Below are 288,358 nucleotides of genomic sequence, written 5' to 3' on the forward strand. Positions count from 1 at the left end.
CTGTCCATGTGTCAAGGCTGACAAGAAGAGGAGAAGGAGGAGGAGGAGGAGGAGGAGGAGGAGGAGGAGGAGGAGGAGGAGGCCACCACCGCCAGTTGCTCAGAATGTGCAAACATGGCCCTTTTCCAAAATTAGAGAACTCTGCAGCTCTAAATAGTGCCAGTTAACGCTGCTGTCAGCTTTTCTCAGTCCTCATCATTGGCATCTTTTAACCCCTTGGTGAGCACCGGTGTGGCCCTGCAGAGAGCACTAAGACCTGCCCTCCTGGGCTTGCAAGCCACCTGCCGGCCTGTCTGGATGTTCTCTCCTTGCCTTGTCCGATCACATTTTCAATGCTGCCCATTACTCCCAAGAAGAGAAATGCGGGGGTCTGACACACTGAACAAGTAATTCTTCCCAAAGAAGCCTGTTGCCATGGGAACTGGTTGTCAAACGCTTTTCTGCGCAGGGAGGTGTGCTTTTCCTAAGCACTGCCTGATTTTCTCTTTAATTTGCGACAAGAACAATGAGTGATTGGAGGTGAGGGAGTGGGGAGGACAGTGCTCCTCTGTCAGAAATTCACCCTGAGAGTGAGCCAGAGGCTTAAGTATGGCCTGTTCTACAGATGCCTTCAAATCACAGTGCTTAGGGATGGAGGGGACACGCTGGAGACAGGATGAGGAAGCAGTGAGAAGCAGGTGGATCGGAGTGTCTCCAGGGCTTTCACTCTGTGCTCAACCATGGGCTGGGCTCTGCAGGGATGCTGAGAAGTCAGACACAGTCTGTAGCTTTGGAGAGCTCACACCTTGTTGGGAAGGGAACCAGGACACACAGAATGAGAGAAATGTCACAAATCACTGTGTGATATTGACACATGATGCTACTCTAAAGATGCCCTATCTCCATGGGCAATACGCCTAGCATGGATGCAGACTCTGAGAATGACATGACCATATCCTTGAAGGGCTGCTTCAGTTTGCTTGGGACCAAGGTCAGTGAGGCAGGAGTGGAGATGCGCCGCTCAGATGGGCCATCATGGAAGCCCTGGCCGAGCCGCTAGGCACGAGGCTAACTGACAGACTCCAGTCATTGACTCCTTTGGGTCCACTTCAGCTTGGGGTGACCAAGACAGTGACTGAGTATGCAGGATGCCTGGCCATCCCCACCCATGGCCCCTCCGGCAAGGGCCTTAGAAAGCTTAATGCAGATGTATCATCCTTGTGGACGCAGGGACTCCTCAGAATCTGGAGGAAAACAAGAGCTATTTTTCTGTGCTGATGTGGACACACTAAACCTGACAAGCTCAGGGGAGGCCTGTGTGGCGGCCTTACAAACCCAGAGGCAGGAAGTAACTACATGGGATGGTCAGAACATAAAATTCCTAACTAAAAGCATGTAATCACGTCCTAGACCAGTAGCTTCCTTGGCAACGGTCACCTTTTACCTAAGCGTGGCTGTCTATTGCCTTCTGCATCTAAGATGACATGGCCTTGAAATGTCTGCGTAATCTCCTTTTCCAGACCCCTCCGGGCACAACCTCCCATCAGAGGCACAGAGCCCCTCCTTATATCTTGCTTCCTGAATACCATCTCTATGTGTTGTAAATGTTGACTGTTAAGTATCCAGTACGCACCAATGTAAAAGAAGTATGTGTCTCTCCGTTTTACATATATATATTGGTTTTTTACAGAGAGGAAGGGAGAGGGATAGAGAGTTAGAAACATCGATGAGAGAGAAACATCGATCAGCTGCCTCCTGCACACCCCCTACTGGGGATGTGCCTGCAACCAAGGTCCATGCACTTGACTGGAATAGAACCTGGGACCCTTCCCTTCAGTCCAAAGGCCGATGCTCTATCCACTGATCCAAGCCGGTTAGGGCTCCATTTTACTTTTTATCCAATCCCGGAGACTTCCCTGCTTTGCTTTCTCCCACACCCTTAATCTGCCACTAATGGATTTCATGTAACCCCCTACGTCTTCTCCGTTGATTCTAATGTATATAATATGCTTAAAATCTGCCCTTCCCCAGAGCATTTTCTCAATTGGCTGCAATTTTGCTTCCCAACAATTGTCATCAGTTTGGCTCAAATAAACCCGTCAAAATTCTCTACAGGTTTGGATGTTTCTTGTGTAGACACTGGTGTGACAATTAATAAGCAGAAACCTCATTAAAATAGAGTCGGGCCGAAACCAGTTTGGCTCAGTGGATAGAGCATTGGTCTGTGGACTGAAGGGTCCCAGGTTCGATTCCGGTCAAGGGCATGTACATTGGTTGCGGGCACATCCCAGATGGGGGGTGTGCAGGAGGCAGCTGGTTGATGTTTCTCTCTCATCAATGTTTCTAGCTCTCTAACCCTCTCCCTTCCTCTCTGTAAAAAAATCAATAAAATATATTAAAAAATAAAATAAAATATAAATAAATAAATAAATAAAATAGAGTTGGGAGACTAGCAGGGAGAGTTCTCGTGTATGTGTCACTCAGATGCACTGCTGAGCCCAACAGGAAGAGCTGTACCTGCATCGCTGACAGGAAGTGACACTACTCCACCTCCTCAGAAGAAGAGTCCTCCTGGCCCAGTAACAGCTCAGCCAATGGGCAACTGCCACAGCGCAGCCAATGAAAAGTCACCGGCAGGTTCCAATCCTCAGGAGGAGACTTAGAAAGAGACAGGCCATTCTCCTCTAACTATAGGACCAAAGCGCCCAAGAGCCACCACAGCAGGAGGCAAAGGGCTGATCATGAACAAAACTGTCTTTTTTTTAACTTCAATTTTTTTTCTTCATTTTAGTTTATTTTTCCCCCAACAAATATGTGTTGAATGTTGATATTTAGCATGTGGGGCTGGACTTGCTTGAACTCCCCCTGCCTCAGGTCCTGCTCAGCTATAATTTCTAGTTTTCCCACTCTTCGTCTTCCTTGCTAAGCTGTGAGTTCTTTGTGTCCCCAGTGCCTGGTGCTGGGTAGGTGCTCTGTACGTGATGCAGAGAGTGTGAGTAAATGACTGAGTCCTGGGAGGAGCAGCACTCAGAGGCTGCCAGATCAGGCAGTGGCTGAGCAGATGAGGTATCGGAGAGAAGCCACAGGCCCCTGAGGAAGCTCGGTGGTCCCTTGTTGGAATTGCTTCCTAGGATTCTTTGTACTTCTTAAGGAGTTTGACAGATGTGAGTTTTTAAAACCCACACGTACTTGGTTTATGAAATAGACACAAGGTGTGTGCTTTCTATGTATTGAAGCTGAATTTACTTCATTTTTCATTTCACCTGCTTTTTGTATGTGTGGTGGGAGGGGCTGTAAACAGCATTGGAGAAGGTTCTGGGCTTCTCAGAAGCATCGATCCATTGTTTATCCAAGGCCACAAAGAGCCAGGATCCTAGCATCCTTCTTCTGAAACGTTCCCATGGAAACCATGCTTGTACTACGCATACAAAAAGGCAACTTCTAGTAGGATTAGCCCTGCTCCTGTGAGAATGTAGTCAGACCTAGGGTCAGCCCCTCCCCTCCTGAGGTAGGACTCTGCAGACAAGTCATCAGGAGGGAATCGCAAAATGATTTCTGCTCTACAATCAGGACATGCACCTTCTTCCTCCTCCCTCTGACTCCGCTTTCCCAGGCATCCTGATGGGAAATGTGCCAGCCCCTCCATGACGTGGAGCACAGACCTCCCCTGGCCTGAGCGACAGGCCAAGCAGGCATCTGTTTAGGAAGGCAAGAGTGTTAATTGCATCCTGTCTGCCAAAGGAGGCAATGCGCCAGGAATGAGGGGCAGAGAAGGAATTTGGCTTAGGCAATGTCTTTGATGCATTCTGCCATGTGGACAGATGATGATCAGGAACAACCAGGACAAGAGAGAAAGGGTTGCTGCTTCCCTGGACAGGGAAATGTTGGTCACTCCACATCCCCCTGACTCCTGGTTATCTGGTCAGTCTTTCAGGCAGAAGCCACTGGAGTTGCCATCTTTGCTTCTAATGCCAGGTCCATGCCCACTTCCATGGCACTGACTAGTTGTGTGACCTTGAGACATGTCTTGACTTCTCTGAGCCTCTGTTTCCTTGTCTGTCAAATGAGGATAATGAGATCTATTGAGTAAGTTTCTTACAATTCAAAAAGGAGGGCATATATGGGAGATTCCTAGCACAGAGGTGGGCGTGACTAGGCATTCAGCCAATGTTCTCTTCCCTTTCCATTCCAGTAGGATTTAGTGGCACCCCAATGCCACTCTGTCAAGAGAACTGACGTTTCTTCCTTTGAAATGTCTCTCGACACACCTCTCCTCCCCATCCTATCTCTGTATCTGTTTGTATGGACTATGCTCAAGAGAAAATTGGAATCTATTGGAAGGATACACAGATGTGTCTCCTAAAAATCAGGATAGGAAACACATCCAGGCCTCAGGAGGGCCTGAACCCAGGAACTGGGACCAAATGGCCTCTCGTCTTCTTGCATTTTAGCCTATCTTCCTCTCTCTGCTTGTCAGCTTGCCCCACCTCTCTGCATGCGGAAGAAACAGTCAAGCCAGCCTTGACCCCACGTGGCTGCTGACTTGTATGTTCAATACGCATTAGAAGAGTCTCCATGTCAGCCCCCACTTCCAGGAAGATCATCCCATTTATCCACATTCAGTTGGGTGACCCTCCACAGCCCATTTAACTGTGACCAGAGAAGGTGCCTAGAGTCAGACCCTCCCCTCCTGCAGGGGCAGTTCTCAAGGAGGGAGCGTGGGATTAGCAGACAACAAAAGCGTTCTTTGATTCCCCAAAGCCCTCCTGAGTGGGTTTGTGCCAAGTTGTCAGGCAGACGACTCAGCAGGAGGTTTGATCCCTACACGCATCCTGTCATGGATAAGACAGGCTGTTAGTTCCTGGGAGACATGCAGGTCTCCATCAGTGCCTATTATATGGCCGCATCGTCCATATGCAAAAGGAGACATACATGGCCCCACTCAGGCACGTCCTTCCGGCTCGGGTGGGCTGCAGAAAGCCAACTCTCACGACCGTGTCCAGATTGTGGCATCTGGTTTGTAAGAGCTTCCCTTGAGCTCTAAGGAAATGTGATGATGTGAAACACGAGCTAGATTTCAGGCAGAGCTGTATGCTGGGAGAAAGAAGTCTGCATTACTGGATCCTTTCCCAGAAAGTCAAAAGCCATTCTCTGTAGCTGCGTTTAATAGGATTCATCTGTTTTAGAGTCACTCACGTTTTAGGGCAATTTTTTATCTTCATTATTGTACCAGCCAGGGGGATCGATCTGTATCAAGAATCCTATAGAAAAGTCACTCGTTTAGTCACTCATTCGTTTGACAAATATGTGAGTACTGGGGATAAAATGGTGAGCAAAAGCAGACAAAATCCCCAACCTCATTGCATTCACAGTCTAAAGGTGAAATAGGGGCCACACAAACCACACCAGCTGGATAGTGGCAGCTGTGCCAGGTGCGCCCCGGGCCAGAGCCTGTGCTGTAGGGAGGTTTGTCCGCCGGCCGGAGCTCCCTTGCTAAGTGATGCTTGAGCTGAGTCCACAGTGTTCCTAGGAGTCAAGGCAGGAAAAGGGATGCGAGCTGGAGGAAACTGCACGTGCAGAAGGCCTGGGGGGGGGAGGGGCATGGAGAATCAGGCCAGTGTGAGTGGAGCAGGAAGTCAGGGTTGTGGGGTGGGGACCACATTAGGGGTGTCACCTGTCCTGGAAGCAGGAAGGTAAAATAAAGAGATTTGCATGTTGAAGAGGTCACTCTAGCTATTGTCCCATTTGCAGTAGTTCAGGTGATGACTACTGTTTTTGGTGGGGGCGGGGGGGGGGGGTGGAGAGAAGTGAATGAATTTGAGAAGTATTTGGATCCACATTGCCAGGACTTGGATAAATAAGAGGATGGACAAGGAGAGGTGGGGGTGGCACTGAGGGCTCTGGTGTGCCCAAGGGGATGGTGACAAGCACAGAGACAAGGACGGCTAGAAGAGGACCAGGATTGGGGTCAGTTAACACTGAGGAAAACGCTGAGCTGTCCAAAAGATGATACCAGTCTGGAGCTCAAAGGACCCGTTTGGGCCGGAGAGCAGTTCAGGGTTTTCTGTAATTATGTGCGAATTGTAGATGTGGCTGGGTGAGGGGCTTAGGAGAGAACATGGAGTCGGAGGAGTGCCTGGGACCCCTCCTGAGAAAAAGCAGCCATGACCTCCAAGCCAAGGACGTGGAGCCTACAAGGGAGGCGCGGAAGGACCATCTCCAAGGCTGCGCGGTCCAGAGCAATGCTGGTCACTGAGGCCAAGGGAGAGAAAATATCAAGAAGCAGGAAGCGTGATCGATAGTGTTTGGTTCTGCCAAGAAGTCAAGTCTGATGAGGACTGAAGTAGGTGACGCATTGAACAATGTGGATATCACTGACGGATCTGTCAGAAGCTGGCTCAGCCAAGCTCCAGAGCTAATCAGAATGTACATCATTGCCCTGAACACTCTCAGTATGAATAGAGGGGAGCTAATGGCTTTGAGCTTGGAAGCCCTCCATATTAAAATACATTTTCTGGCCCAAGTCGGTTTGGCTCAGTGGATAGAGCGTCGGCCTGCGTGGTCCCAGGTTCGATTCCGGTCAAGGGCATGTACTTAGCTCGCAGGCTCCTCCCTGGCCCAGGCCCTGATTGGGGCACATGCAGGAGGCAACCAATTGATGTGTTTCTCTCATATGGATGTTTCTCTCTGTCTTTCCCTCTCCCTTCTACTCTCTCTAAAAATCAATGAAAAATATCCTTGGATGAGGATTAACAAACAAACAAAAAACCATTTTCTGCCTGACCAGTGTGGCTCACTGGCTGAGTGTCGACCCATGAATCTGGGGGTCACAGTTTGATTCTCAGTCAGGGCACATGCCTGGGTTACAGGCTTGATCCCCAGTCGGGGGCATGCAGGAGGTAGCCAATCGATGATTCTTTCTCATCATTGATATTTCTATCTCTCTATCCCTCTCCCTTCCTCTCTCTGAAATCAATAAAACATGTTTTATATATATATATATATACATTTTCTGTCATTTTTTGGGGATTAGGGATACCGTTTTGGTATACTATTTTGATCCAATCTCTATTCTTTTATTACAAGGGGAAGAGCAATTGAGAAAGCTCATTTTAAGACAAAAGTATGAGAAGAAAGCAAAGGATGATGCTCAAAAAAAGGGGGGGAGGGGTGATTTGGTAATGGAAAAATTTTAGGCATTGGAGTGTAGTTTATTTGGGGAATTGGGGCCTTTCTAGGGCAACCCCAAATGATCCTGTGAAGGTAAACTTCTCTTCCAAGAGCAAGCTCAGCTCTACTGGTTGTATCTGGTTTGACATTGGCCAGAGAGAAATTAAAGCCGATAACCTGAAGGGTCAGATGTCAGGCTTAATCTTTGGCTAAAGAATCAAGGCCAGGCCGAAACCGGTTTGGCTCAATGGATAGAGCGTCAGCCTGCGGACTGAAAGGTCCCAGGTTCGATTCCGGTCAAGGGCATGTACATTGGCTGCGGGCACATCCTCAGTAGGGGGTGTGCAGGAGGCAGCTGGTCGATGATTCTCTCTCATCGATGTTTCTAGCTCTCTATCCCTCTCTCTTCCTTTCTGTAAAAAATCAATAAAATATATTTAAAAAAAAAAAAAAAAGAATCAAGGCCAGGAGCAAGGAGCCAAGTCCCATCAGGAGTGTCACCAGGAATTACCAAGTTTTGAGCCAAAGAGAGGCCACAAATGGTTGTACATTGTAGCCAGCATTGCTTTAATCAAGTATGGCAAGACACGCAGACATGAAAATGACTGTCAAGAAGGAATTCTTTATGCTCACACGTCCCTAAAATTAGGGGGCGGGGCATGCCATGCAGGGCCACTCGGGGAAGCACCAGGGGCAGTCAGGAAGCAGAGGGAGCAGGAGCCTTTGTTGTGGTCTGTGGGTAAGGCAAGGCAGGGGACGCAGGCCCAGGATCAGCTGGCTTTAGTAATTTCAGTGGGTTCAAGGGCACAGCGACTGTCCCTACTTGTCTGGTCCTGGAGTGACGAGGGCAGGTGGATAGTGGTCGGCGTGTGAGAGCTGATAAAGGAGGTGGCGGGGGTATGGGCTCTGGCAGTGTTGGGCTGTGTATGAAGGCACACTTGCAGGCCAGTCTTCACTCTCTGGGAATTGGCTGACTCTGGGAGAAGCCGTCTCTCCAGGACCGGCAAGGCCCCAGATGCCGAAGCACCAGAAAGTAAAAAGGCACAATTAATACAAAAGTCTTAGCTCAAAGTGGGAACTGAGGGTCAGGAATCAGGAACAAGGCGCTGGCAAATTGGAAGATGAAAATGGCTATGTGGGGACCTCTCCAAAGACGACCTTGGGGGGCTTTCAGAAGGCTGACCTCAACTGGGCTAACTCCAGCCTTCTGTCTCATGTCTAAATGTCTTTTTTTTTCTTTTTCTATTTTTGGTGCCAAAACCTGGGAGTGAACCATGTCTACTGTCTTGAAGGTGATGCTAATGTTGCTCAGGAAATTGTGAATTGTGTCACCAGCCTCTTCGTTTTCCTTACAGCTCCTGTAACACAAAAATAAGGGCAAGCAGCTGTCCAAAGGGTTTTTTACATTTCTGAATTTACAGGAAAGACTTCACAGAAATATAAAATTTATACCACGTTTCACTATTACCTTTAGCACTTTATCTCCAGTCTAATGAAGCAAATAGTAATAATCTGAAATCTCACAGAAAAATGCAGACCTAACAGCCAGTTCCTCTGAGTGCTCCTTCTGCTTTCCATCAGGCGTCGGTAGCTCCAGCTCCCCCTGCCGACCGAGCCGGGAGGAGCAGGCAGGTGGGAGGGGAGCTGCTGCCCGCAGTTGGCACGAGCACAGGATGCCGATGTGCAGGTCCACACGGTGGGCCAGCTGGCTTCCAACTCAGCCCAGTCCAGCTGAGACGTGAGACAGAGTCCACCAGGGACCGGACGCCGGCCAGCCGGAAGCCAGCATGTCTGATCTAATGCAAAGGCCTTTGCCTGTGGCACTAGCGGTGACAAGTACAGTCCTCTGAGATGCCGAGGTGACTCCTTCACCCCCTTCCTCTGCTGTCTTGGCAGCTATACCTGCTCCACCACAAAGGAACGCTGAGGCAGCAGAGAGCTGTGGCCTGCAGTTTATAATTCGTGGAGAGCAGGCAAAGACGAGCTCTGTCTGTTCCTCTCAGCTCCCCACCAAGGGGAGAGGCAGCAAAGCCCGTGGCTATGGGATTCTCATTCGTGTCTATAACCCTCAAATATCTGTGCAGCCCCGCCCAGCTGATAGAAGGGTAACGGTTAGAAAGAAGGGAGGGACTCGTGACCAGGCTGGTGGCAGATGAAACAAGGGCCACAGAAGGACAGAAGCAGCCAGGGTTATGGCAGGAAAGGGGAAGCCAGGGAGAGGGAGAAGGGAGAGGTGACTTAAGTTCAAAGTATAAAAGACTGAGAAAATAGCGATAGAATGAGAAAAATAGGAAGGCGTGAGGGACAGCTCCTTGTGGGGAGGTACTGAGACCTGACAGGTGCCGAAAGGTGGAAGGTTAGTTGTTGATGTAGGGTTGGTGCCTCGAAAAGAGTGCAGGGCTGGAGACAATCATGACATCTATTCTTACAGCATTTTATTCACACGATCCTCCTCCAAGCTCATGACACCTTTGAGGCCAGCCCAAGCAGGTGTCATCGCCACCAGCTGAGCAATGAGAAAGCAGGAAGTACAAAAAACAGGCCAGGGCCACCTGACATGTCAGAATCAGAGCCTGAGTAAGCTCCCAAATCTGGTTCGAGTCCAGAGGCCTCTTCTTTTCCTGAGATAAGGCTTGTCTATGAGCACACAGAGGGCCCAGCTCATGGAAGACTCATTCATTCATTTGAAAAAATGTTTTCTTGAATGCCAGGCAGTGTTCCAGGTGCTAGGGATTTGCTAGTTAGTGAAATAGACAGAACGGACAAGATTCTGCTAACATGGGACCTATATTCTTATAGATAGATGATAGGACAGACCCACTGGCCATTTGGCAGTTTCCCTAGAAGCCCGGAGAATTCCCCAGGAGAAGGGTCCCAAGGCAAATCTGTGCCTCACAGCCAACATTTCCATGTGCTTACTCCGTGCAGGTGCTTGATAAGCAGGGAGAAACCTCTCTGCTGTCTGTCATGCTGATTCAGGTGAACACCCATGCTAACTTGAATCGACATGCATGCAGTCAAGAAAGGGAGGCTTCCTGGAGGAAGGGACATTCCAGCAGAACCCTAAAGAATTTGAAGGAGGAGAAAGAGCAGGTAAGAGGAGGAAAGGAAATGAGAAGAGAGAGAAGGTGTTCTGGACTGGAGAGAAAAGCGCGTGAGCCTGGCGGGGAGCAAACTAGAGCATGGCACGTTGGGAAAGCTGAGCTTCCGGCTGGCTGCGTGACAGTGTGAGATGCAGAGGGAGGCACAAGATTTGAGACTGATTTTGAGCACTCTGTGTGGCAGCTTAAAGAATGGAGCAAAGGGGAAGGAGACCAGTAGGGTGAACCCTGTCGATCTGATTGTGAAATCCTGCCTACCAGGCATTTGCTAATTGTGGTTACCATGGCAACATTAGACCACAGACCCAGAAGCATCTAGTCAACCTCTCTTATTAAATACCAGAGGCCCAGTGCATGAATTCGTGCACTGGTGGGGTCCCTTAGGGCGGCCTGCAGGGATCCGGCCGAAACCCACAGTCCAACGCCACCTGCAACTCCTACCTGCTGCTCCTGCTCATCCCGGCCCCACTGCACCTGCTGCAGGCTCACACCCAATCAGTCCTGATTTATCAGGAGAGGCTCGTGCTGCTACAGCAGCACTCCCCAGCCATGAGCCCTGCGTCTGGCGCCCTCCCGAGGTGAGTGGCCTGCAGGATCGGGCCAAAACCAGCTCTCTGACAACCCCCAAGGGGTCCCAGATTGTGAGAGGGCACAGGCCAGGCCGAGGGGCCCCACCGGTGCACAGGTGCATGATTGGGGCTGGGAGGGACCACAGGAGGGATCCAGGGCATGTCTGGCCCCGACTCGCTCAGTCCTGATAGGGGCCAGCTGGGGAGGGACGCAGGAGGTTGGCCAGCCAGGGAGGGACTGTGGGAGGGCTCCAGGGCATGTCTGGTCCATCTCACTCAGTCCCAATTGGCCAGACCCCAGCAGCAAGCTAACCTACCAGTTGGAGCATCTGCCCCCTGGTGGTCAGTGCACGTCATAGCAAGCAGTTGAGTGGTCTTAGCATATCATTAGCATATTATGCTTTGATTGGTTGAACAGTCAATGGGTCACTGGACGACCAGACACTTAGCATATTAGGTTTTTATTATATAGGATTATATAGGATCATGACACTAAGAACAAGGCTCGAAAACAGATTTACTGGCTTTCCTACTGGCAGTGTGGAAATTCACCCCCTCCACAATTTTTATAACATATGTAGTGGTAAAATATACTTAACAAAATTTAACATTTTAGCCATTTTAAGAGTATAGCACAGTGGTATGAAGTACATTCATAATATTGTGCATCCATCCCCACTTCCATTTCCAGAATTTTTGATCATACCAAACTGAAACTCTGTACCCATTATTATCACTTCCATCACCCCTTCCCTCAGACCCTGGCAACCAACATTCAACTTCCTGTCTGTCTAGGTGCCTCATATACGTAAAATCATATAGCGTTTGTCTTTTTCTCACTTAGCACAATGTCTTCAAGGTTCTTCCATGTTGTATTATGTGTTAGGATCTCCTGCCCTTTTTTTTTTTTTAATATATTTTTTATTGATTTTTTACAGAGAGGAAGGGAGAGAGGAGAGAGAGAGTTAGAAACATCGATGAGAGAGAAACATCGATCAGCTGCCTCCTGCACACCCCCCACTGGGGTTGTGCCTGCAACCAAGGTACGTGCCCTTGCCCGGAATCGAACCTGGGACCCTTGAGTCTGCAGGCAGACACTCTATCCACTGAGCCAAACCGGTTAGGGCTCGCCTGCCTTTTGAAGGCTGAGTAATATCCACTGTGTGTCTGTACACATTGTGTTTATCCATTCATTCATCAATGGACACTTCTGTTGCTTCCACCTTTTGGCTATTATAAATAACTAGAGGCCCGGTGCACGAAATTCGTGCACGGGGGGGGAGGGGTGTCTCTCAGCCCAACCTGCACCCTCTCCAATCTGGGACCCCTTGGGGGATGTCTGACTGCCTGTTTAGGCCCGATCCCTAAACAGGCAGTCAGACATCCCATTCACAATCTAGGACTGCTGGTTCCCAACTACTCGCCTGCCTGCCTTCCTGATTGCTCCTAACCGCTCTGCCTGCCAGCCTGATCACCCCCTAACCACTCCCCTGCCAGCCTGATCGATGCCTAACTGCCCTCCCCTGACACCCCGGTCACCCCCAAATGCCCTCCCTTGCATATTCCCTCTTTATTAGATAGGGTTTTTTCTTTAGCATATTGGAGAGTCCTAACTGGTTTGGCTCAGTGGATGGAGCACTGGCTTGCAGATTCAAGGGTCCTAGGTTCGATTCTGGTCAAGGGCATGTACCTTGGTTGGGGGCACATACCCAGTCGGGAGTTTGCAGGAGGCAGTTGATCTATGTTTCTTTCTCATAGATGTTTCTAGCTCTCTATCCCTTTCCCTTCCTCTCTGTAAAAAATCAATAAAATATATATTATAAAAAAAGAAACATTTAAGATTCCTCCATATCTGCCTGGCTGGTGTGACTCAATGGTTGAGACCCCAGGCTGCCACTGCTGGAGGGGTTCAGGCCCTGGCCAGGTTGAGACCCCAACCCAAGGCTGCCGCCTCAGCCCACCCAGATGACACCCCATCTCAGCCTGGCTGCGGATAGCCCGGTGGGTGCCTTCCCTGGCCTGAAGATCTCTCATTGGGGGTGCACTGCGCTGCCGACCTGACACCCCGGCCCCAAACCCCGTGGCCCGCTTTGCCCCAGATTGCACGCGGCTCGGAGGCGGGTCACTGCCGGCCTGGCACCCCGGCCCCAGGCCCCACGGCCCGCTTTGCCCCGGTGGGTGCCTTCCCTGGCCTGAAGATCTCGCATTGGGGGTGCACTGTGCTGCTGGCCTGACACCCCGGCCCCAAACCCCGTGGCCCGCTTTGCCCCAGATCGCACGCGGCTCGGGGGCGGGTCGCTGCTGGCCTGACACCCCGGCCCCAGGCCCCGCGGCCTGCTTTGCCCCAGATCGCGTGTGGCTCGGGGGCGGGTCGCTGCTGGCCTGACACCCCGGCCAAAAGCCCTGCAGCCCGCTTTGCCCTGGATGGTGCGCGGCTCAGGGGCGACCAGCCGGACACCCCGGACTGCCGCCACTGGGCAGGAATTGCTGTGTATGGGGCGGGCATCTCCCAGCTATACACCCTGGACTGCCACTGCTGGGCAGACTTGGGGACTCCGCCGGGGCTCGGGGCTAAGAGGACTGGGCGCCGCCATCTTGTGGCCATGGGTGCCGCCATTTTGTTGCGGAGTGATGGTTAATTTGCATATTACCCTTTTATTAGATAGGATGCTTGCTACAAATATGGGTGTACAAATGTCTGTCTGAGTCACTTATTCATTAAAAATTTTAATTTGTAATATATCTTCAATTAATTACATTTAATGGTTGCATCCCATTGCCTACATCAGTGCCTGGCACATAGCAAGGATTTAATAAATATTTGTGACATTAACAGCCAAATGAATGAATGAGTGAATAAATGAAAGAGTGAGTCCCAAATTGGATACCAGCTCAGACAGAGCTGTATTGTTTGTCCCGTGGGTGCCAGTCGTGGTGTCTGAACACCAGGCTGCTGAGTCAGTTAAGAAACTAACCTCTTTGGGGCCCATCCAAGTAGAGAAGAAAACATTTGTCGCCTTTGCCTCCGATTGTTGCCCCACAGGAGGCCCAGCTGCCTGACGTCCCCGGGTTAGTCACGGGAGACCAATTCGTGGGAGGCAGAGCTGAGGCCAGGCAGAGAAGAAGGAATTCTTTACTGCGGCGTCTGAGGAATCACTCAGTACATTCCTTCCCGTGAGACAATAATAACACTCATAGCCAACATTTCCATGTGCTTACTCCGGGCAGGTGCTTGATATGCAGTATCTCGTTTAATTGTTGAATAAGCCTGAATTAAGCACTGTAAACCTCCTCACTTTATAAAACAAAACCCAAAGGCACAGAGTAATGAATTAACTTGCCCGTGGTCACCCAGCTGGAAAAGGTGAAGCCAGGGCGGAGTCCAGGCACTCGACTCCAGAGCCAAAAAGAAGGCACCAGCAACTGCTCAGGCTGCGAGCAGTTGTCAGTGATGTTGAGGTTAACCAGCATCCTTTTAAAATAATTGTTTCCTGAGTCTGAATAATATTTGTTGAACACATTTTGGAAAACATACACAAAAATGTAAGTGACTTAATCCCACCAAAAACCATAGCCACTTTGAACATATTAGAATGTTTCCTCACAGTGGTTTCTTCTTACTTATATATATCCAGTCAGCCCTTCCTAGCCACAGGGTCCACATCTGAGGATTCAACGAACCACCGTTGAAAACTATCCCCCCAAAATGTCACATTGTTGCTGACGTGCACTATGTCGTTGGGCCTATGATAGTTATGTCTGTACTGACTTCTTTTTCTTGCCTCTGTTCCCTAAACAGTACAGTATAACAACAATTTACATAGCCCTGGCTTTGTGTTACACATGGTAAGTAATGTAGAGATGATTTAAAGTATGCGGGAGGATGTGTGGAGGGTACATACAAATACCACCCAGTTTCATATAAGGGATTTGATTGGTCCTAGAACCAATCTCCCGCGGATACCAGGGAATGACTGTACTAGTTTCTTTATTCTCTTAGGAAAGAGGCATCAGTCCCTCCCATCCCGGTAACCTGCCTTCTCATCCACTCTTCCTGCCTTCCTGCCAAGTGATGCGATAAAATGGGATGCTGATGTAGAATAATGATGGCAGCTGACCCGGAGTGTTCGCCGGGGCACCCCCGTGCTGGGAAGCACTTGGCACGCGTTATCTCGTGTAGTTCCCAGCCACTGTACTAGTGCACGTTTTACTGTTGAGGAGCCTGAGACTTAAGATTTCACATGTGGCTCTTCCTCTCCCCCTTCCCTTACTGAATAACTCGGTCCTAAAGCCATGGGGGGAAGTCTAGGTATCCAGATGAGGGTGGCTGTGAGGAGGGGTCTAGACCCGTGGTCGGCAAACTGCGGCTCACGAGCCACATGCGGCTCTTTGGCCCCTTGAGTGTGGCTCTTCCACAAAATACCACGGCCTGGGCGAGTCTATTTTGAAGAAGTGGCGTTAGAAGAAGTTTAAGTTTAAAAAATTTGGCTCTTAAAAGAAATTTCAATGGTTGTACTGTTGATATTTGGCTCTGTTGGCTAATGAGTTTGCCGACCACTGGCCTAGAGTATTCCTATACTCGTCTTATAATAAGTAAGGAAGCGATCAAAGATTGAAGGTTGCCTGCCCAGACCTGGCCCAGCACAGGGCCCTGCATACAGCAGGTGGTCAGTACAGCAGGTGTGTTTCCCCCTGTGAACCCCCTGAAGTTCGTTTCCACCTCAGTCCCTGAAACTGAGTATTTGTGTCCTTAGTTCCTGAGCCGGGAGAGCAAAGTTCCTGGCACTGTGCGTGCGGTATTACAGCCTCCTGGACTTCCCCCAAGATGACTCCAGACATAGCTGAGCTGAGTCTGTGACGTCCGCTGGAGAGATTTGGCCTCTTCCCACATGAGGGCAAAGGCCAGCGGGCCAGGGCTCAGTGGCTGGAGGGGCGGAGAAGGGCCGAGGGTGCCGAGGGTCCTGGCAAGCACAGACGCTGAGGGGTTGCCTGCGCTCAGAAAGAATCACACAGCTGCTCCTAACAGTTTAACTTTCTGATTCTCAGGTATTAGGATAGGAGATGATGAGGTTTTGATTGTTTAATATTTTTATTCTTAAATTACAGTTGATGTACAATATTATATTAGTTTCAGGTATACAATCCTGTGGTTAGACATTTATATAACTTACGAACTGACCAGCCTGATAAATCTAGTAACCATCTGACACCATATATAGGTATTACAGTGTTATTGACTATATTCCCTATTGTATTTTACATCCCCATGACTAGTCTATAACTGCCCATTTGTACTTCTAAATCCCTTCACTATTTCCACCATCTCTCCTTTCCCCCTCCCACCTGGCAACCATCAAAATGTTCTCTGTATCTATTAATCTGCTTCTGTCCCGCTTACTTGTTTATTTTGTTTTTTAGATTCCACATGAAAGTGAAGTCATCTGGCATTTGCCTTTCTCTGTCTGACATTTCACTCAGCACAACACCCTCTAGGTCCATCCATGTTGTTGCAGATAGCAAGATTTTACGGCTGAATCACATTCTGTTGTATATATGCACCACTTCTTTTTTTTTTTTAATTTCTTTATTGATTAAGGTGTCACATATTTGTCCTCATCCCCCCATTCCCATCCCACCCCCCTCCCCACGCATGCCCCAACCCCCTGTTGAACTTAACCGTTGGATAGGCTCATATGCATGCACACAAGTCCTTTGGTTGAACTCTCCCCCTCCCCTCACCCTCCCCTATCCTCCCTCTGAGGCCCGATAGTCCAATCGATGCCTCCTTGCTTCTGGTTCTGTTCTTGTTCCTCAGTCTATGTTGTTCATCATTTCCCCTAGATGAGCGAGATCATATGTCACTAGATATATACTTATAAGAACCGAATGTGAGACGAGCAATAATAGTTATGCTGACAGGCAAATGAATCAGTCTGTAGTGAGTTTCTTTCTGGACCAACAGTTCTTTTGAGACCCAATTTCAATGTCCACCAGTTCCTTATGTGTACATGTCAGCACTGACCCCTCAGCTCTGGATGGTGGACAAATGGTGGTAATGGAGGTCCGACTCCCTCTGGTTTGGTCTCGGCCAGACCCAGGGGCACGGCTTCACCCGGACTAAGGGGCACATGGCCTCACCCAGACCCAAGGGGTGCGTGGCCTCACCCGGGCCCGGGACCCAGCCTCACCCGGATGGATCCAGGGGCACACGGCCTCACCCGGACCCAGGATCCGGCTTCACCCGTACCCAGGGGCGCGTGGCCTCACCTGGACCCGGGACCCAGCCTCACCCGGATCCAGGGACGCATGGCCTCACCCGGACACAGGGGCGCGTGGCCTCTCCCAGACCCAGGGGCACGTGGCCTCACCCGGGCCTAGGCGCGCAAGGCCTCACCCGGATCCAGGGACACATGGCCTCACCCGGACCCAGGGGCGCATGGCCTCTCCCAGACCCAGGGGCACGTGGCCTCACCCGGGCCTAGGTATGCACCACTTCTTATTTACCCACGCATTTATTGATGGACACTTATGTTGCTTCCATATCTTGGCTATTATAGATAACTAGAGGCCCAGTGCACAAAATTCGTGCACAGGAGGGGGGTCCCTCAGCCCGGCCTGCACCCTCTCCAATCAGGGACATCCCTCTCGCAATCTGGGACTGCTGGCTCCTAACTGCTCGCCTGCCTGCCTGCCTGATCGCCCCCCAACTGCCCTCCTGCCAGCCTGGCTGCCCCCCAACTGCCCCCTGCTAGCCTTCTGGCCGCCCCCAACTACCCCCCCCCCCCCCGCCAGCCTGGTCACCTCCTAACTGTCCAGAAGGAAGTCAGATGTCCAGTCACCCGGTCTAATTAGCATATTACCCTTTTATTAGTATAGATGCTTCAATGAACATATGGTGTATACATCTTTTCAATTTAGTGTTTTGAGTTTCTTTGAATGAATACCTATAACTAAAATTGCTCGGTTTTCTTTGTCTCTTTGTATCACTTTTGTCTTAAAGTCTATTTTGTCTGATATAAGTATTGCCACCCCAGCATTTTTAAATGAAATATATTTCAGTTTGTGTGTGTCTTTCAGTCTGAAGTGAGTCCCTTGTAGATACCATAGGTAAGGGTCTTATTTAATTATCCATTTAGCCACCATATGCTTTTGATTGGAGCATGTAACTCACTTGCATTTAAAATAATTACAGCCCTGGCTGGTTTGGCTCAGTGGATAGAGCGTCGGCCTGCGAACTTAAGGGTCCTGGGTTTGATTCCAGTCAAGGGCACATGCCTGGGTTGTGGGCTTGATCCCCAATAGGGGGCATGCAGGAAGCAACCGATCAATGATTCTCTCTCATCATTGATGTTTCTATCCCCCTCTCCCTTCCACTCTGAAACCAATAAAAATATATTTTTAAAAAATTTAAGTAATTGCTGACCCAAGTTTCCATCAATGGATGAGTGGATAAAAAAGCTGTAGTACATTTACACAATGGAATACTATGCAGTTCTTTAAAAAGAAAGATCTCTGCCCTAGCTGGTTTGGCTCAGTGGATAGAGCGTCGGCCTGCGGACTCAAGGGTCCAGGGTTCGATTCCAGTCAAGGGCATGTACCTTGGTTGTGGGCACATCCCCAGTAGGGGGTGTGCAGGAGGCAGCTGAATCAATGTTTCTCTCTCATTGATATTTCTAACTCTCTATCCCTCTTCCTTCCTCTCTGTAAAAAATCAATAAAGTATATATATAAAAAAAAAAGATCTCTTACCCTTTGCGATAGCGTGGATATTCCTGGAGGTTATTATTCTAAGCAAAATAAGCCAGTCAGAGAAAGACAAGTACCATATGACTTCACTCATCTGCAGAATTTAATGAACAAAATAAAATAATAAATAAAATAGAAACAGACTCATAGATAGAGAACAGACTGACAGCTGTTTGGGGAGGGAGGTTGCAGGGCTGGGTAATAAAGGGATTAAGAAAAAAAAAAAAACCCCAAAAAATTAAACCTCATAGACACAGACAACAGTATGGTGATTACCAAAGGGAAAGGGGGGGTGGAGAGAGGTAGCAGAGAGTAAAGGAGGGATGTATGGTGATGGAAGACTTTACTTGGGATGTGAATACACAATATACAGATTCTGTATTATAGAATTGCACCTGAGACCTATATAATTTTATTAACCAATGTCACCCCAATAAATTCAATAAAAATACAAAATAAAGTAATTGTTGATAGATATGTATTTATTGTCATTTTATTATTCATATTTTTCTCTTCTTCTCTGCTTCTTGATCTTCAAGAAGAACCATTAACATTTCTTGTAATACTGGTTTGAGGGTGATGAACTCCTTTAGCTTTTTCTTATCTGGAAAGCTCTTTATCTGTCCTTTGATTCTAAATAATAACTTCTCTGGGTAGAGTAATCTTGGTTTTAGGTCCTTGCTTTTCATTACCCTGAATATTTCATGCTAATCCCTTCTGGCCTGCAAAGTTTCTGTTGAGAAATCAGCTGACAGTCTAATGGGAGCTCTGCTTTTCTCTCGCTGCTTTTAGGATTCTCTTTGTCTTTAACATTTGGTATTTTAATTATGTGTCTTGGTGTGGGCTTCTGTAGGTTCATCTTGTTTGGGATTCTCTATACTTCCTGAACTTTTATCTCTATTTCCTTCACCAAGTTAGGGAAGTTTTTCATTATTATTTTTTTCAGATAGGTTTTCAATTTCTTGCTCTTTTCTCTGTCTGGTACACTTGAAGTTGTTCCAGGAGTTCCTTACACTATCCTAATATTTTTGGATTCTTTTTGCTATTGCAATTGGGTGTGTTTTACTTCCTTATCTTCCAAATTGTTGACTTGATCCTTGCTTCATCTACTCTACTGTTGATTCCCTATAATGTATTCATTTCAGTTAGTGCATTATTCATTTCTGACTATTTTTAAAATTTTTTCCTATCTCCATTTTTATGTTTCCTATAGCCTTGTTGAAGTTCTCACTAAGTTTCTCTACATTTCCCCTAAGTTCACTGAGCATCCCTATAACCAATGTTTTGAACTCTGCATCTGGTACATTGCTGGTCTCCATTTTGTTTAGTTCTTTTTCTGGAGTTTTATTCTGTTCTTTCATTTTGGACATTTTTTTTTGTCTCCTCATTTTGGCTGCCTCCCTGTGCTTGTTTCTATATAAAAGGTAGAGCTGCTAGGTCTCCAGGTCTTGGTAGAGTGACCTTTGGTAGTAGGTATTCTGTAGGGTTCAGTGGTACAGCTTCAGGGAATTACCTATCATCGAACTGGGTGCTCCAAGTGGGCCCCCCATATTGGCTGTGTGCACTTTCTTGTTGTTGAGCTTTGACTGCTGTTGGCATGTCAATGGGAGGGGGTTAATCCCAGGCCATTAGGATGTGAGGACTGGCCGAGACCACCATGGAGGACCTACTGTGCAGGGGCTGACCTCATGGAGCAGAACTCTTTTTAGTGGGGCTCAGGTTCTCACCACATCCACCCTTTGAGTGTTGAGTGTGTGGCTTGTGGAGGTTGTTGGGTCTAAAGCTGTCCACCAGATGCACTGGCTCTGGGGCCTCCTGGGAGGTGTAGACCACGGTCAGTTGCTGCCTGTGCCCTGCCCAGGGCCACCCGGCATGAGCTACAGATCAATCTGCAGATGGTTGCAAAATGTGCTGGGATTGGAGGTGCCCGGGAGAGGCCAAGCTGAACACCAAGGCCAGTTGCCACTAGTGCCAAGCCTGGGACAACTTAGCAAGAGGTATGGGGCATAAAGAGGCCAAATGCTACTTGTTTGAGAGATTTTAGGAGAGTTGGCAGCATGAGCCAAAACAGGCCATTTGTAAGGAAATTCTTGGGCTTGGGTGGGCTGGCAAGTTGGGTGGGGTAGTCTCAGGGAATCACCAGGGCAGGGCTAACAGTGTGAGCCAGAGTGATGGAGACTCAAATATGACACCCGCCTGCCAGCTCTGTGGGGGGAGGGTTCAGAAAAGGAACAATGGCCTCTGCCAGCTCTTCTGTCCGGGAGAAAGCTGCCCCCAGCTCTCGCCCTGATGCCAAACAATTCAGCTCCTCCCCATATGTCCGGGTGCCTTTTGAGCTACTGCCCCAGCACTGGAGCTCAGAGTGAGTGAGTCCATGTAAGTCTGTGTGCGGACCCTTTAAGAGGAATACCTGGGACTCCAGCAGCCCTCTGACTCACTCAGCCACAATCTCCCCTGGTCTTTGCAGCCAGAAGTTTTGGTGAATTATCTTCCAGCACTGGAACGTGGGCGGGGACCTGGTGTGGGGCTGGGACCCCTTGCTCCTCAAGAGGGCGCCTCACAGCCAACATATCCCTCCCAATTTTTAACCACCACACGTGGGTGTGGGACCAGCCCGTTCTGCATCTCTGCCGCTCCTACCCGTCTCGGTTTGGCTTGTTTTAGATATTCTTAGTTATAAGACTTCTGTTCAACTAGATTTCAGGCGGTTCTGAAGATCAGTTGTTCTGTAGTTTGGTTATGATTTTGATGTGGTTGTGGGAGGTTTCGAGTTACCTATGCCACCTTCGTGACCAGAAGCCCTGTTTGGTTTTTCCCCCACTTCCTGAAAAGTTTCAAGTAACCATTTAAACAACGCTCTTTTGGATTTTCTATTTGGGTGAAATTCTTAACATCTCTCAAGACATTTGTTTAACCTGTACCCCTAGTGGATAGAAAGCAAAAGGGTAAACTCAGAAAGAAAATCAGCTCTAGCTGGTTTGGCTCAGGGGATAGAGCATCAGCCTGCAGACTGAAGAGTCCAGGGTTCGATTCCAGTGAAGGGCACATGCCCAGGTTGCAGGCTCAATCCCCAGTGAGGGGCATGCAAGAGGCAGCCGATCAATGATTCTCTCTCATCATTGATACTTCTCTCTCTCTTCCTCTTCCTTCCTCTCTGAAATCAATAAAAATATATAAAAAGAAAAAAAAAAGAAAGAAAATCATCCTAGCCCGACACAGAGACCACAGGATGGCACCCAATAGTTGCTAATTTTTCCTCTGCAGTCACCTCAGTCCACACCACCCTGGGTGAGCAGCCTCCCTCTCATTTCATCCTTTCTTCCTCTTGTCCCCAGGACCCATCTATCTCTCCACTGATTCCAGCCAGAACCATTAGCCTCTGGCTTAGGCTGTCCATCAGTTCCATCTGGTGTTAAGGTCATGGCGCTGGAGGAGATGCTGATCTGATGAGCTGGGGTACATGCGGGGTGGAGACAGAGTGTCACATAAAGGAAAATGGGCCCTCTTGGGCTATTTCACGGTGACATTTCTAAAAGACATGCCTTTCTTGATGAGGTAGTTTGCTCCAACATGCATGACTTTCTGCAGTGTGATTTTTTTTTTTATTTTTTTTTTTACAGAGAGGGAGAGGGAGAGTTAGAAACATCGATGAGAAACATCAATCAGCTGCTTCCTGCACACCCCCTCCTGGGGATGTGCCTGCAACCAAGGTACATGCCCTTGACTGGAATCGAACCTGAGACCCTTGAGTCCGCAGGCCGACGCTCTATCCACTGAGCCAAACTGGTTAGGGCTGCAGTGTGACTTTTGCCATTCCTCCTATCAAAGCATGGGGCCCACATCCTGCTGCTGAGTCCTGCCTGGCTTGTGACTTGTTTGTCAATAGGATGCAGGAGAAGTAACAATGAATGACTCCTAGGCCTTGGCAATCAAGGCCTCTTGGAAGCCAGCTGCCATGCTGTTGAGAATTGGTCTGGCCTACAAGGATGAGAGGATCCATGGAGAACGGAGAGACTCCTGCTGATGGCCAGTGCCCCTGCCAGCCACTTGAGGGAGGCCATCTTTTCCCTCCCCAGCTGGGCTCCCATCTGACTCCACCAGGCAAAAACGCAGCAAAACCACCGACCTGAGCCCAGCCCAGATAGCAGAGTCCTGAGCAAATAAATGGCTGCTGTTTTAAGTCACTAAGTTTTAGGGGTGGGACATTGTTAGTTCACTGGAAAGAAAACTAAAATACATGCTAAAGCTAGCTGATTTTCTAGCACGACTCGGGTGTTAGACTAACAGTCTCTATCCCTTTTCTCCATGTCACCAAGAATCCATTTTAGTATCCTGGCTTAGCATGGGCCGGGGCCCCAGGAAGCAGTGGACATAAGTGTCCCATCTCAGTGAGCTGGGGAGGGATGAAGACAAGGATGCAACCGAGCGATCACACCTGGAGGCATCCCGTGAGCACCTGAACTCCCTTCAGCATGAGTCAGGTGCTGCAGGAATCCAAACCCAGGGAAACTTACACTCCAGATGGAGAGGTAAGACTCACAAACAGCCAAAACCGGTTTGGCTCGGTGGATAGAGCGACTGGCCTGAGGACTGAAAGGTCCCAGGTTCGATTCCGGTCAAGGGCATGTACATTGGTTGCGGGCACATCCCCAGTAGGGGGTGTGCAGGAGGCAGCTGGTCGATGTTTCTCTCTCATCGATGTTTCTAGCTCTCTGTCCCTCTCCTTTCCTCTCCCTTCCTCTCTGTAGAAAATCAATAAAATATATTAAAAAAAAAAAGACTCACAAACATAAAACAATGGCAGGCAACTCAATCATATAAAAGGACATACGTGAGTTCACAGAACGAGGCTGCTGCTGTCAGGGAAGGACTGCAAATGGACACGGGGCTTGAACAAGACCTGGAGGATGGGAAGGACAGACTTGGAAAAGGACATTTAGGTGTGTGTATGGGGGATGCCCTGTGAGTGGCCATAAAGGTTTAAATAAACTTGCTGAGGGGAGGGGCGGCGGTGATGCTGAGAGAAGGCAGACCAGAGGGCAAGAGGTCTCGGCCTTCTTACTCACTCGGTGCTGCCTCTGAGGTTCACTGGAACGTTTGAGTGACATTCAGGAGTTGACACCGGCAAAGCCCGCTTGGCATCCCCACATGTAAAGCCCTGAGGAAAGACGGTAAGTCCAAGAAGGAGCCTGTCGTCAAAGCAGGCCCGCATGGAGGAGGAAGCAGGGCTGGGCCCGGTTCCGGGGACTTGGCTGACGGTGGCACTGTTTGCATTTATGGCCACATGCTGTGGCTCAGCCCTGACTGTTCCATCCATCAAGCTACTTCCTAAACCACCGCCCACACTTGGCACAAAGAGAAGCGTCACCTGCCCTGGAAGCATCCTGGGCATTCCCAGAGCCAGGCTCTGCCCTGGGGAAACCCGTCATGACGTCTCTCTGCCCATCCACACCTTTCCAGGCTTCCTCCTCCCGCCCTTTGGGGGGTTGCCTCCTCCCTGTCGGGCTCCTCGGTGTGGCTTCAGCCATGCCAGGGCGCTGACCTCACTAGGAGGTTGCTCCATTCCACCCCACAAACAGGATGGTTCCACCCACCAACTGCCTTAACGTGGGAGGAGCCATTTAGGACTGCACCTGCCCTGAGGGAAGCTCAACAGTCAGTATCCTTACTTCCCACTTCCAGGTGGAGAAACTGAGTCATGGACTTGACCTACCAGGGCATTCAAAACACTTCAGTGACTCAGTGAAATCCAAATCCCACCAAGTCCAGCCCACAGCTGTGACCTCAGGCACCCAGCTCTGCTCTGTCTCATTGACATGAGGTCTAGCTGCTGCCAGAACCTTTGCCTAAGGCTCTGCTGTGGTTCTGGGATTCTGCCTCTCAGATCCTGTTAATGTTGCCACCATTAAAGTTCATATCCCAACATAACATGGATGGTTATATACCTACTAGAGGCCCGATGCACGAAATTTGTGCAAGGGGCTCGGCCCTCACAGCCCACTTCGTTCAGAAGGTCCTCTGGACAGTCGTTCTGCTGTTCGGTCTAATGAGCATATTAGCTCTTTATTATATAGGATGACGAGGTGAGATATCATCAAATGTGTGAATCTGTGTAGGTCCATCCATCAATGTCAGCGCACTCCCTCTGCTGATAGGGAAAAATCCCCAACGAAGAACAAACAAGCTAAGACCATAAATCTAACGCAGACCCAATCTCTAAGGGGCGTGCATGCCAGACACAGATGGCCAGCGAGGCCAGGCGCCTGTTGGACTCTAATTGGCTCTCAGCGGTGTTTGTACAGTGTCCGGGGGAGCCTCACACCACATTTCCTTCTTCCCGGAGGGCAAAGGAGTAAGGCTATTAAGCACTTGTGCTGGGAGGGGCACGACAGGTTTCATATCCATACTAATAAAAGGGTAATATGCTAATTAGACCTGGTCTACCAGACACCTTCCAGTCCTCCAGTCCTCCTTCCGGACAAAGCCACGATGGTGGGGTCCGAGGCAGAGGCAGTTAGGGGCGATCAGGCTGGCAGGCAGAGGCAGTTAGGGGCAATCAGGCAGGCAGGGGAGCAGTTAAGAGCATCAGGCAGGCAGGCAGAGGGGTTAGGGGCGATCCCGTAGGCAGGCAGGCAGGTGAGTGGTTAGGAGCCAGCGGTCCCGGATTTCGAGGGGGATGTCCGACTGCCAGTTTAAACGGGCAATCAGACATCCCCCAAGGGGTCCCAGATTGGAGAGGGTGCAGGCTGGGCTGAGGGGAACCCAACACCCCCCTCTCCCTCCCCCCAACGGATTTCGTGCACTGGGCCTCTAGTAGTCACCACAGCGAGGTACTGTCCCGCCTGCAGATGGGGACACTGAGGCTACACACTTTGGCCAGAGCCGCAGCATCCCTCGCACAGGCGGGCCACGCAGGGCTCCAGGCTGGTCCAGGACCTTTCCAGCGCCCCTCCCACTCCTCCAGGCCTGGACCCCAGCCAGCCCCTACCTCCTGCCTCAGTCACACCATTCCCTCGGCCTAGAGTACCCACAGCTCCACTGGGCAGATCGCCCCATCTTTCAAGGCCCACGCCTCCTCGGTCCTGAAGCTGGTAAACCCCGCGGACAGACCCCATAACGACCCTCCTATAGCTGCCTCCCTCCGGGGGCCTCCAGGGGACCTTGTGTCCCAGCTCCGCACCCCCTCACCGCCCCGCACAGAGCACGCAGAGGCCCCACTAGGGGTCGCCGAGGGCCTTCTCCACCCTCCGCCCAGCCGCCGAGCGCCCCAAACACGACACGACCCGCGCGGCCCGGCAGCCGAGGGCCGGAAGGGCGGTGGCCGGGAGAGCGGCCGGGAAGAACCGAACCGAGGTGCCCAGAACCTCCTGGGCGCGGGGACTGCGAGGCGCCCACCCTGCCAGCGCGGGCACCCCGTCCGCCTGGGCGCCCGGCACGCCCGCGGGCCCCGTCCCAACATCTGGCCCGTCTGCTCCCAGGAAGACCCAGCCCGATTCACCCGGCACAGCTCTCTCCGCGGGACCGCGGGCAACCCAGCCCGGCCCGGCCTCTGCCCCCGCGGCTCCCGACCCTGCCCACCTTCCCCTCCTTCCCTCCTTCCCTCCCACCCCGGGCACTCTCCGGCCCACCCCGCTCTCTCCTCCCCTCCTCCGCCCCGCCCTACCCTCATCCCCTCCTCTTCTCCGACCCTCTCCTCTCCTCCCGGAGCCCCCTCCCCGCCCCCCACTTCCCCACCTTTCCGCGCCCCCTTCCTGCCCCGCCCCAGCCCCGGTCCCCGCATCCCCCGCACCCGCGTCCCCGCGGCGCAGTCCCGGGCGGCGCACGTCACCACTCGCCCCACCTCCTGCCCAGCCCACGGTCCCGGCTTCACCCCGGCCGGTCCCCCCGGGACCCGCGGCCCGAGGCGCCGAATCGCGAGCGTCCCGTGCTCCAGCGGCGCGGAAAGGCGCTCCCGGGCGGAAGGAACCGGAGGATGGGCGGGTGCAGACAGCAGTCGTTGAGCCGAAGTCCAGGAGCTGAATTTAGGACTGACACAGTGCTCTCCGCACAGGCTCTCTCTCATCGGGCCTGAGAGCGACCCCGGGAGCCGGGCCGCTCCCTGCTCTGGCGGAGAGGAGAGGACGTGCGGGGGAGAGAGGGAGCAGGTGGCCAGGTCCAGGCGGGCGCGCCCGGGCTGGGTCCGAGCAGGTCCACCGCCCTCCGCTCAGCACCCGAGGGCCAGCTGATCGCGGGTGATTTTTCCCGGTCGATTTTTCCCGGTCGCCCTGGTGTCCACGAGTTCCCGTAGCTGAACGGAGAGGCAGAGGTTAGGGAGGGTGTTGAGGTTGAAGAAGCCGAGAGAAAAGCAAAAATCTAAAAGTTTGCCTTGGGGTTTCTTCTGCTACAGTCTGGCTGCTCTAAGGGGGGAATTCGCATTTTGAAAAGAAAGCCAAAGATAGAGAAGCCTTGGGAGCTGCGATGAGCGGCAGAAACCTAGGCGGACAACGCCTTATGCGGGGGTCCTCAGACTTTTTAAACAGGGGGCCAGTTCACTGTCCCTCAGACCGTTGGAGGGCCGGACTATAGTTTAAAAAAAAACTATGGACAAATTCCTATGCACACTGCACATATCTTATTTTGAAGTAAAAAAAACAAAACGGCAAAAACACCCGCGTGTGGCCCGCGGGCCGTGGTCTGAGGACGCCTGCTAGGGCCTAGGGCCTAGGCGGACAACGCCTTATGTGTGCGTGTCCCCACAGAACCGGCGCTCGGTGCATCCCTGCCGCCTCACGGTCTTGCAGTGCCGCTGAGATTACAGCGCGGTGCAGCCAGGGCACACCCCAGACAGAGGCCTGAAGTAAAACCCTCCCTCCCGACCTTCCTTCCTTCCTTGGCGGGGTGACCGGCTCGCTGGCTCCAGCCCCTGCAGCAGAGCCCTCGCCCCAGTACCCAGACCTGGCCAGGCCTGCAGCCTGTTCCTCCAGGTATCGGCAGAGCTCCCCTCCTCCACTCAAAGGCCTCCTTCGGTTAGGGGCAGAAATAGAATCTTGGGGACCAGCTACAATAGTAAGAAATGTTAGTCATGCTCTGTTAACCGGGATGGTTCTGTCCTGATTAGAGAAAGCACATTCTAACCTGGCTGGGAGTTGTATGCCCTGGGCCGTGGGAGCGAATGTGGGAATGCAGTCCATCCTCCTGTCCCGAGAACTGCCTATCATGATGGAAGGATTTATCAATCTAGTCCCCGGGGGCACCCATCCTTTACCACCCCCAGCCCCTGTGGCCTGTAATCTGGTCCCAGCACCCCGTCCTCTGCCACACTCCCGGGCACCGATGGCTTGTAACCTGTAATGATTACACCTTGCCTACTTTCCATGCCTGTAATGCCTACTTTCCCACTAATCGTTGTCCTTCTACCCAATATAAGCAGCTGGCGTGTGGGGAGAGGCGGAGCAGCTGGTGGTGGATGGCCTGCTGCGCTCCCATACGGCCGGCATTATTGGAGTGAACGCTCACATGTGGTGCCACCCTGTCTCTGCTTAATTGGCTCAAGCAGTGACCCGCAGCGGGGCCCCTTGGTTGTCCGGTTACACTTCCTCGTGAGGCCCCCTCACTCTTTCACGGCCTTCTTTTCCTCCCTAGCTCTCATCAGAGTCTAAGAAGTGCTTCTCAACCTGACTGTCCCTTTAGGTTTAAACACAGATGCACATTCAGGTGGTCCCGGTGGCCCCCGAGTTCCTAGACGGGCCCACGGCCTGCTGCTGCGCCTCTGCCTGTGGGTCTGTGGAGGGCATTCAGATAGGAAGCATCCAAAACGCGGCGCTGTGTGTTTCATCTTTATCTTGTTTTACTTTTTTCCTCCCACGCTAGACTGTAAGTGCCAGGCGGGTAAAGAGCTGGTTTATTTTGTTCCCTACTGCATCCTCAGCACCTAGAACGGTACCTGGAGCACAGTAGGGGCACACGATTATTTACTGAAGGAAGAAGTAAATGAAATACAAGCCAAAAGTAAAGCAGAAGGGATAAATCTAATGGCATGCAAAGTAAAACTCAAGGTGAAAGCTAACTGGAACAAAGGTTTATTTTGTATTTATTTAAAAGGGGGGGGGGCAGCAGTCACAAAATGTTGAGTCTGGAATAGTCTGATATCAACTTATTTAAAGTAAGAACTGTCAAAACAACACAGAAAACAGCAAATATCACATTTATTTTATTTATTTTTTAAAGAACAGTTTATTGATTTTTGGAGAGAGAGGAAGAGAGAAACATCGGTGTGAGAGCATAACCTCGATCAGCACACCCCCGACCAGATGGAGCCCACAACCCGGGCATGTGCCAGGGCCCACGTTGATTTTGGAAAGTTAAACTCCCTCTCAGTCACACTTGTTAGGCAAAAGATGACCTAGAAGACTTGTATAAAGAAACCAGTAACTTGAGTTAAGAGCTCTGTATTTACCTCTTGGTTGAAGTAAAATACACATAAGCATAAAATTTAGCATTTTAGCCATTTTTAAATGTATGGTTCGGTGACATTAAGAATGTTCACAGCCCTAGCTGGTTTGGCTCAGTGGATAGAGCGTCGGCCTGCGAACTAAAAGGTCCCAGGTTCAATTCTGGTCAAGGGCACATGCCTGGGTCGCAGGCTTGATCCCCAGTGGGGGGCTTGCAGGAGGCAGCCAATCAATGATTCTCTCTCACCACTGATGTTTCTCTCTCTCTCTCTCTCTCTCTCTCTCTCTCTCTCTCTCTCTCTCCTTCTCCCTTTCTGAAATCAATAAAAATATATTTTAAAAAAAAAAAAGAATGTTCACATTGTTGTGCAACCATCACCACCATCCGTCTCCAGAGCATTTTGTCTGCCCAAACCGAAATACCATGCCCATTAAACAGTAATTCCCCATTTCTCTCAACCACCAGCCCCTGGCAACCATCATCCTAATTTTTTACTCTGAATTTCACTACTCTGGGCACCCCATGTAAATGGAATCATACAGTATTTGTCTTTTTGTAACTGGTTTATTTCCTATAGCATAAAGGTTTCAAGGCTCGTACACATGTTGAGGCATGTGTTAGAATTTCCTTCCTCTTTAAGACTGACTAAAATTCCATTCGTCAGCCCAAGAGCTCGGCATGGTGTCAGGTTCAGACCAGAACAGACGTGCCGAACAGAACATAGGTGGGATTGTGGGACCATCACAGCTGGCAGTAGAGCCAGGTGGTAACGCTGAGGCATGTGGGCAGCTAAGGCTCACCTGAGCCTGGGGGTCATGGCAGCAGGGACAGGTTTGGACCCCACTGAGTGGGTCCACTGAGGGGGAGAGACACATCAATTGGGTGCCTCTTGCACGTGCCGACTGGGGCCAGGAACAAGCCTGCAACCAAGGCATATGCCCTTGCCGCAATAGAACCCGGAGCGTCAGTCTGCAGGCTGATGCTCTAACCACTGAGCAAAACCAGAGAGGGCCCCTTTGGCTATTTTAAATAATGTTGCTATGAACATGGGTGTGCAAATACCTCTTCTAGTCCCTGCTTTCAGTTCCTCTAGGGCAGTGGTCGGCAAACCGCGGCTCGCGAGCCACATGCGGCTCTTTGGCCCCTTGAGTGTTCTAACGCCACTTCTTCAAAATAGACTCGCCCAGGCCGAAAACCGACTTCTGCACATGGGCCACGAAGTTTCAATCGCACTGTATGTGCGCGCCCGCACATGGTATTTTGTGGAAGAGCCACACTCAAGGGGCCAAAGAGCCGCATGTGGCTCGCGAGCCGCGGTTTGCCGACCACTGCTCTAGGGTATACAGATACATACCCGAAAGTGGGATTGCTGGATCATATGGCCCATTCCTTCTTTGATTTTTTGAGGAACCAGCATACTGTTTTCTACAGCAGCTGCACCATTTTATATTCCTGCCACCAATGGACAGGGATTCCAATTTATCTACATCCTTGTCTGCCCTTGTTATTTTCTCTCTTTATTGTTTTTATAACAGCCATGTTTTGGGTGTAAAGTGGGATCTCATTATAGTTTCGATTTGCATTTCCCTAATAATTAGTGATGTTGAGCATGTTTTCATGTGCTTATTGGCCATTTGTATATCTTCTTTGGAGAAATATTTATTCAAGTCCTTTGCCTGTTTTTCAGTTGTTTTGCTTTTGTTGTTGTTGTTGAGTTGTAGGAGTTGGTTACATATTCTAGATATAATCCCTTATTGGAAATATGACTTGCAAATGTTTTCTCTGTAATATAATAAAATGTTTTCTCTGTAATATAATAAACACTAGTAATTAGCATATTAGTAATTGTATATTTGAAAGTTGCTAAGAGAATAGATTTTAAGTTCTCATCACAAGAAAAAAATTATAATCATCTATCACCACTCTGTGTTGCTTACCCTGAGTTCCCTGGCCACCGGCCAGCAGAGCAAGCAAAAACCTCAGGACAGCGAGTGATAGATGTTAACTAAACTTACTGTGGTGATCATTTCCCAATATATACATATATCAAATCATGTTGTACACTAACACGAATACAATCGTATATGTCAATTCTATCTCAATAGAATAAAAAACAAAGCACTGGAAGGTGAAGCAAGTAATTGGGGCTTGATTCTCTACAAGCGTTGCCTTACCCATCTCTGTGTTTCCTGTGGAATTCAACATAATGTCCTTGCACAGCTGGTGTCAATCAACACCAGTCAAATAAACAAGTTTCTCCCAAACACACACACACACACACACACACACACACACACACACATCTTCCCACCCACCCTCTACCCCACCATCAAAACAAACAAACCAGTAATTCATAACAAAAGGTTAACCACTTGGAAATCTTAGAACCCTCTCTTTAACTCTTGGGACAAAGAGAAACTCGAGGCTGAAATGATAGATTGGTTAGAAAGTCACGCTGAGAACATTTACCTATGGAAAATAAGCTGGAGAAAAGCAAAAGGGAGAAATTAATGAGGAGAAGGGGGGAATTAATTTACTAGGAAATAAAAAGAGAAGTGAACAAATAAAACAGCTAAGTTTCTTTTCTATTTAAGAAAGATGGATATAGGGGCGGCCAGGAATTGGGGGAGAAATGCAGACGGTGCCAAGGAGGAGTGAGTAAAGGAAGAAAAGGAATATTCGTCTTTCCTGCTGCCCCACAGCCTGAGGCTGCCCCGGAGCTCAGCTTTGATAGTCCTGTCACACACCAGGTGTGTGAACATGGGCAAGTGACTCGCCCCCTCTCTGAACTTCAGTGTGCTCATCTGAATAGGAGGGAGGATATCTACTCTTCAGAGAGAAGGAGTAAATGAGCTACCGATCAGAAAGAACTAAATACAGAGCCTGGCACATAGGGATGGTTGTTATTACTATTTTGTTGTTGATGATCCTGTTGATGAGAATATTAATATTTTGTTTCACCCAGTGGGCGGTCCTGCAGAGGGAAACGTGGGTGGAGAGCCGAGTACCACGCCTGGGGCCATGTTCACCTGTGACACAGGGAAGAAAGGCGCCCAGCAGGGCAGCCCAGTCACACAGCTGGGCTCCCACCTCCTCCCACCCCCTCCACAGATGAACGAGGGTAAAAGTGAAGGTCTGTCCTTCTATACAGGTCAGGCCTGGACTCGCTGTCCTGAGGTTTTTGCTCGCTCTGCTGGCCTGTGGCCAGGGAACTCAGGGTAAGCAACACAGAAGAGAGGCCAAGTGGAGGGAAGTGGGGCAGTCTTCCAAGTCAAATGCTGAGAGTGATGGCAGTGGGATGTTTATGGAGTCGTGACGCAGGTATGGACCTCAAGATGACTTTAGCTTCTTGGGTGTGTTTTTTTTTTAAATATATTTTATTGATTTTTTACAGAGAGGAAGAGAGAGGGATAGAGAGTTAGAAACATCGATGAGAGAGAAACATCGATCAGCTGCCTCCTGTACACCTCCTACTGGGGATGTGCCTGCAACCAAGGTACATGCCCTTGACCGGAATCAAACCTGGGACCTTTCAGTCCTCAGGCCGACACTCTATCCACTGAGCCAAACCGGGCAGGGCTAGCTTCTTGTTTTCCTGTGCTGGGAGAGGTCGGAGCAGGCAGGTCTGCAACACTACATAGACAGGGGGCTCCCTGCACCCCAAGGAGGGTATGGTGCAAAGAGCAGTGCCCGGTGGCCAGCCATCCTCAGTGTCACAGCCCTGGAGGCACCGAACAGTAGAGAAATAATAGGTACTGAGCCCAGTTCCTTCACTTGGGCCGCCTTGTTGACTAGCTCTTATCTCCTGTGGGCATGTGAGAACCTGGGGGCAAATGCCAGGTTCCTGAAGAGAATAAAGTAAGGGCTCAACAGATAGGCTTCCATCAAAGCCACATGAACAGTAGGTCACAGCTGCCCGTTGTGCGAATGGCCCCCAGACAGGATGGCCAGGCAGAGGCTGGTGTTTCCAGCAGAGCTTTTCTCTCCCTGCCCGCATGTGGGGAGAGGCAGAGAACAAACATTGCCTGCAGCACTTTGGAGAACCCTCCCCCACAGTCCCAGAGAGTCCTCTCCTGTTGTCAGGATTTGGGCAGCTGCCTCTACGCTTCAAAGGATGGGCATGTGACTCCTGTTGGGGGGCTGCCACAGACTTGGGGGAAGGGAGATCTTTTTTCTGTGATTAGCTCTGTAAACCTGGATGGACTCAGGGCAGGGAGGGTCATCTTATCAGGGCAAGATCCTTTCTGAGAATTAAGCAACACTTAGGACAGCGCTTCGAGTTAGTGATGCAGGTAGACAAGTTTATCTACCTCTTTCTTCCCCTTAAGCCAGAGGTTACCCAGCACCTTTAACTAGAGCAGCCCTAATACACCCGGGGCGGGTTGCATTGTGTCCCCCAAAAGATATGTTCAAGTCTTAACCTCTGGTACCTGTGAATGGGACCTTATTTGGAATAAGAGTCTGCAGATGTGAGCAAGCTAAGATGAGGCCATCCTGGGTTCGGGTGGGCCTTATAAGACAAAAGAAATGTGATCACACACAAGGGACAAGGCCATATGAAGATGGAGGCAGAGACCGGAGTGATGCCTCTACACGCCAAGGAGCACCAAGGGCTGTAGAGGCAAGCACCAAGGGTTGGGAGCCACCAGAAGCCAGGAGAGAGGCCTGGGAATCCCCTCAGACTCTCTCAGGACCTCCAGAAGGGTCCAACCCTGCTGATACCTGGATTTTGGACTTCCAGTTTCCAGAACTGAGAGAGAATAAATTTCTCTGGTTTTAAGCCATCCATTCCATGGAACTTTATTATAACAGACCTAGGAAACGAATACAATACAAGCCCTCACAGATGGTGTTGAGCGTAGTATCACTTCCTGCCTCTTTCTTGCAAGGAACACGTGCAAGAGACTTTTACGAAGTGGTAGCAGGGGTCTGCCATCTTTTCCCCAAAGAAGAAGTTTTGGCCTCAGTGTTGTTTCCATCAGCTCCATGGCCTCTTGCTATCCTGCCTACCTCCTCCCGCAGCACCTATGCCAAATGAAATCTTAGTGTAGGCCCTCATCATATCATGTCTGGGTGGCGATAAATTGTCTGCCATCTTTTTCCATCTCGGTTCATCCTCCAACAAACTTAAAATATAGCGAAAGGGGTAAAAACAATACATATTTGTTTGCAACAGAAGGTCTTGACCCTGGCTACATGTTAGAATGACCTGGGAGCTTTTAATAAGTGCCAGGTGCTATCCCTGACAGTCTGATTAAATTGGTCTGGTGCCCAGCCCCGCTGGCATGGCTCAGTGATTGAGCATCGACCTATGAACCCGGAGGTCATGGTTTGATTCCCAGTTGGGACACATGCCCAGGTTTTGGGCTCAATCCCCGATGTGGGGCATGTAGGAGGCAGCTGATCAATGATTCTCTCTCATCATTGGTGTTTCTATTTCTCTCTCACTCTCCCTTCCTCTCTGAAACCAATATATATTTATTATTTTAAAAAATAAAATAAATTGGTCTGTTGCCCACCCCCCTTCCCCACCCACCCACTTAATTTTTTTCACCCATCTAATTTTTTAAAGCTCTGTGGGTGATCCTAACACACAATCAGAAGTTTTTCTTTCTTTTTTTAAGCTTCATCCAAGGATATTTTTTCCATTGATTTTTAGAGAGAGTGGGAGGGAGGGAGAAGGGGAGAGAGAGAGAGAGAGAGAGAGAGAGAGAGAGAGAGAGAGAGAGAATAATATTAATGTGAGAGAGACACATCGACTGGTTGCCTCCCACCACCCAGGGCTGGGGATTGAACCTGAAACCCAGGTACATGCCCTTGACCAGGAATCAAACCCTCGACCCCTGGGTCTATGGGCCAACGCTCTAACCACTGAGGAACCGGCCAGGGTGAGAACCACTGATTGAAAAGAGGATTGGTGTGGCCTGGGAAGGCTTCTAGGATGTGACCTATGGGCTAGCCTTGATGTACAGGGGAAATTTAGACACACGGAGTAGGAGAGAGGAAAGCTCAGTACAGCGGCAGGAATGAAATGTCGGTCTGGCTGTCAGCCAATCAACCAGGCTAGTTGGAGAAGGTTCTAATAGCTTAGTGCAGGGAGATGCCGCTAGAAATATAAGTGGGCTTGTCTGGGAAGGGCCTCCAATGCCATGACAAGAAGTTTAGATCATCCTGAAGGCAAGCATACGGTAAGTCACTGGTGATTTTTATGCTAAGAAAGTAGCATGATCAGAGAGAAACTTAAGCAGGCAACTCCATGTGCAGAAGGCATATAAACTATCTAAATTATTAAATAACGATACAGTCTCTTAAGATAGTTGTACTCAAGCTAAAGCAGCCACCAATGAGGCTGTCTTTGGACCTGAGGTTCTCCCAGGTTAACCTTTCTTCCCACAACCTGAACTTAAAGGTCTCGCCCAGTTGACATATTCAGACCTCAATGATGTCCCTAACAGAATCCCAGGTTTGTTTGGAATTCCTTACTATCAGCAATCATGTTTCTTTCAACCTTTTCTCCCTACTGCCTATCATAGTAAGTCATAGTGCCTGGAGCCTTTCAGGTTCTCAAGAAAGGTTCAAAGAGTCCCGCAACAAGGTAAGGTAACTTCTACATCATTCAGGTAGGCCAGTGGTCGGCAAACCGCGGCTCGCGAGCCACATGCGGCTCACGAGCCCCGGTTTGCCGCTCTGTTGACTGATGAGTTTGCCGACCACTGAGGTAGGCTCAGCGGCAGGTCCCGGGACAGTCGGGAAATGGAAGAGAGGGGCAGACTCAGTCAGAGCCGAAAGAAATAACTAGTGTAGGGCTGGCCTCATGGTTGGGTTAGAAACCGTACAACACAGTACATTGCTAGGGCTGTGTGAGCCACCAGGAATTGATGGAGGCCAGCTAGTAGGCAAGGAGGTCCAAACTTGGGAAGGTGGGGAGGCCCTGCTGGGGGAGGCCCAGATGGCAGATGTGCTAAAGGGCACGGGGACAATGAAACAGCAATCTCAGCTGCTTGGTTGGATAGAAGAGTCCTGGCCACGGGGGTTGGTTCAAGAGCTCGGCATGGTGTCGGGTCCAGACGAGAACTGAAGTGCCAAACAGAACATAGGTGGGATGATGGGACCATCACAGCTGGCAGTAGAGCCAGGTGGTAGCGCTGAGGCACGTGGGCGGCTAAGGCTCACCTGAGCCTGGGGGTCAGGGCAGCAGGGACAGGTTTGGACCCCACCGCGTGGTGGGTGTCAAACAACCAGTGCCCTAGCCAGATGGCCCCAGCGGCTGCAGGGGGGATCCCTCCCACCACCGCTCCAGCAGACTAAAGTGGGGTGGTGGATCCCGGCAGCCGGGCTGAAGATGCCCAATGCCAAGATGCCCATGAGAAAAAAAACAGGGCTTATTGGTTTGTTAGCAGCGGTTCCATATCAATGAAATGAGAACACAATTTTCTGGCTTCCTTTGTCTTCTCTCTGAAAGGAAGATGGTGCGATCAGCATCTACGTCCCTGTCCTTCCCAGTCCAGGACTGTGGGGAAGCACGGGACTTGGTTGGAAAGTCTGTAAGGAGGATTCTCCGAAAGGTCGGGGGCCTCTAGGGGGACCTTGCTGAAGGTGGCAGCCCCTGCCTTGACTTTCCCAAACAAGTCTGAGCCCCCAGGTGTTTTACTGGAATCTCTATGCTTAGTCTTTAGACATGACCTTGTGGAAGCATGTGCTTTCTTAAAGATACCCTGCTGATTGTATCTAGAGGTTAATTTTAGTTCAAGCTGTTGTTACAATAAAAGCCTAAGGAGGCAGGTGAACAGGGCTATCTGGTTCCTTTAGCCAGGCAGTCCCTTAGCCCTCTTTTTCACAGAAACGTGTGTCAGAGTAACCATTCACCCATCATTCAGGGTCTGCTGGTCAGTCCCGGCACAAGACCAGCAGAGGCCCCACCTCCCCTGGCTCATTTCAACCTCCACAGCCTCACCAATGGGCTCCCTCCATGGCCGCCATCCAGCACCAATAAGCTCCAGGGGCAGACACCAAGAATGCCTGAGGTCCTAACTGGTTTGGCTCAGTGGATAGAGCGTGGGCCTGCAGACTCAAGGGTCCCAGGTTCGATTCCGGTCAAGGGCATGTACCTTGGTTGCGGGCACATCCCCAGTAGGGGGTGTGCAGGAGGCAGCTGATTGATGTTTCTCTCTCATCGATCTTCCTAACTCTCTATCCCTCTCCCTTCCTCTCTGTAAAAAATCAATAAAATATATTTAAAAAAAAAAAAAAAAGAACACCTGAGGAGGCAGGTAGAAGAGCCTGGTCTGGAGTCACAAGACCTAAGTTCCAGTCCTGGTTTCATCACGAATTCACTGCCCTGGTTGGGCATGGTGCCCACGGGCCTGTCACTCTGCCCGCCTGCACACCAGCTGTTTCCCAGGCTCTCCTCCCGCTCTCCTTCTCTGATCTTTGACACCAGCGTGCTGAATATCAGGCCAGGTGTGCCACGTGCCAGGACAAAAGCAAGAAGGCCTCCACCTCCCGTCTCGCAAAGCCCTTCATGATGCTGCTTCTGCCCACACTGCTTAGTTGGGTGGAAGAGTCCTGCCGGGGGGAACAGCCCAAGAGCTCGGCATGGTGTTGCACGGGAGGAATGGAGATGTCAGGAAGTGGTGCCAGACTCTGATGGTCACCTGCAGTCATGTGAAGTGGCAGCTGTGGCGCTCTCTCCAGAACCACTGCCAGGCCACGTGTGGGAGGCTGCCCACGGCCCCTCATGTCTGGAGAAGAACCTCATAATGGAGCCCCCAGTCATGAACTGATTGGTATGGTACACAAAGCTGACCCCTTGCCTGGAGGTGGGTCAGCTCTGCAGTGTGGTTTATGTTCCAAAACCTTCTCTTACACTTTGAGACTACGTCCTTGCTCAGCCCCAGCCCTTCCTCCTCTCTGTCCTGCGCCCCTCTCTCCCTTCCAGCTTCTTCCTGAAGAACAATCTTAAGTCACTGTCACAAGAACATCTGCCTCTGGTCCTGCTTCCAGGGACTTGATCTAAAACAGTGTGCCTTTAGTGCGGTGAGGCCCGGAGCAGGGTGTGGGCGTGGGCTAGAAGGGGTCAATGGGGGAGAGGGGGGGAGGGAGAGAAGGGGAAATGGGACATCTGTAATACTTCCAACAATAAAGATTTTTTAAAATAATAAAAAGAAAGAAAACGCCCGGCCAGCTTGGCTCAGTGGTTGAGCACCGACCTATAAACCAGGAGGTCCCAATTTGATTCCAGGTCAGGGCACATGCCCGGGTTACAGACTCAATCCCCAGTAGGGGGCATGCAGGAGGCAGCCAATCAATGATTCTCTCTCATTGATGTTTCCGTCTCTCCTTCCATCTCCCTTCTTCTCTGAAATCAATAAAAGTGTATTTTTTTGAAAGAAAGAAAATGTAAAACACAAGCATTAATTGCCAATTCAATTTATTCAGTATCATTCAGTTAAGCACCAAGGGAGACCAACATGCCTTCAGGGTCCGGTTAAGGAATGAAAGTAAGTAAGTGGGCAAGGTGAGGACTTTGCCGAATGGAGTGCCTGTGTTCTGTTTAAAGAAGGAAGCGGTGGGCCCTGGGACGCGTGGCTTAGTTGGGTGGAGCCTATCCATATACCAAAAGGCTGCAGGTTCACTTCCCAGGCACATCGAAGTTCTCTTTCTCTAAAATCAATAAAAATGTCCTCAGGGAAGCTGTGGGAATATGGGTTTAAAATGGCTAGATCTTCAAGTTTTTCAAGAGAAGGTGCCAATGGGCATTGCACATGAAATCTTACGATTTTTAAATGTTGGCAACTAAGTCAATTTTTTAAAAAACACTTCGGATTGCTCAAAATAAATGCAGTTCAGATATAATCCAGAATCTGTAAGTTTGCAACCTGTATCCTGCACTGTGTACAGTCCCATGTACTATAGGAAAAATGTTAGAAATGGTGACAGCCTTCAGAGTTCATAAGCTATTTGTGTAGGAGGCCGATTTACAAAAAGAAAAAAATTATATGTATATATGACATGAGGTATTTTTGTATTCTTGGTGTCTTTAATTGCAAGCAACAGAAACTGACTGGCTCATTTAAACGGAAAAGAAAGTCACGAGAAGGATATTGACAGAATCGCTGATTGTAAGTATAAATAGAACCCAAGCTCTCAAGCTGCTGTCTTCCAGCTGGCTCAGAAGCTGTGGCCATTCTACTATTTCATAAAGCCAGCCACTCTGGCTATTGGGGTCCACAATAGAGCCTGCAAATCTGACAGCCAGTTTCTTCTTTCACTAAAGTTAGTCCCTTGGTCAGAAACAAACAAACAAAAAACACACCCAGTGTGCCTTTAACAAATGAAAGGAAAATGCCATTGATGGGGAAACCGTGGACAGGGCCAAACGTTAATGGGAGACCGGGAAGTAAATGCCCAGATTCATTCTGAAAAACGGAAATAGAAGGGCTTCCAGTCAGTCTGTGGGGGAAGGAAGCAGAGAAAGGTCAGCGTCCTGGTTGTCCCTGGAGGGGAGTAACCTGTCTTTCCCTGGTATTAAAACCCCCGTTTTCCTCATTCATTTCCCAAGCATCGCGGGGTGAGAGCTTCCAAGTTAAGGATCGGTTGCGTTTTCTTGAACAGCACCAGCCTGTGGCTAACCTGACTCATGCGGGAGCCCCTTTAATGAAACTCCAAGAGTGAATGTGATCCTTTCCCTTTTAGAGACTAGGCTGGTCTGTTAAGAGTCCAATTTGAAAAGGCGACAGAGGCCAGCTCTAGCCAACGTCGCCCAGCCCACAGTGGCCTCTCTCGTCCCAACTGAGGTGACGTGGGGGAAGTCCTGCCTGACATGAAGCCCTCTTGGGCCCATGCACTGCTCTCAGGCACGTCAATCAGAGGCCGGAGCATGGTGATTAACAGTACACACCCTGGACCAACATGCACACGTTTTATTCCTGTCTCTGCCTCTTGATGTCTGCGTGGGCCTGCCTTGGTGTTGTCCTCACCGATCAAATTAGGGTCTCACATGTTATTAAAGGCATTGATACAGGGAATGAGCTGAGAAGGTGTTCGGCACATGGAGAGGGTCAATACAGGTTAATTTACTGTTGGCATAATGCATAACTGCTCATTCCTTTGAGGGCACTTGGGCCACCACCCTGGAGTGCTGTATGTATCTGAGCAAAACACTTAAGCACTTCCAGCTCTTAAACTCAAGGTTCAGTAGGATGCCCTGCCTTTAAAGGCATTTCCTGACCTAAAACTGAGTGAGTCAATACCTGCTAATGTCAACTTTGAGCTCAGTCTGCTTCCAGTTCCAGGCCCTGAACTGTAATTGTAACCTGGACACTTTCTTCATTTATCTATACAAGACTTGTGGTGGGTAATTTTGTGTCAACTTGACCAGGCCATTGGGTGCCCAGATATTTGATTAAACGATTCTGGTGTGTCTGTGAGGGCATCTGTGGATGAGATTAACATGAGTAGACTGAGGAAGCAGATTGCCCTCCCCAATGTGGGTGGCCCTCATCCAATCCATCAGGGCCTGGATAGAACAAAAAGGTGGAAGAAGGGAGAATTTACTCTCTCTGCCGGACTGTGTTCAAGCTGGGACGTTGGTCTTCTCCCCTCAGACTGAACATTCACCACCCACTCTCCTGGGTCTCCAGCCTGCAGATGGCGGATCATGGGACTTCTCAGCTTCCATAATCACATGAGCCAATTCCTTATAGCAAGGAAGATTAGATATAGATAGATAGGTAGATGATAGATAGATCTACTACTGGTTCTGTTTCTCTGGAGAACTCGGTAATAAACAACTACTTCTGCATGTCCATCAACTAAAGACACTGAAACAGGGATTTGTTAACAAACAAACATTCAAGAGTGTGATTCATTTATTTTTGAAGAGGAGAAAGATAGTAGGGATAAAACTCTGGACATCCCAAGGCAGTATGTTTCACTGTTTTATGGTCTATCTCTTCTTCCAAAGACTATGTCCTTACCAGAGATGAATTCTTGCCACCTGCCTGCTACCATGGCAGCCAAGCATTCACAGTTGAACTTAACTTTCACTTTAAAGGCAGAGTATTGAGTGCAGGAGGGACCCAATGCCCATGGCTTTGAGTAGCCAGCTCTTCCTTCAAATCCAGGCTCCATTACTTGCTATGTTACACAATTGAGTCCTTACCTAAATGAGTCATTCTCCTCTGTAATATATTAACGCCTCTTTTTTTAATTTAAAAAAATATATAGATTTTATTGACTTTAGAGAGGAAGAGAGAGATAGCAACATCAATGATGAGAATCATTGATTGGCTGCCTCCTGCACTCTCCCTACTGGGGATGGAGCCTGCAACCCAGCATATGACCTTGGCTGGAATCGAACCTGGGACCCTTCAGTCCACAGGCTGACGATCTATCCATTGAGCCAAACCAGTCAGGGCATAACAGCTCCCTTTCAAAAATGTCATGAGGTGTACATGAGAGAATGCATGTGTATTAATCTCCCTTGCTGTTGTAACAAATTGCCACAAACTTAGTGGTTTAAAACAATACAGATGTATTATCTAACAATTCTGGAGGGTAAAGTCTAGAATGGGTCAGCAGGGCCGTGTTCCTCTGCAGGCTCTAAGGAGAATCCATGTCTTCGCTTTTTCCAGCTTCTCGATTCTGCACGCATTGGTAGGCTCGTGGTCCCACATCACTCAGAATTCTGCTTCCATCATCGTAACTCCTTCGACTCTAATGTGCCCTCTTTTCCTTATAAGGGCCCTGTGGTTACATAGCATCTACCTGGATAATGCAGGTAATCTTTCCTTCTCAAGATCCTTAATCACTTCTGCAAAGTCTCTTTTGCCATGTAAGGTAACAAACATATTTCACAGGTTAAACTAATTAGGACGTGGACATCTTTTTTAAAAAAATATTTTTTATTGATTTTTTACAGAGAGGAAGGGAGAGGGAGAGGGATAGAGAGTTAGAAACATCGATGAGAGAGAAACATCGATTCAGCTGCCTCCTGCACACTCCCTACTGGGGATGTGCCCGCAACCAAGGTACATGCCCTTGACCAGAATTGAACCTGGGGCCCTTCAGTCCGCAGTCCAATGCTCTATCCACGGAGGCAAACAGGTTAGAGCAGGACGTGGACATCTTTGAAGGGCTATTATTCTGCCCACCACAGCCTGTGAAAGACCTGGGACAATAATTCTGAGCACGGAGTAGGTATTTCACAAATAGCATTTTTTTTTTTTTTTTGCAAGGAAAGCAGGAAGGCAACAGTAGTAGAGCGATTAATTAAAGTTGACAGTGTTCACTGGTCACAAATGACAAGTACTATATGTTACTACTAATATGAGGTAACTAGAACCCTTAAAATTCAACAATGAGAAAACAAACCTGATTTAAAAATGGGCCAAAGACCATTAAGGCATATCACCAGAGGAGATACAGACAGCAAATAGGCATATGTAAAGAAGATCTATATCATATGTCATCACAGAAATACAAATTAAAACCAGATACCAGTCTATACCTATCAGAGTTGTATTGGATTTTAGCCAGAACACTGACAACAGCAAGTGCTGACAAGAATGTGGAACAACAGGAACTGGCATTCAGTGCTGGTGGGAATGCCAAACAGCACAGCCACTTTGGAAGACAGTTTGAAGTTTCTTACAACTGAACACACTCTTATCATGTGACCCAGCAATTTCACTCCTTGGTATTTACCCAAATGAGTTAAAAAACTTAGTTCCACACAAAGACCTGCACACAGGTATTTATAGCAGCTTTATTATTTTTTTTTATAGCAGCTTTATTCATAATTGTCACAACCTGGCAGATTCCTTCAGTAGGTAAAATAAACCAGTACATCTAGAAAATGAAATATTATTCAGCAATTAAAAAAAAAAAAAAGAGCTATGAAGCCATGAAGAGACATGGAGGAAACTTAAATGCATATTACTAAGTGAAAGGAGCCCATCTGAAAAAGGCTATATACAGTGTGATTCCAGTATACGACATTCTGAAAAAGGCAGTAAGATCAGCAGGCCCTGGACAGTGTGGCTCAGTTGGTTGGAGCGTCGTCTCATACACCAAAAGGTGGCGAGTTGGATTCCCGGTCAGGGCATATACCCAGGTTTCAGGTTCGATTCCCTGTTGTGGTGCGTGTGGGAGGCAGCCGATCTCTCTCTCTCTCTCTCTTTCTCTCCCTACAAAATGTAATAACATTTTTTTTAAGTAAAAAAAAAAAAAAAAATCAGCGGTTGTCAAGAATTGGGGGGAGGGAAGGATGAATAAGTGAAAGACGGGCTTATTAAGGCAGTGGAAATACTCTGAATGATACTGTAATGGTGGATACGTCATTATACGTTTGTCCCCAAACTCACAGAATGACAACACCAACAGTGACCCTTATGTAAACTATGGGCTTTGAGTGATAATGATATGTCAGTGTCAGTTCATCCACTGTAACAAATATACTACTAAGGTGGGGGTGTTGGTAGTGAGGAGAGTATGCATGTGTAGGGGTGGGGGTATGTGGGAAATCTCTGTACCTCCACTCAATTCTGCTGTGAACCTAAAATTGCTCTAAAAATTAAAGTCTATTAAAAATATTTAAAAAAGTGGTTAAGATGGTAGATTTTATGTTATGTGTTTTACTACAATTAAAAAAACCCCCACTCCTGCCCTAACCGGTTTGGCTCAGTGGATAGAGCATCAGCCTGCGGACTCAAGGGTCCCAGGTTCGATTCCAGTCAAGGGCATGTATCTTGGTTGTGGGCACATACCCAGTAGGGAGTGTACAGGAGGCAGCAGATGGATGTTTCTCTCTCATTGATGTTTCTAACTCTCTATCCCTCTCCCTTCCTCTCTGTAAAAAAAAAAAAATAAATCAATAAAATATATTTTTAAAAACCCCAAAAAAACCCCACTCCTCTGGTCTCAAAGAGACTAATCAAACTTCATCTGTTTGATTTGCTTAAAACAGGTTGGAGCAAGCTTCTTACACCACCAGTTAAGCCAATAAATATTGCATGTAAAGTGGTTTTTTAAAGAAGTATGTTTGCAAGTACATTTGTAATTATAATACCACATCATTAAAAAAAAAATTTAAGCCATTTTGTCAGGTGATGGCTTAAGCATCTCAAACTGTCTCTGATTGAGGCTGTTTCCAGTTTTCCTCAGTATTTTGTTCTAATATAAAAATAATATGAATAATATGAATAATATGAAGGTGTGGGAATTTGGGGGACAGGTGCTCAAACTGTTCTGTATCTCGATGTTGGTGGTGGTCATACAACTGTATACATTTGCCAAAACTCCCAGAACTGGACCTGGCCTGTTTGACTCAGTGGATAGACCATTGGCCCGTGGACTGAAGGGTCCTGGGTTCAATTCCAGTCAAGGGCATGCACCTCAGATGCAGGCTCGATCGATCTCCAGACCTGGTTGGGGCACGAACAGGAGGCAACCAATCAATGTGTCTCTCACATCAATGTTTCTCTCTCTCTGCCTCTCCCTCTCCCTTCCTCTCTCTTTAAAAGTGAATGGAAAAATATCCTCGGGTGAGGACTGAAAAACAAAACACCAAAAACTCCCAGAATTGTATACTAAAAAGTTTTTATGCTGGAACCGGTTTGGCTCAGTGGATAGAGCGTCGGCCTGCGGACTGAAGGGTCCCAGGTTCGATTCCGGTCAAGGGCATGTACCTTGGTTGCGGGCACATCCTCAGTGGGGGATGTGCAGGAGGCAGCTGATCGATGTTTCTCTCTCATCGACGTTTCTAGCTCTCTCTCCCTCTCCCTTCCTCCCTGTAAAAATCAATAAAATATATAAAAAAAGAAAAAAAAAGTTTTTATTTTATGTCAATTAAGCCTATTTTTTAATGAAAAAAACGTTATTTGGTATTTTGCTTTGTATTTACCCAAATGAATTGAATTGCAGTTTTGACCCAGTTGTAAAAGTCATCTCTTTAAGTGCCCCCCAAATACCCCACCTCGTCTTTGAGACAAACAAGGCAGATTTCACTGGAGATTTGGTTTGGGAAGAAGAGACTTACATTCCAAATCCTTCTCCACTAAAGGGTTTCTGTGGCCTCTGTCCACTTCTCCACTCCTCCGTCCCTCAGGAACCTACACGGACCCCAAATGCTTCTCCCTGGATTAGGAGGACCGGTTTATCTACTAGGATGTAGTTGCAAACATGCCTTTAAAAATCACTCTGCAAGTAATATTTATTGGTTTAAATAAATATTGAAATGTGTTGAAAGTTAACACATCACAGTGTGCAGAACAACTGTCCCCGGCGGGCAGTATCCATCGGCCTCACAGAGCACCAGGGGCGTGGAGGCCAAGGATACAGGTGAGACCTCTTGAGAAGTGACCGAACTAGCATGTCAAAACCAGGACGGAACAAAACTGCGACCTTGCAGCCCTCCTTTGTCTTCAACTTCTCTACCAGATCCTTCTCTTAAGTTTTTAAATATGCTCAAAATCTGTTCCATCTTTTAGAAAAAATGCCCCCCACTCCCCGCCCAGGTATCATCCTGTGTCCTTCTTGTCCTTCATGGCTGCATTATCTAGTAAGGGCTGTCCCTGTTCTTCCTCTTCTCACCTCAAAAGCACCTTCCGGCCCCGGCCCCACAATCTTTGAAACGGGCTTTGGTTCTGGTCAATAATTTCTATGTTGCCCTGACCAGTTTGGCTCAGTGGATGGAGTGTCGGCCTGCGGACTCAAGAGTCCCAGATTCGATTCCGGTCAAGGGCATGTACCTTGGTTGCGGGCACATCCCCAGTGGGGGGTGTGCAGGAGGCGGCTGATTGATGTTTCTCTCTCATCAATGTTTCTGACTCTCTCTCTCTCCCTTCCTCTCTGTAGAAACATCAATAAAATATATTTAAAGAAAAGTAATTTCTATGTTGATGAGAGCAGCCAATGCTCTGTAATGCTCACGTAAATGGACCTTAAAACACCTGGCCCTGAGGCTGCAGAGTCCCCATGCGTGGCTCTCCTCCTCTGGCTCTTCCTGTCCATCTCCTTTCAGCATCTCCTCTGTCCAGTCTCTCAGTGTGCTTCTCTAGGGTTCTCCCTAGACTATTTCCTTCTCTCTCACTCTCTCCCTCTACACCACCTCCTCCATCCACCCTAGTCTTGCTGATTAAGACCAAAACCTGTTATCTGCAGCCCAGCTCTTTCCTCTGAGTTCCAAACTCACCTATCCAGTGGCTTTGTCTGACTTCTACCGGGTAATCTCATTCTGGACCACTAGACAGGCCACCATCAGGAAATGGAACCATCATCCGGTAACCACCGAGGGGTAACCCTTTTCACATTTGGGTGACATACCCCATCATTTATTTAGCCCTATTGATTTTACTTCCTGGATATTTCTCAAATCCCTATTTCCCCCCATCTCCACAACCACAAACTTAATAGGTCATTCCTCTTTCATTCCTGTCCTTCTCAGGTTTATTTTTCTGAGTTTAAAAGAGAGATGCCTGCCCCGCTGGCGTGGCTCAGTGGTTGAGCATAGACCTAGGAACCAGGAGGTCACAGTTCGATCCCCAGTCAGGGCACATGCCCGGGTTGCGGATTCAATCCCCAGTGTGGGGCCTACAAGAGGCAGCTGATCAATGATTCTCTCTCATCGTTGTTGTTTCTCTTATTCCCTCTCCCTGCCTCTCTGAAATCAATAAAAATGAAAAAAAAAAATTATGCCCGTTGGCCCTCTGTTTAAAATTCTTCAGTTACTTTCCCAAACTCTTGGAATGAAGCCCATAATCATTAGCTTGGCCTCCAAGGCCAGCCCAGTGTTTGCTGCCTGCCTGTCCAGTTTCTCCCCAGCTGTCTGTCTCGTCACTCTGATCTGCTCTCAGCTCCTCGCACGTTTTTCTTTTTCACCTTCTGCGCAGATGCTGCTCCCAATGCCTAGAATGTTCTCCACCCTTTCCCCTTGCAGCTTCCTGCCTCTCAGCTCTCAGGGCTGGGTCTAAGGCCACTTCCTGTGCTGCCTCACATTTAAACCCCCACGTGAGAGGCTATCCAAATTTTCTTTACTCTTAACACGTATCGTAATAATTTGTGCAATTCTCTGTTTACTTTTTCCTGCTGGACGGAAAGTTCCGTATGTTTGTTCAGTCGCAGATATTTGTCTTTCCTTCCGGCGACACAGCACTTGAACTTTCTATGCTGGCAGAACCCACCACTTTATGAATCCTGGTGGGAGGGGCAGGAAGCCGACAGACCACCCACCCCTCACTTCCAGCCTCTCTTGTAGGGAGGACTTGAGCGATCCCCCAGTCGGCACATTGTGGGAAGATTTTGATGCAAGAACTGGCAACACAGAAGGAAAGGGTTGGGACGCACTCCTCTCCTTGGGGCAGAAGTGGCGGCGGCGGCGGCTGCAGGGTGGGTGAGCTCCTGGGACAGCAGCAGCTTTGGTGCTGGCTGCCAAGTGAGGTCCTTGGAGAGTTGAAAAATGTCGTGTCTGCTGTTCAGCAGTTTCCAGCAGCTCTGCAGTGGCTCTCAGCCCTCTTGATGACTGTCACTTGTAACCAGCTTTTTAGTAGACCCCACGTGCATCAGGGTCAGCCTACACCAGCCACCATCGCGGGTGCCGGCAGAGTCCCCGGCATGCTGCACGTACGCAGTGAATGTTTGCTGGTTAGAAGAATGCATGAAACAAAAGGGTCACGTGTGCTTTTGTGGGATGAAGATCCCTTATTCTTACACAGAATAACTTTTAAAACTTGCATCCACCTGACATTTAAATGGCAAAAATCACAAATGTCAAACTAAAGTTTGGAAAACACTGCATTAGTTGATATTGGAAATTCCTTTAAAATTGTGTTCACTGCATTAATGTGCGATTTCTTTTCCCACCAGAAAAAAGTCACATCCATCAAAGAGTAGAAGTTGACTCAGCCACCAGGGAGCGTGCATTCTGTTAAGGACAGTCCCACTAAAATCCAAAGGATTCAGAAGCTGTTCTAGGAGGAAGAATGCAGGGCGAGACCTCCCTCGTTCATTTACTCAACTTAGATTTTCTCTTTGGTAAAACAGACAAAGCAGCTACCTCAGATGAATTGCTGTGAGGACTAAAGAATGTGAGAGAGCAAAAGCCAATGTCTGGTCCATGCCAAGTGCTCTCTCAGCATTTCCATATCTCTTCCCCACCTTGCTCCTCATCTAAAACAGGATTCAATTACAGGCGAATACAGCAGTGTTTAAGAAACCACTGATACTAAGTATTTTCATGCTATTCTGACCTTGAATTACACCCCCCCCCCCCAAAATATGGATTCTTTGGCAGGAACATTATAGTATTTATAAAATCAGATATAAAAATTAGCATTCAGATATGGTTGAAGTGTATGGATTTTCTTTTTCAGATTTATTCGTGATGCTGAAGTTAGTGATGGATAGCTTGAAGCTTAAATCTATCTTTACACAAGGGTTATCAGTATTGCCAAATGTAACAGAACATGCATGCTGACAACACTGCCTGTGTTTGATCTGATTCCATTATTTTCCAGATCTACCATGAGAACGGTTGACAAGTATTTTCAAGAATATTAATTATTGTAAAAGTTAGAAGCTGTGATTTTCAGGATATAAGTTGACACTTCAGAATTATTTCAGAAAAACGTAGAAACCCTATCAGTGATGGCGAACCTATGACACGCGTGTCAGCACTGACACGCGTAGCCATTTCTGATGACACGCGGCCGCATGCCGAGGATGAAACATTTGCTGCTCCTGAGGATGAAACATTTGCAACTAGAGTCTTGGAGTTAGTTTTTTCCTCAAAGTGACACACTACCCGAGTTATGCTCAGTTTTTTGGCGAAGTTTGACACACCAAGCTCAAAAGGTTGCCCATCACTGCAGATGCTTCGTTTCCTACCATAATGTTTGGGTTTTGTTAACTTTTAATGACTTCAAAAGTCCCTCTCCCCCTTTCCAAGATTAATGTCCCCTCCGAGTCCATAATACACCCTACTCCTGCCAGAATCTCATTCCATTATTTATCTGTTCCTGCATACTTTTAACATTTCCTTTGCACTCTCTCCTTAGCTTACAAACTTACTCCTTCCTCTTATCCCAGCCTAAGCAAATGATCCTACCATCTCTCTTCAAAATCCTCTCCCTCACTTTCTTTGTCTCTAAGAAAAGCCAACACTTGCTCACTTGCTACTCATTCATTAACCTAATTACAATCTTCTCTAGGTCCCCTCTTTTGCTCCTACAGAAGATGCTCTTGTCAAGATGGGCAGTGACTTGTCAAGTTAAACAACTTCCCTTAACCACTAACTTTGACAGGACTGATTGCCTCCTCCTCTTTGGGGAGTTCTCCTAAAACACTTTTTTCTGCTTCTCTCTGCTCTATCTTCAAATGGTAAACACTTCACTGCTATTTGAACTCCTTTCTTCTTCCCTCATGTTTAAATCTTTAAATACTGTATAATATATATGCATGTGTCTCAGTGTTTCATTTCCACTCCAGACCTTTCTCCCAAGTTCTAGTTCTATACAAGAAGTGGTTCTGTTCAGACCACCTCAATGGATTCAAAATAGAAACTCTTTCTCTCTTCTTATCACTCTATTCCTTCTCCTGTCCTCACTTTCTCAGTTAATGGCATCGATAATTATTCAGGCTCTCCTCTAACCCCCACCACCATAAAAAGGGCACACACGCCTTTTTCCTCTCTAAATCATTTTCCCACCACTGCCCTTAGCTTCGTGTCTCATACCTACATACCTGCCCTGGCCCACCCTTCCCCTCCCTAGGGTCACAGCCCCTTCTTTACCTACAGAATGGAAGGATCTTGCCTCTGGCACTTTCCTCCGCTCTTTCATAACTGTCTAAAACTTAAGTCTTCAACCATTTCTCTGCTTTAAGAAAGCCCCCCAGGCCCTAACCGGTTTGGCTCAGTGGATAGAGCATTGGCCTGCTGACTGGGGGGTCCCGGGTTCGATTCCGGTCAAGGGCATGTACCTTGGTTGTGGGCACATCCCCAGTAGGGGGTGTCAGGAGGCGGCTGATGGGTGTTTCTCTCTCATCGATGTTTCTAACTCCCTCTCCCTTCCTCTCTGTAAAAGAATCAATAAAATATATACATTAAAAAAAAAAAAAAAGAAAGCCTCTCGGAGGCATTCCACTGACTACACACAATTAAGTTCAACCCCAGAGGCCACATACATTTCAATTTGGTTCAACACTAAATTACACTTTGTTTCCTCTCCACACAGTGTTTTCCAGCCACACTGAACTTCATGCTATTTCTGGAATGTATTTTCACATGCCAGTTCCTGCAATTCCCTTCACAGGCATGCTATGCTCTTAATTCCCTTCTGCACCTGTTGGGCACTTACTTGTCTTTCAATATGCCTCCTCCTGTACGAATAAGGTCCTGACGCTCCCTGGCAGAGTAAGAGCCCTGAATGCCACCGTCACATCGCACTTCATGCCCCTTCTGCAACCAGTCACACTGTGTGGTGCCCCCTCCACTCAAAGGGCAGGAGTGCCATTCCCTCCCACAGTGCTTGCCTGGACACTGTCAGGCACTCTAAGACTTGAGGAACTCAATGGTATAAATGTTCTCATCTCCTCTAAACTCCCAGGCAACACACATGACAGAAAATGATATACAAACAGAAAGAGTTTTGTGAGAGCTTTAATGGCACAAATGATTATAGCTACAAGTTATACATGTATTGTAAACTGTATATAATGATACAAAGTGCTAACTAAATAGATGAAGAATGCAGAATCACTTTGGCTCAGTTAATTCCAATAATTTCAACAACTGGTTCACTTAAAAATTCATCTGCCTAAGTCTTCAATTTTTAGAACAGTAAATACTTGTACTGCAATCAAAGTAACTTGTTGCACTTTTCAATGTGCAAGTTTGTACAGTTTTACTCTTGACTCTTAAAATATTTGTAAATATTTTAAGCCAGTTTTCATCACACAGTAGAAAAACGAGGCCTGCCTTTTCATCTCCAAATTGTAAACAGGTGTAAAGCTTTTTAAACATGACTCTTAAAATGCCAACTGTTAATTATTGGATTCTCCTTTCCAATCACATAATCTGTTTCTGTTCAACACAAATCTGGGGAGGAGCATAAATATCTGTCCCATAAGCTAGTGCTACCAATAAACACTGCATGGTTCCATCTTACAGAAGTTCTACTGTGACCATGTGATAAATAGGACAAAATTTCACTGGTATTTTTAAGAAAAAGGGCAAAACTAAATTTATTTTCAATGTTGAAAAAATATCATTAATATACCCAAATTCAAATCATACTACTGGTAGAACTGTTACTGAATTTCAAAAGAGAGCGACGCAGTGCCTGTAAAAAGTTGGTCTTATTTTAAGGATAATTTTACTTTTCCCTCCCATAATACCAAACGGCGTATTGTAGCAGTTTAATTATTTAGTTCTCTTAACTTTACCAGCTTTTCCAATTTTATTCAGGCTTTTCAAAATCAGTGGATCATCAGATTTTTGTTCTTCCCAAAGAAATTTAAATATGAACACTTGAAATAAATAGGTTACAGAAGACAAATCAAGTGTTACCAGGTTTAAGAATAAGTAGAAACAAGGTATAATAAAAAGATGTCCAAAATTATTTAGCATCCATTGCTAGAAAGAAACATAAAGTAAAAATAATTCAGAAAACTATTTTGTATATATCATCTTTTTCTTAAAGATAGCTAGCTATATTCCTCAAAAAAAGATAGTCAGAAATTTTTTTTTCTTACTTGGTATGTTATTTCCCACTATAACACGTAAATTTTTAAAAACTTGATGTGAGAGAGTTAGATAGTTTCTGCAAACTGGCAAACCTGGTTGTCAAAGTGTTTTTATTCAAGTCAACCTGATGTACTTTATTTAATGAGCAAATTGCTAGTTTTAAAATTAACAATGGTCTCTAAATATTCAATAGTAATGTCTATATCATAAACAGTAATTATTTATATATAAAACATATAATAGTATCCTTCAGAGTCATGCTGTGTTTTGAAACCCAATAAATCTACTTGAAATAATTGGTAATCCTGATGCTTTCTAACAATTTGGTCCTAAAGCTTCACATTTTAGAAACCAACACACACAAAAAGTATGTCATTGAAGGAAGTTGTTGAGAGTTCTGGAACGTGAGGAGTTTAATGTATCTGAAAAGATGGCTACAAGAGAGAATGACCAGTGCCTGCAGGATCGCAGGAATCGCCGTGGGAAGATTATACAGTAAACATTAAAAAGGAGAGGTCAGAAAAAACAAATGGCATCTTTTCAGAACTGTGTCAAATGTTCCCACAAACCCAGTCTGTTTTCAAAGCTGCACAAGTGCTTGGAATAACTCGGAAACAATTACCTGTGGAGTTTAAAGGCTTCCGAGTGTTCGTGATGCTTCCTGAAATAATATGCCTGTATTTATACCGCAAACTGGACCTCATTCCAAAGCCTCTTCTTAGGAAAAAAAAAAAACTTTTTTTTTTTTAATTTAAAGAAAGTCACGAAAAATTCACATGCAGCTAATAAACACAAAAATACCCAAAACACACACACAAATCCCAAAAGCAATTTCATATTTCTAGGCCTGAGACATTCCTTATCAGAAATAAAGATTCTACACCATAGAAAAGACAGCATTACAACCTACTAGTATTAAAATCTGCTGATGTATTTTAGTTCTTATTCTATTTCACACCCATCATTTATATAGACCGCCTCCTACAAATTAAAAGGTGCCATCAGGAGGCTTAGACAAAGCTGGTTTAAAATAAATTTTTATTGCCCAAGGTATTTTTTTTTCTTGTGTCTTGTATGGGTTTTTTTGTTTTCTTGTGTTTTTTTTTTTAATAACTATAAACTCAAGCTTAGGGAAGCTTGCCTTTGTCTTTAAAAACAAAACAACAAAGCTTTTAAGTCATTTGCTAATCTTATCTTGTTTTATGAGCGAGATGGTAGTCATCTCGAGAGAGTAAAATTTATACCATGAGTGATTCTGGTCTAAGCCTGGTGGCACTAAAAGGAGACAATAGCATTATTGACAAAATTATTATCTGCTGGTGGCATTTGCGGAAAAAAAGCCCTTGCAAATTTCTAAACAACAGTAAACTCTGTTAGGAAATTCTAAAGTCTTACAGGCCCAAAGAGAATGAGGTTAGTAAAATGCCTCAACAGAGTTTGAATAAAATACTGGATTTGAGAGTTACTGGAGCTTGGCTATGTAAAAATAGGACTGTAGGTTGGGTCATGCTTACAATGGTCTCAAGTTCAAATAAACGACTGTGACAATACACCACTTCACAGGGCGCACGTGTTCCGGGGCTCCTGGCCTTCAGTAGGTGCTGGCAGAAGATGTGCTCAGTCGCTTTCCAATGTAGATGCTGAAAGGAAACAAGCGCAAGTTCACCGGCTGTGCAGCTCTGCACCAGCGCCTCCACGGCTCAACTCGAGTGACCACCAACCTCTCAGTCCTTACAAAAGGCTCAAAAGGTCTAAGTGCCCAGTATCCCAGCACCCTCCCTGAAATGCTCACTGACTTACTAAAACTAGTCACCAGCCAGCCAAACTGGTTTAATATGATTACATTTTAACTCATTAGGCAGGCCTGGCCCGCACAGGGGCAGTGACCAGACAAAGGAGAGCTGGAGGGAACAGGCCCATCACAGAGCAAAGCAGAGCCAACCTCCTTTCGATCACTCCTTTGTGGAGACAAAAATCCCACTTTTTTGTAGATTGACATTTCAGATACAAAATATAGTAATATATTAATTATGAAGCTGCCAGTGCTTTAAGAGGGTTCTTACTAACAGCTTAACTCTTAAGGATCAAGAGCCTTATATTACTTTTCTATGCAGAGCAAGTATTTTACCCTTAAATAACATAAGCAGAAGGGAAGTTAAAGAAAATATGGAATTAGCCCCCCCCTCCCCCAGGCACAGTGTAATAAAACCAGCCAACTATTTAAAATACTTTTTTCTACATTCACCTATAACAATAGTTACACTTAGGCCAGCAGGAGAAATAGTCTGGGTTCATGAAAGGAAGAGATACTACAAGGTACAAAAACCAACCTCTTGAAGGCAAATGAACTACTGTGCGGTCAATACTGTGGGGAAATTTCAACTCAACCCGTGCCCCCACACCAATCCCATACAACATTCACACACTCCCTTCCCTCCACAAACACCTTCCTGTTCTGATGTGATCATTGTCCTCAAAAGCAGACCATGCACTCAGAAAGACAAAAGGGTGTGTGGAAAAGCCATGCACGTTTCCATGGTCATGACTATGAACATCTCTCTGGTATGCTGAGCTCCTTAAAGAGGAGCTAAGGGATGATGTGCCTTTTGATTATTATAAAGAGAAAGTGACCCACTGGACATGCTTCAGGAGAATAACAGGTATGTCTTGGAAAATAATTAACAGCGAGTGTTTAACTCCTAAAATCTTTCAAAAATCTATTTCTTCAATTCAAATCAAGAAAAAAAAAGAATTTAAAAGACATGCCTGAAAAATTAATGAATTATAGGTAAATGTGGGATTAATTTTAGAAGAATAAATAAAAATGCTATGAAGAGAAAAAACAACAGTATCCTCAAACAACTTACCAGTTTCACTCAAGGACTATACAATAAAATGGTGTAGCATCCCAGCTGGGATGAGAAAAGTTCCCATCAGCCCCCAAATTTACACACTGAAGATTAGTTTAAGATTTAAATCATCTTGAGTAATGTATAAGCAACACAACAAAACCCAAAAAAGAAAAAATCAGTCATAGATGAGACCACTTAAAATGATCACTTTGGTCCTAGCCAGTTTGGCTCAGTGGATATAGCGTCAGCCCACAGACTGAAGGGCCCCGGGTTCGATTCCAGTCAAGGGCACATGCCCGGGTTGTGGGCTCGATCCCAGTGTGGGGCGTGCAGGAGGCAGCTGATCAATGATTCACTCTTATAATTGATGTTTCTATCTCTCCCTCTCTCTTCCTCTCTGAAATCAATACAAATATATTTTTTTAAAATGATCACTTTGGAAATTAATATGAACACCTATTTTTCAAATAAGAAAATAACTCTACTATTAAAAATGCCTATAAGTATACCAACCTTAGTGATTCTTTTAAACTCATACCCTATTTGCACTAAAACTTTAAAAGCAAAACAATACAAACCACTTTCACATGTATTTCTTTCATCTGGAAATAAAATATGAGGATAAAATGAGCAGGGGAAAAAAAACGCCAAACTGTATGAATTGACCAGTACTTACCCTAGCCCCAAAGCCAAAACATGAGAAAGGAAGAGAGATGGAATGAACACCTTAAGAAATTCCGCAGAGAAAATGCCCCCCTTCTTCATGGCTCCACTTTTCCTCATGCTTAAAGAAACAGAACGTTTAGGGTGCCTGAAGTGGAACTCCCTGGGGGAAGAAACGCAGAAGTAGGGATCAGAAATGCATTTGCTAAAAGTACCTTGGGGACTAGCAGGTCCACTGCATATACAGGCACTGTATCCACTGAAAAACATGTGAGAACTTACTTCGGGGGAATGTTTTCAGGCCTACTGGACCAGTCGGACACCCAGTCTACACTTTTCTTCAAAGCATCAACTTCTCTCTCTCCTTCTGCAACTTCTTCTTCTGACTGTAAAGGAGAATTCAAACTTTAAAAAAGACAAAAAGAAAGACCTGTTCTTCCAATAACAAAAGACAAATCTAGACAGAAAATCATAAGGCTGTACATCAGTCTTTTTATGTAAGAAACATGCCATTTTTCTAAAAAGGCTGACAAAATAATCAAAGATCAGAGTAATGTCTTAAAAAGAACTTGAGTGTTTCACTGTTTTTATATCTAAGCATAAAACATGAACCTGGAACATCAATTAAGCCTCAATAAAAAAAAAAGTGAAAGTGAAAAAAGCATATTTGAGGATATGCTATCTAAAGTGTGGAAAATGTTAATAATTATTGAATCTGGGTGATGCTTATATGAAGGTCCAATGTAATAGCCACTTTACTTTTGTGTTTAAAACTTTTAATAATTAAAAATAAAAGGGAACATATAAAAAAGTACATGCTAACAAATATTAAGTGACAGAAAATAAATAACTTGGAGACTTGATGAGGAAACAAATAATAGTATATATTAAGCATATATTGAGAGATGGGATTCGAAGCACTTTCCATGCATTAACTTTTACCTTGCATCAACCTATAAAAATAGAAACTATTAATATTCCATTTTTATAGATGAGGAAACTGAGATATAAATTCAGTAACTGCCTAAGGTTCCTAAGCAGTAAGCAGCAGGGCCAGAATCCAGACCCAGGCAAAATGTTTCTAGAGCCTCCACTCCTCAGCATTAGGTTTCACTCCCTGGAAGATTTTATTTTTCTAGACAAATCACTATCCAAACATTTCCCCAGGCTTATTCAATACTACTTAAGCCGAAAGTTTTTTGGAATACGTTATTTTATACTGAGTCAGAATTTGCCATCTTTCATATAAAAAAATGAAAAAGGAAACTGTTTTCTTTTTAATAATAATCTAAATTTTTCTGGCCAAGAGCGATCAAATTTTCCAAAAGCTTCTTTCAACAGAACCCACAGGAATGAGACATTCCTAAAAATGACACAGCATTATTTGTTCACTTTTAGGGAATGCGATGCTATGACCTCAAACCAAAGGATCTCAAAGCTAAGAATTGTTTCTGATGTGCTATTTTGTTTAAATGGGGCCGTCTTTGACTAAAGCTTTCATTCTTATCCGTCAGCAGTTATGCAATGCAGAACTTGACATATCTCCGTGATTCTTTTTGACAGGTTCTCTGTGGAATAGCTGCCTGGGGAGGGTAGCTTCAGATACTCTCTAGATACAGATAGTCCCTTTCATTGTCAAGCCAAAAATCCCTGTGGAGCTTTGCTACTCTGTAGTATCATTCTTATTTTGTTCCGCCAGACTTGGCAAATTCCACTGGATGACACAATGTAGCCTGTAGGATTAAGCTTTTCCACTGGGTATTGAGATTACTCAGAATCATGAGTTGGCTCTTAAGAGTAAATCTAAAAAATCCCAAATCAAAAACCATAAATTGTTACAATTTATTTATAGATCAGCTTGTGTACACACAATGTCTGACTATATTCAACACACTGCAGGTCTTTCCTGTTACCTTTCCAGCTTTGATCTCACATGTCTCTCTCTAAAACCGCTCCAAGGTTTTAGGCTTAAATTTGTGAACGAGGTAGTATTTCATCCTTTGCAGGAGAATGAAAATGTAATAAAGTGTTTTGTTCTACTTTTTAAAAAGGTATACTTTTCTCTCAGATGAGTTTAAAATCGGGATCATAAGCTCTCCAGCTCTCCTCAGTACCAGCCCTGTGCTTCCTTCTATTCATCTTAAATTTTCCCGTTTTAGGTTTTAAATTGTCTTCCAACTCTGAGAATTCCAGAATATGGTAAAAATGCACTTATTCTAATTAAATAAAAGTCACCCTTTCAACCGAATCAATAACCCTCTCTCTACACCTACTCAGGTAGCAGATGATCATCCTGGCCTGTCCTCAGGTGGAAGGCCCTTCCCTTCTACTCACTTACACGGTCCTTCTCTGGCTCACCTCGTTTTTAGGTCTCTAAGCATGGACAGTAAACTGCATACGGTGGGGTCCATGTTCAAGTAAACCACAGTTTACAAAAGGGAAAAGGGAGGACAATTTCAGTTTCTATCATATTCCAAAGATACCCAACCCTGGGTAGGCCTCTTTGGTCCCAGAAACACACTGCAAAAATGCCTTCAAGAGACAATCTATGGTCCATAACTGCTACAAAACTGAGACTCTTAAGGACTATCATCCTAAAAGTATAGTTTGAATGACCTTTTGCCTAAATGCATTACACCTTGGGCTTCCTCATACTGTAAGTCACCAGACATGTTTTAGTTCATTCTCAAGACCTTGTGCGCTCTCCTGAAATCAATCCCATTCATTGACTTACTGTAGTGGAAGGAACAGGGGTCACAGGCTCAGACAGCCCTCGTTTCAATCTGGCTCTATCACTTACTTGCTTTGTAATCTTAGATAAGCAGCTTAATTAAGACAAAGCCTCACCTTTCCCATTTGTTCATGGATATAATAGCACCTCTTTCACTGAACTGAGAACATTAAATGTGGGAAAAATTTAAAAAAATAAATTTAGCACCAATAATATATCTAATATACCTTTCCTTCCTCCTCCTAGAAAAGGCTAAAAATGTCATGTTCCTCATATAGACACATAAAAATATTTACTAAGAGCAAGTACCGTAATAGTCTCTTGTTAACTGTTTTTAACTGTTTCCGAACCCTAAACTTGCTTCTCATTCATGAAAAAAAATTCCACTCTCCCAACCCCTCAAGTGATTAATTTTAAATTATCATTTCTGCAATTCAAAAAAAATTTTAACCCGGCTGGCATGGCTCAGTGCTTGAGCATCGACCTATGAACCAGGAGATCACGGTTCAATTCCTGGTCAGGGCACATGCACCTGTTGACCCTCAGTGGGGGCATGCAAGAGACAGTCAATCAATGATTCTCTCTCATCATTGATGTTTCTCTCTCTCCCTCCCCCTCCCTTCTTCTCTGAAATAAATAAAATTTAAAAGAAACAACAGTTTAAATGGCCTTTTGAAAGTTAAAATAAATGGTACCACTGGTATTTCCCTCACTAGAAGTCTCCCTCTAAAAGATACAATATAGAAGTCAGTGTAGGAAGCGGTAATAGGGTTAAGCCTCGGACTGACCTGCTGGCAAAGTCACAAACAAGTCCCAAGCTTGGAAGGGCACAGTCCTCTAAGCATAATTAAGCTTGATCCTGTAACTGATCCCTAGATCTTTCCTGGGTAGCTAGTGGGCTGTGGGAGGGGCAGCAAGTGCTGCCAAAACAAGTGAAACTTACAACAACATTGTCAATTGCCTTGTTTGTCCCTGATTATAAATAAAGCCTCAGCTTTGCAGTCTGGATCTGTTCTGTGGCCTCAGCCAGGCACAGAAAGATCCACCCAGGCTCCCAGCTTCATGAATCTATTTCTGCATCTTGTTTTCTTTATTTCTATTATTTCTCAATCCCTGGCCGCCTCCATTTAGAACCGGTTCGTTCATCTCTCTTTCCATGCGGGACGCGGAAAAGGGAGATCCCCGCCATGTTTGGCCCCCGCCGCATCAGGCCCCCGCAAGTCAGACTGTTTTTCCAAGCACGGAACCCTGTTTAAACTGACTGACCTGATTAGTAATACTGCTTACTAAGGGCTTGATGAGAACCAAAGTTCTTTTAGGTACTTGTTTCTGAATAGGGATCACACTAGCAATGCTATGATAACCTGACACAGAGGCCAAAAGTCTTACTTTTTCAACTCTAGACGTCCACTTAAATTCAATTGTCAGTTAAGCCTAATTGTACACCAGCTACTCCATGAACCAGGCAAGAGAGCACTTATCATAGTGTTCCATTAGGTTATTAGGTGGATTATTAGAGGAAAAGAAGTGTATGTGGAGGATGAGGGAGATCTGTCAAATAAATAATTGGGAAATACAGATTTCTTTATTGCAGGAACTGTCAGAGCCTTTAATATGTTACCACCTGCTGTGACTAATGGTGTGGGAGGGTGAGGAAGCCCAGGTCTGCATTATTTTCCACTTATTTGACTTCAGAACTACCTTACGGAGCTTTCCATTGAGCAAATGTTCCTCAAAACACATTTGGAAAAGGCTAGTTTTCAACATATCTGTATAAAAGACATCATGGATTGAGGACATTTTTCTCGAGACAGACTACAGCAAAGAATTAACTTCATTTCTCTATCTTGGGATTTCTTAGCACACGTCTGCCATGGAAACTTCACAGACTTTCCTCTTCATTGTTATAGTTTACTGCATATGGCCAACGGACATACAAAAGCCAGCAATTCAACAAGTCCAATCAGACATCTTCCTATCTGAGAGCTTTGCTTCTACATAAGCTTCTCTGCAGAATAAAGTTCATCATAAAATAAATTTGTATCCAATTCCAGAGGTTTCCCAGGTTTCAGAGAACAGCACAAATAGAGCATAGTCAAGGTAGGAATAAATCGTGCAGCATTCTTTAACAAAGAATGCTAGGTGAATCCCAGACAACATGCAAATATTTCTAGTGCAAAGGTTTAAGACACTGTACAGTGAGAACCCCACAATGCAAAGTTTTTATTAGAATTTATTTAAACATTCATTTAATATATATTTTCAGACGCCTTAACACAAGAGAAAAGGACAATGATTCCTGTCCTCAAAATTTACACTCTGACACTTTTAGGTGACCTGACATATCAATAAAGTTAAGGGTTGGCTATGAACATTCTAAATCACTAACAATTATTTACTTACTAGAGGCCCAATGCACGAAATTCGTGCAAGAGTAGGCCTTCCTTCCCCCGGCTGCCGGCACTGGCTTCCCTCTACACCCAGAACCCGGGCTTCCCTCTGGCATCCGGGACCCGGGCTTCCTTCCGGCCGCCAGCAGGCACCCAGGACCTGGGCTTCCTTCCGGCCTCCGGCAGGCACCGGGACCTGGGTTTCCCTCGCACCCCAGCTTTGTCCGGAAGGTCGTCTGGAAGGACGTCTGGTCTAATTAGCATATTACACTTTTATTATTATAGACTAGTAGCCTGCACACGAATCCGTGTGCCAGTAGCTCTCTGCGGGGCCTGGCCACTCCGCGCCCGCTGCCCAAAGGCTCTCTGCAGCTCAGAGGCCCATCCACGCCAGAGGCCCATCCATGGCCAGGCACAGAACACTTGCCTTGTCGCCACGGCAACGAAGCAAGCATTCTGCCAGGCTGCTCACGCTGCCTGCTCTCAGCAGCTGCCCCCCAGGGACTGGGGGACTCCAGTGGGGCTGAGAGGACTGGGCGCCTCCATCTTTGTGATGGAGTGATGGTTAATTTGCCTATTACCCTTTTATTAGATAGTATCATAAATTTATAATATAAACCTTTATAAGCTTCCAATACTATATTCATCTATATTTCCAACAATGTCAACTCCTACTGAACTGCATTTATCTTCTTTAACTTAAGGAACCTACATAATTTAGATCAATATTTTCCTAGCTGTTGAAATTCACCTCAAAAGTCATTGTTTTCATTTCAGACACAGAATATCTGGTTCTACAATAACCTTTCTTTTCATTTATTTTGTTACCTTAAATAAGATAAGTCTTGGTTTTCTATTTATAAACTAGAGGCCCGGTGCACAAAATTCGTGCATGGGGGGAGGGGAGTGTCCCTCAGCCCAGCCTGCACCCTCTCCAATCTGGGATCCCTCTCACAATCCAGCACTGCTGGCTCCCAACCACTCGCCTGCCTGCCTGTCTGATTGCCCCTAACCACTTCTGCCTGCCAGCCTGATCACCCCTAACCACTCCCCTGCCAGCCTAACTGACGCCTAACTGCTCCCCTGCCAGTCCGATTGCCCCTAACTTTCCTCCCCTGCTGGCCTGGTAGCCCCCAACTGCCCTCCCCTGCAGGCCATCTTGGGGCAGCCATCTTGTGTTGGAGTGATGGTCAATTTACATATTACCTCTTTATTATATAGGTTTCCAGAAAGTAGCCTGGAATACTGAAATGATACATCATAGACAAGAATTTTCCAATTTTTTTAGGGTGATTTCCTCAAATTTTCAGTTGTAAAGGAGCACAACAAGGACTTTATCATCCTCAGTGAATTCTAAAATCAGAAACTGAGTAACTTAAAACAGCTCCAAACTATTTTTTTAAGTCTTCTTATTCTGTATATATATATTGATTGATTTCAGAGAAGAAGGGAGAGAGGGGATAGAAACATCAATGATGAGAATCACTGATTGGCTGCCTCCTGCCTACTGGGGATCGAGCCCGCAACTTGGGCATGTGCCCTGGACTGGAATCGAACCCGGGACCCTTCAGTCCACAGGCTGACGCTCTATCCACTGCGCCAACCAGCTAGGGCAAGTCTTCTTATTTTTTAATATATTTTAGCTCAACATACTTAGAAGAGGCTTGTATTTTCCCTAATTATTTATTGTGAATCATAAAAATAAATTATCACACACACAAACACACATACACACCTGAGAGCTATGGTCCCTGCTGGTGTGCATTTCCACATCAAACATAATTTGCCCATCTTCTTGTGGGGAAGGGCTAGAAGAAAAAGAATTGAGCCATTAGTTTTCATTCCATTTCTTCAAATAAATTAGCCTCTACTGGAAATTAGAAAATTGAAAGTTACAGTAGTATGGCTTTGAAAAGCAGCAAATCAGAAGTATACAATAACCCCATAAAAGAAAAAAATGAAATTGAGCACTTTTACTTCCAAAATGTTCTGGAATTTTTCAGTGGTGATACATTTCTTTACAATGATAACTTTGTAAAGGAAATTACATACAGACACAAGACTGTCACATTTTATTTTTACTTTTTTCCCAATAAAGGTAAAATGATCTTTAAATTCAGAGACCTCATTTGAATTCTTTGTCTCAACATTCCTTCATCATTAAATAATTCAGCAGCAGCAGTTCTTAAAGTGTGAAAACAGTTTTCAAAGTGTATTCGAGGTTAAAACTGCTTTCATAATACTATTAAATTAATTTGCCATTTTCATTCTCTCATGAATGTACAGTGAAATTTTCCAAAGGCCTCATGTGTGATATTATAACAGATAGAATGCAAAAGCAGATGAGAATCCAATTGTTTTCTATTAAGCCATGTATTAAAGAGATTTGCAAAAATGTAAAACAGTGCCACTAGTCCTAATTTTTTTGCTTATAAAAATAGTTATTTTCCATTTAAAAAGTTAATTATGTTAAAATATAATCGTTTATTATTTTGAATTAATGAATACATATTTTTTTATTTTCTCAGTTTTAATTTCTAATATAGTAAGTACCAAAATATATTGCCCACAAAAACAAAAGCTTTGGGGTCCCTAATAATATTTAGGAATGTAAAGAAGCACAGAGACCAATGATGTGACTTGGTGGCTGAGTGTTGACCTATGAACCAGGAGATCATGGTTCAATTTCCAGTCAGGGGGTGCATGTCCAGGCTGCTGGCTCGATCCTCAGGAGGGGTCATGCAGGAGGCAGCTGATCAACAATTCCCTCTCATCATTTCTCTCTCTCTCTCCCTCCTCTCCCTTCCTCTCTGAAATCAATAAAAATATATTTTAAAAAAAGAGAACCACTATTCTACTTATTTCAGAAATATTTGCTTTGAGATATTTCAGTGAATTAGGTAAGCATATTCATTAGATAAGCATATATATATTCATATATATGTATACATATGAATATATAACCTTTAATGAAAAATACAAAATATAGTCCCAGAACTACAAAAATTTACAGATGAATTTTTAGACAAAAACACATAATCATGAACTATACCTCATACAATGGATGAATATAAGGTACTAAGTTCTATTCTTAGCTTTATCCATGATACCTTGTGCAATTCCACAGCAAGTCTCTAGGTCTTTCACTACAATACCTCGCCCCCAAATCTAAATTCAAATAGGGATGAAAAATGCTCTAGGCTGAGAGAGCCTCGGCTAGGGGAACCAAGATGGCAGTATAGGTAAACACCTGAACTTGCTGCCTCGCACAACCACACCAAAACTACAACTAAAAGACAAAACGGATATCATCCAGAACCACGGAAGGCTGGCTGAGTGGATGTTATACAACTAGAAGGAAAGAGAAAAGCGCAATGAGACTGGGAGGAGGTGCGGAGGTGCGGAAACAGGCTGGAAACTGGGTACCCTGTTGTCTTTTTCAATCAGGAGGAAGAAACAAGCTCCCGACTGCTCTGAACTCCAGTTCCGGGCGAGACTCTGGGGACCCAGACTCATACGGGGAGAAACTGGACCGTCTGGCATCGGGTTGGAACATGAGGGCGGCTTTCTCTCAGAGATGCTTGCAGTGATCATTGTTCCTGCACGGTGCCGCGGGACACAGAGACCCCGGGATCGCTTCAGGGCAGGGCTGATGGGCAGCCATTCCTGTTTGCTCCACCCTGGTGACTTCCTGAGACCCCACCCCACCCAATTTACAACCCTACCCAAGCTGTGTGCAGAGGCTTTTGCATATGAATGGCCTGGCCTTTTGCAATCTAAAACCTAACAAACTGCAGCTGGGTCAGAGAGCCCCAGAGCTTCCAAAAGAAGGCCCAAGGCTACACAGCAGCTTGCATTGCTTCACAGCTGGACCTCATCTGGGCACCTCCAAACCCCAAACAAAGAGGAGGAATCTGAAGAGCTCTCTGCAGCTCCTGTTGGCTGGCCTCAGGCAGTGGCTGACTTTGCACCTCCTTGGAGATCCAAGAGCCAGTGAACCCAGTGGTCAGAGTGAGACCATCTAGATCACAATTCTTCACATCCATAAGAGATACACTCAGGGGGCAGACTCAGTGAGCGCCAAAGCCCCACTGAAGCAAGTCCTGCCCCATAAGGGTGTCTCCAGCACAGATGTTCTCCCATTGTAGACACAACTGGTCCTCACAGCCAACTGGCCTGGAGGTCAATTCCTCCCAGTGATACCAACAGCAATCAAGGCTTAACTACAACAAGACTATGCACATAGCCCACAAAGGGGTACACCAAAAGTGTCCACCTCAGGTAACTGGGGCGGCTGAGCCACTGGGCCCTATAGGACACCTGCACACACAGCCACTCTTTCAACACAGGGAAGCAGCCAAAATGCAGAGACAAAGAAACAGGTCACAAATGAAAGAAATGGAGGAAAGCAAACTACTGGATATAGAGTTCAAAACCACAGTTATAAGGTTACTCAAGAATCTTCTAGAAACCTCCAAGAAATTAAGTGAGATCCTCAAGGATATGAAAAAGAACCAATCAGAAATTAAGCATACACTGACTGAAATAAAGAATAATATATAGAGATCTAACAGCGGACTAGAGGATCCCAAGAATCAAGACAAAGATTTGAAATACAAAGAAGCAAAAAACACCCAACCGGAAAAGCAAAAAGAAAAAAGAATCCAATAATATGAAGTAGTGTAAGAAGCCTCTGGGACAACTTCAAGCATACCAACATCCGAATTATGGGGGTGCCAGAAGAGAGAGAGCAAGATATTGAAAACCTATTTGAAGAAATAATGACAGAAAACTTCCCCTACCTGGTGAAAGAAATAGACTTACAAGTCCAGGAAGTGCAGAGAACCCCAAACAAAAGGAATCCAAAGAGGACCACACCAAGACACATCATAATTAAAATGACAAGGGCAAAAGACAAAGAGAGAATCTTAAAAGCAGCAAGAGAAAAACAGTTACCTATAAGGGAGTACCCATACGACTGTCAGGTGATTTCTCAACAGAAACTATGCAGGCTAGAAGGAAGTGGCAAGAAATATTCAACGTGATGAATAGCAAAAACCTACAACCAAGATTACTCTACCCAGCAAAGCTATCATTTAGAATTGAAGGTCATATAAAGAGCTCCACAGATAAGAAAAAGCTAAAGGAGTTCATCACCGCCAAATCAGTATTATATGAAATGCTGAAGGGTATTCTTTAAGAAGAGGAAGAAGAAGAAAAAGATTATGATAAAAATTATGAACAACAAAGTGACAACAAATACATATCTATCAACAAGTGAATCTAAAAATCAAGTGAATAAAAAATCTGACGAACAGAATAAACTGGTGAATATAATAGAATCAGGGGCATAGAAAGGGAGTGGACTGACAATTCTCGGGGGGAAAGGGGTGTGGGGGGTGCGGGAAGAGACTGGACAAAAATCGTACACCTATGGACGAGGACAGTGGGGGCGGGGTAAGAGCGGGGGGTGGGGGTGGGAACTGGGTGGAAGGGAGCTATGGGGGAAAAAAGAGGAACAACTGTAATAATCTGAACAATAAAGATTTATTTTTAAAAATGCTCTGGGCTTAACTTGCTCAAAGGAATAAGTATTAACTATTAAAGTTGTCATGAGCATGTGTACAATGTTAATATATAGAGTTGTTGGTTAGACTGACTCAAAAATAAGTAAGGTCACCAGAAATATACTAGACTGATTAAGCCTAGGTTGACAAAGGAGATTCTTAAATGAAGATAAGAAAAAAGCTACTTCTGTATCAAACAAACATATTAATGTATTTAGAAATGTTTGCCTTGAACTAGAAATCCCAGGCTATGGCACAGAAACCGAGTAGAGCAAGGTGCTCTTGTTGTCCCCAGTTATTGTCATTATGCTCATAACTCTGTTGGGTTCACAGCCAAAAGCCAAGTGAGGGCCAGCTTTACACAGCCAAGACCAGGTCGAGGCAGGCGCATGACCAAGTCCGACAGAAGCCCTGCTCTACTTCCACGCTCTTCCTTACCCTTGGCACCCATCTCACTCAAAAAATACTAAACATTTCACTGGTGAACTGCTTACTACTCCTAACAATTTGGAATGCATTAGAGCTTCAATCCTGGCTCCTGTTAAGATTAGCTGGAGAGATTTTAATATCTTCTCATGTTTCTACCCCTCCCCTGACAACAAGATGAGAACCTCCAGGGCTGTGCACTGGTATTTTTAAAAGTTCCCTGGGTTCACATCCCCAGTGCGGGGGGTGTGCAGGAGGCAGCTGATCGATGTTTCTCTCTCATCGATGTTTCTAACTCTCTATCCCTCCCCCTTCCTCTCTGTAAAAAATCAATAAAAATATATTTTAAAAACTTAAAAAAATAAAAGCTCCCTGGGTGAATCTAGCATGTAGGTTGAAAACTCCTACAACAGGGTGGAACACAAAGCAAAACACATAGCAGTTATCTTCTAACAACCACCACAGTGACAAAAATATATCTACGGAATCATTTTTAAACTGAAAGTATATATAAATTAGCTTTGGTACCAATACCCAGAAATCCTAAAACTTTTCCACCTACAAGAAATACTTCTTAACAACTTCAAATAGAGAGATGCATGACAATTCAAATGACATGAATTATGAAGACTCTTTTAAATATTCAAGAGTGTTAGTCAGATATCCCAAAAGTATTACTGAGCTAGAGTTCCAGGCCTCCTCTGAAAGATGGCCAGTAACCCAGAGCCTGTAGATACATAAGCTGAGGGACAGGAAAGTGTTAAAAAGCATTTGCCACCCCTCACTTCACATGCTTAGAAACCCAACTGAAACACAATCATGCAAAGGTGACTTCATATTCAATTACAAGTATAACTGCAACCATCCTATATAATAAAAGCCTAATATGCAAATCGACTGACCAGCAGAATGACCAGTCGCTATGATGCATACTGACCACTAGGGGGCAGACGCTCAATGCAGGAGCTGCCCCCAGCGGTGGTGGCAGGGGGCAGGGTCGGCAAGCGGGTGGCGCCAGGCCAGCCAAAGTGGGTGCCAGTGGGGGCCCCCCGATTGCCCCGCCAGTCATCCCGCAGAGAGAGGTGACTGGCGGTGGCAGTGGGGGGCTGGGCCGGCGAGCAGGGGGTACCAGGCCAGCCAAGGTAGGTGCCAGTGGGGGCCTCCCAATCGCCCCACCAGTCACCCTGCAGATCGGCCCTGGTCACCGGCCAGGCCTAGGGACCCTATCCGCGCACGAATTTCGTGCACCGGGCCTCTAGTAAATGAAATAAGATGACCAGAGGGTCTGGGAGAGGCCAAGCGTCCCTGGGTCCGGGCGAGACCATGTGTCCCTGGATCCGGGTGAGGCCTCGTGCACCTAGGCCCGGGTGAGGCCACGTGCCCCTGGGGCTGGGAGAGGCCAAGCGTCCCTGGGTCCGGGTGAGACCATGTGTCCCTGGATCTGGGTGAGGCCTCGTGCACCTAGGCCCGGGTGAGGCCACGTGCCCCTGGGTCTGGGAGAGGCCAAGCGTCCCTGGGTCCGGGTGAGACCATGGGTCCCTGGATCCGGGTGAGGCCTCGGACACCTAGGCCCGGATGAGGCCACGTGCCCCTGGGTCTGGGAGAGCCCAAGCGTCCCTGGGTCCGGGTGAGACCATGTGTCCCTAGATCCGGGTGAGGCCACGTGCCCCTTAGTCCAGGTGAAGCCGTGCCCCTGGGTTCGCCGAGACCAAACCAGAGGGAGTCGGACCTCCGTTACCACCATTTGTCCACCATCCAGAGCTGAGGGGTCAGTGCTGACATGTACAGATAAGGAACTGGTGGACATTGAAATTGGGTCTCAAAAGAACTGTTGGTCCAGAAAGAAACTCACTACAGACTGATCCATCTGCCTGTCAACATAACTATTATTGCTCGTCTCACATTCAGTTCTCATAAGTATATATCTAGTGACATATGATCTCGCTCATCTAGGGGAAATGATGAACAACATAGACTGAGGAACAAGAACAGAACCAGAAGCAAGGAGGCATCGATGGGACTATCAGGCCTCAGAGGGAGGATAGGGGAGGGTGGGGAGAGGGGGAGAGTTCAACCAAAGGACTTGTGTGCATGCATATGAGCCTATCCAACGGTTAAGTTCAACAGGGGGTTGGGGCATGCGTGGGGAGGGGGGGGATGGGAATGGGGGGATGAGGACAAATATGTGACACCTTAATCAATAAAGAAATTAAAAAAAATAAAAAAATAAAAAAATAAAAAAAAAATGACCAGAGAGGCAAGCGGGTGACTTGTTTTCTGCTCAATGACAGCACAGTGAACAACAGATGAAGGAACATACTGGTGCCAATGATCAAGGGTCTCCTACTTGAATGGATACTGAAAGCCCATCAGCAGGGCCATAATAAGCAGGAAACTACAGAAACTACCAGGGAGTTCCATGATATGCATGTAATACCTTTACTTTCTTTTTTGTGCTATGTTTTATTGTACTTTGCTTTACTGCATTTTAAAAGGTTGTGTATTTTACAAATTGAAGACTCGACCCTCCACCAGCACAAGGATTACCAGTACAACTGGCTTTATTGAGATACTAGCTTTATTGCGATGGTTTGGAACCAAACCTGTAATATCTCTGAGGTATTCGTACAATATAAACTTCATTCTGAAAGACACACTAATGCTGTCATGATTGGAATCAAAGGCAAGCTGCTCAGAAAAGAGCTATCTGCTCTCCTTCTGCTTCTTGACCGGAGCCATCCCAGGCTCTTTAAAAGCACAGGAGTAAGTCAGAGATGAGGTGGGGTGGCGGGGTGCACACTGTGCCACAGAGACAGCAAACCAATCCTCTGCTGCCTTGTTAACATCAGTGGATCATAAGACACCCAGGAACTTCAAAACATGACTTACCTCAGTTAATCCTTTTATACTTTTTAAAAAAATAAGTAATAATACGTGCTACACACACAATTTTTACAAAGTACAAATATATTCAGAAGAAGAAAAATCTGTAATTCCATCCCCTAAAGTAATCAGTTTATATATTTTTTAATTTTTTATTTCTTTTTGGAGAGAGAGGGAGAGAGACCAGGAGAGAGAGAGAGAGAAACATCGATTTGTTGATCCACTTGTTCTATTTATGCATTCATTGGTGATTCTTGTATGTGCCCTGACTAGGGATTGAACCCGCAACCTCAGCGTATCAGGACAACACTCTAACCAACTGAACTACCCAGCTAGGGACCATTGTTTTCATTTTTAAATGTTTCTTTAACCTTTTCCTGGGCATTTGCATTTTCTACATGGCTGATACCAGTTAATTAACCAGAAGATCATCCAGTACCCCATCGTGCTATAAGTATGGCTGTCACTGATCTAAGAATTGTTAAATGATACCAGTGTGTCATTGAATATCTAGTTCCTCTGAAAAACAGAGATGCTTATACTGAAAATAAACTAATAGCTCAGTTTCATTCTACACATACATTCCTCTATATTCTTATTGTTTTAATATTTTATTGATTTTTTACAGAGAGGAAGAGAGAGGGATAGAAAGTTAGAAACATCGATGAGAGAGGAACATCGATCAGCTGCCTCTTGCACACCCCCTACTGGAGATGTGCCCGCAACCAAGGTACATGCCCTTGACCGGAATCGAACCTGGGACCCTTGAGTCCGCAGGCCGACGCTCTATCCACTGAGCCAAACCGGTTTCGGCTCCTCTATATTCTTATTGTTTCACCATAAAAAGTCCTTAATCAGTGGAATTAGTTTCTCTAACTTAGAGAAAAATGAGGTCTAAAATAAATCTTCCTCAGATAAAACAGAACGGCCTTCAAAATGAACTATCTTTACAGACTTGGTCGGTGCTTCCACCATGCAAATACTGTTCTAACTTGAACCAACTTGCAGTTCCTGTGACGCAAACATTTACTGTGTGTCTACTACACGCCAGCACCATCACTGTGAGAGTACAAAGGAGATGAAACACGACCCCAGCCTTTTGGAGCCTCACAATCTAGAAGGGAGGACAGATATACACAGAGATAACTATATTCAAGGCAGAATGTGATCTGTGAAACAGGGACACAAAAGATAAAAGAAAATGGGAGAAAGTTAGATTAATTTTATAAACAAACATTTACGCCATTGACTTTTTTCAAAGATTTTTTTTATTATTATTGATTTCCAGAGAAAGAAGAAGAAAAGGGGGGGAGAGAGAGAGAGAAACATCAATCGGCCACCTCCTGCATTCCGCCCCTACCCCTCCCCCCCCCGAATCCCAAGGATCAAGTTCACAACCCAGGCACGTGTCCTGACCAGGAATCGAACCAGCAACCCCTCAGTACATGGGATGATGCCCAACCAATTGAGCCACACCGGCCAGGGGTATGCCACTGACTTTTAAAATGATAATCATCTAAATATGATACAGTCTGATAAGGAAACTGCCTTAATATGAGGGAAAACAATGGGCACTCAAGTACTTGTCAATTAGCTGTCTGATTTTAAATACACATGCTGTAATAAATCGGCTGTCATATTTTCCCATTTATTTTTCCTAATGGGAATTAACCTTGTAACCCATCTGTTTTCTGAATTCTACCAAAACATGGATCTCACTTACCTGTCACAGTGAGAACTGCCTCTTGAACTACTCTGTCCTGATTCATGTTGTGCATCCAAAAGAATCTTCTCCATGTCTCCATTGTGGATAGAGGATGAGGAAGGGACGTGCTCCAGTCCCCCATTTTTCCCATTGCCATTATCATTACCGTTGCTGCTGTTCATGGGTAACTCCACCCAGGAACCTGTTGGACAAGTCAGATAACTTGTTAAGCACAGCAGAACTGAAATCTGTCATGTGCACACAGATGTGAATATGGCGACTTCAGATAAGAAGTCTTATTCGCCTCAAACCAAACGCAAAACGTATTCTGAGACAGCTAAACAAGAAGCAATAAAAGTTTACAAATCTACATAGTTCTGTTCCTGAAGCAGCTCATGCAATCAACCAAATTAGAAAAAATTGAACTCTAAAACTAGTAAATGTGTCCTTCAGCCAGTTTTCTTTCTGGTTAAAGCTTAGTTTATATACAATAAACACTATTGGAAATTTTTAGGTTGCTTTTCAAAAAATAGCTACTTTATATCTAGACAGGCTACTTACCTTTTTATATTTTAGTTTACACCTTTTACATAGTCTACCTCAGCTATTTAGTTGTATCCTCTCCACAAATAACATCAATATATGACAGTTTCATAAAGATCATCTAGTAAGTAAGTTAACAACTGTGTCCTAATTAGCACAAACTACTGAGAAGCTCCTAGAGAAGCAACTTAAATGCAATCATAAAAATCTCAACTTGTGTACAGATCTGGAGCACAAAATTAATGCAGCTGGCTCTCAACTAAATCAGGTGACAGTGCTAACAAAATCTGAAAAAAATAAAATAAAAAAAAGGCTGCACCTCTATTCCACAAATTAGTTTCTTTTTTCCCTTTATATCTCATACCTTCTATTCTTACTCCTTTATGCGCTAAACATACCTTGTAAGAACTTGTCTCTTCTCTCTTCTCTCGCACAAGTTACTACCTTCTAGATTTTTCATTAAGCCTCATTGGTGTGGGGGGAGAAATAACTGCTCATCTGCTACAGGCAACACTGAAGTTTTCTCAGGGGAACGGTCGAAGGGGGCGGAACCACAGAAAAGGGGATGTGGCCCTGGTAATGTAGATAGGTCTAAAAAATATTTATTGGCTTAATCAGTTTGCTGAACACATGAAGGTGTTTTCATTTTAACAAGAATTTACAATAGTAGCCAATAAGTCAAGTTCACACAAAAAAAGAGATAGTAATGTATTTTTTCTTCCGCAATTTCCATTCCTTACAATAAATTTTGTTTTGGAAATCGTCACCATGCAGGTTGATGGGGCCACTGCTCTAAACTCTCAGCAAAAGCATTAGAGAGAGTTCTGTGATTGAACAGTATTCCATCAGCAAATCAGAATAATCACCCAAATAAGATTCAAACCCTAAAGGCACTCTAAATGAGGTGAGGACTATTCCAGATCTAGAAGTGAGCTCAACAACATCCTGATGTGAAGGGAAAGCTCAAAGGCATACTTGACTGGAAATATGACTCCACCCCTTACTATCTACTAGTATCTGACTTTCTGACTTTGAATTTCCTCATTTGTAAAACAGAGGTGATAATAACATAGTACCTACCTCCCAGGGCTATTGTGATGATTAAATATAGGAACACTAGAGGCCCGATGCACGAAATTTGTGCAAGAGCAGGCCTTCCTTCCTCTGACTGCCGGCACCGGCTTCCCTCTGGCACCCTGGACCCGGGCTTCGTGGCCCCGGCTTCATCCAGAAGGTCAGCCGGTCTAATTAGCATATTTATTATTATAAATAGGTAAAGCTACTACTAAACAGTAGCTGCTCAGTCACACACTAGTTAAAAGAGTTTATATTTGTCCCTAGCCTGGTAGCTCAGTCATCCCTATACACCAAGATTACGGGTTCGATCCTGGTCAGGGCACATACAAGAATCAACCATTGAATGCATAAATAAGTGTAACAACATATCAATGTTTCTCTCTCTATCTCAAATCAATAAAGAAGAGTTTATATTTGTAAATTACTTAGAACAGTGTTTGCTAAATAAAAAAGAAGTGATCTTTTCCTTCCTTTCCCTCTGAGGCAGTCCTAGGGTTGTCACAGTTCCATAATTATTACTAATTCTTTGAGACTATATTGCCCAGCAACACAGTTACATGGCGTCTCCATGGCATTATTCTATGTGCGCACAAAAATGTACACAGACTAGATAGAACTCAACATGGGTTAACAAATTCAACTAGCAAAGCTAAGGCAGATTTAACACTGAATATTTAACTAAATATTTGGAGTGCCTCCAGAGTTAAGAAATATGTCAAATGCATCCCTAAATTTAGAGCTGGGCAAAATATTTTAACTGGAAAGAGAGGCAGAGAAAGAGAGAGGTATATGATATCAACTGTTGGTTGTTTTTTTTGTTGTTTTTTTTTCTGCTTTCACTGTTTCTGGGATTTTCAAACTTATTTTAGAACCAGTTCTTGTACAGAAGCCCAATGTGTACAATTAACAAAAACAAATAAAAGGCCGGAGCTACTCTGGCAGAATCAGAACTAAATAACCAGGAGTTCCAGATGGGTCTCTGTGGAAGCCAGTGTTCCCTAAAATATAATTAATGTTCACTTGAAGTAGCTAATTAAAGAGAAAAAAGGGTGTAACAATATCAGGTTTTCTGGACCTTACTTTTTTGAAGGATTTCCACACCAATATCTAAATTCTACTTCCTATATTAAAAATATGTAAGCAATCATAATCTAGGAACTTGGGGAAAAATACCTAGAAAAACGTAATAAAAGTAATCTCTGCCTTAACACTCAGCATAACTGAAAGCATTTCTACTTAAGAAAGACAATATTTCCTTGACATATATTAGTACAGCAGTTAAGAGCACAGACTGAAGCCAGACTCCAACTGTATCACTTACTAGTACAGCTGTTATACCCTACACTTGCCAGTTTTCTCATCTGTAAAACGGGGATAATAATTGTATCTACCTCATAATATTGTTAGGGGGATGAAATGAATAAAAGACATTAAAAATAGGAAAGGTTACTAGTACATAGTGTTAGGTAATATTAAAATTATACTTTATCTTTTAAAAAATATTATAAAAATGTTTCTTGAAAATGCAAACATCAGTACATAAAGTAAAAATACCTCTCATCCCAATCTCACATTCCTATCCCAAAGGAAACCAGTTTTAAAACTTTCCTATGTAAACTTCCAGAATTTTAAATATGGAATCATACTATTCATTTTTCTGTAAGCAGCATTTGTTACCTAACAACTTGCAGATGTCTTTCAATGTCAATGTTTATACAACTGCTTTGCATCCCATCATAAAGATATGCCATACTTCTCTAAATGGCAATGGTCAACCATTACCCAAAGTATTGTTTCCAACATTATGATTGAAACCAAGGCTTCATGGAGGGTAATCTGGCAATATATATTAAGGGCCTTAAAATGGTAGATTTCCTTTAACTGAATAATTCTCTTCCAGAAATATCATCTATGGAAAAAAAAAACTGGTACTGCAGAGAAAGTTATTCACACAGATATTAAGAGGCTACATATCAGCTTCATCATTTGAGAAAAATGGGGAAAAAGCAAATTTATCTTTCTCAACAGATGAACTACACGTCTTTTTCTCATCATCTGGTTCATTCCTGATTTACGGCTCAGAATTTCTCCATGTTCTAACTCTACCAATCCTAAGTCCCTTTTTACTTAGAAAGGAAACAAGGCAAGATATGAGGACTGTGCTGTCCAAGCAACAGAAAGCAGAAAAAAATCTGAGTGAATTCTCTTCCTAATAATCTTTAAAATTAAAAACTGCAGGCTCTGCCGAAACCGGTTTGGCTCAGTGGATAGAGCGTCGGCCTGCGGACTGAAGGGTCCCAGGTTCGATTCCGGTCAAGGGCATGTACGTTGGTTGCGGGCACATCCCCTGGAGGGGGTGTGCAGGAGGCAGCTGATTGATGTTTCTCTCTTATCGATGTTTCTAACTCTCTCTCCCTTCCTCTCTGTAAAAAAATCAATAAAATATATTTAAAAAAAATATATATATATAATAAAAAACACTGCAGGCTCTGTTACATTAAAAGCCTACTTACAAATTGAAAACTGTTCTGTTATGCCAGATTGTACATATACACAATACATTGGATTTTTTCTATTTTAAGTTCTTGAGAATGCTAAGAGATTCAGAGAAGCATGCTTCTATATTCTCTCATACATCGTGAAGGCGGGTCCAGTTATTGTGATTACATTCATAACTGTATGGTGTATATACTCTTTATAGTTTTACTAGTGGCCCAGTGCACGAATTCGTGCACATCGAAAGGAAATTAATTAGAAGAAATATTTTAATACTAAAGGCCCGGTACATGAAATTTGTGCATGGGTAGGGTCCCTAGGCCTGGCTGGTGATCAGGGCTTATTGGAGCCTTCCGGCTGCTGGCCGAGGCCTTCCTTTCCCTGCTGCCAGCTGGGGCCTTCCTTCGTTCTGCGCCGCCGCCTGGTGGTCAGCACATGTCATAGCGAGTGATTGGAATTCCTGGTCAAACTCCCGAGGGGATACTTTGCATATTAGCCATATATATATACACACACTAGCAGATTGCTGTGCACCCTTTCTCTATAATAGAAATGTCAATCAAATTCACGATGGACAATGACAGATCAAAACACACGCGTGCGATTGGTGCCAGTGAGAGCTTTATATGTATTGCACATGCGCAAGTCAAATTAGCCTTTTATAGATATAGAATAACAGCAGCCGAAATAGCTCAGTTGGGAGAGCGTTAGACTGAAGATATAGAATAAACTTGCTTAATTAGACCTGCTTTCTGATTTAGCTAAACTTTTTCCAGCCCAGTGAAGCACCCCAAGTTCTCTTTCAGGTAATTGTCAGCAACACGGCAGTTATATCAACACGAAGCAGATTATTACTGTAGATCACACAGGTAGAATAAAGGGTAAAATATTTAACTGCAGCAGTGTTTGACTATATTCTGCGGTGAGAAATCCTGAGGTCATTTTCAAGGTCCACCATTTCTAACTTCTTTTCAGTCGGGCCAAGTTTCTAAATCTCCATTTTCCAGCTAATGAAAAGAAAATAGGATTCCACTGAGTCTCCTATCTACCTACTCCAGGACTTCTGTGAGGATCAAATGAGATGAGGCACGGGAACCGCTTCACAGACATTTGGGGATCTCAGCAGCGTCGGCTGCGATTTGGTAGGCTGTCGCTCCGGGGTGGTGGCAGGGCCTGTGACCCACTTGGGGGAAGCCGAGTGTTGCTGTGGGTGCTAGGTCCACAGTGCCATTTCTCTGTAAATGGCCAGTGAGCATCACGGCAGCTCCTGTGTTGAGCAGCTGCCCCCGGTGGTCATAGCTACCAGTCGGACAGACACTTAGCATATTAGCGATATATATATATATATGTATGTGTGTGTGTGTATGTATGTATATATATATATATATATATATATATCTAATAAAAGAGTAATATGCAAATTAACCATCACCCCACTACACCCACAAGCCACGCCCACCAGCCAATCAGGAGCGAATATGCAAATAAACCCAACCAAGATGGCTACGGCCACAGAGAGCAGGAGGGAGGCTTGGGTTTCCCTGGCAATGGAGGAAGCCAAGCTTTCCACCTGCCCTTGACGGCCTAGGCCTCCACTCAAGGCTACAAAGTTTCAATCATAGAAGATACATAAATCCAAACAGAAATGGCTGCCTCCATGGAGCAAGCAGAAGGCTTGGCTCCACTCCAGGCTACAAAGGAAACTTTGTAGCCTATAAATAAATCCCAGATACCAGGGCCTCCACTTGGGTCGCCTGGGGGCGTGGCCGGCCTGCAAACCACCACAGGCCCCTCGCCCAGGCTGCCCCATGCCCCAAGGGAACCCCCACCCTTATCCGGGACACCCTTCAGGGCAAACCAGCTGGCCCCCACCCATGCACCAGGCCTCTATCCTATCTAATAAAAGAGCAATATGCAGACTGACCATCACTCCAACACACAAGATGGCTGCCCCCATGTGGTCAAAGATCCTGCCCCCATGTGTACACAAGATGGCCAGCAGGAGAGGGCACTTGGGAGGGACCAGGGCTGCAAGGGAGGGCAGTTGTGGGCAATCAGGCCAGCAGAGGAGGGCAGTTGGGAGGGACCAGGCCTTCAAAGGAGGGCAGTTGGGGGCGATCAAGCCTGCAGGGGAGGGCAGTTAGGGGTGAGCAGGCCGGCAGAGGAGGGAAGTTGGGGGCGACCAGGCCTGCAGGGAAGAACAGTTGGGAGGGACCCAGGCCTGCAGGGGAGAGCAGTTGGGGGGGACCAGGCCTACAGGGGAGGGCAGTTAGGGGTGACCAGGCCTGCAGGGGAGGGCAGTTAGGGGCAATCAAGCTGGCAAGGGATTGGTTAGGGGGTGATCAGGCTGGCAGGCAGAAGCGGTTATGGGCAATTAGGAAGGCAGGCAGGCAAGCGGTTGGGAGCCAGCAGTCGGACATCCCTTGAGGGGTCCCAGATTGGAGAGGGTGCAGGCTGGGCTGAGGGCGCCCCCCCCCCCCCCGTGCACGAATTTCATGCACTGGGCCTCTAGTTCAATCCTCACACAAGAGGGAAGTGGAAAGTTAGGGGTGAGGGAGAGGAGAGAGAAGGAAGAAGAGTACTATTTCTAAATTTTCCCTCAAGTTTTCAAGGCTCCACATGTCACTCTGACCCTAAACAGGGGTGACCCATTTCATTACATCTTATTCTCTTTCCTTAAAGCCTTTATTTTATTTCAAGTACCTGATGCTAGAATTCAGACCATGAATAGTCACTGACATTCTTATGAAACAGAAAGTCAGTAACTAGTATGTAAGGAGGTACTTACACACTAGTTACCTATGTGTTCAAAAACGGTATTAGGAGGCAGTGAAGTTTCACAAAGCTTTCTTGCAATATGGGGAAGCAAGAACATCATGGCTAAAAATGTTTAAAAAGAAAAAAAGGGGCTGTACTTCCTACATTAAACAATAAGAATTATACTGCTATCTCTATTTTCCTTTAAAAAAAATAACTTTATTGATTTCAGAGAGGAAGGGAGAGGGAAAGAGCGATAGAAACATCAATGATGAGAGAGAACCACAGATGGGCTGCCTCCTGCACGCCCCCTACTTGGGACCGAGCCCAAAACCCAGGCACATGCCCCTGACCAGAATCGAACCTGGGACCCTTCAGTCCACAGGACGATGCTCTATCCACTGAGCAAAACTGGCCAGGGCTCTATTTTCCTTTTATTACCTCCTGATTTTTATGAGATACATGCCCTATACAAATATTCTTAAGTAATTTAATAGTTTTCTTAAGAATAAAACTAACAACTGGAAATTGGAAAAGAATCTTTTAACTTTGAAAGCTGTCCAGATATTTGTCCACTAATATGTAATGAAAGTGAACAGTCCTCCTATAATGGTAAACTAAAAAATATATATCAGAGAAATGTTTCATTATTTCAAATTCTATATAATAAAAGGGTAGTATGCAAATTCTCTTTTCGACCGGGAGTTGTCCGGGAGTTTGACCAGCGGGCGGGGCCAGCCAGGGGAAGGAGGGAGGCCCCCGCCGGCAGCCACTAGGGACCCTACCAGTGCACTGGGCCTCTGGTATTTCAATAATTTGCTATTAAAACTCTGCTTTGACCCCCTGAACTAAAGATAAAATCCCAAGCCAGAGATAATCTGTACCATGAGTTCATCTCCTGTTTTTCATAGTTGTGCAATTTTACCCGACAAAGAACTCCAACTTATCAGCGATTTGAATAGTGCATATTAGATGCCTGGATAAGTTGCTTTGCCCAGTGCCCAAAAATCATTTGAAGGGCTTAATAAGGCTTCTTGTTTTGCTCCGTCCAGTGCTGTATAATGAGCTAAAAAAACAGAGTAAAAGGCAAAAGGGGAGTAATTAAATATGGCACTGCCTAAAAGCTTTTCAGTAATTTAAAAGCTCACCCTACCCCAAATAAAATGCTTTCTACCTAGCAGCTTTTCCAATGCAACATTCTGACATCATACACAGGCTGAGTGTTCTTCCATTTCTTAACAGGTAACATAAACGTAGCAGCAACTGCTTGGCCAACATCATCAAATATCTCATATGTCTGTCAGACACAGATATAAACAATCACATACAGCTCAACCCCATTTTTTTTTATTTTTGTTCAATGGTCAAAGGAAAATTACAATTCCTTTGCTTTCTGTGAAATCATGTACACATATTAGCCAAATAGCTAACTTAAAGGCATTATAGGAAAACAGAGTACAACTAAGAAACGGATACTAAAAAGAGGTAAGATGGTCAGGTCACCTCTGTACATTAGATTAGATGGAATAACATACTGAGAGGATACACAGCACACCATCTGGCCACTGAAAAGAAGTGTCCTGAAATCAGCACTAGATGGGATGGAAGTAAAAACTTCAGCTCTAGGCCCCAGCCGGGTGTGAACTAGGACAACACACTTTACTCTAGATCGATTTCTTTCTTAGTAAATAACAAGTGACAGTTATCTCTCAAGTTTCCTCCCCACACTTAGTAAAGTATATGATTGTTAACTCCTGTACTGTAAACCTGAAACTAATACAAAATAATATTAAATGTAAATTGTAATTGAAAAATAAAACTTTAGGAGGTGGGTGGGGAGAGATTAACCAAAGAATTTATATGCATTCATGGACACAGACAATAGTGTGATGAAGGGGTGGGGTGGGGGGAAAAGGGGTTAATAGGGGGAAAAGGGGGCATCTGTAATACTTTCAACAATAAAGATTAAAAAATAAAAGAAAAAGACAAATTTAAAAATCAAATTAAAATCTCTTCCCGTTCTAAAATCCCATGCTTCTAAGAGTAAGCTAAACACAGGTAAATAATTTTAAAATGCATATTAATATGTAAAGCAAATAACACCTATGGACTCTTAATACTAATTTACTGTAGGAAATGATATGTCTTATATTCCAGACCATAAGACAGTTAAACGTTTTTAAAAGTCAACATTTCAGGAATTTATCCACAAAAAGATGAAGCAGCAGCAATAAGCAATGAAAACATCTTCAAATACTCAAATTCTATCCCCATCTTGGGAGGACAGGAACTCTCTTCCCTAAAATAATTTTGAGGCCAGACTGGTACACCGCCCTCTTATGAAAGATACTGCAATGTTTTTAAATGTCACTTAAGCATCCAAAGTGATTTTTGAACAATTTCATCTGGCATATGCTAACTGTCCCAACCACCTCTTTCATGAAAGGAATTACAGAAAGATCAGGCAAAAACCCTTCCAAGACCCTGAGCTTTAAAGACGCCTGGGAATACCCTTAGGACAAGGTGTCTAAGCACCAGAATGTCATGAAAAGCAACTGTAGTTGGTCGTAACTCAATACTGCCATTCCCTTTCAACCGCCCTTGTGCGGGAATCTGTTTTTAACCGTTTCTAAAAATCCATTGCCCCAGACTCCGTGATTTGTGCAATCTTGTATGGTTCAAGAGGGTGTTTGTTCATAAACAGGTTTATAGGGCACACAACCCTATCGTTAAGAAAAGAAAAAAAAAAATCACTTGAGCAACTCTGAAACATCTCAAAAAAAAAAAAAAAAAAAAAGTAGCATAGCTTCCTCCCCCCGCAACGTGATACAAGTAACCACTAAATTACTAAATGGTTTTCCTAACCCGCCTGTGGTAACAAAGGGACGCAACCAGAGGGCTCACGTTCCCAAGCCCAGACGCAGGCCGACCCGGCGAGGTGGGGTCAGCGGGCCGAGGCCCGCAGCACACCCGGCTTCCCACCGCCCCGCGGCCGCCCCCTCCCCTCGCCGGCGGCCCGCGTCCATCCCCCGGCGTCCCCGCCGCACGTCCCCATCCCGGCCCACGTCCCCGCGCCGCCCGCTCCGCCCACCCGCCCCGGCGCCCAAGGCCCGCCCCTCCAGGCCCCCGATAGGTTCCGCTCAGGGGCCGCCTCAGGTGGGACCGGCTCGTACCCCCACTCTTCCCACCCACTGGCCCTCCCCAACAGCGAACCCCAGCAGCCCCCGACCCCCAAGACCCCAGGAAAAAGCGAAGACCGGTCCAGAGGAAGGCAGAAGCATCTCATCCTGACAGGTGACGGCAGCTGTCAGTCACCCGCACATACTCGACCTGGACCAATGGGCTGCCTTCTCCTCCCGCCCCCCGCGCGGAGCCGGCCGCGGGCCGGCGGGGCTCCTCCTCCCCCATCTCCTGAGGCAGCCCGCCCGCCCGCCCGCCCGGCGCTTACTGTTGAGGCCGGCTGGCGGGGGCACAGGCGATTCCCCTTCTTCGCAGTTGTTGTTGTTGTTGTGCAGGGGCGGTGGCTGCTCCACTAAATGAGACGACATGGTCGGGCGGCTGGAGGAGCGGCGGCCGCTGCGGGACTGCCTCCGGCTCTCGGACAGCAACACAACAAGCTGAGTCCCCCGCCCCCTTTTCTGCTCCTGCGCAGTCCCGCCCCGCCCTTGACGTCAGAGCCCGCCCCGGCCACGTGACGACAACACCACAAGCAGGGGCGGGGCGGGGCGGGGAGGGGCGGGGCGTTCCCGGCGGACTACGGACGTGGAGACGCGGGAGGCACGCTGACGGGCGCGCCAGGAATGCGTTCCTGCGTGTCTGTTGCACCGGCCGGACGGGTGAGTTATGCGGCTGGAACCGGGATGGGGTAGCAGTGTGCAATGAGGAAGTGTAAGGTGCTCATGTGCCGGCACCCACGTCTCCCACACCTACAGGATCAACAGCGTTCTAGCCATCCTTTTTGGTATCTGTAAGGCCTCACTTACGTCATAGGTGATGCTGCTGACACAAAGGAAGAAAAGACCCAGTGCCTCCCTGTCGTAAACCTGAAATAAAGCTGGTAAAACATGAACAGTATAAGGCAGACTAGACTTTTAGTTGTTAAAGAATTTCAAGAGTTTTAATTACAAACATTACACGCTATTATTGTTTTACAACATATTTCATCCTAAAACTTGAAATTTTAAAATTTGTTTAGTGATTTGCCTTTATAACTATATCCTATCTAATAAAAGAGTAATATGCAAATTGACCATACCTCTGGTACACTCACAAGCCATGCCTACCAGCCAATCAGGAGCAAATATGCAAATCCAACAAAGATGGCTGTGGCCACAGAGAGCGGGAGGGAGGCTTGGGTTTCCCCGGCAATGGAGGAAGCCAAGCTTTCCGCCTGCCCTTGCCGGCCTAGGCCTCCACTCAAGGCTACAACATTTCAATGATAGAAGGTAAATAAATCCAAACAGAAATGGCGGCAGCCACAGAGCTGGAAAGAGCAGGAGGCTAGGGTTGCCCCCGGCGATGGAGGAAGCCAAGCTTCTGAAGCCCTGGCCTGCCTTGGCCTCCGCTCCAGGCTACAAAGTTTCAATTGTAGAAGATAAATAATCCCAGATACCAGGGCCTCCACTTGGGTTGCCGGGGGTGGGGGGGGGGTGTGGGGGGGGGAGGCGTGGCCAGCCTGCAAACCACCACAGGCCCCTCGCCCAGACTGTCCCACACCCCAAAGGAACCCCCACCCTGATCCAGGACACCCTTCAGGGCAAACCAGCTGGCCCCCACCCATGCATCAGGCCTCTATCCTATCTAATAAAAGAGTAATATGCAGATTGACCATCACTCCAACACACAAGATGGCTGCCCCCATGTGGTCAAAGATCCTGCCCCCATGTGGACACAAGATGGCCACCACAAGATGGCTGGCAGGGAGGGCAGTTGGGGGCGATCAAGCCTGCAGGGGAGGGCAGTTAGGGGTGACCAGGCTGGCAGAGGAGGGAAGTTGGGGGTGACCAGGCCTGCAGGGGACGGCAGTTAGGGGCAAACAGGCTGGCAGGGGAGCAGTTAGGCATCAATCAGGCTTGTCAGGGGAGTGGTCAGGCTGGCAGGCAGAAGCAGTTAGGGGCAATCAGGAAGGCAGGCAGGCAAGCAGTTGGGAGCCAGCAGTCCTGGATTGTGAGAGGGATGTCTGACTGCCCGTTTAGGCCCGATCCCACCATGATCGGGTCTAAACGGGCAGTCGGACATCCCTTGAGGGGTCCCAGATTGGAGAGGGTACAGGCTGGGCTGAGGGACACCCCCCTCCATGCACGAATTTTGTGCACCGGGCCTCTAGTATTTATATAATTCTTTTAATTTCTATTTCTTCCTTTTTTTGTTTTTTGTTAATCCTCACCTGAGGATAGTTTTTTCCATTGATTTTTTAAAAAATATATTTTATTGATTTTCTACAGAGAGGAAGAGAGAGGGATAGAGAGTTAGAAACATCGATGAGAGAGAAACATCCATCAGCTGCCTCTTGCACACCCCCTACTGGGGATGTGCCCACAACCAAGGTACATGCCCTTGACCGGAATCAAACCTGGGACCCTTGAGTCCGCAGGCCAACGCTCTATCCACTGAGCCAAACCGGTTTCGGCTCCATTGATTTTTTTTTTTTTTTTAGAGAGAGAGAATGGAAGGGAGGGGGAGAGACACACAGAGAGAAACATCAATGTGAGAGAGACATATTGACTGTTTGTCTCCCACACATGCCCTGACTGGAGCTGGGGATCGAGCCTGCAACCCAGGTACGTGCTCTTAATATGTTTTTTATTTTTTTATTTCAGAGAGGAAGGGAGAGTGAGAGGGGGAGAGAGAGAGAAACATTGATTGGCTAGCTGCCTCTTGCACACCCACTACTAGGGATCAAGCCCACAACCTGGGCATGTGCCCTTGACGGAACCTGGGACCCTTCAGTCCAGAGGCCAACACTCTATCCAATGAGCCAAAACGGCTAGGGCCCCAGGTACATGCTCTTGACCAGAACTCTGGACCTTTCAGTCCACAGGACTATGTTCTAACCACTGAGAAACTGGTTAGGGCTAATTTTTATTTCTTTGTTTCGTTTTTTATTAATCCTCACCTAAGGATATTTTTCCATTGAGTTTTAGAGAGAGTGGAAGGGAGGGGGAGAGACACAGAGAGAGAAACATCGATGTAAGAGAGACACATTGACTGGTTGCCTCCTGCAAGGGCCCCAACCACAGCCAGGGATGGAGCTTGCAACCCAGGTACATGCCCTTGACTGGAATTGAACCTGGGTCCCTTCAGTCCCAGGCCAACGCTCTGTCCACTGAGCCAAACTGGCTAGGGCTAATCTCTATTTCTTTAGACAGTTTCTTTTAATGCCCAGAAAGGAGCAATAATGAAATTAGTATAAGTCCTCTTCTTCCACCTTTCCCTCAACTACCTACCTATTTTTTAGTTGATCATACTCTCTTATTATTTACTTTTGTAGTTTTAGATAGAGTTGTATATCTGTCACTTGATTCATCAACTTAATATGATGAATTTGATGAGTTTACATAAGATAGCATATCTTGCCTGGTCTCTTTCTTTTCTCCCTTTTCCCCACCACAACCAACTTTTGTTAATTATTAATTTCAACATTACTAGAGTTTATATGTCATAATGTATGTATCCTATAACAATTGCCACAATCATGCCGCATAGCAAACCACCCCAACTCATTGCCTTAAACAAGAAACATTAATTCTCTCTCCTGCATCTGAAGGATATTAGTATAGACTTTGCTCAAATGCATTTAGTTTCAAAGTGAAAGGTGGTTCAGTTCTGCTCCCCTGTCGATCATCCTCTTTGGACCATGGATTGGTCAAGGCATGTTCCTCTCACTATGATGAAAGAAGCTCAAAAAGAATGAGTAAATGCAGTTCTGAACTATCATTCCATGCACGTTCTATTGGCCAAAGCAAGTCAGATAGCCACCTGCAAAGTGAATTTGCAAAAGGAATAGATTCTGGGAGGATGAAGAATTGGGAACAATAATGTAATCTACAACAGCACCCTCATATTTGTTTTAGATTCAGTTCTGTAGTTATATATTCACTGCTCATTATGGGTCCCATTGCCACAATTTATGCAGTTACTTCTGGCTAGCTGAACTTTTCTGAGGATAGCATTCCTAAGATAATGCATTTCTAAAAGGTTGGCCTGTTGGAAGATTGGCCTGTTGGCTGTGGAATTTTTATTTGAAACATCTTCTCCCCCACCCCCCCCCCCCAATAACTGACATATAACAAACCACATATTTCTAAATACACAATTTGACAACTTTGGACTATGTGTGTACATTGTGAAACCACCACCACAATCAAGATAGTGAACGTATCCATCATCACCAACATTTCCCTAGTGCCCTTTTTAATTTCTCCCTCCTGCCCCTACCCTCTCTTTCCCAGATGATCAATGATTTTTATTTCATCGTTGTGAAATCTGGAGGAGAAAAACCAGCCAAGAACACTGGACTTCTGACCTACAGAACTGTGAAATAATAAGTTTGTGTTGTTTTAACGCTCTAAGTTTGTGGTGATTTGCTTGGAAGCAATAGATGAATTTATTATATATCCTGCTTTAATATAATTTATTTTTAAACAAAGAGATCAAAATGATACATTGATTAGATATAAGAAATGAATGAGTTTACAACTTTTGAACTAATGCCTCTTACTAGATATTTCTTCCTTTATATTCTGTTGTTAACATACTACAGATTTTATTGTCATTGTCCAGAATTTCCACTAAAATATGTAGTCATTCTCTTGTTTGGGAATTTTTTTTTAATATCTATATTGTTTAAAGTATTACATATACTTTTCTCCCCATCAACCTCCTCAAGCCGGCCCCTGCCCTCTCCCCTAGGTCTGCCTGCCCCCCCGCCCCAGGTCTTCACCACCCTATTGTCTGTGTCCATGGGTTATGCATATATGTACACACACACACACACACACACACACACACACAAGTTCTTTGGTTGATCACCTCCCACCCACCCAACCTCCCCTGCCTTCTCTCTGAGATTCCACACTGTGTTCCATGTTTCCATGACTCTGGATCCACTCTGTTCATCAGTTTATTTTGTTACTTAGATTCCATATATGAGTGAGATCATGTGATACTTGTCTTTCTCTGACTAACTTATTTCACTTAGCATAATACTCTCCAGGTCCCTCCACGCTGTCTCAAAGGGTAAGAGATTCTTCTTTTTCACTGCTGCATAGTATTCCATGGTATAAATGTACCACAGCTTTTTTATTCACTCACCTACTGATGGGCACTTGGGCTGTTTCCAGATCTTAGCTATCTTATATAATAAAAGGCTAATATACAAATGGTTGTCACACCCTCATGCCCTCGCACAGGGGCCAGGGGACCTGAGGCTGCACCCACCACCTGGCGGGGCTTGACAGGGGACCTGAGGCTGTGGCCACCTCCCCGCCCCCCGGCACTGGGCCGGGGGACTTGAGGCTGCACCCCCTGCCCTGCGGGGCTTGACGGGGATAGGGCCGGCTGGGTCTGGGTCTCGCACGACTTTGAGGCACAGGTGGGCGGGGACTTAACTCTGTGTCCTGCAGCAAGCCCCAGACTCTGACAGGAGGGAGATTTTCATATGCGTTTTACTAATTTTCATTCATCTCTAACACTTGTATTATAGAGAAAGGGCAAATAGCAATATTAAAATATTTCCTCTAATTAATTCCCTTTTAATGTGCATGAATTTTGTGCACCAGGCCACTAGTTGTAAATAATGCTGCTATGAATATAAGGGTGCATATATTCTTTCTGATGGGTGTTTAGGGTTTCTTAGGATATATACCTAGAAGTGGGATCACTGGGTCAAATGGCAGTTCCATATTTAATATTTTGAGGAAACTCCATACTGTTTTCCATAATGGCTGCACCAGTCTTCATTCCCACCAGCAGTGTACTAGGGTTCCCTTTTCACCACATCCTCGCGAGCACTTGTCATTTGTTGATTGGTTGATGGTAGCCATTCTGACAGGTGTGAGGTGATACTCATTGTCATTTTAATTTGCATCTCTCTGATGATCAGTGACTTTGAGCATTTTTTCATATGCCTCTATGTCCACTTTGGAGAAGTGTCTATTTAGGTCCTTTGCCCATTTTTTGATTGGATTGTGTTCCTTTTGTTAAGTCCTATGAGTTCCTTATATAGTTTGGATATTAACCTTTTATCAGATGTATCATTCATTGCCAAATATATTCTCCCACACAGAGGGCTCTTGTCTGGGGAGTTTTGATTTTCTTTATTAATAAGGTTTTATATTTAGGTCGTCTAAATATGAAAGAAATATACAGTAAAAATTGTGTAAATATGGAAGAAATGAAGACTGTATCACTGATTGAAAAGGTATATTAATTTCCTAAACAAAATTAGTCAGAACATGGATATAACTATTTAAGTAAAATATGTTGCAAAAATTACTCTACAGTGTATAATTTCATCATTATCTATAATAGTGGTAGAAATATTAATTCATTAAGTCTATGATATTTTGGATAAGTCACTAGGACAGGAAATAAAATGTAAAAAGAGAAACAGCCCTAGCAGTTTTGCTCAGTGGATAGAGTGTCAGCCTGTGGACTGAAAGGTCCTGGGTTCAATTCTGATCAACGGTACATGCCGGGGTTGCGGGCTCGATCCACAGTAGGGGGCATGCAGGAGGCAGCCGATCAGTGATTCTCTCTCATCATTGACGCTTCTATCTCTCTCTCCCTTCCTCTCTGAAATCAATAAAAAAATATATTTAAAATAAAAAGAGAAACAAAAGCAGAGTTTGGCAGACTTGATGAGATGAAGAGACAGAGGTTTGAGTCCAGGGAGGTAAGATGACCAGAAGTTGTTGAACAGAGAAGCGACCAGTGCATGAAAAATAAATCTGTATATTGATCCATTTTATTCTTTGCTTAATACTAAGCCATGCAAGCATAGAATGAGACTTCATAAGCAAGTAATACATGGGAACTGCAAGATGAACAATTTCCAGGGATGGAAATTACTCAGAAATGGAATATATTATGTTAAGACAAATTGGAGTGTCAATGAAAACCCCAGTAGAGACCCCAGAAAAGTCATGGCTTCGTGTAGGTCTAACCTATCTCTAGAGTAAAAGATATTTGAAAATAGTGATTTCCAACAGAGTTGCTACTAGCCACCTGTAGCTGTTGAGTACTTGATAGATGTCTAGTGTGGCTGGGTATAGCTGAAGAAAAGACTTGTGCACTTGAAGACAAAGCAATAGAATCAATTTAAAAAGAAGAACACAGAAAAATGATAGGGAAAAAATGAACAGACCCTCAGTAACCTAAAGGATGTTATCAAAAAGTAAAACATACATATAATTGGAAGTCCTAGAAGGAGAGCAGAGGAAACTACAGAGAAAACCATTAAAGAAATAATTCCTTTGAAGAAAAATCTCTCCAATTGATGAAATTTATGATCCCATGCTTACCAAATACTCAAAAAACTCCAATCAGGAAAAACATGAAGAAAACCATACTAAGGCACATTGTACTCAAATGTAGCGGGGTGGGGAGTGGGGGAGGAGACAATGATAAAGAGAAAAACTTAAAAGCAACAACAAAAAACGATGTAATTTATAGACAAAGATAAGAATACAGCAGACTTCTTACTGGAAATGATGGAAGGCAGAAAATACTGGTATCTCTTTCAATTGCTAAAAGTATAAAAGTCAACCTAGCTCTAGCAGGTTTGGCTCAGTGAATAGAGCATCAGCTTATGGACTGACGGGTCCCATGTTCAATTCCAGTCAAGGGCACATGCCCGGGTTGTGGGCTCGATTCCCCAGGAGGGAACGTGCAGGAGGCAGCCAATCAATGATTCTCTCTCATCAATGATATTTCTATCTCTCCCTCTCCTTTCCTCTCTGAAATCAATAAAAATATATTTTTTAAAAAAGTCAACCTAGACTTTACATGTAGTGAAAACTTCCTTCAATGAATACATTACAAAATATCACATCATCGTTAAAAATGCCAACATCAGCCTGGCCAGCATGGCTCAGTGGTTGAGTGTTGACCTATGAACCAGGAGGTCACGGTTCAATTCCTGGCCAGGGCACATGCCTGGGTTGCAGGTTCAATCTCCAGTGTGGGGTGTGCAGGAGGCAGCCGATCACTGATTCTCTCTCATCATTGACATTTCTATCTATCTCTCCCTCTCCCTTTCTCTCTAAAATCAATAAAAAAATATTTTTTAAATGCCAACATCATAACAGCTACTGTTTGATGCCAGGGACTCAGCTAGGTATTTTACATATATACCTTAATTGATCCCATTACAACCTTAAGAGTTAAGTATCATTATTAGTGCCATTTTACCAATAAGGAATTGTATCTTGGACAAGGTTACAGAGAACTGATAAAAAAGCCAGGATGTATTTATTCAGTCAGTCAATAAAATACTCTTTGTGCATTTATTAAGTGCCAGGCATGTTTTGGAATCCAGACCACTGCAGTTAAGAAGTCAGACAAGGCCTCTTTCTTGTTTCATTCATGATACAGATAATTTTGAAATGAATGATTGACATAACGTCAGCTAGTAACAAGTGACATGAAGAAAATATAAGGCCTGGGGGTTGGAGATTGAGACTTAGGGGGAGTGGACTAGCTTTAGTCTCGGAAAGCTCTCTGAGGAGCAGACATTTGAACTAAGACTTAAAGGAGACAGCCTACGGTAATCAGAAATTTGGCATGCTCAGAGTTCAGAGTGCACTTACACAAACCCATGTGGTATAGCCTAGGCTAGATGGTATAGCCTATTGCTTCTGGGCTACAAGCCTGTACAGCATGTTACTATAGTGGATACTGTAGGCAGCTGTAACAATGAGTAGATTTGTGTATCTAAACATAGAAAAAGTAGTGCAATTATGGTATAAAAGATAAAAAATGGTACACCTGTGTAGGGCACTTATCATGAATGGAACCTGCAGGACGGGAAGCTCTGGGTGATTGGCGAGTGAGGGGTGGATGAATGTGACAGCCTAGAACATTACTGTACACTACTGTAGACTTTATATACCATCCACAAGTCCTTCCCCTGCTTCCTTCCAACAGAGTCATAAGTAGAGCATCAAAGCTGTCAATGCCACTCCATGAACAGAGATGTGGGTTGAATTGGAAATATTGAGAAAAGGCAGGGGGGAGGTGTAGATCACCATAATAGTGACTGTCAGGGAGGAGTGAAACATGGCCAGAAGATCAGTAGGAATAGAAATCAAGGTGGAGAGAAAAAGGAACATAGGCAATAGTCATGGCAATGTGATTTGAGATATTGGATATTGAAATAGTGGTCAGATTAAGAAACTGTGGTATTCACACAAAAACATGGGGAGGATGGAGAGCTGAGGCTTCAAAATTGTAACTTTGGGTATTTATTTTTGGGTCCAATGACACTGGCATAAAGTGCTCTCTCTGGCATTGAATTGATAGAAATAAAACTTAGCTATGTTTTTACATCATTACAACCTGTAAATATTTCCAAACTACAGGGCCAGGCTGGCTCCACACTACCACAGGAAGCTTTTAGTGAAGTGGCAGTGGCACCTCATACTTAAGGTCGCTCCTGTGGACCTGTGTTCTTGCACAGGATCGGAGGCTGTCCAGGGAATTGACAGCAGTGTGCTCCGGAGACCTCAGGCTGGAATGGAAGGGCTGCAGTGCCCTCTGAATGTGTGGCGCTGGGGGACAGGCTTCTCTGTGCTGACCCAGGGCAGTGGTGACTGCTGGGATGCAGTCTGCACTCAAAATTGACCTGCTGTGAAGGGGACTCTACTGCCAAGCCCCACAGATACTGCTTCCATTAAAAAAAAAAATTCTCCTGAACTACATATCCTTGCACTTCTTATGGGAAATTCAGTTCCATTGTCTATAATAATAAAAGCATAATATGCTAATTATTTTTTTATCTCTTTAAAAAGTTTTTTTTATCTCTTTAAAAAGTTTTTTTTATCTCTTTAAAAAGATGTTTTTTGTAATACGCTAATTAGACCAGACAGCCGAATGACCTTCTGGACGTCCTTCTGGACGACCTTCCGGATGAAGCAGGGGCTGCAAGAACCAAGGCAGCTGGGACTGTGAGGGCCGAGCCCCTTGCACGAATTTCGTGCATCGGGCCTCTAGTTCATAATAAAAGCATTATATGTAAAAAGTGAACATAAAGTCCCTTTTTCTCATTTTAGGTTGGAGGATTTCCTAGCCATAAGTGAAATGAACTCTTTGGCTTGACCACAAAACAACAACAAACAAAAAGTCTATGGTATTTTGTTATAGCAGCCTGACCAGACTAAGACAAAAGTTTATAAAAGAATGTTCCTAAATCTGACAACTTAGATGAAATGGACAATTTACTTGAAAGACAAACTGGCAAACCTCATTTAGGAAGAAATAGATAATCTGCATATTCTATGTCTATTTAAAAATTGAATTCAGATTAAAAATTTTCCAATAAAGGCCAAATGGCATCACTGGCAAATTCTACACACTATTTAAGGAGGAAATGATATAAATTCTACCCACATTCTTCCAAAATAGAGAAGGGAAACTCATTTTATAAAGTCAATATTACAATGACCAGGCAATGACTTTAAGAGATAAAATAGAGCCATATCTGGTTTGGCTCAGTGGGTAGAGCATCAGCCTGTGGACTGAAGGGTTCTGGGTTCCATTCCGGTCAAGGACACATGCCGGAGTTGTGGACTAGACCCCCAGTTTGGGGCGTACAGGAGGCAGTCTATCAATTATTCTCTCTCATCACTGTTGTCCCTCTCTCATTCCCTTCTCCTCTGAAATCAATAGAAATATAGCCCTGTCCAGTTTGGCTCAGTGGCTAGAACAGCCAGCCTGTGGACCAAAAAGTCTGGGTTCGATTCCGATCAAGGGCATGTACCTTGGTTACAGGCTCCTCCAGTCCAGGCCCTGGCCAGGGCTCAAGCAGGAGGCAACCAATTGATGTGTTTCTCTCACATAGATGTTTCTCTCTTGTCTTTCCCTCTCTCTTCAACTCTCCCTAAAAATCAATGGAAAAATATCCTCAGGTGAGGATTAACAACAAAACAATAAATAAAAATATAGAAAATAGAACATTTCACATTAAAAAGAGAGAGATAAACTGGAGATCAGTATCATTCATGAACAGTGATGCAAAATCATAAAATACTAGTGAAAGAATCCAGTGATATTGTGGGAATGCAAGCCTGATCCCACAATCGAAATTCAATGTAATTCGCCATATCGACATTATAAAGAAAAACTACATGATCATTTTAATAGATACAGAAAAAAGCTGATAAAACCCAACATCTGTTCATGATTAATAACTCTTAAAAAGATAGGATTAAAATAATTTACTCAACCTGACAAAGGCCATCTACAAAAATCCTGCAACAAACATACTTAATGGTAAAATGCTGAATGTTGCCCCGTAATGTGGATGACGAGGGAAGACTATGTCTCATCTCATAGCTCCTTTCACCATCATTGGAAGGTCTAACCAGTGCAGCAGGACAAGAAAAAAGGAATACATAAAAGGCACTGGAAAAGGAAATTGGAAAGACTAGGAAGAAATAAAACATTATTTTAACTAGAGTCCCGGTGCACGAAATTTGTGCACCTGTGGGGCCCCAGCCCCCCAGTATTCATGTATTTATGTATATGTGTGTATGTATGCTTTTTTTTTTGTTTTTGTTAATCCTCACATGAGGACATTTTTCATTGATTTTTAGAGTAGAGGGAAGGCAAGAGACAGAGAGAGAAACATGGATGTGAGAAAGACACATCAATGGGTTGCCTCCTGCACATGCCCTGACCGGATTGGGCCGAAACAGCACCGCCGACAGGGCCGACTGTGGCGGCCAGCTGGGGCTGAGACGTTGAGCATATGGCGATTTTCTGTTTCTTCTTGCACTTCTGGTAGAGGTCCCGCTTGTAGGAGCTGCTGATGTAGCGACCACTTTCTGTCTTGATCTTCTTGTCTTGACTGTCCCACAAACCGCTTCTTCTTCTGGTCCCACTTGAGCTGCTGCTAGCCCCTTGGCAGGATCTGGGCTTCGTCCCCCATCAGGTCCAGGACAGCACCAGCCACCCGCTGCTCAAAGGCGCCCCTGTCCCCACCAATGCTCAGGCCCGTTCACTGTCGAAGTCCTTGGGCCAATAGGGGACATGGAAATCCTGGTCCAGCAGTCGGGCCTCCTCCTTCCGCCTCTTGGCTCCCCGCTCAGGTCCTGGCTGTTGCCATTTCCAGCCCACAACCTCTGTGGAGACGTCCTCCCCGCTCTCTCCCTCTTCCTCTTCCTCCTCCTCCTCCTCCTCCTCCTCCTCCTCCTCCTCTTTCCCAGGCTGCTCCACCTGTCACACTGGGCAGCCCGGGGCTGGGCCAGCCAGGCCCTCCTGCTGGCCCTGCTGAAAGCTGGTGATGGCCTTGCAGGCCTTCTGCTGCTTGGCCCGCATCACCTGGCTTCTCAGGACCCGGCTGGAGGCGTTGATCTCAAAGATGGTCACTCATGAGCGGTACTGCTTGATGCTGTCCACCAGCTCCTCCTCCTCGAAGCTCGAGCTGAAGAGGGGGTGCAGGCCCAGCCCTGCGAGGTCCAGCTCCTTGGCCCACTTGATGGACTCTGGCGAGGGCTCTGGCTGCAAGTGTACATACTGCTGCTGGGTGTTGCTGGCCATGCAGCCCAGGCCCCGCAGCTCCAGCAACACCTCCAGGGTGTTCTGCAGGCCGCAGTCCTCGTTGTCCACGATGCTCTGTGGCACCAGGCCCAGCACGCTGTCCCCGCCAACCGCACCTGAAGGCTCCTCGTGGGGGCGGGGGCGGATGAGGGCACAGCCAGGAACAGGTGCAGGTCCAGCAGGTAAGGGACCTCATATGGAGCCACCAAGCAGTAGGCTGTGCCACTTCTGCCAGCCTGGGCCACACGACCCACGCGGTGCAGGAAGAGCTTGCCCTTGGCTGGGAAGCTGAAGTTGACAGTGTTGTCCAGCAGCGGGATGTTCAGGCCCCGGCTGCCAGGTCAGTCACAATGAGGGTAAAGCACTTGCCATGGGTGAACTTGGCCAGGTTGATCTTGCAGGCCATCTGGTCCAGAGTGCTATAGATATGGGTGCAGCTCACCCACTGGAACGGCCTCGCCCTGTGGAGACCAAGCGGCCCCGGGGTAGGCAGATGCTCAATGCCTGAGCCCAGGGTGAGGGTGGGAGGGCAATTGGGGGCGTGGCTAGCTGTGGGGAGGGGCCACTGGCAGTTGCGGGGTGGGCATCGGGGCAGATTGGGCTGGTAGGAGGCCACAGTGTGCGTCATAGGGACCAGTTGTCCCACTGTTCAGTCAATTTGCATATTAGCCTTTTATTATATAGGATAATAATCTGCTGATAACATGACTAAGCAGAAAACTTTTTAAAGATTTACATAAGTTAATTTGGCAAGGAGTCAGGATACAAGGTCAATAAACAAAAATCGCCTGGCCTGTGTGGCTCAGCTGCTGAGCATCGACCTATGAACCGGGGGGTCATGGTTCAATTCCTGGTCAGGGCACATGCCTGGGTTGTGGGCTCAATCCCTATGGAGGGCATGCAGGAGGCAGCTAATCGGTGATTCTCATCATTGATGTTTCTATCTCTCCCTTTCTCTCTGAAATCAATAAAAATATATTTTAAAAAATCAATTGTATTTCTAATTATTATGCATGAACTGGAAATTGAAATTTTAAAATAACAGTAATAGCAACACATAAACTTTGAGATACTAACAATTTTTGTGCAAGATCTGAATGCTAAAAAAACAAAACACTGATAAAAGAAATCAAAGACCTGCATCAGTGGAGCAATATGTTGCACTCGTGGATTGCAGAACAAATATTAAGATGTCTACTCTCCCTGAACTAGTTTATGGATTCAATGCAATCATCATCAAAATCGAAGTGGGTATTTGTTTTGTTAACAGGCTGATTCTAAAATGTCGATGAAAAGGCCAAGGTACTGAAATAGCAAGACAATTTTGAAGGAAAAAGGTTGGATTACTTGCTTATGTAAAGCTAAAGTAATCTAGGCAATGCAGGATGGGTGAAAAAACAAACTAATGGAATAGTTCAGAGACTTAAGTGTCAACTGATTTTTTGACAAAGGTGCATAGGAAAATGATGCATAATTTTATATGATATATTCAAGTGGATCCCAGACCTAAATTTAACAACTGAATACTATTAAACTTTTTTTTTTTTTTTTTTTTTTTTTTTTGTTTTTTTTTTTTTTTTTTAAAGTGCATATGGGTATAAATTATATTATGTTTATTTATTCATGTATTTACTTGGGCTTTCTAGGCAGCTCCTTTTCATCTGGGATCTGTTTCCTTGATCACATTCTTTTTTTTTTTTTTTTTTTTTTTTTTTAATTTCTTTATTGATTAAGGTGTCACATATTTGTCCTCATCCCCCCATTCCCATCCCACCCCTCTCCCCACGCATGCCCCAATCCCCTGTTGAACTTAACCGTTGGATAGGCTTATATGCATGCATACAGGTCCTTTGGTTGAACTCTCCCCCTCCCCCCCACCCTCCCCCTACCCTCCCCTATCCTCCCTCTGAGGCCCTATAGTCCGATCGATGCCTCCTTGCTTCTGGTTCTGTTCTTGTTCCTCAGTCTATGTTGTTCATCATTTCCCCTAGATGAGCGAGATCATATGTCACTAGATATATACTAATAAGCACTGAATGTGAGACGAGCAATAATAGTTATGCTGACAGGCAAATGAATCAGTCTGTAGCGAGCTTCCCCTTGGACCAACAGTTCTTTTGAGACTCAATTTCAATGTCCAGTAGTTCCTTATGTGTACATGTCAGCACTGACCCCCCAGCTCTGGATGGTGGACAAATGGCGGTAACGGAGGTCCGACTCCCTCTGGTTTGGTCTCGGCCGAACCCAGGGGCACGGCGTCACCCGGACTAAGGGGCACGTGGCCTCACCCATACCCAAGGGGCGCGTGGTCTCACCTGGGCCTGGGACCCAGCCTCACCCGGATGGATCCAGGGGCACACGGCCTCACCCGGACCCAGGCTCTGGCTTCACCCGGACCCAGGGACACTTGGCCTCTCCCAGACCCAGGGCCACTTGGGCTCACCCGGGCCTAGGTGCACGAGGCCTCATCTGGATCCAGGGACACAGGGTCGCACCCGGACCCAGGGACGCTTGGCCTCTCCCAGACCCAGGGCCACTTGGGCTCACCCGGACCTAGGTGCACGAGGCCTCATCTGGATCCAGGGACACATGGTCGCACCCGGACCCAGGGACGCTTGGCCTCTCCCAGACCCAGGGCCACTTGGGCTCACCCGGGCCTAGGTGCACAAGGCCTCACCCGGATCCAGGGACACATGGTCTCACCCGGACACAGGGACGCTTGGCCTCTCCCAGACCCAGGGCCACTTGGGCTCACCCGGGCCTAGGTGCACGAGGCCTCATCCGGATCCAGGGACACATGGTCGCACCCGGACCCAGGGACGCTTGTCCTCTCCCAGACCCAGGGCCACTTGGGCTCACCCGGGCCTAGGTGCACGAGGCCTCACCCGGATCCAGGGACACATGGTCTCACCCGGACACAGGGACGCTTGGCCTCTCCCAGACCCAGGGCCACTTGGGCTCACCCGGACCTAGGTGCACGAGGCCTCATCTGGATCCAGGGACACATGGTCGCACCCGGACCCAGGGACGCTTGGCCTCTCCCAGACCCAGGGCCACTTGGGCTCACCCGGACCTAGATGCACGAGGCCTCATCCGGATCCAGGGACGCATGGTCTCACCCGGACCCAGGGACGCTTGGCCTCTCCCAGACCCAGGGCCACTTGGGCTCACCCGGGCCTAGGTGCACGAGGCCTCATCTGGATCCAGGGACACATGGTCTCACCCGGACCCAGGGACGCTTGGCCTCTCCCAGACCCAGGGCCACTTGGGCTCACCCGGGCCTAGGTGCACGAGGCCTCACCCGGATCCAGGGACACATGGTCTCACCCGGACACAGGGACGCTTGGCCTCTCCGAGACCCAGGGCCACTTGGGCTCACCCGGGCCTAGGTGCACGAGGCCTCACCCGGATCCAGGGACGCATGGTCTCACCCGGACCCAGGGACACTTGGCCTCTCCCAGACCCAGGGCCACTTGGGCTCACCCGGGCCGAGGTGCACGAGGCCTCATCCGGATCCAGGGACGCATGGTCTCACCCGGACCCAGGGACGCTTGGCCTCTCCCAGACCCAGGGCCACTTGGGCTCACCCGGGCCTAGGTGCACGAGGCCTCACCCGGATCCAGGGACACATGGTCTCACCCGGACCCAGGGACGCTTGGCCTCTCCCCGACCCAGGGCCACTTGGGCTCACCCGGGCCCAGGTGCACGAGGCCTCATCCGGATCCAGGGACGCATGGTCTCACCCGGACCCAGGGACGCTTGGCCTCTCCCAGACCCAGGGCCACTTGGGCTCACCCGGGCCTAGGTGTACGAGGCCTCACCCGGATCCAGGGACACATGGTCTCTCCTGGACCCAGGGGCGCTTGGTCTTTTCCAGACCCAGGGGCACGTGGCCTCACCCGGGCCTAGGTGCTCGAGGCCTCACCCGGATCCAGGGACACATGGTCTCACCCGGACCCAGGGACACTTGGCCTCTCCCAGACCCAGGGCCATTTGGGCTCACCCGGGCCTAGGTGCACGAGGCCTCATCCGGGTCCAGGGACACATGGTCTCACCCGGATCCAGGGACACTTGGCCTCTCCCAGACCCAGGGCCACTTGGGCTCACCCGGGCCTAGGAGCACGAGGCCTCAACCGGATCCAGGGACACATGGTCTCACCCGGACCCAGGGACGATTGGCCTCTCCCAGACCCAGGGCCACTTGGGCTCACCCGGGCCTAGGTGGACGAGGCCTCACCCGTATCCAGGGACACATGGTCTCACCCGGACACAGGGGCGCTTGGCCTCTCCCAGACCCAGGGCCACTTGGGGTCACCCGGGCCTAGGTGCACGAGGCCTCACCCGGATCCAGGGACACATGGTCTCACCCGGACCCAGGGACGCTTGGCCTCTCCCAGACCCAGGGCCACTTGGGCTCACCCGGGCCTAGGTTCACGAGGCCTCACCCGATCCAGGGACACATGGTCTCACCTGGACCCAGGGATGTTTGGCCTCTCCCAGACCCAGGGCCACTTGGGCTCACCCGGGCCTAGATGCGCGAGGCCTCAACTGGATCTATTGACCCCTGGCCTCACTCGGACCCAGGGGAGCGCGGCCTCCCCCAGACCCAGGGGCGCTTGGCACCTCCGCAAGAGTCCCGCCTCTCCCCGCAGGCATCTGGGTCTCCCACGGGTCCCCAGAAGCTGGATTTCAGTGTGATGGAGAGCTAATCTCCCCTAGGTTTGGAACAAAAGCCCCTTTCCCCCGCCACCAACCGGACCCACGCGCCTCCACACCTCATCCCCTCCGATTTCGCTGGTTTCCTCTTCCCTCTTAGCTATAAATCTACCATTCAGCCATCTCTCCTGTAGTTCTGGATGGCAGAGGCTCTGTCCTCCATTCGTGCCCCTGAAATTGCTGTGTGCGGTGGAGTTCGCAGTTCCTTTGTTCAACTTAGCCGCCTTCTTGATTCTCCTCTGTCAAATGGCTTAAAGGGCTTGAATGTAAGATGAGAACTCCTAAGAATCCTCCAAATCGGTGTTGGCGGCCTCCGGGGCCTCGAGGATCTCACTGCGCAGTTCAGCCAGGTCGGTGGCGCGGATGCGCCCCTCCTGCAGAAAGATGGTCTCTTCCTTCACAGAGAGCTGCTGCGCCGAGTCCGCGGCCGCCGCCACAGCAGCTGCTGCGGCGCCCACGAGCCCATGGCCCCGGCTGCGGTGCTGACTGAGAGGAGCAGCCGCCCGGTCTGGGGAGACGCGAGCAGCAGTCGCCACCTTCACTAGTCCATGTTCCAGTTGTATTTCCGAAACTGCCATGTGAGGCAACACATCAGCCTTCACCTCCGCCGTCATCTTTTTCAATTCCCCGATTTGTTCTTCTTAATCTCTTGAATTCAGTCAACTCTACTGAGGTCTAGTGGCGCCGGGAGGTGCACGGAGAGGGCGCCCGGGCCTCCGTCCGTTGTGCGGGGCGCGCGGCCCGCGGAACCAGGCGCGCGGGGGCCTCGCGGCGGGGATGGGCGCTGGGCGGCCGCCGGGCTCCGGGCGCCGCTGCCGCCGCGGCGTCCCCAGTGCCCCGGGCCGGGCGGCCTGCGGGGGCGGCGCAGTTGCGAAACTGAGTGAGTATCTACAGTTAAGTCTTGATTGTTGTTGGTGTCACTAGGAGGAATTGTCCTCCAGGCCAATTGTCCATGAGGACCCTCTTTGTCTATATAGGAAGAGTTGCTGTGCAGGAGACATGAGGCTCCTGTGTCTGTGTCCCTCTGTATTCCTTGCAAACACCTCTGAGAGAAACGCGCCCTGGAGTTTCGCCCGCTGCCTGGAACTGGGTTTCAATGTAGTTGGAACTGGGTCTCAGCGCAGTCTGGCGCCTTTGTCTCCTTCCCAGCAGGGCCATTCAGTGGCGCAGGCAACAGTCCCTCCTCTGCGCGCCCTCCCGTGTGCGCCTCTGGAGCCGCCGCTCCTCTGTGCCTCTGCCCCACAGGCCAAATTCATTCCCCCAGCATGTGCCTGGCTTCCCAGGGTTTCGCCCGGAACTGGGGTTCAGTGCAGTCAGAACTGGGGTTCAGCGCGGTCCGGAGCCCTTGTCTCCTTCCCGCTAGGGCAGTTCAGTGGCGCAGGCAACAGTCCGTCCTTTGCGCCCCTTCCTGCGCGCGCCTCTGGAGCTCTGCCTTCCGCCGCTCCTCTGTGCCTGCGCCCCACAGCCCAGATTCATTCCCCCAGCCTGCGCCTGGCTTCCCAGGGTTTCGCCCGGAACGGGGTTCAGTGCAGTCGGAGCCGGCGCTCAGCGCAATCCGGAGCCTTTATCTCCTTCCTGCCAGTGAACGCCGGCCAGGCCGTCAGCCGCCCCTTCCTCTCCGGCTCTATCCTCCCCGCAGGCGCGCGTGCTCGTGTCTCCGTCCGTTTCTCCATACCTCAGGCTTTTGCGGCTCCCCCGACTGTCCCCGTGGCCTTCTCCTTCTCCCCAGCTGTGGGCATTTCAGTCCGCCAGCTTTCCTGTGGTTCTGGACGATGACCGTTCTGACCTCTAGTTGTATTTTTGAAATTGTTGTGCCCGGCTGCGGGTTAGGTGTTTAACCTATGGCGCCATCTTGGTTTCTCCTATTAAACTTTTATTATCACTTTAAGCTAGGCAGATTTCTTAGATAAGCATTATGCATTAAAGAAAAAGCATTAAAGAAAAAGTTGGTAAAGTGGACTTTATGAATTTAGAATTTCTGCTTTTCTAAAAGCTGTTAAGAAAATGAAGGACAAACCTCAGACTGGGAGGAGATACTTAGAAAGCACATGTCTGGTAAAGGTCTGTATCCAGATTATACATATTAATATTGGGTTAGAAATAGGAAAAAACAAACTGGGTTTTCATATTGACAAAGATAAAACATGGGATTTTGTCCATTAGTGAGTGTGAATATATGGGTAACACCATATACAAGTGTTGATAGGTTCTTGGACCCACAGTGAAACGACATATAACAAAACCAGTTTTACCATAGGCTAATTTCCCATGGCATCTCATCAATCTTACAATGAAAAGACATTATTCAAAACCCCATTGCACTTGTGATGGAACTTCCATATTTGGAAGGGAAATCTGACTTTATTTCTAGGAATGTCACCTAAAAATCTTACACATCACAACTGGCATGCATGTTTACTACTCAATACTTAAACTTGCAAAAAATGAAAACAAAAATCAGTCTTGACAACAGGGACTGGTTAAATAACAATGATCCATAAATGTGAGGCTAGAAGACAAGAAAATCTTGTTTAAGGAAAATTTTGATATAGGAAACTGCTCAAAATAGTTGTGGAGAAACAGGACATTAAACTGTATGCACAATTCCATTTTCCATTAAAAATGTATACTCACAAGAGAATAAAAAATATGCGATCATGAATGGGGGTTCTGAATTAAATTACTGATGGTTTTTTTTTTGTACTTCCTGTATATTCAGACCACATAAGTTTTAAAAGGAATTGACATTCCTAAGTTATATTAGCATAAATATGCAACATGAAATTCTTGTTCTTGTAAGGAGAAAGCTAATAAGGATCTGATTTTGCAAAGGGGTAGGCAGACTGAGTAACCTCTGATTTAAAGAAAGGGCATCCCAAAACTCTTCCAATTTCATTTTTGCTGCTTCTGCATTAAAATATGACATCATATTGACATTTAGGTTCTCCCTCCATTACTGGGCCTTCAAGTTCTCACTCCAGGGTCGTGTTATTTGGGCATAAATGTTTTGGACTTTCCCTTTATTTAGTTCCCAATTTTGTTTTTAATTATGAAGTTCTTCCAGGAAACAACCTGTTTGTTCTCCGTATCTGGTAAATGCTGTTGAAGACTTGACTGTTGCCCCCTAGTGGGCAAGTCCTCAAATAACTTGCTGCTGTTCACATAATGGTAATTAACAGGTGTAAAACATAAAAACTACAAATATTAGCTTTTCCTCATGTCAGTTTAGGTCACCAAATTCCTTTTGGAGGAAACTAATCTTTGTAGTGCCTTCTGTTTGTTAGGGACTGTGTTAGGAGGGCCTTTTATATGTTACTAGTAGCCCTGCGCACGAATCCATGCGCCAGTAGCTCTCTGCAGGGCCTGGCTGCTCCGTGCCCACTTCCCAGAGGCTCTCCGTGGCCCAGAGGCCCATCCACGGCTGAGAGCGGAACGCTTGCCTTGTCACCGGGGCGACAACTCAAGTGTTCTGCGCCCCGGCCTGGCCAGAGGCCCATCCGCGGCTGGGGGCGGAACGCTTGCCTTGTTGCCGCAGCGATGAAGCATTCCGCCAGGCCGCTCATGCTGCCCACTCTCAGCGCCCCTCCTCCCCGGGACTGGGGGACTCCGGGCAGGGCTGAGAGGACTGGGTGCCGCCACCTTTGTGATGGAGTGATGGCTAATTTGCATATTACCCTTTTATTAGATAGGATTATTCATTTAAGCCAGTAAAGTGGATGTTTCTTAATTTTCATAGGTCACAAAGTCTAATACCACTATGCAATGAAATGTCAAGTAGAAAAAATTCAATTGATCATTACACTTAAAAAGTATCTCCAGCATTTGAGAACACCCCACGACTTTGTAAATGCACCGAACATTCGAGTTATACTAAACTGAGTCACAATGTCTTGACTTCATATGCATATTACAGAATGAAGCAGGGTCAGTTTCCAAAGCTCTGGGGGGTGGGGCATGTAAAGCATTTTTAACCATGGTCACACACACACAATTAAATTACCAACCTTCTGAACAGATACCTAAAATAGCATGCTCCCAACTACTACAGAAAAATGACTTGAATCTGGATTACCTAATGTGCATCTTTTCTTTGGGGGGAGAGGGAAAACTTGATTTTGTTCTTTATAAAGTGCACATTACTATCTCCACTTGAATTTATATGGTAGAATAAAGCATGCTGAAGCAATGTTTCCTAAAAATATTTCACTAAAAATACTTTTATCAGTTTTAGCTTTCACATATAATTTCCTATGAAAAACGTTACTTTTTATTTCTAGTTTTCTTTAGAAATAACTGTAAACAGAAAAATCCTCACTTAATTTGAAAGGAAACGTGTATTTCTTTTATTCCAAGACTAATAGCTTCACAAAAAGATTAATATCCAGTAGTTATATAAAAATGTATTGATATAGATACAGACTTACAAAGTAACTAATGCCCAGCCACTAAATAAAAGATCAAAGGAGATTAACAGAATGAGTTCTTTTTCATATTATAATTTTTAAAAAAGGTTATGACAAAAGTAGAATATGTATGTTTGTAGGTATCAAGAGAATAGAATACAAGCAAGTTGACAAGACTAAGTTTATTCTAAGTATATAATTTTTATTAATAAAAAGATTAACCATGACCATGAGTGGCTGGGCTTATAGTTTGCTACACCGAAGAAATTAAAAATTGATAGTTAAGAATATTGTTACAATAATTTATAATATAGCATTCCTTTATAGAGGCATTTTAATTTTAGCAATGTTTCCCTTAAATATAAAAAAACTAACCTTTAGTGTCATGAATGAGAATCATTATAGCTACTGCTAAATTTAAAAAATTCCAAGAGCTGTTTGACGTTTTATCTCAAGATCTACACCCAAACTTTAGGGAAACAATCTTCCAAAAAGATCTGGAAAATTGCGTGCTCAGAGACAGAGTAACAGTGTTTGATACTGGTGGCAGGAGAATAGCCCACTTCCAAGTGTGAAAAACCAGCAACACAAATTACGAATGCACCCAAGATCCCCAAATAAATTAGTAAAAGTGCCATTATTTTAAGAATGATCAGACATATAATCAATGTATTTAAATACAAATTCAAATTTGTTAAGTCCAAAAGATACAGTAATTTTATTACATAAAATTCCTCCTGTGTGCTAAAAATGTTAACTTACAAGACATAATATTTATATAAGTGTAGAGGGAGTTATGGTCAAATTGCTTAATCATTTTTCATTGATGAGAATAGAACAATAGGTAGTGGACATATATAGAAGCACTGAGTCCTCTAAAATTCAAGGTTATATTACTGCTCAAGCAAAGCATACTACTATTCTTTAATAATATAAATGCCTACTCAATTTATCTTTTAAAAATAAAGTCCATTTGTTCTCCATTAAAGCTTCTTCAAGATTGACAAAGGTACATTCTACCTATATAAAATAGGGGTACTCTTCATCTTTGGATAAGGTATCACCACTTAGGGAAATGTAGTCATATACAGATTACTAAACTTTTGAGGCAGCTGTTGGAGTCCATTAAGCACTTTTCGAACACTGTAACTTTAAAGTTTGTCTTTAATATTAATAGCTTTGGAAAACCAAAAATAGAGAAAAAAACATCTGTGACAAAGTACATTTCATTCAGATTTGATATCAGTAAGATACAAAAAAAATATTTAGTGCAATGTCAATTTTATCTACTATAATCACTTGAGGATAGTTTTGTGTTATGTTTTATGATTGAATGTCAAAAAAAGGTTTTTACTTGTTAAGTCTTCGTCTTAGTATTTAGTAAGGCAAAAATGAAATTAGGTAATGTAAAAAGTCTTTTAAAATGAAGCTACAAATTTGGTTCCTATTTACAATTTCATTAACAGATAAGTGTAGATACAACAGATCCAATACCCTTAAAACCACAGTAAAAAAAAAAAAATCTCTAATAGCATTTATAGGCTGTGAAATCCTTAGTAATACCAATATATATCCAAAACATGTTCATACAGAACCAATACCTCGCTGACTCCTTGTAAAAGAACACTTGTTAAAAAAATAATTAACAAAAATACCAAAACAACAATGAAAACTCATTTCATTTCGCCCAAAAGTTATGACACAAAATACTGGCTTAAAGAGGTAGATTAAAAAGAAAAAGAAAACCAGATTCACCATTCTTTGTCACTTTTATTCAGTAGTAGTTTTTTTTCCCTTATTTTCAGTGCCAGACACGGCAAGGAGTGATTACAGCCAACTGTTATTAAAACATTTGTTCGCAATATATACCCCCCTTTACCACTGACCCCAAACTGACTCATTTTGTGTGCTTTCGTTCTTTCTTTTTTTAATATACCACCACCAAGACTGGGTGGAGGGGCAAGGGTAAGAGACATGAAGGGAAGAGTCCAGGAGGCCAGAAGAGGAGGAATGCTACAAGCCACAGTAAGAATGAGCTGTATTTAATTTAAAAAAGGGTGGCGGGGTGTACCCCACAAATGATACAGTAATGAGGATACACAATTAAATCCCATAAGCATGACTGAGGCTTTCACTGTGTTTGACGTCATCACAATGGAAGGCATAAAAAGTGGAGTAAATCAATGTTGACACAGTCCAATCTAGTCCATTAGGCAAGATGGTGCAAGAAGTCATTTAAATTAAAAGTGCCCTATCCTTACCTAAATGGCTAGCAGACATGGAGAACACCACAGTGATGAACCCACAGAGCTTTCTCCATGTAGCTATAAAAAAGTGTTGTCGAATGGCACATTGTCAAACACTGGAAGGGGGCGCCACAATGGACCTCTCTTTTTTAGGTACAAATGCTAGATTCAACTATCTCATCTAAGCAGGAAGTGGGCTCTTCTGCTAGGAATGCCAACCCTAATTCACTTTGTCTTGAAATATATACAGATTGTTTGTAGTCGCTACAGCAATGATATTTTCCTTGGGGTGCCAGGCGGTGTGAAGTATTTTCTTGTTGAAGTCTAGACTGTCAACACTTATTTCATCCTTCTTTCTCTTGCCACTTGCACAGACTTTGCGTGGCTTCAGAACCGTGCGAGGTTTATTGTTTTCTCGTGATGCTTCGAGGGTTATGTCTCGCTTTGTGTTCCTGTCAAACATTCTGAAGAAATTATTGTAAGATCCAGTCATGACAACACTGTAAAAGTAGACAGAACATTCAGTCAAATAAGTGCATAAGAGTTTGTTTTCAGGGGGGTTAATGGAGGGATGAGGACACATATGTAATACCTTAATCAATGAAGAAATTTAAAAAAAAAAGTTTGTTTTCAGTAAAATGATTCAGTGATGAAACCTAGCCTGGTGCTCTACCAGAAACAGCTAGCTACTTTAAGCAGATTTTAATTTTAGGGTGAAGGCCGCTGACACAAACCCAGAAACATAGTGCTAGTTAATTTTAAATTAATTACTCCTCATGAATACCAAAACTATCACTAAAATTGAAAGCATCCTAAGTAAAGCTTCTTAGTAGTAGTATCTTTGTTGAATATTTTTGCAACTATCAACTATGTGATCAACCTGACCGGCCAACTTCTAGAAATACCAACTGGGGGACTCACAGGTTCTAATCTAAAACCAAAAAGAAAAATGCATGGTATACAACTGTTCATTAGAAACCAATGCTTTCTTTATGATTTAAATTGTAAACTATTTAATTTGTTCCTAAGACATTATCTAGTTTGGATAATCACATCTTATGATGCTTATAGGAAACCTGCTTCTAAGAATATTCAGAAAGTAGCATATACAATTTTTATTAACAGAAAAAAAAATTAACTTATAGCACTGAATACATTTTAAGCAAATTTTTGGACAAATATTTTAAATATCAGTTTAAAGGGTGCCAAATTCTTATCCTGCCCAAGACTTGTTCTGTCAATTCTACTTGCCATCCATCACCACTCAACATTTATCAAGTATTCCAGTAAGCAAAACTTCACACTTGAAACCATTAATTTGCAAAGGGTCTGGTGCTATTATTATTATCACATCCTTCCCATATAATCCTATCTAATAAAGAGGGAATATGCTAATTTAACCCTCATGCCATTGCAAAGATGGCAGCACCCACAGCCAATAAGGAGGGAATATGCTAATTGACTGCCTCGCCCTCAAAGATAGTGGCACCTGCCCTAGCGGGTTTGGCTCAGTGGATAGAGCGTCGGCCTGTGGACTGAAGGGTCCCAGGTTCGATTCTGGCCAAGGGCACATGTCTGGGTTGCGGGCTCGATCTCCAGTGGGGGGTGTGCAGGAGGCAGCCGAACAATGAGTTTCTCTCATCATTTATGTTTCTATCTCTCTATCCCTCTCCCTTCTTCTCTGAAATCAACAAAAATATATTAAAAAAAAAAAAAAAAAGATGGTGGCGCCCATAGCCAGTAAGGAGGGAATATGCTAACTGACTGCCCCACCCGCAAAGATGGCAGCGCCCACAGCCAATGAGGGAATATGCTAATTGACTGCCACGCCCTCAAATATGGTGGCAACCACAGCCACAAGATGGCGGCACCCAGTCCCCTCAGCCTCGCCGGGGCACCTGCCTCTGGAGTCTCCCAGTCCCCTCAGCCTCCCAGCTGCCCAGGGCTGGCCCAAGGTGCAGGCAAGCCTTGGATTACAGCTGCCCAGACGCCCATGGCAGCAGCAGAGGTGTGATGGGGCTTCCGGACTGTGAGAAGGGACAGGCCGGACTGAGGAACCCCACCTCCAGTGCATGAATTTTCATGCACCGGGCCACTAGTTTAAATTATAATTGTAAATAAGATTATAGGATACCAAGAAACTGCTTTAAGTAATGCTTGAAAACAACTCTTATTACAAATATTAGAGGCCTGGTGCACAAAAATTTGTGCACTCAGGGGGTCCCTCAGCCTGGCCTGCACCCTCTCGCAGTCCGGGACCCCTCGGGGGATGTCCACCGGCTGGCTTGGGCCATATCCCCTGGGGATCAGGCCTAAGCTGGCAGTCAGACATCCCTCTGGCAGCCTGGGAGCCCTCTGGGGATGTCCACCTGCTGGCTTAGGCCTGCTTCCTGGAGGATCGGGCCTAAACTGGCAGTCAGACATCCCTCTGGCAGCCTGGGAGCCCTTGGGGGATGTCCGACTAACGGCTTAGGCCCGCTCCCCGCCTAAGCTGTTAGTCGGACATTCTTAGCACTGCCGCAGAGGTGGGACAGGCTCCTGCCACCACCGCTGCACTGGCCAGCCATGAGCCAGCTTCTGGCTGAGTGGCGGCCCTGCTGTGGAAGCACACGGACTACCAGGGGGCAGCTCCTGTGTTGAGTGTCTGCCCCCTGGTGGTCAGTGCATGTCATAGCAACCAGTCGTTCCACCGTTAGGGTCAATTTGCATATTACCCTTTTATTATACAGGATTATACACCAAACAGGTCATATTTTGAATGCAAAAGACTGCCATCTATTTAGTAAAGTCAATCCCCCCAAAGAATAACTGATAACATTTTAATCGCACTCATGTTGGTGCATGTACCCGAAGGTAATAAAACTGTATTTCTTTCAAACGATGACTGTAATTAAACTGGCATCCCCATGTTAAGTGAATCTAATCACGAGGAAACACTAGACAACACTCAAATTAAAAAGCCTAATTACTCATGGCTCTAGCTGGTTTGGCTCAGTGAATAGAGCATCAGCCTGCGGACTGAAGAGTCCTGGGTTTGATTCTGGTCAAGGGCACATGCTGTGGTTGCGGGGTCAATCCCCAGTAGGGGGCATGAAGGAGGCAGCCAATCAATTATTTCTCTCATCGTTGATGTTCCTCTCTCTCTCTCCCCCTCTCCCTTCCTCTCTGAAATAAAAACTTTGTGTATGTTAGTGTGTGTGTGTGTGTGTGTGTGTATATAAATAATTTTTTTTAGAAAAAGGAACCTTTCTGTAAAATAACTAACTGGCCTGTGTTTTTGAAAATGCCAAAGTCATGAAAGATGAGGAAAGAATAAAGAATTATTCCAGATTAAAGGAGACTAACGATAGGACAACCAAATGTCACATATGCTTTGGATTTGCTACTGAACCCCATTTTTTTGTTTTTGCTAGAGAGGACATGATTGAGAACGGGAGAAATTTTAATGGAATCTGTGGAGCAGATGGAAGTAGTCTATCAGTGATAATTTTTCTGTTGCCCTGTCATTATGAAGGAGAGTGCCTTTTAGGAAATACTCAAAGTTAGGGGCAACGGGGCATCATGTTTGGAGTTTATGCCCAACTGGTCCACACACATGCACACACACACATACAAAGTAACAAATGTGTTTGTGTTTATGTATAAATATACATAAAGACTGACACAGCAACAACAACAGGAGGAACCTGAGTAGAGGCTAAATAAGAGTTGTGTTATTCTTGTAAATTTTCTCTACGTTTGAGATAATCTCAAAAATTTTTTTAAAAAAATATTTTTATTGATTTCAGAGAGGAAGGGAGAGGGAGAGAGAGAGAGATGGAAACAACCATGATGAGAGAGAAAATCACTGATGGGCTGACTCCTGCATGCCCTCTACTGGGGATCGAGCCTGCAACCCTGGCATGTGCCCTCGATTGGAATCAAACCTGGGACCCTTCAGTCCACAGGCTGACACTCTATCCACTGAGCCAAACCAGCTAGGGCTCAAAAAATTTTTTTAAGTGTTAAGGGAAATAACTTCTGACAGTGAAACCTAACTGTTTAACAACATGTGTAAACAATGTGAGGAAGTACTAGCTGTGGCAGTGAACCAATCCTTTATAGCAATATCTTCTCTTCAAATTTGCTAATTTCTTATCTTCCTCCCTTTCCTTTTTCTAATTTGACACCTTAGATTTAGTATTGGCATTCCGTAAAGCTTGCTTATTCCTACTCTAGCTTTACAGTGGCCAGTCAAAATAGTGGGCCTCATGTTATAATCAGATAAAATAATTTTAAAAATCAGACAAAAGATAAATGATCCCAGTTCTATTCTCTTCTGTAACACATAACACCATGAAACCTGAATCATATCAAGCTTCCGTGATAAAACTATTGTTCAATAAAGAACTTCAAATTACCTTGAAGACAAATTTAAATAATTTCAAAATGATGTTTTCTTTTACTATTTTCTGTTCTATTGGAACATAATAAATGGTAAACAAATATTGACAAATAAAATGGAAAGGTTAAGACTTGTTTATATTTGGAAATAATAGTACATTTTGACAACATAGTGAAAAGAAATACTATGGCTAATTTGTGGATTATAAAAAACCTAATTACTCATGGTAATATGGTTAAAATAATATATAGCAACTAGAGGCCCGGTGCATGAAAATTCATGCACTGGAGGGGGGGGGGGTCCCTCAGCCTGGCCTGCCCCCTCTCACAGTCTGGGAGCCCTCAGGGGCGAGAGGCGACCTGGCAATCAGGGGAAGGCGACGCCCCATCACACCCCTGCTGCTGCCACTGCCGGCAGCACAAGCCTTGGCCGGCCCTGGTTACCTGAGCCTTGGGCAGCCCAGCAGCCGACAGCTGAGGCTTGCCTGTGCCTTGGGCTGGCCCTGGGTGGCTGGGGGGCTGAGGTGACTGGGGGACTCTGGAGGCAGGCGTGTGGAGCGGCTGGACCTGCCTGGGGGCAGGCCCGGCCGTGCTGTGCGCCTGCCGCCCCGGCGGGGCTGAGGGGACTGGGCGCCGCCATCTTGTGGCTGTGGGCACCGCCATCTTTGAGGGTGTGACAGTCAATTAGCATATTCCTTTATTGGCTGTGGGTGCTGCCAGATTTGTGAGGGTGTGATGGTCAATTAGCATATTCCCTCTTTATGAGACAGGATTATCACTTCTATGAGGTATTAATGTATTATCTGGAGACACTAGTGTGTAATATTCCTCACGAAATAACTACTATCTAAATATTTCTACTGATTTTTTTTTTAAGAGAGTAAGAGGAAGGGGGAGGACAGAGAGAGGGAGGGAAAGAGCGAGAGAAAAACATATTTGTCGTTATACTTGTTTATACATTCATTGGTTGATTCTTGTATATGCCTTGACCGGGAGCAAACCTGCAAACTTGGTATACTGGGACAATGCTCTAACCAACTGAGCTACCTGGCCAAGGCCCTAAGTATTTCTAAATAGTTTAATAGAGTAACAAACCAAACTGAAATTTCAACATTTTAACTGTTGGCATGTCAAACTTATGATTGATCTGGCTCATAAAAGGGAAAAATTTTAAGATATATATTTAAATAATTTACAATATTTAGAATTGTGTGTGCTTTTGCACTTACTAGTGATACACAATGTTTAATTTTTATCTGCCAATACTGCTATAAAATTATTAAATTTATTTCAAGGAAACTCTGGGGGAAGGGGGAAATCAAGTTAGGATTTGTAATTTATGTCAATCTAAAAAAAGTTTGCCATATTTTTAGTAAACATGGCAACCATACTAGGAGGAGTGATGAAATAGCAAATTTCTTTCCTCTAATATAGCAATTTTCAACCTATGTGCCAGAAGAATTTTTAAAATATACAATACCTGACTAAATAGTCAGGGTCACTGACCTCTTTTCCCTTAGACTATCAAATAAAAAAATGACAGCAGCCAACACAACAACAGCCAGCTAGTGTGAATAAGTATTTTTTTTTTTATCAGATTGGCAAACAATATATATATTTTTTGGTGTGCCACAGAATTTTGGTAATTAGTTTATGTGTGCCAGGAGATGAAAAAGGCTGAAAACTGCTGCTCTTATCAAATTACATTTGGCCCAGCCAACATGGCTCAGTGGTTGAGTGCCAACCCATGAATCAGAAGGTCATGGTTCCTCCTGGTCAGGGCACATGCCAGGGTTGCTGGCTCAATCCCCAGTGGGGGGCGTGGAGGAGGCAGCCGATTAATGATTCTCATCATTGATGTTTCTCTCTCCCCCTCTCTGAAATCAATAAAAAAATATATTTTTTAAAAAAGAAAAGGCATTTGGAACATTTCCCAAAGTATTAAAAAAATAGTTAAAACTGTCACGCAAATAGCCAAAAGTTGAAAATGACCCAAATGTCCTTCAACTGATGAATGAATCAACAAAACTATATTCATACAGTGGATTATTTTTAAAAAAATAAAATAAAATCACATTTGAATAAATTCAAATTAAAATCAATTACCTATCAGAACCATTCCAACAACATTCAAATTTGTCAAATATGCAGTCATTTTCATACAGAGAACAAAGTTTACTTCTGAGGTATTCATGCACCTGGGGAAAAACATAAATATATATATTCTTAGTTTACACCTCAAGATTTACTGATTAAATTTAGAAAACTGATTTAATAAGTCAGTATTATTTTTTTTAAAAAAGGCATATGTAGACACATACACATACCTGTCAATCTTATTAAAGTTTGATCCCCTTAGTAACAATAAAAGCGTTTATTTAATCCATTTACAAACATATGAGTCCCCTTCAATGAACACACATTTTCTTTTGAACAATAGAGAAACTACCCTCTAGGCATGGCACATGCACTGTATAAGCTCTACTAAAATATTTAGACCAGAAAACATTTGAAAATGGCACAGATAAAAGATTAAAGAATATTATAGCAATATTTGAATATGCTAACACTTGTCTTTTAGTCTATTAATTGCTGATTTAACAACACTCAATACTGTGCTTTACTTCCTTTTTAAATATAATTTTCTGGGCATAAATAACTAAAGCCTACATTATAATTAAGTGTGTATGCTATGCACAGCATGATCATCCCTCAGTTTGGTGATAAATTATATGGACAATGTACATATGCATCATTGAAAAATTTGGTTCCACTTGACATTACTTATGTGATATCAAGAGCTAATGAAAATATACCTTTTTAAAAAAATATATAATTCTAAATAAATGGATCTAGTGTTTAAAATGTATCCTGATAAATTATACATTTAATTAACATTGTTAAATTACAAAGGAAAATTTCAAATAATTCTTGGGATCAGAAGGAAAAAAAGAACCTTAAACACTAGTGATGACAGAAAGGAGTAGGTACCTTCTAAATGTTAGAATTCTCTATTATTTATGAAATAACAAAGTCATCTTAACTTTAAGTACAGTGAAATGATTCAGGCCACATCATTAAAATTTGTTAACCTGGAGGAACTACAATTCATGTAGGGTCAGGATTAAAAGTGAAAAATGAACAAAATCACAATTACCCTTCAATAACACACAGCTCAGCAAGATGTCAAATTTACCACTCAGCAAGATGCCAAATTTACCAACAGCTCGATCTGCATATGCTACGTTTGAGTATGATGTGACCCTATTCTCAATCACTAATCTAACTCAGCATAGGCAGGAAAACTGACATTCAGGTAAAATTAGGTAAATCGTAACAATTCAGCAAAGTTTTAGAATGCACATACAGGGTTTCTCAAAAACAATTTATGAATATGAAGTTAAGGTTCAAATCAATTATTCTCAAAGGGTTTGGGGTAGTAATAGTGAGGATCACTAGGAGACAAATCAGAATCTTGGCAGTTATACAGATGTAATTTGAAACCGTGGCAATATTGTATTCCTTTGCTTTTGCTTCAAACGTAACATGTATTTGGAAATTTCAAATACCATGAAGGAGACTATTAAGTGGTTTAGGTTTGTCAAACAGGATTAAAAAGTTTGAGAAATGCCATTCCAATTTTACTGGTAATATACAACGTAAGGCAAATTTATCAAGTCTGCATTCCTAAAGCAGCGTTAAGTGTTTTCTACACTCTAGCGATCTAGGACCTAACATAGGCATCTGATGCCCGCCCTGTTCCTGGCTCTACACATCTTCGTTCTCTTTTTCTAAGAGCAGCAGGATAGGGATCAATGCTAGTGGCTGTCTGACAAGAAGTGAATCCAGAACTAACACCCCTCAAGAGACAGACAACTCCTAAAGCTGTCTGCTGGGCTTTCACGGCCTTTTCCTTTAGTCTAAAGACAATAGTTATCAGCCCAAAGGTAGAATGTCAGTCCCTTTTACCTGGCATGCCAAAGCTAAGCTCTAGTTCAGCTATTCCCGCACATACTTCAACTGGGACAACTCTACTAAGACTGACCACTCTTCCCAATCCTCCCTCCCACCCCCAGACCTTAATAGAGTGCTCTTCCCTCCTCACTTTAAATAGAGACAAAAGCTGGGAAAACCATTATCAATATTGAAGCAAACCAGTAACATAATCACACTTTAACTGCAAAACTACTATAATGCCTATAAAAGCATATATACATTTAACATAAGGAAAAGCATAATACTTGTGGATCAAAAGCCTCACTGAACAAGCACTGTGTTAGGATTAACACAAAATAAAAAATCCTTCTCTATAAAAACTTCAAAGTAAATAGGGTGTATGATCATTGAAAGAAAAAACTGCAAATACCTGATATGTTTCCACAGGCCTGTTTTCCATATTTAAGTCCCAAATTTTGACTGACAAGTAGTCTCTAGTCATCATATATCGACCACTATGGCTGAATTTTACATCAGAAATAGAGGAGATGATTTCAGAAAAGAAAGACCTATTACTGGGATCTTCAGGTTCTTCAAACACTAAAAACAAGCACACAAAAAAGGGCAATTTGTATAATCTTCTGGCTTACACAAAGCATTTGTTGAAACAATTCACAAATTTCCTAAGAGGCAGCTAAAAATGGCAGCCTAATAAAAAACTGACAACTCTCTGGCTATAAGATAATCTCCCTGAAAGTTTCTTAGGGGATAAACACTACACAACTAAAGATGTGAGAGATTTATACTTCCAGAGCCCACAGCTAATTTAGCAGAACCAGACTTACCCAGGACTTCTGACTTCAGTGCCCCAGGTTTGTAGGTTCTGCATATACCTCACTGACTTTGCCTGTGATGTCAGCACAAAAAACACACCCTCCTCACCATTCAAATTCATACCAGCATTTTATTTTTTACTGGCCAGGTAAAATTACTGCAACCCATTATTTAAAACCCAGTGCTTTTTAAACTTTTTTTTTTTTTAAGCAAAGGAAACCTCTTCTTAGAAGAAATAGGAAGCTCAAAATAGGAATAAAGGGGGGGGGGAGGGGGGGAGAGGAAAAAAAGGAATTGCTCTATCTGAATATAGGGTTGGAGAACATCACCCCAAGTTCTCAAACAGTAACAGTCCACTAAAAATATATTCACTGGGCCCTGGCTGGTTTGGCTCAGTGGACAGAGGTTCAGCCGGCGGACTGAAGGGTCCCGGGTTCGATCCCCAGTGGGGAGGGGCATGCAGGAGGCAGCTGATGAATGATTCTCTCTCACCATTGATGTTTCTATCTCTCCCTCTCTGAAATCAACACACACACACACACACACACACACACACACACTCACACACTAGAGGCCCAGTGCACGAATTTGTGCACCGGTGGGATCTCTTGGCCTGGCCCGGCCGGCTGTACAGAGGAACTGCAGGAGGTTGGCTGGCTGGGGGTGGAGGTGGAGGTGGAGGTGTGGAGGTATAAATGGGGGTCAGCTAGGGGGAGGGGCCACAGGAGATCAGCTGTGGGATCACATTGACCACCAGGGGGCAGCTCCTGCATTGAGCGTCTGCCCCCGTTGATCAGTGCGCGTCATAACAACTGGTCCACCGGTCGTTCGGTCATTTAGGTATATATCTCCACTGGGATATCAACAGACATGCCCTGATAAAGCCTTCTATGTTTTTCTAGTAGAATAACCAACGATGCCTCATGTAGAATCAGCAGTTTTCCAAAGGGTACAGGCAGCCCTGGGCATACAGGTTTAACTAAGACTTGTAAACCTATGTACATGTGATTACCATGTCTGAGGCTAAAGATTTTAGACAAACAGAAAATGTTATCATTTTTTTTAAAAAGACGCAAATAACTTACGTTTAGAATGCCTATCACAGAGGGCAGATGCCCTCATGTCACATAACCGAATAGTGCCTTTACTGCTGCTGTATACAAACGTGTTACAGCTATTTGGATGGAACTCTGCTGCTGTAATCACCTCTGTTAGCTCTTCCATGTTGGCAGGCTTGATATCCACAATATCTGGATAGCATTTTATTAAGGAATTTCCACTTAGAAAAAAGGGCAAATATAATTTTACATTTTTCAAAGCACAAATATTCTGAATTGCATTCTAGACCTTATTTGATCCCTTTAATGCCTACAAAAAAATTCTTAGAAGAAAACATGGGCAAATCTTAAATCATTTTAGAATGCAGAGGTCTGTTTTTCTGAGTGTGATACAAATCCCAGAAGCCATAAAGAATAGACTAAGTTTATCTTCCTAAATATTAAGAAGTTTAGTGTACATTCCAAACACAACATAACAAAACTCTTCAAGGGGAGCAAAAAAGGGAAAACTATTTGTACCACAAAGGATGGAGCTGATTTACTTAACATAAAAAAGTGCTTTAAAAACAGCCCGAAGATGGTTCAGTGACCTATGAACCAGGAGGTCAAGGTTCAATTCCTGGTCAGGGTACATGCCTGGGTTTTGGGCTTGATCCCAGTGTGGGGTGTGCAGGAGGCAGCTGATTAATGATTCTCTCTCATCATTGATGTTTCTATCTCTCTCTCCCTCTCCCTTCCTCTCTGAAATAAATAAAAATATATTAACAACAAAACAAAGAAAAACAACAAAACATGCAAATCTAATGAAAAAAATTAGAAAAGAAAAAATATACAAATATGAAAAATGTTCATTTACTCATGATGAAAGAAATGCTAATCAAAACAACAAAAGAGGACTTTCAGTAGCTAGACTGGGAAAGGTACAGGAACACTGGCTCTTTTATACACTATTAACAGGTTATGAATTCTAATTAAAGTGTTAATTTTTCAAATGATATGTACTTGGAAATATATAAGTAGTAGTAAAAGCTGCTAACATTTTACCTTAAAAAACAAAACAAAAAAAACAGCTTTATGGAAATCTAATTCACATACATACAATTCACCCATTTCAAATGTGTAATTCCGTACAGCTAACATTTTATTTTTAAAACATACTTAAAAATGAGTATATTTTTATACATCTCTTTCTCTCTCTCACTCTCTCTCTATATACCTACAGTATATGTGTTTGCCAGGTATATATGTTTATATATCACATACTTGTATGTGCACAGAAAATTTTCAGGATAATATAAACAATGAAAGGAGGATTTGGAGAAACATTTATATTGATTTTATCCACCTCCCCCCCCCCCAAAAAAAAAAACAAAAAACAAAAGAGAGAAACCAAACGGATACTAAAACTCCTATCTGTAATTTCCAGATGCCAAAGATTAATCCTCAAATCATCTGCAGATAAATATGTTTCATAATCACTATTAATGGAAATTGAGTTGATGTGATATGTATGAGCATTGGCAAATATTCTTCGTGGACTGGCCTCAACCATTAGATCCATGGGCCTAAAGACTGGCACCTGTCAATAAGACACATGAAAAAGTCATTACAAATGTTCATTGTTTACAATAGCACCTAAGATTCAGAGCACTTCATTTCTACAGTTTTTGAGGAACTATAAAACAGAACAACATTACACAAATTTAGTTTTAAAAAGTAACTGATATTGATCTTCTAAAGTATTGAAATGGGAAGAAAAATGAACAATCTGAATAATTTATCTTCTTTTACAGGTAGCAATACTACTAGGATTTGCCATTCTTCCTAGTTCCAATCCTTGCTTAAAAGACTTGCAGCCCAGCTGCTTTGGCTAGTGGATAGAGCGTCAGCCTGCAGACCAAAGGGTCCCGGGTTTAATTCCAGTCAAGGGCACATACCTTGGTTGCAGGCTACTCCAGCCCAGGGGCTCGTGCAGGAGGCAACCAATCGATGTGTGTTTCTCTCACATCGATGTTTCTCTCTGTCTTTCCCTCTCTCTTCTATTCTCCCTAAAAAAATCAATGGAAAAATATCCTCGGGTGAAAATTAACAAAAAAAGACTTGCAAAGTTAATAAAATGTTTATGGTTTAAATTAAAGTGGTTAAAAAAGAAATTAGCCCAGTGTGTCTAATTCTTGTTTTTTTTTGTTGTTGTTGTTTTTTAGCTGCAACAAGATTTGGTCCATTTCTACTTTTTTCATCTCCAAAGAAAAGTAATCTTGAAACTTAAGTTTGTAATAGTTGATATTCAAACCACAAGAGCGATGGAGAACGTGGCACAGAACATAACAGTCTTGTGTAGAATCCTGGTTCTGCCCTTGGCCACAGTACAACCTCTATGTTTGAAATGAGAGTTTTTAGTGTCTTATCTAGTTACAGAATTGTTGGGACGGGGCAAATTGTAATTATTCCTATTTAAGTTCTGCTCAGGATCTAGAGTATGTAACATGAATACAAAACGCCGGTTTGGCTCAGTTGGTTGGGTGTTGTCCTGTGCACCAAAAGGGCACATGCCCGGGTTGCAGGGTCGATCCCCTCGATCAATGGTCCCCTCTCACTTTGATGTTTCTCTTTCTCTATACCCCTCTCTTTAAAAATCAATAAAAATATTTAAAACCCACCCACATACATACAAAAGCACTATTTGTCAGAATTAGAATAATTTTTTCTTATGTACTTACTCGTAGTGTAGTGACTGTAGTAGGATCTCTATACCTTCCATCTTCCTCTTTCAAGTTATACCCTTCTGGTCTTTTGTCCCTTTCACTGATTTTCCATAGTTTTATAGTTTTATCTGGGGAGACAATGAATAAAGTCCTCAAAAAAAGAGTAATACTTCTAGGAGAAAAACACTTTTAAGGTATATTTAAACATGCCATTTAATATTTCATCTAAAAGATCCCAAGAATTCCCTGGCCAGGTGGCTCAGTTGGTTGGAACGTCACCCTGTACACCAAAAGGCTGTGGATTCAATCCCAAGTTGGCATATACAGGAGGCAACCAATCGAGATCTCTGTCTCTCTGTCTCTCTCTCCCTTCCTTTCTCTCTAAAATCAATAAAAGCATAACCTCAGGTAAAGATTAAAAAAAAAAGGAAAGAAAATATCCCCTGACACAACAAAAAAACAAATTTCTTATTACCTGGGAAAAACAGTATAGATATTGCACTTTTATGTTAATCAAATTCATAAAATTCCATTTGCTATTAGAATCAAGTCATAGCCAGGTCCTTACTGTTTAAAACTAAATAAAGCCAGAGGGGAAAAAGTTATATGGGTATATAAATACATATATGTCTATGTCTATACATACATAAAAACATATATCTTTATATGCTCAATACTTAATTTTCAACAGAGAACAAACAACAAAAATGGTTAAGATAGCCTAACTATTTGATATCTATCAACAAGTGAATCTAAAAGTCAAGTGAATTAAAAATCTGAGGAACAGAATAAACTGGTGAATATAATAGAATCAGGGGCATAGAATGGGAGTGGATTGATAATTCTCAGGGGGAAAGGGGTGTATGTGTGGGGGTTACGGGAAGAGACTGGACAAAAATCGTACACCTATGGATGAGGACAGTGGGGGGGGGGGGGGAGGTAAGGCCAGAGGTGGGGAGTGGGAACAGGGTGGAGGGGAGATATGGGGGGGGGGGAAAGGAGAAACAATTGTAATAATCTGAACAATAAAGATTAAATTAAAAAAAAAAACACACAATAAAAAAAGAAAAAAAAGAAAAAAAAAGATAGCCTAACTACTACCAGCAGATGCCACAAATTCCTTTACAGGCCTGGCCGCCTGTTTAAATCTATATTTCCCCATTGTATTAGCAATTCATAAGTAGGCAAATTTGACTGATTCAAGTCCTTCAAGACAAAATTCTTATGTATCAAGAATATATAAAATAATCTTTTATTTTGGAATTAAGTTGATTTCCAGAGAAGTTACAAAGACAGCACATGTTTCCATACACTATGTACCCTGTTTCTTCTGTTAACATCTTAAGCAACCTGGTACGTTCGTTAAAACTAAGAAATTAACGTTGTCCTGGTACATTCCTACTAACCAAACTCCAGACTTCACTCAGATTCCACCAGGTTTTCTACTAACTTCCCTTTTCTGTTTCAGGACCCCACCCAGGATCCAAACAACATTTTAGTTATCAAGTCTCAGTCTCTCTAACTTTAAAAATTCCTCAGACTTTATTTTTCATACAGTTCTGAGCAGTGGTGAGATATTTTGTAGGATGTCCCTCAAAAGGGTAGGTTAGCTGTTTTCTTATGATCAGAATGGAATCATGGGTTTTTAGGAAGAGCACCAGAGTAAAGTGAAGGCATACATAGTGTCAACAGGACTTTTCTGCTTTAATCACTTGGTTAAGGCAGTATGTGCCAAGTTTCTCCACTGCAGTTACAATTTTTCACCTTCCCATACTCTATTTTTTGGAAGTGAGTCACTAAGTCCAGTCCACACTTAAAGATACACTTCCTGTAGGAAGAAGTATCCATCCACATACTATTTCTAATCCTATCTAATCTAATAATAGAGGACTATGCAAATTTGTCCATTACAGTGTCACAGGTCATGACCGGATCACCAGGCTGCATCCCCGCCCTCTGCTCAGGCAGCTGCAAGGCCCGGGGTAGGATAGGATACAATAGGAGGGGAAGAAAACTGCATGCAGAAGGGGGTGGCGACCGCGGGGGGCAGAGCAGGTGCGTCCGGCAAGGGGCGGGGTGCAGATGTGGGAAGAGGGCAGCGGTGGCCATTGGCTGGGAGGTGCCCACGGTCCGGGACAGAGTGAATGATCCGAGGCCTTCTGGGTGGAGGCGCCCCTGTTTCACAGCAGCAGCTCCCGGGCCGTGCGGGCCTCGGCCACCCTTGCTGGGCCAGGCATCCTGGGCAGGGAATGGGAGCAGGATAGTGGCGGGGACGCTGGGGAAGGAGGGTGGGGGGCGGCAAACACCTGGCCGGGGCTGAGCCCTGGGCTGGGGGTTAATGCCCCCCTCCCCCAATGGAAGCTTCAAGAAGGAAAGGAGGGAAGAACTTTATAAAGGAGTCAGTGGAGAGCAGAGTTAAAGGAAAGAGGATGTGTGAGTGAACTGTAGGAGCTATAATGAAAATCAAGTATAGTTGTGTACTGGGGACAGATTTTAAAAGTAGGAGTCAGAAAAGAAAAATGATAGTGAATAATCAGGCAAGTAGATAGATATTAAAACAGTGGAAGTAAGTAGAGAAGAATGTGGATGAGAGAGAAAGAGGGAGGGAAGAAAGTTTTAAAAGGGAGCCGGTAGAGCTTAAAAGGAGAATGTGAAGAAGGGAGAAATGGGGGAGGGAGTAAAGCAGGTCCAAGGGAGGAAGTGAAGAAAAAATTAAGGTGGGAAGGAAGGAAAAGGGGAGGGAGCAAGGGAGGGGTAAAGATAGAAGAAAGAAGGAATGTGGGGAGGGAGGGAGGGTAGAAGAAAGATGGGAAGAAGGATAATGGAACAGAAGTAGGAAATAAGGAGGAAAGAAAAGTTTATAAATGTAGGAAAAAGTGTTACATACAGGAGAGAGAAAAATTGTGTGACAGGAAGAAGCCAATAAGGAAGTCAAATACAATTGTGTGTGAAGGGGATAAGATTAAAAAAAAAAGTTAATAGGGGTGACCAGGCCGGCAGGGGAGGGCAGTTAGGGGGATCAGGCCAACAGGCAGAGTGTTTAGGGCAGGCAGGCGAGCGGTTAGAAGCCAGATGTCCCGGACTGTGAGAGGAATGTCCAACTGCTAGTTTAGGCCCGATCCTGCTTGGACATCCCCCAAGGGCTCCCAGATTGGAGAGGGTGCAGGTCGGGCTGAGGGAGCGCTCCCCCCCCCCGCCCCATGCACAAATTTCGTGCACCAGGCCTCTAGTCCTATATAATAAAAGGGTAACATGCAAATTGACCCTAACAGCAGAATGACCAGAACCCGGAACGACCGCTCAACCAGTCACTATGAGGCACACTGACCACCTCTTGGTTTCTTTCCCCGGCCGGCAGGCTCCGATAGCCCGATGGCGAACGGAGAACTGGGGAAGGGTGGTGGGGGATGCGGGTGGCATCAGGCCAAGGCTCCTGCCCCACCAGTTGCCCCACACACAGAGGGCAACCCATGGCAGGGGTTGGAACGGCCAACCTCAGTTCCTCCCCCTGGCCAGCAGGCTCCGATCATCCAATGGCGAATGGGGAACCGGGGGTGGGTGGCAGTAGGAGGTGGGGCTGGCTGCGGGCAGCCAGGGAAGATGGCCCTGAACCCAGGCCAGGCCTAGGGACCGTAACCATGCATGAATTTCATGTGCCAGGCCTCTAGTTCTCCTATAAGAAGCGTCCCTTCTCTCCCACTTATTTGTTCAAACAATCATTTCTTTATATCACTATGGATGCATGCATATTTGTTTAATACTTTGTTATTCTAAAATTGCATTCATATAAGACTATCACATTCTTAATGGTCTTTCATAAGCAAATGAGCATAATATAATTTTAAAAAATAATGTATAAAGACACTTTATAAAACTGTCATACAGAGAGGTAGCAGGGAATCCTCTAGCCTGGCCACCTCTCTATGCCTGGTGGAGAAAAGCATGCCAGCTGCTCCTGTGGATGCCCTCTGCAAAGATGAAGTCTAAACAGGAAAAAAACAACACAAAAAAAACCAAACAAACCCACCCAGCTAACTCTACTAATTTGTAATCTAAAGGTTCATCTAAACCCTATGTAATCATGTTTCTAGTTATTTGCAATTCAGTTATGTGTGTTTTTATGTGCTATTTAATTTATATAATTTAGATACATCATTATATACTTTAGAATACTTCATTTCCAAATATGTAATATAAATGAGTCAAGCCTAAATTCTGTATTTTGGGAGAAATTATCATCTAAAGATGAGGAGGATGGCCCAACTGGCGTGGCTCAGTGGTTGAGCATCAACCTCTGAACCAGGAGGTCATGGTTTAATTCCTGGTCAAGACACATGCCTGGGTTGTGGGCTCAATCCCCAGTGTGAGGCATGCAGGGGGCAGCCGATCAATGATTCTCTCTCATCATTAATGTGTCTATCTCTACCCCTCTTCTTCATCTCTGAAATCAATAAAAATATATTTTTAAAAAATGATGAGGATGCCTGCCATGACTGTCTTATGGCCTGTTCAAATTCATCTATCTTAGAGATCCAGATAAAGAAATTACAATATACTTATCAAACTTTCAAATGAGATGAAATTCGTTTGTGGTTCCCAATATGCTATCAGAAGAAAAATACTAAAAATTATGAAAAATCAGGTATCTTTTGAAAAACAAATTAAACTTCAAAAATTTTAAAGTGATAAAATTTGTGACATAAGAGGGTAAAATATTTTTTTAAACAGCATAAACACAGGACAGGATACAGAAGTACTACACAATTTCAGTGCAGTGCTTGGGGATAAGGCAGGCTGGATATAAAATAATGTTTTAACAAGTATGATTTAAAATTAAAAATATTTTTTCATTTATATGTTCTTTGGAAGTGACTTAATCTGGAGTCCTTGGCCTATAGATGAAGATACTGATTAACTCCATAAAAGTGCATGAAAAATTATGTGCTGTTATACACAACTTTTCTGTGAAGGGATTGTAAGATTCTCAAAGATACCTGTTACTTCCAAAAATTTAAGAGCTACTGCTCTATGGTGATTCCCTAAATTGTCAACCCTAAGAACTAAAGAAGTATTCAAGAAGTCCAAAGGTCCATGTGTATCTCTGGCCATAAACAGAGGGTTGGGACAGGTAAAACCAGGCTACTAAGCTTCCTCTTGTGGGAATGCAGCTTTAAACAAGATAAAAAATCTTATTAACAAGCTGTCAGAAGGCAACTTATTTATGAGTGAACTATCACTCTTATATTCAAGACCCATCCATCCATGGTCAACAGATTACAACTGGACCTTTTTGTAACATGGAGGAATCGAGGAGAATTCCAAGAAAGAGGAAAGAAGGTAAAAGAAAGAGAATAAAATAACTTGAGGAAACATCAAGTGAATTAAAGTTATAAGAGATGACTATAAAGTTAAGTAAAAATGATCTGGGAAAAACCAGTTTATGATGATCATGGAACGTCAATGCAAGAATGAAAGTAAGATTAATTATGGTGAATCAAAGCGGAAATGTTGGGTCATATTTTCTATCATTCTCCCACAGGACTTCCTAATCTATAATAATAAAGCCAAGGCTAATTGCTAATTAGACCAGACATCCTTCTGGACAACCTTCCGGATAAAGCCGGGGTTCGAGAGAAGCCCAGGTCCCCGCAGCCGGGGAAAGGAAGGCCTACTCTTGCACAAATTTTGTGCATTGGGCCTCTAGTCTATAATAATAAATGCATAATATGCTAATTAGACCGGATATCCTTCCAGACAACCTTCCAGATGAAGCTGGGGCTGCTAGGGAAGCCCAGGTCCCGGGTGCCAGATGGGAAGCTGGTGCTGGCAGGAAGAAAGGCCTACTCTTGTACGAATTTCATGCATTGGGCCTCTAAGTTTTTATGAGTATCAAGACCCTTTTATTGCACATTTGGTGGAAGGAGGTATTATTATTCTATATTTCACAGAGAAAACTAAACAAAATATTGTGAAGATATTATTCAGATTTAATAGATATTGACATTTACCCTTAATTGCTTTCTTTCTTTTAAAAGAATAACACTTTTCAGATATAGCTCAAGTCCTACTCCTCCCATCCTTCTTTTAATCCCACCATTCCCAGACACAGCAATTTGTAAAATTCCCATTCCTGTTCCATCCTTCCACATGGGACTCTACTTTTAGAGCATACAAAAATAAAAAATAAAGGAAGCCCTAAAATACCTGTATTTTATTTAGTATTCATTAACACCACCACTTACAACAAATAGATAAAAAACCTATGATTCATTGTGTAGTGCCCTTTAAAATAACTTCACTAGGTGTACCGGTTAATAATAGTGGATTTTGTAATCAAAGAAAACACGATAATTTCAAGAGAAACATCAAAAGTGCTTTAGTCAAAGTAATGTCCATCGCTAGCTACACATTTCCCCATCTTTCAGGTAATTTGTGGATACCATCCCAATAGAACTTTTCTTGTTTTGAGGCAAACCATTCAGAGACCCAATTTTCCACTTCTTTGTATGTTTTGAAGTGCTGCTCAGAAAGTGCATGTGCCATCGATCAGAATAAGTGGTAATCTGAAGGAGCAAGGTCTAGTGAATACAGCGGGTGGGTTAATACTTCCCAGGCAACATCTTTTAATGTGTCTTTAACTGGTTTTGAAGTGTGTGATGGTGCGTCATCATGAAGCAAAATTACTTTGCCGTGTCTTCTGGAACATTCTGGTCATTTCATGATCAAAGCATGGTTCAAATTGATTATTTGTTCTCGGTAGCAATCAGTATTAATGGTTTCACCTGGTTTTAGAAGCTCATAATACACCACACCTTCCTGATCCCACCAAACGCAGAGCATTGTCTTCTTCCTGTAGCAATTTGGCCTTGCAGTCGATATTGATGGTTGACCTGGATCAACCCATGATTTTGTGCATTTGGGATTCTCAAAATAAATCCACTTTTCGCCAGTCACAATTCGATGCAAAAAAGACTTTCTTTTGTGCCACTGAAGCAACATTTTACTGATGATTTTTCGGTTTTTCATTTGCTTTCGTTCAGTTGATGTGGCACCCATTTTCCTTCCTTTAAAATCTTTTCCATTGCTTGTAAATGATCGGAAATTGTTTGCTTAGCAACGTTTAATCTTTCTGCAAGTTGTTTTTGAGTTTGACACACATCTTTAAACTTTTTCGGTTGACCTGGATGTTGTCTTTCACATTGAAATCACCACTTTTAAAGTGTTTAAACCAGTGTTCACAAGTATCTTGAGATGGAGCATTTCACCATAAGCTTCCCGAAGTATTCAGCAGCACTTTTCTTCAAAATAATGTATTATAACTTCCCGCAAATGCTTTTTTTGGCACGAAATTCAACATTTTTAAGTGTAAAAATATCTATGATGTTAATACCTTCAGCAAATTTGACATATGAAGTTTTGAAGCTTGTTGTCAATACACAAAAGAGCATACATATCAAATCGCATATATATCAACATATGTGTAACTCCATCTACTGAAAAAAATCCACATTATTAACCGGTACACCTAGTATTAATCAATGATTTTTCAAATTTACATAGTAAACCTATTTGGGAGACACTTTGATTTGTCTACAGAAAAGTACTACATAGATTCACATACCCCGACCTAACCACTGGAATTCCCAGTGTCTCTCCTTGTATTGAGCCTTTGTAGAGTTTAGTATCTAGAAAGGCTCATCTGGTTATACACCTGCCTTGTTATTTCAAGCCACAGGAGTACAAAAAAGCCTGCAAGGAAGACACATGAACATAAGCTGGGAATTGAAAGCTATTTAAGATTTAATCCATAAATAAATCAAAATGGAATCTGCTTTCAAATAATACTGAAAGGGGAAGAAAGATCTGAAAAACAGAATTAGCTATGAACTAAGAATTATTGAAGCTGGGTGGGAGGTATGTAGATCTTCATTACACTATTCTATCTCAGCCTATATGTTAAAAATTCCCCTTTAAAAATAAAAACAAACTATATAGCCGCTAAGAAGTGAACTGGCAAATTATTAAGAATAAATATTCTAGCCCGGTCAGTGTTGCTCAGTGGCTGACCATCGACCTATGAACCAGGAGGTTCTCTCTCTCTCCTTGTCTGAAATCAATAAAAATATATTTAAAAACAAAACCACACACATACACACGAAATGTATAACAATACACCCTGGAACATTTACTTCCAAAAGTAGAAACTATATAATGGTAAAATTATGCATTATTTGATGTCAAAGAAAAAAGCAGTATCTGAAATGCTATTTGAAATAACTTAGTTTACCACATAAATTAAAACTGAACCAAATTAGAAACCAATATATGACACGAGTATACACAGTACCTCAATCTATGATGCTGTAAGTTATAAGCTTTAAATCATTATTTCTATTTATTTTTCTTTTAATAATCAGAGAGAGGAATGCAGTTTATGTAAAAAGAGAGGGGTAGAGGGTACAAATGTTAAGGGCTGCTTAGGGAACACCTTGATGACTTAAAAAAAACTGGGATACAGGAAGCACACATCTATAGTGTCAGAGAGTGGCAAATGCATTTCAAAGAACTAGATAGAGGGTGATGAGACCTAAACTGGATGAAGGGGGAACTCAGTATTTTCCACTGTGTCACCCCAGAAATCACCTGAGTATACATTCTGTGAATGGCAAAGAATGATTAAGGTCTAGGTGCTAAAAATCTGCTTTTATTCAATAGTGAAGATATGAGAAAATTTGAGGTTTTCCCCAACCCTTGTGTCAGCCTCAAATAAGTTATAATCTAAATTTTTACAGACTATGGCTACCCAGAATCTGGAAGTATCTCTCAGTCACTTTAATGTCTCTTCAGACCGCTGATCCCAAAAGCTAAACCAAGTCACAACAACGTATATGAAAAAAAAAAAAAATTAGAACAACAACAACAAAAAGACCCAATTCTTAACTTGTCATAAAGGAGTTTCAATTCTGGTAGAGTCACCACACAATTCTAACCCTGACTTAAAAACTTTTCCTGAGAGTAAGAAAACAACTTCTTCTAGCCATGAGGATTGTGGGGAAGAAGGCAGTGTGTCAGTTCCAGTTTGTGTCCTTCCTGGACTAGATTGAGTACGAAGAATGCCCTCCTAGAGTAACCTTGAATGGAGACCATCCTTTGACAGAGCATTTTGAATTTACAGTTTGAAATACTCTTTGGAGAGTTTGAGCACACTTAAAAAGGAGGAAGGGAAGAAAGGAAATTAACATTTACTGAGCATGTATTATGTACATTAGGAGTTATCACATTTACTATTCACAACAATACGATAATATAGATATTACTATCTCCACTTTGCATGTGAGAAAACTTTGACTCAGTGTTAGTAACCTGCCCAAGACTAAGCCATGAAGTGGCATAAAGAGAATCAGTCCATTCTTTTCACTACAAAATGTGTGTGCGCACAAAAAGAAACCTGACACCTGGAAATTTCTTTCATAGAATTTAAAAACTAAATGCAAATAAAAAAGGAAAGACATAAAAGAAGAGTTTATATTCTATGTGGGGAAGAAATATTTCCAAATGTCTACTTGTAAATATCTCTTAACAACTACCCCTCTTTGAAAAGGGAAACGTATCCTACAGAGTATGTGTACATACAAAGCACATGAAATAAAATTTACACTTACCATTGGTAGACAACAAAAACTGAGCAGCATTTTTCTGGGGTAACCACCTAATTTTGTTGATCTTTTCTTCTATTTCTAAACTTTTCAAGTAGTCAAACTCTGGTTCATGGCTCTGAAAGGTGCTGTAAACATTATATTCTCCTCTGCTATGAGACTGGATTTTGTTCTAAAATGGAAACAAAAATATTCGGACCACTGTTGAGAAAGATTTCAAAATAGTAAAATGTTATCAGTTCCAAAAGATCTTGCAGGTTCTGGTTAATTCATTACCTGTATCTCATATACAATTATGTTGTTTTAAAAAAATATTTAAAGGCTTTCAAGGAAAAGAAAAAAAAAGGAAAAGCTAAATAAAGTATAATGATTAAGCCCAATTTACTAGGAAAAGTGACTCTGAATTATGGATCAATTTGATTATTAATTTACTATTATATTTTAAATAGTATTGACTCAAACTGATAAAAAACACCTGAGCATCCTTAATAAGGGTGCTCATCTAAAAAGTAAAGATTAAATGAGAAAAGCTTGCCAGAAACAGCTGGCTGATAGCTCCTATCCTAAACAAAGATAGTCCAATCAGGTACGACAGATTGCCTTCAAGAAGATGAAGGCAAAGACAATTACTGTCTTTGGGCAAGGCCAAGTTCTTTAGCACACCATATCCTGCACCCAAATTCTGTAAACATTTACTGCATTAACATTTTACTGCACTTTGTTTATACATGGCTTTCATCTTTCTCCTCCCTTCCTCCTTTTCCCCTTTCTCTCCCTAATTATCCCACCTTTTCTGCCTTCTCTCTTTCTCCCTCACACCTGCTTTCTTGTTCTCACCCTTCTCTCTTCCCATTTCGTTTTTCTTGTTTCCTTCTCTCCCATCTGCCCTTTATATTATCTCTCTAAAAACAAAGTCATTCTCTATTCTCTTGTAGTACAATCCAGTTATCAAATATTCAGGTTTTTCCAATGGTCCCCATGTCTTTTTACAACAGAAAAGCCAGCATCAGACCTTACATTCAGTTGCCATATCTCTTTAGTTGATAATAGTTTCTGGGTCTTAGTATTTTATGACGCTGACATTTGTTAGAAGCACCGAACAGTTTATTTTGCATTGTCCCTTTATTTGGGTTTGTGCGATGTCCCCATTATTAAATACAAGTTAGGCACTTTGGGGAGGAATAGCACAAAAGGGATGATGTATTTATCCCAGTGAATATTAGGAGGCAGGTGATGATGTTGATGTGACCTAGCACTGGTGATGTTAACTTTTCTTGTTTCAGATAGTGTCTATGAGGTGTATCTACAGGAAAGTTAGTATTTTTTCTCTTTGTAATGAATAATTATCTTTAGGGAGATACTTTGACACACAGACTATTCTAAAACTTTCACTGACTAGTTCTACCATTCATCCATAATTCTTACTGAAACAATTATTGCTAGAGTAATTGTAAATGGTAATTTAAAAAAATGTTTCTTCTTGTTTCTATAATTAGCTGGCTTTTTATATTAAGGAAGAACTCCTTTCTCTCCTATTCAGTTTTTAATTTTATTGTGATCTCATGGGTACCTCCTTTCTATTTTGTCTTTTTATTTGGTATTTTTTTTTATTATTTTGTTGTGTTTAATTTTGTCTTATAAGGTTTACAATATACATCTTTATCACAGCCTGACTAACCTACAGTATAACTTTTTTTTTTTTTAAAATTGATTTCAGAGAGAGGAAGGGAGAGGGAGATAGAAACATTAATGATGATGCCCTGGTCGGTTTGGCTCAGTGGATAGTGTCGGCCTGCAGACTAAAGGGTCCCGGGTTTGATTCCAGTCAAGGGCACATGCCTGGGTTGTGGACTCGGTCACCAGTGGGGGGCATGCAGGAGGCAGCTGATCAATGATTCTCATCATTGATGTTTCCATCTCTCTCTCCCTCTCCCTTCCTCTCTGAAATCAATAAAAAATATATTTTAAAAAATGATGAGAGAATTGTTAATCGGCTGCCTCCTACATGCCCTCTACTGGGGATCGAACCCAAAACCTGGGCATGTGCCCTGGCCAGGAATCGAACCATGACCTCCTGGTTCATAGGTCGATGCTCAACCAATGAGACACACTGGCAGTGCAGTACACTTTAATTTCCTTCCTCCCAGTGTTTGTTCTATAATTTACATACATTTTGCTTCTACATGTAACCCTATAATACATTGTTATTGTTTTTGCGGTAATAGACCATTCGTCTTCGAAAGAAAGAAAGAAAGAAAGAAAGGAAGGAAGGAAGGAAGGAAGGAAGAAAGAAAGAAAGACAGCTGACTGAGGCACACTTCCTTTCTCTGCCCACTTTAGAGTCAAGTCTCAATCAGTTATTTAATACTAGAGGCTTGGTGCACAAATGGGGTCCCTCGGATGGCAGGTTTCAGCCCGATCCCCACAGGCCCGATCCAGACAGGAGGGAGCCTGATCCTGTGCGTTGAACATCTGTCCCCTGGTGGTCAGTAGGCGTCATAACGACTGGTCGACCAGTCATTTGGTCGTTCAGTCACTTAGGCTTTTATATATATAGACTAGAGGCCTGGTGCACAAAATCTGTGAGGGGTGTGTGTGTGTGTCCACTCAGTCCGGCTTGCACCCTCTCGCAATCTGGGACCCCTCGGGGGATGTCCGACTGCCGGTTTAGGCCCGATCCTGCGACATCCCTCTTGCAATCTAGGACCCCAGCTCCTAACTGCTCGCCTGCATGGTTGCCCCTAACTGCTTGCCTGCCTGCCTGATTGCCCCTAACAGCCTCTGCCTTGGCCTCCGCACCCAGGACCAGGCTTCCCTCCCTCTGGCTGGCCACAGGCAACCGGGACCCGGGCTGGCTGCAGGCACCTGGGACGCAGGACGGCTTTGCCCAGGACCCGGCTTTGTCAAGAAGAACGTCCAGAATGACGTCCGGTCTATCCAGTCTAACTAGCATATTACCCTTTTATTAGTATAGATGATATATTGTCCTCTTCCTTTCTCTTTCTCCTGCCTGTCTTTAGGTAATTTCACTGCACCATTTGACCCCACCTCCCATCCAAGACTACAGTTATAGAGGTCTGATACTCATTAAGTCCACATTCAGAGTTATTCAGCAAACCTCACCCCACAGCCCCATGAACAACTGCTTACTGTCCTGAAATTAGCCTTCTTATATTATGAGCCTAGAACACACTGGTAATTTATTTCATTTACTATCAGTGAGTGTGAACATAGTTTTAAGTTATTAGATAAAGAGACTACTTGTGAACTTCTTTAGTTAATACTAATACCTTAGCAAAAGTGAGAATTCTAACTGTTCAGAATTTTATCTTTTAACCTATCATCACATGATTCAAAATCTTTTCATAAAAAACATTCAAAGTCTAGTTCAAAAAAGAACCTATGAAAAATCATTGAAAAGATACTGTTAGTCAGCAATATTAAATAAAAGTGAATTATCAGATAAAATGTTTAACACTACTTGTTAATAAGAATAGCCCATTAGTTATTAAGTCTCCATACAAAAAGAAAACCTTATTTATCATCACACCTTGAAAACATATGTTTTGGGTTGTTTTTTCCAGTAGCTTGATTATCTGGATTGATCATTCATGGTTACAATTCTATCTGGACCCTCTGATAGCAGTACCCATTGTTATTGAGTGGATTTGTCAATATTAGGAATGCAGAGCAGCCTGGCCAGATAGCTCAGTTGGTTAGAGTGTTGTTCTGATGCGCCAAGGTTGTAGGTTTGATCCCCAGTCAGGGCACATCCAAGAAGCAACCAATACATGCAGACATGAGCGGAACAGCAAATTGATGTCTCTCTCTCTCCCTCTAAAATCAATAAATTAAACAAAAATTTTTTTAAAAAGAATGCAGTGTGTATGAAAGGTGTAAAAATTTTAAAAAGAACCTTAATCTCATTACCATAACCTCATACCAAATTAGATAACCCAAATTCATTATATATGCATACACTAATACCACTTTAAGGTTTGTCATTTACTCTCCAAGAAACTACAATAATAGCAATTCAATTTTTAATATGAATATTGTGCTTTATATTTAGCAAGAAACTAGTCTACGTACATTAGGTCCTTCCTAGAGCTACAGATTTAATGACACAGAATCTCTACCTTCCAGTAACTTATGTATGTGAAACTTTAGCCCAAAGCAGAAATTAAGGTCCATATAAAAATGGTAGGCAATATAAAGAGTCAAGGGCAAGCACATACCATTCTATATTTAAAAACTGGGTCTATACAGGTCAAGCTTTATTTGATGTAAGTGAAGAAAAGCACCAACTTACGAATATATTTCCTAAAACAGAAAAAGAACATAATCCTAAAGAATCAGGAGTAACTACATGGATCTAAACAAAATTGTGGAGGTGTTGGGCAATTTCAATGGAGTGCAAGAAGCAGTTTCTTTGTAGCAGAAAAAAAACCTATCACACAAGGAAAAAATTATGTCTAAAGGTTAAAACTTCTAAGGTGGGCTCATGTATTAACACCCACACTCTCCTGACACTTGGCTAAAATTACAGTAAAAAGGATTTTTAAGGACAAATGGACAAGAAAAAAGACTAACAGCAGAGATGACAGCAGCAGTCATAAATGGAAGAGGCCATAAAACAGCTGCATGAATGGTAACTGACTTAGTGGACAACAGAGAGCTGGACCTATATCCAGCAGTAGGATCTCTCCTAAAACTTGGGAGGGGTGTTCACATTATAATGACCATGACATTGTTGTTCTCAGTATGAACTAAGTACAGTGAGCATAATCTCATGTCCTTAACACTGTGCCATTCGAACAAGAATGCATCAAAGTCAAAGAAGGCTTTTTTTGTTTTTATTCTAAAAACTCTCCTACAACTAGAGACTTGTGACACATTCTAAAATGCCTCATATTTGGGTTTTCTTGCACAGTTCTTTGCACCTCCCTTTTTTCTTAGCTTGGCATTGTAATCACTAAGAAGGGGTCTATTTTATTATCCACACAATCTATTTATGTGAAATTTTCTAGAATAAATATAGAAGTGTTTTATCCCTAACATGTGATAGTGTCTGGCATATAATAGACATTCAATAAAGATTTTATACATGCACAAAAATTATAGCAAAAAGAATGAATAAATGGTGGTGCTGGTATGGTAAAGAGAGGTTGGAGTTAACCTGGTAAATGGAGTATGGTGCAGAAATGAGAAGGAATGGGTTAGATGCACACATAGCAAGACAGGAGGATCTTGAAAACACAGTTCTTATTGGGAAAAAGTAGGGCACAATGAGATGAGGCACAGGCTCCTTCACATACATTAGAAAAGTGCACAAAAACAAAATTACACATTTCAACACAGATGCAAAAAGAATCCATAGATATATAAAGAAATACTATGTCACTTTAAAAGCAAAGTAATGAAGACAGTGTGGTACTCACACATGGATTGACAAATATACCAATGGAACAGAAAACCCAGAAACAGGCCTGAATTATGGTAAAGGTGGCATTGTTGAGCCAGGATGGTCATTTCACTGAACGATTTTCAGTGAACTGGCTATTCATATGTAACAAAATAAATCTTGACCCCTACTATCTCAAACTATTCATGTAAACTGATGCTAGGTAAATCAAATACAAATGTGAAATGTTCAATAATTGGGTTTTAGGACACTGTCAAAGACAGCTTTCTGCAGTGATGACAATAGCCTATATCTGTGCTGTCTAAAATGATAGCCACTAACCACATGTGGTTGCTTGAGCACCTAAAAGGTGGCTACTGTGACTAAGAAAGTAAACTTTAATTTTAATTTATTAAAATTTAAATAGCTAGTGGAGCTAGTGACTACTAGAAAAGCACAGCTCTAAAAGATAATGGGATATACACTGAGTGGCCAGATTAGACCTGGGGGGTAAAGAATATTTCCTATACAGGACAGGAAAGGCAGTAAACCTATGGAAAGCACTGATATATTAGAATGTATTAATACTAATAACCTCGATTTGTCAAATTATATACCATTCAGAAAAATGAAAGGCCAAGTCATAAAATGGAAGGTACTTCAAATAAATATAACTGACAAAGAGTTCATATTCAAAACTCTGAAAAAAAGTACAAATTAAAACCACAATAAGATGCACTTATAACCTCCAAAATGTTTGAAATTTTAAAATAAGTCACAATTTAAAACATTGGCAAAGATGTGAAACAGCTGGAAATTTCACATATTGTGCATGAGAATAAAATGGACAGAACCACTTTTTACTGTGCTGTCTCCTAAAAATGAATACCTACCCCATGACACAGTAATTGCATGCATGTCTATGTACACCAAAAAACACATCATCAAGAATGTTCACAGCAGCTTCTTAACAGTCATAAATGAAACAACCAAATTGTTTGCATCTACAACACAATGGATAAATTGTGGTATAGTAATAATACAAAAGAACATTTCTAGCAATGAAAGTGAGCAACTTATGTCTACACAAACATAATACTGATCAAAAGGGCCAGACACAAAATACTATATGATTCCAAATTTATAAGAGGCTCTAAATCTTTAGGCCAAATTAAGAGTCAGAAGATAGGCTTAAAGGAGAGGAAGGAGAAGTTATGGACTGAGAAGGGAAATGAGAAGGATTTTGTTATAGGGTAGTAATAAGCTAGGAAAATTTCAGGGCAGGAGGAATAGGAAACTGAGACATGAAAATAAAATAAAGCCAAAAAGCTTTGCAGGGGCTTTTAGCGGGGTCTTATCTTGAGATCAAAGGGTTAAAACCCCTCTTTCTCATAAAAGAATGCAGGAGAGGAGCAGGAAAGGGGGAGAGGAGAAGGAATCCTAATTCAACTTTCCACTAACTAGAGACTTAGTGCAAATCATCCTGAAGTTGTTAAAGCAGCAGGGGGTGAGAGGGAAAGAGTGCAGTGTATCTCATCCCACTGTTTAACCCAGGCGTCCTCAGACTACGGCCCGCGGGCCACATGCGGGTGTTTTTGCCGTTTTGTTTTCTTTACTTCAAAATAAGATATGTGCAGTGTGCATAGAAATTTGTTCATAGTTTTTTTTAAACTATAGTCCGGCCCTCCAACGGTCTGAGGGACAGTGAACTGGCCCCCTGTTTAAAAAGTTTGAGGACCCCTGGTTTAACCAGTAAAGCCAGCAATCTTGCGTTTGGCAAGATGAAGTTACCAGGTGCTTCTCATAAAGTCTGGGAAAGCCAGAATTCAAGTTCTTTTCTCACTGCTAATAAAGGAATAAAACTGATTTTTTTCCCCTGTGTGATTTATATAATTTCAGGCTTATTACTTAGAGCAGTTAAGACTTTTTTACATGTCAAACAATATCCAGTATTGTGGGTATTCATCCCAATTTATACAGTATTAATTTTTACCCACTTGACTAGGTGTGTGATATTAGAAAGGTTATCTAAGTCTCAATTCATTTATAAGATTGTAGTAAACAGAGACATAAGATAGTAAGTGAAGACTTAGGGATTGCAACCATCATTTTCCTGTGAAGATTAAGATTTAGGGGCCTTGGCAGATAAACTGTTGTTGCTATACCCAGGTTACGAATGGGAAAGCTATGGGGGCAGAAAATCAGGACATGTGGTTTCTAGAGAAAGGGTTTACCTCTTTTGTTAACTGTAAAGACTTCAGATAAGTTCATCTGTTGTCTGGTCCCCCCAGTTTCTTTATAGGTAAATAGAGATTGCATTACCAGGGGTTGTAGATTCGGGGCCCATAGACTCTGCAAACTCCCAGGGATTTTGTGAACTTGGATGCAGTGGAAATTAACACATTTATTTTCACTAACCTCTAGCTGAAATTCAGCACTTCTTCCAATTATGGATGCTCAACAAACCACAGTATGAGCAACACCTGTGACTTTGTCACTATAGAAATGACGTTTTTTTTAAAAAATATATTTTATTCATTTTTTACAGAGAGGAAGGGAGAGGGATAGAGAGTTAGAAACATCGATGAGAGAGAAACATCGATCAGCTGCCTCCTGCACACCCCTTACTGGGGATGTGCCCGCAACCAAGGTACATGCCCTTGACCGGAATTGAACCTGGGACCCTTCAGTCCACAGGCCGACGCTCTATCCTCTGAGCCAAACCGGTTACGGCAGAAATGACATTTTAAAAATCACATTCCAGCATAAAAAACACATTACTCAATGTTTTTATAATACATTGGAGAACATATTTCAATGATTTCCTTCATAATCCTATGTATTTCATGCAATTAAAACATTCTGAGAAGTCCACAGAATTTACAAGGTCACTGAAGGGAATCAATGGCACAAAAAAGGTTAAGAACCCGTGCACAATCCTATAAATGTTATCTCTTAATTTCTATGAATGTACCAGATACATATAAATTCAAAACAGACCAAAAAATAATAAGTTTTATTATTATTTAGAATGCCACAGTATTATCACCCCCACTTTTTGTTGTTGTTAATCCTCACACGAGGATTTTTCCCATTGATTTTTAGGGAGAGTGGAAGAGAAAGTTAAAGACAGAGAGAAACATCGATGTGAGAGAAACACACATTGACTGGTTGCCTCCTGCAAGAGCCCTGACCAGGGACTGGGCGGGGAGAAGCCTGCAACCAAGGTACGTGACCATAACAGGAATCGAACCCAGGACCCTTTGGTCCACAGGAGGACTCTCTATCCACCGAGTTAAACCAGCTAGAGCAATATCCCATTTCCTGATCCAGGGGAAAGTTACACAAGCATTTGTTTTGTGAAAATTCATGGAACTGTATACCTATGATTCTGTGCATTTTTCTATATGAGTGATCTATCTTGGGAAAAATCCTTAAAAGTATTTTTACATTATATAAACTTGAAACTGTATTTTGGAGCTTTTATCATTATCCTGGTATTGGAATACAGACCATTTTAATTTTATATATTTTATCAGGTGAAATCCCTAAAGGAGTTTTAAAAAAAGTAAAAGTGACATCTAGAAAATTAATACTTTAGAAAATTAATTGTAAGGCTAAAAGCAAGACACCCATGAAAAACACACAAGGTGATAAAACAAGCCAGAGGAAAATCATTTGGGCAAAAATTGAAAAAGGATCCCCAGTCAAATTTATAGAAAATATTCCTTTATTAACTTTTGGTCGAGAATATGTTTGTATATTTTCAGAAAAGAACTCCGAGACCATGTGGATTCTAGCAAGAGAAGAATCGACAGGACTACTCCAGCCATGAAGACAGAAGAGAAGCAGTCCAGAGATGGAAGACGCTGATGTGGCCTTCCCATAATAGCAGTTAGCAGCTGTGCATCACTGCAGATTACCCAGGACCAAACCAGACAGAGTCGGACCTGCATTACCAGTTGTCCACCATCCAGAACTGAAATGTCAGTGCTGACATGTACACATGAGGAACTGTTGGACATTGAAATTGGGTCTCAAAAGAACTGTTGGCCCAGAAAGAAACTCACTACAGACATTCATTTGCCTGTCACCATAACCATTATTGCTTGTCCACCATCCAGAACTGAAATAATGAACAACATAGACTGATGAACAAGAACAGACCCAGAAACAAGGAGGCATGGATCAGACTGTCGGGCCTCGGGGGGAGGGTAGGGAAGGGTGGGGATAAAGGGAGAGATCAACCAAAAGACTTGTGTGCAGACATATGAGCCCAACCAGTGGTTAAGGACAACAGGGGGGTGGGGGCAGGTGTGGGGAGGGGGGTGGGATGGAAATGGGGGGACGAGGACAAATATGATACCTTAAAAAAAAAAGTTTTAAAAAAAGTAAAAGTGTTGGGAACCTTGAGGCTCCAGAAATTCTGATTTAGTGGTTTTGAGGTGCAGTCTAGGAATCTACATTTTAAATACATGCCCCAGGTGATACTGACATTTTTATACTCTGAAAAAGCACAGCAGATTAGAGTGTGAATGAAAAGAACAGATAAGGCCTGGTAGCTAAGAAAAGAAACTTATTTTACAGATATTTTGGTTTGGAAGAAACCATGGTGATATTTTCTTAAACTTCGTGTATTCTTTCTTCCTGACAGGCATCCAACTCTTATGTATTTATTTCCATACACAAAATAAACTAATCTCTTCTTTACACACGAATCCCTAAATATCAAGACTCTTCATAGTTTCTTCTGGCTATACCTCGATCCCTTCAACCATTCCCCCCTGACATGTCTCAATTTGCTATTCTGATTGCATACAGTAAGTACCATGTTATGTGAATGATGCTACATCACCCTAAACCAGGTCTTCTCTTTCACTTAAATAAATATCAAACTAAATCAAACCCTTTTTATAAGTGGTATTGAATTCTGGACCCTTGCTGACCATGTGGTGTGGTGTGATGCCTCATGGAAATAATTTTACCCTTGTGCTTCAACTTCCCTACATGCCCTGCTTCTATCACAGAGATTCTGTTGAACAAAAACTACTCAAACGTATTAGTTATGAAAATACTATTAAATGACACAGTATCACTAGGCTGAAATATATTTAAATTGAATCAAGACCCTCTAATGATTACTGGGATTCTCTCATTGGGGAATACAGGCAGCAAGAGATACACTATGGAATTATAGGAAGGGGACCTGCAATGTCTGAAGGGTAAAAGGAGTGAGACAGAAAAGTGGGTTAAAGATGTGATGTGCCAGGTTCACTGATGCTACTGTATGACTTTCTCTTAAATAACTGAGGACAACAAAAAGAGTGAACAATAAATGGTCTCCAGTCAAGTGAAGTTTTGCAAGGAACCCTGCCAAACTTGAAGCTGAAGGAGAGAGGATAAAGCCACAATAGTGCAAATGCCATTGTGTTTAGCAAACAGCACTAGCACCATCATCATAGACTAAGATGTACTCACTGGACAGGTACTAGTGTGTACCCTGGAATGTACCGTCACAGCTGTGGTTGTCAGAAGAAGCTGAACTGAAATTTAGAGAACCAAATTCTAATTCCAGAGCTTGTATTATAAACTTTCCCTGGGATTTATCTAAAAAGTAGGAACAGACCATGTCTAAGTTCTCCTCTTTTCAAAATGCAACACTATTTTACACACACACACACACACACACACACACACACACGAATTCATAAAACCTTACCTAATAGAGAAACATGTAAATTGACCGTACCTGCGCTACACCTACAGCCAAACAGAGTATGCAATTAACCCAACAAAGATGGTGGTTAATTTGCATACATACCTGGGTCCCGGGAACCTCCTCAGCACCCAGGTCACTCCCAGCCAGCCATCGGAGGGGCGCGGGGGTCCCCCTTCCCAAGTCTAAAGCCTGGGGCAGTGGAAGCTTTAGGCTTGGTAAGGGGCCGAGTCTGCGATCAGAGGTGCCAGGGGTCCCCCTTCCCAAGCCTAAAGCCTGGGGCGGAGGCTTTAGGCTTGGGTAAGGGCTGAGCCTGGGATCGGAGGGAAGGGGAAAAAAAAAATCAATGGAAACATATCCTCAGGTGAGGATAAAAAGAAAAATAAAGAAAGAAATGTCATATCCTATGAAAGACACGTCTTGAAAATGCCTAAGCCATCAGTAGGACATCCCCTGAGGGCTCCCAGTATGTGAAAGGGGGGCAGGCTGAGCTGAGGGACCCCTCCCCAGTGCACAAATTTCGTGCACCGGGCCCCTAGTATAATATAAATATGTTAGGTACTGAAATAAAGGTGCCTCCAGAGGTGTAAGGTACACATATCTATACTCTATGATATGGCGTTGATTTTGCTGAAGACAATACTATTATTAGAAACTCCAGTATACGAGAGGGCTTAAAAATGTAGAAAATAAATTAGATAAAATGCACCAAATTAATACTAATAAGATCAAGTTCCAGGGGTGGGGAATTCAATTATCATCATCATCATTATTTAATCACTTAAAAAAATACAATGACATTTACGCTAAGTAATTCTCAAAAGACACACTACTAATTCAAGATTCTAGATAATGAATCTTATCTTGAATTCTTAAATGCAGTTAAGAATGCTAGATACAAGAAAAAGGAAGTTCCTTTTTCCTACCAGTGTCCCTTTAAAAATGTCAGTCACTTTGCTAATGCCTTCTTATATATTTTAAATATAAATACGAGTTCTTTAGAATCTTCAGTGAAACTTCAGGAAAGAATCACAGGAAATGTTGGCCTTACTATCTGATACAAGTAAAATGTGTAGCAGTTTCAGTAACTCCATGTTAGATCTTTAAATCCAATTCAGTATATTACTGACAGCCTTTAGGAAAAATATTGAGCATTGCTTTAACTACATTTACTGAATCCCTATTAAAGTAAACCTCCTCCATTAAGTGAGTCATTTTTTCACATTTAATTTTTACAAACCACCTTCTATTGGTGAAAATGACCTCTTTCTCAAGCAAAATATTTCTAAATTAGTTTTTAATTAACAACTTAGATTTTAAAGTAACATAAAGCCCTCATTAAAAATGTAGACTCTCTCAGAAACCCTCAATGTAAGCAAGATGGAACTGTTTAAGAAGCAAAATTAATTTTAAATGTTTTTCTCAAAACACCTTTCTTTAAAACAAAAAAAAAAAAGTATAGAAAAGCCACTGAATTTCAGTAAAAAATTAAATTAAATTAAAAGGCAGAGAATGCCTACGGGAAAGGCAGCTGTAAATTCTGAACAGCAAAATTAACATTCATATTTTTGTTCTCAAAGAGCATTGAAAAGATGACACATCAGAAATTCTGGGTTCTATTTGTTAGTTCTGCCACTAAGTGATCAAGTGACCTCTTAATATCTTGACTCTCATTTGTAAACACACTGAAATTGTAATAATCTGTAAGGTTGCATTTCAACCAAGTATTTCAAGATTCTTATGGTCTAGTTTTTAGCTGCTTGAAAATAGGAACAGAAAACTGATTTTGCATCCCCATTCCCACAAGAATATTCTCTGTCAAGAAAACCTTGAGTCTTATTTTCTTCCAACCAAAAATAATAAATAAAAGGAGACATATTTAGTGTATGTGCATCTTCTAATCAGACACTATTAATCATTTCTTTTAAAATTAAATTACCTACCTCACTGGGGTGTTGTGAGGATTAATTCATTAGTATTTGTAAAGCACTTTGAGATCCTCAGGTCAAAGGCGCTATAGAAGTGCAAAGTAGTAGTATTATTACTAGATTCTTTGCTTATTTAAGGAATTTCACAATCCTTTAAAACCTAACTCTGTGTTATAATTTAGACATCTATTTGTAAAATCTTGTACATAATCCACATTATTCTTAACTATTTTTAAATATATTATAGGTAGAGAAGGTCAGGATGTATAAATAATAGTTTTAAAGGTTTAACTTTGATCTACAAATGGAGGGAGAGAATAAGGAAGATCTAGTGTGACAAATTTTGTTTAGGTAAAATTTTAGTGAGAAATCTTGTCAATCAGATTTAGAAGTGTGCCTAACTTTTGTACCCACAACAAAAACAAAAACTCCACTTTAATTGCGGATTCTACAATGAGAAATTCCTTTCTTCAAAGAGAAAAGGAAAACAATTTTCAAATTAATTCCCTTTTAAAAGGGGTACTGAGCTTATATACATGCAACTGTCATGTAAACCTTTATATTTATATCAGAATAACAGTATCAATATGGACTGACATAAAGATAATTGAGCGACCTTTTCTTTAAGATGGCCTCCCACCCCCAACTACACAAAGCAAACTAAGCAGTAAGAGGAGGTCAAAGCAATTTTGCTTTATGGAGTTTTAAGAGAAAAATAAAGAGAGCCAAAGCTTCAAAACCAGTTAATATCTTGGATCACTCCACCACTCCCCACCCCTTTCTCCCAACAAATCTTTTTACAATTAAAGCATTGTTTAAAAGTTAAAGCAACAACACACACATGTACACACACAAAGCTAAGAGAAACAGTATACATTGGATAATCTCATTAAACAGACATTTCTTTTAAAAGCTGCCAATATCCTCTGATGAAATTCTCTAGTGCAACAGAAGCTCCAGTCCCAAGAGCAAACTGTAAATTTATACGTTATAACTTTAAAACACTTACCTCCTGCTCCTGTTGAAAGATGACAACTCTACCACCTTTATCTCCTGTTGCTAGTAATTCTCCAGAATGATTAAATTCTACTGTAGAAATTATATCTGCTGTATAATTGAAACAAACAAAAATAGGCATTAGTTTTTCTCTCCCAACTCCAAAAGTTTTAGAACTTTGCATGCTTTCCCTAACATATTCCAAGTCTATACATACAACCTGCCATCAGAAATAAAGTAAATCTAAAGATCTTTCATAAATATTTTGGTTCATCAAAAAAAATTCTCCCCAGAATAAACCAATGTGACCCACTATTTTAACAAACAGGAACACAACAAGTAATAAATATTAGTGGTTTATTAATATTTCATTAAATTAATGAGTGCAATGAAATCAACAACTTGTGAAACATTCTATGATAGCACCATTAAACATTAATATTCATCTTGCTAATTTTCTTTCTTATATTTTTTTGATAAGCTCTTTTATGCAAACCCAAAGATGGACTCTAAAATTAAGGCAGATATCATTAAAATGGGGAACATATTTAAATGTAAAAATAATTTCAGATGAAATTTTAAGTCACAAATTCATAAACTCAAATTATGGCCTCTCAAACAAAAATCTGCAAACAACACACTTATATCAGATATGCTTTGTGCTATGCACCTTCAGTATGCACAGCTCTTCCTGTAGCTCCCAAACATTGCAGAGGCACTAGAATCAGTCACATTGCACCCAAAGTTGGTGCTAACTTCACAGTCAAGTTCAAATAAAATTATCAGGGTTTTTTTCCTTGCTTTTTGACACCAGAGCCATTTTCCTAAGGAAAAAAATCCAAGTTACAGAATTGGGCGTTAAGATAAAGCAATACACTGTACCATTCACCACTGTTACTAACAAGTTCTTCTATAAAGCATTAATGCCTCATTAGGAAAGACTCCATCATATGCATTTTAAACAAATAAGTCAACTTTTTCTACAAGAAAGGGGTTATTTTCTGGTCTACATTAGCTCACTCTAAGAATTTAACAGCCCTCGCCTGTTTGGCTCAGTGGACAGAGCACGAGCCTGTGAACTGAAGAGTCCCAGGTTCCATTACAGTCAAAGGCATGCTGGATCCTGGCCCTGGGTCGATGCTCATGCGGAAGGCAACCAATCTATGTGTGTTTTTCTCCTCCTGCCTTTCACTCTCTCTAAAAAATCAATGGGAAAATAACCTCAGGTGAGGATTAACAAAAAAAGAGTTTAACAATGTAACTTTATAAAGAACACTATGTCCCTAAAAATGTACTGATCTGTCCAGCACTGCATTTTACAATTTTCTTTTCTTTAGTGATTTTTCCAAGCCCAGCTTGATTTTTGAAAGCTTTCTTTGCTTTTTCCATTGGCTAGGTCCAAGGCATTTTACCTTCCTGAAACTCTGAGAACCTAATGAAAGTTACACATGCTCTCCCAAGAAATAGTACAAATTTAAATGCACACAAAAATATGCATACTATTTCATAGGGTCTGGACAGCATCTCACTTCCAGGTTAAAAATGTTAGCTCAGAGAGCCCACCAGAGTCAGTGGTATTAGGAGTAAAGAATATTTACTGTTTACACTGCATACATATGTAACACCAAGGTGTAAAACAATGTACTGGACTACTCTGTAAAGCCAAATATCAGTTACTACTTAAAAGTCGATCTAGTAGGTGCTCTGTACTGTACTGACTTATATATGAATATAACAAAGCATTACATGCATACCTAGTTCCTACACTTAAAGCACAATAGAGTACAGCTGGAGAGAGACAATAAGTAGGAATTAACAATATTAGGAGGTTAGGTTCTAAAATCAGGGAATGAGGTAAATATCATACATGGTAAAAAATATCTTTAAATTCAAATTCCTCAGACACCAGCACTTAGGAGTATTCTTTCCCTTCTAAGTCCAAGTAGGCTAATTTCTTTACAACATTGGTGTTTCTTTGGCTAACTCATCAAATAAAGGAGCTAATCTGAACATAAAACTAGGCTTTGAAAGTTTTTCTGAGTTGTAAAATGTCAAGATCTCAGAAGGCCTCACTTGGAATCCTATCTAATAAAGAGGGAATATGCTAATTAATTGATCCTCATGCAGTCGTAAAGATGGCGGTGCCCACAGCCAATAAGGAAATATGCTAATTGACTGCCCCACCCTCAAAGATGGTGGCACCCACAGCCAAAAGGAGAGAATATGCTAATTGACTGCCATGCCCTCAAAGATGGCTTTGCCTAGTCCCCTCAGCCCCACCGTGGTGGCAGGCATGCAGCAAGGCGGGCCCAGCTGCTCCACGCACCTACCTCCAGAGTCCTCCTAGTCCCCTCAGCCCCACAGGTGCCCAGGGCTGGCCCAAGGCACAGGCAAGCCTCAGAGGGCAGCTTCCCAGCCGCCCAAGGCTCAGGGAACCAGGACCGGCTGAGATTTGCACTGCTGGCAGTGGCAGCAGCAGAGGTGTGATAGGGCATCACCTTCCCCTGATCGCCGGGTTGCCTCCCGCCCCTGTGGGCTCCTGGACTGTGAGAGGGGGCAGGCCGGGCTGAGGGACCCCCCCCTCTAGTGCATGAATTTTCATGCACTGGGCCTCTAGTAAGACATATAAAAAGGATGAAAGGGAGAACAAAATCAAATAGTATTTATCCTACATAATAAAAGGTTAATATGCAAATAACCAAATGGTGGAATGACTGATCACTATGATGTGCGCTAACCACCAGGGGGCAGACACTCAACGTAGGAGCTGCCCCCTGGTGGTCAGTGTGCTCCCACAGCGGGAGTGCTGCTCAGCCAGAAGCCAGGCTCATGGCTGGCGATCACAGCGGCAGTGGTGGGAGCCTCTCCCACCGCCGTGGCAATGCTAAGAATGTCCAACTGACAGCTTAGGCCCACTAAGCCGTCAGCTGGACATCCCCCCAGGGCTCCCGGACTGCGAGAGGGCGCAGGCCAGGCTGAGGGATGCCCCCCAAGTGCACAAGTTCCATGCACGGGCCTCTAGTAGTTCATAAAAAACATCCAGGAATGAATTGCAGAGACCACTATGAAACTGAGCTTTGAACTGTATGTGCTACTGCATACTGGTGTGCTAAATTTGCCTGGATTCTGCAGAGCACCGAAACCTGTGATCTCCAGCTATGAGCTACCTGTTTATCGCAGTGTGCCATACTAACATTTACTGTTTTCAAGGTGTGCCATGATGTGTAAAACGTAAGGAAGCATGACTCTAAAACTTGTGCTCCCACATTATGGCACACCCAGACAAGGTTAAGGTGTTGAAAACAGCAATAAACCTATTTCTAGAAAATATTCTTCTAGTGCTCTGATTCCTATATTATTAAAAACATTTCGAGAGAGAAACCAAGATGGCGGCATAGGTAAACACCTAACCTGCAGCCTCGCACAATTTCAAAAATACAACTAAAAGTCAAAACGGACATCATCCAGAACCACAGGAAAGCTGGCTGACTGAAACGCCCACAACTAGAAGGAAAGAGAAAACCACAAGGAAAATCAGAGGAGCCGTAAAAGCCTGAGGAACAAAGACACGGGCGGGGACACGGGGGAGCGCGCGCGTGTGGGGAGGACGGAGCAGGGGAGGACGGGTCGGCTGAGTGCCTGGCCTGAACCTCAGCTCCGACTGCAATGAACCCCAGTTCCGGGCGAGACCCTGGGGACGCAGGCTCATACTGGGGGAATCTGGGCTGTAAGGCGGAAACTCAGGGGAGCGGCGAAAGGCAGAGCACCGGAGGCGCACACGTGAATGCGCGCAGAGGATGGTCTGTTGACTGTGCCGCTGAATTGCTTTAGCGGGAAGGAGACAAAAGCTCCAGACTGCGCTGAGCCCCAGTTCCGACTGCACTGAACCCGTTCCGGGCGAGAATCTGGGAATCCAGATTCATTGCGGGAGAGACTAGACTGGCAGCAGGCGAAACTCCAGGACGCCTTTCTCTCAGAGGTGTTTGCAGGGAGTACAGAGGGACACTGAGACCCAGGAACCTCATAGGGCGGGGCTGACGGGAAGCCAAGGCTGTAGACTCTACCCTGAAACTCCGCTCCATCCAAGCTGAGCACAGAGGCTTTTACAATTTTGCAAGTCTAGTTGAATAAGGCTGTCTCCCAGCATAGACACAGCTGATCCTCACAGCCAATTGGCCTGGAGGTCAAATCCTCCCACTGTACCAACAGCAATCAAGGCCTAAGAACACCAAGACTTGCACTCAGCCCACAAAGGGGGGGTACCAAGAGCGACCACCTAGGGAGATTGGGGAAGCTGAGCTACCAGCCCCTATAGGTCACTGACCACACAAAGCCACTCCATCAACACAGGGAGGCAGCCAAAATGTGGAGACACCAAAGCAGGTCACGAATAGAAGAGATGGAGGAAAGTAAACTAATGGACGACACAGTGTTCAGAACCACATTTATGAGGTTACTCAAGAATCTTCTAAAAACCGCTGAGAAACTTGAAGAGACCTTCAAGGACCTTAATGAGAATACCAAAAAAATGGAAAAGGACCAGTCAGAAATTACGCATACACTGTCTGAAATAAAGAATATACAGAAACTCAATTGTAGATCACCGTACCCCAAGAGTCAAACCAAAGATCTGGAACATGAGGAAGCAAAAAACACCCAACCAGAGAGGCGGAAAGTAAGAAGAATCCAAAAGTGTGAGGATAGCGTAAGGAGCCTCTGGGACGGCTTTAAGCGTACCAACATCTGAATTTTTGGGGTGCCAGAAGAAGAGAGAGAGCAAGATACTGAAAACCTATCTGAAGAAATAATGACAGAAAACTTCCCCCACCTGGTGAAAGAAATAGACTTACAAGTCCAGGAAGCGCACAGAACCCCAAACAAGAGGAATCTAAAGAGGACCACACCAAGACACATCATAATTAAAATGACAAGGGCAAAAGACAAAGAGAGAATCTTGAAAGCAGCAAGAGAAAAACAGTTAGTTACCTACAAGGGAGTACCCATACGACTGTCAGCTGATTTCTCAACAGAAACTATGCAGGCCAGATGGGAGTGGCAAGAAATATTCGAAGTGATGAACAGCAGGAACCTGCAACCAAGATTACTCTACCCAGCAAAGCTATCATTCAGAATTGAAGGTCAGACGAAGAGCTTCACAGATAAGAAAAAGCTAAAGGAGTTCACCACCACCAAACCAGGATTACATGAAATGCTGAAGGATATTCTTTAAGAAGAGGAAGAAGAAAAAAAAAGGTAAAGGTAAAAATTATGAACAACAAAAACATACCTACCAACAAGTGAATCTAAAAATCAAGTGAATAAAAGAATCTGAAGAACAGAATGGACTGGTGAATATAATAGAATCAAGGACATAGAAAGGGAGGCGACAGACAATTCTCAGGGGGAAGGGGGTCTGAGGTGTGCAGGAAGAGATTGGACAAAAATCTTACACCTATGGATGAAGACAGTGGCGGGGGGGTAAGGGTATGGGGTGGGGTGTGGAATCAGGTGGAGGGGAGCTATGGGGGCGGGGGGAGGGGGGAAAGAGGAACACCTGTAATAATCATCTGAACAATAAAGATTTATAAAATAAATAAATAAATAAAAAATAAAATAAAAACATTTCGAGTAATGATTGCAGAAAGTCTGCAACAGTGCTGTTCAACAGAACTTTCTGTTACAATGGAAGATCCTGAATCTGCACTGTAATTACTAGCCACATGTGGCTCCTGAATGTTTTAGTCAAATTGTATCTAGGGCACATACCCAGTGGGGAGTGTGCAGGAGGCAGCTGCAATGTTTCTCTCTCATCGATGTTTCTACCTCTCTATCCCTCTCCCTTCCTCTCTGTAAAAAACCAATAAAAATATATTTTAAAAAAAGTAATTGTTCACCTGAAATGTTTTAGACCTAGGCAACATGCCCTTGACTGGAATCGAACCTGGGACCCTTGAGTCCGAAGGCTGACGCTCTATCCACTGAGCCAAACCAGTTAGGGCTGAACAATTACTTTTATTGAAAAGCCCAAAATGCTAAAACTAGGAGAATTTTGTACCTTTCAGCAATGCACTCTGGGTAAAATAACTCTCTCTCTCTCTCTCTCTCCCTCTCCCTCTCCCTCTCTCTCTCTCGCCCTGAGGAGAAGCAGGCCGAAATATAAATGTATTTCATGAAAATTTAGAATCCTGTATACTAGAGTTTTACAACAAACTACTAATGAAAATTACAAGTACTGAAAAACATTTTACTCTTGAAATTAAAGTAACTATAATATACTTTTAAAAGGCATAGACATCAACCTCTCTGTTAAAGCCATAATACCAAACTTGAGGCATGGTCCAGTATAACACAACAACTGGGTCATGTTCTCACACACATCTTAGAGATTACTTTTTTTTAAAATGTATTTTTATTGACTTCAGAGAGGAAGGGAGAGAGAGGGAGACTGAAACATCAATGATGAGAGAGAATCATTGATTGGCTACCTCCTGCACCCCTCAACACTGGGGATTGAGCCTGCAACCCGAGCATGTGCCCTTGACCGGAATCGAACCCAGGACCCTTCAGTCTGCAGGCCGACACTGAGCCAAACCAGCCAGGGCTTAGAGGCTACTTTTATATTTCCTAAATATTCAATGTTTAAAATGTGTTCAACAATTAATAGCAACAACAACAACAACAAAAAAAAACAAAGAACAAGACACTTCTTTTAAACAAAACGAAAACCAAGAATCTTTCTTATGACCAATAAAAATGTTATTTTACAATGAAAAAATGCCCGTGTTAATCTTAGAAAAGAACATTTTTTTTTTTTTTAAATATGGAACGCTTCACGAATTTGCGTGTCATCCTTGTGCAGGGGCCATGCTAATCTTCTCTGTATCGTTCCAATTTTAGTATATGTGCTGCCGAAGCGAGCACGAAAAGAACATTTTAATATATTAAAAGGAAAGGGCTCCCTTTTGGAACAGTAGTCAACTGCGCTACTGTGCATTAAATCGTCATAGCAATGTTTGATACACAATAACTTCCAAAGTGTGTAACATAAAGGCAACATTTAAAAGGAATGCTCAAATATTGGTAAGAAAACTGAACATAGCCCTAGCTGGTTTGGCTCCATGGATAGAGCATCGGCCTGCGGACTGAAGGGTCCCAGGTTTGATTCCAGTCAAGGGCGTGCCCAGGTTGCAGGCTCAATTCACAGTAGGGGGCATGCAGGAGGCAGCCAATCAATGATTCTCTCTCTCTCTCTCTCTCTCTCTCTCTCTCTCTCTCTCTCTCTCTCTCTCTGAAACAAATAAAAATATATTTTTTAAACATTAAAAAAAAAACTGAACACAATGCTTCTGACCTTTGTTGTTAAATTCTATATACTATTAATAAAAACCAAGGAACTTATCATCCTATATAATAAAGAGGTAATATGCAAATTAACCCTGGCTGCCTACGACCAGGTCGGCAGGGGGGTTAGTGAGGGACGACCAAACGACTGAACAACAGGCTGCGTGGGGCGACCAGGCCGGCGGCGGGGGGTGGGGTGTGTGTGTGGTGTGTGTGTAGTTAGGAGCAACCAGGCAGGCAGGTGGGCGATTAGGAACCAGCGGTCCAGGGTTGTGTTTAAACCGGCAGTCGGACATCCCCCAAGGGGTCCCGGATTGGAGAGGGTGCAGGCTGGACTGAGACGACCCCCCACCCCGTGCACGAATTTCATGCACAGGGCCTCTAGTGTGTTATATAAAACTAGAGGCCCAGTGCATGATTGAATCATGCACGTGTAGGGTCCCCTACACGTTTTCACTTTCGATCGCTGGTGCACCAGGCCTTTTAGAAGCCTCCGGCGTGGCAGAGGCTTCTGAAAGGCCTGCTGCCTGAGCGGACAGGCACCCAGCTCCCCGGCTTTTGATGGTCCGCGGCGGGAAGTGAGCTCGCTGCCCCAGAGGCCCCTTCTGTGCCGTAGCACAGCCATGGCGCCCACGCTGAGCTCGCGCCGCCACTGGCGATGCAGCTCAGCGTCTCGCCCACCCAATCAGCCCCCCGGCCCCCCCGAGTCCCGCCCCCCCCGCGCCTCCTGGCCAATCGTGGGCATAGCGAAGGTACGGTCAATTTGCATATTTGTCTATTATTAGGTAGGATGGAATTCTTATTTCTTCCTACCCCTTCTTTCTAAACTGTCAGCACCCTATTTTCATCCTAAGGTGAAATAATTGCTTGCTTTTGGAGGTGGAATGGTAGTTGGTGGTGGGAATGATGACAGCACTACATGTTGCTGGTCTGTTTTCACTTCATAAGGCACGTCACACCATTCCCTTCTGGTTACTTTCTCTATTTCTTATGTGCTATAACATTATAAACAGAATAGGACATAATTAGATAGCTAAAGGTTCAAAAATATAACACAGCATAAAAATCAGATGAGAGAAAATTAAATAGTATATATAAATGGTAGTAATAAACAACTCACCAAATTAGTATTAGCTATGACATTCTCTAAATACTTCAATGCTTGCATTGTGAGGAACTTTATAGGGCTATTGATTGACTTTATAATTCCATTTTGGGACTATGGCCCAAATAAATAATTTGAATGAAACCGATTAAAATTAGAACAGAAATGTTTATGGCTGTATTATACCTATAATAAAAAAAGCTGAACACATTTCAAACATTCAATAATTAGGAAACGTAAAAGTAACCTCTAAGATGGCTGTGAGATTTATCAGGATGATCACTATATAATGTGTCAACTTTAACTGAAAATAAAAATGATTTAAAAAATTAAAAAGTAACCTCTAGTACACAGATGGAAAAACTATGGACCACCAGTTGTTTTTATAAATAATGTTTTATTGGAACCCAACTATGCCCGTTTACTTTGTTGAATAGCTGGGACAGATTGAAAATTTTTACTATCTGGCCCTTTAAGAAAATGCTTATCAACCCCTGCTCTTATATATTAATTGTATATTAACAGTAAAATAACAAATATGGTTTTTGTGGCTACAAAGACATAACCAACTAATGTCAAAGCACACACTGTACATACAGATATGTACAACTATAATGTGTCAAGCACTGTGCTAAGTGAGCATTTACATATATTATCATCTAATCCTTACAATAACACAGATATTTTAAATTTATACAAGAATATAGTGAAGCACTGAGAGTTTAAGTTAACTTGGCTATCACACCTCTACCAAGTGTCAGAGCCAGGATTCAAATTTAGCAGGTATGAACAATCATATGAGTAAGGCGGCGGCACAGAATTCTCTATGTGACTGAATGATGAATAGAGCAATAATGTGTAAGTGCTCAGATTACTGCCTCTTTTTCGTTGCCAAAATGCCTGTGTTCAATAGAAGGGTCAAACTACAACGATTTCACACATTTACTAATGACCACTAATGACTACTGCCTGTCCCTATATTGTTTCAGCACGCCCTACATTCTAATAACTTGGTGATTCACATTCTGAAGTCTATCCCTAAAAGAGGCTTATAAGTGGAAGATAATCACAACAGAGGGATAGTTAACCAAGAAAGGATTTGGTAAATGTTTAAGAAAACCAAAGGAATATTATAAAGCAAATTAAACAATTACAAAATGAATTATAACACATACAGACTGAGTAAATACATAAAGATGCTCACTCCTTTTTTAAATGAGAGAGGGAGAAATCAACTGGGAGGAATTCCTTACACATTTTTAACCATCTGAATTATAGATACCTGAAAGTTCCATTAAAATAGTTAATAAGCATCCACTGGATTCTAACAAACCTGATTCTTTGTCTCAATATGACTAGGCTTTAAAGATAAATAACATAGAAGAAAAATTTAAAGGTTGAAACTCATAAAATAATATAAACATTATTGCAGCAAATAACTCTAAAAATTCAGACAGTACCTGTCTTGTGTGACACAAGACAGCATGAATCTTAATTTAATTATGAGGTTCACATAAATTCTATGATTAACCATTCTTACTTAAAATTCTGCATTCTGATTATTATCTCTAAAGGACTGCTCTGGCCCTGGCCTGTGTTGTTGAGTAGTTAAAGCGCCGGCCCACGCACAGAAGGGTCACAGGCTCCGATTCCTGGCCCCAGTCAGGGTGCATGCAGGAGGCAACCAACCAATGTGTCTCTCAAAAAAAATCAACAGGAAAAATATCCTCAGGTAAGGATTAACAACAAAAAGCCTGCTCTGGTGATAAAAGAGCAAGTGTCTACAAAGACCTGCTACAAGAGCAATTACCAGTGTGGTATATTGAATATTATCTTTTTATAATTAATATTTGATTTCCATAAAACTCTACCAAGTAATTAGTTTCCTCTCCTTTTAGTTCCATTTCAGTAAAAACAAAGATTAACAAAGAACACTAAAACTAACTGTACAAAGGTATACATGAAAGAACCCGATAAAAATGTGCAATAACTTAGCACTTCCTCTTTTAAAAGACTGAAGTGAAAGAAACAACTAAAAATTGAAAATCTATAATTGGCCTTCTGCTTCCTGCCATTAGGGAATAAGACAATCTGGATTCATCCTCTTACTGTGAACGACTAGAAAACAAAATACTATATGAACGAACCGTTTTCAAACAATGGGCAACATGGAGTATAAGGGCTATGAACCCTTGGAGAGGAGAAAGAAAGTGAGCACTGTGTTTGCCCCAGCTACTGCCTGGACAGTGTATGAGTCGGGAAGAATCCAAGCACCAAGTAGCAATCTCAATGACTTGTGGAGACAGAAGCAGGGGGTTAGGAAAAGCCAAAACGGCTAGAATGTGTAGAAGGAGTATAGAGAGAAAGCTCAAGGAATTTAAACAGGGTTCACTTAAGTATCTTTGGTTGAGAGATCTGAGGATATATGGTTGACACTCCACCAAGCCTAGGAAAAGAACCACCAGAAAGCTTATGAGGGCTCAGAATAGTTGAGGGTCCCATACCAGCCGGAATCGAGAAACCTCATTTAAATGAGGCATCAGGTACAGTCCTCCCAAGAGTATCATCTTGGTAGGAGGGCTATTTAGCACTGAAGACTCAATCTGTCCTAACAACACTTAAAAGCAAACTTTAAAAGGATCAAATTAATCTCAAGTAACTTAACTATGTGCTAGAACAAAATCCAACACTCAACAATGTAAGTTCACAATGTCTGAATGCAATCTAAAATCACCAGGAATGTAAAGAAGCAGAAAAATATGACCTATAACCATAAGAAAACTAAATCAATAGAAACAGAGCCAGAAAACAAAAATGACAGAACTAAGGTCTGAGCAGACAAGGGCCAATAGCTGTTGTAAATATGTTCCATGTGCTCAAGAACATAGAATAAATCATGAACATGATGAGAAATGGAAGATAAAAGATAAAGAAGAAACATCTAAAAATGAAAACATACTATCTAAAATGAAAGATACGCAGCCAGCCTTGGTTTGCAGCTTGGCCTCGCCTGAGCACCTCAATGCCAGCACAAGTAGCAGCCACCTGCAGATGGCTTGGTAGCTCATGCCCAGGCAGAACACAGGCAGCAGCTGACCTTGGCCTACACCTCCTAGGAGGACCCAGAGCCAGTGCACCCAGTGGACAGCTTCAGACCACTTTGAAGCACCACCACCCAACCACCTCTACAAGTGACACACTTAAGCAGTGGACTCAGCAGGCACCAGAGCCCCACTGAAGTAAGTCCTGCTCTGTGGAGTTAGCCCCTGCACAGCCGATCCTCTGCAGTGATCAGTGCTTGGTGGTAGGTGGTCAAGCCAATCCTTGCAGCTGATCAAACTGGGGATAAATCCCTCACCCCGACTAACGTGCCAATTTCAATCAAGGCTCAACTACAAGAGGAGGAAGGTGTGCTCAGCCCACACCTCAAGTGCCCAGCTTGGGTGATCAGAGAGGCTGGGCTACTAGACCCTATATAACACCTACTACATTAGGACACTCTACCAAGCTTGGGAGACATAGCAGCTTTACCTAATACATAGAAACTAACACAGGGAGGCTGCCAAAATGAGGAGACAAAGAAACATGTCCCAAATGAAAGAACACAACAAAACTCCAGAAAAAGAACTAAACCAAAAGGAGACAAGCAATCTACTAGATGCAGAGTTCAAAACATTGGTTATAAGGATGCTCAATTAATTTAGTGAGAAAAATCAAGAATAAAAAAAGACCAGTCAGAAATGAAGGATACACTAACTAAAATAAAGAGTAATTTACAGGGAATCAACAGTAGATGAAGCCAAGAATCAAATCAGCAATTTTTAATATATAAAGAAGTAAAACACACCCAATCACAACAGCAAAAAAAAAATTTTTTTTAAAAAGTCCAAAGATAAACACAAAGAGGCCCACACCAAGACATGTTGGGAGCTGCCCATTGCCTTCACTAGCAGAGAGGTGTGAACAAGGAACCTGGAAGGCTGGTCAACCTTGAGGCTCTGGCAAGGGTCAGAGCTATGCACCCACTGTCTAGTTGAGACAAAGGGAGCTGAAGCAACTTCCACCTTTTAGTCTTCTGTAAATCCTTGCCGATGGGCTATCACGGAGCTGTTACTGGAAATTGCCTGCCTAAGGGCTATGGGTGGATCCCAGACCTGAATAAAAAGGATGGCAAGGCCAAGAGCAAAGAGGAGTCCTCTCTTGGGCTTCCGCCTGGCCCCCAATTCCCAAATTAATATTTTCTTGTTTAGTCTCTTTCATTTGTGTGAGGCCTCCTCCAGAGCCTGAACCCTGAACCCCATGCGGGACGTGGGGGTACACCCCCAAAGAGACATCATAATTAAAATGTCAAAGGTTAAAGACAGAGAGAATCTTAAAGTAGCAAGAGAAAAGCAGTTAGTTACATACAAGGGAGCTACCATTAGACTGTCAACTTATTTCTCAACAGAAACTTTGCAGGCCAGAGGGATTGGCAAGAAATATTCAAAGTGATGAAAAGCAAGGACCTACAACCAAGACTAGTACTCTACCCAGCAAAGCTACTTTTTAGCATCTAAGGACAGATAAAGAGCTTCCCAGTGAAGGAAAAGATAAAGGAGTTTGTTACCACCAAATCAGTATCATATGAAATATGAAATGTTAGCGTCGTCTTCTTTATGAAAAGGAAAAAAATAATATGAACAAGAAAATGGCAATAAATACATATCTATTAACAACTGAATCTAAAAAAACAAAGGAACAAGCAGAACATAGAGAGACTCACAAATATAGAGAACATTTTGATGGTTACCAGAAGGGAGGGGGGATTTGAAGGAATGGGTATAAAGGGTAAAGGGATTAAGTACAAATTGGTTGTTACAGAATAGTCATAGGTATATAAAGTACAGCATAGGGAATATAGTCAATAATCCTATATAATAAAAGGATAATATGCAAATTGACCCTAAAGGCAGAACAACTGGAAAAACCAATTGCTATGACATGCATTGACCACCAGTGGGCAGATGCTCAACGCAGGAGCTACCCCCTGGTGATCAGTGCACTCTCACAGGGGGAGCTCTGCTCAGCCACAAGCTGGGCTGATGGCTGTGAGCGCAGCAGCGGTGGCAGGCAGCCTCTCCCACCTCCTCTGCAGCCCTAAGAATGTCCGACTGACGGCTTAGGCCCGCACCCCACGGGAGCGGCCCTAAGCCATCAGTCGGACACTCCCCAAGAGCTCCTGGGCTGCTTAGGCCCAACCTCCCGGGAAGCTGGCCTAAGCCAGCAGGTGGACATCCCCCAAGGGATGAGAGGAAGCAGGCCGGGCTGAGGGACCCCCGAGTGCACAAATTTGTGTGTCCCGGGCCTCTAGTATTCTAATAACTGTGTATGGTGTTAGATGGTTATGAGATTAATTGGGATGATCACTTGGTAAGTTATATAATGTCTAATTACTGGGCTGTACACCTGAAACTATATTATAATGTATGTCAATTGTAATTGAAAAATAAAATTAAATTAAAAAAAAAGAAAGATACAATGGATGGGATTAATAGAATAGGTAGTGCAGTAGATAAGATCAATAACTGTGAAGGCCTAGTAAAAGAATAATTTTTAAAAAAGAAGCCAAGGGGTGTAAAAAGAAAAAAACCTTGACTTACAGGATAGTATCAACTGTTCTAACATATGTATCACTGCAGTACCATGAAAAAAGGTGGGGAATATTTGAAAAAATAACCAATATGTAAGTACTCAAGCATGATGGCACTGTTAAGCAGAATAATCAAACCAAGTGGCAACTCAAAAACATCAATAAGCCTTGCACTGGTGATGTGACTGCAAAATAATGAAAAATTCTTTGTGAAATTTCAGTATTTCACAGCACAATCTTCCCTTGATTTACACACAGTAAACGTAAGTTTGCACATTAAACCCATGCAAAACAAAACAAACCTAATTAAAAAAAGTTGAGTTTTAGGCTTAGAAGATAAAAGGATTTTTCAGTACTGTGAACATTTGGGAGAATATTCTGAGTCATGCAGATCAAGGGACAATTTTTTTCTTTTGCTCAAGATTGTCCTGAAACTGCCAAATAGCTAGCATACCTGGTCCATTACTAGTAAATGGCAAATCATTGGCAAAATTAAGTAAAACTGAACTTAATAGGACAAGAGTTTTATATATACTAATAAAAAGGTAAAAATACAAAATTCATAAGTATGCTCAAAGATTTTTACTAGGAATAGAGTTTACAAAAATCTATAATAAAAACATAATATGCTAATTAGACCGGATATCCATCTGGATGAAGCTGGGGCTGCAAGGGCCGAGGCAAACTGCTACGGCTGCGAGGGCCGAGCTCCTTGCACAAATTTCATTCATCAGGCCTCTAATCATAATTATAATAGAAGACTGACATATCCTTCTCCATGCCTGACAAAAAAATAAAAAGGTAGGGAAAGGGGTATTTGGGATGGAGATGGGATACTGGAAAAATATAACTGATAATTTAAAGATCACATTCTCTATCAACAATAAAATTAGCTTAAGAATAATAACTATTGGTTCTAATAAACCACTTGGTAATCTTAAGGGCAAAGAAAAAAAATCAGTATTGCAATAAAAATACCTTAAAAAGATTTATAGGAAACTATGTGTGTAAATATTTAAAATAGCATTGTTTTTGTAAAATATGATACAATGATTACTATATGCTAACCAACTTATAAAAATTGAAGTAAAAAACTTGAAATACCACCAAGAGATAAGATAACCATAGATAATAAATGAAAAATTTTAACAAACTCATGTAAATTGCAAAATATACATCAGATGTATTTATATATATGATTTCTATAAAATCAATCCCAGATTAAAGGATTAATTAAAATTAATTTTACTTTTTAAAATTCTACAAGTAAACTACTTTGTAAAAAAAGATTATCTTGCAAGTGAGCCCCACTTCTGAGAGAACCACTATGGTTATTTTAGTACTAGTGGCCTGGTGCATGGATTCATGCACATTGAAAGGAAATCGGGAGCCCACACCCGTGTGCCTGGGGAGTTTCCAGGTCCCTGTGAGTCGCTGAGAAGTTGTGTGGGGAGTCTGTCCTTGTCCCCACAGCTTCCTGAAGAAAATATTTCCAAATGTCCTTTCTGCAGTCAGGGTCGCACCTGGCTGGCTGGGAGGTCCCCAGTGGATGCCTTGGGCTGTGCTGGACGCTTTTCACTGCTCGGAGCCGGATAAGAGATGCTCCAAGGTGAACAATACAAAGTTGGGGATCTTGGGGGCGGGGGTGCTTTGTTGCCCACACCCCTACCCTTCAGATCCATCTCTCTTGACTCTAACCCCGATTGTCAGTCACCACCTTGTGGCCACTGTTATATTGCTGCCTTCCTCTGAAGCTCTGGGGCAATCGGTAAGGGATGAGATTTGATCCTGATGCCCAAGGCTGAGGTCCAGGAGCCCAGTGACGATATCAGGCTCATCCTGGTTACTCCAAGGGTCTGTGCTTCGACCGTTCTCCGGAGATTGTAACTGCAGGCTTATGGGGTACGAGGGATGTAGCAGTGCACTAAGCAGCAGGCGGCCAAGGAGGAGCCCAGGCCGGGGCCGGGCACCGCTCCAACTCATCCCAGCTCTGCTGTGCCTGCTGCCGCTGCCACAGCGCTCACCAGCCATGAGCCCAGCTTCTGGCTGAATGGCACTCCTGCTATGGGAGCGCACTGACCACCAGGGGGCAGCTCCTGTGTTAGTGTCTGCCCTCTGGTAGTCAGTGCACATCACAGTGACTGGTTGACCAGTCATTCTGTCGTAAAGGTGGCTTAGGCTTTTATATATATAGAAGACATATTCTTCCAAACCTTTTCCATGTGTATTTCACATGCTCAGTATAAAAATAACACATTTGTATTGAGAAAAAATGTTTGTCTACCTTATATCACTGAGTTTAAAACAAAAGTTACAAAGTGTGTTTGATTCTATTTATATAAAAACCATTGAAGCATCATGAAATTAGAATTTAGACAGGGAGACTAAGTAACATAAGCTTGATATCATTAGCATGATAATAACATGAAAACTGGCAATAAATGAATTTCTACAAGGTAAAGAATGTAACAAGATACCACTACACACCATTCAAATGACTAAAAATTTTTTTTAAAATGACAGTCCCTAGATGATATTGAGCAATGGGAACTCCTCACATAAGCTGGTATGAGACTGTAACAAGGCACACCCACTTTAGGGGAAAAAACAAAGTTTGGCAGTTTCTTAGTTTCTTTGGCAGTTTGTTTCTTAGTTAAAACAAACACCATGGGATCCCAAAATCTCATTATTAGATATTTACCCAAATCAAATGAAAACTTATGTTCACACAAAAATCTGAATGCAAATGTTCATAGCAGCTTTATTTATAACTGCCAAAAACTAGACACAACACAAACAATCCTCAACTGGAGAATGAACAAAAAAGTGGTATATCCATATAATGAAACATCACTCAGCAATAAAAAGAACTACTGATACAAGCAATAACATGGATAAAACTCAAAATGCATTATGCTAAGTAAAAGAAGCCAAATTCAAAAGGCTACATACTATATGATTCCATTTATCTGACATTCTGGAAAAGGTACAACTAGAGGGACAGATCAGTGGATGCCAGGGGCTAAAGGTGGGACAGAGGTGGACTTCAAAGAAAGGAACAGGGAACTTTTTAGAGTGATGGAACTTTTTATCTTGAATGTGGTGGTCACTATATGACTGTTTTGTGTGTTTTTTAAATCAAAGCTTGAAGAACTATGCTAAAAAGGACAAATTTCAATGTATGTAAATTATACTACAAGAAAACAACAAAATCCAAACACTGGAATCTCATCACAGACATTTCAAACCCTAATTTGATATTTTACTTACTGGTTATACAATGCCTTCCCCTAAGGAGTACCATAAGATTTTGGGCAACACTGGCATTCAATCTCCTCCAATATTACTTTCTAGTACTACAGCATTCACCAAATTCTCTAGGAAGGTTAAATGTTTTGCACCTACCATATAAATACTTACGCTCGCCCTCATGCCTTGTTTAGTTAGGTGTATTGTCTACCTTGCCTATAATACCTCCTTTCCTCTTCTCCCGATTCTTTCAGCCCTTCTATATGTTGGCCATTAAAGGGGAAAGAAAAGGGGGGGAGGGGAGTTAAATTCATATATTTCTGTAACAGTAGTAATACACCAGAAGGATAATGTCCATAGATGTAATTTTTTAAAAAGCAATTTTTACACAATAACTAAAGACAAGTAGGAAAAATACTTGTATTTCTAAACACAGTTCATACAACACAGGAAGATAATTCACAAAAGAATACTGGTAAAATGTAAGGAAATAGCCAGTCAAATCAAATTTAATATAACACTATTTTCTATCTCATAAGCTACAGGAAAAATACAAATTGTTCAAAAGACTGATATTTGACTACATTGTAGATATACATACTACTCTGGAAAAGAATTTCATAATTTATATCAAAAGCCACAAAATATTCATTCCCTTGGAACTTTGTCAGTTCCAGAAGTCATCCCGCTGAAATAACACCCCCCCAAAAAATAAAAATAATTAAGGCATAAAGATGCTCACTAATATCTTCAAATTGTCTAAAGTGTTAAAGAATATAAGAGAAACATCAAATGTTCTAATTCTGCCATTTTCACATTTTGCTCTAATTTTCCCTGAAACCCTTCTCCCTTTTTACCCTTTTTCTACAAGCCTTGGCTCTTTGTTAACCATCAACAAGTGCAACAAGATAACTGGAGATGAATTCTCAACTCTATTTAAGTAATAATTTGACCAAGAGTCAATTAATTTTTATGAATTTCAAGTTTCTCATTTACAAAGAAACATAAATTAAGGCAACCTCTCTCTTCAGAGAATTTCTCTTTCATAGAACATATACAACATATGTTCGGGTATTTAAATAAACTCCAAACTTCTGGGGGAGGAAAAAAAACAGTAACAACTGGGGAAAAACAACATGCTTTTATTAGAAAACTTCCAACATGGAAAACCGAGGACCTGTAATGACAATATATTGCAAATGTTGTGTAACTCTACCCATGACCATGAATCTCCGCTAGAGATCACACCCTGACAAAAATGAGTCTCAGATTTACTTCTTTTAAACCTGGAATTCATAAAAATAGTGATTTAATGCAAGGTACTTTCAGTAAGTTACAAGCCAATCAATTATGAGGTCAGAATAGAACTGAGACAATGAAGCATGATACTTTCTGCTCAGCTTGTCACACCACTGTTGCAGCACTAAACCATGGTACTGGAGATTTTCATGTTCTCTATCATTATTCACTACGAGTTTATGAGATGGTATCTTTCCCATCCTTTATATATAAAAGTCAGAAACTACTTAATTGCAAGTGATAATGTATATACATCTAAGAAAAACTCCCCATTTTTCAAACATCACTGAACAAAACTTATATAAAAGAGCTGGGAAGAATCTCTGTGTTTTCTGTAAATTTATTTTAGCATTTTAGACTTACAGAAGAGTTCCAAAGATATTACAGAGAGTGCCGTATACTTCCCTAATTTCTTCTATTGTTTACATCTTACATTACTATGGTCCATTTATCATGATCAAGGAACAAATAGAATATTATTATTAACTAAACTCCACACTTTATTCAGATTCCACTAGTTTTCCCCCGTGTCCTTTTTCAGTTTCAGGATCTACCCAGGATCCCACAGTACATGTAGTCTTCATGTCTCTTTAGCTTCCTCTAGTCTGTGAGTTTCTCAGACTTTTCTTGTTTTTGATGACCTTAACAGTTTTGAAGAGTACTTGGTCAGGTTCTTTGTGATATGTCTCTCAATTTGGAATTGTCAGGTGTTTTTCTCATGACCACACTATAATTATGGCTTAATGGCAGGAAGATCAAGGTGAAATGTCATTCTTATCACATCATATCAAGGCTACAATCTATCAATATGACTTACTGACGATATTCTAGATCTGGCCAAGGTACAGTTTGCCAGGATGTGAAAAAACTGTAACGTTACCTGCTCCCACAGAAGGTATCCTGGAAGGAAGTCACTAAGTACAGCCCACATTCAAGGGATGGGGGTAGGGAGAGTATTAAGCTCCCCCCTGAGTATCTACATAAATTTGGATTCTTTTGTATGGGAAATTTATCTCTTTCTTCCCCATTTATTTGTCCAATCATTTATCAGTATAAACTTATGGATATTTATTTCAAACACAATGTAACTTAATGTGTTGCTCAAATTGTCCCAGATTTGGCCATTGAGAGCTCTTTCAGGTTGATTCTTGGGTTCCTTTGACATGCTCCCATCTTTCTGTTTCTTGAGACTTCTGGAACTTTTTAAAAACATGTGTAACTTTCATATATTCTCAATATTACCACATATTAAATGATTTCTTTCATTTTATAGTTATATACTAAGTTTTTAAGAATTGAACTCTCTCAGTGAGTTCTGAAGAGAAGCATCTGACTGTGACTAAGATTTCTGTCCTGGAATAATTTCTCATTTAGTAAACTAGGGTACTTAAAAGTTAAGAAACTTCATGTGTTAGCTTTCTTAGAAGTTTTGCCATATCCCTGCAAGTTGGATTTCATAGGAATCTTCTGGTACTCACTGTGCTTTTCTTTCAGATGTTGGGGAGGTGAGGGTGAGGACACTGCAGGTACACTGATCACCTTTATCTCTGTTAAAGGCAAGGACTGCTACCAAAACGTTCTGGCACACCACAGCACAGAAATTCTCATTTTAATCTAGTTTGTTTCAGATTCAGTGCTCCCATTAAGAAGCATGCTATTTTGTTTGGACATGATAAATTTTCATTATCTTTTCTCCTTTATTAGTTCAATATATATCCTATATGGCAAACTTAAAGATTGGCTCAACATAGCTAATTAGAATATGATCAAGCCAAATTTCTTCTCCAAGGTAACTAATTACTCCCCAATATAAGAAAATACTGAAAAAAGCATCTATAAAACGTTAGTTTCTTGTGAAAGCGGTAGGGTAGCTTTAAGTATAGTTATTCCCCCTATAGATCAACTATAATGCTCTTTTATCATTGTTGACCTCTAGAGGGAGCTCAAAGTTCTTGTTACTTTTCCCAAAGATCAGGACTCCTACAAAGCTGGTATATTTAAAATTTAAGAACATTTTATTATGGCACTCTAAAGAGTAAGTTAAATGTGTGCCATCCCTTTAGGAATCTATTGCTCCTCAGCAGTGAAGAAGGCCCCAACCATTTCTTCTCTCCCTTCCAGACTCCTGTGACTCTTCAAACATTCATTCTCTTTCCCACTTGGTATTGATTAGGCATATTACTGTAGCCTGAAAAGAGGATAGCTGTAGGCAGTGGAGGCAAATGCTCCCTCTTGCTGACTCTTAGTACTTTCAGGGTAGCAGGCCAATGAATCTCTACCTTCCCCATATCAGGGCGCACATGGGGAAGGTAGAGATTTGTATGGCTCACTAGTATAATGCTAAGATGAGACTGGCTCGGAAATCTAGTCAGTTAAACTCCCATTCAGGCACCCATCCCCAAGGACAGAGGGATCATTACCGTAAAACACCTGTAGCACATTCTTGGGGCCACATCTGTAGGGAAGTTGTACAGGAAATGACGATAAATCAGACTGCCAAATCTCCACTTCACCTATCTATATATGACTCTGAGGAAGTAACTCAGTCCCTTAAAGATGACTTTCCTCATCTTTAAATACCTCATGGAGTTGCTAAACATGAATAAATACAAAGATTTGAGCCTTATATGAGGCACATGGTAGATGCATTGATAAGCAGAAGACACTGGCTGGGGTTTGGGCCTTGTTGCAAAGTAGAAACAAGCATTTAACCTCACTTGTTTCTAGGCTATTCAAGTCAATCTAGGCTAGATAACAAGTTCTCCACATACTCCAGCTTAGATCACTGTAACCTAAGGCTAAAGCCCCAACTATAACAGAGTGTTACAGATGACTTTTTTTTTTCCCCTGCTTCTTTGCATAGACACCTAAAAGGCCTCAGGTTGAAGCCAGATTGGTCAGGATAGGATTCTGCACCCCTATGTCTATTAGTAAAATATCACCTCGATTATACCATAATTTCCCACAATGAAGTAAGTGCTAATGGCCCTTTATAACCTTTTCTAAACCTCTGACTCAGAATGGGAACATGTTACGTGATAAGCTCAACAAAGACCACTCACTGGCTATAGATGCTCATACAGAACCTACATTGTAATGTTGCCATGAGAGTCAGGGTCCATAGGGTAATTTCCAGAGATGTGTTCTGGAACCAGTCTCCCTTCTTTTTAACTTGTTCCCGGATAATCTGATACCATGTATGGATAAAATGGAATGGAACCATACCCTCCTGCAACAAAGAACAGAAAGATAAATAGTTGCTAATACATTTAGTCTAAAGGTTGTGATCTTAACAAACAACCCTTGGTGTATTAATGTTATATATAATGTTAAAAAGAGGAGCTTTAAGTGAATCATTCTAAAACTAAAGTTACCATCTTCGTTAGATGTTCACCAATTTTTAATTGGCTCATAATTAATTTCAAAAAGCAAATCACCTCATTAGGTTGCCTTATATTGCAATTTCTCATGGAGATTATTCAAAGAAATAGTACTGCATAAGCTCCTGCACATCTATGCATGTGTTATTAAGCAATTTTTATAACAAGAATGGCTACCTGGTTATTAACAATATCTACCTAAAATCATTATAAACTAGGATTGTTTGGGCCATGCTCAAGAACCAGAAAGCACTTCACTGTCTGTCTTGATAGATTCACACGCAATTTAAGTTTGTTTTCTGAAAGGATTCCTCCAGCTCACCTATTAACTGGGTAAAAAGGGGCAGAATATTAAGAGAAAGAGGCTAGAGATTTCTAAGGTATGTTACAGAAAATTTCATTGACTTGATCCCAATAGCAAAATGGAGTCCATTAGAGAGTTTTAAATATGAGCAATCCAATTAAATATGCTCTTAGATTACTCATCGTCAAGTAAAGAGGACTGGGAACTGGAAGATGGGTAAGTGGAAGGAAGTATGGAGACCAATGAGTACTCTGGAAATCCTGGTACACAATGATAATGATCTAATCCAATATAGTACAGTAACAATATTATCATAATTAGCCAACATTTAAAATGCATTTACAGTATGGTAGGTATGCAATCCTCACAAGAAACCTATAAAGTTGGTTGTATTAATATATCCATTTAACAGAGGAAGAAACTAAAGCATAAAGGCAAGAGGGAACAAAGTGTACAGATTGGAAAATACATCTATAAAGTATGTAAAGTAAGACGATAATTGATATGGTGTGGAGCTCTAAAGATGAAAGTAATAACAACATCCAGGTCCTCATGCTGGTACTTGATACCATTAATAAATAAATATTTACCTTACATTAAGTATTATTTAACATCATCTAAATGGCAGGTATAATTTCAGGTTGCAAAAAAACAATATCCAGCCCTAGCCGGTTTGGCTCAGTAGCTAGAGCGTTGGTCTGTAGACTCAAGGGTCCTGGGTTTGATTCCAGTCAAGGGCACATGCCTGGATTATGGACTGGATCCCCAGGAAGGGGTGTGCAGGAGGCAGCCAATCAATGATTTTCTCTCATCATTTATGTTTCTATCCCTCCCTTTCCCTTCCTTTTTGATATCAATAAAAATATATTTTTACAAAAATCCATTGGCTAAATACAAAAGATTATATCATGACTGCTTTCACCAAAACTCTTAACCATAGAAATACATGATATAGTTATTACAAAAAAAGAAATTTAAAGAAAATTCCTTTTGTTCATCTTTTCCATTTTTTATCCTTTTTCTCTTGGTTCTTGTAGGCTAGTTTGCTCAAGATGATAATTTCCTTATCTTGTGTTCAATTGTATTTACACTGCAATTCATGTTTCCATTTTAAATTATTGTAATCATGTTTTTTCAAATGATTTGAAATTATTTTCATGATTCCCTTTTCAAAGATGCAATTTCTTTCATGAATCTCATTGAAAAAGAGAATTAAACATTTAAGGTTTTGTTTTCTCCACTTACTTGAACAGTTTATTTCTCTAATTCTAAAAAACTGGTCTAATTTTTTATAAATCTTGTACATTTTTGTTGTTTTGTTCATTCTTAAGAGAGTCATTCCTTCAACAAATCCATTTACTACATCCCTGACACTCTAGCTCATGCTAGTATTTCTAGGTTTTAGGGATATAAGACTAAATAAGATAGAAAAAAAAAGTCCCTGCCCTCATGGACCTTATATTCTAGTGATGGGGCATATTACAACAATGAATCATAAATATAAAATGTGTTAGGTAGTGCTAAGCACTATCCTATATAATAAAAGTGTAATACTAGTATGCAAATTGACCAAATGGTGGAAAGACGGGGGGGGGGGGGGGAGGGGGGGGGGGGGGCGCGCAGGGCCGTGAGCAGGCAGCGCTAGGGGTGTGCCAGCAGGCAGAGGGAGGGGCTGGCGATGGGGGGTGGGGAGGGGGTTGGGGCCCAGCCACTCGCCAACCACCGTCCCCTGATCACCAGCCACCATCCCCTGATGGGCCCGCCCAGTTGCCTCCTGCAGAGGGAGGCCAGATTTCCGCTTAAGCAATCAGTTGGACATCATCCCCTGAGGGCTCCCGCACTGCTAGAGGTTGCAGGCTGGGCTGAGGGACCACCGCCCCACACCAGTATGAACGAATTTTCATGCACCTGACCTCTAGTAAAAATAGAAAGACCAGTAAGAAAACAGGAAGTAATGCTGGTGGTGGGGGGTGGTACTTCAGGTATGGTGGTCAGAGACAGCCTCTCTTAAGTGACTTGGGCAAGAACCAAAATGAGCAAGGAATAAGTCATCCAAACTTATAAAGGAAAAGTATCCCTAGGAGAAGACCTAAGTTGAATGTGTCAGCTAAACTTGGAAAGACTAATGCAGAACAAGGTGGTAGAGGAGATAGAACATTCAGCAGAGGCCAGACCATATACAGCCTTGTAGGCCATCGTAGAAGAACTGTGGATTTGTTATATGAATGTAAGGAGTCACTGGAGAGTTTCTAATTTATGTGTTAAAGTGATTATCCGTTGTATGAATACAGTGCAAAAATGGGAGAATTGTTTCTAATTTATTGCAGTAGCCTAAGCAAAAGATAATGATGGTCTGAATTCAGGAGGCAGCCATAGAGGAATGGGTGAATACAAAATACATTCTGAAGATAGCACTGCTAGAACTAACTTGCTGATGATCAGAAGATGATTCCAAGGTTTTTAGAACCAAGCCCTATCTATGGAGGAAAGATGGTGCCATTTACAGGGGAGAGATACACCAGAAGAGGAGGGTTGGGGTAAGAGAGCCAAAAGTTCCATTTCCACATCTTTGGTATTGATTTCAAGCAGACATACAAGTACAAAGGTCATATAGGCAACAAGATAGATTTCATAGCAGTTTAGAGAAGGAAGAAGGGATAGAATTAGAGTATCATCAGCTAATAGAAGGCATTTAAAGACTAAATGTGATTTCCTAGTGTGTGATTACAGATTAAAAAAAAAAGAAGAGGTGCTTGAGGCTGTCCCACATTTAACACTAAAGAGGAGGAACCAGCTAAAAAAGGAGATTGTGCAAGAACTACTGGTGAGGCAGGAAGAACTTTTCTGGAAGCCAGGCAAAGACAAGTGTTTCTAAAAGGAGTGAGGAACTGTGTCAAAAAGTGCATTTAAAAAAAAAGTGTATAAAGATCAAGTAAAGTGAGGGCTGAGAATTAAACTTGGATCTGGCAACAACAAAATGGTTTCAGTATCCTTAAAATAAAACGTGTTTTCTGTGGCTTTATTTTATAGTTATGAGAAGCAGCAGCTTTGGAGTTGCGTTGCCTAGGTTGAAATCAAATGTTCTGACAGTCTGCAGTTAGGCTTATAAAGAGCATCCTCTTCATATGTGCCATCCATAAAGATTTTCCTTTATTTATGCCTTTGGTTATACTGGAAAACAGACGGTTAAACAAAATAGGACTGTGAAGCTGACTCATCATGCTTCTGAGTTGTTGACTTGTTAGTGGGCTAAGTGTACTGAGTAGTATTTTTTTCAAGGAAAGTACTTGAGTGATGAGTACTTTGAGTCATTACAAGCCTGAAAAGTGCCCATTTTGTTGCCCTGCCTACGTGAAGGATAATTTCAATCAATTTAAGAGTCTTAGGTTAAAACAGTTTTCCCCTCAGTTTTCTAGGTGCTACTCTACTGTCTTTTTATCACAACACCATCCAACAGAACATTGTGATAATAGAAACGTTTTATTCTGCATTGCCCAAACATGACAGCCTCTAGCCACGTGTAGCTTTTTACTGAGTACTTAAACTTTGCACAGTGAAACTGAGGAAATGAATGAATGAATTTAATTTAGTAACTACACATGACTAGTGGCTACCATTAGCTGGACAGTACCGAGGCAATGCTTACCTGACATACCTTCCTATCTAAGTAATCTGTTTCTTATCTGGATACTCACACTATTTCTATATCCTAAAATTTAAAATTCCACTAAGCCATTTGGTATTTATCTCATTTATTTTGCTTGGTATGCACATTAGTAACCTGCAAGAGAATATTAACGGTACCTACCACATGGAAGTTAAATGAGCTTCAACTTGCTAAATAACTGGCACACAATACGTGTTCAATATATGTTAACTATAATCCATGAGCCCTTTTGATCTGTTCTCTAGCTCTAGAAATTTTTTACTGTTTCTCTGATTTTATCTGTTTCCTCTGACCTCTTACTCTAAACTTTTATTACATACTGGATCTACTCTCTGTGTTTCTTGTATTTTTGTCTTTAATTTTCATCTTATTTCCTCTGAATTGTGGGAATATTTCTAGAGCCCCCAAAGAGTCAGTAGTTAAGAATTACAAATTATACTTAAGAACTCCTTCCTGCCCTCTGACTTTTTCTTCAAATACTCATGAGTTTCATTGAGAATACTAATTAGTTGTTCTTTAAATTTCAATTTTCTAGTTTGTTGCAATAAGTCTGTTGCATAGGAAATCACTTGCTCACACTGATCATCTTTCAGATTACTAAGACTGTATGTGCCTATCTTTTAAGAAGACTATGTTTAAAGAAGTCTATGTTTATGAAATACTAGAGGCCTGATGCATGAAAATTCATGCAAGAGTAGGCCTTCCTTCCCCAGGCTGGTTTCACTCCGGCCTGGCTTCATCAGGAATACATCCATTCTAATTTGCATATTACCCTTTTATTATTATAGATTGAATTGTATTAGGTTCAATCAGAAAAAAAAATTAAGAACCAAATTCAAATCTTTTTTCAGAAGGGGAGATGATTACATTTTTTACTTCCTGTATTAGCTCTCAATTGCCGCCTAACAAATAACCCCAAATTTAACAGTTGAAACAACAAACATGTATTATCTCAGTTTCTGTGGATCAGGAACTTGAGCATGGCTTAGCTGGGTGCATTTAGCTCAGGGTCTCTCACAAGGTTGTGTCAATGTATCAGCCAAGGTCTCTGTCATCTCAAAACTTGATGGTGAAAGAATCTGCTTGCAATTCAAGCTCACGCACACAGCTGTTGGCAGGCACCACGTCTCCACTGGCTGTTGGCCAAAAACACTAGCTCCTTGCCACATGAGAGCCACAGGCAAGCTCATAAAATGGAAGATGGTTTCCCTCAGAGCAAATAAGTGGGCAGCACAAAACAGAAGCCAAAAGCATTTTTTTGTAACCTAACCTCAAAAGTGACATCTCATCACTTTACCATACTTGCAGAAGCAAGTCACTAGGTCCAGCTACACTCAAAGGGGAGGGAATTACACTCAAAAACATGAATGTTAAGAGGATGTTAAAAGTACTGGGGAACACCATAGAGGATATCTGCACACTTCCTTGGTCAGCTTACAGATTCAGCAATACGGAATCAGACAGCAGGATTGCAGGCCAAAGTAGGCAGCTTTGGAGAAGGGAGTTCCAACTTTGTGCTTCATTGGTCTCTCTCCTGCAACCATGAGTAGCCAGCCTTTCTTCACTGGTCATATTTCCCTTGGCAAGACCATTCTGAATCATTCAGTTTTTAATTCCTGCTTCAAAGTACAAAATATGGACCACCCTTCAATTCTAGCTCTAGCTGCTCAAGGTAGGTCCCTTTACTCACATCCCAGGAGGGCTTTTCAATCGCATAAATGAACACCAAGTCAGCCAGTATGGACTTACCTCACTATGTTTCTCATTTGTACTGTTTCCTGAAAATTCTTTTTAGTTTAGTTATGGCACCCTTCCAGGTTTCCAAGGAGACTGAACTCTCCCCATTATGCTTGTTCGTTATTTCAGTGTGTCTATTTGTTTTAACACATGGGCTTAGATCATCACCCTCCACCATAAGTCAACATAGCTATTTTTTTTTTTTAAGGAAAGCACTTTATACATTTTTTTAAAGTCTCTATTTTAATAAATATGACAGAAAATCCTTGTTGGTTTTCCTAACCATATAATTCAATTTTATTGTTAGATAAAACAAAGGTGTTTTAATCTACATCATTCATTCCCAGAATAAGTAACTAAATTTTATAAATTTTTAAGAAAAATGCAATGTCTTCAAACTTCAGTTTGAAATGTGACTAAGTACAAAACTTAGTAAGCATAGAAACACTTAACAATGTACATACAATCTTAAAAAGAATCAGACACACAGCTGCTTAGAAGGATGAACTAATCATTCATGGTTGTAAAGATGCCCCTACAACTATGTGCCCAGCACAGCAGTGGGCACCTAGCACTGCAAAATGGACATAATACTTAATTGAAGACAAAACCTTTAGTCACAATACCAACAGTATTCTAACTCACAAACCAAAGTATACATTTTTTATTTAATAATGAAAAAAATGTTTCTATACTATATTACTCTCTACCCCATCCTCAATTCCATGAAGTAAATTTTTTCACCCTATTTCTTTAGGACACTAATAAAGAGCGCAAGGGAGAATCAACAAAAACCAAATTAGACGCTAACAAATTTTCTGATCTGACTAGAGGCCCGGTGCACGAAATTCGTGCACGGGGGATGGGGGTGGGGGGATGTCCCTCAGCCCAGCCTGCACCCTCTCCAATCTGGGACCCCTCAAGGGATATCCGACTGCTCGAGGGATGTTCCACTCTCCCGCCAGTCTGATCGATGCCTAACTGCTCCCCTGCTGGCCCGATTACCCCTAACTGTCCTCCCTTGCAGGCCTGGTCACCCCCAACTGCCTTCCCCTGCTGGCCATCTTGTGACGGCAATCTTGTATCCACATGGGGAGGCCTTCTTCGACCACATGGGGGCGGCCATCTTGTGTGTTGGAGTGATGGTCAATTTGCATATTACCTCTTTATTATATAGGATTTATTATATAGGATACTCTAGTAGAGAATAAGTATATAGACTACCGGATAACCGGAATTCAGTCATTTTGTACTTGTGGATGAATATGAAAGAAACAAAAATAAGGGACTTAACACAAATGTGTTAAGCAGACACAAAACCAACACACACTGCTACACGGGATCTAACCTACACAAGCAGCCATCCTGTACAGATACAGTGTGCTTGGGTAATCCTGTATTTTATCAGATTTCTAGGTGATATGTTGTTAGTCATAGAAAAGGGATTTTCAAACATTGTAGCACTTCACTTAAGGAATAAAATTACTTGGTATCTCAGCAAAGTTGCAGGATACAAAAATCAACACACAAAAATCAGTTGCATGTCTACACATTAGCAATGAATAATCCAAAGACAAAATTAGTAAACAATTTCTTTTATAGTAGCATCAAAATGAATAAAATATTTAGGAATAAACTTAATGAGATGGAAGTCTTATACACTGAAAACTACAAAACACTGCTAAAAGAAATTAAAAATACAAATATAAAATCCATTCTAAAATTCATATGGAATCTCAAAGGATCAAAACAGATGTCCACATGCTAAAGAATGAAGTTGGAGCCTCACCTTATACCATCTATAAGCATTAACTCTAAATGGATTAAAGATCTAAAACTATAAAAATTTTAGAAGAAAACACAAGGAAAAAGCTTTGTGACAATGAAGTTGGATTTGGCAACCACTTCTTGAATATTGAAAAAACCAGCAACAACAACAAAATAGATAAATTGAAATTTGACAAAATTCAAAACTTTTGAGCATCAAAGAATACAACCAACAGAGTGAAAAGGCAACCCATGAAATGAGACAAAATATGTGCAAATCATGTATCTGATACTGGGTTAATATCCAGAATACATAAAGAATTCCTACAACTAAACAACAACAATTTAAAAATAGGCAAAGAACTTGAAAAGACAAAACACAAATCCCACCCCACACATGAAAAGAAGCAAAACATAACTAATCATCTGGGAAATGTAAATCAAAACCACAATGAGAAACCATTTCACATCTATTAGGCTCTCTAGTGTCAAACACAAAAACAAAAGCTCTAATGTTGGTAAGAATGTGAAGAAACTGGAACCTTAGTGCATTGCTGGTGGGAAAGGCAATGGTGCAGCCACTGTGGAAAACAATATGGTAGATCCTCGAAAAGTTAAACATACAATTAATTACCTTATGATCCAATAAACTGTTACTTCTCAGTATATACCCAAATGAATTCAAAGTAGGGACTCAAACAGATATTCAAACACTAATGTTCATAGCAATATTACTCACAATGGCCAAAAGTTGGAAGCAACTCAGATGAATGGATATATAAAATGGTACATACATACAAACAATGAATTATTCAGCTTTAACAAGAAAATTCCAACACATACTACAACATAGGTGAGCTTTGAGGACTGTTATAAACTGAATGTTTGTATTCCTCCCTAACCCCTAATTCATATGTTGAAATTCTAACCTTCAGTGTGCTATTAGGAAGTGGGTGCCCTTAAAGAACAGACCCTAAAAGAGACCCCAAAGAGCTCTCTCGTCCCTTCTTCCATGTAAGAAAACAGTGAGAAGAGCCCTCTGTGAATAAAGAAGCAGGGCCTTCACCAGACACAGAATCTGCCAGTGCCTTGATCTTTGATTTTCCACAACTGTGAGAAATACATTGTTGTTTAAGCTACCCAGTCTACGGTAGCTTGTTATGAAGCCTAAATGGACTAAGACAAGGACATTATGCCAAGAGAAATAAGCCAGTCACAAAAGGTCAAATACTATATAATTCCACTTTTATGGGGTACCTAGAGTAGTCCGATTCATAGACAGAAAGACTAGGGAGTTGTCAGTGGATGAGAAAGGGAGAGAATAGGAAGTTACCCTTTAATGGCAATGCTGTTTCAGTTTGGGAAGATAAAAAAAGTTCCAGAGATGGATGATGGTGTGTGTACTTAAAGCTACTGAAAAATACTTAAAACAATAAGTCTTATGTTATGTATACAGAGGTGAGCAAAAGTAGGTTCACAGTTACAAGTATGTAAAACAGTTTATTATTGTATTATTACTCATTAATTATTGCATTATTTGCCATACAAACAACTGTAAACTTACTTTTGCCCATTCCTGTATTTTATCATAATAAAATTACCTGTTCTCTCCCATAATAAATTGTTAACCCCTACACAGTCCCAAGTTAGGGCAATTAAATTCAAGGTTAATTAATTCACTGGTATATTTCATAAAAAATTCGGGTTCTTTTCATCTTTATCTGTCAAAACACAATTATAGGATTGGGAATTAGGGTTTCACCGTGAGAGGAAAAAAACAACAACCCCCAACTATATAATGGAAGAGGTATGGAAGAACCCTGTGGTATTCAATCTAAATCGGCAGGTCAGTATAAACTGGTAATAAAAATTTTTTATCCCAGAGTATTTCAATGATACACAAAAATATGTAGAAGAGCAGAGTATAATGAATTCCTATGTTTCTAGGACACTGTTTCAGCAGTTACAACAAACTCACGGACAATTTTGTTTCATATACAAAGCCATGCCGTATTATTTTATGAACATCTCAGATAACAAATTACATCACCCATAAATATTGCAAAAGATATCTTGAAAAGACCACGTTTTAATATAACCAAATATTATCCTATCTGAAAAAAAACCAATAGTATTTTCTTAATATCAAATATATGGTTTATATTTAAATTTCCGATTTATGTCCAAAATATTTTTTAACTGTTTAACAATCCAGTAAGGTTTCCAAACTACAATTGATTGGTATATCTTTTAAGTCTTTTTAAATCTATATATGCCTCCTATTTTTTTCTTGCAATTTATATCTTTTGAAGAAATCAGGTACTGTATATAGTTCATCCTATATGAACTCATAATTTAAAAACAAAACTCCCCAAACCCTTTTTAATTTACTAGTTCTGTCTAGAAAAAAAAATGACAGGGCCTAGAAATAATTCTATTCCAGTAGTAAAAAACACAGCACAGAAAATGGTTTCTAAATACCATTCTCTACTAACAGAACACAAGGATCCTTAGAATAATATTAATTCCAGGTCTGGGCAGAGAAAGTACAATTAGAATCATCCTGTGTCAGAAAAAAGGAAGTGATCAAGGACTGATTGGGACATATAAACAGGAGGGATTTGATGGGTCTTTCATTAGGCCAAATTTAAGACAAATTGAACATCAAAAGGAATGGTGGCATTAGTTAATACATAATAAACAAACAAACAAATATGAGTTCACAGAGATACTAAAAAGAGGAAAAACTGGGAAATCAGAAAATCACTATCCTACAGATGATATGCTATAGATTGTACACCTGAAACCTACAACTTTATTAACGAATGTCACCCCAACAAATTTTAAAAAAATAAGAAAATTACCATTCTGCATCTGCCAAAGTAGAATACCTCAGGCAAAGACCATTATTGAATGCTTATTAATAACAAAGGGGTAAAAAGTTCTTTTTAAGAGATCTGGCAGACACTACATGACCAAGTGATCAAACTAAGAATCATCAATAATGAGAAATTTACATGATTTGATGCACCAGGAAGTACACATTATGTACACTTACATAGTATGTCTTGCCAAAAATATTTAACCTGGATTTTATTGTTTAACCTGGATTTAAAACAGTTAGTAAAATCTAGAAAGTGTTCTTTATGTGTAAGATAACAAGCCTTGACTCTTCAAAATTAGCCAAATACTGACTGGATCCTGGATTGAAAAAATATTTTAAGGATAGTTTTTGAGTCAGTTGAAGAAGTTTAAATACGAACTGTTTAAAAAAGAACATTTCTGGCCCTAGCCGGTTTGGCTCAGTGGATAGTGTGTCAGTCTGCAGACTGAAGGGTCCCAGATTCGATTCTGGTCAAGGGCACATGCCCAGGTTGGGGGCTGGATCCCCAGTAGGGGGCATGCAGGAGGCAGCCAATCAATGATTCTCTCATTATTGATGTTTTTATCTCTCCCTTTGCCTTCTTCTCCGAAATCAATAAAATTATTTAAAATAATAAAGAACATTTCTGAATTAATGCTAAATTTCTTGGGTATTATAATGATACTAGAGACCCGGTGCACGAAATTCATGCACGGTGTGTGTGTGTGTGTGTGTGTGTGTGTGTGTGTGTGTCCCTCAGCCCAGCCTGCACCCTCTCCAATCTGGGACCCCGCAAGGGATGTCTGACTGCCCGTTTGGGATCGGGCCTAAATGGGCAGTTGGACATCCCTCTCACAATCCAGGACTGCTGGCTCCCAACCGCTCGCCTGCCTGCCTGGCTGACTGCCCCTATCCGCTTCTGCCTGCCAGCTTGATCACCCCCTAACCACTCCCCTGCCAGCCTGACTGATGCCTAACTGCTCCCCTGCTGGCCCGATTGCCCCTAACTGCCCTGCCCTGTTGGCCTGGTAACCCCAAACTGCCCTCCCTTGCCAGCCTGGTTGCCCCCAACTGCCCTCCCCTGCAGGCCTGGTTCCCCCCAACTGCCCTCCTCTGCCGGTTCGGTCACCCCTAACTTCCCACCCCTGCAGGCCTGATTGCTCCCAACTGCCCTCCCTTGCAGGCCTGATCCCTCCCAACTGTCCTCCCCTGCTGGCCTGATCCCTCCCAACTGTCCTCCCCTGCTGGCCTGATCCCTCCCAACTGTCCTCCCCTGCTGGCCTGGGTTCCCCACAACTGCCCTCCCCTGCAGGCCTGGTCCCCCCTAACTGTCCTCCCCTGCAGGCCGGTCACCCCCAACTGCCCTCCTCTGCCAGCCTGGTCACCCCTAACTGCTCTCCCCTGCAGGCCTGATCGCCCCCAACTGCCCTCCCCTGCAGGCCTGATCGCCCCTAACTACCCTCCCCTGCTGGCCATCTTGTGTCCACATGGGGGTGGCCATCTTTGACCACATGGGGGTGGCCATCTTGTGTGTTGGGGTGATGGTCAATTTGCATATTACTCTTTTATTACCACATTTTCCGGCGTATAAGACGACTGGGTGTATAAGGTTTTCCTGGGTTAAAAAGTCATCTTATACGCCGGAAAATACGGTAGTCCAATATATCTAATCCATTATATCTAATCCCATCAATATAGTCCAATATACCGTATTTTCTGGTGTATAAAATGACTTTTTAACCCAGGAAAATCTTATACACCCAGCCGTCTTATACGCCGGAAAGTACGGTATATAGGATTGTGGTTGTACAAGAGAATATTCTTGTTCAAAGAGATAAAGGCTGAGTGGGTTATTTAGGGGTAAAGAACCATCTGCTGTTTCCATCTTACTTTCCAAAAAATCTGGGGGCATGAGTGCAGATGTGTATATAAGAGAAGAGATAAGGAAAATGTGGCAAATGTTTATCATTGGTGAATATAAAAAATAGTCCTATTTATTTTTCAACTTCTTTACGGGCTTAAAATTTTTTTAAATGAGTCAGAAAATAGAGGAACAGAAGAAGGGAATACAGCAGCTCCATATATTCTCATACACTGTAGCAAAACAAGAGACTCTCTTCCTTGGGTTTCTTTTTAAAGGGCTGCAATGTCTTTCACAGAACCCCCCTGGCTCCTGCCTCCAGCAGACACAGCTCTTCATATTTCATTGTATAGATCTAATATTATCTGCCTGACCTCATTTCATATTTAGCTTAGTCCTAAAACCACGAGTCCACCTATAATGAAAAAAATGCCAGACATGCCTTTTCTCACCTAGCCAGCACAAAAAAACAAGATCTAAGGTGGCATGTTTTTCCCAAACTATCACTCTGCCTAATAATCTCCCCTATTCTTACCAGGACATATACACTGAGTGGCCAGATTATTATGACCACATAACGTTTATAGGCAAATTAGCCATACACTGCATCATATGGGATATGGAAGCCGAAGGCATGTTTGAACACCTTTGCTGTCTGCAGTTACCAAGATAAAATGTCTCCAATTCGCACAGGAACACAAGGATTGGACAGTCAAGCATTGGAAAAAAGTCATGTGGTCCGATGAATCACGTTTCCAGTTGCATCATGCAGATGGCAGAGTGAGAATTTCGTGGAAACAGCATGAAAACATGCACCCCACATGCATGAGTACAACCCTTCAAGCTGGTGGGGGCAGTGTTATGGTTTGGGGCATGTTTTCCTGGCATGATTTGGGCCCTTTAATTTGTGTGGAACAATGTCTGAATAGCACAACATACCTAGCTATCCTTGCTGATCAAGTTCATCCTATCATCCTATCGTATCCCAATGGAGATGGCTTCTTCCAACAAGACAATGCGCCATGCCACGGTGCTCGTATTGTGCAGGTTTCAAGAACAAGAGGGAGACTTTACCTTGCTTAGGTGGCTCCCACAATCACCAGATCTCAATCCAATTGAGCATTTGTGGGACGAAGTTAAAAGAGCCATCAGGCAGCTGGTTCCACAACCATCAAATCTCACAGAACTGGACAGTGCTATTCATCAAGCATGGTGTCAGATTCCTTGCATCACCTTTCAACATCTCGTGGAGTCAATGCCAAGAAGAATCGCTGCAGTATTGAAGGCAAAAGGTGGCCCAACGAAGTACTGATGGGGTGGTCATAATAATCTGGCCACTCAGTATAGAGCATTCATAATTGGGGGAGGAGCATTCATGCCTCTTAAAAGGGAGATGGAAGCCTTTCCCATCCCCAAACAAGACATAATTACACTCAAGTTGAAGATTTTTAATTGTTACTATTCTGTGACAAGTTTTGAACAAGGGGATCTGAGTAAAATTTCCATGTCACTTTCTTAAAAAGAGCCTACTTGCACTCCTCTGTCTCTCTCCCATAGGCTGGACACAGATGAGCCACATCTGACCATGCAGACAACAGCATTATTCTATGGAAAGGTTAACAACATGAGAGAAGAAACCTGGGACAAAAGCAGCTTATCCACTTCAGATTCCTCTCTACCACTGGGGGGTTACATGAGAGAAATAAGCTTTTAATTTTGGGAACCACTGTATATTTGGGACTTTTACAGTAGCTTGGCCTGTATCAATAGCTTGTGTGTTGCTGGGTACTTCTATGGGTCTTATTTTATTGATTCACAAAACTGGAAAGAATGATTTGTGTTATTAAACTTCTTCTTTAGCTTACTCTGTTTCCTTTTTCTAAAAAAATATGTACATTTAGTAAAATAAAAATTGGAACTTTCAAATATTTTTAAAGGATGATATGTGAAAACACCGTGTACGATTTATCGACCCATTCAACAAATAATTACAAATAGCTGACTAAGTGTCAGATACTATTAAGTATCTGAAACTATTCAAGATGCTAAAAATAAAGTAGTAGAACAGAATGAATAGTTTATTCCTTCATGAGAGAAACTTAAACTTTGAGAGGGAGCCTAAAAGAAGCAAGCAAGTAATGAACAAGATTATTTTAAGTAATAATAAGGGTATTGAAAAAGAACAAAAAAGCAGATACATTAATTAAATGTAGTACACTTTGGGATTGGAAGGGGAATCATTTAATTTACACAGGGTAGCCAAGACCATGCAAAACCCTGGGTAAAATATATTCCAAGTTAAAAAGAGTAAGTTCAAAGCCCTCAGTAAGAACAAGTCAGTGTATGTTCCTGGACCACCAAGAAAGCCCCTGTAGCTTGAGCTACTACTGAGCAAGGGAGAGAATGAATGAAAATATCTAAGAGGTAGAAGAAGCACCCTAATGCTATGTTATTAACATCAGGAGATGAGTGCTCCTATTACTACTCCCTTAATTCTATGTCTTGGCTTCAGGAATAAATGATATTCCCAATAGAATATTATCATCTTAGCTACCCTGCAATCAGTAACTGACTGTAAGCTTACATTTTACTTATAAATGTCTTTACTATTGGACAAACATTTTAATTAATTAAAAGTGGTTTTAAGAGTAAACTGAAACTCCTTCATTTCTAATAAAGTTAATACTTTTTTTTAAAAAAACCTCACTGCTTTTGGCTGACTCCTTAATGCCTAAAATACATATTTGAAAAAGCAAGTTAGTGGCTTTATTTAAAATTTTCTCATTTTTTACTGTAATTGAGGAAAAGAATTACACAATTCAACAAGGTTTGGTGTATTAAAAATTATAGCACAGAAAGACAAATACTACATGATCTCACTTATATGTGGAATCTAATGAACAAAATAAACTGACAAACAAAATAGGTCCAGATGCAGGGAATAGACTGACAGATCTCAGAAGGGTGGGGGGGACAGGAAAAGATTAACCAAAGAACATATAGGCATATATGCGTAGCCCAGGGGTCCTCAAACTTTTTAAACGGGGGCCAGTTCACTGTCCCTCAAGACCGTTGGAGGGCCGGACTATAGTTTAAAAAAAAACTACGAACAAATTCCTATGCACACTGCCATACCTTATTTTGAAGTAAAAAAACAAAACGGCAAAAACACCCGCATGTGGCCCGCGGGCCATAGTTTGAGGACGCCTGGCGTAGCCCATGGATACAGACAATAGTGTGGGGAAGGCATGGAGCAGGGGCTGGGTGGAGGGGGGAAAGAGAGGAGGGGTGAGTGGGGATATCAGTTAAAATAATAAAATTTAAAACTATAGCATACATTATAATTTAGATCTAAGAAAACCTGTGAATTTTCCTTTACCATGGCAGAGAAAGTGATTACCAAGTGTTTTGAGACATAAAGGAAACAAAACTATAATCATTTTGTTGATACACTTGTTAAACATGGAGCTTTAAAACATTCATTTATCTCTCCCCTCCAGATCCCACTAAAAATGACAGTAAGTGAATAAAACTATTTAAGACAATAAGAACAAAGGGAACATGCAGGGAAGCTGCAGAAGGAACTCAAGGACAAATGCGCTGGAAAATGTAAGGAGGTAACTTAGCAGAATAAAGGAACTTGAAACTTAAGACCATTTGGAAGAAGTTGCCAAGTAGAAGCAAGCAGATTCACCCTGCAGACCCTGCAAAGTGTCAGGAAAAGGACCACCATGAGGCATGGGATTCAAAAAAGGGATACTGGTTGAAACATCTACCAAAGATGTAAAGAAGCTCCACTCTGAGGAAGAAAACTACTTTCTGAAGAAATTGAACCAGAGAAGATATCAGTGAAGTACCTAACTGAGAGCAATATTAAGTGAAAAGATACATACTGAACAGTGAGTTGTTCACCTATCTTCCTGACTCCCAGAACGTGGGCAGGGCACACAGACTTGAGGATGACATCTCCCACACACACCTCCTTCTGAGACAGGACACTGGAAGTTCCTTCTCACATTGAGACAATGCGAGTCCCTGGCTCATAACCTTCCAGTAAAGCCCAACAGATAATTAGCTCAGCCAGATACTGCTTTTCAGCACTTCATCCCTAGACAACCAGGGATGGCCAGATACTGCAGCCTACTAACACAAGAAAAGAAGAATTCAAAGGAAATGGAATGCCAAAATTTTTAATAAAATTAATCTTCTCAAAGATACTCCATTTACAAAACAAGGGTTGCTTAAAAAAACAACAACAACAAAAAACTCCAAAGGGGGGTGGGAGAAGCTTTTAAAAATATAGTAATTGAAAGCAAAAAATCAGTGACATAGTTAGAAACAAAATGAGAAACTGTCCCAGAAAGCAGGACAAAATATAAGGTGTATCATTTTAGAGATAAAAAAATTGTGACCAAAATGGCATCAGGCTTCTCCAATGCCACACTGGACATGTTTTACAAATTCTAAGGAAAAATGATTTCCAGTAAGTAGCCAATCTTGTTACAGTAAACCCTCGATTTTGCCGGCCTTGATTTAATGGACTTCCAATTTAGCAAACAAATTTTCTGGTCCATATGTCACATGTGAAAATTAACTTCCTGTTAATTTTAAAGTGCTTTTAGCTAAGATTTGCTTATAATTAAATTAATATATTTTTTTTGTTATTAACTCAGTTATTTTTGACAATTTTAGCAATAGACCATATGTTTGAAAAAATTGTAGTAATTCTGTCCACATAAATAAATATTAACTATCTAAAACTATAGCCTAAATCCAAGTCACCACTAAAACAGTGAATGATAAGCATGTGATCACACCTCTCGCAGTAATTGGTTCTGTGACTTTCTGTAGCAGTTTTAATGCATTAAGGTAGGCCTCAGCTGTGTACATTTGTTTACTGGAGGTGACTGGTGAATTCAAGCATGTAATAGACCAATTCAGTATAAATTTAAAATTACTGTAATACATATAGAAAACTTTTCTGTGAAATTAAACTTTTCATACATACTTAATTAAACCTACCTTTATTATTATACTAGTGGCCCGATGACGAAATTTGTGCACGGAGGGTGGGGGAGGATGTTCCCTCAGCCCAGCCTGCACCCTCTCCAATTGGACATCCCTCTCGCAATCTGGGACCGCTGGCTCCTAACCACTCACCTGCCTGCCTGCCTGACTGAGCGCCCCTAACTGCCTCTGCCTGCCTGCCTGATCACCCCTAACTGCCCTCCCCTGCCGGCTTGATCTCGCCCCCAACTGCCCTCTTCTGCTGGCCAATTTGGTTCTGATTGGTCAGTTTCTATGCCAGAGTCAAAAGCTCCGCCTCCTAGGCAGCCATTGGCTCCTCACAGTTGACCCAGATTTGGTTCTCTCTCTCCTTTTCTTTTTTTTTTTTTTTTTTTTGAGAGGGTGGGCTGTTTATTAAGTGGTTATTACAGGGGTCAGACCACATAAGTGGTGTCAGCCCCCGGAATGTGACCTATCAATGTTGATCACAAAGTCCCCAAGGCTGGTCCTGGTGAACCCCAAGGTCAGAAATGAAACTGAAAGGCCTTGGTCACATGCTGCTTCCAGGCGTCTATGCTGGGCAGCAGGGAGATGTCCATGACGTGCCAGGTCTTCCCCATCGGACAACACCGAGATCTGGTAGGACAGCAGCTGCACCCACCTGCCTCTGCCAAGAGCCCAATCATGGTAGGCAGCATGGCAGGGTTGGAGGGCTGAGCCCAGAACAGGAGCAGGGGCAGACCCCTACGGAGAGGCACTTCTGGTCTGAAGGCAGCTCCGTTGAATGCCTGCAGCACAGGTGAGGTGCCCTGGACAAAGCCCACAGCCTGGTAGGGGGCACCTGCCAGGGCCATGCTCAGGAGGCCTTCCCCGCATCCTTGCTCTCCTGGCACAGTGGGGTTATGGGAGGTGGTTACATTGAGGCCGGCCTCCTTCACCAGCAGCTTGATTAGAAGCGTCTTTGAGGAGGCCGACAATGACTGCGGGGCTCAGGCAGTTCCTGGCATTCTTCAGGGATAAGCCCTGCGTTACCATCTGGATGGTCCCTTTGGGGACCCTGCCCAGGCTCACATGAGAGTCCCCAGATCTTCTGCCAGACCGATCCAAGGTTTGGTGTGCGGAGAGAAGGTGCTGGTAAGGGCCTGGGGATTCACAACCCCCGCGAGGATTCTTCCCTTCACCATGTCCACGAACTGGACAGCGATCTCCTCCCCGCAGCGGCTCTGGGCCTACTTGGTGCTGGCACCCAGGTGGGGGCAGCTGATGACGTTCTTGTGGTCCACCAAGGCATGGTCCCAAGGCGGCTCCTCCGTGAACACGTCCAGCACTGCGCCCGCGCACTGCCCCAACTGCAAGGCCCAGAGCAGGGTACCCTCGTCCATGATCCCTCTGCGGGCGCAGTTCACCACGTGCACACCCTTCTTGCACTGGGCGAAGGTGCTGTCGTTCAGCAGGCCTGTCATGGAGGGCAGGAGAGGAGTGTGCACAGTGATGAAGTCACACAGGGGCAGGATCTCCTCCAGGGGCAGCTGCAGAATGCCGAAGGAGGCCGAGAACTCTCGTGAGATAATGGGGTCATACCCTACAGTCTTCATCCCGAAGGACTACATCCAGACGGCCACCTCTCCTGATCCTCCCCAGGCCAAGAATTCCCAGGGTCTTTCCATTCAACTCAGTTCCCATTAACTTCTTTTGGTCCCATTTGCCATCCTTCATCAAAGCCGTCACCTGGGGAATCTGCCTGGCCAGACACATGATCATTCCACAGGTGAGCTCCGCAGCACTAAGACTGTTTCCATTAAGAGTGTTCATGACCATGATGCCCTTCCTCGTGGCAGCCTCCAGATCCACGTTGTCCACACTGGTGCCGGCCCTGCCCACCACCTGGAGCTTCTCTGCTGCGTTGATGACATCCGTGGTCACCTTGGTGGTGAGCGGACAATAAGGCCTTCGCAGTCCTGCAGCTCGGCTATCAGCTCCTCTTTGCTCAGGTTCTGCTTCTCCACCAACTGCAGCCCTCCATCTTGCAGGATCTTCTGGCAGCAAGGGGGTCCAGGCTATCACTGATGAGCACTTTCTGTAGATTTGCAAAGGCCATTGCTGGAGCCGCCTCGGGATCAACTGCTCTCCCTGGACAGAAACACCTCTAAGCCCCTAGATTTGGTTCTGATTGGTCAGTTTCTATGCCAGTCAGCATCAAAAGCTCCACCTCCTAGGCAGCCAATGGTTCCTCACACTTCACCCAGATTTGGTTCTGATTGGTCAGTTTCTATGCCAGTCAGTGTCTCTGGGCCTATCAACGGGGCCTGATCAACAGCCCCGGTGGAGAGAAATGGAGGTGCGGCTGCTGGCCAGACCGGGAGATAAAGAGAGAGGCAAGTGCTGGTCAAAAGCTGCCACAGAGGCAACAGATCAGTCCCTGCTTCTCTCTTCAGGCCTCTCTCTGGCCCTGATTCGCAGCCCCCTCAGCAGTCAGTGCTGGGGCACTGCGCCTCCAGTGGAAGCAGTCAGGCTGGGGTGCCATGGCAACCCAGCACTGACTTCCGATCTGGTTGAGCTTCGGTCCTAACGGTGTTACACCCTGGCTCTTTATTTTATTTTATTTTTTTAAAATATATTTAATTGATTTTTTACAGAGAGAGGAAGAGAGAGGGATAGAGAGTTAGAAACATCGATGAGAGAGAAACATCGATCAGCTGCCTCCTGCACACCCCCCAGTGGGGATGTGCCCGCAACCAGGGCACATGCCCTTGACCAGAATCGAACCTGGGACCCTTGAGTCCACAGGCCAACGCTCTATCCACTGAGCAAAACTGGCTTCGGCCACCCTGGCTCTTTATTATAGAAGATAACTAACTTTCAGCTTTAATGGACACCTCCTCACCTGAATTGGTCAGTTTTATCGAGGTTTTACTGTAGTGTGAAAATAGAATAAAGATATCTTTTCCAAACAGGCATGGTCTCAGAAGCTGTACCACCCTTGCATTTCTTTCTCATGAAATACTGGATGCTGTGTACCAGTAAATGAGGGAGTAAACCAAAAAAGAAAAATACATGATGGGATTGACACAGGCCAGTAAGCCAGGACATGTGAAAACGTCTATCTTCACTAAACCAGGGACATTTAGAAAGAGTAAATGGTTTGCACTTCTCCCCAACCAGAGAGTAAATAGCTTAAATCACCTTACTCAGGGAGACAGACAGCAGAAATCCAAGTAGTGCCATTTGCCAACCACTCCCAAGGACAGATAAAGTTAACAGAATAAACCTAATTTTTATACATCAACATAAAGCTGATGAATATTCTATTGAAATCTTCCCTTAAGACCCCCCCTTAAACACCCAGCCTTTAAAAAAGATTTTTTATTTTTAAGACTGTGATTGTGTGTGTGTGTGTGTGTGTGTGTGTGTGTGTGTGTATAATTGACTTCAGAGAGGAAGGAAGAGGGAAAGAGAGCTAGAAACATCAAAGATGATAAAGAATCATTGATCGGCTGCTTCCTGCACACCCCCCACTGCCAACACAGGCATGTGTCTAGACTGGGAATCGAACTGTAACTTCCTAGTTCAGAGGTCAACACTCAACCAGAGCCACACTGGCTGGGTACACCCAACCTTTAAAACCCCTTTAAATGAAGGTCCAGCACACGCCCATGCCTCCTAACCCTCTCTCGCCCACTGGCATGCATTTCCTTTACTCTAAGGGACCCCACGAGGCTTGCAACCAGGACAGCAATGGGCAGTGGTAGTTCATGCTATGCAACTCCCCTGAACCTGTCCTCAAGGCCCCCTTTTCTTTGATTTCTTAGTGAGCGAAAGCAGACCAGCTTAGGCTCATTTCCCCAGCCTTTCTTGTTTCACTGTCCCCAACTTTAACACCCTCTAAAATTCATCTGGACTCATGTTGTGAAATTTTTCCTTCATTAAGCCAGGAACCCAAACACTACTGGTCAGCCCTAGGCAGACCTGCTCAGGGGCCAGGTCCCCCTTCTGGTAACAGGATCCCAGACAAGGAGATCCAACAAAGCAGAGGCAAAAAGAATTCCCATGATGGTGACATGAAAATGCTAATAACAAAGGAAAATCCAAGGACAACAGCTACACAATAAAACTAGAAAACATACAGGCCAGGCTGAAGGAATATGGAAGGGATAGAACTCAAGGGAAAAATAAAACTAATAGAATATCTGATGTGCTTCAATATACTGACAGATTTGAGGATGGTTTAGTGATAGATTCACAGAAAATGAAGGAAATCATTCCAGACTGAAATATCAAGATGGAGAACTTGGGTATGGGTGAAGGGAGACGAGGAACTAATAGATTATCTGATTCTTTTGATCATGAAGAAAATTACATTGAAAAGTGCCGAAATGTATGGGAGTGAAAAAACAAGATAAAATTATTAACTCTAGAGGAAACGATTTATAGCAGTGAACATGATTTATATGGACATAATAAATGCCTACTCTTATACAATCAAATCTCAGTTCTCGAACATTTCCAAACTTGAATAGGGTTCTCGACCAAGTTATTCACGAAAAGTCTGTTTTAATGTCGGTTCTCCACCTGACAACCCTTTCATGCTGAAACATCACAAAAAAAGCAGAGTGGACCAGTAAAGTCAGTTTACAGCTAAACCCTGACTTGCTAGCATCTCAGGAAATTGTGCTGTGAATATTTTTGTGAGTGTTTTCTGCTTTTGTTGCTAGAGAAATGGATAATTAGGACAATTTTAAAACATAAAGAGACCATCCAGAGTGCTAATGTTGCTAAGGGTGTGAAAGACACAATGATCACAGGCAACTGAAGAGGTAGAAAAACTGCTGAATTGGACAAATGAAAAGCAGTTAGCTGGTGACAGCATTTCGGAGGCCACCATAAGTGAAAAAGCATGCCGACTTCCTAAAAGACACCCCTGGACCTGAAGCTAAATTAAGGCTAGTAGGGGGTGGTTCGATAAATTTAAGAAAAGAAGTGTTTGTTTATAGATTAAACAATGCATTAGACATGTACTGTATATAAAAAAGACTAAAAAAAGGGAATCATTGCGGGGCAGGGAGGAGTATGGAACAAATTAATTCAATTTACATTATTTCTTAATGGGAAAAACTGATTTGGTTTTCGAACAAATTGTTTCTCAAACAGCCTTCCAGAACAAATTCAGTTGGAAAACCAAGGTTCCACTGCCTTAGTTTCCTATGGCTACAGTAACAAATTACCACAAGTTTGGTGGTTTAACACAACACAAATTCTCTTCCAGTTCTGGAAGCCAGAAGTCCAAAGTCAGGTTTACAGGATTAAAGGTGTCAGCTAAGCAAGTTACTTCTAGAAACTCTAGGGGAAAATCTCCTCCCTTGATTTCCTTTCTTTTTTTTTAAGCTTCTGGCCCCCTGCATTCCTTAGCTTGTGCAACCCTGTCCTTTCATCATTCCAGCCTCTTGCTTCTGGTGTCACATCTACTACTTTCCATTTAGATCTTTTTATCTCCCATTTTTTCTTTATACGGACCCTTGTGATTATACTTAGGCCTAAGAAGATAATCCTAAATAAATCCATCTCAAAAGCCTTTAATTATACCTCCAGTCCCTTTGCCATACTAGGTAATATTCACTAGTTCTCAGGATTGGATGTGGTTATCTTTTGAGAGAGGAAGCATTATTCAGACTGCTACAACTCTGAACATTAGTTCAAATAATATTAATGGTATAAAAAGATTGAGAAAACAGGAGAGGAGCTGTAGAAGGGGCAGGCTAGAGCTCAATTGTTAGCTACCATTTATATTTGAGGATGTAAACTGATAAAGAAACAGCTATATGAGCATAATGTTTGTAAGTAGGAAAATAAATACCAGAAGAGCAAAAAAGACCCAAGTTGAGGATATGTAAGAGGACATAAAACTTAATTTTCCTCACAAGCATTTTGAAACTATTAACTTGTGCGTGAGCTATGCAGATAAAATCAAAATCAACCTAAAACAAAACTAAGATTAGGTAGCTGGGGAGGGAGAAAAATTCTGACTGGAGAATGAAAAGGTACTTCAAGGCTAATGAAGCAAAAAAAAAGTCACAAACATAAAAATTAAAAGGTTACTCATTTATACTTATTAAAAAACCTGTGTTAGATGTTATGAAACAACCAATTATGAAGTTAAGATTTCATTCCCTAAATTCATCCTTTTTGCAGCACTGAGGGACAATCTGCATTAAAAAGGCAAATTACTGGAGAAACCAAGATGGCGGCATAAGGTAAACACCTAATTGTTGCCTACCACAACAATTTTAAAACTACAACTGGAAAACAGAGCGGACTTCATCCAGAACCACCGGAAAGCTGGCTGAATGGATGTTCTACAACTAGAATAAAAGAGCTTCAGGAGCTGTGGAGGTGCGGAGGTGAGCGCAGAGAGGGCGCGGAGAGGGCGGGCACCAAATGCGCGGCTAGCTTTCTCGTTCGGGAGGAAAACTATTGCACTGAGACCGGCCTGCCTGGCAATAGGCGAAACTCAACGGGGAGAAGCTGGACTCACGGCCATCGGGTCGGAAAGTGAGAGTGACTTTTTTGCAGAGGTGCGCCCAGCAATCATTGTTTACTGCGCTGGAGCGCGGGACGCAGTGACTTGGAAACCTGGAAAGGCAGAGAAGGATGACGGCAGCCATCGCTGTCTGCCACGCCCTAGCCTAGTGACGCCCTGACACCCCGCCCTGCACATTCTACAAACCTCCCCAGGCTCCACACAGCGGCTTTTGCATATTAATGGCCTGTTCTGTGGAAGCTTAACCAAATAAACTGCAGTTCCAGTCAGACTGCTCCAAAACCGCCCAAGCAAAAAGGAGAAAACTGTAGTTCTTGCTGTTGCTCCTGCTGGGTGGCCTCAGACAGTAGCTGACCTTCACCCCATTGGAGATCCAGACACTAGTGTATCTAGTGGTCAGTGTGAGATGACACCAGATTTCAACCACTCTCATAAGGGACACATTCAAGAGGCAGACTCAGTGAGCACCAAAGCCCTATTGGAACAAGTCCTGCCCCATAAACGTGTCTCAAGCACAACAATTCCTCCTTTATAGACACAGCTGATCCTCACAGCCAATTGGCCTGGAGGTCAATTCCTCCCAGTGACACCAACAACAATCAAGACTTAACTACAACAAGGCTGTACACACAGTCCACAAAGGGGTACACCAAGAGTGTCCACCTCAGGTAACTGGGAGGCTGACCCGTTGAACCAATAGGAAACCTAGTATACAAAGCTACCCTACCAACTCAGGGAAGCGGTGAAAATGAGGATGTAAGGAAACGGATCACAAACGAAAGAAATGGAGGAGAACAAACGAATGGACATAGAGTTCAAAACCACAGTTATAAGGTTTTTCAAGAATTTCATGGAAAAGGCCGATAAATTTAATGAGACCCTCGAGGATATGAAAAAGGACCAACTAGAAATTAAACATACACTGATTGAAATAAAAAATATTATACAGAGACCCAACAGCAGATTAGAGGAATGCAAGAATCAAGTCAAAGATTTGGAATACAAAGAGGCAAAGGACACTCCTCCAGAAAAGCAAGAAGAGAAGAGAATCCAGAAAGTTGAAGATAGTGTAAGGAGCCTCTGGGACAACTTCAAATGTACCAACATCAGAATTATGGGGGTACCAGAAGAAGAGAGAGAGCAAGACGCTGAAAACCTATTTGAAGAAAAAATGACTGAAAACTTCCCCCACCTGGTGAAAGAAATAGACTTACAAGTCCAGGAAGCACACAGAACCCCAAACAAAAGGAATCCAAAGAGGACCACACCAAGACACATCATAATTAAAATGCCAAGGGCAAAAGACAAAGAGAGAATCTTACAAGCAGCAAGAGAAAAACAGTTAGTTACCTACAAGGGAGCACCGATACGATTATCAGCTGATTTCTCAACAGAAACTATGCAGGCCAGACGGGAGTGGCAAGAAATATTTAAAGTGATGAATAGCAAGAACCTACAACTAAGACTACTCTACCCAGCAAAGTTATCATTCAGAATTGAAGGGCAGATAAAGAGCTTCACAGATAAGAAAAAGCTAAAGGAGTTCATCACCACCAAACCAGTATTATATGAAATGCTGAAAGGTATTCTTTAAAAAGAGGAAAAAGAAGAAAAAAGTAAAGATAAAATTATGAACAACAAATACATATCTATCAACAAGTGATTCTAAAAATCAAGTGAATTAAAAATCTGAGGAACACGCCGAGGCCGGTTTGGCTCAGTGGATAGAGCGTCGGCCTGCGGACTCAAGGGTCCCGGGTTCGATTCCGGTCGGGGGCATGTGCCTTGGTTGCGGGCACATCCCCAGTAGGGGGTGTGCAAGAGGCAGCTGATCGGTGTTTCTCTCTCGTCGATGTTTCTAACTCTCTATCCTCTCTCTTCCTCTCTGTAGAAAATCAATAAAATATATTTAAAAAAAAATCTGAGGAACAGAATAAACTGGTGAATATAATAGAATCAGAGGCATAGAATGGGAATGGATTGATAATTCTCAGGGGGAAAGGGGTGTCTGTGTGGGGGATACGGGAAGAGACTGGACAAAAATCATACACCTATGGATAAGGACAGTGGGGGGGGAGATAAGTGCAGGGGGGGGAACCAGGTGGAGGGGAGATATGGGGGCGGGGGGGAGGAGAAACAATTGTAATAATCTGAACAATAAAGATTTATTAAATTAAAAAAAAAAAGGCAAATTACTGCCCTAACTGGTTTGGCTCAGTGGATAGAGCATCGGCCTTTGGACTGAAAGGTCCCAGGTTCGATTCCGGTCAAGGGCATGTACCTTGGTTGCAGGCACATCCCCAGTAGGAGGTGTGCAGGAGGCAGCTGATTGATGTTTCTCTCTCATTGATGTTTCTAACTCTCCCTCTCCCTTCCTCTCTGTAAAAAAAATCAATAAAATATATTTTTTAAAAAAGGCAAATTACTAACAAAAGAAAACCTTTTAGTAAGGTCTGAACTAAACTTGAAATGCAAACACAAATTTAATCTAACAATTCGAGATAGCTAACATATAATGCTATGATGGAAGCTACTCCTTTAACAGCTAGGACAAAGCTCCCTTGGAGATTTTTATTCATTTATTGAAATGTTAACTGATGTGAGAATAGCACAATGGATACTGAGTAAAAAAATTAAGATACTACCCTACCTGTTGCCCCCTTCTCTAAAAAAAGACTAAAAGCTACCTGTCTGTCCTTCCAAGTGCAGACTGCAGACCATCAGAGAAGCAGCAGCAACATGGACATCATGCAAATGGTTAAAAATGCAAAAATCACAGGCTCTACCCCAAACCTACATGCCTGCAAGAAGAATCATAATCTGCATTTTAACAAGATTCCTAGGAAATTCAAAAGCTCCAGAAGTACTGGTATCCGCCTAATACAATTCTTCTGACAAAACAAAATGCAGTCTGGCCAGTATGGCTCAGTGGTTGAGCATAGACCCATGACCCAGGAGGTCACAGTTCGATTCCCAGTCAAGGCACATTCTCTGGTTGTGGACTTGATCCCCAGTAGGGAACATGCAGGAGGCAGCTGATCAATGATTCTCTCTCATCATTGATGTTTCATTATCTCTCTCTCTCCCTTCCTCTCTCTGAAATCAATAAAAACAACCTATATAATAGAGGTAATATGCAAATTGACCACCATGCCCTCACAAAGATGGCTGCCTACGACCAGGCCGGCAGGGGGGTTAGTGAGGGCCGACCAAACGACTGAACAAGTAGGCTGCGTGGGGTGACCAGGCCGGTGGGGGGGCTGTGAGGGGCAACCAGCCTGGCAGGGGGGGGCAGTTGTGGGCAACCAGGCCAGCAGGGGGGGCAGTTGTGGGCAACCAGGCCAGCAGGGGTTGGGGGGAGTGCAGTTGGGGGTGACCAGACCAGCAGGGGGTGAGGGGGGCAATTGGGGGCGACCAGGCCAGCGGAGTGGGGCAGTTAGGGGTAACCAGGCTGGCAGGGGGGCAGTTAGGGGTGACCAGGCAGGTGAGCGATTAGGAGCCAGTGGTCCAGGATTGTGAGAGGGATGTCCAACGAATTCGTGCACCGGCCTCTAATATTAAAAAACAACAAAAACAATATTGCACGCTTCTGAATAAGGAATCAAGAGGAAAAAGGGTCCTCATTACTACAGTAAAATTTGCTTTCTCTTTGGACTCTTGTAGAATTTTTTATGGCAGTGGTCGGCAAACCGCAGCTTGCGAGCCACATGAGGCTCTTTGGCCCCTTGAGTGTTCTAACGCCACTTCTTCAAAATAGACTCGTCCAGGCCGAAAACCGACTTCTGCGCATGGGCCACGAAGTTTCAATCGCACTGTACGTGCACGCTCGCACGTGGTATTTTGTGGAAGAGCCACACTCAAGGGGCCAAAGAGCCGCATGTGGCTCGCGAGCCGCCGTTTGCCGACCACTATTTTATGGGCTCTACATATATTCTTCATCCTACTCAAGATCTGGTAAAGAATTCAGATAACCAGGTAAGCTGTGGAGGAAAGTATAATAAGAAAATACTTATAATGTACTTACAATGTTGCCTTAGGCAACAAAGGGGAGGGAGGGCAGGGCTTTTTAGAGCCTTAGCAATTATGGGTCAATATCTTTATGGGATTTTCCTGAGATCAGACCTTCAAATGCTCCCAAACTCCACTCCTACCTTCTAAGGGAAAATGAAACTAATAGCAAAGGATGCTTTGAGCACTAATGCATGTTCAAAGTCCCCTTTCATTTCCCAATTATATTATTCTGGACTAGAGGCCCGATGCCCGAAGATTCGTGCAAGAATGGGCCTTCCTTCCCCTGGCTGCCGGCACTGCCTTCGCTCTGGCTGGAGCCACCTTTCCGCCTTCCCACGTTGCCCAGAGGCCCGGAGTGGCTGGGGTGGTGCAGAACGCCCCGCCCCTGGCCACTCGGCACCTGCGTATGCAAATTAACCCTCCATCTTTGTTAGGTTAATTTGCATATTCACTGATTGGCTGGTGGGCGTCACGAAGGTATGGTCAATTAGCATGTTACTCTTTTATTAGTGTAGATGGTAGATGTAGAACAAGCATGTCAAACTCGCGACCCACAATGAGTATTTCTGCAGCCCAGCCTATATAACAGTATGTAAGAAACGTTTTATTAAAAAATTTTAACTTAATTTTTACAATATCATATTATACATATTAATAACGAACTACAACGTTCGCGAATGACTGATTACTATAATCATGTTGCATTCATTTCCTTTATGCGCCTTATGCACAGATGCACCATTTCTTTCCACTAATACCAGCAGCAAATATTTTAGCAGTCGCAACAGGAAATATTTTGCTTTCGGAGAACAAGAAAAATAGGTTAATTTGCGTTAAGGTTATTAATTTGTGCAGTTATTCAGTGTCTGGTACGTTAATGGAATCATATAACATGTAGTATTTTGTGACTGCCTTCTTCACTTTGCATAATGTTTTCAAAGTTCATCTGTGTTGTAGTGTGTATCAGTCATTGCTTCCTTCTTTTCTATGACTGAATATTATGCCATTATATGAATACACAATCTTTTTTGTTGTTGTTCTTGTTGTTAATCCTCACACCCGGATATATTTTCCATTGATTTTTGGAGAGTGGAAAGGGGGAGTAGAGAAAGAGAAACATCAATGTGAAAGACACACACATAGACTGGTTGCCTCCCACACGAACCTCAACTAGGGCCAGGGATCGAACCTGCAACCCAGGAGCATGCCCTTAACAACTGAGCCACACCAGCAGGGCTTCTTGATAATTCTTTATTGTGATGTAATATTAGAGGATGAATCTTCTCTAAGATATTGAACTTAATGGCTTTAGTGTATTCCCTTGGTAATTTTTTTTTTTTAAATTACAAACTACTGTCACTTTAACCATAGGCAAAAATATTAGAGGAATATATTGGATTTTGAACCAATTGCCCCTTTTTAATTTCATTTATAAGGGATCTAAATTCTTCTTCAGTAGTCTGTATTAAGAGAGAAACCAAAGTAGGTAATAGGAATTGGTAGGCAATTTTTAAACATTTTCTAAAGATCTGGAATTTGCCATTGTAGAGGTTCAGGTCTGCTTCATTTGAAAGGAGAAATAGAAACTTTTTAGTGTTACCCTTTTCCCTAGCTTCCCACAGGTAATAGTTTTTATGAGCCTGGAGTAGATATGTTTCTAAGATTGCGTAAGAGGAATTTTTAATATTTTCTATTGGCTGATAGACAGGGAAGGTTCTGTTGCAACACACACAGGCTGTTGTAGGCAATAAATAGTTATTGTCAAATTCTTTATTTAGGGATGGGATGCAACATGCAAAATGGTTATTATAGAAACTGGTAGTAGAGATGGGATTGCCCCTAGGTTTTATTTTCCTTTGACATTAAAAAAAGATTAAAAAACAAAACAACTAAGAGGATTCCTAAGAAACAATACCTTCTTAATGGACTGAAAATGATTTCTTATTAACTTTTTATAGGGAGAGGGAGAGAGAGAGAGAGAAACAAGGATGCAGGAGTGGAAAAATCAATAGGCTTCCTCCTGCATGCCCAGCAGGGATGGAGCCAAAATCCGGTCCTAGCAGCAGAACTAATTCTTCCAGGGAAATACTTTTTAGCTCCCTAATATTTTAATGCATTTTTATTGTAAAATACACTTGACATAAAGTTTACCATCTTAGCCATTTTAAGTTATAGTTCAGTAGTGTTAGCTATATTCATACTGTTGTAAAACAGATCTTTAGAACTTTCTCATCTTGTAAAACTGGAACTGGACCCATTAAAAGCCTCTCCATTCTGTCCTCCCCTGAGTCCTTGGTTTCTACCACTGTTTTTTGTTTCTATGAATTTGACTAATTTAGATACCTCATGCAAGTGGAATCTTACAGCATTTGTTTTTTTGTGATTGGATTTCATGTTCTCAAGATTTATCCATGTTGTAGCATGTGACAGGACTTCCTTGACTCCTCCAAATTTCAGTAGGCATAAAACCATAGGCAAAATATTACATTAAAGCTGAGGTTCTTAAACAGGGTCATTGGTTGGTCCACGATTCCCCTTAAACTGGACAAAGATCATGCAGAGACTCCAGTTGACATCTGACTGAACATTCAAGTAAGTCAACCAACAGAAACTACAATTAAGGGAGTACTTGTATATCATGGTGTACAGAAGCATTCAGTAATGATTTGCTAAGGATTCCACATATGCCACTGGCAAGGATCTAGATGGCATTTTAATCAACTACTGCTAATACTAAGTAAAAGTAGTTCATATTAATAAAAGATCAGCTTGCTTTCTTTTTTAAAAAAAAAATATATTTTATTGATTTTTTTACAGAGAGGAAGGGAGAGAGTTAGAAACATCAATGAGAGAGAAACATCGATCAGCTACCTCCTGCACACTCCCTACTGGGATGTGCCCGCAACCAAGGTACATGCCCTTGACCAGAATCGAACCTGGGACCCTTGAGTCTGCAGGCCGACGCTCTAGCCACTGAGCCAAACCGGTTAGGGCAAGATTAGCTTTCTTTTAAAATAAACCCATGGAAAGAAAATTGGTACATCAAGTTTAAAAGTCCTAAATACTTTGACAAATTTTTTAAGGACAGAAATAGCCACAAAAATACTGAAAATACCAAGCAACAAATAGTTGATACTGCATTCTAAGAATGGGAAATTCAGCAACTATTTTAAAATAGAATTATGTTGTACATTAAAGTAGAATTTAAAGAAAAATACTGTTTCTTCTCCTTTTCTCCTTTTAGTAGTTAAAAGAGTTGGGAAATAGAAAGTTATTATGCATATTTTATGCCTTTCTTTCAGGAATAAAACAACACATCAAACTTCAACATGTTGGGCTCAAAACACAATGCCAAGGGCACCAATTATTTTCTAATGACCAGGCGGCCAACCCAGAATTGCACCAGACTAGGCTCTGAGGAGTTCAGCAATCCTACATTAACTACTAATGATAGCTGGACCTGAGCAGAGTGGAAACTGCCCTGGAAAACTTTTAGAGCTAAAGTATTTTGGCAAATATGTACTGGTATTTAATCTAAGGACAGTTAAATTTAAAAACACATATTTTAAAGTCCTGAAAGTAACCTTTCTTCACCAAGATCACCAGATGAAAGAGTTTAAGGCTGTTCTGATTTGGTATCTAAAGAACAGCAAGCTGAAACAATCTCAAGTCAGAGGAAAGCTTTCCTGTACAAAAGTAGCACACTATTCTGATCACTTATCATGAGGTTCATGAAATCTTTTAAACTTTAAAATATTTATTCATCTAAAAAATAGTAATGCTAAGCCTTATACAGTAACAAATTTATGAAAAATAACTTATTTCCTCCCAAAATAAATTAGTAAGAAAAATGGCATTTTACATTGCTGCAAGTCTCTCTAATGCCTGATTTAACAGAAGATGCCCAGATTATCTTAATTGCTTCTGCATTCAATATACTACTCTTGTTATGTTGGTTAAATATATGAAGAAAATCCAGCCTCACGTAGGTATATAGTTGGAAAGGGAGAAGTATTTTAATAGGCTTTGCAGGCAGTTATGAATATCACTCTTTGATATTACACCAAAACTCAACATGTGATAGTTTCTTAAACGTTTGTGGTATCTGAAACCCTATTAGCTGCTCGTTACATTAAAACCCAATGTTCCAACTTGCACTTTTACTTATGCATGATGTTTTTTATGTTTTTTAAAATATATATTTTTATTGACTCCAGAGAGGAAGGGAGGAGAGATAGAAACACCAATGATGAGAATTGTTGATCAGTTGCCTCCTGCACACCCCACACGGGAGATGGAGCCCACATGTGCCCTGACTGGGAATCGAACCATGACCTCCTGGTTTATAGGTCGACGCTCAACCACTGAGCCACACCGGTCGGGCTTAGGCATAATGTTTAAACATCACAGGTAAAATACTGATTCAGTTACACAGATCTCCCAAAGGCTGGCACATTTCATTACACAATATCAAAAATCACAGTCATTCACATCATTACTGATCTCATCCGGAAAATCTTTAGGTACTGGTAAGTTATCAAGCTCAGGATGGCAGATACCAATTTCTAAAATTCTAATTTTTGCTTGAAAACTCAAAATTTATCAAGGGCAACAAATACTGTCCATTGAGGCAAAAGATTCATTGTTCATTTGAGAAAAATATCTGCCAAAACATCTAAGTCTCAATAACCACAATTTATCAGTAGTAAAAATACTAGTAAAAATAATGCTCAGTGAAAAGAGCAGATAATTCAGCTTGAAACTCAAATAGTAATTACTTACACCAATGCTTTTCCTCCAGAAAACCACTGTACTCTGGCCGGTGGAAGAAGTGCTTTAGGTACACTTCTCATTTTGTCACACAAAAACAGACATGTACTCCAGAGTCAAGATTTAATAAAATTAATAATTTTTACTGTTTCATCAAGAATATTCTTAAGTAAAATTGGCATTTTTAAACTGCTGGTACATGGTGATGGAAGATGACCATGACTGCTTACTGGTATTGTTTGGTGCCAAAACCTTGACTCATGTAAAGGCGCCAGCAGATTTACCCACGTTGCTTTTGTACCATTGGTGCACATTCATTTTTGTTATTGTGAAAATACTTTCGACTTGATAAGCTTTTTGAAAGAATTGAAGGGTCGCCAAGACCACACTTTGAAATGCAATAAATGATAGCTGTTTTAACAATGGTTACAGACCCTCTCTGACCAGAAAAGTGCACATACGAACAAGCACACGCAATACAATTTTACATACAACTTCAGAAGGTTCACAAAGCCATTATTGCCCATTTATAGCACGTTCTAGCTAAAGAATTCCATCAGCAGAAAACTCAGGCCTGCAAATTTACCTCAAAACAATAATAATCTACTAGGCACTATAAACAAACTTTATTATAAGCAAGTCACATTCTAACAACCTCAAACAACTTCACCTGAACTAAAAGAAGTAGCTCAAGTTTTGAAAAAATAGAATTACATTAGGGAAAGTAAAAGGTTTCAGGTTAAGAATCCCAGGTCCACCACCTGCTCAAGAACACAGTTACTAAATTAACCTTCCTAGACCAGTTTCTCATCTGTAATATGGAAACACAACAGTGTTGCCCTGGTCGGGTGGCTTAGTTGATTGGATCGTTGTCCTAGTAAACCAAAGGTTACAGGTTTGATTCCCAGTCAGGGCTCATACAGGAGGCAACTGATGGAAGTTTCTCTCTCACATCAATGTTTCTCTCTCCCTTTCTCTTTTTTCTAAACATATCCTTGGGTGAGCATTTAAAAAAAAGGGGGAGGGGAAAGAAAAAAGAAAAACAAGTGTCTACTTAATTTCATGCAGTTTTTGTGAAGATTAATGAACAGGTAGGGTGTTCTCCAAAAAAACTATACACACTTTAAATCTTACTAATTCCAATGGGTTAAATCTCAAAAGAAAGAAACATCAGCCCAGTCACTGTGGCTCAGTGGTTGAGCGTTGACCTATGAATCTGGAGGTCATGAGTCGATTTCTGGTCAGGGCACATGCAGGTTGCAGGCTCGATCCCCCCAGTGTGGGATGTACAGGAAGCAGCCGATTAATGACTCATCACTGATGTTCCTAACTCTCTCCCTTCTCCCTTCCTCTCTGAAATCAATACAATTTTAAAAAAAAAGAAACATCAATTGGGCTACCAGCTCTTAGTAGTATATATATACATTTGGGGGGGAGGGTAGACACCCTGTATATAAGACACCTGAAACAATACCTAGTTAAGCACTGAATAAATGCTGGCTGCTGTAATTAAGATGGCCATGCCATTTCTTCCTGATACTGACTATATTATATAGTGATAATAATTAAATTCAATTATCTATAAGAAATATGTTTTACCTATTACCAGGCCTTTCCTTCTCTTTCCTTCTACTAAGAAAGAAACTTAGTGACCCATGATTAATCAATTATAATGTCCATTACCACCTAAGATAAGGGAGGTTATTGAGTAAATTAACTAAAACATCTATCTCCAGGCTTCAATTTTCCGACTTATTAGCATAAGAAACTTAAAATATAGTTTACCTTTCTTCCTGCAACTCAACTAAACTAGGCAATATATGTGTGCAAATACATAATATGAGAATCTTTTTACTAATAAAATTAATTCTTTGCTTCAAAAACTTTTCATTATTCTGCTTACTCCATAAGTTCTAAGAAGCTTAAATTTTAGTTCACTAGAAGGGAGTATTAAGAAATAACTAAGTTTAATTTTTGGTTTTTGTTTAATAACCTGAGACAAAATGTCAGCTAAGCCCTGACCGGTTTGGCTCAGTGGATAGAGCGTCGGCCTGCGGACTGAAGGGTCCCGGGTTCGATTCCAGTCAAGGGCATGTACCTTGGTTTCGGACACATCCCCAGTCATCATTGGAGGGCAGTTAGGGGCAATCGGGTCGGCAGGAGAGGGCAGTTAGGGGTGACTGGGCCAGCAGGGAATGGCAGTTGGGGGCAACCAGGCCTGCAGAGGAGGACAGTTAGGGGCGACCAGGCCAGCAGGAAAGGGCAGTTAGGGGTGATCAGGCCGGCAAGGGAGGGCAGTTAGGGGCAACTGGGCTGGCAGGGGAGCAGTTAGGTTCGATCAGGCTGGCAGGGAGTGATCAGGCTGGCAGGCAGAAGCGGTTAGGAGCAATCAGGCAGGCGAGCAGTTGGGAGTCAGCAGTCCTGGATTGTGAGAGGGGTCTCAGATTGGAGAGGGTGCAGGCTGGGTGGAGGGACACACCCCTCCCTCATGCACAAATTTCGTGCACCCTGTATATAAGTATTTTTATCAATAAAGGAATAAGAAAATTAATATCTTAAAAAGAAGACACAGATACTGCCTAGTACCAGATAAATATGGTCATTCGTGTTATTTATGGGCAATTTTACATTACTCTAAGTGATTGTACTGCATTAAGTACTAGACTTCTATCAGTAATGGTAGTTAAAAGAGACGAGGAGTACCTCATGGGATATAAGGTAAAAATGTTAAATAAGACCATTGCTATGGGTCATTAGGTTTTAGAATATAGCTAATCCTATAAATAAAAGCCTAATATGCTAAGTGTCTGACCGTCCATTCGACTGGTCAACCAGTCACTATGACGTGCACTGACCACCAGGGGGCAGATGCTCCGACCGGTAGGGACTAGGCGAGACGGGCCAGACATGCCCTGGTCGAATCCGTGCACCGGGCCTCTAGTGTGCCAATATTTGAAATCTGCAAACAACAGGGTTCTACCACTTTTTTTCCTACTAATTGACACTAGTGCCTAAATCTAAGATGCATTCTACTCTAAAAAATATGTAGCATTACATATAGAATGGATTTAAAACTATTAAATATTATGTGAAACCCCAAAGATTAGTTGTTTTTCATAATTTTATTTATGTACTAATTTGGGGAGTATTTCCACTCTACCATTGAAAATTATTTTCCTGAGAACCATCCATAAATGTCTAAATCCTACCAAAAATAAACAGGAAGCCAAGTGTTGAAAAGCTGCACTGCATTTGGATCAAAGGCTCATAAAAACAGGCTTCATGTAATAAAATCACATTCTAAAATAATTTTCTATGAAAGGAAGTCTAAGAGTATCAAATATGAAGCTAAGGAAAATTATACTTACATTAAAATAATGAAAACCATAAAAAGTATTTAATATTTAACAATATTAATATTAAATTAATGAAAATTCTAAGCCTTGAGTAACTAAGTCCAGTAGACTTATTTTTAAATTAAGGTTCCCAGAGAGTCCAGCATCTCAATCAATTTAACTGTTTCTTTCTAGGACACCTTTGAGAATTAACAAGATTTGAAGGAACAATAGAAATCACCTCATCCAGTCTAGTAATATTAAAATTAAATAAACTGGAATCCAAAGGAGAGCTTATCTAAAGTGATATATACTAATTTGTCATTAGGATAAAAACCCAAGTTCTCCTGACTTCTATGATACTGTATGTCATCAATCCAGTTATAAAGCCTACCAAATAAATGAATCCATAATGGCCAGAAAGATCTCATCAGCCTACATTTCACCTGCCTTCCCCCTTCATAATCTCATAATAATAATAACATTTATATCCCTTCATTCAACAAATACTGAACACCTACTGTGTGCCAGGCATTGTTCTAAGCACAGCAGTTTTTATATAGGCCAGTGTAGAGTACAAAGAGACATTAGTCCTGCACTAAGCTTTCAGTAAGTATCACAGTAGAGGTTTGAGGTACTAAATACACTGTATATACAAAATGTTATGAAGGAAGTTTGTGGGAGGAGTGACAGGCATTCCAAGGGAGGGAACAGCAAAACACAAAGACCCAAAAGTAAGTGTATAGGAGTGTTTGAAGAACAGTATCCATTTAGTTGTACTGTAAACCATATTAGCTAATCAACTTAGAGAAGTCGAGGCCATAGTGATGAAGGGTCTCATATTCTAGACTGAAATATCTGTAAGTAATTTATAATCCTGTGGATATAGTGACCACTGAAGATTTCTAAAGAAAATAACACTGGGACTGCATTTAAGGTTAACTTAGAAGAAAACAGTACAAGAAGCAGGGAATAATTTGGGAAGTTAATCCAATCCTGATGAGAGATATTGAGAACCTGTACTAAGGTGAAAGTGAGTATGGAAAGATTATAACATTACAGAAGTAAAAATGGTATGCCATGATAGCCAACTACAAGTAGGAAGGGAAAGAGACAATTTGGAGTCTTTGATGGGAAAGAACTTGAGCTATATCATTAACAGAAAATAGGCAAACAAAGCTAAAGATTGAGCTAGATATAACCTGTTTAGAGATTAGTACAAACCAAGGGGGACAATGTATTGATCTTATTTTATTTCAGTAAAGTAAATCTTCCCTTAGTAAACACAATAGACTATGATATGCAAAGTATACTATGCAAAAATACCCAAAATTAAGAGTGTAAGTTGAACACTGAAAATTAGTACATTTGTATAGACATAGATAATAGAACAAGTCATATTTTTATTAAAATATACATATTAAGCCTCAGCATGTTAATGCTAGGTATATACTGTATGCTAAAGTAATGTTTAACAATCTCAGAAAAATATGCAATAAATCAGTAGCAAAATGAAGTTACTAAGTATCAGCAGAAGAGAACAACTGATCTATCATACATACCACAATCACTTAGTTCAGTTAGGTAAGTCTGCAATTATCAATTTCTCCTGATTAAATAAAACCCATGTGCCTAATGTGGGAGCTCATCTGCACCAATGCCTCATCAAACGAGACACAAAGGTTTAACTGAACTGGTTGGTTAAATTAAAAAGGAGCAACCTACCAACTTAGCTTCTGGAATGTGAAACTTTTTATTCAAAGTTCCAAAGGCAGGGCTGAAGGGGACCAAAGTTTTGCCACTACAAAATATGCCTTTTAGGGTATTGATTTTGGGTTGGTTGTTAGGAAACAAAAGATTCAGAAAGAACCTTTGACCCTCCCTCTACCTGCCTAAAGGAATTCAGATAGAAAACCCTGCTTAAAGGAAGGGTCACCTTAGCATCATACTATAAAGTAAATGTGGCATACAGAGAGATATCTAGTAAAGCCTGCTTATTGCACTTCCCTCTGGGTGACGCTGTTTTTGAGTGGCTCAGAAAGAATTTTACATGTTCACTCTCCCATCTACCTGTAAACTACCTATTTTCCCTTTGAAATCCCAGCCCGCCCCACCACTCCATTCTCCTTTGTCCAAAAGAGCATATAAACCTCAACTGCATTTTCTTACGGCACCCCCGTCATGTACTCCGGGAATTTTGGACATTTTCCATTTTAAAAAATAAATGAGTAAACAAGAAACAACCATGTAGTCTCTCTGCCTACCATTTAACAAGTAAAAAGTATGAGCTCCTTCAGGGCAGGGTTTATGCTCTAGACACCTTGTGGCCCCAGTGCTCAGATTTCAGGAGGCCCCCCAACAGATCTCTGATAAAAGGAATAAATGGAAATAAATCAACCAAGGAATGTTTTTCAAGTATACAGCACTTTCATAACTTGGTGAGTATTACACAACAGCACAGAGCTATGATCCAGTATTTGAGTGCCTACTATTCAACAGGTAATGAAGTTACAAAATGAGTAACACATGACTCCTCCCTGGAACTTAGAATTTATTTCTCTAAACAAGTCTAACACCAAAAGGTTTCACCAGAAATCCTTGATTTGCCTTATTTGTGTGACCATAAATGAGTCTTTTAACTTCTTTAAGGTTCTGGTTTCTCATGTGAAAAACAGATGAGGATTCAAAAGAAGAAATGTGAGAGTGCCCTGTAAAGTATCACAAGTATAATGTATGCCAGTTGGCTCCCCACACGACTCACCAAACTCTGATCAGACACTGCATTAAAAATGACACTGATATAGCCAAGTATTCTACTGGCTTAACACAAAGCCATTATCCTACCATAACATGAAAAAATCCTCAAAACAGTATTCTAAGTCAAAAACAGGGTCTTAATATGAGGACAATATAATCTTGAGAAAGTTGATTTATAAACTTTCACTAGACATTTTTAAAAATTAAAGTACATTTTAAAATTTATTATTAGAGAAAGAGAAAAGGAAGGGAGGGAGTGAGTGAGAAAGGGAAACATCAACTTGCCTCCTCAATGGTTGCTTCTTGTCTGTGCCCTGACGAGGGATAAAACTGCATCTTTGGCGTGTCGGAACAATGCTCTAACCAACTGAGCTCCCCAGCCAGGGCTTAAAAGTATATGTTTTAATTTATCTGAGTTTTGTTGGAAAATTCCTACTGTCATTCAAGACAGAATACTATTAAAATTTGAACTTTAAAAATTATATTGCTGAATAAAACAATGCAACTACTTTTGGGAAATAATGTCTCCTCCACATCTCAAATGAGAACACAATCCTAATGTTTCAAAACTTTAAACTTTTGAAATACACTAATAAACAAATTTGGAGGAAAAACTAATACTATTCTATTACTTCAACTGATCAAATCCAGCTTTTAACTGCACAATAAGCTCCCTAGAAGACATGTGATATATCCATAGCACTGTTATTTTTATCCACCTAAATTAATCCTTGTAAGACAATAAAATGAATAATTTGAGCCAACATTTCTTCACTGAATACGCTAACCAACACCACACCTTCAAAGTAGGAAAATTAAAAAAAACACAAAGAACTAAAAAGCTTCCCTCTAAAATACAAGATTCTGTCAAGATGCTTTCTGAGCTGAATGTTGATGGCACCTATTTCAACTTATTTACCTAAAAATGATGTACAACATGAAAAGGCATCACCATTTACTTGTATGTGGAATTTACATAGCAAGGAAACCTTTATCATATAGACCTTGGATTTCTCTTTCGATGGTTTTACATATATCATCTACTGCTCCTTTCGTTTAATTCATGGAAAATTAATAATGAGACCTAAAGAATGAAAGATTTGAGACTATTTTCCTGAAACTGTTCTTCTGTTGCTTGGACAACACAAAATGTTCCGATATAACAGACTCATCTACAAAGAAATCCTTCAGTAATCAAGATTTTGAAGATTCTGTATTCAAAATTTGCATTCGTAAATGCTTTCTTACCTTCTGCTACATCATCATCTACTGCTCCTTTCACCTGAGAAAAACACCACTGAATATCATTCCCTCCTCCAGCTCCTGGAAAAAAGAACACATACCGATCAAAACTGAGTTCTGTTCGTGTTTACTCTACTAAACATTGAGATGGTATCCATGGCTGGCATGATACTAATAGCCCAGTACGGCCCACATACATAACCACCACCCCAGAGCACTAATTGGGGAAAGGTTAGTCCTCGATAGTTGGTACTGCTTTAGGGAAAAAAAGAGATCTGGGTATGAAAAATTAAAAGGCCATGTACTGTCATTAACATTGTACATGTGTTCAAAAGTTCCCTTCCATTTTCCCTTCCCCTCCAATACTGACTGGTAGGTCTTGCTTAAATGTAAGGGAAAAAAAAGCAAATAGCCAAAGTTAGTTTTTCTTTAAGTGTACAAAAAGTCTGCAGAAGAATCAGTAAGGTCAAACTACCATAAAACATGGAAGGAGTAGAAAACTTCAAGGAACATCACTGCCTGGGTGAGGAATGAACGGCAGAGTATGAACCCCATCACCAAAGCGCATATAGAGCAAACACAACACTCACCACCCACTTCTTGCACAGAATTGCCAGCAAATCACTGGCTCCAGAGGGGAAAAGCTGGTGAAAAGATTCTCAAAGGAAGCCTGTTTTTGCCTCTCTTCACCTTACCCCTCAGATTCCAAAGGACCTTGCAAAGAATTCATTTTGCTCATTTGTCATCATCTTGAGCCAAACAATTTTAATTTTACTTAATTATCCAAAGAGCAACTTGTTTATAGCAAACCATAAGTCAATCCAACCTGTTAACTCTTTCAGAGGTTTAATTACCTACCTAAATATTAAAATAAGCCAAGAAAACTGGTTTGGTCCCTGAGTGTTTCTATTTCAGGTCTAAATACTTGAAGAGGAAATGTCCTGGGTCTATGGAGAAACTGAACCTAGATCTAGAATTAAGTCTACTAGATGAAGATATTCAGCCACACCAAAATGTACAAAAGGAATCCTCGAAGCAAAATCACCTTCCTCTTCCTCCACTTCTGTTCTTTGCTAAATATTCAAACCTGTTTTTCCCTATGCATCATCCCCTCCCCTTTCCAAGCTTTTACCTAAATCTCTTCCCTCTTGGCTATTTATATCCCTGAACTCCACAACTATTTTAACTCAATTGAAACCCTTTTGGGAAAAGGACATCTGCACAAAAGCTAACATGCAAAACGGAAAGTTGAAATCACATTTTTCATGCAACTTGCCGTATTAAAGGCCTTGCACTCTTTGGACGTAAAGGGTAAGAAACGAAAAGGAGATGGTTGGACACACACACAAAAAATCAGGTTAATAGTCTCAAAATATACGTGCCTACCGGGGGAGGGGGGCACATTGCATTTTAACTTGTAAAGCACTTTTCCTTCTCAGTGCAAAACACATTTGTATCAACACCCAAGAAGGCTTGCATCAAGGGGGAGAACAGTAATTAAATGAAGAAGGAGCCGCCAAAAAGTCCGGGGAGAGGGTGGCACGGAGGTTACACCCGGCTCCGGAGCAGGAGGGACAAATCGGCCCGCGCCCCCACCCCGCCCCACCCACGCCTCACCCCGCAGCTCGCCGGCGCACACCCCACCCCCATCCACGCCGAGGCTCAGCCCTCGTTTTAAAAGCCAATTCGACATCACCGCGACCACTGGCCGCGCCGAGCCCTCCCCACCCCACCGCACCCCACTTGGCCGGTTCCCCGAAACCCGAGGCGCCCGCAGCTCTCCGAGAGGCACAGCGGTCGCTAGGGGGTGACGGAGGGAGGAGAAAGGAAGCGGAGCCTTGTCAGTGGCCGAGGGTGATTTCTCCTTTACCTGCCATGTTGCGCTGCAAATGGTGACCCTGCCGGGTGCCTCGGGGTCTCCGCTTCCTGAACTCACCCCCCTCACCTGGGGATGGGGGGGTAGAGAGGGCGGATGGCGGCGGATGGCACCTGTGGGGGCCGGGGGCGGGGGTCGGGGGAGAAGGAAGGAGGGGCGGGCAGACGAGCCAGCAGGATGGTGGGTTTCACTCAGGGGCTTCCCCGTTCTCGCTCTTCCTCCTGCAGCAGCGGCGGCAGCTACGACAGCGACGGCGGCGGCGGCAGCAGGAGCAGGCGACTCCACTTTCAAAATGGCGCCGGCTGGCCTGGGCAGTGACGTCATCGGGGGCGGGACCGCCGGGCGGGGCCGGGGGCGGGGCGAGGCGGGGAGCGGCCGGGCGGCCTCCTGGCCCCGCCCCTTCCTCTTCGCGGGGCCGCCTGGTCCCACCGTCCTGTGCCGCGCCCGGGCCCGCGCGCTGGGGATCGGGCATCGGGGATCGGGGATCGGGGATCGGGGACCTGGCCTCTTTCGGCGCCCGGTGCGCGCTCCTCTGGGCCCACCTCCCCCAGTCCCCAGCCCTCGCGCCGTGCCGGACCCGGGGGCGGCGCAGCTCTCCCGAAAAAGTCCTCGCTCGCAGGGATTCGTGCGGGCCTGTGTCTTTTTAGCGAATACCCGTTTTGCTCCTTAAAATCGTGACCCTGCGGGTTGGTCCTGAGGCCAGTGGGGGGAAAGGGACAGTGGTGCAAACTCTGCTCAGCCAAGGTGAAAGTTCGCGGGGCTGAGGAGGACGGAGCTGAGCTGCTTCCCTGGGGGTGACCCGGAAACTGCGGCGACAGTCCTGGGCGACTGAACGCGGTGAAGTATGGTTTCCAAACAGCAAACTGAGTTTGCTGGTAGCAGACTGGGGCCGAGAAAGGGGCCCCGTTTCTGTCTGACACCAAAAGCGTAGGAACAGTGGTTAAGGGCCAGGCTGCCAAATACTGACCCCACGCATGAGATGATGACCATTCTTTCTACCTTATAGGACGGTTTCAAAGATTAAATGACTTAATTTGAGTGCATGGTAAACGTTAACTGCGGTTATGATTAGATGTGTACTGAAAGCATCTTCTATGGAGTTAAGAGGTGTAAGAAGAAAAAAATAAACAGGAAACCAGTCATCAGCCAAGAAGGGATGTGCACTTCATTGAAAGATGTATTAATGATGCAGTCACAATACTGTACATTTACATGTCAATCTCCACAATACTCCTATGAGATAGGTGTCCACATGTTCCACATGAAAAACGCCTGCAAAAACTGTTGAACAAAAAGATAGATACAGAGACGGTGAAGCATCAAACAGAAGGTCAAATTACAGCGGGAAGGTTAGGGAGAAGTGGGGAGATAAGAGATCAACCCAAGGACTTGTATGCATACATATAAACATAACCAATGGACACAAAACTCGGGGGGGTGAGGGCATGTGTGAGGTGGGGTGGGGTGGGGGGGGGGGGGGGGCAATGGTAAGATATGTACACATATAATACCTTAAGAAAAAAAAAGAAAAACGCCTGCAAAAATACCCAGAATTTGACCTTATCCTCCTGTCCATCATTTCCACTTTCTTTCTTAATCTTCATCTCCAGAAAGTTGAATTGTACAAGTTTTAGAATTCCTCCGCGATGGAACAGCTGCTCCATTGTGTTACTATTCCTCCATTTCCACATTAAAAATGTTCACTCTACCAATGGACAAACCAAAATTAAAAATCCACCCTGTATCTCATCTTTCAGCTACTTGTACAAACAGGTATGAACCTTAAATGCACACTGCTGTATTTCTATTTTGGTTGCTTTCATAAATGTACTTCTCTGCATATGTCTTTACTATTTCTTTTCCTTTTCACTAGTGAGGGCTCTCCACCTTAACCAGAACTCAGAAAAGAATGAGAGAAGAGAGAGAGAGAGAACAGACCATTAAACTGGGGACTGGCACCCCAATATGCAAAATCATTTTTCTTAGGCTTCGGGTTTTGCCATATGTAAGATTTGAATCTTCACACATCCTGAAAAACGATTTGGTCTACATAAATTATTTGTTCTTAGAAGCCATTAAAGCTTGTCTAAAACGGGGATAATTATAACAAGAGTTCCTATAGCACGGACAATGTCCTGAGCACTTTTCTAAGAACATTGTATAGAGTCATGAGATGAGCTGAGATGGGTCTAATTATCAAAGGTCTGGGACCCAGATACAAGTGGCCCGGCACCTTGGCCCTGAGCGGTCATTTCAGCGGACCATAAACTGCCTCCCTTTCTTCTGGATGGCCCTTAGGAAGAGAGGTCAGCACACACACTAGCCCAGAGGCAAGGGTTGCTCTTGTCTATCTCCCCTTCCTTATCTTACATTCCGTCTTCTATCCTCTGCACTAAGGCTTCTGTCCCTGCCACTTCACTGAAACGGTTTCTGTCAAGGTCATTAACAATCTCCATGTTACCAAATCTAATGGCTACAGGTACTTCTTTGGTTTTTATCTTTCTCTACTTCCCAAAGGCATTTGAAATGGCTGATCACCACATCCCCATTGAGACCCTTTTTTCCCTTGACCCATGATTGGTTTCCTTCCAACCTTTTTTAGCCATTCCTCTCAGTTTCCTTTGTTGGCTTCTCCTCCCAGACCACCCTGTAAATATTAGTATGATCTGTCTTCTTGGCCTCTGTCCTGGACCCCCTTCTCACTCTTCCAGACAACCTCATATACCATTTCCAGATATTTACAGATGCAAATGCCATGTATTTACCAGTGGCTGCCAAATCTAGATCTCCAGCTCTGGCCTCCCCCCCAGAACTGCAGACACACACACGTCTACCTGCCTACTTGACATTTTTACGGTACACAATAAGCATTTCAACAAGCACTGCCAGAATACAAGTCTTGATACCACATCCTCTCCACCTTGGCTGATGCTGTTTCTCTGCCAGGAACATCACCATCCACTCACCCACCCCTGCCCCAACATTCCCCCAATCCCATTCTTCTTTCCTCACCCAGTAAAAACCAATTTAGATGGAACTGCCTCCAGGAAGGCTTCCCTGATTTTTTTTAAAAAATATTTTGCTCTGCCCTAGCCTGTTTGGTTCAGTGGGTAGAGCGTCAGCCCATGGACTGAAGGGTCCCGGGTTCAATTCAGATCATGGGCACATACCTGGGCTGCAGGCTTGATCCCCAGCCCTGGTTGGGGCATGTGTATGAGGCAACCAATTGATGTGTCTCTCACACATTGATGTTTCTCTCTGACTCTCCCCCTCCTTTCCACTCTCTCTAAAAATCAATGGAAAAATATCCTCAGAGGAGGATTAACAATAAAAAATTTGCTCTTTATTTATTTTTAAATATATTTTTATTGATTTCAGAGAGGAAGGGAGAGGGAGAAGGAGAGAGAAATACCAATGATGAGAGAAAATAATTGATCGGCTGCCTCCTGAATGCCTCCTACTGGGGATTAAGCCCAAAACCCAGTCATGTGCACTGGCAGAATTGAACGGGGACCTCTTGGTTCATAGGTCAATGCTCAACCACTGAGCTACACCAGCTAGGCCACTGATATATTTTTTTCCATTCTTTACCCACCTTACCCTGAGCTGGGTGCCCTTCCTGAAAAGTCTCAATAAATTTATTGTGCTTCTCGGTTCCTAGATTATGTTTAAATTATCTAAATATGTGTCTTTTATTAGACTGAGTTCTTTGAGGGTAGGAAGTATGTCCCCATATATTCAGTCACATAATTTGTTGGATTAATGGATGAATGAATAAATCTCTCTTGGCTTGGGAAGAAAACCAGTGGAATGTTGGCTCCTTAAAACTTGCCATATCATAAATGTTTTTACTCACCCTTCTTATCCCTGGAAGAAAGAGGCATTTTACAAATTATTTTGGTCATTCTGATCTACATTTGTTAGGCCATAGTTGGTTAAATATGTAAGTTGCTTAGAGATAGATTCATCTCAACTATTTCTAACTGGTCCTTTGTCCCTGAATACATATTATACAAGAGAATTCTATAGGGCACCATTCTCTCATTCACATGACCCACCTGCTATCATGAAAGCATTTTTTCATGTGAGCTGCTAGCCAGAATTTCAACACCTGGCCACATGTAAGATGCTCCCTGCAGAACTGAGTGCAACTTAGGCACACAGGAGGAAAACTGGCTGTGGGTTTTCCTGGTGAAGTCCTGGAGAATCTATAAGTCCTGGAGGTGTTCTACTTCCAGTCTAAGCTGAGAGGCACCAACGACACTCATAATCTTGCCAGCAGAATGGAAGCTAATGGGACTCACCTGTGGGTTTTTGTAAGCCAGCTTTTAAAAGTATATTATACTAGAGGCCTGGTGCACAAAATTTGTGCACTGGGGGCAGGGGGTCCCTCAGCCTGGCCTGCACCCTCTCTCAGTCCGGGACTCCTTGGGGGATGTCCGGGGGAGATCGGGCCTAAGCCAGCAGTCAGACATCCCTCTTGCAGTCTGGGGCTCTTGCAGTCTGGGACCCCCGGCTCCTTACCGCCCGCCTGCAGCAGGGGCAGGAGAGGCTCCCACCACCGCCACTGCGCTCACAAGCCATGAGCCTGTCTTCTGGCTGAGCAGCGCTCCCCCTGTGGGAGCGCGCTGACCACCAGGGGGCAGCTCCTGTGTTGAGCGTCTGCCCCCTGGTGGTCATGCACATCATATCAACTGGTCGTTCTGCTGTTCGGTCGATTTGCATATTAGGGTTTTATTATATAAGATGATGAGAGAAGAATCACTTGAAAGTTGTTCTTTTTCCTTGAAGTTAGATAAACACAACCTTCCTCTACACTGAATAAGAAGTGACACTGTTTAAAAAAAAAAAAAAAAAGAAGTGACACTGTTTAGAAGCTTCTTTCCTCTAGGCAGTTAGAACTGGGGAGTGGGAGAAGCGGAGGTGGGGGTGGGGGAGTGGTTTGTCTAGGAAAGATCATGAACTCAAGGGTAAAAGGAGTCCCTGAGTAGAAAACGACACAGTTTAAAATACTGGCAAACCATACCCATGCCTTCTGACATGGAGCAGGTTCAAGAGCTTTACAGGGGAAAATTATGAGAATATTTTTATGTACTTTCTTCGTATCTACAGACTTGGCCTGGAAGGCAGTTTCCCAAAACGCTGCAAAATCTAGATTACAATGACAATTCACACCACAATGTTCAAAGCGTAGAACTCACTATCAAATCACCAAAAATCTTACACTAGCAGTTGTTTAAGAAAAACTACAGTGAATCCACCAGGTGGATTATTATGTAGTCAAATGATTGTAAAAACAGAAGAAATTGCTTGTGCTTTAGGAGCAGGATATAAAAAATGAAGACACAATATGATCACAGTATGTACAACAAATAAACAAAATGTATGGAGCCAAAACAGACAGGAAGGAAATGGACCAAGGTGTTCCCAGAAATGTTTTTGGCAGTGACACAATAGATCATTTTTTCTCCTTTTGACATTTGTGTTTCTCCAAAATATTGTATAATCAACATATATTAAGGGAAAGAAGAAACTTATTTTATAAAGTTAATTCTAATGCTGGCATTAGAACATGATGATAAAAGTCTATGTTGTAGATTTTCCACGTTAAAGTAGAAGTTGTAGTCCATTATAAGTGTGATTTAATCCCTGGTTTGACCATAAAACAGGAACATTTTGTTTTGGTCATTTAACAGTGTGCATATGTAAAGATGGAGGAGAGATTAGTAAATGTATACCAATACCTTCTGTTTGTAAATTGCAACCAAAATCTTGTTTTATGCTTCCATGGGAGGTAAAGCCTATAAATATATAAGCTGAATATTTCTTTGGTATAAAATGAAAACTTTGTGAAATTAAACATTATCTCTGAAATCTATCTTCAGTGTTCTTATTACTTGATCATAATAACCTGTAGTGTAGACAAACTGTTATCCAAATAGACAATTTTTTGAAGTATGAGTCTCCTTCCACACTGTAGTTTTTTAGCTGGCATTTGAGTTTAGCTATGACACTGGTATGTGTCTTATGCCTAAACACAGAAATGTATAGGCTCAAGGTTGGAAGGAACTTTAAGCACTAACTACCCAGTTCTCACAAGAGATACTTAAATTCCCTATTCAACATGCCTTTTGGTATTCATACAGCTGTAGCTTTAAAACTTCCATTCTAGCCCGACCAGTATTGCTCGGTGGTTGAGCATAGACCTTTGAACCAGGAGGTCACGGTTAGATTCCCGTGCGGGTTTCAGGCTCCATCCCCAGTAGGAGGTGTGCAGGAGGCAGCCAATTATCTCTCTTTCCCTCTCTTCCTCTCTGAAATCAATAAAAATATATTTAAAAAAACAACTTCCATTCTATATTGAAGTATTAAATGAAAAAGAGTCTAAACTCACATTTATCCATATTTTCTTCACAAATTAAAACATATTTCACTGCTATTGCTTTCTCTTTTTTTTAAAAAAATTTTTTTTATTGATTTCAGAGAGGAAGGGAGAGGGAGAGAGACTGAAACATCAATGATGAGAGAGAATCATTGATTGGTTGCCTCCTGCATATCCCCCATTGGGGAATTAAACCATGACCTCCGGGTTCATAGGTCAACCATCACCACTGAGACAAGCCAGCAGGGCCTTTCTCCTCTTATCTTTCCCTAAAGGTGCTTTCACTCACAGGCAGTGGTGTGATGGAGCCAGCTCGTATTGTTCTCAGAGCTGGTTGTTAAATTTTTAGGAATTTTGCAAGCTGTTTGTTGAAAAACAGCCATTTTTAAAAATTAAATTTTAAAAACTTATAATTAAATTGCTTATATTATAAGCAAAGGTAATAAGTACTGAAATCTCATCACTTCCTAATTATTTTCGCTACATTTTACTATTTTCTATGCTCTTGAGGTTCTTTACATGTATTGTATCTGTGTGGTCGAAATTGGCCACGATGGGAATATTTATACCTCAGAAATCAGCAAATACTAGAAGTCAGTGCTCCCTCCCAAAAGCCTGAATGCCCTCCCCCCCCCCCACCCCCCTTGCAAAACAACTGGTTGTTAAACATTTGCCAGCTCATCACTGCCCGTGAATTTATGGCCTTCCACATAAGCAAATCTCTGCCCTGCCGTTATATTCTGCTTTCCTTCCTAATCAGCTTATTTTTACCCTGAAGCATGTCTTCCCATTGACATGGTCCAGTTATGATGACCCTCATCTCCATGATGAGTCTGAACTTTTTATTTAAAATTTTCAGTTTTAGGATGTTTACTAAAATATGCCTGTACCTTGGATGTGAACCTTCTTTTCTATAGAGTTGGCAAAATTGTCATGTTAGAATGAATGGAGCCTGACCAACCAATATCAAACGAAATCTATGTTTACAAATCAAGGTTGCCTTTGAGTAAGGATTGGCTGGACATGCTCCATGCTGTTACTTATTCATTTCGAACCCCACTGCCAGTTGTATAGCTCCCATAGTTCCCCCACCAAAAGTCAGTCCACAACTCTGCTCCAATGTTGGATAATGCATTTTAGGACTTACTTAAGCATTTTTTTCTGTGCTTATTGTGGACATCCATTACATTAGGTTCATTGTATCTTGCCATTATCCACTCCCCCCTCTAGCTCAGGGCATTCTGTAGCAAGTCACAAGAAACTCTTTTGTGCTAATGGTTCTTCCAAGCCTCGCGGCTGGAGATTCTACCCTGTCCCTGATTATCCCACTGGACTAATTGACAATACTGATGACACAGTATTTCCAAGAGCCCTTACTTACACACATTTCCTTCCTTACACACCTTTTTAGCCAGGGAACCCTCAACCCTGAATACTAGATCCTTTGATGTGCCTCCACCAGTCTTTGTATTGGTCAGCTTCACACTAATTATTTGGATAAACTTTTGGTTCTGATACATTAAAGAATCCAGGGGTCCATTCATATTAATTACTGAATCCTATTCTTTTATATCCAAGTCCAATCCATGTTGCTTCTAAGCCCCCAAAGCAACAGTTTGTCACTTAACCATACAGAAAATAGCCTTGGATAACGACACACCCTTCACAATGCCCTATCTCCACAATAGCACTTGTAAATTCGAATCATGGTTTGGTATTCAGTCTTCCTTAAGCACTGAGAACCCCTGAAGTGTTTGGGAGGATGGGGTGCCAACGCAGGTCTTCCTGTTCTCACCCTCCAAAGTTTTGAGTGAGCCAAAGCCCTATCCACTTCAGTTTTTACCACAATTAAGGTCTCAAATCTTAAATTGCAAAATATTATTAGGACAACAAAATCAACAATAATATTTTACATTGGGACAGTATACTAGCCTTGTTTGTCATGTATATTGTCTCAAAGATGTTCATATGATAAATGAAAACACCAAGAGTTCTAAGAGGTTAAGGCATTTGTTATTAAACACTGGTCGATTTTTGAGGCCACCCAGCTAGTTAGATAATGCTCTTTTCTTTGTCTCACCAAGCTGATTATTTCTCTACTGTTTATCTTGGTACTGTACTGTGATCCAGAGCACTTACAGAAGATACGTCCTTCAACACATACATTTTAAAACCAATCAAACTGTAACTGGCCAAGGAAAATTTCCTTGTGGGTAAAACATGTAAACTCTCCTTGAGGCCTTAAAATATGGCTTGGTATGATTGTACCCCCATCTTTAGAACACACTACCTCCCCCCCCCCCCCAATAAGGTTATGAATGCTTCCACAAACACTTGAAGATGGCTTTAGAGAAAATTGAAAGCTCAGGGAATCAAAGCAGGCTTATGCTTAATAGATCTGAAAAAAAAAAAAACCTCTCTGACATGGTATGTCGGTAGTTTCGCAATAAACATTGAAATCTAATAATTTCTTAATCTTGAAGGTCATAAAGCTACAACAAAAGTTGAACTTCAAAATTGCTTTCAGCACGGGAAATGAGATGAGACATCACTCTGCAAATGGTATTTGAAGTACCCACCTCCACAATCTAACCTTATCCACCCCAGCAACGTTCACAATTCCCACCAAGTTGCAGAACGAAAAGCGCGTGGTTTTTCGTTCTGCAACTTGAACGAAAATGCTATTGAGTGTCCCACTATGTTCTCTGTCAGAACCTTTCCAACCTAAGGATTTCCATCCAGCACAGGGACCCACCTTCACAAGTTAACCTCTTTAGTCACCAGTGAGCTTCATGGCCCCAAGCAACTCATCCAGGAGAAAACACTGCTTTGTGTAGGGAAGCTAACGAAAATCAAGACAGCACGATAAGGTAGTAAAAGCTCCAACAAAGTTGGGAGACAGCGCTACAGCAAAAGTCCTGACACATCCGAGAATAAATGGGCTTAAGTTTCTTTCATATAGCAAAAGTCTACAGTAACAGCAAACTGAAGAATACCAATGGTTGGCAGGCTATTAAATTAAGATAAGTGAATTAACCAGCAGCTGTGTTAGGAAATCTCAAGATGAAGCAGCAACAGTTGGGTGAACATTGAAGTATTGATAACTGAAATCTATATATTTTATACCGATTGTGTAACCTTGACTGAGTCCTGCTCCTGATTGGTCCCAATCTTGATTAGAAAGGAATTCCAAAAGCCAATCTCAAGAGTTTTTAATAGGAGTTCACTGAATATCAGTACAAAGAGATACTAAAGGGGCTTACCGAGTATCTGTGAGTCTGTGTAACCTGTGTGGTGCAGGAGAGATGTAGGATTAGCCCAATTGGAGACAGCATTCCTTTTCTGTAAGGAAATGACACTCTGTTCTTGGTGGGTCCCCCCAAAAATACATGTTTAACACAGGAAGATAAGAGCACCACTTGCAGAAAACTAACAGCCATCATTGTCGCTGACCAATATTTGGTGCATATTTAAAAATCCAGCCCTAACCAAACAGGGCCTAGTCTGCAAAGAGGGCAGATCTGTCTTTGAACAAGCAAAACAGTTGCAGAAATCAAAGCGTTGCCTTCTCAGAAAGGAAACCTAATGAAGGAAGGAGAACTAGTGTGTTCACCGGGGAAGCAACACTTTGTCTCTGGGAAAGAGAGAAGTTAACTTAGAGAGCCTCCCTACGGAAACTCCACACAAAGCAAGTGGGTAGCAAGGTGCAGGATGCACATGTGAGACCTCACTCCCACCACAGGTGTGTTTGTGAAACTGCTCTCCCCAGAGTCCTGAGTTGCCGTAGAGGAATGCTAGGATGCAGATAACAGACCGGAAAAAGAAAATTAACGGGAGTTAGAACCAGGCAACTTTTCTTTTGATTGACAAGTTGGCATTCTCACCTGGAAGGGCTGACAAATGAGTTGAAGGTCATTGAAAAGCTTATAAAAGCCACTGTCCACACGGAAGTATTACTGATGGTAGAATTATCAATAAGGTGACACAAGAAAGATGGCAAATGGGATTTAAAGAGAAATAAGTTCATGTTTGCCTAATGTCCCCCTTTTACCCTCAGGAGTGTCTAAGTTTAGATGAGGAAGTGGACGGTCACCTTAATAATTAGTTACATTAGCATCCTCTGCTCACCTGGTCTCTCGGCGATGGGAGCCCCCATCAGCCTGGCGTAGTGGAGGGTGAGAGAACACTCTGAATTCAGGAGACCCGGGCCCATGCCTGACCTTGCCACTACCAGCTGAAACCTCAGGCTGGGACAATACGAACCTGGGTTGCTTTCTCATCTATAAAATGAAAGAAATACCTTTGCTAAAGGGCAAAATCTGCAGCTAAATACTGCTTGAGTATCTCAGTGTTCTCTTCTAGCTCTAAAATTATGACTCTATAGAAAAAACTTTTTTTTTTTTTTTTGGCCTACTTAATCCCACCTACTCAGCCTTCACCTTACCCTTCATTTCCTACAATAAAAGGAACATCACTCCTTAGATGTCTCTGCCTCATCCCCGGACTTCTTCACCCGTGCAGATTTAATGGAGTCATCTACCTCTTTAAAACCAGCTTAAGAATAAATTTTGGCCACCGCCTCCTCTTTGTTTTCAGCTCTTGTAAAGCATACTCGGGCGATTGGATGGAATTTAATAATCCAGAACAGCTTTTATTTTTACTTCTGCTTCTTTTTCTCCCCATCAGAACCTCTGATTAAAATGAAGCCTTTCTTATGTGACAGTTGAACAATACATTTCTTAGTGACATACTAAATGACGTGAGGTGCAAGCCAATTATTAACTTAAAGAGGAAAATGTTATACTCCACATAGAAAAGATACAGAAAATACAGGGTTGCTAAGGGGCGTGAATGTCCAGATTACCTGGATTATTCATTCTCTTAATTATGGAGAGCCAGTCGAACAGTGTTTCTCAACCTTGGTTGAGCACCCACATCATCTGCAAGCTTCAAACGCCACTAATGCCTTGCTCTCACCCTCTAGAAATTCTGATTTAATTGATCTGGGGTATGGCTTGGGCACACATTGGAATTTTTAAAAGCTTCACATATGATTCTAACATATGGCCAAAGCTGAGAACCATTGCAAGAGGAGGAATTAAAAGTATAATGGCAAAAATAATTAGATTCCAAGGTTTGTCTTATGAAGGTGTGGCCCTGGAACTTGGCATTTGAAACAATCACCATGGAGATGAGCCTCAAATAATTTTGGAAAGAAGATTCAGTCCATAATTTTCTTTTGCTAATTCTCCCATGTCTATAATAGGAGAACCTCAGTGGAGATCAATAAACCCCATGACATTGCTTGCAAACTATTCTACCCATATGTGAATGTTCCAAGCAAAGAGTCCACAGTTTTCATGAAATTTTTAAAGGAGTCCATGACATAAATATTAAGAACCACTAATTTATTGGAAAGAAAAAGATCATATGAGATGAGTTATTTGGGATGGTAAATATTCTTATGTTGGTAGACTACTGGCCCTTTAAGTCAGCCCCTGGGAAGCAGTGTCCCTGTTTAAAGAAAGTATCACTCACAAAGAGTATTGTATTTTTATTAGGTCATAGCCCTGATGAAATGGGATTAATACTATCTGTTCTGTCCAACAGATGTGTCATGTGAAGCATCTGCATGGCCAGTTTTTGCTCTTGGTACTAAGTGAACTTTCAGAAGGGAATGACAATAGTAACAGAAGCAGCAAATATTTACCTTGAACTTATTAGCAGCTCCAGGCACTGATCTAAGTCAGACCTGGACATATATTAACTCTTTTTAAAAAAATATATATTTTATTGACTTTTTACAGAGAGGGATAGAGAGTTAGAAACATCGATGTGAGAGAAACACCGATCAGCTGCCTCTTGCACACCCCCTGCTGGGGATGTGCCCGCAACCAAGATACATGCCCTTGACCGGAATTGAACCTGGGACCCTTGAGTCTGCAGGCCGACGCTCTATCCACTGAGCCAAACCGGTTTCAGCTATATTAACTCTTTTGTTACATATGTTAACTCACAACAACCGAGGAGGTAGGCACTATCATCTTCATTTTACATGCAAAAAAATGGGAGCACAGAGAATGTAACTCCGATGGCAGGAGCGAGCCGATCTGGGGGTCTGCTCCTGCAATCAGGTCGCAGGGACGCTGGGTGCAGCTGAGCCCAAGGCCACCGCCCAGGGCCAAGCCGGGACCCTGAAAGAAGGTAGAAGGCAGTGGCCACAGCCAAGGCCTGGGTCCCCAGTGCCGGCAGAAAACTGGTGCAGGCAGCCAGGTGAATGAAGGTCTATTGCACGAATCTTCGTGCAAACGGGCTACTAGTCTTACCTTATAATAGAGAAACATGCAAATTGACCGCACCTCCGCTATGCCCATGATTGGGCCTGCCAGAGGCTGGGGGCGGGACTCCGGGTGGCCCATCCGGCCGTTGGGAAGACCAAGATGGCTGCGCCCAATCCTGTAAGTTCCGGGGATCCGCATGGCGATCGCCACGGGGGGCGTGTCCGGGCCGAGCCCGGCGCTCCCCGGGTGTCCGCATGGCGATCGCCACCCAGGGGGCTGTCCGGGCCGAGCCCGGCGCTCCGTGGGTGTCCCGGGGGCGATCACCACCAGGGGGGGCGTGTCCGGGCCAAGCCCGGCGCTCCGCAGGTGTCCGTGGCGATCGCCACTGGGGGGGGGGGGCGTGTCCGGGCCGAGCCTGGCGCTCCGTGGGTGTCCCGGGGGCGATCGCCACGCGGGGGGGGCGTGTCCGGGCCGAGCCCGGCGCTCCCCGGGTGTCCGCATGGCGATCGCCACCCGGGGGGCGTGTCCGGGCCGAGCCCGGCGGTCCCCGGGTGTCAGCATGGCGATCGCCACCCGGGGGGCGTGTCCGGGCCGAGCCCGGAGCTCCGCGGGTGTCCCGGGGGCGATCGCCACCCGGGGGGCGTGTCCGGCCGAGCCGGGCGCTCCCTGGGTGTCTGCCTTGACAAAAGCTTTCCACATCTCTGTTTATTCTTTTGAATCCATAAAACGACCTTAAAAAAAGCATCGGGGCCAGCTAAGAAAGAATGCACTTTCTGGCCAGAGCACGCAGGATTCTTTTGCCCAACAGGTTAAAGGGAGCAGAGCTGGCACAGTGGGAATGGCCCTGGTGCCCTATGAGGAGACCGGGGGAATGGGGTTGCCGAAATTCCATAAGCCTCTTGCCACCTTCTCCTTTGCAAACCACACCATCCAGATCCACCAGGACTGGAGGCAACTGGGAATCACAGCCGTGATTTGGGACATGGTAAGCAAATCTTGAGGGGCCTCTGAAAACACCTGCAACTGATTATAAGACTGGTCTTTATTTAAAAAGAAATAAAAGAACAGCTTTGTTGAGATATAACCCATATACTGTACATGTCACCTAAAGTGTACAATGAACTGGTTTTTTAAAGTAAATTCAGAGTGGTACAACCATCACCATGCTCAATTTTTAAATATCTTCATGACCCATCCCCTCCAAAAAAAACTTCTACCCACTGGAATCACTTTCCTGATCATCTTCCCCAAAATAGATTGCACTTTAAAGGTGGGTAAAGGAAAGTTGAGGGAAGTTAAAACACTGCACAAAGGATATTGTAAGATGACAAAGCCCAAAGTGAAGATCATGTGTTTTCTTTAAAATATATATATATTTTTAAAATTTCAGAAAGGGAGAGGGAGAGAGAGATAGAAACATCAATGATAAGAATCACTGATCAGTCGAAACTGGTTTGGCTCAGTGGATAAAGCGTCGGTCTGTGGACTGGAAGGTCCCAGGTTCGATTCCGGTTAAGGGCATGTACATTGGTTGAGGGCACATACCCCGGTGGGGGGTGTGCAGGAAGCAGCTGGTAGATGTTTCTCTCTCATCGATATTTCTAGCTCTCTATCCCTCTCCCTTCCTCTCTGTGAAAAATCAATAAAATATATTAAAAAAAAAAAAAAAGAATCACTGATCAGCTGCCGCCCACAGGCCCCTTACTGGGGATTGAGCCCGAAACCCAGGCATGTGTGCCCCTGATCAGAATCAAACCTGGACTCTTCAGTCCACAGGCCAATGCTCTCTCCATTAAGCCAAACTGACCAGGGCCATGTGTTTTCTTCAAGTTCTGCGTGGTTGTAATGGTCCCCAAATCTATACTAATAAAAGGGTAATATGCTAATTAGAGTGGTTATCTTCTGGACATCTTTCCAGACAAAGCCGCAGTGGCTACAGAGGCCAAGGCTCAGGCAGCCATAACCACCTGCAGTGGCAGCAGCATTGGGGTTATGGGGGTGGTGCCTCCAGAGGGAGGCCAGACGGGGGGCCAAGGCACAGGCAGTTTGGGGTGATCAGGCTGATAGGGGAGGGCAAGGTAGGGGCAATCAGGCTGGCAGGAGATCAAGGTAGGGGCGAGCAGGCAGGCAGGCAGTGGGGTTAGGGACAATCAGGCAGGCAGGCAGGTGAGTGGTTAGGAGCCAGCGGTTCCGGATTGTGAGAGGGATGTCCGACTGCTGGAAGTTGGACATCCCCTGAGGGGTTCCAGATTGAAGAGGGTGCAGATTGGGCTGAGGGGCACACCCCCCCTACCCCCCCTCCCACCAGTGCATGAATTTCGTGCACCGGGCCCCTAGTATATATATAAAGAGCCAGGGTTTGTAACGACCAAGGCTTGACTGAACACCAGAAGTCAGTGCTGGGTTGCCGTGGCAACCCAAGGGGGGCTGCAGATCAGGCCTAGAGAGAGGCCTGCAGAGAGAGAGGTCTGATCCCCAGCCTCCATGGCAGCTCTCTCTTTCTCTCCCGGCTTTGCCAGCAGTCAGCCTCTGTTTCTCTCTGGGCCTCCTGGGGGCTGCTGATCAGCTCTGCCTCTTTGATCAGGCCCAGAGATAGGCCCGGAGATGCTGACTGGCATAGAAACCGACCAATCAGAACCAAATCTGGGTGAAGTGCGAGGAGCCAATAGCTGCCTAGAAGGCGGAGCTTTTGATGCTGACTGGCATAGAAACTGGGACTCTTGAGTCTGCAGGCCGACAGTTCAGTCTGCAGTCTCACAGTTCACCCAGAATCTAATCTGGGTGAACTGTGAAGGCAGAACCTAAGGTAGGGGCTGAGGAGGGGTTTTAAGGGCAACATCTCTTTGGTGTAAGGTGTAAGAAAGTGGTTCAATTTTTTCATGACTGGTTTGGCAGTATAGTGCATATGGTTGGCTATCAGTCCAGATATAGGGATTATATGTTTTTGTCTGCCAAGAGCATCTCCTTCTGCTGAAAAAGGCTTCCCCCCCCCTCCATTTAAGCAATCCTATCCTATAATCCTATATAATCTATCTATACTACTAAAAGGGTAATATGCTAATTAGACTAGGTTGACCAGCCATCTTCTGGACATCCTATTTCCTTCCAGACAAAACCATGGACTGAGGCAGAGGCAGTTAGGGGTGATCAGGCCAGCAGGCGAGGGCAGTTAGGGGTAATCAGGCAGGCAGAGGCAGTTGGGGGTGAGATCAGGTCAGCAGGGGAGGAAAGTTGGGGGTGATATCAGGCTGGCAGGGGAGGGCAGATAGGGGCTATCAGGAAGGCAGGCAGAGGCAGTTGGGGGTGATCAGGCAGGCAGGCAGGTGAGCGGTTAGAAGCCAGCAGTCCCAGATTGCAAGAGAGATGTCCTACTGCTGGTTGGACATCCTCCAAGGGGTCCCTGATTGGAGAGGGTACAGGCTGGGCTGAGGGAACTCCTCCCCCTCCCCCCGTGCACAAATTTTGTGCACCGGGCCCCTAGTCTAGTCATAAATGTTTGGAAAATCTTTCACTGCAAAGTAAGTGCTCCTTTTTATCCTCCTTACTGTTACTAGTGGGCTAGAAATTTAGGGTGACTATAATACAATTGGATGTATTCTGGTGACAATACTACAGTTATGAGAACTGGAGTATGATACAATGGAATGTGTTCTATTTCTGGTTATTTACCAAGATTTTCCACTCACTTAAAAGTTGCCACTGAAAATGTTTGACCTCTTTCCTAAGTGCTCATGGAGACAAGAGTTTGAAGAAAGGCCAATGGTTACTACAAACCTTGAAGCTGGCAAGCAGGCTGCTTTGGTTTTACAAACAGTCAAAATGATATCATCCCCAGTCTTCTTAGTCATTGGATTGAACCCCTCTGCAGAAAGTCTAAATGTGCAGTCATGAAATACATGCCATTTTTTACCACCCCCATCAGCTGACACTCGAATGATTCCATGCTAAACACAAGTCCTAATGGTTACCATAGGAGCCACATCCCCCTGGTTATGCTTAGGAGGTGGTTTGCAGCTTTGGATCTCAAAGGAGGAAGAAATTGGATGTCCTTCAAGATGACCTTCTGGCCCTTTCAAAGAAATCTCTATGGCCAAATCTAAAATCTCTATGGCCTCCATCATAAAAATGGATGGAAAGTGCTGTGGTATTTGTGCATGTCTCTTTCATTTTCCTTGATCAGGAAAGCTTTGCAGTTTGGAATATCACTGACAATTTCGGAACTGTCTCCTGCAACTCATAGGCATGCACTTGCTTTGCCAGTGACTCACCAGGAGACCTCTATCCAGAACCTCTATAGGTAGCAGCGTTGAAGGTTATGCTCTCCTCTGTCACCAAACAAAGCATCTTAGGGGACCATGCAACCGTATTGCTGATCTTGTCTGCTGTGTTGGTGCCAGAAGTTACATAGTGACGTAAACAAAGCCTAGGGGAATGGGAAGGAGACATGTGACGCCCTCACACGTGACACCATCATCCCAGAGGAGTTGAAGTTTCTGTGTCAGAGACATGACAGAACTGTCAAAAGTAAAAGTTAACTCAAGCCCTGGTCGAGTGGCTCAGTTTGTTGGAGTTTTCACTCGAAAAGGTTGGGTGTTTGATACCCGGTCAGAGTGGGTGTGGGAGGCAACCAATGGATGTCTCTCTCTCTCTCTTTTTTTTTTTTAATTTCTTTATTGATTAAGGTGTCACATATTTGTCCTCATCCCCCCATTCCCATCCCACACCCCTCCCCATGGATGCCTCAACCCCCTGTTGAACTTAACCATTGGTTAGGCTCATATGCATGCACACAAGTCCTTTGGTTGATCTCTCCCCCTACCCTCCCCCTCCCCTATCCTCCCTCTGAGGCCCGATAGTCCGATCGATGCCTCCTTGTTTCTGGTTCTGTTCTTGTTCATCAGTCTATGTTGTTCATCATTTCCCCTAGATGAGCGAGATCATGTGTCACTAGAGATATACTTATAAGAACTGAATGTGAGACAAGCAATAATAGTTATGCTGACAGGCAAATGAATCAGTCTGTAGTGAGTTTCTTTCTGGACCAACAGTTCTTTTGAGACCCAATTTCAATGTCCACCAGTTCCTTATGTGTACATGTCGGCACTGACCCCTCAGCTCTGGATGGTGGACAAATGGTGGTAACGGAGGTCCGACTCCCTCTGGTTTGGTCTCGGCTGGACCCAGGGGCACGGCCTCACCCGGACCCAGGGGGCGCATGGCCTCACCCAGACCCGGGACCCAGCCTCACCCGGATCCAGGGGCACACGGCCTCACCCGGACCCAGGGTGGATGTCTCTCTCTTTCTCTTTCTTTCTCTCTCTCTCTCTCTCTCTCTCTCTCTCTCTCTCTCTCTCTCTCTCAAAAATCAATAAACACTTCCTGGGGTGATATTTTTTAAAAAGTTTACTTGAATGGCCTTTATGCTGTGCAACGGTGTGTGTTTTGTTGTTGTTGTTCAGTAATAATGTAAAAACAGCAACATTTTTTCATCAAAATAGAAAAGAAAAACAAAGAATAACTGTAAACACACTGGTATCATTCAGTCGGTGACCACAGCACCTTCATTGTCCCATCCCCGCTTGACTGTCACTACTGTGTTTGTTTATGCACCTGCTCACAGGTTGGCATTTCTTTATGCACACCTTTCTGACTCTCCCTCGTGACCTCCCTCCTAAGAGATGCTGAATCTCTAGAAGGTTTTTCTTAGACTCTTCCCTCAATTACTTGGCTTTATAGCAGATGCCCTGACTACTGAGTGGGAGGGAATTTGGTCCAGTTCAAAAGAGACCCACTTCCCTCCTCTACCCCCCGACCTCACCCAGTTATATAACAGATGAAATCCAAAACATTGATCTTAGTGAGTTCTAGTGTCTGTCCTGTCCCAGAATCATCTGGGAGAGAGAGAAAATATTTGTGGGGCATAGAAGTGATCTTTTGTTAACTGAATAGTGTGTATCAAACGCAGAGAGGACTAATGGGCCAGCTAGCCAGTGGGCTACCTGGGACATCAATCTAAAAGGTGCTGTATTCAGCCCGGTCTGCATGGCTCAGTGGTTGAGTGTTGACCTATGAACCAAGAGTGTGTTTTGTTGTTGTTGTTCTTCAGTAACAATGTAAATTGTTTGATTCCTAGTCAGGGCACATACCCAGGGTTGTGGGCTCTGTCCCCAGTGTGGGGGCGTGCAGGAGGCAGCTGATCAATGATTCTCTCTCATCATTGATGTTTCTTTCTCTCTCTCCCTCTCCCTTCACCTATGAAATCAATTAAAAAAATAGATTAAAAGTGTTGTACTTTGCAATATGTACTTATTTCTTTAAAAACTGTGTTCATCTCCAAACGCACTAAATACATGATTTAAGAAAATACATTGGTTTAAAGGGTGCATGATTACTAATCTGCTTGAGGCACCGTTTGTTTAAATCAAGTTCTATATATTCACATTATATCAGCCTAGTAAACCACTCTAATGACCTGTCACATTTTGAAAACAGTCAAAATGATATCAGCCCTAGCTGGGTTGGCTCAATGGATAGAGTGTTGGCCCGTGGACTGAATCGTCTCAGGTTTGATTCCAGTCAAGGGCATGTACCTTGGTTGCAGGCTCGATCGTGGCCCTGGTCCAGGCGCATGCAGGAAGCAACTAATCGATGTGTCTCTCTCACATCAATGTTTCTCTCTCTGTCTGTCCCTCTCCCTTCCACTCTCTCTGAAAATCAATGGAGAAAATATCCTCAGGTGAGGCTTAACAACAGCACAAAAAGATATATCAAATCATATTATTTGAGAACTCTTAGAAAAATCTAGTATAGTGAGGTCTACATTGTGTCATGTACCAGAATCATCTAGAAAGTTTTTCTCTCTTTTCTAAAGTACAAATTTACACGTCCTCACTCAGAACTATGAATCAGTCACAAATGGAATCTGGGAATCTGTATTTTTAAAAATCCTGGCACAATTCTTCTGTGGTCCACTGGAGAACCAGGATTTGAGAACCACTAATTCAGTCCACTGACCCCAATGGACCAATCTCAAACAGATGAGGAATGTGCCACCCAGGAAGGTCCCAAGGTATTCACTCCTATTGAGGGCCTACTATGTGCTAGGCACTACTCCATGTGCAGAGGCTACATCAGTAAACATAATAGGCCAAAATCTAATAGTTCAATGGCTTGCTCAAAGTAATTCATTAAACAATTATTATGTACTTACAATGTATTTTGTTAAGCTAAGTTCTAGAAATACAAAGATAAAAGAGGCATTGTCCCTGTCTTCCAGGAGCTTATAGCCTAGTGAGAGACAAGTATTGAAACAGGTAAGTACCACACTATAAGATAAATCCTATATAGTAGAAATATACACAAGGTAGGACAAAATCAGCAGTGGGAACAGAAAGGTCTAGAGGCTATTTTGACCCATGATGTTTTTGCTTCACTGTCCATTTTTAGGTAATTTTATTATTCTGCTAGTACAGCATTTAGTTACTTGAGAGCTACTAATGAGATGTTAGACTGGGATGCTCATTTTCATTTTCAGTGTCACTAAGGGAATGAAGCCTATAGGACTAAACTACAATACAATTGAATAAAATTAAGTTACACTGGTGAGGTACTGATATAAGCTGCCATTTTAGGGATAGGCAAGTAATAGTGTGGGCTGGACGCCATGGTAGGGATGGGGTGGTCCGAGATGGGAGGGGCTTCTTTACTTATCTGTAATATTCCAGGCACTGCTACCTTATTAAATTCACATTGGAGCCTTCAAAGCATTTTTTTTTTTTTAATTAACAATCTCCCCCGCTTGGCTGGTATAGCTCAGTTGGTTAGGCATCATCCCGTGTACCGAAGGTTACTGGTTGAAGTTGTGGGCTCAGTCCCCACATCGATGTTTCTCTCTCTCTCCTTCTCCCTTCCTCTCTCTTTAAAAAGCAATTTAAAAAATCTTTTAAAAAACAAACCCAAAATCCCCTCCACCCCCTCTTTTTATAGAGGCAGATACAGAGGTTCAGAGAGACTGGGTAACTTGCAAAGATCACACAGCTAGAAAGTAAGAGAGCTGGCCTGCAAACTGAGGTCTCAAGGCCTACTAACCTTGAGATTCTCCTACTTCACCTCCCCGGGGGTCCTGCACTTCACAAGGTGCAGAGGCTGGACTCGGCCCCTGCGCCGGTCTAACAGAGCTCTAAGCACTACCCTCTGCATTTTTCTATTGACTGGAAGTTGCATTCGTAGGGACCTTGAACAATGCACGGTGCCCTGACCCTCTGAGCATGGAGCTTTCCTAGGCATTCAAGCCCTTGCCCAGGGTTCAGCCAGAGGAAAGCATTGTTTGAGGAACAGGCCCCTTGCGATGGCCAGCGTGAGATAAGACTGCTGACGACTGCCAAGAGGCTGCTGCAGGGGCCGCTCCATTTGGGAAGGAAAATGTGTCACTTCCTCCCGGCTCCTATATCGTTGCTCTGCGTGGGAGGAGGGGAAGGGATCCGAGCCTTGAAAGAATTTAGAATGGGTCTGGGTGGGGTGAGGGAGGAGGCTCGTCAGAGTGGAAGAGTAGGATTTAACCGGCTCTGGCTACACCCTGTTTAAAAGCCCAGCATATTTTTATTTCTTGGCTCATTCTCAGCCTACCCTTCTAACTGCTTCCTCATCCTTATTTTAATTCAGTGCTGGAATCTCAGCACATTTCCCCTTTCCCCCTCCTTCTCATATGCCAAATTTCACTCCTCAATCTTTGCTGCGTCTATTTTTCTACAAAGCTGGAACATGAAGAGCTGGCCCAGTGCTTTCCAACCTCTCCATAGCCCCACCCAATAGAAATGTATGTGTGCGGACACACACACACACACACACACACACACACACACACACTGCCTGATTCCCACAGAATAGTTCTTTTTCAAAGTGTCCTGGTTTCCCTCACAGCCATGCTCAGCTATTTCCCCCTCATTGTCTCATTGAGAAAGTAATGGAAGGAAAAGAAAAAAAATGGGATTCATGCTAAACCCATTTGGGTTTGTAATGGGGCCTCAGTATGTAGAACTGGAAGAGCTGACTTTCTGCAGATGAGAAAAGTAGGACCCACGGAGCCTTATTACAAATCCCCCAGCTGGCTAGGAGGCTTGAGTCCCCTCAGTGGGCTTTGCCGTGTCCTCAGAGATTGGGCCAGAGGTGGCTTCCTCAGGCCGACAAGTCCAAAGCCCACAGCTCTTCATTCTGTAATTCACCACCTGTGCATTATTGCACCACTAGGGCTTTGGTGGCATTTAATGGCCCTCCACGAACCCACCTTAAATCACTTCTTTCCCCAAACAGCCCTGAGAGGTGGGCTTGCCACTCAGGTGCATCTTGAGTTTCACAGGCAGTAACTCCTCTAGCCTCTGGCATTCTAAAGCCACCTAGATTTTGGCAACAAGGTGTTTCTTTATTTGCCCTGTTCTTTATTTGGAAGCAGCTGAGCTTTCCCCAAAACATGCTGGGACAATTCTAATTGGCAAGGTGTGTGTCAACACTTCTAAACTCACCGGCCAACTTGCATTGTTCACCTTTCAAAGTGGTTCCAGGAGAGAAGCCGGTTCCCTTCCCAGGCCTTGCTCGATACCACACACACCCAACCCACGCGATCAGAAGGGCTTGTGCAAGGAGAATTTCCTGTTCTGCTGACTCATCTGCAATGAGATGGAAGACACATTTATATTTTCTTTTCCAGCTTTTAAAGGGAAATGGGAAGTCTTACGAGTTTGGATCTCTTTGAGATGAAATCAAGTACAGCCAATGCCTGGCACGTAGCAGGACTAAATCAATGAACATTGACTGTATTTATGATGGCCCGGAGAGCTGATTCAGAGTGGTGAGCATTCAGATGGGCTGCAAGGCCGGCTGGGGATGGAGCACCCTCGGGGCTCTGCATTTCCATTTTGGAAGGAGACTTTTGACTGTTGGCCAAGAGAGTTTGAAGGGGAGCTACGGGGATTTCACTTGTGAGTAGGTCACAGTGCAGCAAGCAGACTTGATGTCCCCGATGCTTTCTGACTGAGAACAAAAGGCATTCCTCTTCTTCTATCTGAACTTAAATCAAGGGAAGGATGATTCAACTCAGTGTAGGAAACAAAAGGAAATCCGTCAACAGCATTTACATTTGGGAGGCAATAGAGCCAGTCTTTTGCCAAACAAGATAGGAATTGAGGGGGAAAAGGATCCTGATAAATTTGTGCATTTCATTGTATGTAAATGTTACCTTTATATATATATATAAATAAAATAATGGAGCAGGGGGTGGGGAGCGATGGGTATACACTGAGTGGCCAGATTATTATGATCTCTGAATATATATATTAGAGGCCCAGTGCATGAATTCATGCATGGGTGGGGTCCGGCCAGCCTGGCCAGGGGGAGGGGACATGGGCTGTTGGCCGGCCTGCCTGCTGGTCGAACTCCTGGTTGAGGGGACAATTTGCATATTAGCCTTTTATTATATAGGATATACACTGAGTGGCCAGATTATTATGTGTTCAGAGATCTTAATAATCTGGCCACTCAGTGTATGAGGGTCTATTATAATATTGTGTTTACCTTGTAAATGTTTGAAATTTTTCATAATAAAATATTTTAAACACTTGGATCCTATTTTTGGTTTTAATTTTCTCTCTCTCTCTCTCTTTATTTTATTTATTTACTTATTTTGTTAGTCCTCATCTGAGGATATTTCTCCATTGATTTTTTAAAAATTTAACTCATTTCTTTCTTTTTTAAAAAAATATGCTTTTATTTATTTCAGAGAGAGGAAGGGAGAAGGAGAGAGAGATAGAAATATCAATGATGAGAGGGAATCATTGATTGGCTGCTTCCTGCAAGTCCCACATTGGTGATCGAGCCCACAACCTGGGCATGTGCCCTGACCCAGAATCAAACTGTGACCTTCTGGTTTATAGGTTGACATTCAATCACTGAGCCATGCTAGTTGGGCTTCATTGATTTTTAGAGAGAGTGGAAAAGAGGGGAGAGATAGAGAGAGAGAAACATCGATGTGAGAGAGACACATCGATTGGTTGCCTCCTGAATGCGCCCTGGCCAGGGCTGGCGATTGAGTCTGCAACCAAGGTATGTGCCCTTGACTGGAATTGAACCTGAAACCCTTCAGTCCACGGGCTCTATCCACTGAGCCAAACCGGCTAGGGCTGGTTCTAATTTTCAATGTTTGCTTATAATCTTTATTTCTATACTTCAACATTGACTATCTGAATGTATCACTTCTTGGTAAGGATGGTCAGAGTATTTGTGAAGTCATGTATATGAAAGTATTTTGCAAATTATAATGTTCTTTTGAAATGTGGTATTTAGAAAAGGCTCATGATTACAATACCACGCTAAAGATCTGAGCACATTATCAGAAAGAATTCAAGCCATACAGAGGGTCTGACATGACAGTTTCTCTCTCCCAGAACTCTCCTCCAGAGGCAATCCCTGTTATCATAGGAAGTCTATGGAGATGACATTTCATATTTTCATATGAAGTTTTAAAACTTTCACATGAAGTTTTCTACCACCTCTCTCTTTAAACTTCTAGGCCAGAGGGGTCTCAGACTTTAGAAAAGATTCACAGAAAACTCCACATTTCTAACTAGCCTTTCAGGAATTCCCTGGAGATTTTGTTGAAATGCAGGGTTTGGGCTTGAGATTCTGCATTTTTAAGCAACTGGTCCAGGACCACACTGAGTAGCAAGGCTTTGAGGATTTCTAACTCTGCCTGGAAAACTCCTTCAGCTTATTCCAAATACTTGCATAGAGTCTGTAAAGCACATAGAGTTCTAGGAATCAATTTCATTTCTTCTGGGCTTTAAAATGTAGAATAAAATAAAAACCTCAGTGCCAACCAGCTGGTGCCTCCCAGGCATAAAATCACATTTTTGTACCAACATACAACCCCCAGTTTTTCACTTCACTGCCACTCACCAATGACAACTGATCTCAAAAGGTCTTTTGAGCTTTTAGCCTCAGCTTTTTGTGGTCTAAAATTGAACCAACAGGTAAGTTTCCCACAAATTATATATATCCTATATAATAAAAGGTTAATATGCAAATCAACCAAATGGCGGAACGACTGGCCGCTATGACACACACTGACCACCAGGGGGCAGATGCTCAATGCAGGAGCTGGCCCCTGGTGGTCAGTGTGCTCTCACAGCCAGAAGCTGGGCTCACGGCTAGCGAGCGCAGCAGCAGTTGCAGAAGCCTCTCCTTCCTCAGCGGCAGCATTAAGGATGTCCCTCAAGGGCTCCCAGACTGCAAGAGGGCGCAAGGCCAGGCTGAGGGCCCCCAGACGGGTGCATGAATTTCATGCACTGGGCCTCTAGTTTCATATAATATACTAGTACATATGAAATTTTGGGCCCCTTGCAGGAGGGAAGAGATTCATTTGGCATTACTGATTAAAGTTTTGGGAAACATTAACAGCATCTCCTTTAATAGTTGGAAGAACACCTACTAAGAAACACAAATTATATCATAGTGACATAAAATTATGTTGAGCTGAAAACATTTGATAGTCAACAGATGCAGGAAGAGGCTTTGTCTGACCCCCCTCCCCCACCCACCCACCCCACACACACCTTTGCTGATGAAAAGCAGAAACTGCTGGGAGTAAGGCTATCAGAATTGCCACTCTTCTGGGCAGTTTCACTCCCAAGAAGAAGACCTAGAAAGAAACTACCATAAATCGCCTCTTCAGGGGAGTTTCATGCCCCAAAGAAGAGGAAGAAGACCACTCACCAGCATAATCAAACATTATCACAAACTGTCATATCTCCCATTTTGTTCTCCTAAAACCCCATTTGTTTTTCCTAAAGAAACTCATTTGTTCCTCCCACGGGAGCCTTTTCCCACCCTCTCTCTCCCCTATTAAGTTAGGTGTATAAGCCCCTAATTTTAGTTATTAAACAGAGCCCCTTTCTTTGTGGTCTTTCCAGGATGTGAATAAACACTGTCTTATCTCTTGTTAATTTGGCTTTTGTCAATTTAGTTCACAAGCCCCCAAGAACTGGACATAAAAGGAAAGGTGTTTCCTCCCTGACACTTATCTGTAATACCTCATATATGATAGAAAAGTCTCGATGGAAAGAAAGCATGTAAAACAAAGACAATAGGGTGGTGAAGGCCTGGGGTGGGGGTTGGGTGTGGGCTGGGAGAGGTCAATGGAGGAAAAAGGGGACATATGCAATACTTCCAAAAATAAAGATTTTTAAAAAAGAGAGAGCATGTATTACTTGTATATTTCAAAAAAGAATTTAAATTGTGATAAACTACCCATAACAAAATTTACCATTGTAACTATTTTTAAGAGCATAGTTCTGTATTAAGTACTAGAGGCCCAGTGCACGAGATTTATGCATTGCAGGGGAGTGTGTGTGTCCCTCAGCCCGACCTGTGCTCTTTTGCAGTCTGGGACCCCTCAGGGGATGTCTGCCTGTCGACTTAGGCCCCATCCCTGGAGGCCTAAGCCCACAGTCAGATATCCCTCTTGCAGTCCAGGGCTCTCGCAGTCCGGGATCCCTCGCTCCTTACCGCCCACCTGCAGCGGAGGTGGGAGAGGCAGCTGTGAACCTGGCTTCTGGCTGAGTGGTGCTCCCCCTGTGGGAGTGCACTGACCACCAGGGGCAGCTCCTGCATTAAGCGTCTGTCCCCTGGTGGTCAGTGCACATCATAGCGACCGGTCGTTCCGCCGTCTGGTCAATTTGCATATTATGCTTTTATTATATAGGATATTCACAGTGTTGTGTAACCAATCTCCATAACTTTTTCATACTGCAAAACTGAAACTCTATACCCATTAAAGAAAAGCTCATTTGACTCCCCACCAGCCCCTGGGCCCCATCATTCTACTTTCTGTCTCTATGAATCTGATTGCTCTAGGTACCTCATGTCAGTGGAACCTTACAGTATTTGTCTGTTCATGTCTGGCTTATTTCTTAGCATAATGTCTTTGCGATCCATCCATCTTATTTCATTGTAACTACCTAGTTATTAATAGGAAAGAAGCAAAAGAGGAAGGCCAGACATTATAGGCATGTCATTTGGGCAGCTTCTCCAGGAAGTTGCAACTTTGTACTTCCAAGGGGTCCGACAAACGGAAGATAGATGCAAGCCCAGTGAAGTTGGGGTGACATAGAAAAGATACTTGTTTGTCAATCACACCTGGGGATAGAGATGGTTGGTTATGATGGGCGAGGCCACTGAAAGCACTCAAACATTTGGGAATACATAATCCACTAAACAAATAAGTTCTAGAGGCCCTGACCAATTTCTTGGGGTTCACTCTCTTGGTTCTTGTTGTTGATCCCCACTGTAGGTTCCTCTTAGCTTGTGGGGCTCTCTTATTCTGCTCCTGCCCAAGTTTCCTTCATAGCCATGTGACCCTGCAGATCCCACATGCTATGGACTGATGCAGGACTGGACATGGCTCCAACATGGGAAGGAAGCTCTGGACACTGACTGATTTTAGCTTTACTGAGACCCCAGCTACCCTTCTTTTATGACTGGACTAAGGAAAATGGGACTTTGGAAACCTAGGGGTGTAATTCCATGGAAATAAAGTTTTCCACCATATTGCATCGTCTCTTGCAAGTCTCAGAAAATTCCTTTTCTTGGGGTATTGCAAGAACTCCACCCCCAGCAGCATCTGGGGGAGACAAGCTCCTCTCCCATCCTGTAACACATCTATTTGAAATTTTTAAAAAATATGTTTTTTATTGATTTCAGAGAGAGGAAGGGAGAGGGAGAGAGAGATAGAAACATCAATGATGAAAGAGAATAATGGATCGGCTGCCTCCTGCACACCCACTACTGGGGATCAAGCCCACAACCAGAATCAAACCATGACCACCTGGTTCATGGGCCGACACCACCATTGAGCCACACCGGCCGGGCTATTTGAATTTTTTGAACAAAATAAATTCTCATTCATAGAGATATTCCAGAATCAGTGTTCCATGAAGTGTCCTATTGTCAGATTTTATTTCTGTAAGACGTTTTGGCTTCAGTGTGTGTGTGTGTGTGTGTGTGTGTGTGTGTGTGTGTGTATCTGTGTGGATATGCATGTGTGCATATTCATGCCTTGTGCCTGTCTGTATGCTTTGTTTTATTTATCTTGTCAAGGCTGGCACTTCACCAACTGAAAAGCTTTTAGTGATTCATGTCATCTTACCTCACACTATTCCTGTTAAGTCATGAAGCTAAAATAAATAGACATTTCAGAAGCAAGTAAGTGGTTGGTTGAAAGTCAGATTGCCGGGCTGTTCTGTTTGTAGCTGAACTGGCTCCAACACTGCTGTAGGGAAGGTAAAGTCTTGGTTGCAATCCTGAGTGGGTCGGCTTTCTCATGCATGCCCTAGGGGCACCATGCTCATGTCTAGCCTCCCTCTCTCGATTCAGAAGGGGAGCATGACTGCAGGAGGGTTATCTGTAAAATCACGTGAGGCCCATGATGGCTCCGGGACAGTGGCATCATTGCTATGAATAAGAACATATTCATGTTCCTGGCTTTCTCCCAAATGTTCTTCGATTCTTGCCAGAAGGAACTGAAAAAAATGAAGCTCTATCTTCCTGGAAATTGTCTTATTTTTATCTCTCTGAATGCTGATCCTCTGAGGCAAGGCCAGAAGTCCCCTCAAGGGGACTGTGATAGAGGCTGTGGGAGAGGGCAGAACTTGCCCTGACACAGTCACTCATGTCCCCAGTGAGAACCCATGCGCTGCTAGACCCCAGTGCTTGCGACATGCAGCACACAGGGTGGATACCCAATACCTATTGATGGAGGAAAATGAGTGCATTTCCCCACATGACCTTGGACAAACCCGTTAACTGCCCGAGTCTTCCCTTCTCCGCTCTGTAAAAATGAAATAACGAGCTACAGCTATGCTTTGCCCCGCAGCTGGAGTATTCCTTGATTTGAGAAAGAACTTTCTAAATTTAACTGTTATCACTTCTATGTCAGCATGTTCTGGGTAAGAATAAATACCAAGAGAACAGTTTTAAAACTTTGTCTTCCCAAAGAAATAAAAATGTTTTTTTTTTCCTTGGGGCAACACTGGAGTGGGGGTTGGGCGGAGGAGAGGAGCAGAATTTTGGAGATTAGTCATCAGCCTAGAATAAGAGTCCATAGATGATTGCCTGTCACTGTTTCAGGTCACTTTGGGACATCAGGAATATCTTGGTAAGGAGACAGAAAGATGCTCTACTAAAACATTTCATTACAAAAGAGAGGAATCAATAATCAAGCTATCCAAATGATCAACAAAGATACTAGTAATATGCGCATTTAAAAGGCCACCACGCCTTTTACAGTTTACCAAATATATCAGTTATATAGAATTTTGGTCAATTTTTGCTTAAAACAATTTGCTTTTAAAGCAAAAAGTTTTTTAAAGGAAATCTGTGATAAGCCGTTTTCCTTCTCTGATAAGCTGATTGTTCTGTGAAGTGCTAGGTAACTTACCACACTGCTGCCTTATAGCAGAACAATGAGACAGCCTGTTGTGGTCCTATTTTATAGTTGGGACATTTCCGGTATTGGCAGGTTGGGTATAAAATGAAAGTATAATCGCAGTGTTGTTCAAAATGACGTTATTTTCACTCCTGGAGAAGGGCGGGGTGTACTTGTTACCAAACCTTAAGAAAGAGACAATGGAGCTAGAAGTAAAAACACGTAGGAGCCCTAATGTGAGCACTGTCCTTTTCTGCTTAATTATCAAACACCTTCATTATTTAAAAGCGATAGAAGGAGGCACAGAATTTTGTTGGGTGGGTATTCAGGCACTTGGCACAGAGCCTGTGTCTGGGGAAGCGGGGGTTGGTGACTGGGAGACTGGAGTCAGGGTTGAGAAACAGAAACTTAGTTTTCATAATACACTTCTTATATATGAATTTTGCAAAACCAAGTGCATATAGTACATTTTCAACTTTTACTCAAGCCATCAGGATAAAGATTGGTTTAAAAACATGTACTGGATTGCATAATAAAGCATAATAAAATTGTAGAAGAAAAGTTGAAAAGGACATCATGGTATAGTGAAAAGACGTTGGAATAGCAGTCATCTTGACAGATTATTTCTCTTTTTCAGTACGCAATTGCCCCAATGAATAACTGGTTGGTGTAGGTCAGTGGTTCTCAATATTGGATGTATGGGTAGATAGTTTTTAAAAATAGTGTTTCTTGGATCCCACTCCTCATAGATTCTGATTTAATTGGTCTGAAGATACTGGTTTATCAATTTCTCAACTTCTTTTTTATTATGTCTCTTCTAAGGAACCATTTTAAAGAATATTTTCTCTTAATTGCTCTCTTCCATAACATTTTAATATAACCAGATATACTGTTTATCTGTTTATATATTGTATGTACATCTGTGCTTTTTACATAAAAAGAGTAACTTTATTTTTATCTATGTTGAGAATTCATGGTCTAGATTAATTTTTAAGTCTCCCATAAGTTTAACAACTATACAACTCACTAAAATTAACTTTTCTGAAATAACATGAGAAAGAAATGAAAAGAGAATACCCTACAGTGCGAATTCCAATATAGTTTCCACTGGGTTTTGATAGTCAGTGATATAACCCCCACATGTGTGTTTTGTGCCCTGTTGGGTGGGACCTGTCTTGGCCGTTTAAGATGCTACACTCAATGAAGGGAGCAGACAGAAGGGGGAGAAGATCCACATCCCCCACGGGGAGTTTCCTTGCCCCAGAGCTGTGCAGCAGTGAACGGGATGGCCTCACAGTACTGATCTAACAACACTGGGAGTGGCCAAACAGGGGCCAAACGTAAAAGAGAATCCCAGAATGTGCTGGGAGTTTGGGCTAAATAACTTCTACTGCCCCTTTAAACACAGTTCTATGCCCAAAGCAAGAATAACAGATAAAACAATCTTCCCTCTCTAGCACTTCTATGGCAGATGTCTATGTACTAGGTGGTATTAACAACCTCCAGTTGTGCTGGGTTATTTGTGAACATGCCTGTGGCCCTACTAATAAAAGGGGTGTAAGAAAAGTTCAGCTGCTGCCCATTCAGTGGGCAAGACAAATAACAGTTACAGCACTCACAGAGTATGGAACGACTTCCAGGAAAATGTTTTTAATTAAGTCTTTTCATTATGAAGGAACCTTTTATACATAGGCTGGACTCCTTCCAATAGCATTTGTTTGCTTTAAGAACAAAAACAGAAACCTTGGAAAAACCTGCAAGTTCTAGACACGCATTTAAATATGTTCTTACTGATTTCAAGAGAGGAAGGGAGAGAGAGAGAGATAGAAACATCAATGATGAGAGATAAATATCAATCAGCTGCCTCCTGCATGCCCCCAACGGGGACTGAGCCCACAAGCCGGGCATGTGCCTTGACTGAGAATCAAACCATGACCTCCTGGTTCATAGGTCGACACTCAACCACTGAGCCATACTGGCTGGGCTAGATATGTATACAGAGTCCAAATTTTAAAAGTCAGGTTTGATCTGAGATACTTATCTGAGATTCCATCATTTGTGAACCTTGATCCTAAATACTGAGGCTTCTTTTCCTTCTGGCTAACTCTCTGTTCCTCTCTTCATTTTCATATGAATGCACCCCTGAAAACTTTTTTGCTCTAAACTTGAAGATTCAGAATCAAAGGAGAGAGTGAGTGGTGGAAAGGAGATGTCAGCCTATAAAATAAATAAAAGAGCAAATAAACAACAATAATGATAATAAATCTGGAAACTCAAGTTGGCCTGTGTGCCCTCCAAGGTCTTACAATACAGTTGGTAAGTCAGTTTATTTTTATGAAAAGTTAAGTAATGATAGAAGGTATCCTATATAATAAAGAGGTAATATGCAAATTGACCGTCACTCCAACACACAAGATGGCCACCCCCATGTGGTCAAAGATGGTCACCCCCATGTGGACACAAGATGGCTGCCACAAGATGGCCAGCAGGGGAGGGCAGTTGTAGGCGATCAGGCCAGCAAGGGAGGGCAGTTGGGAGGGACCAGGCCTGCAAGGGAGGGAAGTTGGGAGGGACCAAGCCTGCAAGGGAGGGCAGTTGGGGGTGACCAGGCAGGCAGGGGAGGGCAGTTAGGGGTGACCAGGCCTACAGGGGAGGGCAGTTGGGGGTGACAAGGCCTGCAGGGGAGGGCAGTTAGGGGTGACCAGGCCTGCAGGGGAGGGCAGTTGGGGGCGACCAGATAGGCAGGGGAGGGCAGTTAGGGGCGACCAGGCTGGCAAGGGAGTGCAGTTAGAGGTGACTGGGCCAGCAGGGGAGGGCTGTTAAGGGCAATTGGGCAGGCAGGGGAGCAGTTAGGTGTTAATCAGGCTGGCATGGGAGTGTTTAGGGGGTGATCAGGTTGGCAGGCAGGCAAGCAGTTGGGAGCCAGTAGTCTTGGATTGTGAGAGGGATGTCCTACTGCCTGGTGGGATCGGGCCTAAATGGGCAGTCGGACATCCCTTGAGGGGTCCCAGATTGAAGAAGGTGCAGGCTGGGCTAAGGTACAGCCCCTCCCACCCCCGGTGCACGAATTTCATGCACTGGGCCTCTAGTCATTAATTAAGAGGTTCAGGTAATAAGAAATGTAGAGATGCGAGTGCTCCGTGAGAGCTGGTGTGAAAGACATGCAGGAATGGGGTGGAAATACCTGCATATACATAAGGCAGGAATAAAAATCAGCTGGAGACTGAACAGGTACAAAGTAAATTGGGTTAAACGACTCAAGAGAAGTTGGGAATTAAGTTTGTTTTCCTAATTTTGGTCCCTCAGGCTGCTGCTCTGGAGCTGTCCCTGTGCCCAACAGTGCAAGTCCAGAAGAAATGGATGTGGTGTTGCACGAAGGTATCGTGGCCTACAGATGGAAAGAACTCTAGTGCTCAAAATGAGACTCATCAGTGACTTCGTGGTGGGAAAATCCAGGAAATGCAGCAGTTCTTGGGGCTAAATGTGAGGAAACAATTGGATGCATCTCTTCTGGCAATGACACCTGGATGAGGAGTGCCCGATGTTCACCAGTTCAGCACAATGGTGGGGAAGGCAGACTGGACGAAACATCATGTCACCAACAGAATCCAGAATTACACTCCTGACTTGGTGCGTATGGAGTACTGTGACCTCCTAGAACTCAGACTCGTTAACCCCAGTGAGGCTGGCATTAGGTTATGGTTCACACAAGTTGCTCACAGGGACCCCAGCCCTTTGGTAGCAGAGTGGAACCATTGCTCATGCAGATGGACCTGTAGCTGGCATTGGAGGAGACTTGCATTTTGATGAGGCTGAAATCTGGATTAAACACATCAAAGGCATGTTTCTTGTTCCTATTCATTCCAAAAATACAAAGGCTATTTATTATGTTCCCCTCTACCATTATGATGACCCCAACAGATTTCACTCCCTACTCATGACATGTGACATTCAGTCTTTCTGTGGAGATTCATAAAAGCACCATCTTATGTCACATCCTTGCGCTATGGAACCAAGCCACCTGTGGTCCCAATTTGAGTGTTAATGCCATCACTACAATTGGAGGGGAAATCTTTTTCTTTAAAGATGGGTTCCTCTGGTGGAAGCTTCTTATCAAGCCATTTATAGAACTGGAGCCAGGAGTCAATTTTTTCCTTTTAAAGATGACAAGTAGCCCGACTGACGTGGTTCAGTGGTTGAGCATCGACCTATGAACCAGGAGGTCACGGTTCGATTCCCAGTCAGGGCATGTGCTCGGGTTCCAGGCTCCGTCTCCAGTGGGGGGCATGCAGGAGGCAGCCAATCAATGATTCTCTCCCTCCCCCTTCCTCTCTGAAATCAATAAAAATATTTAAAAAAAATTAAGATGACAAGTTCTGGTTAAAGAGTGATTTAAAAAGCATAGCCAAGCCCTAGCCAGTTTGGCTCAGTGGATAGAGCGTCAGCCTGGGGACTGAAAGGTTCTGGGTTCGATTCTGGTCAAGGGCACATGCCCGGATTGTGGGCTGGATCCTCAGTGTGGGGGCGTGCAGGAAGCAGCTGATCAATGATTCTCTCTCATCATTGATGTTTCTCTCTCTCTCTTTCTCTTTCTTCCTCTCTGAAATCAATAAAAATATATTTTAAAGTGTTAAAAAAATAAATAAATATAAGTACAGCCAAACTATCCCAAGAGCACACATTGTCTGATGCTGCTGTTCTTAATCCACTTATCTACAAAACCTACCTCTGTGTGGATGGACAATATTGGAGGTGAGATGAGAAAAGACAATTCATGGACCTTGGTTATCACATGTTGATTACTGAGAAATTTCCAGGAATTGGACCTGAAATTGAAGAAGTCTTCTCCTCCAAAGGGTACAACTGTATTTTTCAAGGACATAATCTACTTAAATATGATACGCTATTTAATCATGTCACCAAAGGCTGGAAAGCAATAGTGGGTTTGGTTTTTACGAATGGCATGCATCAATTTTCTTCAGCTTATTACGTATTTATTGTACATGGACTTTGTGCCTAACATGTCTTTATATAGCGGTATCTTAAAATAAGAAGGCAAAGTTTATAGATAGACCATAGATTAATGATTGTGACAAATATAAACTGATTTTTTAAAATTTCTTTATTGATTAAGGTGTCACATATTTGTCCTCATCCCCCCATTCCCATCCCACACCCTTCCCCACGGATGCCCCCACCCCCCTGTTGTCCTTAACCATTGGTTGGGCTCATATGCATGCACACAAGTCCTTTGGTTGATCTCTCCCCCTTACACCCACCCTCCTCTACCCTCCCTCTGAGGCCTGACAGTCTGATCCATGCCTCCTTGTTTCTGGGTCTGTTCTTGTTCATCAGTCTATGTTGTTCATCATTGCCCCTAGATGAGTGAGATCATGTGTTACTAGAAATATACTTATAAGAACCGAATGTGAGACGAGCAATAATAGTTATGGTGACAGGCAAATGAATCAGTCTGTAGTGAGTTTCTTTCTGGACCAACAGTTCTTTTGAGACCCAATTTCAATGTCCACCAGTTCCTTATGTGTACATGTCAGCACTGACTTTTCAGTTCTGGATGGTGGACAAATGGTGGTAATGCAGGTCCGACTCCCTCTTGTTTGGTCTCGGCCGGACCCAGGGGCGCGGCTTCACCAGGACCCAGGTGTGCACGGCCTCACCTGGACCCGGGGGTGCGCGGCCTCACTATAAACTGATTTTTTAATAACATGTTTAATTGTGAAAACTCCCCGGATCTGATCTCTTCATTTTCAATTTATACTGTTAGTTTGAAAATAGAAACCTTCCAAGGCCAAGAGGCTACCTTTTAGGTAATGCTTAATCAATCGATTCCTAAAATACTTGGACTGAGAAATAATAATTAACCACTCCCCTCCCCCTCAGCTTGCCAAACATTAAGAAAACTACTTAAACAGTGATGATATAATCTTAGTCTGTTTGAGGATTGACTTAAAATATTACATATAAAATATATAAATTAAAACTTTGAAAGAAAAAAAAAAAGCCAACGGGGATCAGCGTTCTGTTTGGGTCCCCTAATCCTGTGTCAAAGGCAACATCCCCATGGCTTTGACCTATTTGGGGTTCCCAGTTTCCACTTCTCTGTCCACCCCTGGGCCTCCCACTGACCAGCTTTGGCCTTTGCTGGTGCACAGCCCCCAGTGAGACACTCCATGGCACACCTCCACAACCATCTCACCTGTGGGGTAGTAGCAGGCAGCAACTGGACCTAGGCCTGTGGGCAGCTTGGGGCTTAGGCAAGTGTGAGGATCAGAGCAGGCATTCATGCAAGATGAGTGATCTAAAGAAAGATGCAGAGCCCGGCCGGTGTGGCTCAGTGGTTGAACGTGGGAGATCATGGTTTGATTCCCAGTCAGGGCACATGCCCGGGTTGCAGGCTGATAGGCTGTGCAGGAGGCAGCCTATTTATGATTCTCTCTCATCATTGATGTTTCTATCTCTCGCTCCCTCTCCCTTCCTCTGTGAAATTAATAAAAATATATTTTAAAAAAAGATGCAGAATGGAAAATGTGAAAGGTGTTTGAGGGCTATAAGTTGGCCAGTTTGTCTGGAACAGATGGTTTGTGAGGGGGAACACTGAAATAAAACTTGAAGAGGAGCTCAGAGTTCTATTGATGAAGCTTCTGTTTGCCAAGCCAAGGATAGAACTTAAGTCCTTTAAGGTTCAAAGATAGAACATAACTGAGCCTCAACCTCTAGGTACTGTAAAGAAACAAAACACTGGGGAAAGGAAGGTAGCATTAACTGCTGGCATCCAGTTCCTCCTATTTGCTAAAATTTGTTAAAAGTAACAGTGAATTAATAACAAAAGAAACCTGTTAATTTAATTATAAGCAAATATTGGTTAAAAGCATTTTAAAATTAACAGGGGTTAATTTTCACATGTGTCATGTGGACTGGAAATTTTGTCCATTAGATCTGAAGTTTGTTAAATCAGGGTCTGCAGTAAGGTTTGCTGTAAGAAGTGGGGTTGGGTTGTTTTAGTTGTAGCTTTTGTTGCTGTTTATGTATTCACTAGAGGCCTGGTGAATGAAAATTGTGCACTGGGGGGGGGGGGTCCCCTCAGCCCAGTTTGCGCCCTCTCACAGTCTGAAACCCCTCAGAGGATGTCCACCTGCTGGCTTAGGCCCGATCCCCAGGGGATCGGGCCTAAGCTGGCAGTCAGACATCCTTCTCGCAGTCCCAGGCTCTCATAGTCTGGGACCCCTTGCTCCTTACTGCCCGCCTGCAGCGGACGTGGAAGAGGCTCCCGCCACCACCACTGTGCTCGCCAACTGTGAGCCCGGCTTCTGGCTAAGCAGTGCTCTCCCTATAGGAGCACACTGACCACCAGGGGGCAGCTCATGTGTTGAGTGTCTGCCCCCTGGTGGTCAGTGCATATCATAGCGACCCGTTGTTCTGCTGTTTGGTCAATTTGCATATTAGGGTTTTATTATATAAGATTATATATTAATCCATTTATTCATTCAATAGACAAACACTGAGGGTCAACTATGTTCTAGTGCAAGGCACCAGGTAGGCACTGGGAATGAATGCTGCTCACATTGTGGTGCGGGTGACCCAGAAGTAAACCAACAATTGAAATATAAAAATGTGCTAGGCTGTGGGAACCTCGGGGGCCTTGCAGTCAGTCTGAGGATGTCAGCGAGGCTTTCTCGGCAAAGGCATCCTCTGAACTGAGTCTTGAAGGCCAGGCAGGCGTTAGCCAGGGTTTTCTTGAGATAGAAAAAGGTGTTTCAGGTGGGTGGGCGACAACAGCCCTGCATACTGGGGTCTGATTTGCTCTAGGACATGTAAACGTTTTAGCAGGCAGGAGGCAGAGCAGTCCAGTGGCTTAAAGGCTTCCATGTCGCATGCACCTGAATTTGAATCCCACCTCTGTCATTAATTAGCTTGTGACTTTGAACAAGTTACATAAGTTCTTACTTAGACTTTCAGCTTTCTGATCTGCGAAATAGATAAAAAGTCTTCTCTCCAAGACTGTTGTAAGGATTTAAGCAAGACTGAAGGCAAAGGGCTTAGCACAGTGTCTCACCCACTGGGATGCTCAATAAATGAGAGAAGACAAGATTTCCTAGAAAATGTCACTGTCCTCTCTGGTTTCATTAAGAGATGGAATTAGCAAGAGAGGCTGGACGGACCTGCCACTGCCTTCCTCTCCTGCTCCCTCTGAAAAAAAAAAATGCTCCCCCTTCTCAGAGGGCAGAAGAAAAATGCCCACCTGGGGCCTGGAGAAGCCCCGAGTGGCAAAGAGGAGAGGAGGAAGGGTGGGGGAAATGATTAAAACACAGAAGCACAGGCTGAAGTGCTGAATTAACATAGAAAGAGAAAAAATTGAGTTTAAGGACAAAAAGAGTGAGAGATATTGGGGAGAGAAATTTGTGAAGTTCAAAACCAGAATATTCCTTTTCCTCTGAGTTTTGGGAAAGTTTTCATTAAGTCTTTCTTTAAGACAAGAAAATTGATCCTGCAGTTCTAGTGTTTGGGACCACAGGTCTCTTGTGTGTTTTCTTCCGATGGCTTACTATTCCCAGTTTGCAAAGCACTGTGCCGTACAGTGTCTCATTTAAGTCAGCAGGATGCTTCATTTCAGGGGAAGAAACAGACTTAGGAAGCCAAGTCTCTGATTTGAAGTGGACAAACATCATATCGTTTTAGAGCTTCCTATAGAAATACCCACAGCTACCAAACAGGGCACGCAGGCCCCATGCCCATACAGGGAAATTTCTTTGAATCAGAACAACGAAGGCCAGAAGAGAGTCAGCAGTTCCCCTCCACCACGGCTGGGTTCATGGCTCTTTAAACACATCTGCTACCGAAGGCTTCAGCGGAGTAAGCACAGTCGTCCAGGCAGCGCCAGCTCACTGAGGCCAGCGCTTGACCTGTGGGCTTGAAAAGCCTGTCTTGATCAGAAAGATTGACAGGTCCACCCACTCTGGCTGATTTTCAATGTGCTTCATGGCTTTATTTCTGTTAAAATATTTTTCCCAGCTTTATTGAGAGATAATGGACATTATAACATTGTGTAAGATTCAAGTGTACCATGTGACAGCATGGTGTGCATATATATTGCAAAATGTTTACTACAATAAGGTGAGTTAACACATCCTTTACCTCACACAATTACCATTTTGTTATGGTGAGACCATTAAAGCTCCATATTTATAGCAACTTTCAAGTGTATAATACAAATATTATATATATATACACATATGTATATGTATGTATATATGTACATGTGTATATATATTTATATATATGTGTGTATATATGTACATGTATATATATATATATATATATATATATATATATATATATTATTGATTTCAGAGAGGAAGGGAAAGGGAGAGAGATAGAAACATCAATGATGAGAAAGAATCATTGATCATCTGCCTCCTACACGCCCCCCACTGGGCATCGAGCCCGCAACCCAGGCATGTGCCCTGACCGGGAATCGAACCAGGGAACTTTCAGTACACAGGCTGATGCTCTATCCACTGCGCCAAACCGGCTAGGGCCGATACAAATATTCTTAAAAGAACAATTTATGGCCAAACAGTTTAGGAGGTCCCCCTGATGTGGTCCTATTGATGCCCTATGGAACAGTCTGTCAGAAGCAGGCAAACTAGGAGTTTTGAAGGCATGCACAGTGCTTTATTTCTGTGGCTCACACTGTATGTAAGATTCAGTGCCTTCTAAAGCACTTTACATGTTCCTCATGGTAAATCTAGGAGGTGAGAATTATTATCACCATTTACAGGTAAGGAAACTGAGGCCCAAAGAGGCTATCTGGGGTCTTTTTTTATTTCATATAAATTTTTTGGAATATTTGTTCTAGATCTGTGAAATATGCTGTTGGTGTTTTAATATAGATTGTATTAAATCTATAGATTGTATGGACATTTTAATGATGTTAATTCTTCCATTCCTTGAACACAGTATATGCTTCCACTTTTTTGTATCTTCCTCTATTTATTTTTTCAATGTCCTATAGTTTTCTGAGTACAGGTGTTTTACCTCCTTGGTTAATTTTATTCCTAGGTATCTTTTTGTTGTTGTAATAGTAAATGGAATATATATATATATATATATATATATATATATATATATATATTCGTTTCTCTTTCTGAGAGTTCATTATTGGTGTATAAAAATTCCATCAATTTCTGGATGTTAATTTTGTATCCTGCTACTTTGCCAAATTCATTTATTAAATCTAGCAGTTTTTTTGGTGGAGTCTTTAGGGTTTTCTGTGTAAAATATCATGTCTTATGTGAATAATGACAGTTATTCACAAAGTACTTTCTCCTTTCCAATTTGGATGCATTTTATTTCTTCTTCTTGTCTGATTGCTGTGGCTAGGACTTCCAGCACTATGTTGAATAAGGGTGGTGAAAGTGGAGATCTGTCTTGTTCCTAAAATTAAGGGAAACACTTTTAGTTTTGCCCATTGAGTATGATGTTGGCTATGGTTTTGTTATATATAGCCTTTATTCCTCTATTCCCACTTTGCTGAGAATTTTTATAAAAAATGTGTGCTGGATTTTGTCAAATGCCTTTTCTGCTTCTATTGATATGATCATGTGATTTTTATCCTTCATTTTGTTTATGTGATGTATCACATTTATTGATTTGCAAATATTGTACCAGCCCTGCGTCCCCACTTGGTCTTGATGTGTGATCTTTTTAATATATTGCTGGATCTGATTTGCTGATATTTTTTTTGAGGATTTTAGCATCTATGTTCATCAGGGATATTGGCCTATAATTTTCTTTCTTTGAAGTGACTTTATCTTGCTTTGGAGTTAGGATAATGCTGGCTTCATAAAAAGAGCTTGGAAGTCTTCTCTCCTCTTGAATTTTCTGGAATAGTTTGAGGAGGATAGGTGTTAGTTCTTTGAATGTTTGGTACAGTTTGCCTGTAAATTCATCCAGTCCAGGACTTTGGTTTTCTGAGAGTTTTTTTATATTGATGCTTCAATTTCATCAGTTGTTATTGGCCTATTCAGGTTTTCTGGTTCCTCCTGATTCAGTTTTGGAATATTGTATTTTTCTAGGAATTTGTCCCTTTCATCCAGGTTATCCAGCTTGTTGGCATATAGTTGTTCATAGTATTTTCTTACAATCCTTTGTATTTCTGTGGTGTCAGTTGTTCCTTCTATTCTCTTATTTCTGATTTTATTTATTTGGGTCCTCTCTCTTTGTTTCTTGATGAGTCTGGCTAAAGGTTCATCAATCTTATCTTTTCAAAGAATCAGCTCTTGGTTTCATTGGTCCTTTTTAGTCTTTATGTCATTTATTTCCATTCTGACCTTTATTATTTCCTTCCTTTTATTATGCTGGGCTTTTCTTGTTGTTCTCTTTCTAATTCTTTTAGTTGTAGGGTTATATTTTTTATTTGAACTTTTTTGTTTTCCTGGAGATAGGTCTGTAATGCTATGTAATGCTATAGTCCCTCTCAGGACTACTTTCACTATGTCCCATAGATTTGGGTGGTTGTGTGTTTATTTAATATTTTTTATTTGTTCCTTGATCTCATTGGTAATCCATTCATTGCTTAATAACATGCTATTTAGTCTTCATGAGTTTTAGTGTTTTGCAGGTTTTTTTTTATTGTAGCCGATTTCTAGTTTCATGTTACTGTGATCTGAGAAGATGCCAGATATGATTTCAATCTTTTTGAACTTATTAAGATTTATTTTGGCCTGGCTGTGGTGATTCAGTGGTTGAGCATTGATCTATGAATCAGAAGGTCACGGTTCGATTCCCAGTCAGGGCATATGTCCGGGTTACAGGCTCGGTCTCCAGATTATACAGGAGGCAGCCGATCAATGATTCTCTCTCATCATTGATGTTTCTACCTCTCTTATCCTCTTTCTTCCACTCTGAAATCAATAAAGATAGATTAAAAAAAAAAGACTTATTTTGTGTCCTCTCATGTGTTCTATATTTGAGAATATTCCATGTGCACTTGAGAAGAATGTATATCTGCTGCAATGGGATGAAATGCTCTGTAAATATCAATTAAATCCATCTGATCTAGTGTGTCATTTAAGGTTGCTGTTTTCTTGTTGATTTTTTTGTCTGGAAGATCTATCCAGTGATGTCAGTGGGGTGTTAAAGTTCCCTACTATGACTATATTGCTGTCAATCTCTCCTTTAAAGTCCTCCAGGAGCTTATTTTATACTAGAGGCCTGATGCACAAAATTCATGCAAGGGCCTTGGCCCTGGCCCTGCCTGCCCCTGCAGTGGCCAGGGGCCTCTGCCGCCTCTGCCTCGGCCCCTGCCTGCTGCAGCTTTGTCTGGAAGGACATCCGGTCTAATTAGCATATTACGCTTTTATTATTATAGATATTTAGGTGCACCTATATGAAGTGCATATATGTTTACTAGCGTTAAATACTCTTGTTGGATCAATCCCTTTAGTGTTATGTGGTGTACTTCTTTGTCTTTTGTTATGGCCTTTGTTTTGAGGTCTGTTTTATCAGAATTTAGTCAAACCTTGCCCAGCCAGCATGGCTCAGTAGTTGAGCATTGGCCTGTGAATGGTTTGATTCCCTTTCAGAGTACATGCCTGAGTTGTGGGCTCGATCTCCAGTGGGGGTATGCAGGAGGCAGCCAATCAATGATTCTCTCTCATTATTGATGTTTCTACCTCTTTCTCCCTCTCCCTTCCTCTCTGAAATTAATAAAAATATATTCTTATGAAAAGAATTAGTCAAACCTCAGTTCTCAAATATCTCCCATCTCGAACAATTCGGTTCTCAACCACACTGCTCATGAAAAAAATGTCTTGGTTGTGAAACAAACTTCAGTTCTCTTCCTGACCACCCTTTCATGCTGATACATCAGCATGACAAAAAGCATTCTCTCAGCCCACAAAGGAGACACCTGAGTCAGTTTACTGCTAACTAGGGTTTCGAACAAATCACTTCCTGAACAGCCTTCCAGAATAAATTAAGTTTCAGAACCAAGGTTCCACCGTACAAGAATTGCAAACCCAGTTTTTTGTTTGTTTGTTTTTTGTTTTCATTAGCGTGGAAATTTTTTTTCCATCCCTTCACTTTCATCCTGTGTAAGTATTTTGTTCTGAGGTCTTTTATAGACAGCACATTTGTGGGTCTTTTTTTTTTTTTTAATCCATTCAATTATCCTATGTCCTTTGATTGGAGCATTTACATTTAAGGTTATTATTGTTAGCTACTTATTTATTGCTATTTTAAATTCTTTATGCCTATATTCTTCTCCCTCTCTATCTCTTCTTGCAGCAGACCCTTTAACATTTCTTGCAATGATGGTCTGGTGGTAATAAATTTTTTTAGCCTTTTTTTTTTGTGTGTGTGTGTGTGTGTGTGTGTGTGTCTGGGAAGCTCTTTACCTACTTTCAATTTTGAATGATAGCCTTGCTGGATAGAGTAGTCTTGGGTTCAGGTGCTAGCTATTCATTACTTTGAATACTTCATGCCATTCCCTTCTGGTCTGTAGTATTTCTGTTGAGAAATCATCTGACAGCCTTATGGGAGCTCTCTTGTAGGTAACTAACTGTCTCTCTCTTGCTGCCCTTAAGATTCTCTCTTTGTCTTTAACCTTTGTCATTTTAATTATGATGTGTCTTGATAAGGGTCTCTTTGGGTTCATTTTGATTGGGGCTCTCTGTGCTTACTGAACTTGCATGACTTTTTCCTTCATCAGATTAGGGACATTTTCTGTCGTTACTTACTCAAACAGATTCTCTTGCTCACTTTCTCCCCTCCCTCGCCCCTGGCACCCTGATGATGAGATGTTGTTACATTTCATGTTGTCCTGATAACCCCTTAAACTATCATCATGATTTTTAAAAATATGGTTTTTATTTATTTCAGAGAGAGGAAGGGAGAGGGAGAGAGAGATAGAATCATCATTGATGAGAGAGAATCATCGTTGGGGATCAAGCCTGCAACCTGGGCATGTGTCCTGACTGGGAAGGAAACCATGACCTCCTGGTTCATGGGCTGATGCTCAACCACTGAGCCACACCAGCTGGGCTATCATCATAATTTTTTATTATTTTTTCTTTTTGCTGCCCTGATTCAGCGATTTTTTTTCTACCTTGTCTTCTAATTTGATGATTTGCATCTCTGCCTCCACTAACCTACTCTGTATTCCTTCCAGTACATTCTTTATTTCAGCTATATCATTCTTCATTTCTGACTGTTTTTCATGGTTTCTATGTCCCTTTTCATGATGCTGAGCATTCTTAAAACCATTATTTTATACTCTGTTTCTGATAACTTGCTTGCTTCCATTTTATTTAGCTCTTTTCTGGAGATGCCTCCTGCTCTTTCATTTGGAGCCTACTTATTTGTTTTCCCATATTTGCTGTTTCTTTGTGTTTGTTTCTATATATTGTACAGGACTGCGATATCTCCCAGTCTTGGTAGGGTGGCCTTTTGCAGTGGGTGTCTTGTGGGACCCAGTGGTGTAGTCTCCTCGATCTTCTGAGCTGCGTGCTCTATTCATGTCCTTTGTGTGGCTTATGTGGGCCCTCCTACTGTAATTGAGTCTTGATTGCTGTTGTCTCCTTTGTGGGTGGGCTCAGCCTTCAGGCTGGCTGACTGTGAGGCTTAATCCCAACCACATCTTGCTAACTATTATACAGGTGCCGACAGAACAAAACAAGACAAAATAAGACCAAACTGGAAACAACATGAAAAAACAAACAAAATACCAAACCACCACCACCACCACCACCACCAAAAAGAATTAAAAAAAAAGGATAAAAGGCTCAAAAGGCTTTGCAGGATCTGGGCCAACCTACCTCGCTGACCTTCTACTCACTATCTCCAAAACAAGATCTGTGTTTCAAAGCCAGGGCCAATGCTCTTTTTTCCTCCATTCATTATCTCCCAAGGAATTTAGCTCCTGATTAGAAACTTTGTGTTATTCTCTTATTGTTGTTTGATTTTCTGCCTTACAGTTCACCTCTTTTTTTACCACAGGGCATAATGATTAATTTTTCATATGAAACTAACTTTTATTGAAAAGGTGGGATTTGGCAATCACTGTGCTAGGCACTTTTTCCATGGTGATTTATGAGATTGCTATCATCTTTATCTTTTCTTTGTCTAGGTTGTTGTAACCAACTCCAAATGAAACAGAAGTACATTGAGTAGATAGAAACTGACCAGTTCCACTTTCCCGCCTCAGAAGTAACCACTTTTAATGGATTTGTGGGTATTCTCTAGATATTTTTCTTTGCATTTAAAAATTTGTGTTGAAGACAGATACAAATATATCATGTTCTTTCCATTTTGTGGATGAAAAAACTGAGGTTCAAAGAGGTCGAACTATTGCCCAAGATTACACTGTAGGTGAGTAACAGAGCTGAAAGCAGAATTCGAGTCTTAACATGCTGGCTCCGTTTCAACTCACCACCTCTCTCATGAGCCTTCAGTCTCAACACAAGAGCCAGAGAGATCTTGGGTCAATTGTTGGCTTGACCTTAACACATATACTTGGTATTTGATGAACTGTTTAGGATAGCCTGTGGACTTTAGTTTGTCTATTTAAGGAAAAAATGTAAACATTTTATCCTGCTTTGGCCACAGTGGTGCTGAGAGAACTAATTAAATAATGTGTGAGGGCATGCTGAGCTCCCAGGAAAAAGACACTGCGTGAATGCAGCAGGTACTGGTGGGAACACACTGTCCCTTCACGCAGACAGGCCCATGCAGCCTCCTTTGGAGCTGTGCGGCGTGGCTCTAGGGTTTCTTTCCAGCTGACTCATCCTGTGACCTTGAGAAAGTTCCAGTCTCTCTGCACCTTTGTATTACACTGGGCTGTAAGGCTGGGCTAATCTTACTTTCTCCCTCGTTCATAAAGGAGGAAATGAACAGACCAGTCCTTACAGTATATTAGTACATAGCTAGGGCTGCAGAGATGAAATGACTGAAGCACCACCTATTTCACTTTAGACAGAGATTGGAAAAAGTGACTGTGGAGAAAGAGAACACATTTTAGCAGAAGTGTATTTCTCTAAGGAAGCTGAGTATTTTTTAGATCCTCGCTTTTGTGAAAGTTTGCACCTCATGCCTTTGTTAAAATGTCTCGCTGCTCCTGAAATGTCCTCCCCCATCTCTTCTTGTGAAATTATACCTGTCATTCAAGGTCCTGCTGAAATACCACATTTCCATACAGTTTGCCTCTACTCTTTCAACTAAGCATTATTTCTCTCTCCTTTGGACTCTCTGAACATTGTTTATCTTCTCTTAATTTCATATTCTGCCAGGAACTATAGTAATTTTTTATATAAATCTCATTCTCATAGTAGCTATAAGTTTACTAAAGGCAAGAATATCATCCTATATTCATTTTATTATTTTATTATAACTCATTTTATTATTAACCTTACAAAAGGCTAATATGCAAATCAACCAAACAGTGGAACGACCAGTTGCTATGATGTGCACTGACCACCAGGGGGCAGATGTTCAACGCACGAGCTGTCCCCTGGTGGTCAGTGCACTCCCATAGAGGGAGTGCCACTCAGCCAGAGGCTGGGTTCACAGCTGGCAAGTGCAACGGAGGTAGCAGGAGCCTCTCCTGCCTCCATGGCAGTGATAAGGATGTCCGACTGACTGCTTAGGCCCGCGCTCTCTCCGGGGAGCGGGCCTAAGCCATCAGTTGGACATCCCCCGAGGGCTCCCGAACTGCGAGAGGGCACAGGGGCCACCCCCCCACCCCCGAGTGCATGAATTTCGTGCACTGGGCCTCTAGTATTTCTATAACTCCTTAAGCTACTAACATAGCATAGTACACATAATAGTTGCCAAATAATTAATTGCTGAATGAATAAACCAACGCATGAAATTCTTATAGAGGAAAATTTAAAGTAGTAGTGAAGTTCTGATGAATACTGATACCACAGAGTGTACCAAAGAATTTTTGCTGATCAGTGTTGACCTGTTAAATTCTCACCCATCCATCGATTCTCTGAACAACTGCTACCTGATCATCTTCTGGGGCAAGATGCTGTGTAAGGGGCCTTAGCAAAGGACTTGGCAGATCCTGAGTGCTGGAAGTGTGCCCTTGCAGCCTGTGCTGGCGTGGGTTTCTGGGGAGAATTAAGGTTCACCTGGGTTTGAATCGTGGTTCTGGTCCTTGCTAGCTATGTAACCTTAAGCAAGTCACCTCATAAGTCTCAGTTTCAGCTAATTGATAAAGAGGGGACAATACCTTAGTGCTTGCATGTCAAGTACTGTAGGAAAGGTTCAATAACCACTAAGAGCACTATAAAAGACATCCATCCACCCAGGTATAAACATGTATATGTTTACATACATACATATTTAAATTAGAGATTACAGGGCATCATATATACCCAACACATTATAAACGGTGCCTTTAGGTACCTTACAAAACGCTCAGTAGGTTCAATTACACAAAATTCAAAGTTTGCAAATAGTACACGGCAGTTATTTGTTATGGATTTTTACAACAAAGGCTAGAATATACTGAAAAAACAAAATTATAAATTTTACTGTAAAGCGCCCACTATTAATTAATATGGTTCTCTGACTTTTTCTGGACATTGTCATTGTCCATACACAGTGTCACATGCTTGTATTCAACGTGTATATTTTAGTTGGTGTTCTAATTTTATGTTTAGGGTTATTTTGAACAGACCTTTCCGTATTTATAATTTTGACAGCAGTATTATCCCTCTATCTTTCTGTCTATCTATCTAATACAAGAAATTTATTTAATTATTTCCCAATTGTTGATCACTTGAGTAATTTTCAATTCTTCATTATTACACACAGCCTATTTTTAATCGCGTACAGATTCCTACCCGCCACCACCTAACACATTCTTGGCTTGGCTCCCTCTACTGTCAGTTGATATATACCCAAGAAATGCCAGCTCATTTTATTATTAGCCTGAGCAAAACAGAATTAGGAAGGAACTACAAATGTTTTATTTTTAAAATCAGGTTGTGCATTTCCAAGATGGTCTGCGAATGTTTTCCTTTGGGAAAAGGGTTTGGGACCACTGTACCCCAGCTTTACTCTAACGGGGAAGAGCAGTGACCACCCACTATATGCCAGGAGCTTATACATTTAGCAAACATTTACTGAAAACCTCCAAGATACCAGGAACTGTTCTAGGTCGAGGAAAAATATATAATCCTTGCCCTCAGGGAACTTGTAGTTTAGTAAAGCATCAAAACCAGCAAACAGGCAATGACACTGCAGTGTGACAAGTGTTGTTAGAGCAGCAAGTTCAGGGCACGCATGAAGGAGCAGCAGAGCAACACCAGTCTCATTGGGGGTTCGGGGAGAGGTGTCATGGAAACCGAGGCCTGAGGACCAGCAGGTACAAGCCTGGAGAGGAGTAGTCCAAGCGTGGGAAACAGTGTTTACAAAAGCCCAAATGAGACAGAGAATTGGAGGGGGAGGGGACTGCTAAATTGGGCATAATTAAAGTATACAGACTGAGTTTAAAACAACAACTTAATAGTTGGAGATAAAGGTGGAAAGGTAGGCTGCAACCAGATGCAAGGGCTTTGTAAACCATGCTAAACAACTTGGATCTAAAGTATCTGGGGTGATGCAGTGACTTTAGAAACCAGTTTGGCAGTTTCTTAAAAGTTAAAGTTAATCCCTGGTCCGTGTGGCTCAGTATGTTGGAGCATCATCCCATACACTAAAAGTCAGAGAACCAAAGGCTAGAAAATATTGAAAAGACAAAATTATAAATTTCACTGTAAAGTGGGCGCTTTACAGTGAAATTTATAACTTTGTTTTTTCAATATTTTCTAGCCTTTGTTGTAAAAATCCATAACCAATAATTGCTGTGTACTATTTGCAAACTTTGAATTTTGTGTAATGGAACCTACTGAGCTTTTTGTAAGGTACTTAAAGGCACCGTTTATAATGTGTTGGGTATATATGATGCACTGTAATCTCTAATTTAAATATATATGTATGTGTACATATACATGTTAGTGGGTTTGATTTCTGCTCAGGGCACATATCCAAGTTGCAGGTTTGATCCCCAGTTGGGATGTGTACCAGAGGCAACAGATCAATGTTTCTCTCTCACATGGGTGTTTCTCTCTCCCTCTCTTTCTTCCCCTCTCTCTCAAATCAATAACAAAACATATCCTCAGGTGAATGTTAAAAAAAAAGGTTAAAGTTTAAAAAAAAGTTAAACCCAGCAAATCCACTCAAGTCCAGCCAAGAGAAACAAAAGAGTAGAGCCATACAAAGACCTCTGTTCTATCAAGGGTTGAATAAAGATGTAATGAAAAGGAAGATCTGAATCCAAGACTAGCTTAAAATGTAGACTGTTTAGTCAAGAGCAACCTGTATTGCTCTTGACAGTGCATACCAGGAAGCAGCCTGGTCTGGTGGACAGACAGACAGGCAGACAGACAGAGCAGTACTCATCGAGCACTTACTTGTGTGCTCTTAACGAGCTCTCTGATTCTTAGATTTCTGATCAGAAAAATGAGAATGACTATATTTACCATGATGTAGGATTACAGACAAAACTTTATAAAGTGCCTGGCCTGGCACAGGCCAAAATCTCAATAAATACTAGTTAATTCTTATTAATACGATGATCTTACGTAAGCTTTTAAAGAGGTTTGCTATATTGCCATAACGTAAATGCTCTGATTCTCTGTCCTTTTACCCTCTTCTAGTTCCTGGATCTGTTGTAGCTTCACGAATCAATCCTGCCTCTCGGTAAATGTTATTTTAGGCTAAGCATATTTTAAGTTTGTTCCCCTAATGAATTGCATGATTTTAAAAACTGGCAGCTCTTTGATCCAATTTGCTGGCAGATATTTTACTGAAATGTAAAAGCTAGCCAATTTTTATGACCCCTCCTTTCTCTCTCTCTTTCCCTTCCCCCACCTCCCCCTCTCTGCCTGTGTTTAGTGGGAAGTGAGGAGTGATTAGGCATAAAAAGTAAGTAGAGTAGAGGAATAGCTTTTGTTTCTGATTCAGACTCAGATGGCACAGACCCTAAAGACCTCTGTGTGCTGGTGAACTTGGCCTCATGTTCTCCTGCACCTGTTTCTGCACTGCCCATGACTTCTTTTCTCTGTAATGAATCTTGACCTTCTCTGAGCCTTTCTCTTCTGGGGTGTCCACTACTATCTGAGGTTTTCAAATGGCCCAAGAGGGCAAATTGGGATCCCTCTGGACAACCATAAGGTCAGAGCAGAGTAGTTAGGGCTGCTTCCAGCCTGGAACAGGGAGGTAGGCTGATGGGTGAGAGCGTTACACGCCCCCTGAGGGTCCCAGGAGGTCCTGGCTGGCTTGGCAGCCTTCCTTTTGCCTTTTCACCAAAAGAGGCTCCTGGGAGCCAACCAGAAAGCTCTCTGTGTTCATTTCGTATCCTGGGAGCAAACACAGCTTTGGCGAGGGAAGATCAGACCTATAATAATAATACAGTTCTCTGACATTAAAGTGCAAAAGCATTTTCCATGACAGCTTAAAATTAATCACCACCATTTGTTGCTATAGATCCCTCTCCTGCATGTAGTGCCAGCTTTGGGACAACTGTTACGGCAGCCACGTGACTTGCAGGGGAAGAGTGCAAAGTCTGCAGAGACAGTCTGCAAAGCTGATTTTCTCCATTCTCCCTTTCCTCCTGGGGAGGACGTGCTTTTCGTAACCAGATGTAAGGCGGGGCTGGTAATAGATCACGGAGGACGTGCCACAGTCCACTCTTCAGGATGGGATTGTAAATGCATCTGCAGCTCTTAGTGACATTGCTAAACCACCAGAGAGGCCTGCTGTGCAACCAAATGTCCCGGAAATTGCTCTTATGGTCTTTGAACTCACAGCAGGGACAGGGAGAAGAGCCTCCCCATCACTTTCTTTATCCTGCTGATGGAAAATAATAATCAAATTCAGCGTAGACAAGCTCAAAGTAAAACTATCCAACAGATACCTGTTTGTTTTATTATTAACATTTTAAAATTAGTTCCTGTGCATTGTAAACAGTTCAAATTGTATTGGAGGGTAAATGGTGAGCATGAAAATTCTTCCTCTTTCCCTTAGTCCCAATCTGTAGAGGTTACCACTATAAACAGTTTCCTGTATATCGGTCAAAAAATTGTTCTTGCACCCTGGCTGGTGTGGTTCCGTTGGTTGAGCGTCCTCCTGCATACCAAGAGGTCACCAGTTGGGTTGCTGGTCAGGGCACATATTCAAGTTGTGGTTTCCAATCTAGGTTGGGATGCGTCTGGGAGGCAATTGATCAGTGTTTCTCTCTCACATCGGTGCTTTTTTTGTTTTGTTTTGTTTTTTTTTTTTCTCTCTCTCCCTCTCCCTTTCTCTCCAAAATCAACAACAAAAAAATATGTATATTTTATATATTTTTATTGATTTCAACCACTAAGCCATGCTGGCCGACCTCAATAAAAATATTTTTTAAAAAAGAAAGGAAATTGTTCCTGTACACACAAGCCTTTGTGTATGTGTGTTGTATCTGTGTGTTTATGTATATACTAGAGGCCCAGTACATGAAATTTGTGCACTGGGTGGGGGGTGCCTCAGCCCAGCCTGCCTCCTCTCACAGTCCAGAAGCCCTCAGGGGATGTCCTACTGATGGCTAAGCCACAATCTGGCCTCCCTCTGCGGACTGATCAGGGGAAGGCACCACCCCCATCACCCCGCTGCTGCTGCCACTGCCAGACGCCAAGGTGTTTTCATCAACATGGAGTCCAGTCCCTTCACCATGAAAAAATGACAACTTTCTTTAGGCATTTTCAAGATTCTCTTTCATAGCATATGACATTTCTTCCTTTTTTTCTTTTTTTATCCTCACCTGAGGATATTTTTTCATTGATTTTTAGAGAGCATGCAAGAGAGAGGGAAAGACAGAGAGAAACACCAATGTGAGAGGGACACTTTGGTTGGTTGCCTCCTGCATGAGCCCTGACCTGGGCCCAGGTCAGGGAGGTGCCTGCAACCTAGGTACATGCCCTTGATCAGAATCAAACCTGGACCCTGCAGTCGGCAGGCCAAGGCTCTATCCACTGAGCCAAACCAGCTAGGGCAGGATATGACATTGCTTAGCCCCTCCAGCAGCGGACCTTCATTTTTTCCTCCAGGAGTGAGGTGGAAAAACCTTAGATCACCTTCTTGGATTCTTATTACCCAAGTTATCAAGAACACTGTGAGTGGCATACCGGGAGCTTAGCCAATGAGCGGTCAGAAAACTGGAGTTGATGAAAACACCTTGGCAGCCGGCAGTGGCAGCAGCAGTGGGGTGATGGGGTGGTGCCTTCCCCTGATCAGTCTGCAGAGGGAGGCCAGACTGCAGCTTAGCCACAGAGGCAGAGTGGAGAGGCAGAGGCGGGTGTGCTGGGCCCGGGTGGAGGCGGTGGCTTGGGCATGCCCCCCTGCCTCTCTGCTCCAAGGCCTGAGCTGGGGCTGGGCAGCAGCAGCGGCTTGGGCATGCCCCTCTGCCTCTCCGCTCCGGGGCTGTGCCATCTATGGCTTGCCTCACAGCGAAAGCAGTCCCCTCCCACTCATCTGCACGCTCAGTCTTCTCCTGAGCTGGTCGTGACTGTTACAGCATCCTGGCTAATTTGCATATTAACTATATGTATATAGTTATATATATATATATATATATATATATGCACTCTACAGCTAGCTTTTTAATTAATTAATTAATTAATTAATTAACTTATTTTTAATCTTTACCTGAGGACATGTTTGAGTGAGAGAGAAAGAAAGGGAGTGAGAGAGAGAGAAAGAGAGAAAAGCATCAATCAGTTGCCTTTTGTATGGTGCCCCAACCAGGGATTGAACCCCCAACCCAGGTATGTGCCCTGACTGGGGCTCGAATCAGCACCCTTTGGTGCACAGGATGACACAACTAACTGAGCCACTTTCAGCCTGGAAATGGCTTTTTTATTTAACGACTAGAGACTTGGTGCACAAAATTTGTGCAGGGCAGGGTATGGTCCCAAGATCTGGCCAGTGATCAGGGCCGATTGGGGCCTTCTGGCTGCTGGCCAGGGCCTTCCTTCATTCTGCGCCTCCTCCCTGGTGGTCAGCACATGTCATAGTGAGTGATCAAACTCCTGGTCTACTGGTCGAACTCCAGAGGGGACACTTTGCATATTAGCCTTTTATATATATATATAGATATATACGGAACACCTTTCCATACCAGTACCTGAAAATCTACTTCATAGTTTGTAATGTTACATAGTGTTCCTTGGTGTGCATGTATTTATTTGTTTATTCTGGACATTTGAGGGTTTTTTTATTTGTGTTTCCTTGGTTCACTACTATGAGCAATACTTCAAATTGCATTTTTTGGGTTTATCTGTTTGCATATCTGTAAAATATATTCCTAGAAATAGAATACTTAGGTCAAAGGGTATGTGCAATTTAATTTGTGAAAGATTGTGAAATTGCTCTCTAAATTGCTGATAAACACATACTAAATGCTCTCTCCATGCCAAGCATTGTGCTGGGTGCTAGGGATGAAAGGTCACAGCCCTATCCTTTGAAAAGTTCATGGGAGAGACAGGGCCAATAAGTTATTAAAATACAATGTGGTGAGCTCTCTAATAAGGGTTTTATAGCACTTGTCACCTTACTGTGTTAGCTACTAGTTTTATTCCTTACTGCAAACTTTTAAAGATTGTTGAAGTTTTTCATTCCAAAGTAATTGTTTGAACTATGGTATCTTTCCAGGTTAAAAAACAAACAAACAAAAAAGCCGAAAACCAAAAATCAAGGTGGGCTTGGCAGAGGCAGCAGGAGACGGCCCAGTCAATATTTGAGAGCCAATTAGGTCACACACTCTCGTGCCGGTTATGTCACCGAATCTTTTAAAAGTTACAATTATTCCAGTTTTACTGATGAGGGAACTCAGATTAGAAGTAGGTAAGGAATTTTTCCAAAGTCATAACATAAATGAATGATTTAACTTGGTTTGGAACCTGGGTCTCTTTGATGGCAAACCCAAGGCCCTATCTACCGATGGAGCAGTTTGTCCATGCCTCAGCGAGTCACACTGTCCCCAAGGATTCTAAACCACAGCCTCCACAATAACCACGAGTATACTGAGCAGAGGCCTAGTGCCAACAATGGAGAAAAAATGAGTTGGAAATCTCTCTGTTTCGTGGAGAAGAGTGGTCTCCATCTAAATATATATGAACCATACGACAATCATTCAAATTGACATCGTTTTGGACCAATGCAGTGGCCCTAAGGAGAGGGTGATTCTCTCAAATTTAGAAGATTGGTTGGGCCCTAACCGGTTTGGCTCAGTGGATAGAGCGTTGGCCTGCGGACTGAAGGGTCCCGGGTTCAATTCCGGTCAAGGGCATGTACCTTGGTTGCAGGCACATCCCCAGTGGGGGGTGTGCAGGAGGCAGCTGATCAATGTTTCTCTCTCATCGATGTTTCTAACTCTCTATACCTATCCCTTCCTCTCTGTAAAAAAAATCAATAAAATATATTTTTTAAAAAAAAGAAGATTGGTTGGTCTGAAGGATGCAAGGATGGTTTGGGAGGTGAGGGGAAGCGTGGAGCTGATGGAACAGCAAGGGCAAGGCATGGGGATCTTGATTTGCATGGGGGCTTATGTGGGAGATAAGTCAGGCAAGTTAAGTCGGGGCATATTATCAAGATGTTCAGGCCACATCCAGGAGTCTGAACTTTTTTTTTTTTTTGAGAATGAAAGTTTTTTGAAAAGGAAAGTGACACACATTTTTCTGCAACACAGATTTTTGTGTTGCAGGAAAATGAAAGTCACCTGGCTAATGTGGTTCAGTGGTTGAACATGGACCTATGAACCATGATGCCATGGTTTGATTGCCGGTCAGGGCACATGCCCAGGTTTCAGGCTCGATCCCCAATGTGGGGCACGCAGGAGGCATCCGATCAATGATTCTTTCTCATCTTTGAAATCTCTCATCTCTCTCTCTCCCTCTCCCTTTCCCTTCCTCTCAGAAATCAATAAAATTATATTTAAAAAGAAAAGAAGAGAAAAATGAAAGTTAACAGTATAAAGGAAAAATTAAACTGAGGAACACTTGGAGACAGGGAAACCAATTAGGGGACCACTGTGAAAGTCTGCATGAAAGGAACTAATGGCCTGGAGGAAACTGAGTGGGCAGGCATGGGTTTGACAGACAGAGGAGCTGTTAAAGAAATAGAGAGAAAATGAGAGATTTCAGCCCAGGGTGAGTGTTAGGCTGGGGGAAAATAAAGAGTTCAGCTTATTTTATTTATTTATTATTTTTTCTGTATTGATTAAGGTATTACATATATGTCCTTATCTCCCCATTGCCCCCCCCCCCCAACTCCCCACTCATGCCCTCACCCCTCTGGTGTCTGTATCCATTGGTTAGGCTTATATGCATGCATATAAGTTCTTTGGTTGATCACTCCCCCTTACCCCCACCCTCCCCTACCTTCCTTCTGAGGTTTGACGGTCTGATCGATGCTTCTCTGTCTCTGGATCTGTTTTTGTTCATCAGTTTATGTTGTTCATTATATTTCACAAATGAGTGAGATCATGTGATATTTAGCTTTCTCTGACTGGCTTACTTCGCTTAGCATAACACTCTCCAGTTCCATCCATGCTTGTAAATGGTAAGAATTCCTTCTTTTTTACTGCAGCGTAGTATTCCATTGTGTAGATGTACCACAGTTTTCTAATCCACTAATCTGCTGATGGGCACTTAGGCTGTTTCCAAATCTTAGCTATTGTAAATTGTGCTGCTATAAACACAGGGGTGCATATATCCTTTCTGATTGGTGTTTCTAGTTTCTTGGGATATATTCCTAGAAGTGGGATCACTGGGTCAAATGGGAGTTCCATTTTCAGTTATTCGAGGAAACTCCATACTGTTCTCCACAGTGGCTGCACCAGTCTGCATTCCCACCGGCAGGGAAGGAGGGTTCCTTTTTCTCCGCATCCTCGCCAGCACTTGTTGTTTGTTGATTTGTTGATGGTTGCCATTCTGACAGGTGTGAGATGGTACCACATTATCATTTTGATTTGCATCTCTCAGATGATTAGTGACTTTGAGCATGTTTTCATTTGTCTCTTGGCCTTCCTTTTGTCCTCTTTCGAAAAGTATCTATTTAGATACATTGCTCATTTTTTGATTGGGTTGTTTATCTTCCTTTTGTTAAGTTGTATGAGTTCCCTGTAAATGTTGGAGATGAAACTCTTATCGGTGATAACATTGGCAAATATGTTCTCCCATGAAGTGGGCTTTCTTGTTGTTTTGTTGATAGTTTCCTTTGCTGTACAGAAGTTTTTTATTTTGATGTAGTCCCATTTGTTTATTTTCTCTTTAGTTTCCATTGCCCTAGGAGCTATATCAGTGAAGATATTGCTTTGGCATATGTCTGAAATTTTGCTGCCTGTGGATTCCTCTAATATTTTTATGGTTTCCCATCTTATGTTTAAGTCCTTTATCCATTTTGAGTTTATTTTTGTGTATGGTGTAAGTTGGTGGTCTAGTTTCATTTTTTTGCATGTATCTTTTCCTCCATAGTTATTGGCCTATTGAGATTTTTAGATTTTTCCTGATTGAGTTTTGAAAGGTTCTATTTTTCTAGGAATATGTTTATTTCCTCTAGGTTGTCTAGTTTGTTGGAATAGAGTTGTTCATAGTATTTTTTAACAATCCTTTCTATTTCTGCGGGGTCTGTTGTTATTTGAGGAGTTCAGTTTTTGTGTGTGGACTTTAAAACTACGCAGGACGTGCATGTGGGATGTCTTAAAAGCACTAGGAAAATACAGTCTGGAGATGGGGAGAAACACCAGAGCCACAGATGTAAATTTAAGACTCATCTCTAAAGATTGTAGTTAAAACTAAGGGAGATTGTTTGGAAGAAAAAGAGGATCAAAAAGCAGATCAAGGGGGAAGTCTAAATTTAAGCAATAATTAGGAAAAGAAACTAGAGAAGAAAACTGGGAGGTAGGTGAGGATGCAGGTAGTATGGAAACTAAGGGAAATTTTTTAGAAGAAGGAGTGATCAATAATTTGTATATTGCAGAAAATTGAGAAGTTGAATGTTATTAATTAATATGTTGAGTGTCAAAATTAGGGAATCTTTGAGATAATGGGTCTACTGGACTGAAACAATGAAGTATGTTGGAAGCAAAGTTGCAAGTGGATTGAGGAGGGTGGGAAAGGTGACTTAATATCCTCTCTTTCCTAAGGGAGGGTGGGAAGTGGAGTAGAGCTGAGGTTACATAAACCATTTGTCTCATCAGTTGTGACTGGCTCAGAAACTGGGCCAGCACAGGATTTATGGTTGGGACATCTGAGGACACAGCTATGAGGACCTGAGTCCAAGGTACAAAGTCCAAAGAATATGGGCATGCTCCAATTAGATTTGAACAATAGTTCAAAGCATTTCTAAGAAGAAGCAAGTGGGTCCTAATGTAGCAACCCAAGTACAACTGATGAGAGTCTGCGGCAGCTGGCCATGAGTCCCCCAGGTGATCTGTGATTATCCTGGACCCACAGACCTTTCTGAAGGAAAGTGGACCCACTATCATGCTCAGATTAAAGGTGAGAACTCCAGGCTCTGGAAAAAAGAACTCTCAAGAGTGAGATATAGTCCTGGCCAGTGTTCTCAGTGGTTTGAGCATTGGCCCATGCACCAAAGGGTATTGGGGTTGATTCCCAGTCAAGAGCATATACCTGGGTTGCAGGTTTGTTCCCTGGCCCTGGTTGGGGTGCATATGGGAGGCAACCAATCGATGTGTTTCTCTCACATCAATGTTTCTCTCCCTCCCTCCCTCCCCCCTCCTTCCCTCCCTTCCTTCCTCCTACTGTCTCTAAAAATCAATGGAGGGAAAAAGGGTGATATACAAAGAAGGGGCCCCCTTTACAGAACCTGGGCCAAGGATGTGGGGAAAATGAGGTCAGTGAATAAATCTCCTGTAGGTCCAATTGGCAGCAAAAGAGTCTCTAAGAGCACTCTTAGAGAACAGCATCTAGACCTGGAGAAAGGGGAGGGGCTTAACACAACCACAGAGGAAGATTTACAGTCAGGTAATGAAGCTGAAGTCTCAGGGCCTCTCACTTGCTCTGTCCTCTTCTAAGACTCTGTGGAGACAAGGTGTTCACATGACCAGACACTTTAGTAAAAATTTCAAAAGCAAGACATTTCAGCCACTGTTGAATGGGACTGCTGTCCATTCCACTGGTCTTGCTCTCTGTCACGTTTCCCTCTACGTTGGTGGTGTTGGAATGGCCATGGGCATTTGGGGGGATCCAGTGAAAGGGAACTTGATTTGTGGATACATTTAATCTGAGTTTAATGGGATATATTTATGTGGTTCACAGTTACTTCCATGTGTACTTAAGTTGTTGCTGAACATCCAAGTGTTCACTTAAAGGGGAGAGAAGCAGTTAGGGGCAATCAGTAAGTATTATTAATGATTAAAAAACAACAACAAATTTTGGCCAGTTGATGTGGCTCAGTGGTTGAGCATCAAGCTATGAACCAGGAGGTCACATTTGGATTCCCAGTCAGGGCATATGCCTGGGTTGTGGGCTCATCCCCAGTAGGAGGCGTGCAAGAGGCAGCCCATCAATGATTCTCTCTCATCATTGATGTTTCTATCTCTCTCTCCCTCTCCCTTCCTCTCTGAAATCAATTAAAAAATATATTTAGCCCTAACCGGTTTGGCTCAGTGGATAGAGCGTTGGCCTGCGGACTGAAATGTCCCAGGTTCGATTCCGGTCAAGGGCATGTACCTTGGTTGTGGGCACATCCCCAGTAGGAGGTGTGTAGGAGGTGGCTGGTCGATGTTTCTCTCTCATCGATGTTTCTAACTCTCTATTCCTTTCCCTTCCTCTCTGTAAAAAAATCAATAAAATATATTTAAAAATACACACACAAATTTCAAAAAACATCCTATATAATAAAGAGGTAATATGCAAATTGACCCTCATGCCCTTGCATCACAAGATGGCTGCCCCATGTCGTCACAAGATGGCCACACCCATGTTGTCACAAGATGGCTGCCCCCACGTTGTCACAAGCTGGCTGCCACAAGATGGCCACCCCCACATTGTCACAAGATGGCTGGCAGGGTAGGGCAGTTAGGGGGGACCAGGCCGGCAGGGGAGGGCAGTTGGGGGTGATTGGGCTGGCAGGGGAGTGCAGTTGGGGGTGATCGGGCCAGCAGAAGAGCAGTTAGGTGTCAATCATGCTGGCAGGGGAGCATTTAGGTGTCAATCAGGCTGGCAGGGGAGTGGTTAGGCATCAATCAGGCCAATAGGGGAGTGGTTAGGGGGCAATCAGGCTGGCAGGCAGAAGCAGTTAGGGGCAATCAGGCAGGCAGGCAGGTGAGTTGTTAGGAACCAGCAGTCCCGGATTGTGAGAGGGATGTCTGACTGCCGGTTTAGGCCTGATCCCGCAGGGATCCCAGATTGGAGAGGGTACAGGCTGGGCTGAGGGACACCCCTCCAGTGCATGAATTTTGTGCACTGGGCCTCTAGTGTTAGAATAAAAGAGGGACTTAAATTTTTATTCTATCTATAAATTATATTATCAAATCATTGCCAGATAAAGAAGTGATCAAAGAAAACATAGTAAAAAGTGTAGGAAAAATGTGCTATAGAAGGCAGCAAATAGATAAAAATATTGTTTTGCCCATTCTGGATTTTGGGGTCAGCTTTTCTAGATGTATCAGCTTTTAAAAATTGCTATTTGTTGTGCTTTATTTCTCATTTTGATTAAATATTCATTTTCGCATCTAATTTTAGTTCTATACTTTTTCTCTGAAAGAAGGCCCCCTACATTGTGTAAGCTTGAGACTCCATAAAACCTGGATCTATGCCTCTATGATCCTTATATATTTATAGTACCAGGAATATTAGTGGTTGTGAAAGGGACCTTATGTGTCTAAACAAGGAAGACAATCTAGATATTTAAAGACATGGGCTCTAGTCTAGTCACCTCTTTACTTGATACCACAGAGAGATGCAGATCTATGATTCATCCTGCATAGTAAACACTTCAATAGGCAAAATTTTTGGAGCAAAGGTGTACTTTGCACAATAAATATCTGCTGATTTGGGGAAATATGGGTTGTCAGTACATAGTCTCTATTGAAAAAAAGGTAAGAACTTTTCATCTAAGGGAAGCTAGCAGCTGGTCGATATAATCAACATAGTTCCAAGTGACCTTCTCCTTCCTTCTCATCATCTAGTCACTTCTCTCCTAATTACCTGGTATCCTAGGGCAAAGGGTGGACCCAGGCAATGGGGCAGGAGAGATTACAACATGCATTCATTCATCAAGTTTTTATCGAATAGCTACTGAAGCTAGTACAACCTGGGTCAGCAGTTTGGGTGTGCAAATGTGATCACATCTCTGCTCTTATTTCAATCAATCATTCACGATCTCAGACGCTCAACTTAGCAGGAAGTACATCTCCTCCCTCTTGGGGCATCTCTGATTTGTCTAAAAGCGTCAGCTACCCCTGCTCAGTCCAAAATGCTTGGCTAGTCCTAGTTCTGCTAGGCAGAGAGAACAGTAGTTGAATTCGTGTCCTGCTGATACTGTTTCTTTCACAGTCTTGCTGTTGCTGTTAAACTGGTCCCACGCATACCTATGGATGCTCATCTTTTATGTTGATGAAAAAAGGCAAGCTTCTCTCCCCTTTAAGTGACTTGATCATTTTGTTTGTGTAGACACTTCCATTGGTGGTAGTTGTGCCTCAACTTTGGACTCTAAGTTTAGAGCTCTTTTAATCCACACTTGCACACTTAAGCATTATTCCAAAGCTTGACCCTGTCGCCAAGGAGGTTGGATCTGGAGGTGTTTCACAGCATTAGCCACCCTTCTAGGCACCAGTCCTCCCCCAGGAACGTGGATCCAGACCACCAGATCAGTTTTTTGCCCTATGGCTGTGCACCTCTATGGATTTTCCTGCCAGCATTAACTTCATCATAGAGTTTCTAACAATGTTGAACTTCAAAAAGAAAAGAATTGATATCCCAATCTATTTTTTAGCCACCAAAAAGCCCTTTGAATGCTTTGCATATTTATTCATGTCATCTCCTCTTACCCCCTCCAAGCAAGAACAACCACAGCTCTGCAACTGAGGGCTTTTAGGTGGAGTTGAGTTAATTCAGCCCACTGTTTGGCAGCTATTATTACATGTATTAAATGTTCTGAATCCCCAGGCACCCCATTACATCTACTATAGTTCAGGCTCTAGAACTGAGGATAAAAAGTGCAATCTGGCCTTCCAAGAACACACAGCTTATAAATAAATAGCAGTTTCAATGAAGTGTAATACATGAATATGCAGCTTGCAAAGTGTATGTAGGATGCCAGGGAACCAAAAAGGAGGGGTGCTTAAATCAAGCAGGCAAAGCAACAATCCGAGTGACAGACTCTGTGCTGAGCTCAGAAGTGCCCTTTCTCTCCAAGGCTAGCCCATTATCTTCAAACAAACATGCCCACCCCTACTCACTTCCTGGAGGCTCCTTACCAGGTCCTCTTGATAATGGTAAAAGGGTCTCCCCAGGGCTGGTACTAGGGTGAAGATAAATTTAAGGAGGCACCAAAAGCTTCAGTAATTGAGCTTAACATTTTTAAAAGTAGCAGAAATTATGGCCCATAGGTTAGCTGCCTGGCTTTATAAATCAAGTTTTATTGGAACTAACATTAGAATTGGGGTAAGGTGAGTAAGGCAGGGTCATGAAAGTACTGGTTTGGATCTTGTCTTTATTTAAAGCTGTGATATTTTGTTCATCATGAGGTTTTAAAATTAATTTTTACTTTTAAAAATATTATATTAAAATGGGATTTATCTTGATTTCTGAGTTTTTGGGGTCCCTGTAAATTCCCAAGGCAAGTGCCTCACTTGCCTCACTCTAGTCCCGACCCTGGGTACCGATTTACAAGATATGGTAAATCCTATATAATAAAGAGCTAATATGCTAATTAGACCTGATGGAGGAATGACCTTCTGGAAGGATCAGTGGGCGGGGGCAGGGCTGCTGCAAGGGCCGAGCCCCTTGCACGAATTTCATGCATTGGGCCTCTAATTTTATAAATAAAAAAGGACAGGTATTTGCCCTTTTTATGTATTGTCAGGACACATAATTTTTACATCCCTTCCAATTACTCTACTGTGTAGAATTATTTTAGTTTTAATCTACAGTAAATGTATCCAAAGCTTGCTGCCAATCTTTTCCCCATAATTTCTCAATTATCTCTTAGTTGGCTAATACTCAACCTCTGGTAATTTCCTCAAGGAAAGGTTTATAAAATTGATATTCACTGAATTCTGTCAGGTTCAAGACTATTTGTAATGTTTGCAGTTAAAAGATAATTTGGCTGGATATAAAATCCTTGGGTAAGACTTTTTTCCCCTTGAAGATCTTTTTAAAAAAATATATATTTTATTGATTTTTTGCAGAGAGGAAGGGAGAAGGATAGAGAGTCAGAAACATTGATGAGAGAGAAACATCAATCAGCTGCCTCCTGCACACCTCCTACTGGGGATGTGCAAGCAACCAAGGTACATGCCCTTGACCGGAATCGAACCTGGGACCTTTCAGTCTGCAGGCTGGTGCTCTATCCACTGAGCCAAACCAGTTAGGGCAAGATCTTTTAAGTATTTCGCCACAACCTTCTGGCATTGACTGTTGCTGTGGAGAACTCTGAGGTCAGCCTGACTTCCCTCCCCTGCAAGTAACTTGATCATTTTGTTTGACAGAGCCAACAACTTTTAATATTTTGCCACATGAGCTTCCTCTCTCTCTCTCTCTCCCTCTCTCTCTCTCTCTCTCTCTCCCCCTCTCTCTCTCTCTCTCTCTCTCTTTCTCTCTCTCTGTTTTTTCCCTCTGAGACAGGCCAGTAATCCAGGACAAGTGAAATAGGAAAACTGAGACAGACAGTTAATTGGCAGCTTACAGCCATTTAGAATACCTACATGCCAACCAGTTTGCCGCCATGTAGTAAACCCTATTTTCTCTGAACCAGGGACACAAGAATAAATGGTTTGCATTTCTCCTCCCCAGTTAGTGCCATATGCCAACCACACCCAAGGACAGATGAAATTAAGAGACTAAACCTCATTTTGGTACATCAGCATAAAGCTGATGAATATTCTACTGAGAACCTCCCCTAAGACCTCCCCTAAACACTCAGTCTTTAAAACTCCTCAAAACAAAGGTCCAGCCGAAGCCGGTTTGGCTCAGTGGATAGAGCGTTGGCCTGCGGACTGAAAGGTCCCAGGTTTGATTCCGGTCAAGGGCATGTATCTTGGTTGCGGGCACATCCCCAGTGGGGGGTGTGCAGGAGGCAGCTGATCGATGTTTCTCTCTCATCGATGTTTCTGGCTCTCTATCTCTCTCCCTTTCTCTCTGTGAAAAATCAATAAAATATATTTTAAAAAACAAAGTTCCAGCCCTCGTGCTCTCCTTCCCGGGAGCACTCCCATGCTTCCCCCCCCCCACTTCTTTCCACACAGGTGTGCATCTCCTAAACTCTAAGGGACCCCATCAGGCTTGCAACCAGGGGAGCAATGAGCAGCAGCAGTTTGTCCCAGACAAACCCCTGAACCTGTCCCCAACGCCCCCTTTTCTCTGACTTCTTAGTGAGCCAAGCAGACTAGCCTCGGCTCATTTTCCCAGCCCTTTCTTGTCTCACTGTCCCCAGCTTTAATAAACATCCTCTAAAACTCACCTGGACTCATGTTGTGAAGTTTTTCCTGCATGAAATCAAGAACCCACACACTACCAGCCAGCCCTAGGCAGACCTGCTCAGGGCCAGGTCCCCTTTCTGGTAACACTCCCTCCTTTCATGCACATACTGTGCACACACACATTTCCACACATACACTTATTTTCAAAACAAAAAATTAAAAACGAAAGATAGCCGTTACTAGCACATGTTAGGATCTTATAGGAATAATCAAATCTGAAGAAGGGATTAGAGGTTAAGGGAAGGGAGGTGATAAACCATGGTCTGGGGTTCTTAAAAAACGAGAGGAGATTTACCTGAAGGAACTAGGTTCTGAGAGAAGAAGGGAAGAGTGAAAAGAAATGGATGTAGTGGCAGGTAGGTCTGTGAATTTAGTGGTGGGAAAGTTTTGTCTGGTGACTTCTATGTTGTAAATTAGGAATTAAAGGCAAGGCTAATGCTAGGGACTGGATGTATCTCCTGGGAAGCCATACATGGAAGCTTAACCGCCCTGTGCTGATATTAGGAGGTGAGGCCTTTGGGAGGTGGTAGGTCCTGAGGGTGGAGCCCTCATGCAGGGATTAGTGCCTTTAAAGAAGAAACGAGAGAGAACCTGCTTCCTTTCTCTCTCCCCACTGTGTGAGGACACAGCCAGAAGGCAGCCATCTACCAACCAGGAAGTCTCTCACCAAACACAGAATTGGGAGGGATTAAGAAGTACAAATTGGCAGTTACAGAATAGTTACGGCATATAAAGTACAGCAAAGGGAATATAGTGAATAATATCGTAACAACTATGTATGGTGTCAGGTGGGTACTAGACTTATCGAGGGGGGATGACTTCTTGTATAAAACAATAACAAAACACAGAATCTGCCAGTACCTTGATCTTTGAACTTCTTAGCCTCCAAAACTGTGAGAAAAATATGCTTGCTGAGAGGTAGTAAAGGGAGTCAGATATATGGTGACAGAAGAAGATCCGACTTTGGGTGGTGGGCACACAATACAATATACAGACCATGTATCATAGAATTGCACAGTTGAAACCTATATAATCATATTAACCAATATCACCTCAATAAATTGAATTTTAAAACAGAAATAAACCCATAGTCAAATAACAACCACAACAAAATGTTTGCTGTTTAAGTCACCAGTTTATGGTATTTTTGCTAAAGCAGCTCAAACTGACTAAGACCGTGGTCGGCAAACTGTGGCTCACGAGCCACATGCGGCTCTTTGGCCCCTTGAGTGTGGCTCTTCCACAAAATACCACGGCCTGGGCGAGTCTATTTTGAAGAATTGGCATTAGAAGAAGTTTAAGTTTAAAAAATTTGGCTCTCAAAAGAAATTTCAATTGTTGTACTCTTGATATTTGGCTCTGTTGACTAATGAGTTTGCCGACCACTGGACTAAGATGATTATTAACTGAAGGTAAAGAGAGTTATAGAAAGGTATGAGAAGACTAGAAAAGCATAGTAACTCTGTTGAATAGGTCTTGAATGCCCGTTTGATGTTGGCAATCAGGAATTTAAAGGGCCACAGAGTATTTTTATCTGTCTTTCCCCAAAAGTGCCAACTTGAGTGCTTTTTCCACCACAGTGGCCGAGGTATCAGTGTAAGTCGAAACAAAACACATTGCTGGGCTCATCCCGGGCTGGAGTGTCACCGAAGAAGAACGATGCTGGGGAAGTGAGAGGACCTGAGAGCTTTAACGGGATACTGAACAAGGCATCTGACCTGGACATCCCCTTCACTTCCTACATTTCTGCTACTGGGGAGCCTAATACACTGAACCTGTGATCGGAGGCCAGATTAATGTGCAAACCCCTTTTGTAAATGTATGACCTGGAGGAGGAGGCTTGGAGAGAATAAGGCTTCCCCGACAACAGAAACATTTAATAGGGGTTTCTCTCCCTTTATGAGCTTTTCAAGGATGTGGATATTCATATTTGGAATTAAAATAATATTATTTCATTTCTCATAAGCATATAATTGTTTATGTTTTCCTTAAAAGAGCTGGGAATATTTCCCAAAGACGATATTGTTTATCTTTATCTACCAATGAGTGAAGAATGTGAATTGGTAATTTTAAAGCAGGGGAATTGAGCATTGAGATAACTTGCCTGATGGTACCAAGCAGAGCAGCTACAGAGGTGGAAAAAGAACCTGGACATTCAGCTTTCTAGTTCAATAACTAGAAACAGCAGCTTTTGTTTCCTTGGAGAAAAATTCAGAGAACTCCAATCAAACAGATGCTGAGCATTCTCTTCCTAAAGATACACGAGGACCATGTTCATCAAGGTTTGCAAAGCTTTCAGAAAGCTAGGAATGATTTTGGTGGGGGCGTGAAAGACAAGATAATTTTAGTTTTATTTTGGAAAGCATCCCACCCCACCCTGTGAGACGCTGAATTCAGTGTCAGTTTGGTGTTGGCTTGGTGGAGGTTTTCTATAACACAAGTCAATCTTGCCCATCAATCATCCCTTTTACCCACTCTGTCCTCTCTTTTTTCTCTATTATGCAAGTTTGATTCAGTTCCTCCCTTAAGAGGCCCTCTTCCAAATAGATTTTCCCTGAAACTTAGCCATGGTGATCTCTCCCTGTGTTACACTTAATTGCCCTCTATGCTTATGCTTATTATTAAAGGGCAAATCCTGGTATCTGCATTTCTCCTACAGTGCGGTTGGAGGTGGGGTATGTGAAATGGCATGCTAAGAAGTGCTTAACAACCAGCTCTTATTTTTTTTTTTTTTTAAAAAAGCCCTGATTTGAAAGGTTTGCCAATTTTCATGGTGTAAATACTCACCATGACTGATTGCCAGTTACCAACACAACCACACTGCACACCAATTTGGGAAGGAATGTGCATACTAGGCTTTAGTGAGCAGGTACAAGGTAGTTCCACATGTCAATGGTGTATTAAAGACACTGTGCCTCTTCAAAATCTCTGGGCCTCCCTCATCTCTTGGACTCACAATTGCTCTTTCCACTTCAACTGACTAATGTGGGCTGCCTGGCTTTAGCCACTGAGGTTGACAAGATGCTTACGCTGAGTACCCTATTTAAAATGAATAGCCACAGTTCGCTTGACATTCCTAAACCCCCACACTAGAGCCCTGAAAACTTACTTACATATTATACTAGAGGCTCAGTGCATTGGTGGGGGGCGAGACCTGTGGGGATCAGCCGAGCGGCTGCGGACCCGCTCCTACTGTGGGAGCACACTGACCACCAGAGGGCAGCTCCTGCATTGAGCACCTGCCCCCTGGTGGTCAGTGTGCATCATAGTGACGGGTCTACTGGTTGTTCTGGTCATCCCGCCATTCAGTCACTGAGCTTTTATATATATATAGATAATTTACTCATTCATTAGATTAATTGTTTTTTATCTGTCTTTCCCAAATAGAATGCTGCCCCTCAGAGGGCAGTTTTTCTGTTTTTGTTTTTTCTGTCTTAATGATGTACTACAAATCCTTCGAACAGCGCTTTGAACAGAGGTGGTGCTCCATAAGCATTTGTTGAATGAATGGATGAATGAAAGAGTATGGATTCTACTCTCTCACTTCCCGCCAACCATCTAGGATGATGCAGATAATGTGGGTTAAATAAACTCTGTTGGCTGATTACTTTTGAGAAGTTGAAGAGCGAGTCCTTGACAACCAAAGTGGAAACAGTTTCCATTTTACCCTGAAACTGCTCTCACTGAGCAAGTGCACAATTCTTCAGCAGAGGAAATCGGTGCCTTCGCAGTATCAGAGAGCGTGGCAAACAATTCTTTTTTTAAAAAAAATATTTTATTGATTTTTTACAGAGAGGAAGAGAGAGGGACAGAGAGCTAGAAACATCGATGAGAGAGAAACATCGATCAGCTGCCTCCTGAACGTCTCCTACTGGGGATGTGCCCGCAACCAAGGTACATGCCTTTGACCGGAATCGAACCTGGGACCACCTTTCAGTCCGCAGGCCGACGCTCAATACACTGAGCCAAACCAGTTAGGGCTTGGCAAACAATTCTTATTCACGCTGTGATTAAAGCATTATCTGACCCCCTCCCTAGCATCGGGAGAAGGAATTCATTAAGGTCTCATCAATTTAAATTTGTTTTCAGGAAGCAAAAACCAATCTGTCATGCTTAAAACTCATGTGGGCTTGCTCACTGATGGGTTCAATCCTACAGAATCCGCCTGCTGCTGGACTGACTGGGCCTAGTAGTGGGAATGCTGAATTGGGTTCCACAGCCCCGGCAGAACATCTGAGCCTGGCTTGAAAGCTTGAAAGCAGGAGGGCTGTGTTTCCTTTATTTTTTACTTTATTATTTTTTTAATATATATATATATTTTATTGATTTTTCACAGAGAGGAAGAGAGAGGGATAGAGAGCTAGAAACATCAATCAGCTGCCTTTTGCACAACCCCCACTGGGGCTGTGCCCGCAACCAAGGTACATGCCCTTGACCGGAATCGAACCTGGGACCTTTCAGTCTGCAGGCCGACACTCTATCCACTGAGCCAAACCGGTTTCGGCATGTGTTTCCTTTAGATGAGAGGCTAGAAGAGGAGAGATGCTGTCGGAATGAATAGATGGTTTTTGTGTTGAGGTTTCTATGTTTATTCGGATGCAACATTATTGAAGAGCTTTTATTTGCTTAGTGGCTCATCATGCTTGTGAGGAGAAATTATGATCTCAATTTTACAGAGGAGGAAACCAAGACTCAAACAGAAACTCCAAAATGCTTTCAGCTACATAACCACATTGAAAACTAGAGGCTTAAAACAATAGCCATTTATTTAATTTCCAATGTGCTTATCAGCAATTTATGCGGGGCCCAGACAATTGGCTTGTGAGGTCTCACTTGGACTCCCTCCTGCATCTTTGGTCAGCTGCACAGTATTCTGGCCACTGGCTGGGTTAATGGGGGCACCTGGTTGCCCAGTTCCATGCTGTTCCATGTTACCCTCAATGGTTGGTAACTACCCGACTAAGGGCGTTCTGAGAACCACTGTCAGGCAAGTCTTGGGTTCCCCTAGCACAGTGGTCGGCAAACTCATTAGTCAACAGAGCCAAATATCAACAGTACAACGATTGAAATTTCTTTTGAGAGCCACATTTTTTAAACTTAAACTTCTTCTAACGCCACTTCTTCAAAATAGACTCGCCCAGGCCGTGGTATTTTGTGGAAGAGCCACACTCAGGGGCCAAAGAGCCGCATGTGGCTCGCGAGCCGCAGTTTGCCGACCACGGCCTTAGCAGGAATGAGAAGGAGGGAAAAGACACACACACAGAGAGAGAGCCTGAGGCAGGAGAGAGGGCAAGCCAAGAAACCCCAAAAGGAAAGAGTTGGAAATGAAACTATTGTAGGCAGTGGAAATGGCACTAGGTGCTTGACTGGTGAGCTCAGACCGGACCTGGGTTCCGCAACCCTGGTACTTGGGTTCTGGCTAGGAAAGAATTCAGAGCCAAGACCCAAACTGTAAGAGAACATTTATTTGGTAAATCACAGAGGTAGAAAGAGTAATTCCTAGAAGAAATGGGTTTAGGAAACAAGTTATAGAGGTAAAGGATGGGGCCTTGGAGCCTGGGAGTGAGGAAGGTAATGGTTAGGCGCCTGGAGTAGGGAGAGGGAATGGAAAGGGAAGGGCACCGGTGAGCTCCCAGGAGGGAGAGTGCACTGGGTCCTCTGTCCTAAGGGTTTTAGGGGTGGAGATTTTAGGGGCGGTCCCAGAGGAAGATCTCAATAGAATATTCATCAGTTTTCCTGGTGTGTCCTTTCAGGGTTGTGGTCTCCACTGATTGATTGGCCAGCACCAGGGCAGGGGGTCATTATTCAATGCAGCTGGTCCTAAGGCTGGTTCTGTTGCTTATCTGAGCCTGGAGCAGAAATCCAACTGAGGCTTAGATGTTATCTCTAGGGAGGAAAGGTCAGGGGGTCCAAACTGCGTGAACAGTGATATGCTAGGGGAAGAAAAGTCACCCTACGGGGCAGGTCCCACCCTACAATTGGTTGTCCCTTGCTAGGCACCTGGGGCTTTCCACCCTGCTGACCTTCTATCGCTGGCCCATCATCCTTGCTCTGCTCATGTCTCTCTAAATGCCCACCATAATACCATGTGGCAATTTGCATTTTACACAACCCATTCATATACATTATACGAGCTTTCCAGCAATTTGGGCGAAAGGTATCACTGTCCATTTTTTAGATAAGGAAACCGATACTCAAGATGCTTAAGTGGCTTTACCAAGATCACAGAACTAGTAAATGGCAGTGTGGGGACCCTGACCAGCCAGTGCCTGATGTTCAAGGCCAACTTGCCATACCCATGTGCAAAGGCAATGACACAGCAGTTTTACTGTATGCCATGCGCAGGTGCACCTTTATTTTATGTGATGTCACTATTTGGCAAGAAGCCTCTTTTGTCTGAGTTGGTATAAAAATGTGTGACTGACCAGCCGGTGCGTGGCTGCTTTGTGGGGCTACTTTGAAGAACTGCTTTGTCTGATAGCTCCTGTGCTAACAATGGCTGCTGCTTGGTCTGCAATAACGTCTCTCGTATATGCCTGCGGCTACTCATGTCTTTTTCCAATTCCCGGTGTCCACAGAGGTCGAGCCCCTAGCAGAGGGACTGTGACCTGATAGGCAGCTAGGACATACTCAGCCTTCCCAGTTTCCTACCTGTACCCTCCATTGCATTGCACATATGTTGTTAGGGAGAGGTTGGGAAAGGGCCACCCACTGTGGTGAGAGTCATCGACAGAGTCACTGGCCACTCAGGATAAAGGAGAGCTGCTCATTTGTTGCCCATATATGTATTCAATCATTTGGTGACAACCATGGTCTAAAGGGGTGGTGGTGGGGTGGGGTAGGGGGGATAAACAGTCAATTATAACAGTATAATAATTGCAACTTTGGAGAGTCTGCATGGTTCTAGGAGAGTAAATTGGGACAGATACCTAGTCTAGTTTGAGGACAGTCAGATAAACTTCCTGGAGGAGATGTTGTTAACGGCAAAAATAGAATATTGGGGACTAGCTATACTTATAAGAAATTATCAGGCTCTGTTAACCGTGATTGCCTTGTTCTGATTAAAGAAAGGACATTCTAACCTGGCTGGAATGTACACCCCTGGAACCTGAGAGTCAAACTTGGACGTGGGAGTCACCCTTGGAATTCGGTCCATTCTCATTCAAGAACTGCTTATTATCATGGAAAGATTAACAACCTGATTGCCCAAACAATGGAGTCCAGCCCCAAGCCGCATTGGCTGCTTCCCCATGCCTGAGATACCTATTTTGTATACCCATTCTTATTCCTTTTGCCTACTTCCTCATGTAATCTTTGTCCTTCTACCCAATATAAGCAGGTGGCTTATGGGGGGTTGCAGAGCGGATTTTTGTGGATGACCTGCTGCTCTCCCATCCTGCCAGCAGTATTGGGATAAATGCTTATATATGATTCAACCCTATTTCTGTTTAATTGGCTCAAGTGGTGACACGCAGCCCGAACCCATTGGTTGTCCAGTTTCAATGTCATCCAAGTTAAGAGCTAAAGGAGAAGCAGGAGATGGTGGGCCAGGCGGGAGGTTTTAGAAGAATGTGCAGGATGCAGAGGCCAGAGAAAGCAGAGAAATTGAAAGGAATGTGAGCTTGGGAGTTGACTCAGAAGAGGAAAGCAAAGTTTACACTCTAACTGGCTTTGTAATCCAATTAAGAGCACTGGACTTCGGCCTGAGGGTGATGCAAAGTCCTCAGGGAAATTACAGCATTCGTTGTGCTTCTTGGACTGATCGCTCTGGCTGCGGTGTGAAGAATTGATTGGCCAGGGGCAGGGCCAGAGGCAGAGGGACCAGGTGGGAGGTTTTACGGTAATCCAGGGAAGAGGCAATGAAGGGATGGAAACAGGGATGGACGGAAGAAGTGGGCTGACTAGAAAGGGAGTAATACATTGTCACAGCTAGAACTTGGTGATTGCTTGGGGAGCAGGGAAATGGGAGATAAAGGCCCTATTTGCTGAGAGCGGAAATGCTGGAGGAGGAGCCGACTTGTTAGAGTGAGATAGAGAGGGCTGGAATTGTTAGAGTGAGATAAATACAGGTTGGAATCTGATACCCGATAATATTTAGTCAACACTTACTGTGAGCCTTGTGTTATAGATGTATTGTGCCATTTAATCCTCACAATAACTCACATTTTTATCTCTAGTACCATATGCCAGGAACATGCCAAGAACTTTACATGAATTGGCTTATTCCGATACCTAATTAGGCTATAATTACACCTCCCCTTCCCCCCCCCCCCATTTTAGAGATAAAAAGACTGAGGTTCAGAGAGATTAAGTAATTTATCCAAACTCCACGGATACTAAGTGGCACAGTTAACACTATGATACGTGATTTTTGGACTGGAACACATGGTGTTTCCCGGATTCTTTGTCTGTCGGAGTCAAAGAATAAATCCATGGGCTGAAGATGGTATAGCAAAGGTGGAGATTTATTGAAAAACAAGTACAGACTCCCATGTGGGGAAGGGGAAAGAATCTCACAGCACAGACTCCCATGTGGGGAGGGGGAGAGAGTCCCACCGACTTCCCGTTTCCACGTTTATAAAGGCTGTAGTAGCTGTGCCCTGATATCCCCTCTGATTGATCAATATTCCCTTTGATTTGGTTACTATAGTAACTGCTGAGCTCAAAGGTCAAACATCACTTGGGACATGTGAGACCCTCCTTCCTCATTGTTCCCCTGTTCCTTCTGGGCTTTCTTCCTTCTTCTTTATTTTATAAATATAGATCTTTTGGCTACTCCCAGTTCCCCTGTCTTACCAGTATGTAGATGTAACTGTTGTCTCTTCCTTGTCTTATGGAAATGTTAACTATTGCTGCTCCCTTGTCTTATGGAAATATACCCTCTCCCAACTCTGAAGCCCTGTGTGTTTTCTTCATGGACCCCCAATTCCCTAAATCTGCATTTCACCCCTAAAATTCCTATTTCAACTAGAACAGTTTTTGCTAGAACTCTCGCTTCTTCTTCTTTTTTTTTTCCTGTTAGAACTGTTGTAGGCAGCAGGAATGGCACCAGGTGTCTGACTGGTGGGATCAGACCAAACCTGGGTTCAGCAACCTTAGTACTTGGGTTCTGGCTAGGAAAGAATTCAGAGCCAAGACCCAAACTGTAAGAGAATATTTGGTAATTCATAGAGGTAGAAAAAGTAATTCCAGTACATTCTTCCTCCAGGGAGCACACTCGTGCCCTTCTCTTGTCCCTCTTCTTCCCCTACAGGCAAGTATCCCCTATCGTCTAAGGCCGTAGTCGGCAAACTGCGGCTCCCAAGCCACATGCGGCTCTTTGGCCCCTTGAGTGTGGCTCTTCCACAAAATACCACGGCCTGGGCGAGTCTATTTTGAAGAAGTGGCATTGGCAGCTTGTCCTGGGCTAACCTCCTGAACCTGTCTCCAAGGCCCCCTTTTCTTGGACTTATTACACCTCCCCCCCCCCCCCGCCCCATTTTAGAGATAAAAAATGAGCCAAAGCAGCCCAGCCTAGGCTCTCCTGTTGCTCCTTCTATGCCCTTCCTTGTTTCACTGCCCTAAGTATGTTTTTGCTCTTGTCAATAAATCCTTGCTTGCTTTTCTATACTTTGTCTCTTGCTTGAAATCTTTCCCTTAAGAAGACAAGAACCGAGGTCTCCTTCGTCTCGCCTGGTAACAGTCTTAGTCCCAGAAGATATCTTTTCCCAAGATCATGGTCAGGATCACTTTAAAAAATCGGCTTCAAGTTAACCATTTTAATGACAATTTAGTATTTAAGAGAAAGGCTTCAAACTTTAGCCCTGGCCTGTTTTTCTAAGTGGTTAGAGCATCTGCCTGCAGACCGAAGGGTCTTGGGTTCAATTCCCAGTCGAGGGCACTTGCCTTGGTTGCAGGTTTGCTCCCTGCCCCGGTCAGGGAGAGTGAGGGAGGCAACCAGTCCATATGTCTCTCTCACATTGATGTTTCTCTCTCTGTCTCTCCCCTCTCCTCTTTCCTCCCTTTAACTCTCTCTAGAATCAATGGGAAAAAATATCCTCTGGTGAGGATTAAAAAAACAACTTTAATTAAAATTATTTTTTGAAATTTCTGGTTATGTATACTCTCTTTAAACATAGAATCCAGCAATATTGCTTTAGTTTATGTCACAAGTAAAATGTATGTGAATAAGCTCTATTATTGGAAGTAGCATAGTATAAGGGGGGGCGGGCGGAGAAAAGAAAAAGTAATTCTTAGAAGAAATAGGCTTAGGAAACAAGTTATACAGGTAAAGGAAGGGCCGTTGGAGCTTGGGAGTGAGGAAGCTAATGGTAACTCATGGGGGGCGGGGGAGGGGGGGAGGAGAATGGGAAGGGAAGGGCACAGTGAGCTCCTGGGAGGGAGAGTGCTGCACGCTGGGTCCTCTGTCCTAAGGGTTTTAAGGGTGGAGGTTTTAGGGGAGGTCCCAGGGGTAAAATCTCAATAGAATATTCAGCAGTTTTTCAGGTGTGTCCTTTCAGGATTGAAGCCTCCACCATGGATTGGCCATCATCAGGGTAGGGGGTCTTTATTCAATGCAGCTGGTCCTAAGGCTGGTTTTGTTGCTTATTCGGGACTGGAGCTGAAATACTACTTGAGGCCTAGATGTTATCTCTAGGGAGAAAAACTGAATACCAGCTATATTCTTGGGGAGGAAAAGTCACCCTGGAGGTTAGGTCCCACCCTATAATTTTTCTTTGCTAGGCACTTGGGACTTTCTAGCCTGGTGACCTTTTGAACTTGACCCATCATCCTTGACCTGCTCATGTCTAATTGCCTACCACAGAACCACTGAATTTAGTAAAGTTGCAGAAAACAAAAGCAACACCAAAAATAAACTATCTGAAAAAGAAATTTTAAAAATCCCATTTCCAATACCATAAAAAAAGAAAATATTTAGGAATAAAATTAACCGAGGTGGTTAAAGATTTGTACATTGAAAACTATAAAACACGGATGAAAGCAATTAAAAAAGACAAATGGGAAGACATCCTGTGTTCATGGATTTAAAGAATTAATGTTGTTGCCCTAGCTGGTTTGGCTCAGTGGCTAGAGCACCAGCCTGTGGACTGAAGGGTCCCGGTTTCGATTCCAGTCCAGGGCACATGCCTGGGTTGCAGGCTCCATCCCCAGTGAGGAGCATGCAGGAGGCAGCTGATCAATAATTTTCTCTCATCATTGATGTTTCTCTCCTCCTTTCCTCTCTGAAATCAATAAAAATATTTTTTAAAAAGAATTAATGTTGTTAAAATATCCATAATACCCAAAATAACCCACAGATTCAATGCAATCCCTATCAAAATCCAATGGCATTTTTCACAGCAATATAAAAAAAATCCCTAAAATCACCATGGAATCACAAAAGACCCAGAACAGCTATAGTAAGCTGCGGAAACAGCACCAGGTGTATCAACGGTGGGTTAAGACCAGACCTGGGTTCAGCAACCTTAGTATTTGGGTTCTGGCTAGGAAAGAATTCAGAGCCAAGACCCAAACTGCAAGAGAACATTTATTTGGTAAACCACAGAGGTAGAAGAAGTAATTTCTAGAAGAAATGTGCTTAGGAAACAAGTTATAGAGGTAAAGAAAGGGCCCTTGGAGCTTGGGAATGAGGAAACTCCTCCCAATCACCTGGGGGGAGGGGTGGAAGAGGGAGAACAGAAAGGGGAAAGGCACAGGTGTGCTCCCAGGAGGGAGAGTGTGCTGGGTCCCCTGTACTAAGGGTTTTGGTTGTTGTTTTAAAGTCTTTATTCTTGAGAGTATTACAGATGTCTCCCCCCTCGACCATTGACCCTCTCCACTTGGATCCCGCCCCACCCCATGCAAAGATAATGCATATCCTATCTAATAAAGAGGGAATATGTTAATTGATCCTCACTCCATCACAAAGATGGTGGTGCCCACAGCCAATAAGGAGGGAATATGCTTATTGACTGCCACACCCTCAAAGATGGCGGTGCCCACAGCCACAAGATGGCGGTGTCCAGTCCCCTCAGCCCCACTGGGGCGGCAGGCGCGTGGCCGCTCCATGCGCCTGCCTCCAGAGTCCCCCAGTCTCCTCAGCCCCCCAGCCGCCCAGGGCCGGCCCGAGGCACAGGTAACCAGGGCCGGCTGAGGCTTACATTGCTGGCAGTGGCAGCAGCAGAGGTGTGATAGGGCGTCGCCTTCCCCTGATCACCGGGTTGCCTCCCACCCCTGAGGGCTCCTGGGCTGAGGGATCCCCCCCTCCAGTGCATGAATTTTCATGCACCAGGTCTCTAGTATGCATATAAGATCTTTGGTTAATTTCTGGGATTGGTTAGTTTGTTCCATGTTTCTATTATATTCATCAGTTTATTTTGTTCATTAGATTCCTTATATGGTTTTTTAAAATATATATTTTATTGATTTTTGACAGAGAGGAAGGGAGAGGGACAGAGAGCCAGAAACATCGATGAGAGAGAAACATAGGTCAGCTGCCTCCTGCACACCCTGCACTGGGGATGTGCCTGCAGCCAAGGTACATGCCCTTGACCGGAATTGAACCTGGGACCCTTCAGTCTGCAGGCTGATGCTCCATCCACTGAGACAAACCAGTCAGGGCAGATTCCTTATATGTTTATTTTGATTTTTAGATTGTTGTTGATAGATACGTATTTATTGCCATTTTATTGTTCACATATTTCTTCTTCTTCTTCTCTTCCTCCTTCTTCTCCTTCTTCTCCTTCTCCTTTTTCCTGTCCTTAAAGAGTACCCTTCAACATTTCATGTAATACTGGTTTGGTGGTGATGAACTCCTGCAGCTTTTTCTTGTCTGTGAAGCTCTTTATCTAACCTTCAATTCTAAATGATAGCTTTGCTGGGTAGAGTAATCTTGGTTGTAGGTCCTTGCTATTCATCATTTTGAATATTTCTTGCCACTTCCCTGTAGCCTGCAAAGTTTCTGTTGAGAAATAAGCTGACAGTTGTATAGGTGTTCCCTTTCAGGTAACTAACCGCTGTTCTCTCACTGCTTTTAAGATTCTCTTTGTCTTTAACCTTTGGGATTTTAATTATAATGTGTCTTGGTGTGGGCTTCTTTGGGTTCCTCTTGTTTGGGACTCTCTATGCCCCCTGGACTTGTGAATCTATTTCTTTCATCAGATAGGGGAAGTTTTCTGTCATTATCTCCTTAAATAGGTTTTCAATATCTTGCTCTCTCTCTTCTTTCTGGTACCCCCATAATGCGAATGTTGGTATGCTTGAAATCATCCTAGAGGCTCCTTACACCAAGCATGTCAAACTTCCAGCCCGCAGGCCACATGCGGCCCATAACAAATATTTTTGTGGCCCAGCCAATATAATGGCATGTAAGAAACGTTTTAATAAAAATTTCGTAGCTTAATTTTTACAATATCCTATTACACATAATTGTTAATAATGAACTACAACATTCGCTACTGACTGATTACTATAATCGTGTTGCATTCATTTCCCTTATGTGCCTTATGTGCAGGTGCACCATTTCTCTCCACTAATCCTAGCAATAAATATTTTAGCAGCCAATTGCTATGCATTAGTCTTGGACTGACTTGTTTGGTGTGCACAACAGGAAATATTTCATTTTCAGAAAACAAAAAAATAGGTTTATTTGTGTTATGCTTATTAATTTGTGCAGTTATTCACTGTCTGGTAAGTTAATGTTCAAGAAAAAATATTAATTTTTATTAAAATGTTTATTATTTTAATGATTACTCATTTATTTCAGCCCTTTGTATTCAGCATGGCTTTATAAAAATAAACCTACATTTCTATGAAAATTGAAGTGTTTGTTTTTTTTGCGACCCACATAAACTTAAACCTTGTTTATTTGGCCCGTGTTAGCCTTTGAGTTTGACATGTTTGCCTTACACTATCTTCATATTTTTGGATTATCTTTTCTTTTTGCTTTTCTGATTGGGTTATTTTTGCTTCCTCATATTCCAAATTATTGATTTGATTTTGGGGATCCTCTACTCTATTGTTGAATCCCTGTAAATTATTCTTTTTTTAAATTAATAAATCTTTATTGTTCAGATTATTACAATTGTTTCTCCTTTTTCCCCCCATAGCTCCCCTCCACCTGGTTCCCACCCCACCCTCTGCCCTTACCTCCCCCGCACTGTCCTCATCCATAAGTGTACGATTTTTGTCTAGTCTCTTCCCGTACCCCCCACACAGACACCCCTTTTCCCCTGAGAATTATCAATCCACTCCCATTCTATGCCCCTGATTCTATTATATTCACCAGTTTATTCTGTTTCTCAGATTTTTAATTCACCTGACTTTTAGATTCACTTGTTGATAGATATGTATTTGTTGTTCATAATTTTTATCTTTACTTTTTTCTTCTTCTTCCTCTTCTTAGAGAATACCTTTCAGCATTTCATATAATACTGGTTTGGTGTTGATGAACTCCTTTAGCTTTTTCTTATCTGTGAAGCTCTTTAGCTGCCCTTCAATTCTGAATGTCAGCTTGGCTGGGTAGAGTACTCTTGGTTGTAGGTTCTTGCTATTCATCACTTTGACTATTTCTTGCCACTCCCATCTGGCCTGCATAGTTTCTGTTGAGAAATCAGCTGACAATCGTATGGGTGCTCCCTTGTAGGTAATTAACGGTTTTTCTCTTGCTGCTTTTAATATTCTCTCTTTGTCTTTTGCTCTTGGCATTTTAATGATGATGTGTCTTGGTGTGGTCCTCTTTGGATTCCTCTTGTTTGGGGTTCTGTGCGCTTCCTGGACTTGTAAGTCTATTTCTTTCACCAGGTGGGGGAAGTTTTTAGTCATTATTTCTTCAAATAGGTTTTCAGTATCTTGCTGTCTCTCTTCTTCTGGCACCCCCATAATTCTGATGTTGGTACGCTTGAAGTTGTCCCAGAGGCTTCTTAAACTATCTTCAAATTTTTGGATTCTTTTTTCTTTTAGCTTTTCCAGTTGAATGATTTTTGCTTCTTTGTATTTCAAATCTTTGACTTGATTCTTGCGTTCCTCTAGTTTGCTGTTGGTTGTCTGTATAATATTTTTCATTTCAGTCAGTGTATGTTAATTTCTAGTTGGTCCTTTTCCATATCCTCGAGGGTCTCTTGCATATCCTCGAGGGTCTCGCTAAATTTATCAGCCTTTTCTAGGAAATTCTTGAAAAACCTTATAACCGTGGTTTTGAACTCTATATCCAGTCATTTGTTCTCCTCCATTTCTTTCGTTTGTGATCTGTTTCCTTGTCTTCTCATTTTCGCTGCTTCCCTGAGTTGGTAGGGTGGCTTTGTGTGCTTAGGTGTCCTATATGGTTCAATGGGTCAGCCTCCCAGTTACCTGAGGTGGACACTCTTGGTGCACCCCTTTGTGGACTGTGTGTACAGCCTTATTGTAGTTAAGTCTTGATTGTTGTTGGTGTCACTGGGAGGAATTGACCTCCAGGCCAATTGGCTGTGAGGACCTGCTGTTTCTATAATGGAAGAATTGCTGTGGTGGAGACATGTTTATGGGGCAGGACTTATTCAAGTGGGGCTTTGGTGCTCACTGAGTCTTCCTCTTGAATGTGTCCCTTATAAAAGTAGTTAAAATCTGGTGTTGTCTCACACAGACTACTAGATACACTAGTTTATGGATCTCCAATGGGGTGCAGGTCAGCTACTGTCTGAGGCCACCCAGCAGGAGCAATAGCAAGAACTACAGTTTTCTCCTCTTTGCTTGGGATTTGGAGGTTTTGGAGTAGTCTGACTGGAGCTGCGGTTTATTTGGTTAAGCTTCGACAGGGCAGGCCATTTATATGCAAAAGCCGCTGTGCAGAGCTTGGGTGTGTTTATAGATTGTGCGGGGCGGCATCTCAGGGAGTCACTAGGCTAGGGCGTGGTAAACAGCAATGGCTGCTAGTCTGCCTTCTCTGCCTTTCCGCGTTTCCAAGTCCCCACGTCCCGCGCTCCAGCACAGTAAACAATGATTGCTGGGTGCGCCTCTGCATGAAAGTCACCCTCACTTTCCGACCCGATGGCCGACAGTCCAGCTTCTCCCCGTAGGCATCTGGGTCCCCCGCGTCTCCCCAGAAACTGGATTTCAGAGTAATCGGGAGCTTGTTTCCCTTTGGGTTGAAAAAAAGCAGCACGCTCAATCACCTGACACCAGCCCGATTCTCATGCCTCCGTACTTCAGCTTTTCAGCGCTTGTGCTCTTTTCTCTTTCCTTCTAGTTGTAGAACTCCCACTCAGCCAGCTTTCCTGTGGTTCTGATTGATAGACGTTTTGTCTTTTAGTTGTAGTTTTGAAATTGTTGTGCGAGGCAGCAGTTTAGGAGTTTACCTTTGCCACCATCTTGGTTTTCTCTCCCTGTAAATTATTCTTTATTTCAGGTAGTGTATGCTTAATTTCTGACTGATCTTTTTTCATGTCTTGGACATTCTCACTTAGATCATTGAAAGTCTCATTAAGTCTCTTGAAGCTCTCATTAAGATCCTTTAGTAACATTATAACCACTGTTTTGAACTCTGTATCCAGTAGTTTGCTTGCTTCCATTTCATTTAATTATTTTCTGGAGATTTTTCTGTTCTTTCATTTGTGACATGTTTCTTTGTCTCCACATTTTGGCTGCTTCCCTGTATTTGTTTCTATGTATTAGGTAGAGCTGCTATGTCTCCTGGAATTGGTAGAGTGGCCTTGGGTAGTAGGAGTAGGTGTCCTGTAGGGCCCAGTGACTCAGCCTCCCAGTCACTTGAGCTGGGCATTACAGGTGAGTCCTTTTGTGGGCTGTGTGCACAGTCATGTTGTATTTGAGCCTTGATTGCTGTTGGTGTCACTGGGAGGAATTGACCTCCAGGCCAATAGGCTGTGAGGACCAGCTTCAACTATAGTGGAAGAACTGCTGTGCAGGATATGCCCCTATGGAGCAGGTCTTGCTTCAGTGGGGCTTTGGTGCTCACTGAATTTGCCCCTTGAGTGTGTCACTCATGGATCTGTAGAGTTGTAATCTGTTATGGTCTGAAGCTGTACACCAGGTGCACTGGCTCTGGGGCCTCTGAGGAGGTGCAAAGTCAGCCATTGCCTGGGGCTACCCATCAAGAGCTACAGAGTGATCTGCAGATGGCTGCTACTTATATTGGGCTTGGAAGTGCCCAGGCGAGGCCAACCTGTGAAGCAAAGCCAGTGGTGCTATTGCCAGGTTTTGGGCCCCTTGTTAATAGGTATGTGGCATGCAGAGGCCAGCTGCTGCTTGTTTGAGAGATTTGAGAAAAATCTGTAGCATGAGCCAGGACAGGCCATTCATATGGAAAAGCTGCTGCAAATGGCTTGGGTGGGTCTGAAAATTGGATAGGGTGGGATCTCAGGAAATCACCAGGGTGGATTGAACAGTGGAGCCAGGCTGATGGAAACTCAGGTATGGCTGCCAGTCAGTTCTGTGATGGGAGAGGACCAATGACCCCTTGTGAGCACCCGTCTCTGGGAGAAAGCCACCCCCAAGTTCTTGCCCTGATGCCTGACAATCCAGTTCCTTCTCATATGTCCCTAGACCCTGAAAAGCTGCTGCCTAGCACTGGAGCTCAGAGTCCGAGTAAGTTCATGCACCAGCCCTTTAAGAGGAACTGCCTGGATCTCCAGAAGCCTTCATGTCACTCAGCCACAATCCCCACTGCTTTTTATAGCCTGAAGTAATGGGGACTTCTCTTCCTAGTTCTGGTACCCTGAGATGAGGGTCTGGTGTGGGCCTTGGACCCCTTGTTCCTCATGAGCAGCCTCCACAGTGGCAATATCTCTCCCAATTAAAAAACAAACAAACAAACAAACAAACAAAAAACAAAATAAAAAAGCACCTCATGTGAGAGTCAGATCAACCAGTTTTGCTCCTCCTTCCCTCCTAATAGTTTCAGTGTACTTTCTTCTTTACTTTTCTGGTTGTAGGACTTCCATTCAACAAGATTCTAGGTAGCTCTGAATGATGGATGTTCTGTATTTTAGTTGTCATTTTGTATGGTTGTGGGAGGAAGTGAGTGAGGTGTTTACCTACACTGCCATCTTGGTTCTCCCCAACCTGTCCTAAGGATTATAAGGGTGGAGTTTTTAAGGGAAGTCTCAGGGGTAAGATCTCAATAGAATATTCATCAGTTTTCCAGGAGTGCCCTCTCAGGGTCTAGGTCTCCACTCATTGATTGGCTGGCCCCAGGGCAGGAGGTCATTATTCAATGCAGCTGGTCCTGAGGTCAGCTGTGGCTGGTTTTATGCTCTTCTGGGCCTGGAGCTGAAATACAATGAGACCTAGATGTTATCTCTAGGGAGGAAAGGTCAGGGGGTTCAAACCACATGACCAGCTATATGCTGGGGGAGGAAAGGTCACCCTGGGGGCAAGGTCCCACCCTACATTTTGTCCTTTGCTAGGTACCTGGGGCTTTCCACCCTGGTGACTTTCTGTACCTGGCCCATTGTCCTTGCTCTGGTCTGTCTAACTGCCTATCACCTATCCATCTAGCCCTTGCTTTAATCACTTAGCATATTGCTTCCATGTTGCTATGGGATATCCAAGACAATGTGTCTGATGGGCATCATGAGCTGCTTCAGCAGCAGTTGAAGTTCTAAGACAGAAGCTCAGGAGAGAAATATAAGCTAGGAATATAGACCTATAATTTATCAGTTTATAGATGGTGTTTAGAGTCATGGAAGTGGATAAGCTGTGCAGGTTAAGAAGAAAAGATGGCTATAGGCAAAACTCTGAGGAATCCCAACTTTCACAAGCCTGTGGAAGAGGATCCTGAATACAGCAGTGGTTGGAAATGTGAAGACATGGGGAAGGGAGCCTTTTTAGGGGGGTATGGCCATGTGTATCAATGCTGGGAGGACCTTGAGGAAGATGAAGAGGTGAGCAGATGGTGTCAGCACCACTGAAGTGACCTTGGCAAGAGCCATCTTAGTAGTGTGTTGAGTGGGTTCCAGAAATGAAAGAAAGCAAGGAACAGAGAGGGTGAGTGTTGATCACTCTGTCACTCTTTCAAAAATTATAAGCATGATGATTAACAGAGTGTTAACCTGAGGAGGATGTGGGCTATAAGGGGAGGCTATTCCTGTAAGACAGAGGGGATTTGAGCATGTATGAATGCTGGTGGGAATGAGCCAGTAAGGGGGTGGGGGGATGAGGTGAAGAGAGGAGATTAGAAATGCAGTAATGTTTCTGAGATGTGGGAGGGTTCTGATCCAGAGTTCAGGTCCCTTTTGTTATTTATTTAAGACATATTGCGTGAGTGTCTATTACTTGGAGGGTTGGGTCTTAGATAAGACACTTCTTCACTTCTTCCACTGTATCTGGAGAGGAAGGGCAAGAACAGGGGCTATGCGTGATTTAGATGAAGGGGGAGGAGGAGGAGAGGCCCCGTTCAAAGTCTTCAGGAATGAACCTGATTCATGGTGTTGAAGGAGGTTTGAAGGCAATGGGTAAGGATCAAAATAGCCACGCTGATGACTGGGAAACAGAAGGAATACTGTGCTGTGTTGAGGACCTGCTGAACCTGGGAGGCGTGTCATGTATGTGATGACTCCATCAGCACTCAACTATCTGGGTGATGGAGTCAGGTATACAGTTGGTTTGAATCAAAGCTTTCCCCCACCTTTAGGTGGGAGCAGTAAGACAAAGGAATGAGACTATTGGCAAGAGACTAGGTGAACTGGTTGACCAGATGAGGTCTAGAATACAAGTGGTAAGAAGTGAAAATGGAAGGAAGGGGGCTGATAGAGAAATTAGAAATTTCAAGGGGTTAAAATATCAGTGAATCAAAAAAAAGGTATAGTGGAATAATAAAAAAAAAAGAACACTAATAACTTAAAATATGTCTACAAATTCTTTGGCACATTTTTTCAAAAGGGGGAGCCTAATTCCCCCCTCCTTGAGTGTGGGCTGGATCTAAAGCAGTGGTTCCCAACATTTTTTGGTCATGTCCCACTTAAGCATCTCTAAAATCCTGATGCTTCCCCTGTGACATATAATTCTTATTATTCAAAAAGTGAACTCCTATTCATGTGGAGGGAGCCTAAAAGGCCATTAACTTGGTCCAAACAAGCTTTCAAAGAACATGGCACCAATGAAAGAGAAAAGTAAAAGAACAGACGGACAGTTGAAGTACTGAGGAAGAAATCACTAAGAAGTTGTTAAAATAATAATAATAA

General features: G+C 43.1%; 2 protein-coding genes, 1 long non-coding RNA gene, 1 other non-coding gene and 1 pseudogene across 9 annotated transcripts; 1 reads left to right on the forward strand and 4 right to left on the reverse strand.

Annotated features, from left to right (window-relative positions):
- Positions 1-50,633: 50,633 nt before the first annotated feature.
- On the reverse strand, positions 50,634-81,463 carry BNIP3L (BCL2 interacting protein 3 like). 3 transcript variants are annotated; one of them, XM_054717204.1, is made up of 6 exons: positions 81,276-81,463; positions 70,973-71,156; positions 62,109-62,181; positions 55,535-55,638; positions 55,316-55,415; positions 50,634-53,377 (listed from the first exon to the last, which is right to left on the reverse strand). In XM_054717204.1, the coding sequence occupies exons 1-6, from the start codon at positions 81,373-81,375 to the stop codon at positions 53,165-53,167; spliced, it is 774 nt and encodes a 257-aa protein (XP_054573179.1). In that variant the 5' UTR covers positions 81,376-81,463; the 3' UTR covers positions 50,634-53,164. The 3 variants fall into 3 exon arrangements, with proteins under 3 accessions (XP_054573179.1, XP_028016396.2, XP_008149675.1); XM_008151453.3 differs by having other exon boundaries at positions 53,239-53,377; positions 55,266-55,415; XM_028160595.2 differs by lacking the exons at positions 55,316-55,415; positions 55,535-55,638.
- A 15-nt stretch (positions 81,464-81,478) lies between these two features.
- LOC114235118 (uncharacterized) lies at positions 81,479-85,443 on the forward strand. Its single transcript, XR_003621300.2, has 2 exons — positions 81,479-81,663; positions 85,279-85,443. It is a non-coding gene; the product is annotated as an uncharacterized LOC114235118 (long non-coding RNA).
- A 6,842-nt stretch (positions 85,444-92,285) lies between these two features.
- LOC103295124 (ATP-dependent RNA helicase DDX54-like) lies at positions 92,286-101,865 on the reverse strand (annotated as a pseudogene).
- Positions 101,866-102,872: 1,007 nt separating this feature from the next.
- PPP2R2A (protein phosphatase 2 regulatory subunit Balpha) lies at positions 102,873-205,595 on the reverse strand. 4 transcript variants are annotated; one of them, XM_008151456.3, is made up of 10 exons: positions 205,297-205,595; positions 203,433-203,507; positions 141,581-141,678; positions 127,530-127,695; positions 117,883-117,995; positions 116,564-116,741; positions 115,190-115,354; positions 113,701-113,870; positions 111,441-111,532; positions 102,873-105,451 (listed from the first exon to the last, which is right to left on the reverse strand). In XM_008151456.3, exons 1-10 carry the CDS (start codon positions 205,301-205,303, stop codon positions 105,172-105,174), a joined length of 1,344 nt encoding a protein of 447 aa, XP_008149678.1. In that variant the 5' UTR covers positions 205,304-205,595; the 3' UTR covers positions 102,873-105,171. The 4 variants fall into 4 exon arrangements, with proteins under 4 accessions (XP_008149678.1, XP_028016397.1, XP_054573180.1 ...); XM_028160596.2 differs by lacking the exon at positions 205,297-205,595 and adding an exon at positions 163,281-163,419 and having other exon boundaries at positions 203,433-203,496; XM_054717205.1 differs by lacking the exon at positions 203,433-203,507.
- Positions 148,382-148,488, reverse strand: LOC129149581 (U6 spliceosomal RNA). Its single transcript, XR_008556464.1, has one exon. It is a non-coding gene; the product is annotated as a U6 spliceosomal RNA (small nuclear RNA).
- Positions 205,596-288,358: the final 82,763 nt, after the last annotated feature.

The sequence above is a fragment of the Eptesicus fuscus genome, chromosome 6 (genome assembly GCF_027574615.1).
Source record: "Eptesicus fuscus isolate TK198812 chromosome 6, DD_ASM_mEF_20220401, whole genome shotgun sequence".
In the NCBI taxonomy this organism is placed as follows: Eukaryota; Metazoa; Chordata; class Mammalia; order Chiroptera; family Vespertilionidae; genus Eptesicus; species Eptesicus fuscus.

Bases quoted from the DNA above. Each gene is read 5' to 3' on its own strand.
- BNIP3L (XM_054717204.1), bottom strand. From the start codon at position 81,375: ATGTCGTCTCATTTAGTGGAGCAGCCACCGCCCCTGCACAACAACAAC. The intron at 71,157-81,275 runs GTAAGCGCCGGG...CTTGTCCAACAG, and splicing joins CCCGCCAGCCGGCCTCAACA to GTTCCTGGGTGGAGTTACCC. The intron at 53,378-55,315 runs GTGTTCATTCCA...GTTTCCTTTCAG, and splicing joins TCTCTGCGGAATTTCTTAAG to CATCTACATTGGAAAGCGAC.
- PPP2R2A (XM_028160596.2), bottom strand. From the start codon at position 163,413: ATGGTTCCATTCCATTTTATCCATACATGGTATCAGATTATCCGGGAA. The intron at 141,679-163,280 runs GTAGGTTCTGTA...TCAATTATACAG, and splicing joins TCTCATGGCAACATTACAAT to CAGATATAATTTCTACAGTA. The intron at 116,742-117,882 runs GTAAGTACATAA...TCTTATTGACAG, and splicing joins CTACAGTCACTACACTACGA to GTGCCAGTCTTTAGGCCCAT.